The sequence below is a fragment of the Oculina patagonica genome, chromosome 9 (genome assembly GCF_052425735.1).
Source record: "Oculina patagonica isolate OP01 chromosome 9, crgOcupat, whole genome shotgun sequence".
Taxonomy (NCBI): Eukaryota; Metazoa; Cnidaria; class Anthozoa; order Scleractinia; family Oculinidae; genus Oculina; species Oculina patagonica.
The window spans coordinates 10,178,701-10,387,129 of NC_135766.1; the positions used below are offsets into that span (position 1 = coordinate 10,178,701).

The window sequence follows — 208,429 nt, forward strand, 5'->3', positions numbered from 1 at the left end:
GATATTTTAAAACGTAAACAGATTACTAGATTGCCTTATTCTCGGAATTGTTGCTTCGCTAAGCACTTTACGATTTTCCCTTCGCTTTCGACTTGACTTCAGAATGTTAAAACAGCACTTGCCAGTTTTGTTTGGCCGTTTGCATAGTATTTTTAATTCATCTTGTACAAACTTTAGGTGCAAGAAAATGAGTGCACCCATACTCCTGCAACTTGACTTCGTTTCTATTGTTGATATAATATTCCGTGTTGACATTTTTGACGTATCTGTCTATTCTTGTGGTTTCCTGCAATTAAATTAGCAATTTGCATTTGTGTCTTATAAAGGTCTTCCTGTTATTTGAGCTGATATTTCCCTTGTGGAAGTGTGTGACAGAAATGGCATATTGTACTTAAGTCTAGTGATTGGGAAAATCTTTCCAGTTTTCTTCTTGAATGGCTGTAACTGGACAAAAATAGCGAAGGGAACTAACTATAAACAATAAAGGTATAATTATTAAAAGGAATAGGCTTGACTGTTACACTATGATAGTCAAAATCGCATGTTCAAATGTGTAATAATCTACGAGTTCACATACATACCCCCCGAAACTATAGGTAGTCGAGAAGCTTTTCCAACAAGCTGTTATTTAATCTTAAGGAAGATCCCAAAATTACAATCAAAGTAGTTGGTTATTTCTGAGCAGAGTACATTTTTTTAGAAATATTTGGCGTACAATATCAAAATAAGTGTGAGTGGCTACTTAAGCTTGGTTGAAACTGGTGTCTCCAAAGGCAGTCACTTTTTGTTTAAGTATAAATGGAGGTCAGGTTTTGACTCAGTGACAATGCTTCTGCTTACAAGGATTGACAGCTCTTTTCGTGTATTAACAGGCACTGGGCTATATATAGCTAGTTCACATCATGTATAGTGTAACTTTGTGAATTAAGCCCATAACTAAAACAAGAAATGAGTGCTCTTGTTTCTACCTGGATCAACAGGCACTATGCTAGTTATTATTAATAGTACCTGAATATGCTACTTGCCTAAAGTGATAAAAGGATAATCACAAGTTACCATTGATGTTTCAGTTCTTTTACATTCATTAGTAACTTGACTTCTCTAATGCACTGCTTTTTCTCCCAGTACATGTACATGTACCTACATTTATATGGCTGTGGATATGTAAAGACTTCAGAAGTAAAAAGTAGACAGTAATAAAATCCTCTTGTACAGTGTAATTAAGTGTATAATGTTTTCTCTTTTTTCAGACTTGACAAGCACTTGCAAGTTTGGCACGTTAAGTCACATGTGAAGATAGAGATTTAATTTCTTGCAATGACTGACATGAAGGATGCATCAGGAACACTAGATTCCGATTCAAGAGAAAAACTTACCAGGCTACAAAAGGAAATTCAATATTTACAACAAGAAAACAAAGTTCTGCATATCCGATCCCAAGGAGTACAAGTTTTAGGTATGTATACTGGTAAGAATCATTCAAAAGTTAGGTTTTTTTGTCATTTCAAGCAGTTCAAATTTAATAGCCAGGGCAGTGATGAAAATTATAATTGTTGTGCTAAGCTTGCATAATTTATGTTGTCATTCAATTTCACCCTTGGTACAATTAATAATTTTGGTGTTTTGCTTTGTTCTAGATAGTTTACTTTATCGTAATATCGTAATAAATTTAAAACAAAGGAAAATACCAAAGTGTACCAAGGCTAAAACTGAACCATAACATGCTTCATGTACAATGTAGTTTACATATAACCCATACAATGTAATTGACACACAGGATAAAATTAATGCATTCACTGTCAAGCAACAAGCAGATTTTGCCTATCTCATTTTTCTCTGAAAGTTCCTAAATAGACAGATTTTGCTACATTGTAAATACATGATTGTATAACTTGTTAATGTCCTGTTACTTTAGAACAATATTATGCTATTATCAAATTTAAGCCTTTTTTATTTCCAGCAGTGACTTTTTAACCTTTTTTGTTATTTTTGAAGTTTGTGTAAATTTAGGGCAATACAGCAGTTTATCAAGTTAACACGTTCTTGCATGACCTAGCATTTTATAACCCAGTGAAAGATTGCAAAGAGAAATATACAAAATGTTGTGTCAGGGGTGGATCAGAGCATGTGCACTTTGAAATGACACATAAAATAAACCTTATGTTCAAAAAACAAAACAAAACAAAAGCAAACTAAAAGTACAGTACTTAGTAAACATGAGACAATGTGTAAATACCTTGTTGATTTACTAGGTTTTGATTTGTCTGCAAAATATTAATAATCAATCCTTTTTTCCCCATTAATTCTGATGTGTTTTGTTAGGAAAAGTTCTTCAAGATTCACAGGAGAGTAATGCACGACTACAACAAGAAGTTCAGCAATTAAAATCCCACTTGGCTGGAAAAGGCATTGATTCTGCTTTGACTGACCTTTCACTTTGCACTTCTATCAACGATGACAGCCAAAGCACTACCGGGGAACAAAGCAACAGATATCACTTATCCAATCTAAGGAGCATGGATAATCATGATTATGTTAATGTGACAACAGTGTCTGAGCCTCAGTCATTGTCTGCTGGTTTTCCATCACTTTTACCTGGAGATTTTCACATCAAGGTATTTTCATGTACTTGCTATGGATGGGAGTTTACTTGCAAGCCCTTGTTTTATGTTTTCATTTTTAAGAGATGATGTGTAAGTGATGACGTCATCGCTTATTGCCATCGCGTGACAGGTTTATTTATTAGTACACCTATCATGTATTTGCCTGGATCAACTGCAACCAAGACTGCTGTCCCTGGAGACTTGAGGGTAACTTGGCAATTCTTCAACGCCAATACTGTAGTTCTCTCTTTAGGCAGTAAAATAATTAATGTTAAAAGCTATGTATAATTAAAAAAAAAAAAAAAACAAAATGTGAAAAGCAAAATTATTAAGTTAACAAACAAACCTTGCCTTGATGTTCCAAGAGAACAAGATGTTGCAGATAACAATTCAATCAAGACATGTGTTTACAGATACATGTAGGTGAGCTGGTCTGTGACCTGGATGAGTTTACAGTTTTACATGTATACATGTATTACTGGTACAATGTATGTATAATTTGTTAAAATTTGTAACAACTGCGTAGCTTCTTGTACGAGATGAAATACCATAATTTTAAGTGTTACTGACGCTAATTAATCGTACCGAAACTTTTAGCGTCAATAACAATGTATGTATACTTGATTGCGGGTATACTCATTGATCCCTTGTTTTTTGAAGTCCATGAAATTGTTGTATTTTTTAAAGGAGATTCAAGCTGAGTTTCAACACATAACATGTGAGCTTAATCAGCTATTAAAAAACACACAAAAATTATGTGAGAGTGTGGAAAGGATACCTGGAAATGACACAGACACCGAGTTGCAAGGCAAGCTCACAAGGCTGTTTTCTAAACTGCACGAATATGTTAAAGAAGCACGAACAAGAGAGACTCTATCCAGTGCTTTGGTTTCTGAAGAGGAGAAGTTAAAGAGTAAACTGGTCGCAATGGAGGCAGAACAGGTTTGTTTTGACATATAATTTATAGTGACTGTGTTCTGATTTCAAACAAACCTTTAAACTTGCTGTGATCATAATCCGTACATGTCATGTTTCTAAATGACACACCTTAAAAAGTCATCAACTTTTACTTTCTTTACGCTATCAGAAGATGTCATGAAACAGAATAAAGAATATTTCTGCATTTAATTGTGTACAATGCACATGTATGCATGTAGAATATGGAATGATGTACATATTAGATACTTCTACAACAACAACAACAAAACCTACATGTATATAGGAACAATGTAGGAAATTTGAGTCAGGACTATTTTAACTGTACATGTACATTATTTTATCCAAAGTAAAAGTTACATTATGAAGTAAGGAGAATTGAATTATTTTGTTTGAACTGGAATTTTTGTATAAGCTAGCTTCTTGGTCTCAATGCACTGATACCCCTTTACAAAATGGTTAACCAAAAACTTGATTTTAACCTCTGTGACAAAAGCAGAGTATAATTATTGTACCTGTGCATTAATAAACTAATCTTTAAATTTGTTACCAAAAAAAATTCCTAGGCTTCTCATGAAAATGTGGTGCAACAGCTCAAGGACAAGATAGACAAAAGCAAGGAAGAAATTGAAGAAATTCAGGGTGAAGTGCAGTTCTTTGAAGACACTGTTCTAGTCAACAGAGATCAAAAATCTGGTGCAGCAGCCTGCAATGAACCTCTGTCAATCGGTTCACAGAGAAGTGCAAGTGGATCAACATCAGATGAGGTACTGTAATTTTTTGGTGCCTTTGTCTCTTTGACCATCATGATGATGATAATGACATGCATGCATGTACATGTATATTGTACTTGTGTCTGGCTTGACACTTTGATCAATGTACATATTAATTATTTTCATTTATTTCATTGTATTACACTGTATAATTCTTCGTGACTGATCTACACTAATACAAAGGACAACGGAAACTATAAACAGATAAATGACTTTATTGATAACAAAAATACAAAGACGGCTCTGCTAGCTAAGAAAGACTGATTCGAATAATAATATATCGTGGGCTTAAAGGCAAGCCCATGTCACGCACTGACAATGATTGACACTCGTTACTACGTATTATACAACCATTGGCCAGAGTCCAATACTTAACATAATGACTTTGGATTACAGTTAACTCTCTCTGAAATGGACATTGTCAGAATGGGCTCCAACTGTCAATATAAGAGAGGTTGTCGCCTTATAGGGAGTTAGTTACAGTAGAATGTCTGAAAGTGGCAAGCATGGGACCATCACCAGGTGTCTGCTTTAGAGAGGTGTCCATTAAGAGAGAGTTGACTGTACATTGTTTTGCATTAATTATTTGTAATTTGTTTACATTTGAAACAGTCATTCATTTTAAAGACCCCATTGTCCCGAAGTGGATCAGAAGCTTGTGAGAGCTGCAGTCAGTATCAGCGGCAGCTTGCTGAGCTTCAGAAGCAACTTTTGTTGACTAAAGCTGAAAAGGACGAGGCACTGAAACTTAAGGAAGAGGTAAATGAGCCAAAAGATGTTTTGTAATACAACTGTGTTTTGCCATTGATTAAAAAAGGGAAAAATATTTCATTCTGACTTTCTCACAAGTCATAAGACGTTTCATTGGTTCACCATCCAATTCATCACCACTCATTCAATTAAAAGTCACTCCTAAGGTGGATTTCCACTGACGCATAATTTTTAAAGTGTGTTTATGTGTAGCAGGGTAACAGACGTCAACTAAGGTACTTTGTAGAGTCGCTGTTTTTGTTATTTCATTATAATTGTGTACTTTTTTTGTAGATTCTGGATGTTAATCACAAATGGGATGCACAGTACAAGTTGCTTGTTTCTGCTTCAAACAAAGAAATCACTGATCTAAAGAACCAAGTTGAAATTTTGAAATCCACTGACAACCAGAGAAGCCCTGGAATAAAGGTGTACAAATTATTTATTAGAATACTGATAACAAAATTAATTGCATTGTTTTGTCATTAAATTATATTTTGGGTAGTTAACATTCTCAAGCCAACTGTAAAGAATAATTTAGATGATCTTCAACATGCGATCGCTAATCATTATATTTTATATTTTAGTCACTGGATGATCGCTGCAAACAATTAGAAAGTGAATTGCAACAAAAACAGCTTGAAATAAATCGCATGCAGCTGTTGATGAGGAACCAGCCAGCACTTATGGTATGTGAGATTGTTTCCTGATCCACTTAAATGAAGAATGACTATATAATTATGTATGATAAAAATGCATATAAATTATGTACATGTGTATAAGATACTCTGACGCCAACATGTTCAATGACAAACTAGCCTATCATAGATGTAGTATATGAAGCTTCAATTGACTCAGTGATGTACCTTTGAACATCATGTACACTGTATCCTTTAGTTAGTTTTTCCAGCTGATCATCTATTTTGACTCCTACCTTAAGTCCAGCTTGATTTGTTTCCTTTATCCTTTGCAGTACCAACAGCCTCCAACACCTACATCAATAGAACAACCGTCTTCCCACCTCTCCTTGCTAGGAGCAGCTGCTCCACGCCCAGGCACACCCACTCAGAGTTTACCCTCATGGCCTGGCACCACAACCTATGGGCACCAAATCCCCCCTGAGGTTATTGACCAGATTGAGGTGCTGAAACAACAGCTGAGGGTGTATGCTGATGATTTTGCAACTGAGAGAGAAGATCGTGAGCGCAATCAGTCAGAGAAGGAAAAACTGAAAGAAGAGTTGGATGCGGTGAAGGACCAGCTGGGAACACTGGAGCAGCAGGTGTGGTTTGATGTTAACATACATTTAACAAGGTGGGTTAAGAATGTTCAAAGTGACTAATAGGTATACATATATTTGTAGCCTTCTTTTTATTTGGCTGTGTCTTCGTATTGACCTAAAAGTGACTTTGGACTTTCTTAATCCCACACCTTCAAACGATTGTTGTTTGGGATGAAAAAGATGTTACATTTACAGAAATTGGTAAAAGTGGTAATAACGTATTTTGTTGCAGGTGCAACCTCAATTGTATGTCTAAAGAGCTAATCATTTTCAGCACAATAATCTAGATCTAAAGTGAGCAATCAACGAGATTTCAGGATAATGACAAAATCGTGTCATTATTTCTGGGTAATCGGTGGTCCCCAAATGGTTGTTGGTCCCCAACGACCATTTGCCAGGATGTGTTTTTGAGGTGAAATGTGTCTTTATGAAAATAGCCCTAAAAATCGCTTTATTAACAGGATATTTAAACTGTTTTCTGTGTGATTACAACAAAGCCTTTTCATGTTCCATTTTTTTTTGCATTAACGTTACCAAAAAATAATGTAGATGCAAGGCAATTTTGGAAAGAGACTACAAAATTTCTTGAAAAAGCCTCAAAACTACCTTGGAATACATTGAAAATAATAGAAATGAAAAAGTTTAACTGTGAAAAAGGTAATTTGTTTGTTTGTTGCAAACAACTCATGAACACAACTTGGATAGGGGCATACAGTACATGTATTTGTGACTTAAAGCATCTCAAGACTGCAATTGGCCTTGATAAAAAAAATGAACCGTCAGTAATCTTACAAAACGTCAGTTGAGGTTGCACCAAACCCAGGTTATAGTTCTCAAATGATCACTGATGACATTAATGCCTGTATTGTGTAGTATGATTTTACTGTGATCTGATGTACATACACATGCATATGAATTGTTTCCATAGTCGGTCAATGTTGAGTGCCACCTGATCGACAATTGTGAACTGTCAGTAGCCCGGCGTGTCCTCTTGGACCAGCCCAACTGGCTGCTGCGAACTCCCTCATCTGTAGGGTAGGTTCCACCAGTGGAACTGTGGATAGAGTACTTATACAGTACCGAGTGTAAGGAGCACAGGTGGCCAGCATGTTTCATGGTGGTTAACGCCACAATCAACGTTCTCCATAATCTCATTACCAAATGGGAGAACTGAGAGACATTGTGCTATTAACTAGATATGTGTGTTATTTAATGTCGAGAAAAACGATGTCAGTGATTTGGGCAAAATACTGTACATACATGTAGTACTGCAGGTTTTTGTTGTGCATGTACTTAGTTGAATTGAACACTGTAGTCGCAGTGTGCTTGAAATGTTGACTGAAAATTTGTCTCGTCTGCCCTTTGAGATTTGTACAGCACACACTAATGAGATTGGCCAAGCAACAACACTCATGAGCCTCACTTCAGTACACATTTGTCCTGCAACAGTTGTTAAAAAACTGTCATTCTTTTTTAGAATATTTTTGGGATTCCACATCGTGCTACAAATATGACCTTTTTTTTTGTCCTGTAGTCTGCACTAAATAAAAAGGTTAATAAAGTGTTTTTAAAGATTGAAATACATGTGGGTCAAAAAGTCTTTAGACAAAATTTGTTTCAAGACCTGGAAAAACATGTATGGTATTTTGTGCAAGTTGTAATTACATGAAAACATTGAAATTACCAGAAATATCTGTACAATATCTGTTAAACTTGGTTTCCTAAATTAAAATCAGTGGCATGCTTGTAATACTTAACATTGTTTCCTATACACACTGTACTTCTAATGTGTTGGGTTTAAATAATCCTCAGATTTTGCATGCTACTGTAAAAATAACATTAATTGTTGATACAGATGTTGGGCAGTTTCTCAAACTTAAAGATTCTGTGTTCTTCAACATGTACATGTATATGTCTACTTTTTTTTTGCTGCCACTAACCGGGGGTAATACAGTCATACTATGGTACTTATAGGCTGCAACTGGTTGTAAAGCTGTTTGTTAATGTTGTGTAAGTATGTAACTCTGTACTGTGGCTTTTCTGTAGGGTACAATATTAATGGAAACCAAGCTTAACATCTACAGAATAAATTAGCATTTTTGTTAAACTGTAGTACTTACATGTACGGTGGTGGTGTTCTTATCTTAACACAGGTCCAGATTTATGAAGAAGATTTCAAAAGAGAGAAAAGAGAGAAAGAGAGTCTACAGCAACAACTGAGGGCCAAAAATAGTGGGGTGGGTCACAAGTATCATTTATTGAGACTCCCTACACCCACTGAACTTACATTGACCTTCAATTGGCAACCAGTGAATTAAGTACCATTCGTGTACCAGGGCTCGAGACTAACTTTTTTGCTAACTAGCCTAGTGGCTAGTGACAGCTTCGAGTTTACTAGCCAAAACCAATTTTCTACTAGCCAGAACTTTCAAGCATGTTTTTATTTTTTTTATTTATTATTTTACCAAGCCACCTGCGACAAAAACCAACGACAAATTGGACAAAAGTGTTTTTTCTTCACACAAAATAGAACATCGCGCCATCTCGATTTGCAATTCATGGAAAGTCTGTCTTCCACGAAGGCAAAAACTTGCATTTTGACGGAGGGACTTTACTGTCTTCACTGGGTCTTTTCCTCGCTTTTTTGCTCCTACCCACAGCAGAATAATCTCAGGTATCCATCGGAACCGCACCTTACCTGTGTACATGAAAGCTTTTTATGAAAGCATTCACGTACGCGACCTCTCATCCTCGTTGTCCATGCAACCTTCCCCAATCACTAATTAACGTTACAACCTACATTATACTCGATTTTCCAGGCCGGCTAATAATTAGCAGAAACTGTTTTCTTTCACTTGGCGCTTTCGTCACCGGAAAGCCCCCAGAATGTTATCATTTGTTCGCTTTTCGGTAACTTAGTCCATAATCTTCGATACATGTATATATCAACAGTGTACTTGTTAGTTCTTTTCTCTCAGAGTGGATTTCAATTTGCAGTTTCTTTTCACAAAACTGCCTGAAATTCCCGCTAGCCATTTTGGCCAAAATCTACTAGCCAAAACTACACTTTTACTAGCCTTTGGCTAGTTGGCTACCATTAGTCTCGAGCCCTGAGTGTACTCAACATGAATGCCCCATACATCTGTAGATCTTATTCCCCCAATTTAAACTATACTGTAGATTATGAAACACCCCCTTTGCAAGACACAAGACTTTCATCAAGAGAAATGAAATAAGCACATGTCATGGGCAAAGAACAAGCTGAAAAGAGGTGTTACATGGAACCTATAACTTCCTACAAATTTCCCTTCCCTCCCCAACCAAGTCCCAAATCCCTTGCATCTGATGCCCACTTTATAAACATGGAGTGTTTTGAAGAGTTCATTTTATTCTTCACTTCATAGGGTGTTTATCAGTACCAAGACCCCTTGGCCCAGAGGGCGAGAGCTGTAGCTGAGCAGCAGGCCAGAGTCCAAGCTATCAAAGAGGTACATGATCGGGAGAGGGACAGGCTGCTGAGAGGACAGCAGGATCTGCAGCAGCAGGTTTATGGACAGCAGGTGTGTACTGGTTTAACTGATGTTGTGCTTTGATCACCTTTTAAATTCTCCTTGGAGTCTAAGTACATTTTCTTATTTTTTTGTTGGGAGAATTTTGATATACATGTACATGTACATTAATTTGCCTGGTGATGATCGGGTGCTTGGCTTTCTCTTCTCATTGACTGTCTGTTGAGTTATTTTGTGACACTCGCAGTAAAGAGAAAATAGAAAATGGAAGTGTTAAATAAGATGTTTTCTAAGTTGTTTTATTATAACTGTTCTCAACCTCAGCAATATTCTCGTATCCAGTCTCAATACAACCCATATGGAAGAGGTGGCTTGGACTATACAACGCCAGAGTGGCAGCGGCAAAACTATCCTTTGGTTACCAGGGTAAGAAGTGATAATAATAATTATTATCCTTTCATATGTACTTGTAGTTTTTCAGTGCAGTAATCAGTGGGAGATCTTGAAAGTTAAATACCTATTCCGTGTTCGTCTTGGGAAAGATGTCTTTATTATCTACAGCAAACTTCTCCCTAGCAGATTTACAGAAACTGTACCTTTATGTCAAGGAGAATTTAAACACTGACCTTAGATTAAATCGATGGTTCCTAACACTTTGGGGGTTAAAAGGTATGATAATTAGAATAACAGTCATCATTTATGGGGAAATTAGGGTAATGTAAAACGTTTAGACTTTGGTCCTTCAGTGGCTAATATTTTCTTGTTTCTTGTCAATGTTTAGGGTCCTGTTCCTCCTCGAGGGCCCATTGCACATCCAGCAAGCCAAAGATCAACAGTACCGTCAATGTATCATGGAGGAGAAGTCCTTCCTGACACCGTGGAAGATGTTGTGGATTCGCCGTCAGATGGGAAAGACGCTGCAGCCGCAGGTGTTAGCAATGATGATGATGATGAGAAGGTTGTGGGGCTGGAAGAATGCCCTCGCTGCCTGAGAAAGTTTGATGGAGAGGATAATGACACTATCCTCAAGCACATTGAGAGGTGCATCTCTTAAAGAAACAGAAGTGTGGCTTGTTTTAATAGTCTAGCACATTACTACTACTCACGTTACTTGTACGAGTCACGGTTAATTGTATACTGCTGGGGACTTGTCTCCTTGTTGAGTACAGCACAACAGATGACTTTTTAGTCATCTTTAATCATTATTTTGCTAATAATTTATGTTTATTAGCCTTGAAAACAAAAACTCAAATGTCAAAAATCAACAAACCTGCATTGCATGCATTTACAAATGAACATGTATTTGATTTTAATATTTTTTGTGTTGTTAACCTGATCTTCAGCATCAGAAAGATCTTTCTTAAAATATTGAAAAACTTTGCCATTGCTTAGAGAGAGTTTTAAAAGTTTACGTGTATATCTTGATTTTCTCATCGTAAGCAACGAAGTTGCTTGGGCAACTCATTCCATGCCTGATAGATCACGATTTCTTACAATTTTGTGTCTTAATTATTGCTACAGTACATTAATTGTTATTTGCTAATCGATTTACAAATGAGAACTTTTGTCACTTGTAATTTCAAGTGGCAATTACATTAGTTCAGTTTCATATTGGCTGCAATCACTAGTTGAGTAGATTATGGAATGTGACATATTTCTATTATATTTCACGAATTGAAACTTTTTTTCTTAGTGAGTAGTGTCATATGACTTCGTTTGTTTCATTTTTTGTCATGAGAAGAAATCAACGCATCAGTAAAGAACTTGGGGAACTTTTCTTTAAATTTCCTTCCCAACAACTTGAAGGCAAATTGTTACCTTCCGAGTCGATTGCAATGTCAAATTCCTAGGGTGTAAATTGTTCAGTGATGTCCTGTAGGAATTGTCATATTTCAGTTATGCCTTGAAACGCCCAGGAACATCAGCTGTGATTTGTCAACAGTGCAGTGCAATTGACAATATGTGCACGAGTAAGTGCACCTTATTCTCATGTCTAAGTGTACGTGCGAAGTGCGTTGTGCACGTGTGAAGTGCTGCTATGCACGTGCGAAGTGCTATAGTGCAAGTGCAGCATGAGGAGGGTAGAACAGCCCTGACTTCCTCTGGGTACAAGTGCTGGGCCCATTCTTACATCTCACTAAACGGAGAAACTACTGCTTTAAGGAACAGGCTTCTCTGCGAAATGTGCCTGAGCTTGCAGTGGCCAGCAGTTACTGAACCTCGCATCATTCTGCGTCCAGGGAGGGCTTGACAGTAACAACCTGGTGTGTTAACGACACTATTAACAACATGACACAACTCAGCTGGTAGTTCTTGGATTGGACTCTCCCTCTCAACATCAGCACAGGCTCTCAGCTTGTTGCCAGACCAGGCCATAACTACCAGTACTACCTGCTGAATGCTGATACTACTTGCAACATGAAATAGCAAATCGGCAGGCTCGGGCAACTCTTGCCGTCCCTTAACCTTGAAGACGGCCAAGGGCGATGACAGGAAGTTCCTGTTATCATGGTTGTCTTAGCAGTGATTAGATTACGGGTCTAACCACTTTTAACATCGGTGGTTCTGACCAACTTTAAACATTGGCAGTTGCGGTTTGCTTTCGCCCCTTGAGGATAAAAAAAGTCGGTAAAACCTCGACGTTTCCGCTGGAGCTGGCTTACTGCCATTTTTATTGCACTGCATTGCCACTCCTGATGATGATTTAGCGTCAGCTACCATTACTGAATTAACAAGAAATGTCTCCTTTTAGAATACCATCTGACTCAAATACACAAGATCAAACAAAAAACGTGAAATCATAATTTGTATAGAATTTTAAAATGTACAAAGTAGCATAGAGAAAAAAAGGAGAAAATTGAAAAAAAATGGAAAACGAGGAAAAATAAAAACTTAAAAAAAAATAAAAGATAAAAAAAGCAAAGAAAAAAAGCCTAAAACTAAAAAAAAATTAAGAAAAGAAACGAGATAAAGTAGAAAAAAAGTAGTCAAAGAAGTAGTTTCCATACTATATCCTAACATGTAAGTGGTATGCGATAAATCATTTCAATAACAATTCACACAGGCACAGTTGCGTTGCTAAAATGCAGCGTAGTGTTTATTACTCTGGAAATAAATATCCATGAAAACAGGAATGATAATTGCTTGAGTAAAAGGGGATCGACAATACTCAACAGTAACTTTTGTAAGGGCTACAGCTGTAGGTCAGCTTTACGTTCTTAATAGTGTTAATGCGTGGAAGCATTCTTGTCACATCTCTGGTGGGTCCAAGTGGCCCACACAGCAATGTGCTTTTTTGAGTTACCTCTTCCCTTCTCTCCCTTTCCTGGAGAAAGTTAACTCACGGGATTGGTGGCGTTAATTTAAGACGAATTAGAGTTTACTATTTAAATTTATCTAGCACGTGTGAATCTTTGAAGAGAAACGTCTAGTGTGATTATTGCTTTATATGGTTATGCAATGAGAGTTTTAATTGTTTTGTCAAAGCATCTGCAGGCATTGAAGAACGGAAAGGTGTTGGTTGTGTTTTCATTTACCTTCTAAGGGGTTAAAATGTTCTTGTTTATGCACTGGGTTCGACGGAATCAAAAGTGCGTTAGTTTGTATATTAAATTTACATATCATAACATTTTATTTTTTCACTTTTAAACTGTTATCTACAATGTATTTGTTAAGCTAGTATCGCGAGTGATTACGTTGTCTTTATAAGACATTCAGAGTTCCGGGAAAAAAAATCACCGAATCATAATTCATTACTTTCGGTATTTGCGTTATAGAGGTACCTGGGTACTTATAATCTTACCTTATTACACGCTTATAAGCAAATAATAGTGCGTAATTTTTCCCCTTTAAGGAAGACCACTTTTAAGTTAGAGAGTGGGAGAGGCCATTGCAGGTTCGAGGTAAATGGTTCCTCTCGCTTCTCTCTTCCCCCAACAAACAAGCACACATTTAATTCTGAGTGGTCGTCTTTCAAGGGTTAAAAAGATATTAAATGTAATATAGTTGCTTTATCGCTAGGCTAATTTTGCTTTATGTGAGGTATCTACTGTTAAGGCCAAGTCTCCTTATTCTTTGCGGGTATGTAACGAAACGACTTCGGTACCTCGGTTGCAGTCCGTTACGTGACTCGTGTGACGGCATGTTAGTGATGCGTCGTGTAAACGAAGCTTAGAAAGGAGACTTAGTCAGTAACGAAGTTTTTATTATATTGTAATCGAAAAAAGTCTGACGTTGTTGTTTTGCCAGTCTGAGAAAAAATAATAAAAGTTTCTCATCATGCAATCTGTGACATGTTGGTTAATCTCAAAAGTGAACTCTTCCCCTATTAAGCAACATCCTGCACTAGTAATGCAATACTAGGAATGCTGTAGAACATCTTTTTATGGTGCGGGGAGGAAGGTATGCGTACGTGTGTGTGTGTGTGTGGGGGGGGGGGGGGGGGGGAGGGCGTAAATATGCAATTAAATCGAGCGTAAATATGTTATTAAATCGAGAAAGGGAGGCCATTCAGACCCAAACTTTAATGAGAATCAATTGTCGAGGGGGGAGGGTGGGGGGTATTCGGATCATATACATTTTATGTGCACCTGAAAGTGAGGCTTTTCAGACTCTTATTCATGTAAATCGAGAAATGGAGCGTACCATTCGAAGAAAACTATAAACGATTAAATACAACCAACATAGCAACACACGGCTACCGTACAATATTGCAACGTGAAAAATAATACTGTGAAACTTGAGCAGATCATAAAGTTTAGGCCCCGATAAGCACAACGTTCTTTTTTGAGGCTAAAACAGCCTCAGGCTTCCTTTGCTTGAATGATTTGTCATATTTGCCCCAGTAAATTGGTAAAAATGATTGTTGACAACAAGGACGGAATTGTACGTGTTTTGGTCTTGGGTTTTTTTGCTGCATTCTGATTGGCTACTTGCGAACTTGGGCACGGTAAACAATAAAACAGTTCAGGCTGGAGCTTTTTTAAAGCTAAAATGAAAAGCAATATTTACTGGTAACGGATCATATATCTCTACCCTTTTGCAATGAAGTGTACAATGATATGCCTGTCAGTGACGTTAAAGACAAGCTCGTTTATATAGGAATGAGTAAAAATTAGTGCAATTTTCTGTTGTGAAATCTTAGAACTGATTTATGTACTGTCAAAATACAAGTAAAATCACCAAAAAGTAAAAAAGGAGGCCTTTTCAAGGGTCTTAAAAAACACAAAACAAACAAAAAACAATCCCCATGGAGCATACACACGGCCGGATCCCCGAAAACAGCGACCAGGTCTACAACTCTTCAAAAAGCTGGCTATGTAACGTCCCTGATAGCATTTCGTGTGCACTGGTAATTTGAATAAAGAGAAAAAAATTACTAAGCAAAAATTAATGTTCAGTCTCTGTTTGGTCCGTTTCCAGAGAAAACGAACCTACCCGGGCAAAAATCAGCCCACGGGCCTGTGGCCAGATCCTCATCGTGTACTAGAACAAATAAACAACAAATAACACTATGTTACGAATGGATTCGGTTTGGTGAAGTAAACGTTTACCAGACTGAACGCAGGATTCTCGGTAACACAACAATTTTACTCAATTCCAGCTTAACATGTCGCGCCCTTCGACAATCAACTCAAAACACTTCTCGTCTGAAGTTCTTCTCGGAAAATCTCTATCACGTGGCCTAAGCCAAAGTCTAAAAATAAACATCCTCGTGGGAAAATACGTCACATGGACAATGTCACGAACAATGTCACGCTCAGTTTCGGAAGTAACACAATTTTTTGTAACACACTATCGCACAATTACAACGTGAGCGGGTTATAAATGTTATTTGCGATGATTAATTAGCATAAATTTTTACTACTGAGCAGAGGGTTGTAGCGTATCGAGGGTTTTAAGTTGGTACTCGGTTGTTTTAGCAGGGTGAGATATTCAACATACCCAATTTAATAACTGAGTTGTGTGTCCAAATGTGTAGTGGGGCAGAATATTTAGTTTCAGGTAATCACGATGTTCAGTTGGTTTAGAGGTTAAAACAGTCTAAGGGTTTCTTTGCTTGAATGACTTTTTAATTATATATATATGATAACAAATATAAAGAGCCTCCAATAACTGTGTGAACCGTACCAGTAAAAGTGATTGTTTCGGGGGTTGAAGCGGAATATTTTCACTTTAAATATTCATTATTCCCCGCCCATTTTTCACAAGTATTCATTATTCCTTGCCTATTTTGAGATCAATATTCATTATTCCTTTAAATAGGTTGATGTTCCCAGGTATACAATTTTCAGACCCACAAAACGAGAGCGGTCAAATATTCGATTCTAATTCACAAGTTGTGCACAGCACACTGGACATTGTTCTGCTGCTATTCTTCTGGAAGGTGTTAGTTCATCACTTATTACATGCTTTTTTAATGGTGCCCTCTAGTTACACCTTCAATGGCCTTGACTAAAGTGTAAGACGCATGTGGCTTCTTTATTTGCTGACTAGCAAAATAGTACCCCCCAAAAAATAAGCCAAGCAACATGTTTCAGTGAAAAGCTTTATTTAACAAACAATGACGATAATGCGGTCCAACCAATGAGTCTATATAATCTGGAAAACAATGAAGTGTTGCACGATGTTTATAAACAGTTCTTTTGTAGGCCATTGTACAAACTTGTTCGAAAACGCGTTTATCTCCTTAACATCATCACTTGGGCAATCAAGTCGAAATTAGTGCACCTAACAGAAATACATAATATCACACCCGCTTTAAGCGAAGCATAGTCTTTTGAAGCATGTACAAAGACAACAACTGTACGTAACCAAAACGACTGTCTTGTCTATCAAGAGTTACTTCTAAACCAATAAGTGAACAGCCGATGAAAGATAAATGTAGTGTTTGCCTTCAGGAATAACAGGAATGGTACAAGTGCCCACAAGTACGTCAACGGGCCACATAATTTAAAAGTAGCATTCTGTTACCAATCTGAGTATTATTCCTATATCATGACACATTTTACATTGAGCACCGCTTTATGCGTTATCTATTTTCAGCTGTAGCTGTTAGATCAGCTTTGTGATTTTTCAAAAAAGTTCGACATCACCGTTATCTAATACGGGTTGCTGTTCTCCCTGTTCGTGTACGACAAGGAACCCTGGATGGTCCTCCCGGCTGTTCGTCATCTGAGGCATCTGAAGCCTCATCCTCGGAGTCAATGTCACTGTCTACGCCTCCTTTGAGTATCCGCTCAATTCTTAAAACTTCTTGCTGCGAAATTGTGTACAGTTGTTCATTTTTGCAGACCCTCATTGACTACAACTTCGACGCGGTCAGTAACTGAATACGGCGAATTTCGACAATCTGAATATGACAGTTGTCGGTAATCTTTCTTTCGATTGGAATATTGTCCTCATTCTCCTGTTCTTCATCACAAGACAGATCCAGTGTTACTCGGTTGCGACCAGTGCCGTAGCAAGGGTAAAATAAGTGGGGGGGGGGGGGGGGGGGGGGCACGCGAGCTCCGAAGACGCGAGCCGCTAGGGGGTTCTGGGGGCATTCCCCCCCAGAAAATTTTGAAATCTAGAGGCTTGGAAATGCTATTTCCAGCGTTCTCCAAGAGCTATTTGTGATTTACGCATATCACGAATTATTTACTTCCTACACTGTCTCAGCAAACCAATTGCAATGCACATTGAAGAGAGTATAACACTTGCAATGTCAATTACGAAATCAAGAGAGGATGAAAATAGAAAACCCACTGTCTCTGTATCTTGAAGCCAGCAAATGTTTCACCTTTCAGAGTCATCGTAGTAGGTTCGTAGTTACTAAACTGTCTGAGTTGCCTAAGAGGCAAACGCAGACTTCATCGGCAGGTCGTTTTTTGAAAATTTCTCAAACAGGGGCTTGCGCCGCTGGTTGTCCCCCACAAACAAATGAAAAAAAGTACAAATGTTATTGTTTCAAAACTGTCGGGAAATAAAATTTATTTTCAACGTTTTATACAGGACTGTTTTTACTTTTTTTGTTCAAGTTAAAAATAGCTTAAAAGCTTTACTTACCTGTCTTTCCTGTGCTTTCCCATCTTTACAAAAATTTAAAGCGGTCAACTGAAACATGTGCTTTGAAAGTGACGTCACAAGAAAATATCTTCCTTGGGGAGTAGTCCGCGTGGCAAATTTTGCAAGCTTAACATACACCGATTTCACAAATGGCGGACGCGCGGAAAAGAACTGGTACTGGAGCATGAAAACGAGGCGTTTTAGGATAAACAACTTTCGTGTTATAAGGGAAAAAGTGAAAATTACAGGAGTTTTGCAGCTCTCCTCCGTTAAATGGGGGTATTAGATCGTTTTCTAGGTTGATTTCGAGATTACCGAGTTCGAAATAAGTTCGCGGCCAAATATTTGTTGTTTTATTTCGGGTTGTAAGCAAAACTCTGGGTTTCACATGGCTTGAAATACGGTGGGTCGCCAAAGATTTTAAACCTCGGACTCATCAAGAAAGCTCGGGTATCCAGACGAGTGTACATATTTTCTTAAGGATTTTGGTAAGTCATTGAAGAATAACGAAAATAAACACGCAAAAATGTGTTGCCTGTGTAAACATACATGTACGTTGTGAAAAATGTGTAACAATGGATTTTCGGACCGGTTTATTTATTTTTTTCTGGTGAAATAACCACACGTGATACCATACGTACTTGAAACGCATCAATAAAAATGTGTTATTCTCAATCGACTTAGTAGTTTTTGGGGGACTTAGTAGAAGTAGATTCTTGCATTTTAGAAAAAAAAAATGTATTCAAATAATTCAGACAGACTAAATTAAAGCGGCTAAAACATCACTTGGCTCCACGCAAACCTAAGGAGTTACATTAAGTGAAGCGGGCAGTAAATGTTCAACACAATCTTCAGTGAACAAGATCATCACAATGTTCCTCAAGTCATGAAGGAAAACAATGCTATTAATTCTGTAAATTTAATGAAATCTGCTGGAATTCCTTCTGTGTCGGACGACATGAAATTATTTAATCTCGGGAAGAAATTAATCACGTGCTAGGCAACCACGACGAAGGTCCAACTGATACAACAAATATTCACGGTTTCGCTTCATTTTACAAGCTTTTACAGGACACCGTAAATGAAGATGCACTCCGCATTAATTTATATAAAGCTGAGATTATTGGAAGCGATTTTTATCCAGTCATTTATCAAGTATTCTCAAATATAAGGGTTTATTCGGGTTTACTACAAAGAAGAAACATACATATCATACCATTGGAATTCAACACCGGTAGTCTTGGGTTTCAACATTTCAACGATTTGCCATAGCACAGCAAATCTATTTTGCGAAGTATAAAAGTAATTAAAAAGCGAGAGAATAATAGTAATTAAAATTTGTTTAAAAGAAATGTGACCGGTCAAGGTGGCTCAAAGTCTAATGTTGACTTGTCAAGTCCCCATTTATTTCAAAGCCAGTCTTCGTGCTCTACTAAATCCGCAAGGAGACAGAGTTAGAATTTTTCATTTGCTTTCACAAAAGTGAAAAGAACATACCTTGCCAGCGTCTGGAAAAGAACGTACCTTGACAGAGTTTGAAAATTAGTTTCGATATCGTTCCTGTGAATTTTTACCGGCCAACAGTCGTCGAAGCTCCTTTGGAAAACCAAAAATTTAACTCTGTTTCCCTGCAGATCTACGGTCCCTTTCTTCTTGCAACACAGAAGCAAGAATAGTTACTAGACTATAAACTCGTTTAAAATTCCGTAATCTCGAAAACTTGGAAGGAAAACGGTCTATTTCCCCGTTTAACAAACAAAAACTTCAGAACTCGCGTAATTTTCACTTTTCCCCTTGTAACACGAAAGTTGTTTATCCTAAAACGCCTCGTTTTCATGTCTCGTACCAGTTTTTTTCCGCGCGTCCGCCATTTGTGAAATCGGTGTATGAGGCAGATCTAGAGCGCCTGCCAAATATCGAAAATATAGAACACCTGCGATTCTCATTTGGAGACAGAGAGGGTGAGGAGAACTTATTTTATCTTTGCAAGTATTCAATATTCTTGATTAAAAAACTGAATATTCAATATTCCTTACAATTTTGAGCCAATATTCAATATTCCTTTACAATTTTAAGCCAGTATTCAATATTCATTATTCCGCTTCAACCCCCGAGATTGTTTACAGCAACGATTTTGCGCGTTTTGGTCTTCTGGCTTGTAGTTCGCAAATGCTTGCAAGGAAATTGTGCAACAATTTCCGGAAGCTTTGCCAGGGCAAGCAGGCTTCCTTTTGAGAAACACTTTACGGTTTTTTAAGGTTAATTTGCATGTTGTCTCCTACTTACACCATTATGGCTTACTGCGTTAACGCTTGCTTAAAGAGTTTCGTAATTCCACGGGTTTTTTTTTCAAAGTCACTGAATAAGTTCTGATTACTGATGTTTTCAAAAGAAGTTTGCAGATCATCCATCAGTAAGGAAACAATTGCTCATGCACCACATTGTTAGTGCAGTTACGAACAACAAACTATAAAAATGACGCCTAATCGTTGGTTAACAACAGACCTTTTTATTTTTAAAAGCTTTTTAATTGTACATTTCTTTTTATAGTTATTTACATTTTAAACTTTTTTAGCTTGTGAATTTAAATTTTAAATTTTTAGTTTTTTATTTTTTAACTGATAATTGTGCAATATAAGTTAATTATTATTATTATTATTACTATTATTATTATTATTATTATTATTATTATTAACAAAATATTTTGTTTCCGCATGGCCTTGACGTAGATTGGTCGGTGCTATTTAAGTTTTATTACCATTCCCGCAAAATTCCCTACGTAACTGCCATGATTGCTAGCTTTTTGGTCTCTCGCTACAAGCTTTTGTGAGCACTTATCCTCTTACAAGGATTCACAAATCTGTCAAAAGCCCGGCTCGGCTCAGAAACTCGCCATGCTACGCGTGTTTTTCATCCCCGATCCCGCCTCTTCTTCCTTCCAGTGCAAATAATTTAAAATCAAGGAACCGTACGTCGGGTGGATAAAACCCTCACTCAATCAAATTAATCATGTAAAGCCGGCGCTTTTTGGTATTTAGTTTTCGCTTAGCTTATTTTTAGTTTTTGTCGTTAGCGTATATTGTAGTGTTTCACATTCAAGTACAACATTAAATAACGTTTAATGCTGCAGTTAGCCAATGATATTCTAAATCATTGCGGCTTTAATATCACAACCGCTGGCGGTTTTCTTCTATTTCAAACTAATGGTGGATGTCTCTGTTAATCACAATTTATTGTTTGACGTCATTGCTTGACCCTCATAGACATCAATGATAAAACACCTATATCATTTTTGTGCATCAGTTTGTTTTCTGCACCCACTGAAGAGCTCACAAAAAACTGTTTGAATTGACCTACGGTAAGTGATCATTCCTTCAACGAAATCAGGTACAGTGTAGCTTTGGCTCAGCGCGAGGATGATTCATGAATTTTTGGCTCTTTTTCCAAAAAAGAAACAACTTTGCAGCACTTCCTTGTAAGCTAGTGTTTTATGGTTTCAGGAACAAGTGAATATATCGTATTCACTTCTCTAAGCAACTGTTTAGAGAATTAGATTGGGTTCCATTTTATCATGAGGCGAATGTAAATAGGTTATCAATGGTATACAAACGACTGTCTGGGGACTGTCCATATTATTTGTCACAGATGCTGATAACAAACGCCGGCATTAATGAAAGATCGAGCAGACATGGACTACTAAACCTTGTCTGCCCCCGATTCAAACGGGAGTCAGAAGGCGGAAGGTCTTTCACAGTATCGACTACGCGCCTCTGGAACACTATACCTAGCATCATTAGGAACAAGCCTAGTTTAGTAAGTTTTAAGAAGGCTACGTTTGTTTTTTTAAAGATACATACAAACATTTAGATCATTTTACCTTTTAATTAATTCTTTTATATCAATTTCGTCATTTTAGAGTAATTTTTACCTAGTTTTTATATTACAGCGTTTTTTAACAAAATTTTGTAATTTTAGATTGTTAGATTTTTAGCATTATTTTTAGTTCTTGATTGTATTTTATATTAGAGGGCCACTGGTTCTTCGGTGTTTTACTGTTATGTGTTCACCCTCTACACATAAAGTTGATTATTATTATTAGTAGTAGTTTGTTATTGTTTTGCGCTCTAAGGAAACGACTGCTACTCAACCTCTTTAACTATTTGTTATCAAGTGCCATAACAAAGAACTCAGGACTTTCATGACATACATGTCAACAAAGGTATCGTGACACAGATCAATATGAAATTAAGTGTTACTCAAGAACATTATATTGTTAGTAGTAAGGGTGGACATAAGCAGCCCAGTATTGTGGTTATTTACTTCAATGCAGTATTAAAGTACTAGTTAGAAGCCAGACACTATCATTTTGTCTGCGAGTTCTATTCCGAGCGAGTAGTATATTTGCGCCCTTAAGTATCGCTTTATTTCGGTCAGGAACACAGAATATCTAGGCACCTGATGTTTTTTAGCTGTTTTGATGGGTGTTTTTATGAAAACAGATGAGAAGACATACAACCTATAAATAACTCACAACTACAAGTAATTATGTGTTTTCTCGTGTAGTTATGCATGATAGACTAACGTCGTAAAGTAAGACGAAGAAGCCGTTGAATAACAACTCACATGAGAACTGTCGGCAATCTTCTTGCTCGCAGTCTAAACATACATTACATCGTACAATTATTGGCAGGGTTTTGAGATTAAAACAGCCTTTTAATAGGTTTTCTTTGCTTGGTTGACTTGCTATACACATGATAAAAACTCAGAGGGCCACTTATGCTCGTGTGGACTGCCCCATAGTAAACTGAAAAAGGAAGCAGACAGAAAAAATTGTGCTTTTGGCGAGTATTATTTTTCCGAGGAAACTGTGCAACGTTTTTCAAAAGCATTGAAAATATGGCTTCATCTCGAGAAAACTGAAAAACCTTTGCGGTTGTAAAGTTATTTAGTTGTGCCTTCAGTTATGGTTTTTAGAAGTAACTTCAACGAGTGGCTTCGACGCAAAAATGGTTAATTTGCATGTTGTCTTCTTCCTACATCCATTTCGACCTGCTATGTTAGCGATTGCCCAAGGGGTGTCGTTAATTCAGAGATTTTGCAAAGTCATGCTGTTATTAGTTCTGGGCAATGATTTCTTTTGTTTTGTTTTTTATTGGACAGTTCACAAATGTTAAGAAATGGTCATTACAGTGCAATTGAGGAAACAAAGCATTGGTGATACCGGTATTGTTTTGCCGTTGGCACGGTGCTATGACGTAGATAGACCGGTGCTAAGTTACGTATATTAACCCTGGGTTAAGCAGTCGAACATTCGGTAATCGAACTTAGTCAGGTGGAACTTGTTGCTTGAGTCCATTTGTGTCCAGTAATAGAACGCAATAAAACAACGAAGTTCCTAGGTGTTTGTTTGCCAAACTAATCGAACGTAACTGAACACAAGTGAACGACTCAACTCGGTGGATTAAGCTCCATTACAGGGCCGTGCCTAGCGGGGGACAGAGGGGGACAGTTGCCCCCGCCAGGAAAACTAAATTTCTAACATAGTGTTTGATTTTGCTGGGCTATTTCTTGTAGCTATATTGGAGTTTGCTTCCGCAGCGGAGTTTAGCAGACCCCCCGCAGGTACGGCCCTGCATTGGGTTAGGAAATTTAAGCCAAGCTGCAAGAAAGCTTGTCTTTGTTTTTTTGTTTTTTCTACAGAGGTCTTGTTTTTCCAGTTGCGAGTTCGAAATTCGAACGCAGTTACTGAGTTCACTTAACTCAATCCATGGATCAAAGTTTGATTAAGTTCGAGCGAGTAAAATTCGGTATTTTTATTCCATACACTCAGATACACGAATAACTGACATACAAGGTTAAAGATGATTTCCAGTCCGTACTGCGCAGACTCGGGGTTTGTTTACGTTTTTGTTTTGAATTCGTCGAAACGTTACACTTCGGTGACAGCATACATGACGTTTTTTAGTCCGCCATTACAGTTCGTTTCGTTCAAGAAGTTCCGATGAGCTAAAACGTCGGTTTGAAATAGCGTCAAGGTTCTTCTACTCGTTATTATTTGTTCTGCAAGGATATCTGGCGTTAATAATGAAGAAAAAGGTAAGTTTGTCGCGGAATTTTTAGTTTTGCTTGTAAACATTCCCTTCGTGTGGGCTCACATAAACATTGCAGCCGAGATTGCGCAGTACGGACTGGAATTCATCTTTAAGTAACACACGCATGCATGCAAGTAAATACGTGCGGACGCCATTTTATTTTTTCTTAACAATGAAATCTGACAAAAAGTAAACTGTACAAATGATAATTAAGATGTGTGTGAAATACACATACAGTGTACAGTATCTTTCAGTACAGAAAAGACCTACACCATAATTAATTTGTTTAGCAACTGTACTTGGGTGGAGGCAATAAATTATTCTGTTGATTGCATTGGGAAGTTTGAAGTTATACCTAATGGCAACACGCTGCCTGGCAAAACGAGGAAGCATGTTTTCAGAAACATTTTTAACGTGCTTTATATTACCCTAATGTTTCCCTGTTTTGCCATACGGGAAGTACGGGAAGCATTGGCTGCGGTCACATCTAGACTACTAACTATTCTTGGTTTTCACGTGACGTCATCAAAATTCTAAAATCCAGAATCGCAAGACCCCTGAGTTTTATCCTTTACTGGCTATTAGACGTCCTCAATATATATCTTTTTGGAGGTTTTTAGCTCAATAGCAATTGCCGTCTTTAAGATAGAGCATCTTGAATTTTGGAGTTTCACGCCACACGAGATCCAAGATGGCCGCCAGAAGGCTGTCACGTTCCCTTTAAAAAATGCCTCATCTTGCGATTTTTAACAATCTGAATAGTTGAGGTTTGCGAGAAGTGTTCATGTGAATGTTTACTTGTTCATGAGGGTGATCTGGCCGATGCCCGATGTTTTCATTGATTTCCGGCGGGACATGTTGGAGTCCAATCAGTTGGACTCCAGCATGGCGTTTCCATACTGTGCTCTCTAAATTTGCGTGAAACATTTTGACGGATAACTCGAGTACGGAATAACGTACAGACCTGCGACTTGGACAAGTAGTTTATGTAGTAGTTTTCTACAACCTATAATATTCTTGATTCTTTTGACTCAATAGTTTTGGATTTATTTTTTCGCGGCTTGACAGTGAAAACCACCTATAGTTAGCTATTTCGGTAATGTGACCGCTTCTCTGTTCACCCTAACTATACTTAGAAAATTTACACCTCGCTGATCCAAAACAATACAGACTAACTATAGTTATTCCCAAGCAGGGTTCTTGGGTTAGTCTTAAGTTTACAAACGAAAAACCAATCAGAATGCGACAATTCTTTTCCCACGTGCGAGATGAACATAAAAATTAATATGCAAAACAAAGCGTGAAGGGAAGGAAAAAAAGAAAAACAACATGCTAAGAAATTGCATATCAACAATGCTAGCAAAAATAAAGCTTGAATTCTTCGGCGTCTAGCATCCTTACTTTTCTTCAACGCCGAGATGCCGTGCAAAAATAAAAAAAAGTAGAGGAACAACTAGACACAGATCAACAACAAGGGTTGTCATGAACTAATTTAAATTCGAAATAATTCGAAATAATTCAAAAGCTAATCATAACTAACTATAGTTAACTGCACTGGTGTGACCGCAAAAACGACCGAAAGCACTAACTATAGTTAGGTGTGGCGTCACGTAACTTGAGACTAACTATAGTTAAACTTTAGTTACGTCGTAGATGTGACCGCAGCCAGTGAGTCCAGTATAGTTAATTAACGCCGTCTTAACTATAGTTAGTAGTCTAGATGTGACCGCAGCCATTGTTTCCAACGCTAATTGTGTCCCAAGAGACAAAATTTGTTTCTGCATGCTGCACCGCAAAAACATTCCGTGTTTTCGCGTGACATGGAACCATAGAAAACGAGCAAGCATTTATGGAAATGTGTTTCCTCGTTTTGCCAGGTCTTAAACGTGTAGCACTTTCACTTACCGCAAGTTTATCTCCTTTACAACTCTAGAAAAGTCCAGCTATTTAAAGCGCTGTGGGTCCTCTTGCGAACGTAAGTTAACCGATGAAGATGTCAGCGATTCGCATCACCCTTGTTACTTTACTGCTGGCCTTACTTTTCACGAGCCAAGTGGTGGTTTCTAAAGTAAAAAATCCTGGCTCCGACATGGACAAAAGTAAGTAAAGCAGTCACATAGTCTTAATTGAATTCGTCTATCAATGGTAAAATGAACTCATCATGGTTGCTTTCAGGCCGTTTAGGGTCCTCTCTAATTTTTTTCTCGCCGTTGTCACCTGTCACTTGTTGTTCTTCACTCCGTTCGCCCCCAGGCCAAACTCATCCAAACTATTTAAAAGAGATTTATTTTTGTTTTTATTACATTACAGGCAACTTTCCGTTAAGTGAGAATGACGCAAACCGCTTTCTGGGTCGTAAGAAACGCACCATACACGAGGAATGTATCATCGAGGCCCCCTGTTCTTATGAAGAAATCGAGGAAAACAGGGAACCCTCGTTTTTGCAGTCTTGGTGGCGATAAGGTAAACATATCGATGCAGCTGATGTTTGAACTTTGTAAAGTACTTCTTTGTAATGTCTATTTCCCCCATTTTCAGTTAGTAAAACATTTCTTTTTTTCTTACTTCTTCTTCCTATTGATTTGCAGCTTCAAGATATGACCGCAGTTCATGATTGGATAAGACGGTGGAGATAAACTCCATGGGTGAATCATAACGCAGTAAAAATCAAACAGTAGATGTAAATTTGTAAAAAAAAAGATTTAAAATGAAAGTCTTTTTGAAACAAATTAATGCTTGTGCGAATGCCTGTGGAATGCTTTCTTGGTTCTGGTGTCGCGCATACGGCTCGGCAGTGAGCTGACTAAGCTATAAGATCTAAGATACCATTCTTTAATTGCCGTCGAGCACTTCCCGTTCCAGTTAAGATTGGTCAGATACCAAAAAAGTATTTCTTTACTAGCGAATGAAAAAATGTCCAGAGAAATGTTTGTGTCTTCGAAACTCAGCTCAACCCATCTTTTAACGCTTTGCAGTATGCGATGAAAGAATTATAAGGCTCATCCTTAGTGACCATTTGACGAATATTGATTAATGTTATAGGTAATAGAAGGATGCGGATTTTTGTGATTCATCTCAGTCATCTCGTTATTCCATATTTGGCCTTACAGGGGCCAAACCACTTCAGGCGGCTGGTATATTGGAGTATAATGCCTGCGGCTGAAATATTGGTCGAGAAGCAAAGCTTCGAGGGCGACTGTGGAATGTTAGACAATCTTTCAGCCAAGGGCATTATCCTTCAATAAAGCAGCAAGCCAGAAAAAAGGGCAGCCTCGAGCCAAGTGGAGCATACTGCCGGAGCTTTTCCCGGTTTCGATAGCATTAAGCAGCTAGGAACATTTTTATTCCCCCCCCTGGATGGGATGCTAGTCCATCGCAAAGTAGCCCCCCCCCTCCCCCGCATTATTTTGCTGGTACCCATTTATACACCTGGGTGTATAAATGGTGTGTGAGAGGCACTATGAGGGTAAAGTGTCTTACCCAAGAACACAACACAGTGACCCCGGCCAGGGCTTGAACGTTCGAGTAGTTTAATTTCCAGTAAAACACTCTCTTCCACATAACATGACAATATGACTCATACCACCAACGCAGAGTTAGTATGGCTTGCAAATTTAATAACAAGTGTGGACAACTTATGATAAGGTTTCTAGACTCTAAAACAAAAATATGAAAAATCATCGAACCATGCTATATATTCTGTCATTTCTCATCTCCCCGGCTGACAACTTGAACTCTTAATTAAGCCAGCCTATTACTCCTAAGCCCTGCCAGTGGTGCACCAATGCGGACAGAGCAAAATTTAAAGTCTCGAATTTTCTCAATATAGTTTTCAGTTGTTCAGAGAATTCTGTATCAGCCAGTTATAAGAAGGGCCATCCAGACAGGTACCGCGCAACAATCATTACCCCTTGGTTCTACAGTCAACTCTCGTTATAGCGGACACGCTTGGGACGTCGTTTACTGTCCGTGTAATAGCGAAAGTCCGTGATAACGGGAGTCATTTCCAGTCAAACTTCTTAAACGTACGCCGAGGATCTGGATTTTTTTCCGTAATAGCGAGTGTCCGTAATGGCGGGGTGTCCGCAATTAATGCGCGAGTCGACTGTAATGAGTAATTAACTAGTGTTTTTCAAAAGAAGTTTGGTCGTAACAATTTAAAACTGCGAAAAACAAAACTGACTTAGTATATTATTTCGGCACGGTGCTATGGCGTCATAGACCGGTTTTAAGTACGTACATTAACATTCAACAAATAAGAGCTTCTGGACGAGCAAAACCCAATTTGTTTCTCGCTACATATTTCCATTAGCACATATCCTCCTACAGGAATTCTCACATCCTTCAACACTTCTAAGTCTCAAACATTTGCGATTCTCAACTCCGTGTTTTGTCATTATTTGCTTCCAATTAATTCAAAATCAAGGAACTGTTATATAAAGGGTAGATAAAACCCTCACTCAACAAACAAATTAGTTGTAAAGTCGGCACTTTCTTCTGATGTTTATTTTACGCTTTGCTTATTTTTAGTTCTCTCTTTGTTATTAGCGTATATTGTACTGTTTCACATTCTAGTACAATATTTAACAGTCTTATATATGCTGTCTGTGATAATCATGTAAAATTCTATAGTTCACTTTGATTAAATATCACATCTACTAGGTGGTTTTACGTCTATTTAAAACTGATATTGGATGTGTTTGTTAATCAAAATTGATTGTTTGACGTTTTTGCTTGACATAAGCTTTAATGATACAACACGGTGTGTAAAACCGATTCCGGTATCATCTTTGTACATCAGTTGATCTTCCGCAACTAGTGGAACCCAGTAAAGACTGTACATGTATTTAAATTCACATATGGTAACGGACCACTTATACAACGGAAAGAAGATGAATTGAACTCTTGAAGTTAGGCTTAAAATACGAATTATTGGTCTCGTTTGTAAAAAGGAAAGAAACTACTTTACGGCACTTCGATTCCTTGTAAACTGGTGCTCTACGGCTTAAGTAACAAGTGAATGTTAATTAGTCTTTCTTTCTCATCGTTTAGGCCTCGAAAATATATTAATATTATGCCTGCGAGTTCTATTCCGAGCGGGTAGCATAGTCGCGTCTTTTAAACCTGATGAGTTGATATTTGATTTATAACCCGATTACGCAGCATAAATACATACTACCGTAAAATTATACAACGTGAACGGGTTATAAATTTAGTTCCCAATAAGCATGATGTTGGTTTTGAGGTTAAAACAGCCTTAGGGCTTATTTGCTTGAATGACTTGCTAGGCACATGATAAAGAAAACTCCAGAGGGCCACCGTAAACACCCATCTGGACCTTCCCATTAAAATGGAAAAAGGGAGCCAACGGAATAAAAATGTGTTTTTGGAGAATATTTACGAGGAAACTGTGCAACGCTTTCCTAAATTTAGCTTTTATCTTGAGAAGACTGAAAAACCTTTACGGTTTTGAAGTTACTTGGTTGGACCTACGCTTAAGGTTTTTGAAAAAAAATATCACCCTTAACGAATGCTTTTGGGGCAAAAAATGTGAATTTCATATTACCTTCTAAGATAGTTTTACTAAAGGTGTTTCTGGATTTCACGGTTGTTGAAAAGTCACTGTATAAGATAACAAAAAAAAAACATGATCGATATTTTGAACTCAGTGGACATTCTCGACTGGGTCCAATTGTCAATTTAGATCGGCGAGAGAACCCAATAGAAGAAAGAATATTCTGTGGGTTCGATTGCCGAACAAATTGAACGTAACTAAATAAACGCAACTAAATGACTCTATCCAGTCGATTGAGCTCAATTGAACCCATTGAGCTTCAACAAAGCTCGTCTTTAAATTTCTGCAGAGGGTTTTCATTTTACCAGTTGCTAATAATCGAAATTCGAACGTCTGATACGTCAATCCTGGGGATAAGCTTTTTGTTTGGATTTATTGGGTTGAAGAGTCCTTCAAAAGCTTCAAATCATGCCCGTTCTACAACGCACGTGATCAGAATTGAAAAAGCCTTAAAACTCAAAAGGAATATGGACCTGGAAATAAACCGGTGCCATTAGATTAAGAATGTCGATATCCTTGACGCCGACGTGTGAATAAAATTCGCTTTATCTTAAAAACAACCATATTTTCAAGCTTTATCCAAAAGCGTTTCTTTTTAAACTGAAGTTGCATACAAAGGCGGATTAAAACGAATGCTATGTTGTCTTTGATTTGTGAAAAAACATGGAACCTTTACCCACTTTCCTCCCAGTTTTAGGGGTTTAAAATTGTAATTCACGATTTGGGACTGACACTAGCTACTTAGTTACGCGCGCGCAAATTAAGGTACGTTTTCTTTAAAGCATGTCTTCCCTCCAATGTATTTCACCATGTCAACGTTACAGAAAACTACAAGATAGCTATATCTTCATAAAAAAAAACTATACGATATCACTATTTCTTTTATTTTAATTTTCGGAAGATTACCAAATTAAATAGTCGTTTAAACGTGCTCAGAAATAAATCGCTCAAATTTGTAGCCGATAACAATTGTAACCTTAAAGGTTTTCTTTCTTACTAAAATAAACAGTACAAATAATGGTTAACGTGCATGAGAAATGCACATACATTATACCAAAATGCATGCGCTATATTCAGTATGACACTGTACTAATGGAGGAGGGAACAGTTTATTCTGGTGCTTGCATTGGGAAGATTAATTAACTTTTAAAAGGAAACATGCCTAACTATTTATGACAAATTGTTGCATTAGGTCACCGCATTTTAATCTTCTTTACAATCTAAGAACTTACATTTGAAGCGAACCTCAGTCTTGTGAACGTTAGTCAACTGATGAAGATGTCAGTTAGTTTACTACTGGCCTTTCTTTTCCCGAATCACTTGGTGACTCCTAAAGCAAATGTTCCCGGTGTCATTGTTGACAAAAGTGAGTATGGCCGTTGAAATGTGTCACGTTTAATCGCAAGTCAAGGTAGAAATGAACTTATCCAAACTAATCAAATGAGATTTGGTTTTGTTTTGTGCCCATAACACTTTGAATTACATTACCGGTAACTTTCCGTTAAGTGAGAATGAAGCAAAGGGTTTTCTTGGTCGTGAAGAACGCGGAATAATAGAAGAATGTAACGAGGGCTGCAGTGCAGAAGAAAATTATGAATGGTATAAAAATTTCAGCGATTCGCCGTCCTGGTGGCGATAAGGTATTTTAGTATATACATTACAAGTGAATAGTGCTTTTCGCGCGCTCTGATTGGTTAACTCGGAGATGATTCACCCCCAAGCAGCCAAAGACTTCGCAGCTAAGTAAATATCCACCACTGTTTACCTCCAGTTCTGTGAATAATTGTTAGATATAGCTTTTTTTCTTCAATTTATTTTTGTGGAGTTGCTCTTTGTTGCGGTTTTGCCCATTTTCAGTTAACAAAATATTTCTTATTTTCTTATTCAGTCTTCTTCCTGGATAAGACTGTGGAGTTTAACACCATCGATGAAACAAAATACAGTTAACTAACAGTTGAAGTTAGTTTGCAAAACGGATATTAAAAGTAAGTTCCTTATAAAAATAAAGAAATATTTTAAACAACAGTCTTTCATAAAACGTAAAATGAAAAGTTATCGCCTTACAGTAAAAAGAGAAATAGGTGCTTGCAGCGAACGATCACATGGTACAAAGTAACACATCTCTAGAGGGCAAGCATCGCGCTCGGACATAAAAAAAGCGACTTCAATCAGTCGTGCTTAATGTCCCGGAGCAGAGCTTGCCCTGGCATGGTGGATAAAGGCCTATTGCAATGAAGTAAAGATATAGTTGAGAAGATGAGACAGCCTTACGAGGAAAAATAATTTGTAAGACTAACACATTATACAAAGCTCCACTTTTTTAACCCTCGGACGTACAAGGGAGGGGGGAGGGGTGGATGCCACCCCCGTAAGGTTTTTTCGAAATTTTGAACACAGAATTTACCCTACAATGCTGAAACTTTCAGTAGCTGTTCATTCATCCCTTGCGGAAATTTTGATATGTCAATCATGCAACGTCATAATTTCAAGCAGGTCTTGCCAAAAATCGTCATTTTTAGGATTTTTCGTTAGCAGAATTGTACGATTTGATTAGTTTTGCATTCCATAAGCATTCTTGTTGATTTTGTATCAATTTCCGTTTTTTCTGACTTTCTAAGAAATTAGTGAAATCTAAGATGGCGGCTATAATGACGTTCCGTGACGTCACAGCCAAAAATTTTTTCATCTTGTAGAGTTCGCTACGGGCTTTCTATTCATAGCAAAAATATTTCGCTGCACCTAAAAAGTGCAGCGAAATAGACTTTTTGAATAAATTGTTACTTTATTTTTCGCATAGTCAAAAGAATCATGCAAGCCAAGAAATTGTTGAAACTTTAATGTTGTGTAACTTTGAACGCATTAAAGAACAGGTTGAACGCATATTTGCATTCGATCACCGACTTGAGCAAACAATTAAAGTCAAAACTCTCGTACTCGTTCCCAGTACACCCGAGAAAGGGGGATACCCCCTCATCCCCCCTCTCTGACGTGTTTCTTTTTTTGAAAATAGCTTTACATTTTCTCAGAATCGCCGACCTAGAAAAAGCAATGTAGACTCAACTGCGCATGCGTTTAGTGCAAAATGTTTAGTTTCAGATACCACAAGGAAAGCCTATATACCTTTGTGGTCTTCATAAGAGGGGTAATTCATTACTTAGTGCAAGTGTATCGCGTAGACTTATCTGCGCATGCGTTTAGTGCAAAGTTTTAAGTTTCAGATACCACAAGGATAGCATGGCAGCTTGTGAACAATATATATAGGATGGTGGTCTTGCTAAAAGAGGAAACAACATTATTAATCGTGATTGTATCGCGTAGACTAATCTGCGCATGCGTTTAGTGCAAAGTACGAAGAATAGTACCACAAGGATAGCATGGCAGTTTGTGAACAATATATAAACGATGGTCGTCTTGCTAACTCTGTGAGTGAATCGTTTAGACTAATCTGCGCATGCGTTTAGTGCAAAGTATTGAGTTCCAGATACCACAAGGAAAGCGTGGCACTTTGCGAACAATATATATAGGATGGTGGTCTTGCTAAGATTGGGCGCGGGTCCCGAAGACGTCCCGCGTGTCAATTCGGTTCCAGGCCTCGCGCGGCCATTATCCATAAGCAATCACAGCCCTCAGAAAAAACCTCGGTCATCTTGAATATGCAAATGAAGCTATCCTGCTCTCTGATTGGTCCATTCAAATTTCTGCTGCTCTCTGATTGGTTACTTGGTGGATAAGCTACCTATACTACTACATATATTGGATTTCTTTTAAGTGCACGCACTAACACTGTGAACGCTAATGACCGCGAAATATTCTAATATACTCTATCACCTCTATTTGCATTTAAACTTAAACTCGACCGTTATTTTATTTTATCTACTTGATAATGAACTCAAGATGAGTTCGAAACGTCGTGGCTTATTTTCGCTTATTTTTATACTTAAGTAAGAAGTTAAATTTTACTTTTCATTTAAAAATATGATGCTGCCACTACGAATTCATTTTACAAGTGGCAACCTATGAAAAATAACTTAATAATATATTGGTCATTTAATGAACAGGCACCAGGAAAGCGCTGTTTTATTTTTTGATTTTTAAACAATGTCAAGAGAGTACTCATCAAAGTTCGCACCTTAAATAATTAATAGTATTTGAAAGAACAACAATTGCCGAGTTGTTCTCACCTGGACCCCCGAAGGTAAGAGAAAGCGAGGAAGACCCAAGATTTCGTGGAGAAGAACTGTGGAAGGTGAGCGTAAAGACCTGGGCTGGACTAGCTGGAATGAGGTGGAACAGCGAGCAAAAGACCGTGAAGGATGGAGGACGTTTCTGGGTAGCCTTATGCTCCAGTCAGAGGAGCGAAGAGGATGAGTGAGTGAGTGTGATTTGAAAGAAGCATTAGTGTAAGTTGTATTAGTAATTTCAGGTGTGGGCAAAAATCGTCATTTTTAACATTTTTTTCATCCAAGATGACGACTCCAATGACGCCATGTGACGTCATATGATGAACCCTAATAATTTTTTTCAAGATTCAACCAAACGCTGCCAAACTTTGCGAGTTAATTTGAAATTCTCCTGGGAATAATTTGGCAGGATAGGTTGTTGTGTTGGGAACTTGTCGTTACTATGGCAAGGTCATTTTGATAGCCCTTTTTTTCAAATTTGTAATTGTTGTATTTCTATTAAAGAAAAATAACTTAAATGCAGTGAACCTTTTTATTTTTTTGTACCGTTTTATTGATTTTGAGTACTTTTTAGCAAGTTTGGGCGGTTTTCTGACGTTTTGGAAAAACTTTTAATCCAAGATGGCGGATCCAAGATGGCGGCTGTTTTGACATCATGATGTAATAGTCGCGTGATGTGACGTAATTATCTCCCCCGCCTGTACGACAAGTGTGGGTTTGAGTTTGCTTGTACGTCCGAGGGTTAAACTACTAAGAACATCGGAGCTACAATGCGCGCTTTAATTGGTTCTAATTAGTTCTAAGAGCTTCGTCCCACCATCAACGTAAAAAAATTCCCATAAACCCTCGCGCGGTTACTTTCGACCCCAGGCCATCACTCTTTTTCAAAGTGAGCTATTCCCCAGTGCAATGACGTCTTTCAAAGCTAATCTCGCAAGAAATAGTGATATTCCTGTAGTCGATCATTTATTTGAACAATTTTGAATATACGTAACTGCATAAAAAGGACACTTTACCTTGCAAATTGGTGATAAAAAATGGAAAGAAACAGGATCCTCCACCAGCACAAATGCGCGCAAGAAACGGACTAAATGATAGAGCGTCATTGATTGGCCTGGACTGGAATAGATTGGACATTCAATTGCGTAGCCGACAAGTAAGTGCGAAAGATAAATATTATATTTGCTAACAATAAACAGGGTAAGCTATTTCCTTAGTGCTGGCGTGTCAAATCGAATTAAATCGATCATTATAATTGAAATGATAGATATTTAGACTTAATCGTTCGATTAGAATCCAACACATACGAATTTTGCAGTGACTTCTCTTACCGAACTAATATTATTACAAAAAAGGTAAAATTAAGTTCAGCGCCTGAGAAATATTTCACGACAGTTTATTATTTTTTTTTAAATGACCTTTACGGCACAAAGGATTATCATTTCAGTCAAAATACCACAGAATTGACTATTATATATGCATGAATATAAACCGTAAAATTATCATCTGTGATGATGTTATTAGTTTCCTTACCAATATCCTTTAACTCCTGTTCAATATTAAAGCTATCAAGAAGAAATAAAAGCCAATCCGCTTATTGCTTTTGAATTTAGCATCCATTTGGACCGTTCATTTGTATGAAAGAAGATGTAAAAGAAGCACCTGAGTTTGTGATGTTCATAGAAATACCGATTGCACTACAAAAGAGACTATTAACAGGATTATAATCATTGTCATTAGAATCTATTATTTTATGTCAGGAGAACAATCATGACGTGTCATATAAAAGAGCAGGCAGAGAATAACTCTTTATCAGTCTATATTCTCGCTAGTATTTTACCAAACTAACCTGTCCCCAATTCCAATTGTTAACCGACAGTCTAAGCCTGCGGTGAAAACCGTTAAAAATAGCGGTTCATTGATCGCGAGTTCGATATCAAAAGATAGACATTGAATGACTTTTTGTTCAGTTTCGAGTGCCGCTATGATTCATCAACTGTACCGGATATAAAATTTTAAACAGTCCCTGTTTAAAAAATGTTATCATTCATCGATTTTTAAGCACATTAAACGGTCACATATTATTGATTTTTTTAATTCGCATATTGTTCACTTCCTGATCAGAATCCGTCTTCAAGATTTTTTTATTTAATTACTGCCACTCAACAATTTATTGCACATAATTATTCTTTAGAGATACATTACAAATACGAGGGAAATATTCAGAAATGTGAAATTTTGTTATTGTGAAAATTATTTTCTTAATGTATAAAACAAAAGGATAACACATCAAACTTTTGAAATGCGTTGAAAGTGAAAACGGCGTCAAAAAAATCATCTATCAACCATCAATTATCCTGATGGCCTGAAATATAATGCAAGCCCATCAAACGTAACTAAATACGTAGCTAAAATATAGAGAGCGAAAGCGATAAACTATATACTTTCATTGTCACCATTTGTTCTTACTAATCGATTGTCAACGACTGTGTTTAATCTCGATGTTTAATTTTGATTCGGCATTTCGAGACACTGTACATGTTACACGTAATCATTATTAGACCCGACAAGCAAAAACGGAAAACTATCCGGACTTTGTGTTCGACTGAAATGTTTTATACAAACAAAAATATTTATTTTTCATAAATGTTTGGTTTGTTTTCTCCAGACATTCGTTCCGAAAGCGAGTTTATGCAGTCATTACGAATTTGCATTCATTTTGCTGGCGATGGCGCGGTAAGAGAAAATGAAAATCACAGGCCATTGTAAAACTAAGGCCCTCAGGCTTAATCGTTGTCTTTCCGAAACCACGAAGGCTGAGGTATGAAAAATTGTTTTACCTTTTAGGTCACTGAGCAGGAAGTTGAACCGTTGAAAATGAAATAAAATTTATGACCGGGCCTTTTTTGCAAATACGACCATTGTTTCATACATGGACTGATTGTTAAAAACTACTGGATCATAAAGAAACTCGCCAAAAAATATATTCTGTTCGAATATCGTTTTCTTGACCGATTGATGAACTGCAACGCGTCAGTAGTCTTCACCGTATTGCCCAGAGAGTCGGAAGTAAGCATCGTCGGGCTACCAAGAATCAGTGTATGAGAAACATTATTATATTAAAAAATAAGTTATATTACAAATTTTACACCAACTGCTATCGAAATGGCACAAAACTATTCGTCTGCGAAGTTATAAACGGTGAAAAAGACATTCAGAATGTGAAATTGATAAAGCTAGGCTATCTGACTTCGAAATGCCTTCAGATCAAAGTGAAAACGGCCGGCGTCAAAACAATCACCTCTGACTGTAAACTGATGGCCTAAAATATTACCGTTGTCCCCTTCAAAATGTTATTTCCTCAAGCTAAATAACAAAAAATTGGAAGTCGAAGCGATGAACAAACAATAACCGTGAACAAACAATAAGCGTTCAAAATGAGCAGATGAAAATATTCAGACTCCGTTGAGTTCTTGTTTTGAGTGTTTAATCATTTGGAATATTTAATATTTAATAATGTACATCTCCGTTTGAAGATATTTTTTCATCAATTTGAGCGTGACATTATTCATTCGAATTCTGAAAGCGATTGAGCTTATACAGACAACTTACACAAATTGACATTCTGAGATCAATCTTGGCGATAACAAGAAATAACTCTTTGTACATTGCAACGGCTACTGCTTGTGAGTACTAGTATTTTTAAGAAGCAAAAGTTTTGCGAGCAACATTGTCTTGCATTTGTTTGTGTCATAATTTGCCTGATCCTTGACTTTTAATTGAATGACACTAAAACGTAGTGGTTAGACTGATTCGCTTGATCATTTCCACCATCCAAGGAGCGCTAAGACTGGGATAAAATATTAGGAGTGGAACCAAAATATATGTGGGCAAAGACTTGTCAGCGATGACGTATAACTTACGACGTCTTGAACGTACACGTGTATATACAACGGTAAGCTAAGTACTGCTTTAATTCACATGTGTTTTAAAAACTGTTTCATAAGTACATGAATTGTCACTGCAAGTTCGCATAAATTTGTGGTTAAATGGGGTTACCGTCAACCGCCAATAAAGTCTAAATGTTAGCGCATAAAGAAAAGCAAGATAAGTCCTACACACATGCCATTAAACGCCAACGGGAATTTCTAATTAAGTGTAATAGCATCAACCGAATTCGAATACGTAAATGACAAATGGACTCAATCGTAACATTAAAACAGTAGACCGACCTATATTTTCGGTGAGTACGATGACCAAACGTAGTAAAAAAAAAAAAAACATTACGGGAAAAATAATTCATTTCATTTTACGTTAAAATCAAAACATAGAATGAAGTTACAATGTTAAACAGGCAGAGTTGCGCGGTTAAAATTGTTTTAGCTATTGCTTTAGCCATAATTTTTTTAGTCATGGGCGTATTTAAATACGCTACATTTAACGGCTCTTCTTGGCTTGAGAATCTTTGTACCGGTACCAGCATAGTTTATTATTATTCTTTCGTTTTAATGCATTTCTCGTGTAATTCATTTCGGTAGAATGTTTTTTTAGTATCATTACAATATTTTCGGCCTATTCGCGTCAAATTAACTGATAGTGCGTCATTGATTGGCATGGACTGCAGTGGACGTAACATTCAATTGCGTAAAACTTAGCCGACATGTAAGTGCCGAGAATAAATATTATATTTGCTAACAGTCAACATGAAAAGTTTAAGAATAATTGTTATCGTTTATCGATTCAGCTCGTTAAACGGTCACATATTATTGCTATTTCATTTGCATATTGTCCACTTCCTGATTGAAAGTCGTCTTGTTTTTTTTTTTAAATAATAAATAATAATTACCGTTACTCAACAATTTAATGCACAGCATTATTCGTTAGAGATAAATTAGAAATACGGAGCTTCCGTTGAGAATGTGAAATTTATTTTCTAAATAAATTAAAAGGATAACATCATCAGACTTCTGAAATGATGTGAAAACGGCGTCAAAACAATCATCTTTCAACCATAAACTGATCGATGGCCTAAAATACAATACAAGTCCCGATCCATCAAACTAAATAGCTAAAATAAAGATAGCCAAAGTGAAAGAAAAAATTGTCCTTTTATCTTCACTATATTTTCTTCCTAATCGATTGTCAATAAGAGTATTCAATCTCTATGTTTTAAATTCATTTCGAGACGTTGTTACACGTAATCATTATAGACCCGACCAGCAGAGCGGAAAGTTATCCGGACTTTGTGTTTTTTTCACTCTTGTCTGAAAAAAAATATTTATTTTTCGTAGATTTTTGGTCTGTTCTTCAGTTCTAGATATTCGTTCCGAAAGCGAGTTTATGCATCCATTACGAATTTGCATTCATTTTGCTGGCGATGGCGCGGTAAAAGAACATGAAAATCACAGGCCATTGTAAAACTAAGGCCCTCAGGCTTGATCATTGTCTTCCAAAAACAACGAAGGCTGGGGTATCCCGCTAGCAAAGGAACAAAAACATATAACGCTTAAAATCAACAAAAATATGATTCACGAGCGCGCATGTAGTTTACTTTTAACTTAAAATTTATCCATTAAAAAAGCCAAATGAGTTTTGTATCCATAAACCCCCAATAAGAAGAGCTATAGTTTATCTACTTAAGAACGAAAACGAAAACGTTATGGCCAAATTTAACATCAATTTTAAGCACTTCCGGCTGCAATTTGCTCATGTTTGTCAAAGTGGTCCTTGCATGGTTTACAAAAGTCGTACGTAATATGGCAGTGGGGCTCAATTGAGCGATTATTTAACAGGCGCATATTTTTTCCAGTGATTTCGATAATCAAACGTAATCAAACTAAGATCGATACAGTGGGGTAAAAAAATTGATCATTACAGAATTTTAAATTGTTATAGGCTACATTTAACCGCTCTTTTCGCGGTTTGAGGTGTTGTCGATAGCCGTTCTAAATTTGTTTCAATTTTATTGATCTAGAATCTATTTTGATAAGGGAGATCGGTTAGTAGCAAAAATTGATCAACCTCATCGCAGACTTCGAGGCCCTAACAAAAGGAGGACAATTATTTCAAAATCCACTTATAGTTGTCGAGTATCCACAGATGTCCCAACGGTTTGATTTTCGGCTGTTTATTGAACTAGAATTAAGTGAAGCTGGGTGAAAAAAGCACCTTTGTTGATGACCATTAAACTAAATGAAAAATTGTTTTGCCTTTTTCGTCTGACTGACGCAAATAAGAAAATAAAATTCAAACAGGAAGTTAAACATGAAAATCAAATGAAAAATTAAACGAGGGCCTCTTGTGCAAAAAAAATAACCACTGTTTAAGCGTGGACTGTCAAAAAATACTAGATCATAAACGAAGTCGTCCAAAAAGTTCTGTTATTTGAACAAAATGGTAATTGTCCGATTATCGTTCTCTTCATGATCGATTGATGAAATGCAACGCCTCAGTTGTCTTCACCGAATTGCTCAGACAGTCGAAAATATTAAAGCATCGTATCGGGAGAATGTATCTGATAAGAAACGTATAATTTAAATTTATTATAATTATGCGAAATTATCCACCGAAGGCATCAGTCGAAAAAGCACAAAACTATACGTTTGCGATATAATTAACGGCAAAAATAGATTCGATTCAGATTGTAATTTTTTCGAAATGCTTTCAAAGCGAAAACGGCGTCAAAACAATCATCTCAACTGTAGACTGATATCATCATCATCATCATCATCATCAATTCGCAATTCTCGTCGCGCCAGTAGGCGCATAAGACTGATATCGATGGTCTAAAATATTACCGTTGTTCCCTGACAAAATATATATAAATATATATATCAGAAGTCGAAGCGATAAACAAACTGAACAACAAACAAAAGCGTTCAAAAGCGGATGAAAATTATTAAGACTCTTTTAATAAGTTTTTGTATTGAATGTTTTTTTGCGCGTTTGGAATAATTTTTCTTCTTCCTCTGAAAGCATTTTTTCATCAGTTTAACATTATTCGTTCCGAAGCGGCTACCATTTGTGAGACAGTACAGTGTTGAAGAAGCAAGCTTCATGAAATTAAGTATTGCGAATATTAAGACGGAATCCACTAGGAAGTCGAGTAATATTTATTGAAGTTGGACAAAAATCGAGTACCAGAACAATTTAAATCCTATCGCGTTATTTCCTACCCTTAAATAAAAGGTAAAGATGTAAGTAATTATCCGTGATAACACCAACGACAATTTCTTATCAGAGTCTGAGAAAATGAATTTCAAAGTTCACAAGGTATAGACAAAATCTCACGTGTAGCCATTTTGGAAATTCGTCTTAAGCGATTCAGTGGAATTCAGCGGAACTTCGAAATTTGTTTTCGATGTTTGGTGTTGTTAGAAAAGATTTCTTTTGATAAGATATTTGAAGCAGTAACAAAAAAGTTTGCAATAAGGTGGAAATAATTCTGGTACAACAATTTTTTATCAGAGTCTGAGAAAATGATATTCAAAGTTCACAAGCTATGGGCAAAAGCTCACATCTTTTAAGCGATTCATGGGAATTCAGTGGAACTTCGAAATTTGTTTTCGATGTTTGGTGTTGTTAGAAAAGATTTCTTTCGATAAGATATTTGAAGCAGTAACACAAAAGCTTGCAATCAGGTGTAAATAGTTTTGGTACATAATTTTGTCCAATAACTACTCGAAGTCCTGGCGGATTTCCTCTTAAACACTATCTTGCATTTGTATCATTTTTTTTTCGCCTGAAACTTAACTTTAATTTGTACTCCGTGAAAATGGAGTTTACCGTCAACCGCCAATAAGGCGAAAATTTTAGCCCTTAAAGAAAAGCCAAGTAAAAAAACTGTTCTACATAGTCCATTACATGCATAGCCAGCGTGTCATTATGACAGTCACCAACTTTTTCGGTGAGAATGATTATCGAACGTAATCAAACAAAGACATTGCAGGGATAAACAATTATTATCATTTCTGAGAGAGCCGGAAAACCAAACTCTGATTACATGTACGGATTATACCAAACATTAACCGTAATCTTGTTTTAGTCTTGACCGTTTTTCGATACATTTAGCCCCCCATTCGGCCTGCAAACCTTTGAACCGAAGTCACCGACGCAATTTTTTATTTCGTTTCCATGCATATTGTTATCCTGATCGAAGTTCATTTCCTCTTGAAGTTCTATGTAATTTTTCTGAGGGGGTGAATAAGGGTACTCACATCCGCTGATCCATGCTATTTTTTCCAAATCTGTTAGTGTCCATTTGCCACTATTTTCGTTCAAGTCCGAATCTGCATTACGCGAAAACTTTGTGTGGTATACGGTTGTTTTTCACTACGACGGAAATTAAATGCTGTTTTGTATGCTAATTTTAAGGAAGTACCGTTCAATTGCTTGTTTTGCGACAATTCTGCCAAAAAGCCGAAGAAGACCGTCCAAAGTGATCCGAACTCCGTTTAATATCCACGATCAGAGCTTCTTGACATGAAGAGTCCGGAATTCGCGCCAAAATTCTCAGCAAATCCGCGATGCGCTTTTTTTTTTTTTCAGAAATCTGCAAATGTGCTAAATGTATCGCGCTTTTAAGGCCAAATCTTTCCGTGTACGAACCTATTCACCCCACCTCATCAATAACCAAAGACACAACAATTTATCTACTTTAACCATCATCACACGAAATGTTAGTTAATAATTATACACAATAAATAAAATGAGAGGCTATCGAAAATCTAAAGTTCTCTGAAAGTGAAAACGTCGTCAAAACAATATCCATAATCGTAACATGACGGCAAAACAAACGTTAATTAACTATCGAAATGTGATTTTAAAATGCTGAAAAAGCTTAAATATCGGGAGTTGAAACAACGGAATACTTAAACCATCACTCTGTGTTTTTTCTTCGAAATTAAATATCATCGCGTCTATTCAAAATCTTTTTTTCATTAAGCTCATCACTTCATTATTTATTCATTCCTCTTCAACGACGAGAAATAACGTTTAAAACAATTAACCGAGAAAATTACACTCTTGTTAACAAGTGAATATAAAATTAAATTGATTGAATGATTGATTGATTTTCGCTCTCGTCTAAAAGTATTTTCCCATATTTTTGCCATTTTTGCCATTTTCTGTTCTGAAAGCGAGCTTATGCAGATAACAGCGGTGACAAGGAGTGTGAAGGCTTTATGTACTTTTTTGACTGGCAACCATTTTTTAAATATTTTGACGAAGCAAAAAGTATTGCGAATAGTGCTATCTTCTTGTTTTGTCGCCTGTTTATACTTAACTTTTTAACACTTTTCTGCCGAAACCGCTCTAGAGATATGACAACCGAAAAGCAATCCTGGATAAGAAAAAATTAAAACTGAATTTCATTGAAATTAAAGCCCTCAGGCTCATTTCTGACTTTTGACTGGTTATGTTCAATAAGACCTACAGAAAACCGCCGAGATGTCGTGTTAGGAGCAAAAAACAAAATAAGATTAAAACTAGCCTGTGATCATTAATGTTAATTTTGTTTCGATCTCACGAATAATATATTGACTGAGCATTGTTACGTTTTTTGTTTTAGTGCAGTAAGGAGGGGGAGCAAGCATTTGAGATTAAAACTGAGTTGAAACATTAAATAGCGAGATTAATTTTTGAAAGAGGAAATAAAAGCATAGTGTACGTCAACAGTTTGCAGGTAGACAATACAAACTTGCTGAAATAAAGCTACGGAAAATAACGTGTTTTTATCGTATTGTTATGACTGAGGGAAGTTTGTCAAGGTCATGCAACGATATATATACTCGGGGTTTTCGGTCAAATTGTTCAGTTCTTCAAGGTAGTCGTGAAGAAAAGCGCATTGAAAAACGTTGTTACTTTTGAGTATCGGAAGTCAACTGAAGAAGATGTCAGTGATTCGCTTCACCCTCGTTACTTTGTTGCTGGCCTTACTTATGATGAACCGCTTGGCGGCGCCCAGAGCCGTTGATTCTGGTCCCGAAATCGAAAAAAGTAAGTTCAGATGTGATGTATATTATGATATATGTTGTCGGTGTATATTTGTTTTTAAACATCCACTGTGCTTTTAACTTCCTACAGGTGACGTTCAGTTGAGTGGAAATGACGCGAAGAGCTTTCTGGACAATCCTGCGAGCAACGAAAAGCGCGGAATAACAGAAGAATGTAACGAGGGTTGTACTGCTCACGAAGTGGAGGAGTATCATGAAAATCGAAGGGGAAATAACGGGTGGCGATAGGTAATTATCTCGCACCCTCTTGTTTTTCAAGCTAACTTTTTATTGTTCAGTTGTTTTTGGAATCTTCTTTGTTATCGGTTTAAATCTATTTTTGGTACTGACTTTTTTCTCTTGAATTGCAGCTCTTCAAAATGTCACCGCGACCTTCAGAGCGGAAAAACGAGAGCCAGTGAAGTTAAACTCCATAGATGAACTAGAGTGCAGAAGATGCAGTAGATAACAGTCTGTAAAACAAAGAATCCAAATAAAACTGGCTAAAAGTGAACTCTTCACGTCTCTGTCTTTATTAAAGATAGATGAAAAGTAACACTTCCATCGAAAAAAAAAACGTTTATTACAAGACCTGATGAAATGAGATGAAATGAGATGAGAAGAGAAGGTTAAAACGAGGAAAAATTGATTTTCCCAGGACAAACCCATTCGCATTTTTCTGCATCTCGTTGTGAAGAAGAAGTGGGTGGAGGAGGGGGAGGGGGAGGCGGAAGGGTTTGGATGCGGGGACAGGGGGGGGAACCCTAAGATCATTGGGAGAAGATCGGGCGCGAGTAGCGGGGGTACGGTTCCTGAGATGGCGGTAGGGGGAGAAAACGTTTTGCTCATTTCGTAGTATTTCGCAACAGGGAAAGTACCATGGGGTGGGAACTCTTAGGAAAGGGCGGGAACCGGGAGTATAAGGGGTACGGGATGCGGAAAGTTCAGAACTCCCCCTCCTTAACCCAACTACCAAGATAATGCGCGCCCTGATTATTTAGATCTAGCTTTTGAGCGCGTACACGAAACTTCCTTTTACTCTCCGCGAGCAACTTAAGGTGGCTCGTTCCAGTTTTTCTTGCGTGGGAAGTCTGGTGACTAGCGCGTGCGCCACGCTTCATACCCACGAGTCACGCGCGAGATTTGAAAAGGAAAACAAACATGGCGGCCCAGTGCGAGGTTGCTTTTTTCAATTAAAGAAAGAAATCCGCGTTCAACTGAAGTTGTTTCAACAAGAACATTTTAAGTAAACTTAATGTTCGTCAGTCACAATGTTTTCGGATCTCACTGCTCGAGTTACAAAAGCAAATTCGCATGTGCTGCGATCGATCTTGTCGGAGATCGTGAGTCAAGTCCACTTTTTTCGTTTCAGCTTATTTGAGTTCGCTGTCAAAAACATGATTATTCAGACAAAGAAATACTTAAAAGTAAGACCTAAGAGGCACAACTGGCGCCAACTGTAACTGACTAATTTCCATGAAATCCTGAGCCGAAAAGTTTCGCCAACATGCCAGGGGAAGTCCACGCATGTTGCGCGCGTATGTGCCCGCAAAGATCAGCCGTAGTCAGAACTGAGCATGAGTGAATGCCAAACATATAAAATCAAATTTTGAAAGTCTGCATGTATATACCTTATTCTTACTAATTTTCGCGCGTACTTAATTTCGCGAAAACTCGGGAGTCAAATTTCGCGAGTATTAATTTTCGCGATTGCAAGAAAAATTTGAGCAAAAGTGTATTAAATTTCGCGATTTTGTCAGTGTTTTCTGGATCAGTCGTCAATGGCTAAGGAACTACTGGAAATACACAAAGGTCTGGTTCGATGTAACTACAAGGAGCCTGCAAACGGAAACTTTGGTGACTGTACTAAAGAGGTCCTGGCCGACTTACACGGTAAAGAAAACGGTAATCAGAGGAAGGGTGATAGTCGAAAACAAGACGAAAAGATATTTTTAAGGAGGAAAAGTTGCAGTTCCAAACATTTAAAATTTTTATTGTTTTGATACAAAATATAGTATTAATTTTCGCGTGTTTAAATTTCGCGCAATGTTTTTTTCGCGCGTATTTAATTTCGCGATTATTTTAAAATCGCGAAAATCGCGAAAATTAGTAAGAATAAGGTACAGTATGCCGCCTTTTTGTAAAAAGATACAATCATTCAACTAGGTTATTGAAACCAGTACCAGGCGAATGCTTTAGCAAGTAAACTAACCCGATAACCCCTCTTTTTTTTGCACTAATATTTTCATTTTATGGTAAGGAAACGTTAGAAAAAATCTAAAAAAATTCTACGAAAGGAATTTTTAATTACTTACAAATTGCCGTTTCTTGCACTTGCAAAAAATCGGATTCGAAGAATTTTTTTAAAATTATTATACAGTTTCCTTTTCATCTGCCAAAAGTTATCACGAGAAAAAAATGGGGGTCATCGAGTTAGTTTTCAAGATATAAGCACCGGAAGCTGAAAGAGGGTCCTAATAATCATTGGCTATCGTTGCCATGGTAACCACTGATGACGTCATAGTTGGTATTTTGGATCGACAACACAATGGGTATTGAATTTAATCATACAAAAATTTTGTTACGATCCTTAATTGATTTTTGGCCATTTTCTTCCAAAGGTCGCACAGTCAAAAACCTGAAAACTGGTACGAGCCACCTTAATCGACGAAACGCAGATTTGCTTAGGTGAGGATAGGTATGCCATATCGTGACTGTAAATTTATTTTACAATATATTTTTTAGTGATTTTATAGCGGGTTACGTCCTTATCGTGGCTTCCCAGTGGCTGACCCTAAAATGGATATTTAGAGATCAGAACATAAGAAGCTGATCGAGACTATAATATATATAATTATAATATAAACCAAAGTTCAGCAAGCGGATCGAAAGGCAACACTGAAACAATCGTGGACATAAGGAACATACAAAAAAGTTATATTTTATGACAGTTAATTTAAATTTGAAGCTAGAATTAATTACAAGTCGAGCTCACAGAGCGCAAAGCGCGAGAGCTGGAATTTAGACAGCGGATTTTAAATTTACATAATCCATTTTTTATTTAACAAATAAAGAAGCCTAAGCCATGTTTTATACTTTCATAAAACACGACGGGCATTTGAGAACACGAGGGAAATGTAGAAAACATGAGCCGCAGGCAAATGTTTTCTACATTTCTCGAGTGTTCTCAAATGCCCGGAGTGTTTTATGACAGTATAAAACATGGCTTAGGCTTCTTTCTTTGCTTTATGATATAGATTTTAGACGCCGCGAGTGAAAAGTGTAATCAGAAATAAGGTTTTGTAAATATACAACGAGAGCGACCGAATAAAGATTAAAATCAGCAATTAGTTTACGGGAGAACTAGAAAACTGACACAGTTTCATTCAGTGTTCGACGTAAAATAAGGCTAAGCATTTCAGGTAAGTGTTTGTTACCTTTCAATCTTAATCTTGTCTTTTTGAACTTCAATAAACTTCACCGACTCTGAGTGCAATTTCGTCTCAGCATAATATAGTAGTCTCGATGACTCCCTTGCTTCGTTCGACTTGAACAAGGCGTATTGTTTCCCGCAAACCGTAATTGTTGTCACAATTTTCCAGCATGAATAGACGGTTTAAGAGGAGATTGTCGAGTGAAATCTTCGAAAGAAAACTCTCTCGCTCGCTTTCCTTGCGAGTTTCATTCAACTCAAGAAGTGAACACCGCGCCACTATTTTTCCCGCCTCCTCATATAGTCCGGAAGCCAAGATCCCCAAATTGATCGTTTACATCAAAATGATATGTCCAGTGGCTTTATACTTAAAAACGAATTTAATTAAACAATTATTGTTGGATACGAGTAGTTATAGCCAACGAACAGTCAACGACGCGCGAAGCACTCGAGGAAAGCTGACGAAAAACAATAAAATATGATTTTTTTACATTTTATACTCTGATAAAACATTGGGTTTTAGCCCATCAGAGCGCGCGTAGACTCCTATCTATATTATAATAATAATTCAACAGAATAAAACAGGCATTTTAACACAACAGTTACAGGACTCTCACAATTATGGGGCTCCGATCTGCTCTAATTTAGTCCCCGGTAAGCACGATGATGGTTTTGAGGTTAAAAAATAGCCCGCTAAGAGTTGCTTTGCTTGAATGACTTTTTCTACATATGATAAAGAAAAACCCAGAGAGCCACTTACAACCGCGTTGGCCGTCCAAGTAAAGTGTTAAAAGTGACTGTTTAGAACAGCGGTTACTTGCGCTTTTGGCGAATATTTACGAGGAAACTGTGCAACGCTTTCCTAAAGCTTTGGAACGTTAGCTTCATCTTGAGAAATCTTTAAAAAACATTTACGGTACTGAAGTTATTCCGTTGTATATCTTCGCCCAGCGAGTGGTATCGGCGCAAAATTAAAATTGTTTATTTGCATGTTACCTTCTACTTACACCCATTCTGGTTTACTGAGTTAACCTAAGGGGTTTCGCAACTACACGGTTTCAGCAAAGTTACTACCATTAGCTCTTATTTATTATTGATGTTTTCCAAAAGAAGTTTGCAGATCACCAATAAGAAAACAATTACTGCAATCACATTACTGACTGTATTTCAATTTAATTGACATACGATAATAGTCCGGCAATATGGTGAAATGATTGTGCGATTTTTGTTAAAAGCACCACATTTGGCACAGTGATAGTATTCGACGAGCTGATCAATTTCAGATATAGGCCCATCCGGAATTCTGTCAGGGGGGACGTATTTTGGACCCAGGGGGTGGGGGTGGGTGGCATTTGAGCTTTATGGCAATATTTACTGTGTCCTTTGAGTAAGAAGCACCAAATTTGGCACAGTGATAGTATTTGATGAGCTGATCAATTTCAGATATAGGCCCATCCGCAATTCTGTCAGGGTGGACATCTTTTGGACCCAGGGGGTGGGGGTGGGCAACATTTGGGCTTTATGGCAAATTTACTGCATCCTTTGAGTAAGAAGAACCAAATTTGGCACAGTGATAGTATTTGATGAGCTGATCGATTTCAGATATAGCCCCATCCGGAATTCTGACAGGGGGGGCCACCTTTTGGGCCCAGGGGGTATGGGTGGGTAGCATTGGAGCTTTATGGCAAAATTTACTGCATCCTTTTAGCACGAAGTACCAAATTTAGCACAGTAATAGCATTCGATAAGCTGATCGATTTCAGCTGAGGGCTCATTCGACATTTTTCCAGAGGGAGACGCTTTTTGACGCAGGGAGAGGTAGTTGGTAGCATTCGCACTTTATGGTAGAATAACTGAACCCTTTTGGTTAAAAAAATAACACTATTATAGTTAGTATGAAGAGTTGATCAATTTCAGATATGAGTTTACTATATCCAGAATTCTATTCAGAGTTGTCCTTTTTGGACCAAGGGGGTGGTGGTGGTTTCCGTTTGAGTTTTTACACTGTCAGGTCATTTGAGTTATAGAATTAGATGAGATGATCATTACACCTATGGGCTAATCAAAAATGCTTTTCCGTGGTATTCTTTTCGCCTAGGGGGGATCAATGGTATCCTTTTGAGCTTTATGGTGGAATTGTTGCGCCCTTTGAGTTGACATATTTGACACAACTATAGTATTTGTTGAACTTGATTGTTCAATTTCAGCAATGGGCATTTCAGGTATGCTTTCATCAGTTTCAGGGTTTTGTTTGTTTTGGTCTGAAAAAAGATTTAAGAGACTGTCTTTCTGAAAACCACTCACTCAAATTCGGGTCAAAGAAATAATTTTGCATTTAACTCTGGCAACTGAAAGACTTAACCGAGGCTAGAAATAAAACAGATTTGGTTTGATTGAAAATGATTTTCTGGCCGCATTAGGAGCCTATATATATATATTGCCCCTTCGGGCCCGCCGCAAAAGCTAGAAAATTAGAAAATAGGCATTTTTCGGGCCACTGTCAAAAATTTCATTCGCATCGAACACTGACATTTTTTTTATATTAATTTGTTTATAAACATTTTTAGTTGTCTAAGAAAGTAGCAAGTTTTCGATTTCTCTGGAAATGCGAAATCAAGGATATAATGACCATTTCTGATCGGCATCGAACGAAGGTTGAAATTAAAAAAATGACCTTGATTTTGAAGCGAATATTTCAGATCAAAGTTTGGGATGAAAAGATACGAAATTCAGTATTTTATGGAGCAGTTCTCACGATCAGTTGACTCAAGCGGAGGTCAATCGTTACAAATTACAGAAATTTTCCATGATGTTGTTAAGAAAAGGCCCTGCGATGGGTCAAGTCGTACGAGTGGACAACAAAATCGTCGACTGGAGAAACACGCTAACCGCAACGCCAAAGAAACACGCTAAACACAATGTAGTCAATGTATATTCCTTGTTCTAAAAGCGTGATGGACAAGTGACGAGCACCAGACTTGACCGCATTTTTCTTTTGCGATATATCGAGAAAAGATACACCCCATAATTATAGTTTCGAAGCTTTCGAATTGAATTTGAGAAACTGTATAGCACACTTTAAGCTACATCATACATGTTATTTATTTCGTTATAATGTTTTACGTCATAATCGTTGCAAGTGCCAAGTAATTATTATGTCTGCCAACCACCAACACGGGAGACAATGGTTAGCGCGCTGGACTCAGGTCCAGGTTCTAGCCCCGCTGGCGCTGGCGTCATTATTTGATCAAATTGATCGAGGAAATGAGCGTCATGTAAGACTGTTAGAAAAAAAACGCTAAACATAACAGGATTATTTAAAATGTATTAGGAAGAACTTCAATTGTTTTTATTACCCGATCGTTTTTTGTCAAGTCCAAGTTTTTAGGGTCGCGAAGTTGCAGCGAAGTTGACATGTTGTCAACAGAAACGTTTTAGAGAGGCCCAAAATGACTTTCTTTTCCTAATTCTCCCTATGCTTCTTTCGTGATCCTTTTTCGTCCAAACATTTATTAAAAAAGGAAGTGCATCCATGCACGTGGCCTTCAGACAAACAGATAACGCACGGTAACGAGAATTAAAACTTTTTTCCGACGCACTAACATTACGGAAATTCTAACAAGTAGTAGTCAGCACGATTGTCCTATCAAACGGAGGATCGCGGGCGAACAACACCACTGAACCTACTTAAGCCTAGCGATCCGCAAGGAAAAACAAAAGTGAAAAAAAAAATATTATAAACTTGAATTAAAGTAATGAATTTTTCGATTCAACCAAGATAAAACACCTCCATCTCATCAGGTGTGAAGTACTTAGTCCCGGCCAGGATTGTGCTGCTGTCTTGTACTCCACTTGGTGCAGAGTAGGAGTTGCCGAAATTTGCGTATGAAGCAGTGTTACTGTTTGCATTATCATTAATGCAGATATCGTGTCCTCCACAAAATGTTACACCATGGCTTCTGGTCCTCTCAATAGCATGGGATGTTCTTGTTACCATACTCTTGAATGGATTTACGCCTTCTTTATTGCTAAGAGAAAAATGAAGGTCTTGGAAGTGGAAGTGTATCCACCGCTTGACTCTGAAAAGCAACATAGAACAGAACGAGAATGACAATTAATACATTTTTGTCCTCCTTTTGCAAAATTTGGAGGCAAATAACCTCGTAAATTAAAGATTTGTTTTCGATTCTATAATTTTTTTGTAAACTAAAAAGCATTGGAGGTTAGAACAAGCTAAGAATGCCATAATTGCGTTTGCAATAGAATAAATAAAAATATTTGGTTCCTGATGCTCTAGATTTTTTTATGGATAAGCTCAATCATATTTCCTGCTTTCAATTTATTTTTTGTTCGCGGATGTTTTCTGCATGGTTTTTTATTACTTATTACTTGTCTTATTTTATTTTGTCTTCTTTTACGTACAACCTTGTCGAAGCAATTAAATTTTTTTTGTAACTACTCAGCTCGTTTATTTTATTTCTATTCTGAGTAGTTTTTTTTGCCTATCTTAGTTAATTTTTGTTATGCTGTAATTTATTTTCTATTTAATTTGGCAGAATAAAATGGTTGTTGTTGTTGTTGTTGTTACAATTACAAAAATAACTTTATAGTAACTTTATAGTATTCAAGTGTGAGTGTAATTACTCTCGGAGCCAAGTGGGACAAATGAGTGGGCCAGTCCTGTACTATGACGTCCAGTTAAAATACCAACAAAAATGATAACCTTTACGTCAGATATAATAACTAGAAATGATGTTATTTACCCCAAGAAATGTCCGTGTATCCTCAGAACACGTATTGACCTGTTTTAATGATGGTAACCGTATCACGCTTCTCATCACACCTGCTGTGGAAGGTACTGATGCGCCAGCCGTGAGCGGAGGCACGGTAGCACAGCACCCACTGAGGGTGACCTCCAACAGCAGGCGTCAGGAATTGGTGAAGGCGACTTTGATAGAATGCATTGCCTGCTAGTATAACTGAGCTCTTCCAAAAATATGTAAATTGAACATGTTTTAACGTTTAGATTAGTCAACACTGAAGATAGAGTTATATATGAATAACTCGAACATTGAAGGGAATTGTAAAAGATACGAGTTAGCAGTAATTATCGAGGGAAAATAAGTAAGGGAAAGGGACAACGAAAACTGTGCAGGGATGCTTAACATCCATTTTACGGGTGTAAATTATGAATTTTATTACCACTTGTGGTGTTCAGGACGGAGCGCCATTTTTGTAATCCACCAATTGAGAAACAAAAAGACCCCGTAATGACGTAATGGTTTTGGTGTACTGTCTCTGTTTATCTCCATTAAAGGCACTATAGCTGTTTTTGTCTGTCCGCCGTACAACATTTTAATAGGGGCAAATAAAGCTTGAGCCAAGCACAGATGGATCTCCTTTAGTGGTTTAATGTGAATTTTCCGACAAGCAATTCCTCACGTCTCGCATATTTTTAGTTACAAATACGACGCAAAATGAATTTTCACTAGTACGCACCTGGTTGGACATAATTTAAAGTTGTCAATACACTAATAGACCCCAGCTTGTTGGTGGCTTTGATAAGGACCAGCATCTTGTGGACTGAAGGTAGAGATATTCAGTGTGCCATTCTTAACTGTGGTTCGACCTTGTGGTAACGGAACAAGTCCTCTTGACCAAACAATTGTTGGCGGCGGAAAACCAAAGGCTCGGCAGGAAAGGGAAGCTTCTGAATTCCCTTTTACTTTTACAACTCTGTCGGGTGTCTCAATGAACTGAGGAGGAACTGCAAATATAAGAAGAAAGAGCAAAAGGGAAACACTCAGACTGTGATAAGCCCTTATCAGGCCAAGCATGCCTGTAAATATTTTCACGCTTAGTTTAACAACAAAGGTTCGTACAAAGGTTATATTTCGGATTGTAGTCATGTAATCAATGTTGTCTAAAAATTGCCATGTCACGCTTTTTACGGCCGAGGGCAGATTAGAGTCGAACTGTTGCGATGCTTGTGGCTCTTGGCTTATCTGAGTACACTCACGGAGTGAACACTAAACTGCTGTACAATTAACTTAGGGCCTGATTATATGAGCCGGGCTGGCTCGGTTTGCCGAGATCTCGGCACGTCAGTTAAACGCAACAAAAATCAACTTTGCGATTACATGACAACCGGGCCAGCCCGGCTAGCCAAGATCCCGGTATCGCGATTGCTCCGAGGGTTTTTCTCCGGGTTCTCCGGTTTTCCTCCCTCCACAAAACCATCACTCCAATTTCCAGTTCAACCCTGGATGCACGTACACGTCTTAACGAGCTCCTGAGCTCTTCCGTGTCACGTGGGTAAATAAATTACATTTACAACGAATACGTGATAGAAATTACAAAGGATACATGGAGTTTCCTTTTGGATAAACAACTTAATTGCAGCATAACCACAATTTCACAGATACGAGCGATTGCCTATGTAAATCCTGCGGAACTATGTTTGATAATCCACGCGACACGTACTGAAACATATTCACACTTAGTGTAACAACAAAGGGTCATAAAAGGATCATATTTCCGATTATAGTTTTAATGTAATCAATGTTGTCTAAAAATTGCTATGTCACACTTTGGTTTTCTTTGCTACAGAAGCAAAAGACGTGAGAGAATTGTTAAACTTTCTGTGGCATCTTGCCATTAAATCAAATCATGACGAACTCACAAATCTATAAAACTATTTAACAATTAGATTATGAGCTCGAGATTTCTATCGTGTAATAGTTGATGAGGGCGAAGCCCGAATCAACTATCACACATAGAAATCGAGAGCGAATAATCTAATTGTTTTAGTATAAATCTACTAGACGTCCAAAACTTAACAACAAGACAAGCTCTCAATTTTATTGAATAACGATATAAATAGGTCACACCACACGCGGACAATTGACAACTGCACCACCTTGCATTGGCTTCTGTGTGCGCGTTTGCATTTCATTCACGATTTATTGAAACCGTTATATGCCCGAAACTGAAGGAAAAGCCAAGTTTTTTATTGTAAAATGACGATTGAAAGATGTACTGACGTACAAGGGCCCTTGAAAGTCAAGTTTTTTTTTAAAAATTCGAAAACGTAAACGATTAGAAAAAGTTGAGCGAGTTGTTCGCAAGGAAAAAACCACATTGCACTGTTTAGCTTCTGTGTGCGCCTTTGCATTTCATTCACGATTTATTCAAACCGTCATTTGCTCGAAATTGAACGAATTTAAGACGGATTTTCATTGTAAAATGACAATTGAAATATAGTTTTGACTTACAAAGGCCCTTTGAAAATCAAGTTGTTTTAAATGTAGGAAACGTGAACAAATAGAAATTTGTCAAAAGTTGAACGAGTCGCCCGCAACCTTGAATTCGCTTTCAATTTTGTTGCTTTACTTTATATTGATGCATAAAAAAACTTGCAGGTTGAATATGTTTAGCTTTTTTTACTGCTCCTCGATAGGACGATGAAACTGTGTTGGTTTGCAAACAATTTTAAACTTTATTTCCACAAAATGGCTCGGTAAAACGCATATCTCTGAATGTTATAAAATTATAAATTTGCCCGCTTTTAAAAGCGTAAATGAATATTAAATGCTTTTCTTACCGTGTAAAATCTTAATTACATATTTCGTTACAGTCTTTATCTTCTCCAACATCGCCTCGAATAGTAAATTATCCAAGTCCTTCTTCACGGACAATTTAAAAGGCGAAAAAGCGGCGACCATTCTGTTGACAACCGCACGCTGTTTCGCTATTCACCTTCTACAACAGAATAGATAGTGAGTAGCGTAGCCAATCAGAGAACGGCATTCGTGATAGAACGCTAGTATTAGACTACTCGCCCTCGTTTTCTATGAGCGATAGTCAACTCGGCTGCGCCTCGTTGACTATTTGCTCATAGAAAACTCGGGCTCGTAGTCTAATTGTTAATTAGTAGAAACTCAGCTGTGTTCTATTGGAAATCCGCGAATCTGATTGGTTCTCCCACTGATTTCTATTCGCCGATAGAAAACAGTCGCGCGCTCGCGTAGCTCTTTAAGCGGTAAATTTTCTTGATTTTTGCCTTCAAAGTGCACAATATTGAAGGTTTTGGACTGCAATCCTTTAGAGTTTCTACTAAAACAATTAGACTACTCGCCCTCGTTTTCTATGAGCGATAGTCAACTCGGCTGCGCCTCGTTGACTATTTGCTCATAGAAAACTCGGGCTCGTATAAGAACTTCCGTACTATTCTTGGTATACCTTCCGGTTTCCCATCACTGCACCTAGTGTACTGTGTAGGTTTGTCTTCTTCTTATATTACACTCGCCAAGTTTTTAAAGCTCGAATGCCAGGACGACCAAGCGCAAAAAATAACAGGACTTTTAACAGTCTATTGGTAATGTAATGGCGTTGTTCTGTTGCAGATGTGCATAGCAGGAAGCCTGGGTATCCCTGGGACTCGCAAAGAACGAAGTACTTCACGCAACGCTTTTGTAAGTTGTGAAATATTGTGGGTCCAGAAGTTTGTCTCATTTTGACAATCTTTAAAAATCCGAGCTCAAAATAGCCTCGAGTATCAATGCTCCTTTCGTTTTCGGAATTTGCAGTGGCATTTCTATAAAGTGGAACTGTTGGTTTCTGTGGAGGGAGGAAAACCGGAGAACCCGAAGAAAAAACCTCAGAACGAGGGCAAGCGCCAACAACAAACTCAAACCACATATGACGCCGGGTCCGGGAATGTAATTCGGGCCATATTGGGGGAGGCTAAAACTTACACCACTTTCTCTCACTTTCTTGTATCTCTTTTACTGACCATCCCCATGGCACCTTTCCGTTTACTGCATTGTATGTTATTGTATGTTATAGTTTTTTTAGTTTTTATTCTATGCGCCAATATTTTTTTTAAGAACAATAAAAATAAAAATAGGCCGTAGGCCGAATTGGCTAAAACAAGACGATAATCTAAATTAGTTTATTATTTGACAAATTTTAAACGAAACGCATTAACAGCTAAATAAACGAAATCTTCCTTGTGTACAGCTTTGGGAGAAGTCGGACGTTTTCGCTGTTCCTACAGTCTTCTAATGACACCAGACTTTCAATTTTCCAGTTCAAAATAATCCATCACATTCTAGCCACTAATGCGATGCTTCATCGGGACTCTCGAATACTTGCAGAATGAAAAATGCCACCTCTGTAAAGAAAGGGAAATCTTAGCTCAGTCTTGACGTAAACGATATAATATACGGTGTACCTACCAACTTCCCTTTTCGCCTTATGTACACACCGCTTCACGAAAGGAAGAAAATTACATTTGGGATGCTTTTATGGCTATTCTGACAAATAAAAAATGAAGTTAGGAAACATAAAGCCAAGCTACAAATAATCATATAAAATAGGAAAGTGGGCACCGAAAGGGAAACTACACACAATCTGAGCACATATTTCATTAGTCTTATTTAAATACTTTATGTTCTCTTTTATTAATAAAAGTGCTAAAGATAATAAAGATGGCTACCAGTAGGTTTTATTACTTAAAAAGAAAGAAAGGGAAAAACACTGAAAATAATAATAATTTTTATTGAATGTACTCACTATTTTAATCGTCTATTAATTTTGTTTTGTATGAATTTTTCTATGAATTTTGTTTTGAATTTTTATTTTGTATCAAATTAGATAAGAAATTCGCTTTGCTATGATCTGCACTACCAACCGGGACATCCCCCCTTCCACTCCGAGCGAGAAACGTGTTCCAAACGGAAGATTAACGAATGTTCTAAAGTCATCACCACAGCGACAAACCAGGACGAGTGCCGGAACAGTACGAATGTTGTAATAAAAGTAAAATCAGATCGAGACGACGACAAAAATAAGCAAGGACTTTATAATAACATTTTTAGTCATTTAATTATATTTTAAAGTACACTTTTTATTTCATTTGTTTTCTGTCTCCTTGGATACCGTTATGAAATACAGCCAGCCTGAGGAGTGAAGAAAATAAGCCTTCGCAATGAATACATTTGTTGTAAGTAAATTGCAAGTATAAAGTCATTTTCCATTCCACGTTGCCTTCAGGGGTGGTGATTGACGAATACGATAACAGCTAGAGTAAATAAAATTGTTTTGCACGGCGAAGAGGAACAAGCAATGACACGTTCCACACCGTAAACCCAGCTATTTAAGCAAATAGCTTTCTTTACGATCCCATAACACACCTTGTTTACCACTCCCCTTTCCTATGCATTTTTGGCAGGGGGGGTGGGGGTAAAAAACAGCGAATATATTGGGAAAAGAAGGCTGAAAATAAAAATAAAAAAAAAACGGAAAAAAAGAATGGTTTCAAAGGGTTTCGTAACCGTACCTCCAAGATACCGGTGCAATGGTCTTCCTGCTGAGGTAGTAGGCCTCATGATTGGGAGCCAGGTCATTACGTTTGCGGGTTCTGTCTTTCCCATGAAGGAATAGATGACAGAATGAAATAAAATGTTTTGCACGGCGGAGAGAAACAAGCAATGACAACGCGATTCGAACCCGTGACGACCGCTATGCCGGTGCGATGCTCTAGCAACTGAGCAGGACTGAGCCATGAAGCCACACATTGGGAGTGAGGTCATTTCGTGAGTTCTATCAACCCTGATTTTTGGTACGTTTGATAGAAAATAATCCTGAAAAACGAGGAAAAAAAGAATATCCAACAGGTTACAAAGATAATTGACAAAAATCATTCTGCTTTGTTGCGTGATGTAAATTTTATAAATAGTTGATGACGTATGTCTGTTCAAGTGGTGGTTCGATCGAAGTGCTTGATTGTGTCAGTAAACGCTATTAAACATGGCGGACGATTCGCCAAAGGCTGCCAACATGGCGAGGGTTCTTTCCATCGTGCACATCATTGTCGGGTTTCTCCTCGTCTGTTTCGGCATCGCAGACGCTGCTGTGGGTTACTTCTGGACAGGTTACGTAGGTTTTGGAATATGGATCGGCGTCTGGGTGAGTTTCGCTTGCGACCTGTCAAATGTTATATTATGCGTAAGCTTTACGCGTGTTGCATATCCATGTTAAAAGGCGACAAAGTAATTGATTTTTAATTATATATCACTTTAGTCTTTTTCAAACTCGATCTGTTTCCCAAGGTAATAGCAAGGTTTTTTCTTCATTGAAGTAGAAATTTAATACATTGCAAATCTGTTTGTCGCTGAAACGGATATAAGCGTTTAAAATCGAACGAAAATGGAAAATGGCACGCTTATTGTTTTGTTAAAAGACAACAAAGTGAAATGGTGTCATATTTTAAAGTCAATTTGAGGTAAAACTGTTGCTTAATCGCCGAGTTTTACAGAGCGAATGAAGCGTTTTCACGCAGGATGTATTTTGCGTGATTTGAAATGCAAATTTGGGTTGCCATCTGTCAACAAATTAAATTAATTTGCACCAAGTGTATACCAAACATGCCACCATTCTTTGCTTCGAGTTGATATTAAAGAAACGCTCAAATATGAAGATCGATTCTGGTATTTTTAATTTAACTCATGTTGCTTCATCTATAAAATTGAGAGTCATGAACGTTGTCCCCCGCAAATTAGGCATAGTGCATTTTTCATTTTCATTTTCATTTGTCGTTCAAAACGCACAGACACTAGACAAATTTTCCTGTACTAAAGTTACATTGTACATCAAAACACTGTTGGTAGGACAAATCCACGTTTTTAATCACTCTTTTCCTTAAACTCATTGTTTCATCGCATTGTTACTATTAAAAGAGGGGGGTGAATAGGGGTAGGCAAATCCGCCGATCCGTCATAATTTAATATCCGTTGTTATTTAATGACCAAATCCGTTGATCCGTTAAAAAAAAAACTCTAACTTTCGAATCCAAGTTTTATTTGTTGCCAGGATTTGTGAAAAAAACGCATCTTGATTTGTTTTGTATTAGCTAAGAAGCAATCATCATTTTACCATGTTAACGATAAACTGAAAGAATTACCTCTACATTAGAAATCTGTTGTTGATCCTACAATCCTACAATTTCCGTAATGCGTGACATGTGGTAAGGCTTACGCGCGACCAAAAAAAAAAACAAAAAATAAAACAAAGCAAAGCATTTCTGACGATCGTTGTGATCCGCGATCCGACCTTTATTGCAAGCAAAATCCAAAATCCGGGCCCAAAAATTGGATGAAACCGCGATCCGCTTCAATTGCAGGATCCGCAAATCCGTTAAAAAATATGCTCTGAATCCGAAATCCGGGCAAATATATTGTCAATATCCGTCGATCCGTTTTCCTATTCACCCCCCTCTTAAAACATTGCGCGATTTCAGTTGTCACGTATAGTTGTACTGAAATGTCACATCCGATTCATGTCGTCACGTCATCTCTTCTTTCTTCTGAAATATAGCCGGGGGGACTCCCTGACAAGGGCTTATTGGGGACGTGCGACCCGATAGGGTATGGTTTTCAGGCTTTTCTGTCTTGAACGGGATATATATTTCAACTATAAAACAAAAAAAAAAACTAAAAAAATGTTGTGAACAGTGTCATTTTTTGTAATTAACACAAACGTTTCGGGCATAGCCCTTCATCAGTGTCAACCCTTTTTGTCTTATATTTATATTTATTTTTGTCCTATATTTATATTATATTCCAACCCTTTTTGTCTTAAACGGGGTATGTTTACATGGACCAATGTCAAACAGGATAGGCTTATATGCCTGCAGAGGTGTAAATTTATACAAACTTAGCCACAAGCCTAATTTTCACAAATTCTTCCGCATTGCTGACTTACATTGATTTCGGCATTGTTACTTACCTTCATTCACGATTACAACAAAGGCAGTGAGGAACTTGTTTATGTCTTAGATAGGGTATCAAAAATTAGCATTCTGTCTTAAACAGGGTAGGAAAATCAGAAGTTCGTGTCTTAAACAGGGTCAGGGTTTAGGAGGCCAGGCCGCACCTCCCTACCATTAGGTCGAGTGCCCCGGGGGGAATATACAACCATACAAACGCAAATTTGTCCAATGCCCAATGAAAACCTTTTAGACCAAAATATGTGATTTCCCTTTCTCTATTACAGAGCTAACCGAAAATTCGATGCTCTAATTCAAAATCCAATCCAGTAAGTGCTTCTAAATTCGGTTTGCATAAAGCACTCGAGAAGGACTTCAAATAAAGTGCACTTCTCAAATAATACTAAGTTTAACTAAGTTTACATAACAAGTCTTTGTATTTATTTTATATCTCCAGTATCAAGCTGTTTACAATTGCTACATGAAAAAAAATGATAACTAGTAATAGTTCTTACTAAAGCTGCCCCCGCCTATGTATAATTGTTTACAGCAATAATCTAAATGTAGTTTATTTGATGCCATTAATTATTGGAGTTGATGGACAATTCTATTAATCTTTTATCTCTTTTTGTGCCTTGTACGTCACTACATTGTTGCTTGACACCTTTCTATGTGAAAAAAATTCCCTAGTACAAGTTGAAATGAGAGTACGTAAAACCTGCGGAACTAGGCGAAAAAAAAAGCATGCTTTGATAATCCATGCAACACGCATGTACGCACTGAAGTGTCTTCACGTTTAGTTTAACAACAAAGAGTCATACACATTGAAGATAATTTTTCCACTTACAGTTATGTAATCAGTGTTGTCTAAAACTGCTATGTCACGCTTTTTACGGCCAAATTCCCTAGCGGCTCCGCGGTTCAGTCTCTCTGCCGCTCGCCAAAATAGCACTCGCTCTCGTTCGCGAATTCCGCCAGCTACGCAGGCTAAGCGATTACCTACGTAAATCCTGCGGAACTATGTTTTGGTAATCTACACGACACGCACTGAAATATTTTTACATTTAAGGTGGATTTCTACTGTCGCGTAAATATTTGCGTGTACGTAAAACGTGCGTTAAAAAACGTACGTTGTCAAATTTCCACTGTCGCGTAAAAAGTAATAAAATGATTTGAGGCGACCTTCCGGGTTCCCGGTTCAATGCCTACGTGACACCGTGTAATTTGGATCTGTAATCAGTTCTATAGATTATTGTTGGAAATTTTCGGACTTCCTCGAAAGTGCTTCGACATCTGAATGTTTTCCCCTGTTAATCGACGGCGATTTAAAATAAAATGGCTTTCCACATGGTAAGTGGTGTCATGTGACAAAATCCAAAAGTATGATTTGTTAAATCGCTGCGTAACCGCAGACAGCCGCGAAAAAAGTTGAACTCAGTTCAACTTTTTTGAAAACGCTCGCGATCGCTACGTGCGTATACGTGCGTGTAACGTACGTAAATACCGAGATAAAACGTGGCATTGGAAATTGGACAACGTAAATTCTACGCACGTAATCGCGCGCGTAAAAATTTCATTTTTACGTAAGTTTACAATTTACACGCGACAGTGGAAATCCACCTATAATTTTGGATTTTGCCACATGACGCCCTTACTATGGTGAACGCCATTGTTTTAATCGTCGTCGATTTACATGGGAAAACATTCAGATGTAGAAGTACTTTTCATCGAGGAAGTTCGATCATTTCCAGCAATATTCTATAGAACTGACTACAGACCAACACAATAGTGAAAAAAAAAAAACGTCTGGCGTCAGGTCACGTAGGCTGTAACCGGGAATCTGGGAATGTTGCGTCAAATCGTTTTTGTCACATGCATGATTGGTTAAATCGCTGCAAAACCGCAGACGGCGCGAAAACGCTGAGCTCAGTTCAACTTTTTCGAAAACCCTCACGATCGCTAGGTGCGTATACGTGCGTGCAACGCCGCAGGCGTGCGTTTAGACCTAGAAAAAACGTGGCATTGGAAAGTGGATAACGTAAAGTCGACGTAAGTAATCGAGCGCGTAAATTTTTTACGTACGCTAACGTGCGTGGACAAAAACACGACGGTGGAAATCCTGATCATACAAAGATCAAATTTTCAAATGTAGTTGTAAATGTAATGAAAGTTGTCTAAAAATTGCTATGTCACGCTTTGTCACACTTTGCTTTATTTCTACAGAAGCAAAAGACGGGCGTGAGAAAATTGTTTAAACTTTCTGTAGCTTCTCGCCACGAAAACATAACTCTATATAGAACTATTGTTTGTTTGAAATTCCTACCATTTTTGTACAATATACCTTCCAGTTCCCCATCAGTGCACCTAGTGTAGTTTTGTTTTCTTCATATATTGCACTCGCCTAGTTATAAGGCTCGAATGCGAGGATGATCCAGCGAAAAAAATAGCAGGACATTTTGAAAGTCTATTGGTAATGTAATGGCGTTGTTCTGTTGCAGATGTGCATCGCAGGAGGTCTGGGTATTCCTGGGACTCGCAAAGAACGAAGTACTTCACGCAACGCTTTTGTAAGTTGATCAAATGTGAAATATTGTGGTTGCGGAAGTTCTTCTTATTCTGATAAAATTGCAAAAATCCGAGCTCAAAATAGCCTCGGGTATTATTTTTCCTTTCGTTTTGAATATCGCCTTGAGCGAATAAACCATTTCAGTGCTTCCTCGTAATTGTAAAAGGCCCGGTTTCAACTCACTTTGTTTTCTTATTTGAACTCAATTCAGGCTGGTATATTTATGGGCTTCTCTATCACCTCAGCTGTGTTTGGCGGAATAATCATTATCTGTTACAGCTTATCCATTGCCAAATATCAAGACGACTACAGATACGACTACAACTACGACTACAGATACGACCGGTCCGTCAGGTCCCGCAGATACGAAAAGAGCGGCTATGACGCAGATATGGCTATCAGTGCTATAGTTTTGATCCTTGGTATAGTTGAGTTTGCCACTGGAATCTGGGCGTCTGTGTGTCTTTGTCTGATGAAACCTTGCACTTGTTGCCGTGGCACTCAACCACAACAGGTAGGCGGCCAATACTGAGGGCAATGGATGAACCTTTATTTCCCCTCGGTATTATGAAGCATGTTAGGCCTCTAGTTAAGCAATAGACCGCACTTTCTAGGGCTTTACTGGCGTAATAAAACCACGCGGGGGGGGGGGAAAGCACAGAAAACTAACAGTATAATTCAAGCGAGTACAAGGACTCGGCGTATCAAAATAAGTCAAAAATGCTTTCATCGCGACCAATTTGATGTAGTTTTAATTCCTTTCAAATAACGTTTCTGGGTAAATGTTGAATGGAATGAACTCCTTAGTTCCGGTGAAAGCGGACCCGTTCATTCTGTTCCGCCTCATATGTTTGTCTCTGCGTTTTCGTTTTTCTCTAGTTCCTTCGCTCCAACTGTGGTGGGCGCGAACATTTATTTATGTGATCCATCCTCAGTATCAAAATTTTCATAATGACCATTTGCGTGAACCATATCCTCTGTTTTATCCATCACATAGACCAAAAGACGACATTTAACTAACGTTTTTAATTCTTCGTCCTTATGCGTGATCGAGCGCAGCGCGTGTTCCCGTGTTCCCTTAAATATGCTTTTGTGACCGTGCTCCCAACTTAATTTTTTTTTTTTTTTTTTTTTATCATTTTATTTTATTATTATTGTTATTTTTTTATGTTCCCAACAAGTTAATGGCCATTTTCCCTTGCTCTCTGAAACCCCTGGGGAGCCAGTTATTTTTTCAACAATTTTAAAAACTTCGAGCACTTAGTAACTCATCCCTTGTAGTCATTTTACTAACTGTCTGTGGTTCTTGATGTAACAAGAGAAAAGACGAAACAAAAATCTTCAACGCAGATATTGTTTTGATGTATGACCTAATTGACATTACAGTAGGGATGATTTTAAGAAAAGGAAAACGCTTTTTAATTTATCAAACGTCATCGTGATTACCCCATTTCGGAATAAGTTGCAACTGATCAGAAACCAGATGTACACGCACGTGCATATCGTTACTGGATTCCTAAAATTCAGAAATTCAGGGCTAAACATACAGGAACAGAAGTCGAAGTTTACCGGTTATTCGAAAACAGTTACCACCTATCCAAGAGAACGTTTCTTTATTGCGGTTTTCAGTGAAATGTGAACTCTGAAATTCAAAATCCAACTTACGATTGCGTTTTCGCTGCCGTCAATCATAATTATGGCGACTGCCAACGAACCATGGCAAACAGAAACAAAGAAAATGCATCGAAATCTACCAAACACAACTGACAGACTTGACCTTTGACCCCGTTGAAGAGAACTTCTGTTTCCCGAGAGGTCCGCTCAGATGATTGACGGCAGCAAAAGGCGTAAACCGTTGGTCGAGTATTGAATTTTAGAGTTCGCATTTCACTGAAAACCGGAATAATTCAATCAATCTGAATATTCGCATAATGTAACCCTCGTCTTATTTTTGATTGACATCTTTCATTCTTCAGGGGCAAGTTATGTACACTGCCAACACTGGCTACGTCATGACCCAGGGCCCTGGTGGTGTCCCTGTGGCCATTCCAATGCAAGCAGGTGGTGGCATGGTTGCAGTCCAAACTGTCACACCAGGGGCACAGGGATGCCAACCTCAAATGGTCATGGTACCTGTTTCTGGAGCTGGGAGTTTTCAACCTCAATTGGCGCAAGCTGCTCCTCCGGCTGGAGCCCTGGTCACAGGGTACCAACCTCAGTTGGCCCAAGTTCCTCCAGCAGGAGCCTTGGCCACAGGGTATCAACCTCAGTTGGTTGAGATTCTTCCATCATACGGACAGGGATAGCACATGACGCAACAAAACGCCCAGGTATTACTTGTATAACTGGTCAGGCCCGAAGCTTGGGGTGCTCCGTGTGTTAGGGTGGGTTGTTTACACTCCCGTCTTATGCCATTGTGTTAACTTTGTTGAAAATCCGTTCCATTAACCGGATATTTTTCAACCGTTTTCCCACGCCAAAGGAACGTTTCCAAGGCTTATCTGGCGAGTAACAACTCCGAAGCACCTACTGCATGGACTAGTTAATTGACTAGCAAACTCAAGGGTAAATATGTGACGTTTAGGAGAAGTTCGCCAGTGAGGAATGAGTGAAATTAGGGCATTTTTTGCAGTGAAATGATAAATTGAATGACTTCGAAGAGACTCAGTTCAGACTATTTTGTTGTCATCTCTCGTCCTGTGGCGGATCCAGACCTTGATCTAGCGTTGGGGATAGGGTCTTTTTGTTTGTGTACCCTCAAAACATTTTTAGTGGATGGTGTCATTGAAATGAATGTCTTTACTAAAAATAAGAAGGGGGCCCGAACTTCTCTCGCTCATCCACTACATCCAGCCACTGGCATCTTTTGGCTATGGACGCAACGACCTCGATTCGTAAAGTAATTCTTTCTGTAAACGACTTTCACATTCTATTTTACAGCCCCACGCCTTCAATATATTGTTCTATAATGGTTTCCTCATTTCAAAGTAACTAACTTTTAAATTTTCGTTCTGTAGGGTCCAGTGAAGACTTAAGATGTACATAGAAGTGCGATGAGAGGCTAGTAAACATCATAAAATCCAGATCGACGTCACGGAAAACTAAAATATAAGCTTTAGTGTACCTTTTAAGCTGCTGCTTTACTTTTTCAAATGATCTTAGAAATATAGCTAAGATAAAAAAGATAAGATAAAATTTTATTGAACACTCCTAAAAAGGTTTTTCAGTGAACAATACAATACATGAAGTTGAATAAAATGTAAAATGTAAAATAAATTATGTACACTAGTTATATGTTATAAAAAATAAAAATAAAAATGAAAGAAATATGAAAGAAATAAGAAAAAAAAAATAATTTAAAAACTCGCTGAGAAGCTTTGTCTTCAGACTTTTCTTAAAATTTGCGTGACTCTCGCATAGTTTTAAGTCTTTGTCTAAAGAGTTCCATGGCTTTACTTTTCTGTAATAAAAAGACTCCTGGCCAGCAGTGGTTTTGCACAGGGGTTGTGAATTTCTTGTGGTTCTGCTTGATATTTGTTGCCTTTTGACAAATAGCGAAGTCAGATAGGTCGGGGCGCAGCCCGTCATGCACTTAAAAGCGAAAGCAGCGTCTCGGAGGTAAAGCTGCTTTTTTACGGGAAGCCACCTCAAATTCTTCAGTGATGGAGTTATATGCTCAAATTTGTATGTACCACTAATTATCCGAGCAGCGAAGTTCTGAACGAGTTGACGTTTTTGCACATTACAGACAGTGGTGCTGGACCATACAGTAGAGCAATAGTATAACTTACTGAAAACGAGCGCGTTGATAATAGTCACTAACAGGTCGGAGTTAAATGCGTGCTTTGCTCGATTAATCTGAGCTAATTTACTCATACAGGATGAAACTGTCGCTAAAATGTGGTTTTCAAATGACAGAGTGGGGTCGAATGTTACACCAAGATCTTTGATGGACTCTGACGGCAAGAGTTCCTTTCCGAGCAGCGAAAGCTTGAAATCAGATAGTCTACGCATCATCGGGCGTAGATGTAAGGTAAAGATTTTTTTACCGTTTAACCCTCGGACGTTCTAGGAGGGGAGAAAGAGAGAGAGAGAGAGAGGGGGGGGGGGGGGGGTGGATGCATAAGGTTTTTTCGAAATTTAGAAAGAAGGGATTTACTCTACAATGCTGAATCTCTTAGTAGCTGTTCATTCATCCCCTGCTGACATTTTGATATGTCTACCACGTGTCGATGACTATAAATAAAGAAAGATGGTGAATTTTAAGCTCGGTAAATGAAATGTGAAAGATAAAATATTCAGCATGTCGCGAGCGTGGGACAAAGAAAAAAATCTGAGTCCCTAACATTTGACGTTGTTAAAGCACGCTGCTTACGAGTGCTCTCGCCATCTTTTACCGTTTGCTTGCGCGTGCAGCTTGTGGATCATTTCATATCTCGCTGTTTTAGCAAACCGAGGAGAATTTTCAAGGTTTGAGTGGTTCAGCTCTATCAAAAATTAATGATAAGACCTCAAGTGGTGCTTAACGTGCGTTTATTTCAAAAATTCAGACGCGTTTTTGAAAAAAAAAAAGAATTTGTAGTCGCGTACGATCCATCACGCCATTCTGGGCGCGCATCTTGAGATTAAATCTTGTTTAAATCCAATTTCTCTAAAGTTTTAAGTAAAACTTTATTATAAAACAAATAAAAAGCCTTGGCCGTGCTTTGTTCTGTTATGAAGCACTCAAGGAAGTGACGATAGCACTCAAGAACGTTCTAGGGTGGGGAGAGAGATGGAGGGGGGGGGGGGGGGCTGCGGCTCGTGTTTCACCCTACACTTCTTTCATGCTCTCGTCACGTCCTTGCGGGCTTTATAACAGAACAAAGCACGGCCAAGGCTTTTTTATTTGTTAATTAAAACGAATAAAATTGTGTTTGTTTTAATAGTTTTACCGTGTATTGTTATCTGTAGAAATTCAATAAGCATCCTGATAATTTACGCGGAATATCGAAGAGGCCGTAGGTTGAGTTGGCTTAAGTCAGACGATATTCTAAATTATTTTATTATTCGTCAAATTGTCAACGAAACGCAATTACAGCTACATAAATGTAATTTGCGTCGTGTAGAGCTTTGGGAGAAGTCGGATGTTTTCGCTGTTCTCGTGTTCCCAGTGTAATTTTCTTTTTGTTTCCATGTTCCCAAAAATTAAGTTGAAGACCATGTTCCCTTGTTTTCTTGAAACCCCTGGGAGAACGTCCACTATGAGATGATAGTTGATGAGGCCTGAATAGATGTATTTCAATTTGGAGTAAAATTCATTTTTGTTCGCACGATATAGTTTGTAGGTTTGGTGGGAATTAAAGTGAAACAAAAAAATGATTTAACTTCGTCCATTCCAGGGGTTACATAAACAACTGACAAACCTGCTTTTTCACGTTCAACTTTTTTCCGCAGACGCAGGTCTTTCATACTTTGTTCTCTATTTTACTTTGCGCTGGTAAATCCAGTAAAATCCACTCATGTTAACGGTCGTAAAATTACGCGTCAGTGGAAATCCACCTTAGTTACGTACGTGCTGCAAGCCGGAAGTTCAGCTTTCTTAAATAGTCAATGACGAAGTTGGTTGAAGTGGTTCTATCAGTAGGTAACGCTATATGTTAACGTTAACATGGCGGACAATTCAGCGAAGGTTGTACATATGGCAAGGATTCTTGCCATCGCCCACATCATTGTGGGGTTTCTCCTCGTCTGCTTTGGCATCGCAGATCGTGTTGTGGAGTACTTCTGGACTGGTAAAATATATTTTGGGATATGGATCGGTGTTTGGGTGAGTTGTGTTTGTGACCTCTTAAAGATTTATTTAATTATGTGCAAACTTTATTCCTATGTGTGGGAATGTTTTGATATCAATGCTAAAACGCGACAAAGTGATCGAATTTCAATTGTCTATTTCTGTGTTTTGTATCTCGATATTTTACCTAACATAATAGCAAGATACGTAGATACCTAAATACAGAGTCAGGTTTCAAGCCACAATTAGAGTTCCGTGATAACAGTTTCATAACAGAGGCCGAAAAATTGAATTTCAAAGTTCACAAGAACTATGCAAACTATAGGTAAAATTTCACGTGTAGTTATTTTGTTAAGTCGTCTAGAGTGGTACTTCGAAATTTGATTTCCATGTTTATTGTTGTTAGAAATGGTTTCTTTTGATAAGATATTTGAAACAGTAACAAAAACGTTTGCAATAAGATATGAATAATTTTGGTCGAACTCGGATAACTCGAACACCCAGCTTACTCGAACAAACTTCCATTTCCCTTGGATTTGATACCACTTTTCAGTCATTTTTACTCGGATAACTCGAACCCGGATAATTCGAAAATCCCGCTAACTCGAACTAAATTTCGTTTCCCTTGATCAAAATTTGGGTCGAATTTACCCGGAAAAAATTCCGGTTCTTGTAACTGGCTACTGTTGTACATTGATTAGAGCAACGAACATATCACGTATTTGACAGCCATTCTCTACTCTTATCATAAGAAATTATGATCGTGTTAAGAAAACAGATGCAGTACCCCTTCTGTAGGTATGTGAGAGGTACCATTTTCTATCAAAGGTATACGAAAAGATCATGTTACCCGATGAAAATACTTTGGCTCAGTTGTTTGATGGTAAAATCGGAAACCGTTCGTATCAAACTGTTTGGCCTTGACCTTCAAGTGTTAATCGAATTTAAAAGGCGTTGGTTTATGCTCACGTTTTCCCCTGCTACAGCCAATGAGCAAGCAGCAAATGAACATCAACTGGGTTAGGAGATGTAAACATAATCATAAAATACTAGTAGGAACAATTCAAACTGAGCAACTCAGGATTGGTTGATGTTGTTTACTGGCAAGCTATGAAACTGTTTCGGCTTACTGGTTAAGGTATGGTAGGAGACGTTTTTAGTGATCGAGATCTCTTACACTCATTTTTTTGTAAGAACGTCTAATTTTGGGCCTGAGGCTGAGTGTTCTAAGTTTCTTTACGGTTTGATTTTCTTTTCGATCTAAGTCATATGTGTCAATACTTAATGCGGAAAGAAAAAGAGTCTGTTGGACTACATACTGAGATGTTCTACACAGTATATGTCATGTAATACGAAAATCACATTGTTAATGTTCCCACAGTTTTACATTTATTTCTACTGCTCATTTAACAAGAAAACAAATGGGCAAAATAAAGACGTTCTTAATTCATCTGACTCTCAGCTTGGGGTCTGCTCTAGCATGTTCTTTTAGCCTCCCCGCAGTCGTTTTTAGGGGCGATCTTGAGTGAAACACGATCGCCCCTAAAAACGACTGCGTGGGAGGCTATCTCAGCCTCAACGTTCTTTAATATACAAAAAGTTCCTTTAAAACCAGTGTATTAAGAAACGAAAAACGTTTTACTTGCAACGCCCCTAAGTTTTTATCTTTAGTTGGCTATTAGTCGATCTAAACTATCTTGTTCTAGGATTTGTTAGCTCCATAGCATCTTTTGTTTTTAAAGACCTTTAAAGTATAGTATTTTGAATTTTGAAGTTTTGACGCCACGCGCCATCATGATGGCTACCAGATGTACGTTTTATAAAAAAGGACTCAAAAAAGACTCTGTGATTTTAGCAATTGCAACATTTGAGGTACTGAGAGAAGTGCTTATGCAAATGTTTATTAGTTCACGAAGGGTGAATGTTTTAAAGTAGAAGAGAATTCTAGATGTGCCAATTGAGAGGGTCTTTTGAGTCCCCCCCTCCCGTATAAGTGTCTTTCCGAGGGGTACTAAGATGGTGTTTCCATACTGAGCTCTATAAATTTGCGTGAAACATTTTCATGCACTGTACTGTATACTGAAGAGCTGAAAATCAGTAAACTATCAATTATAAGCTAAGCAATTTAAATATTTAATCGACCCCGATAACTCGAACGTTTCCTTTCAGAATTCGAGTTATCGGGGCTTTACTGTACTCGATGACTTAGTCTTTTTTTGGCTGACAAAGATGGATATTGTTCGTTTGCGTCGTTTATGCCTCTCGAACACCATTCGAGCAAACAGGAGACTTTTAATGCAGATGGCAGTGCATTACTTTCTGTATGTTTGTTCCCTTGTTATGCTTTTGCTATTACGGAAAAATGTTGTAACACTTAGCACACTTACATCCGTTTCACTTTCCCGATTAGCATGACTTCGTTCTTCATCTTCTCCCGAAATCAAGCTTCGCAACGAGCTACACTTCGTTGCGCCTTCCATCGGGGTGTTTTCTCTTTTTCCTAAAAAAACAGATCATTTTATACACATACTAGTATCAACAGCCGCCATATTCGTTTTTTCAACGTCCCTTCAGCTTTCTATCTATGCGCATGTCATGTAGTATAAAACTGTGGAGTTGTGGGTAAAATATATTTGCCCCCGCAGGGTTCCGGCCCAGAGGCCGGAACCCGAGGAGGCACCTTAGAAGTCCCCGCGTAGGTAGGTAAAACGTGTGCATTCAATGGACGGTACCGGAAAAAATCTCGATTTTGCTCAAAGCGGCTCGCAAAGGATTGCCCAAATGCTCGCAAAGGATTGCCCTTATGCTCGCAAAGGATTGCCGGAGCCCTCGCGAAGGAGCAACGGAAGTCAGTGCCGCAAAAGATAAAAATAGCCGTCGCACTGTGATCACAGGAAACATCTGCTGCTTGAAGTAGTGGCTGTATTGAAATGATACCGAAAATAATGTGAGGCATAATAGGCGTATCATCCAGGGACGAAGAATTTCATATCTTAGTCCGCGACTGAACGTCGTGAAAACAAGTGGAAATCGTATACATCCTACAACGAGTAATAAACAAAAGCGTGAACTTTGTCATGTAATATAACGTAATTCGTTTCGCTAACAAACTGACAGCTTATTTAATCCAAAGAGTGGGTTGATTAAGGATCAATAATTGTTTTCTCGAATCTTCGAATGCGCCATTTTTTGTTACTCGTGGAACTGTTAGGCTTTTCGGCCTGGAAATTATTGTAAATTCATTTTGAATGTTATAAGCCCGGGAATAAGCTTGCGTGTTGTCAAAACGAATAATGTGTTATGTGTTATTTCCGCTAGGTAATATATTCGACTTGAACTTGTGAATTGTTTTAGGACGCAACGGTGTCACACAACAAGAAATTTCGCAGCAAACAATGTCGTGACGTACATGGCACAGTTAATTGTGTAGTCCATCGGCATCAATCATTAACGGCAACAAAAAGACTCCACCAATCTTAGGTTATTGCCATCTCTGAAACAAATTATAAAAATGCGGGGGCAGTTTTATTGTGAGAACTATTACTAGTTTAACATAATTTATGTATTAGTAGTAGTAGTAAACTTTATTTTAACACGGTAAAATCATCAGGGCTTAAAATACATTAGATTCGGCACATGTAAAATGCGGCGTTTAAATCAACTGTCGAACTTCAGTCGAATATTCGGCTGAACTTGCATTTAATTTAAAACTGCCGAATTTAATTGATTAAACGTCGCATTTTACATGCACTTAATTCGCTTAATATAAAACTGTGGAGTTGAGGGTAAAATATATTTATGTATTAGATTCAGTGCATGTAAAATGCGACGTTTAAACCGGGCCTTATTTCAAATTCAAATTCAAGGTTGATTTAATTCCCTTTACGTGCGTAAAATGAAAGAGGGGAAATATATGGACTGCTTGAAAAGCGGACAAATTTGAACCACATACAACTTTTTCCGCATACTGTATTCTTTACACCACCCCATTAAAAGTCATATTAACTTCCTCCTTTCTTTAAACGGCAAAACTAGCCAATAAAACGATAAAACTTGCACAAGTCAAATGACAGTTCGATGAACGCAACATACAATACAAATAATGTATGGTAAGCACAATCGAAAATGTCGGCAACAATTAAGAGTGTTCAGCATGGACAAAAAAAGCAATATTCTTCTAGAAATAAATAAAATATTTGTCTGTAAATAGAATTTTTATGTTTTATCCCTCTGGTCTTATTGCTTTTTGCAGTCACGTAGTATTGCGTGACACAGGGTAGGGGTGGAGGTGAAGATCAATACATCGCAGCCCCTCTAGCCAAACTGCTTGCTTAGTAACCTCGCTATCGATCGTGGTCGTGCAGTCCTTCGGATATTTTCTCTGAGTCAGGACCTTATTTGAACTCCCACCTCCTCCCCTAAACCTGTCCACCTTGTTTCTGTTTATACAGACTGTAAGCCATATCGTATGGCGTTTTGGTTGCCCTCACCTTTACTGGGCCAAAATATTTCTAACAGATTGTATATTTTATTTGAATTATAAATTGATTATTTTATTAAAAGCGGCTTTGGGCTTTCCCTCAGCCATTTTACTCCAAACAATTGCGTGAGAGTAAATTATTGTTGGCCAGTAAACGAGCTCAGTCAATACAGCACTCAGTTGTTATGTTAATAAAGAGAAGCCCAGCGGATAAAACATAAAAAAAAAATAATAATATGGTATAGCAAAGCTTCTTAGAACAGCTTCGCTCATGAATATAAGCACACTAAAAGGAGCGGCATCAAAACTGGCGTTATCAAATCGTGACGATCGCAAAGGTTTATATAACTTTTGATTGACAGTATGAAAATAAAAATAAGTCCACTCTATTTTTTATATCTTTCGATTTTACACCACCGTACCATGTGTATTTTTTTTCTCGCTTCAGATTGCGCTCGCCAAGTTATTTAAGCTCGGGCGCCTTAATTAGCTTGATTCAGTGCCAAAAAATGAAGAACGTTTCGGAGTCTATTATCAATGTAGCGTTATTGTTTTGTTGCAGATGTGCATCACAGGGGGCCTCGGAATTCCTGGGACACGTAAAGAACGATGTATATACCACAATACGTTTGTAAGTAGATAAGAGATGTGAAATATTTCGAGCGCAGATGTTTGTCCCATTAGAAGCTCTGAGAAAAAAATCCGAGCTCCAAACAGTCTTTTTTTTCAGTATTTTTTTTATTGATTGCTCACACATTTACAAACATTGCATTAACAGCGTTATTATTACACTACTTACAGATATTATGTGCACAAAAAAGCTAACAACACATTACGAACTACAGTTACAATACAATCTAGATTAACCTTATTAGAAATAAAAGAAAAAAAGACTTACAGAAACTTGTCTATCTTATACATATAGAAAATAGTATCCACGTGCATTTAAACAAATATTTTTTTAGGAGAGTAATAATATATAATTAAGGAGATCGGAAGAAAAAATTACTACTAACAGGGTCAACACAGGACTGAAAAGTTAAATTTGATTCAGTTTTTTGTTTTTTTATAAATTTTTAATTTGAAAGGTGGCCGAGGAGAGGTTTCCATTTCTCTGATGAAGAATTAGGATCATTTTTTTCAATTTCATAGCTTTTGTTCATGAGATGCAAGAAGTGCGAAAGATTGGGGATTTCGATTTTTAATTTACAGACCCAGATACAATATCTGCTCATCAGACAAGAGAAATTAATTTGCAACTTTGTATTGGAGGTGTCTGGCTTTAGACCGAGAGCAATGGTCATGTCTAATTTATTCCCTTTCTGCGTACATAGGGATGCCTGAAGCCATTTAAAAACGCTTTCCCATAAACGAGTGGTCTGATTGCAATTCCAAAAAAAGGTGGAGCAAAGTTTCTGTTTCCTTTTCGCTAAAGGAACAGCGGTCACTGTCTTTGACTCTAATTTTATATAAAAAGGAATTTGTAGGTAGACGTCGATGTAGGAATGTAAATTGGAATATAATAAATTTGGTACTTTCCTTTTTGTGCAATTTTTTGTAGATTAAAAAGCTCTTTTCCAGTCAATTTCACCTTTTTCCAAGTCGCAATCTTCGTGCCATTTCGCCTGAGAAGTTTCCGGTGTTTCGCTTTTAGTTTCAACTAGAATTTTGTACGTTAAGTTGCTGGGTTTTTTTGCCTTGAGGAACATTTTAATGAATGGTTCAATCTCATCTTTTTCGGGGCTATCTATGTTTTCTTTGAAACGTTTTCTTAGATTCTTCAGCGTGGCGATAATCCCCCCGAATGCTAAAGGGCAGGCTTTGAGTCCGTATTCATTCTGAAATTCTTCATAGGAGAGAGGTATGTTTGCGTCTTTCATGAGAGACCCAATGGTCGATATTCCATTTGCAAGCCATTCTCGAAAATAGATGGGTTTGCTGACTATTCTGATTGTTCCAGAGAGGCTGTGATTGGTAATGTTGTAAGAAGGAGATATTTGTCAGTGTAATTAACCTCGGCCCAGATCATCAGGATTTCATTAATGAAGATATTGATAGATGAGAAATGATGCTTGATATCTGTTTTGTTTAAATTTCAAAGAAAAACATCTTCTCCACCATATCTTCCAAGTTCTTGTTCAAAGAAAAGTTTCCATTTTCCTAAGTTTGTTTTGTCAAGATATTTTTTAATTCAAATAGTTTTCAAAGATTTATTAAAAGAGAAAAGGTCAATCATTTTAAGCCCACCATTACTGTAATCGTTAATCACAATGTTTCTTTTAATGTTATCGGGTTTCCCGTCCCAGAGGAAATGATAGAAACTCCATTCAGTTCTTTGATAGCCTGGTGGTTTGTTGGAAGAGGGGAAAGAACATGAACAAGCTGTGAAGCAATTAGGCTCTTTAATATAGCGATTTTTCCAAGTAAGCTTAGCCTTCGATACTGCCAGTTTCTAAGAAATTTCGAACTTTCTCTTTTTTTTTTCGTTAAAATTCAGCTTTACCGTTAATTCGGGTTTTATTGAGAGCCACACGCCTAGTGTTTTGATTTTTAACTGCTGCCATCTGAAACCTTTCTCGGGGAACATAATGTCTTGGCTTGTTGCTTTTGAACCTATCCACAATGCTTCGTTTTTTTTTATTATTGAGTCTGAGACCAGATACTTTGCTAAATTTCCGATAACATCGAGCGAGGTTTCAAGCGCGTCTTTTGAGCCGTCTAGAATTTATGTGGTGTCGTCAGCATATTGGCTTAATTTGATTTCTTTTTGGTTGACTGAAATTCCTTTAATGTGTTGGTCACTTCGGATTGCGCTAGCTAAAACTTCGACGGAAAGGATAAATAAATATGGAGAAAGAGGGCAGCCTTGCCGCACGCCTCTCTCAATTTTAAAACATTCACTCATCCATCCGTTGTTCATTACGCAACTTTCGATATCACAGTAAAGAGTTTGTATCCATTTTTGAATGGAAGGGCCAAAGCCATAGTGTTGCAACGTTTTTCTAACGAAAGACCATTCGAGTGTGTCAAAGGCTTTTTCGAAATCTAGAAGCAAAATCAAGCCCGGGATGCTTTGTTTATTGGTGTAATTAATCTAATACTGTCGATCAGTCGTATGTTTTCGCCGATAAATCTCCCTTTAATAAATCCTGTCTGATCGTTATTAATAAGTTTTGGAAGAGTAGACTGGATTCTATTTGCGATTGACTTTGCTGCTATTTTATAGTCACAATTTATCAGAGATAAAGGCCGCCATTTTTTTAATATTTTGAGGTCTGCTTCTTTTTTAGGGATTAGTTTTATTATGCCCCGTCTCTGTGTCATTGCGAGTTGCCCATTCTCGTATGCAAAGTTAAGAGCAGCGAGAAGAGCGCCTGAAATATCATCCTAAAATATTTTATAGAACTCTGCTGGTAACCCGTCAGTTCCAGGAGTTTTGCCGTCGGCCATTTGCTTTAAGGAAGTGAGACACTCTCTCTCCGTGAGTGGGCCTTCACACAAATTTTGTTCTTCTTGTGAAAGATGTATTTTATTTTCGGCCGGGAAAAAAAATTTCATGATAGCTGGATCTTGTTCAGAAGTTAGCTTTGTCTCGTACAGATTTTTATAAAAGGAAAGACATTCCTTTAAAATATCTTTGTCTGTCGTGATGACGTTGTCATTGTCCTTTTTTAGCTGGCTTATTGTTCCTTGTTTGTAATGTCTTTTTTCCAGATTAAGAAAATATTTGGTGTTTTTCTCACCTTCATTATGCCATCGACACTGCGATCTTGAAATAGCCCCTTTTGTTCGGTATTCTATTATCTTTCCATGTTGATTTTTTTTGCTTTTCAGCACGCCTAAAAGTTCTTCCTGCTGCTTCGCTTGAATGTTTTTGTCCTCTAATTTTATTTCAATCGCGGCTATGGTCTTTTCTATTTCGTCTTCTTGGAGAGCGCTCCAAACAGTCTTAGGTATTATAGTGATTTGAATAAAGTCTTGAGTGAAGAAAACCATTAAGGTAACTAGCTTGCTTCTTCTTAATTAATGAGACATCCTTATTGCTAAGGTGTTTGTGTTGCTTTGGCTGAGCTCCATTTGCTGGGACAAAAGCAGCCATTCCCAATTGGGCTATTTTGGCCATAGGTTTGGCTGTTTTATTTCAAACCAATCACTCCAAGATTTCATTCGAAAAAATAAGAACAACAAAAAACGACAAGGAATTATCCTAGCAAAAGTGGGGGATAACCCGCCTCACGTTAAGTAAAATATAAGAGAGGGAGTGGAGGGAGGGAAAATGTAATACGGCGTGTTGAAATATGTCTCAAAGAATATCGAACTAGAACCCAGGTTGCCTCACTTTCATGTAACACGCAATGACGTAATAATACACGGACCACCGGAAGTTTCCCTATATCTTTTTTTCAGTGCTTCCTTGGGCAAACGTACTGTGACAAATGGTTACTACAAACAAAGGCTCGTTTTCAACTAACTATGTTTGTTTCGTATCTTAAATTCTAGGCTGGTATATTCAGGGGTTTCTCCATCTTCTCAGCTGTGTTTGGTGGAGTAATCATCATCTACTACAGCATGTCCATTGCCGGATATCGAGACGACTACAGATACAGATACGGACACACTAGCGAAATGCTCACTCTATATGACACAGAAATGGCCATCTCTGTGATTATTTTGATTCTCGGTATTGTTGCTTTTGCCATTGGAACCTGGGCGGCCGTTTGTGTTTGTCGTGTTCAGAACCGTTGCACATGCTGCTATAATAGTACTTCATCACAGCAGGTATGCGGCCTCCAGGGTCAAGAGTGATTTGCCGGTGTTTCCTGCATGCTGCATTAAACCTCGGATCTGGCACTGCCGCTTGAAGGCGTGTCTGGTTTTTACAGAACTTTAAAAAGCAATTTAACTTTGCGATGCCAAACGTCCATAAGCTTATCCTATACATCATTTATTGCTTTTTAGATATTTTTAGTGTGACAAATGTTTATTTATTGTTCTTGATGTAACGAGAGTTTTGTTTTGATGTGCCACCTATTTGCCGTTACAACATCCCAATACAAAATCATTTGCAACCGATCGGACAAATAAGTGCGGGTCAGTGGAAGGCAATATGTCTTTGTTGGTTGTTTTTTTTTTCACAATATTGAAAAAGGATTTCTGTAGGTGATGGCAAACACCAACTTCCTTTACATTTGTCCATTTGATATATTTCAATCAGTGACAAACGTTGGATTCTGATCATCAACAAGAACGTTCATTTGGTGTATCCCGTATTTCCACTGCAGTACCCAAGTTAGAAAGGAAGCCATCAGAAACTCTTTTAACATGCTGAACGTGCATGTACATCATTTCTGTATTAATCTTAAAGGGACAGTGTCACTGTGATACTTAAAAATACAATAAAGGTATCGTATAATTGGAAATCCCCTAAAAGCGACCTGGCCTGGTTAAAACGAACTGCACTAGTCGTTAAAATTGTTTAAAGGTTGTTTGGCTACAGATGGATAGGACAGTAGTGGCCTAAAACTTGAAAAAAATCGGGCCGTCGTTTTCAACTTTGTCAGTATTACTTGAGAGAAAATCACTTCAAAAACAATGATTGCATTTACTTCCACCTTGGAGAGTGAATTTATACCTTTCTTGTGCCGGCCGTTTAACGGTTATGTTGTTGATCATATCATCGACAGCATCCTCCTCGTGATTTTAGCAAAGTTTATACAAAAACTTAGGAGAATTCTCGAACAAAATGTGTAGCAAAATTATGGCTTTACTCAGACAGGAAAATAAGTCAAAGTTCAGTATCTACTCGAAAACAATTGCCACCGATTCAAGAGGACGGTTCTTTAATTCAAACAATTAAATATTTGATTCAAAGGGACAAGTGATGTACAAAGCCAACGCTGACAACGTCATGACCCAGCAAGCAAGAGCACAGAGAGGCCAACCGCGATTGGCCATGCCTGTTTCTGGAGCTGGAGTCATGGCAACACGGAACGAGCCTTAGCAATAGCAAGTTGACGTGCTTTCGGCATACGGACAGGGATAATACATGACACTACATAACACCCAGGTATAACTTGTTAAACTAGTCTGGTTGGTTCCCTGGGGTGCTCGGTGTGTAAGGGCGGGCTAGATACACTTCCCTTCTCGTACTATTATGTAACAAAGGTATTCCAAACAAACAGAAGGCTCCCAAGGCTTATCTGGAAACTGAATGCTAAGAAGTACCGTTTTCTAGCTATAGACTAGCCTATTAAAGTGGTAAACGCGCAAGGGTTGGTGACGTTTAACACATGTCCGTTAGTGTGGAACTGAATTAGTAAAAAATAGCGCAATTCCTTGTTGTGAAATGACGGAATTAACGACTTCAAGGCTATAAGACTGTCCGTTTACAGACTCTTGCTCGGCCATCTCGAATCTAAGTGGTAAAAAAAATAAATGGGAATTTACATTGGCACCTTCCACATAGTGGCTCTTCCGATCCCACTAATTCCAGATCGAATTGGAATTAAGTAGTGGTGGTTTTTGCGGACGGAGGAAAACAGGAGAACCTGGAGAAAAAACCTTTGGAGCAAGCACGAGAACCAGCAACAAACTTAACCCACATATGACACCCGCGAACCCGTACCGCATTGGCGGAAGGCGAGCGCTCTCAACAATGCGCTATCTCTGCTCCACTATTCTGGGCGATTGACGCCACGACCCTACTTCATAAGGTTATTATTTCTGCACACGACTTGTTCTACAATCATTTACCTTAATTAAAAGTAACTGAAAGTTGTATTTTCTTTATTTAGATTCCAGTGGAGGCCTGGAATGCCTATACGAGCTCAGTGGGAGTCTGGTAAACACCATGAACACCAGATGAAAGACACACACACAAAACTAAAACATTAGTGTGCCTATTAACCGGCAGACATTTCGGTTGTAAACTTTTTAAAACCTTCATAAAAAATTAAACTTAGATGTGAGTTAACGTTTTTTTTTTTTTTTCTATTTTACCTTTTAACCCTATTCAGACCGGGGGGGGGGGGGGGGGCTTTTGAGGCCCGCGTTGACTTTGAACTTTTATAACTTTTTTAAGATTTAACCAAACGCTGCCAAACTTTCTGAGTTTTCCTAAAATTTATCTGGCAACAAATTGGTAGGGTTGGATGATGTGTCAGGAACTTGACATCACCATGGCAACGGCATTTTGACAGGCATGTTTTCCCAAATTTGTAATTTTGCGTGTTTCTGTTAATAAAAATCAACTTAAATGGCATTATTTTTACATTTTTACGGGTTTAAAGCACATTTTTATTTATTTAGAGTACTTTGCAATGATTTTGGGTGGTTTTCTGGCATTTTGGAAAAATTTTGAAATCCAAGATGGCGGATCCAAGATGGCGGCTGTTTTGACATCATGATGTAATTGTCACGTGATGTGACGTCACCATCCCACGTGACGTATACCAAAAGAAAGAGTTTCGGACGTACAATACATCCTATAAGTTTCATGGTGATCGCTTAAATATTCTGGAAGTTACTAGGGGGGGGGCCGAAGCCCCCCCCCCCGGTCTGAGAAGGTCCAAAAAAGCCCGGTCTGAATAGGGTTAAACAATTACACAACTTCGGATTATATTAGTTAAGAACTAATGTGACAAAAAATGTGATGAAATTTCCAGTCTTCAAAACAAATAAAAATCTGTTTGTTTCAATTGTTATACCTTGTGTTGCAATCCGTAGAATTTCAACAATCATTCTCCGAAATCACGCAACATATCGCCTGATATTGCTAAAGAGGCCATATTCCGCGTTGGCTAAGATCAGACAATATTCCACAATATTTAGCACAATAATTGTTTTATTATTCAAAAAATTGTCAACGAAACCCATTTACAGCTGTGGCTGTGCATAGCTTCGCGAGAAGACGGGCGAATCTTAAAAAACTGCTATAAACGGATAACAGATAAAAATGTCTTCCTGACCATGAGAGTCTTAATGAGGTGTTGGCTTTTACGGTTAAAGGTAAATATTTTGGCTATTTTACGACTTATACGGTTAATTTCTTTGCGTAGCGGTAAAAAGAAGTGTTAAAGTTAACTTCAATTGTTTTAGACAGTTAACAAATAATTTTTGTTGTTGTAAAACATAACAGTCCCATTCTTGGATGTCGAAGTAATCTAGCGTATTTATTTTAAGTTATTCTTAGCTAATTTCCACGTATCCTCGGAGACCCAGGGGCAGTAAGTGGGGACGGAGGAAAGTCCCTCTTCTTTTCGTTTTTCGACTTTTCTTGGCAGATTTTTTTTTCGCCTGTATAGACTTTCCCCCGCCCCCACTTACTGCCCCTGGGTCTCCGAGGATAATGTCCACGAAGCGTAAAAGTTTCTGGTTAAACTTTCTTTGGCCGAACATCTTAACTTGGACGTTAGGTTCAATTTGTACGGCTAACGGCCACAGTTTTGGCCATATTGCGGCTAACGGCTAACCCCATTGAGACCCTCGACAACTTAATTATGGGTATCGTGACAATTTGTTGAATAACATAATTTCCCTTTTTGCAGACTTTGCAGATTATAATTCAACTTCTGTTAATAGGCGAAATTACGTATCTTTAGCACTCTAAGTTGTTTGTTGCCGGTGAAATACTTTATTATTATGGACAAGCTTTTAAAGTGAACGTGTTTCATATCAATGTAAAGTAATTAATTTTCAATTATCACTTTAGTTGTTTTCATACTCGTTATGTTACCCAAGGTATAACAAGCCGTGCTTCGGCGAAGCGTGGAGAGTATGGAGATTACATTTCAATTTTTCACTCGTATATCCTTATCTGAATTGTGCTTGCGGCTATCAGTGTTTGTGCAGTTGCCTCTAGTAATAATAATTATAATAAAAAACAAAACAATAAAATAAAAATAAGTTCAAGTGCGTGCAGTGTACCGAAACTTCCGCTTGTATGATGTAAACTGTATAAATAGTTGACGAAGTAGTGTTTGTTCGAGTGGTGTTGTTCGATCGATGCACTTTGTCTTGGTAACGCAGTTAAACATGGCGGAAAATTCAGCGAAGGCTGCCAGTATGGCGAGGGTTCTTGCCATTGTGCACATCATTGTTGGGTTTCTTCTACTCTGTTTTGGCATCGCAGACGCTGCTGTGGGCTATTTTGTGATAGGTGACTTTTGTTTGGGGATCTTTTACGGTGTCTGGGTGAGTATCGTTTGAGATTTGTGAAATACTATATTTTGCACAACCTTAAAAAAGAAAGCGTGTTGCACATCAATGAATTTATAACATGCACATATCTGAGGGAAAAGGGGTGACATATTTGGTCTAATAAGTGTAAATGTGTTTACAGGTGGAAATACAAATTTGCATTCAACTCACGCAAAACACATCCTATGTGAACTCAACCATTAAGCAGTTTAATTTCTGCCCATTTCAAACCATTTCAGGAACAAGTGCTGGTCCGGGGCCAGGCAGGAATATAGAAGAAACAGCTATGATGCAGTTATGCCGGTTATCAGTGCTATTATTTTGATTCTCGGTGTTGTCGAGTTTGTCATTGGAATCTGGGCAGCCGTGTGTCTTTGTCTGTTGAAACCTTGCACAACAACAATGACAGATGGCAATACAAATTTGCATTCAACTCACGCAAAACACATCCTATGTGAACTCAACCATTAAGCAGTTTAATTTCTGCCCATTTCAAACAATTTTAGCCGAGAGCTATAAAACGCTCAATTACTAGCTCAGATCGATTCTACTATTTTAACTTATGTTGCTCCATCTATTGAGACTTAGAGTCGATGTTTATTCTTATTTTTTTTTAAGATTTTTTTTACGTTATGAATGTTTTGTCTCCCAGATATGTTCATATGACGTCATTGTGACGTTACATTCTAGCAAGCAAAATTCCTTTGGACGATTTTAGGTTACCTCACGAACCAAAGTGTGCTTAGAACGAGACAACCTTAGTCATGCTTCAGTTTTGGTTTGCAGTAGATATTTCTCGCACTCACTTAACCCTCGGACGTACAAAGGGGGGGGGGGGGGGAGCCACCCCACCCCCCATAGGTTTTTTTCCAAATTTTGAGAAACGATTACTCTACAGTACGAAACTTTCAGTAGTGTTCATTCATCCTTTGCCGAAATTTTGATATGTCAACCATGTGTCTGATATTTGACGTTGCCATGGCAACGTCATAAATACAGGCAGGTCTTGCCAAAAATCGTCCTTTTTACTTTTTCTTTTTTTTTCTAGTTTTTTTAAAAGAATTGCTCGATTTGTTTATTTTAACATTCCATAAGCATTCTGACTTGATTTTGCATCAATTTCCGTTATTTTGTGACTTTCTAAGAAAATTTGAAATCCAAGATGGCGGATCCAAGATGGCGGCTCTAATGACGTCTTGTATAGTAAGCTACGGGCTCTCGAGAGCAAAATATTTCGCTACGCCTTATAAAACGAAAACTCCGGGGAGGGGTTCCATCCACCCCCCCCCCCCCCCTTGTACGACGGTGGGGTATGAACTAAAAGAACTGACTAACCTTTATCTGAAATACTGACCAGTAACTTAAATTTAGGCTTTACAAAATAGAATTTTTGGTTTTACAACAGTTACACTGTAAGGCTTAGCTTTTTGCGATTTTTGATTTCAGTTTTACTTTTTACTTGGGCATCTAGCGATAATAGCTTTATTTGTAAAAGCTGAATCAAATCACTCTGTTGAAATAAACATTACTAACTTTGGATTAAATTAGAAGCTCGGATGAAAGCTTCGGTCCGACTGTATTTTATTTAAGTGAACGGAAATAAAGTTAAACTCAATACATACTCGCCGCGTATAACACTAAGCAAAATACTCTCGGGCAGTTATGAAGGAACAATAAAAGTTGTTAACGAAGGAGACAAGTTAATATTCGATAAGGTCTACTAGATTCAGCCAACAGAAATTTAATTCGTCGAAACGTCAAGTTCTTTCTTTTCTTTTTTTTTGTTGAAAAATATTTCAAAATCTACTACTATTAGGCAAAGTAAAAAAAAAAATGTTTCTTGTCCCCGCCCGCTTCCTTTTTTGGAACCGCTTCTCTTTTAATATTTGTTATTGTAAAAGTCGGAACGAATAAAACCAACAGGTGTTACTCCTCAATTAAGTACAAAAAAAAAGTATGTAAGAAATGGCTTTTGCAATTATCTGCGTTTTAATACGAACTCAGGCCAAAATTTTAAAACTTCGGCACGCTAGGTTCGTACTGGAGAGGTCAGGATTTATTTTGCAACTTCGCTTCTGGAGAATTTGACGATGGAGGAAAGAACTAATGACAAAAAAAAAGCGCCCACTCGCTTTTCTCTTAGAAATCCAGACTAGAGACATTTCTTTTTTTAATTGGCCTCAAAACCTATAACTCGGTACAATAACAAATGGCAAATCCGATTTATGTTGTCACATCATGAAATGCACAACAACACTCAGGCAAACGTCACCCGATGCCCAATGAAACCCTTTTAGACCAAAATATGTGATTTTCCCTGCCCGATGCTTAGAGCCATCCCAAACTTAGCCTGCGTGGCAGGCGCCGTTAATTTATAGCGCGCGTGCGCTAAAAACTACACAGACGGCTATCCCAAAATTCGACACTCCATTCCAAACCTGGAATGCAAAATCATTCGAAAAGAAAGACACCTTACTTACTAATAAGTCGTTTCTTTGAAGATCTATACCCAATTCTTATTATGATGATCACACAAGTCTACAGAACTATTGTTTGATAGTCTGAGAATAAACAGAATCCCCACTTTTGACGCCATTCAGTTACCCATCACTGCACCTAGCAGTTTCTCCTCTTTTTACGTTGAACTCGCCTAGATTCTCAAGTTCGAATCGAACGTGAGGACGATTAAGCACAAAAATTGAGGGAGTATTTACAGTATTGGGTTTCTTGATACTGTAATGGCGTTTTTTTTTTTTTTCATTTCAGATGATCATCGCAGGAGGACTGGGCATCCCTGGGACTCGCAAAGAACGAAGTACTTCACGGAACGCTTTTGTAAGTTTTTTTTTAAAATGGGAAATATGGTGGGGCGGAAGTTCGTTCCATTCTGAGAACCTAAAAGGAAAAACCCGAGCTCTAAATACTTTTATTTTCCTTCTTTCCATTATAAAAGTCTCGTTTGAATTCACTATTTTTCTTTTCTTATTTGAACTCCATTCAGGCTGGTATATTTATGGGTTTTTCCATCACCTCAGCTCTGTTTAGTGTAGTCATCATTGCCGGCTACAGCATATCCATTTCCTTTCTTCAATATGACTACAGAAACGACTTCAGAGACGACTGGTGGGGGACAAAGCAGGAATATAGAAGAAACAGCTATCATGCAGATATGGTTATCAATACTATTATTTTGATTCTCAGTGTTGTCGAGTTTGTCATTGGGATCTGGGCAGCCGTGTGTCTTTGTCTGTTGAAACCTTGCACATGTTGCTACAGGAATCTACGACAGGAGGTAAACTTCCCACCAAAAGTGATTTTTTAAAGGCCAGTTTTTTGATGACGAGGATATAAGCCACGACTTTCCGTCAGTTTGTTTTTTAATAGAGGCCCCAACCTGAGGTGCTAAACAACAAGCATTCTTGAAGTAAATTTAATGAGACAACTATTTGTCTGCAGTTATTTATGTAACAGAAAAAAATTCTTCATCGTAGGTATTGATGTATAACCTAATCAATATTACACTGCCGATGGTTAAAGCAAAGAACAACGATTTTGTAGTTTAGAAGACATGCATGTCCGATCGTGTTTATCCCAGTTCGAAATCAATTGCAACCGAACAGAAACACGTGCAAATAGATGCTTTGTTTTATTAAAAAAGCGAAATTTACTATTTGCTTATTAACAAGTAGCACCTATCCAAGAGAACGCCTAAATTCAATCAATGTATTTTTTTTTTTGCATAATGTAACACTCGCTTTATTTTTGTTTAATATCATCCTTTATTATATGGCTACAGTAGTACGCACGCACTGATTGGCTGCTGAGCGGGCATTATTTTCTTGTAATGACCGGGCATTATGAAAAATGTTTTCGGCTCGGCGGTTTTTATATGTTTATTTGAGTTGTGAGTAAAAGCTACTAGCGCAATTGCAAGAACGACAATAAATACCGACAAAATGTAACTATCTCTTCAACAACTGAAAGAAAAATAATAAGTAGTATTTATCTTGGTTACGCAGTCAATCATGGTGGACAATTCAGCGAGGACTGCCAGTATGGCGAGGATTCTTGCCATTGTGCACATCATTGTCGGTTTACTTCTCTTGTGTTTCGGCATCGCAGACCTCCTTGTGGGTTACTTCTGGACAGGTTACGGGTGTTTTGGGATTTTCACCGGTGTCTGGGTGAGTATCGTTTGCAAACCGGTCAAATAAAGTAAAAATCCGTGAGTAAGAACCTAACATTTAGGGACATGATAGGCTAAAATTTGCAATTTAGACCCCGATTTTATAAGAGCCTAAAATTTGAAAACAGGTTCTTATTTTCTAAAGCAGATGAGATCAAGTGTGATTGACATATTAGAGCAACCTCTACACTGTTCAAACCATAGAGTCTTACTTAAACCGAAATAGATTTAGTATAAATGTCATTCCAATTCAGTAAAACATGACACCTTAGTGAGTATCCTTTTTGCTTGACGTGTATAGATAACGTTTTGCTCATGTAAGTATTTTTTAAAACAATAGAAGGTTCACAATTGGCCTCAGTTAATAGGCTTACGCTATCACATCTTACCAAGGATATTAAGAAGCTTTCTGTTAGACTGTCCACAGCCTCTCGATTTTTCAACGCACAAAAAGAGGGAGTATTTACAGTTTCTTGTTTAAGTTATGGCCTCTTTTCGATTTCAGATGTGCATCACCGGAGGACTGGGTATCCCTGGGACTCGCAAAGAACGAACTACTTCACGAAACGCTTTTGTAAGTTTATCAAATGGGAAATATTGTGTCGCGTTCTGAGAACCTTTAACAAAAATCCGAGCTTTAAATAGCTCGTTTATTATTTGCTAACGGTTTGTATATTGTCTTAAGCGAGTAAAAAATTCCAATTATGTCGGGTTTACTGCCCTACACCTACATCAACGCATTAGTAAGCACCGTTATTCTGAGATCGGTAAAACCTTGAGGCAGGTAGATTCTGAATTTTTCGACAATCGGCCGACGGAAAAGGAATTTCAATTTTTTTTATTTGCCCCAAATAAACCTTTTAGTAAACTATTTTCGAAAATGACATTAAACGATTCGGTCTCCTTTAACTTTTTTCAGAATTAAGAAAAGTTGACAATTCGAAGGACGCGTCCAACGTGGCGGCCATTTTGGATGAAATTTAAGGGGCTTTCAAGACACCCGTGTATACATACCAAACAACTACTCAGTATACCCTTTACACAGCTGTTTAGCTATCTCTTGAAGTTTATTTTCAGATATGTTTTGTTTGAAAATATTACGTTAAAAAAGTTACGATCTTCGACAACCGACCCATTTCTAGAGCTTAAACGACAGGGCGAATTTTAGCTACCTTCAAGATTGTCAAAAGCGGTCTTGAAAACACCTTAAATTTCATCCAAAATGGCCGCCACGGTGGACGTGTCTTTTGAATTTATAACTTTTTTTAATTTTGAAAATCGTTAAAGGAGACCGAACCGTTTAATGTCATTTTCAAAAAAAGTTAACTAAGGGGTTTACTTGGGTGACGTCATCGCTTATTGCCATCGCAAAACGGGTTCTTTTATTCTGTTATTCTGTTAGCGCACAATGTTAAAACGCCATCCCTTTTGTATGTATTTTATGCCATTTATTATATATATTCTCGTTTTAACTATCACCATTTGACTTAATAATGGTGTAGATTAGCGCCGAAACGTCGTCTGCTTTTTAAGAGTTTTTTAAAATGAGTTTTGAAACTTTTTTAGCGTTTATTTTTTATGATAAAATCGTTCTCCAAATCTCTGCTGTTACGCAGTGCCTTCCTGTCATTTTGAAAACTCGTTTGAACTCACTTTGTTTTTTTTTCTTTGAACTCTATTCAGGCTGGTGTTTTTATGGGTTTCTCCATCACTTCAGCTGTGTTTGGTGGAATCATCATGATCTGCTATAGCTTGTCCATTGCCACTATATCGAGAAAAAGACAGAATTACGGAAGGCTATAACGAAGATATAGCCCTCAGTGTTATTATTTTGATTCTGGGCATTGTTGAGGTTGCCACTGGAATGTGGGCTGCTGTATGTCTTTGTCTGATGAATCCTTGCACATGTTGCTACAGGGCTCCAACACAGGATGTAAGCTGCCAGTTTGTTTTGATAAGCAACGTCTTTCCGTTGTTTTTTTAACAGCGGCTTAAACCCTCGATGCTAGACAACAAGCATTCTTTAAGTCAATTTAAAGAGACTGCTGTTTATCTTCGGTCATTCATGTAACGAGATAATACGTCACCAGTGGTATTAATGTATGACCTTTACGCCATTACACTGTCGATGGTTCGAACAATTGCAGCCGATGAAACACGAGACACGATGCTGGTCCAAAAGCAATCATCCACTCGTTAGCAAGTGCCACCACCAAGCACTGACGCATTATTTGAATCAAGTTTCCTTTTTAAATAATGTAACTCTTGCCTTATTTTTGTTTGACATCTTTCATTTTTAGGGGCAAGTCATATACACTGCCAACACTGGCTACGTCATAAACCAGGGCCCTGGTGGTGCCCCTGTGACCATTCCAATGGAAGCAGGTGGTAGCATGGTTGCAGTCCAAGGTGTGACACCGGGGGCACAGGGAGGTCAACCTCATATGGTCATTGTACCTGTTTCTAGTGCGGGGGGTTTTCAACCTCAATTGGGTCAAGTTGCTCCGACTGGAGCCATGGCCACAGGCTACCAACCTCAACAGGCTGAGATGCCTCCATCATACGAACAGGTGCAGTGTATGACGCAACAAGACGCACAGGTATGGCTTGTATAACTGGTCACAACTTGTATAACCTGACAAGCCTGGGGTGCCTAATGTTTTTGGATGGGTTATTTACACTACCGTCCTGTAGCAATGCGTTTACTTTCCTGAAAACGTGATCCCTTTGCTGGGAAATTTCGTATCGGTCTTTTCTGCACAAATGGAAAGCTTCCAAGGTTTATCTAGCAAGTGAAAACTGCGAAGCTCCTTCTGGACTCCTCCTCAATTGACTTGCAAACTCAAAAAAGTATGCGAGGTTAAAGAATAGTTATCTTAGTTAGGAATAAAAGGAAAATAACGTAATTCCCTGTTGGAAAATGATAGAATGAATGGCTTCTAAGAGGCTCTCAGTGCATTACTATGGCTTTCAGTGAAATGCGAGCTCTGAAACTCGAAATCCAACAAACAATTGCATTTTTCGCTGATATGCTGATCGATAGCTATAGCATATCCATGAAAAACAGAAACAACAAAATGGATCGAAATCTACCAGGGGGGGGACTTCCTGTTACGCGACCAAAAGGGGGACATAGCGGTGCGGGAACCGAATGCGCAGCAGATGAATGGTGTAAGGGCGGGAAAGCGACAAGAGTTGAATGGGCGCCGGCACCGGGATGCCGCCGCCACCAGTGAACGGTGACGGGAGCGGACGACCCATGCTCCGGCCCGGACCGGCCGCCCACGGACGGAGACCGCACCGCACACACGCACGCAGATGAAGAAGAGGTGACGTCAGAACGGCGATGACAGCGCACCGGCAGGCACTGCATGTCCAGAGTTCCGCTTTCTTCCCCCTCCCCCCCGAAATCTACCAATCACAACTGACAGATGTGACCTTTTGAACCGGTTGAAGTGAACTACTGTTTCCTGAGAGGTCCGCTAAGATAATTGTAAAAAGCGTAAACCGTTGGATTTAATCGAGGATTTAATTTCAAAGATTCACATATCACTGAAAACTGCAATAACTCTTGTACTGTCCTCTGGCATCTGATGGCGATAAAGGCTACGACCTCAATTCATAAAGTATTTATTTCTGCACACGGCGTTCACAATTTAGTTTATAGCTTCATCCCTTCACTAACTTGTGCTGCAACCGTTTACTTCTTTCTTTAGATTACAGTTAAGACTTGAGAGAGGTACATGGAGCTCGGTGGGAACCTGGTAAACACCACAAACACCAGATGGACGTCGCAGAAAACTAAAACAAAACTTTTTCGTGTACCATTTAAGCTGCTGCCATTTCATTTGTTTACTTTTTAAAATGATTCTTGAAATAAAAGTTAGATGTAAGTGTTTAGTTTTATTTTTAACCTTTAAAGCAATGTTAAAACTTCAGACTGTATTAGTTAAGACGTTATGTCACAAACGGAGTCAGATAAAAAATTTTAGTCTTCAAAACAAATGAAATTATGTTTCTTTCAATATTTTACCTTGTATTGTTATCTGAGTGTGTAAATACAACAAGCATCCTGCGAATTCACACGAAATATCATTTGATATTGCCGAAAGAGGCTGTAGGGCCGAGTTGGCTAAAATCATACCATATTGAACACCTGTTCATCGAAGTGTCGGTGGCTAGTGGTGGATATTATATATCTACCACTAGCTAAAGACCCTGAGGTGACAAGTCTTTAGCATATACTCAAACAGTAAGATATATAGCCCGAAAGGATGACTTTTGACTAGTTTATTCCGTTAACGAGTACAGTTTTCAATAACAAGTTGCTCGGATTTGAATAATTATCAATTATCCTGCGAAATCGCGCAGAATATTTACCAAAATCAGAAGATATTCCGCAAGATTGAGCAGGATAATTTATTTATTATTCAACAAATTGTCAATGAAACACATCTTAATTGCTCATAGAAAAACTGTAATTATGCAGCACTTTACAAGATTTCAGATGAATCTTCGCAACCTACAAATATCGCAGAATATATGCTATGTACGAATGACAGATATCGTTAGCATTTTGACCATATATGGGCAGCGCGCGCATGTGTTGAATAATAAGACCTGATACTTAGCTGGCAAGGCCGAGTTGTCTGAAATCAGACGATATTCCGCATTATTATTCCACTATTGCACCATTTTACCATATTAGGGCAAAAGAACGCGCAAAATATGCCACGTTATTACACAGTAGAACAGGGCAAAAATACGGGCGGAAAAACTTAGTGGAAAAATTAGTGGAATAATAATTCCCTTATTCGACGGTTTAGAATATACGAGCGATATTTTTCTCTTTCTCGTTTTTTTCCCCCGTAGGCCGAGTTGGAAAAACTATAAATCGGACGATATTCGCGCATATTATATGTTAAACCATCGAATAAGGTGTATAGATTGAGCAGGATAATTGTTTTATTATTCAACAAATTGTCAACGAAACACATTTTGTAGATAGAGAAACTGTAATTATGCAGCGTTTTACAAGACTTTGGACGAATTTTCTCAACCTACGTATATCGCAGGATATTGTTATGTACGGAGACAGATATCGTTTTTGGCCCAATATGGGCAGCGCGCGCAGTTGTTGAATAATAACGCAGGATATCTGCTATGTATCAATAACATTTTGACTATATAATTATGGGCAGCGCGCGCATAAGTTGAATAATAATTAACAATTATTCAATTCACCGAAGTGGAGGTGGCTTGCACTAGCCACCTAAACTTCGGTGAATAGTTCTAAGGGGACAGACCATGAACGTAATGACGCTCCTGAAAATATCTAATTGCCGTACCCGTTCATCAGTAGGATGCGAAAAATGTGTGCAATTCAACAATTGGTTTCGGCTCCATTAAATCCTTTACCAATTGCAGAACATTTTAGGAGGAGCCACCCACGATGTGAGCACAGTTACAGACAAGACAAAATAATAGTAAGGAAAATAACGTAAATAAATGTAAACCGTTAAATTACGAACTAAGCGCACACGTCAAATAAATTAACTCTGATTAAGCAAAGCGCGTGCATGATATCACGAGCACAAGACTAGCGCGCGCATCTACATAATAGTAAGATGAAACAGTGCGTGAACAGAGAAACTAAGATTATTAAAAATATATCAAAACTATCAACAAGCAAAGGATACTTCTATGGTTTTTAACGATGCCGATCTTAACTCCCTTATCGAAGCGCCATATTTTTTTAATTAATGCGCCGTGGCGTTTTGATAATTTATTAAACGATTTAAGAAGCAATGCTGATTTGAAGCCTTGCTGAAGAAGTCGTGAAGAAAGACATCGGAGTCTCTGTTTGAAGCCCATCTTAGATGTGCAGATCCTGGCATATCTCACCAATTGAGATATATAAACACCATAGGCCGGATTTGCTGGAATGTTGCTGTCCATATGAGGAAAATTTACAATCCGAAATGTAAAGTCATCTCTCTTGTCGTAGACGCTGATACGGAAGGGTGTGTTGTTTTCTCAGCGACTGATTTTTGTGTCGAGATAACACACTTCTGTTGATGATAGTGTAGTATCCTTCAGTTCCAGTTCCGATGGGTAGATATCACTGATAGAAGGGCCGAAATTTTCGTTATTAACGCTGAATAAATTGTCGATATAACGAAAGGTGTTGCTGACTGTGACGGCCTTTGGCGTTGTTTTAGTATAGAGCATTTTTCACTTGAGTGTCGAAAGTAATTCGCGTTTGCATTGGTTTTGTATTACTACGCTTTGTGATTGGTTTAAAACCCTAGCTCCTCTTTCTCAGCCAATCAGAAGTAAAATCAAAACCAATCATGACTCGCTCGCGCACATTTTTCCGCGCTTCGCGCCGGTTATGTATTTGCTTCGAGTTTTGATTTGTTTACTGGATTGTCTGTGTTCTTTGTGATTGGCAAGAGTGATTACTTTGGTTTTGGTTTTACGACATTCAATTGAAAACTACACTATACTCAAACAGTGAGATTAAAATAGCCCGAAAGGATGATTTTTTGCCTAGCGTAATCCCGTTAAAAAGTACAGTTTTCGTTAGCGAGTTGCTCGCAAGTGAATAGCAAAGGATATTCAGAGTTTGAGTAGCCAATCAGCGCGCGCCAAAAACGCTATCCACTGTTTGTCTGTAAATACCAACAAAGGATATCCGGAGTTTAGGTAGCCAATCAGCACGCGCAAAAAACGCAATCCGCTGTTTGAGTATGCTGCTTGGGCGGTCAGTGGTCATAATAAAAATAAAAAAAAAATGCCAAATGCAAATTGTTGAAATTTATATGAAATGTTTGGCAACTTTCTGATGCTTTTCTCAGAATAAAAACGACTTAAAGAAACATGGGCACGCTAAGCGTACAGGAGTTATTTTTTCAATTTATCGGGTGGCTTGGGGGAGACGGGTGATGTCTGTTGGAATGGTTTATGTCATGAAATAAGCTATTTGATGGCGGACCATGGAGTCGCTTTTTAGCACAAAATTTGCTTGCAAACAAAATAATTTTTACGTGCACTTTGATACTTTAGAACTAAAAAAATAAAATTACACTAATTATGTAATTAGTGTAATCACATCTTCAACAAAAACAACAACAACAATAATAATAATAATAGTAATAATTTTATTTGTCTATTTCTAAAATATTTACAATGGCTAAAAATACATTCTGACTTAAATTTGAGCATACATTACAAATACGAGTTATTTTTGGTAATAATAATAATAATAATAATAATAATAATAATAATAATAATAATAATAATAATAATAATAATAATGATGGTTTATTTGCATTCCAACAATATTGGCTCTTCTATGCAAACTCAAGGGCACTGTATTCAAATTTTCAACATAAACAATCTCATATCATAGACCCCTCAAGGGCGCTGTATTCATATCTTCAACACAAACAATCTACACTGCGCACCTCAAACCCGCACCCAGCCCTCTGATCCGTGCCGGCAAAATAGTAATTTATGCTAATTTAAGATCATCACAAATTACATTTTTCTTGACTTAAGGTGGCTTAATACAGTTTTGAGAGGGCAAATCAGTCCAACATTTAACTCTCTTGTACAATCTCCAGAAAAGTTTTGTCTTTCTCTTATCACTGTTTGTTACATCCTAAAACCATCTAATGCGATATTTAGAAAATAAAAATGCTAATAAACAGCTTAAATGAACGGCCGAGTGCTTAAGAGGGGACTGGCACTAGTAGTTTAAACGGCGTTATTCTCAAAATCTACCCGTACGACCCTACCTCAAAATTTCAGAAATAAGAAATTGGCTTTGATTTATCGTTCATGCAAAATAATATAAAAATCTGTAAGACAGATTTTTCGCAAAATAGGAAAATGTGATATTTTGCCGATTTTTAAAATAGCTCAAAATCTGTCTTACAGATTTTTTCAAATTTTGGCTGTGGACGTGGTTCACCCCTTACATTTAATTTTGAAAGTTTCATAATAGGTTGTACGGTAGGTTTTCGAGAAAATCTGGATCAAAATCTGGCTTTTACGACCTCCGAAGTGAATCAAATTGCGCGTGCGAGCGCGCGCTAATATGACGCCATGCGTCGCGAGCGATAATGAAAGACAGAATTAAAACTTCTCTGTCGGCTGTTTATCCACCTTTTTTGTCGTATTGTTTTCCGTCCCAGGTTTCAAGACGTATCTGAAAGTATTTTGAAGTTTTCTTTTGTATAAAAATGTGGTAAAGCGCGGTAAAACAGATGGAACTCTTTTTCGTTTCTGTTTAGAGTTGCGAGCGCCATTTTAGCGCGCGCGAGCAATAATGACGTCAAGCAGAAAATCTTTTTTCGTTTCAGAGATATTGACGTTTTTGTATTATGCAAATTAGATCAGTGATGACGTCATAGCCCATGCTTGTTTTAAAGCCTTGAGCGCACGCGCTTGGATTTGAATCCAAAGAGCGCGCAGAAAGTGTGTCAGCCACCTTAGGCCTGGTTCATAAGCAAGCGCATGGAACGAAAGTACGCCTGATCATTTCAACTTTCTTTCCAAGATTGCAGATGATTTGCTTTTGCAAAATTTTCACGCACAAACCAGTTAAGGAAGCTCAAGCACAAACGCAAACAAAAAACAAACAAACATACAAAAAGCTAGAAAATGGGAGTTCCCCATTATTCGTTCAAGTATTCACGTTTATTTTAATTGTGAGACAAATTATCTATCCAGTTTTCACGCATTTGTTTCTCTATGCCAAAAAAATTGAAAGAGTTCGACACTTTCTCTGAATGCATGACAGGCACTGTCTACAGCAACATAACAGATTAATACGTATTTTTGTATTAATTAAATAGGCAGAACGTCCTCTTCCTTGGTGGCGCTCCTTGCCCGTTTGTATAATGTTTATATAACGTTATTTTAATTTTCCAATCAAATTTTTCGTCCATTACAACTGACCTCTAAGTAGAATTTCAGATATTTAAACGGATAGAAAATAACACCATTGCAAAAGAATTGCGGCTCGGATTGTTTTTTTTAATCCGATAAGCTCGGATATCTTTAGGTGAGCCAAGATACAAAGTGATGCGTTGTTGGAAATGAATGTTCGATCGCAACCTGTCAGAACTCACAGGCGGCTTCATACAGACTCTAAAAAGGGGGATGTTTAGAAATTGCTTAGTATTTTGATAAAAAAAAAAAACAACAGAATTGAATGTAATAAGAGTTTATGCATCCTTGCTCCTTCTTAATTAAACACTACTTCTTCAAAATACCAGTGTGTGTTGCTTTGGCTGAGCTCTGTTTGCTGGGACAAAACAAAACTTCCCATTTTGGGATCTTTTTGGCCTCAGGGGTGGCCGTTTGGTTACATAACAGTGACAGAAAGATCACAATTCAAAAACATAGAAAGCATCAACGCAGCAAAGGTGAGGGGAAAACCGCCATACCATTGAAAAGTATAACCGAAAACAGGGAGTGGAGGGAGGGGAAAATTGCCTTTGCTTGTTTAAGTCATGCAACGAAAGAGAATTCACCACGCTTGCCTCGATTCTATATAAAGACACATGAAAAATATCCCGTATGGCCGGAAGTAAAACCAGTCCAGAAGTTGGTAGATGCATACGTCGCAATACGTCGCAAGCTCCATAAAATTATTTATTTATACAAATAAATAGCATTTATTATTTCTAGCCAATTCTTGCTTCTTAAGAATAAACCCAGAAACAATACCTTATCGAGTTTTTAAGTAAAAAAATCAAAAAAAAAATCGAGTATACAATGTATTCAGTGAGAACGAAAGCTGAAGACGCAATCTGTCATTGACATTGCCTCTCGTTTAACCTAAACCTGTTCAAAGTTTTTATAAAAGCGGAATATACTTTTCACTTATTTGACAGACTGATGAGTTCAACTCTCGCGTTTTCCAGACGTTTAAGACCGCGTCCTAACAAAACTTCAAAGAAAAAAAACTTCAAAGAGTCATGAATGCCAGTGCACGATTAGTTTACCGCGCACCTAAGTATTGTCACATTACTCCTTTACTACGTGAACTCCACTGGTTACCAGTGCGCTTTCGCATAGATTTTAAGATTCTTCTTATTACATTCAAGATACTTCACGGTGTAGCGCCTAGCTATCTTAAGGACCTAGTCTCTGTCTTACCGGCCTCACATTATCAACTACCCCGTAACAATAGTGGTATATTGTTAGAAAGACCTCGGCTGAAAACGAAAAAGACTTTGGGAGATCGCGCGTTTTTGATAGCTGCCCCATTCTTATGGAACAGCCTTCCTCTGCCAATAAGACAGGAAACATCCATTGAGTCTTATTTAGAAAGGCTTTTAGTTAGATTTGTTAATCATTAGATTTAATATTGTGATTCTTAAATTTTACTATTTACTACCTTTCACTATTACTCTGGAAATTTTAATATGTAAATATTGTAATTTTAAATTCAATTTTTACTGTGTAACTTTTTTAATTTAGTTTAATAATAATTATTGTAATGCGCTTTTGAATATTTTTATAGAAAAAGCGCAATATAAATATTAACCCTCGGACGTTGGGCGTGGATGCCACCCCCCCCCCCCCCCCATAAGGTTTTTTCCAAATTTTGAAAAAAAACGATTTACTCTACAATGCTTAAACTTTCAGTAGCTGTTCATTCATCCTTTGCGGAAATTTTGATATGTCAACCATGTGTCCGTGGTGTGTGACGTTGCCATGGCAACGTCATAAATACAAGCAGGTCTTGCCAAAAATCGTCATTTTTACCATTTTTCCTCATTATTTCCAGTTTTTTTAAAACAGAAGTGCAAGATGTGTTTATTTTTACATTCCGTAAGCATTCTGGCTTGATTTTGCATCAATTTCCGTTATTTTCTGACTTTCTAAGAAAATGTTAAAATCCAAGATGGCGGATCCAAGATGGCGGCTCTAATGACGTCACGTGACGTCATATGACGTGACAGCCAATTAAAATTATGTCATCTTGTAGAGTACGCTAAGGGATTTCTTCTAAGTTCAAAATAATTTCGCTACGCCTTAATATAACGAAAACTCCGGGGAGGGGTTCCATCCACCCCCTCCCCCCCCTTGTACGATGGTGGGGGTGTGAGTTGGCTTGTACGTATTGTTATTATTATTATTATTATTATTATTATTATTATTATTATTATTATTATTATTATTTTTTTTTTTAAAAAATGGACCTGTAACCAGGTGGTTGATTCATTAAGAAATAAAAACGTTACTCTGGTTAAAAATTTTGTAGTAAAATGTTCGTAAAATATCTACAATGTCCCAACGTTTCGGCTTAAACTAAAGCCTTCATCAGGGGAAAGTGATAAGTGAATACAAAAAGCACGTTCTTATATAATATGCAAATCGAGAGCTAATGTTTGTCCCTAAAGGCTAAATTTAGAAATTCGTGCGGTAAATGCATGCCGTCATCGCGGTTTAGCGGATTATTGCAAGTGTTAATTTCCCAAGCCTCCAGAATACGTCTTTTGCGCCAATTTGTGCTTGTACGTAAGATCTTTGACGATTCCCACGAGATGGTGTGGCCAGAATGAAAACAATGTTCCGCTAAAGCTGACTTGTGTGAGTGTTTGTTTTCAACTGCTTTTTGATGCTCTTTGAGTCGGGTGGAAAATTTTCGTTTCGTTTCTCCGATGTAGCTTTTGTCACAAACTTGGCAGGGAATTGAATAAATTGCGCCACGAGTCTGATCTTTTGGCAATGGATCTTTCGGTTTTGGAAACAAATTGCCGATGGTTTGGTGTGGTTTTAAAGCGACTTTGATATTATAATTGCTTAAAATTCGCTTGATTGGTTCCGTAGTACCCTTGATGTACGGCAGAATGCAGAAACCTTTTTTGTCATCCGGTGCAGTTGCAGGCGTTTGTTGAGAAGGTCGTTTCGGTTTGCTTACATCAATCACAAAGCGCTTAGGGTAGCCATTCGCCCTGAGTGCCGCGGTCACATGTTGCATTTCCTTTGACTGTTGATCAACAGAAGATGGAATAGTTTTTGCACGATCAGTCAAAGACTTGACCACAGCCCTTTTGTGAGCAGCCGGATGGTGGGAGTCAAACGAGAGATATCTTTCTGTGTGTGTCGGTTTGCGATAGACTTTAGTGGAGAGTTGGCCATCGTCTTGTCGACAGACAGTGACGTCAAGAAAGGATATTTTCCGTTCTGTTTCTCTTTTAACCGTAAATTGGATAGATGGCTCGATACTGTTCAAATGATTCTGTAAGGTTAGCACCAGGTTGGATTTAACAGCGGCACATACATCATCTACATATCGTTTCCAAAAACACGGCTGGGAAAGGGAGGTGGATAGTGCTCGTTTTTCAAGGTCCTCCATGACCAGATTTGCCATAACAGCTGACACTGGAGAGCCCATGGCGGTTCCGAAGATCTGTTGGTAGTGATTGTTGTTGTACTTGAAGTTTGTTGTCGACAAACAAAAATCCAACAGATCGACAATGTCATTAACAGGTATGGTGGATCTATCCTGCAAGGTGACATCATTGGAAAGCAAATCTTTAGCAACTTGAATGGCGAGTTCCACCGGAATGGATGTAAATAAAGAAACAACGTCAAACGACACCAGCTCTTCATCTTCTTTGAGTGAGACATTTTTCATCTGTTCACAAAATTCCACACCGTTCTTGACCGTGAAATCTGTGTTGCCCATCAGAGGACTCAGGATCTGCGCCAAATGTTTCGATAACATGTAAGTTGGAGAGTCTATGAACGAAACAATAGGTCTCAAGGGGAAACCAGGCTTATGAATCTTTGGTAGACCATAAAAGCGAGGAGGCAGTCCGTCAGAACTGCGGAGTTTCTTGTAAAGGCTGTCACTGATCTTGTTTTCTCGTTTAAGGTTGGCCAATTTTTCATTGAGCTTCCTCTCCGTTCGCTGTGTAGGGTCTTTATCTAACACCTTGTAAGTTCTTTGGTCATTGAGCATTTGCTGCACCTTGTCGTCGTAATCCTTGCGATCCATGACAACGGTACAGTTACCCTTATCCGCGGGGATAACGAGTCGGTCTTGGTCTTTACGGAGATTGTGTAAAGCTCTGAGCTCGGCTTGTGGCAAGTTTGGAGGTGGTACAGTGGCTCTTTGTAAAACCTGCGAAACTTGGGATCTTAACGCAAGTTTGTCGCCTTCCGGTAATCCAGAAATACCGTCTTCAATACCAGCTACAATCTCCGCTGTTGGTATTTTCTTTGGAGCCAAGGCAAAGTTCGTGCCCTTCTGAAGTGCAGACGTTTCGGTGTTGTTCAACGGTTTGCTAGAGATGTTTAGCACCCACTTGTCGCGATTAACTGTCACATCGGGCAAATAGATATTTGACTTTGAGGTTAGGACTTGAAGTTTCTTCGAATGCACAGATCTAATCCTGCTATACTCCTCCTCCTGTTGTTCATAAACTAAGGTCTCGAGGTGTTCAAGGTCCGAGGTGGTTAAACGTGACCGTAAGAAATCCAAAGCAAGTTCCTTTTCTCGAGTCAGTGTGCGTATCTTCTTGTGTGTATCTTCGATTCGCAATTTCAGAAACTGGAAGCCCACGTTCTTCGACAACTTCCAGCCTTTAGGAGACCGAACCGGTGGTTTAATTCTCAAGCTCGGTGGAAGAACTTGAAGGTCTTTGCATCGATGGCTAAAATGTAGGTGTCGGCGATGCCTTGCTGTCTTCAGCATAATTTTGTTGAACGTACGCGCTTTCTGTAAAGTGTCCTTATCGTACTTTTCTGCAATGATTTTAAAAATGGACCTGTAACCAGGTGGTTGATTCATTAAGAAATAAAAACGTTACTCTGGTTAAAAATTTTGTAGTAAAATGTTCGTAAAATATCTACAATGTCCCAACGTTTCGGCTTAAACTAAAGCCTTCATCAGGGGAAAGTGATAAGTGAATACAAAAAGCACGTTCTTATAATAAGACGATGGCCAACTCTCCACTAAAGTCTATCGCAAACCGACACACACAGAAAGATATCTCTCGTTTGACTCCCACCATCCGGCTGCTCACAAAAGGGCTGTGGTCAAGTCTTTGACTGATCGTGCAAAAACTATTCCATCTTCTGTTGATCAACAGTCAAAGGAAATGCAACATGTGACCGCGGCACTCAGGGCGAATGGCTACCCTAAGCGCTTTGTGATTGATGTAAGCAAACCGAAACGACCTTCTCAACAAACGCCTGCAACTGCACCGGATGACAAAAAAGGTTTCTGCATTCTGTCGTACATCAAGGGTACTACGGAACCAATCAAGCGAATTTTAAGCAATTATAATATCAAAGTCGCTTTAAAACCACACCAAACCATCGGCAATTTGTTTCCAAAACCGAAAGATCCATTGCCAAAAGATCAGACTCGTGGCGCAATTTATTCAATTCCCTGCCAAGTTTGTGACAAAAGCTACATCGGAGAAACGAAACGAAAATTTTCCACCCGACTCAAAGAGCATCAAAAAGCAGTTGAAAACAAACACTCACACAAGTCAGCTTTAGCGGAACATTGTTTTCATTCTGGCCACACCATCTCGTGGGAATCGTCAAAGATCTTACGTACAAGCACAAATTGGCGCAAAAGACGTATTCTGGAGGCTTGGGAAATTAACACTTGCAATAATCCGCTAAACCGCGATGACGGCATGCATTTACCGCACGAATTTCTAAATTTAGCCTTTAGGGACAAACATTAGCTCTCGATTTGCATATTATATAAGAACGTGCTTTTTGTATTCACTTATCACTTTCCCCTGATGAAGGCTTTAGTTTAAGCCGAAACGTTGGGACATTGTAGACATTTTACGAACATTTTACTACAAAATTTTTAACCAGAGTAACGTTTTTATTTCTTAATGAATTATTATTATTATTATTATAGTTGTTGCTCATTAAAGATAACTCTCTTCCAAATCTTTATTCTTTAACTTTTAACACGGTTTGGCCAAACCACCCCCCAAATGTGCGATTTGTAGTGACTAATTTAGCATTATTTAGCATAACGGTAATTGTATGAGGTATTTCTTCCCCAAATTTGGCAAGTGAACAGAGGACATCAGGCAAATTATTTTGATCTCATTATTGACATGAAATGTCAAAATATGACGTCACAATTGATGACGTCATATCATACTCTTGATTTAAAGTTTTTAATTTACACAATTTGTTTAGTGCTTTCGAAAGAGCACATCAAGAGGAGTTTAACACTGAAAACCGTTTGTTGATATCATAAAAATTCTATGAGATATGACATTCTGAACTTTGAAAAATGCTTGGCCAAAAAATGGGGACCCCCCCTTGGGTAATTTTGCCAAATTTGAGCTGTTTCTTGGTGCCCACGATTCTAGTTATGCTGCAGATTGGATGTCCTACATGACTAGAATACGAATAACAAAAAAACTCTGAATAAAACGTTTTCCTACCAGTGTTAGTCACTCAAAACCAGTTTTGTGACGTCATAATCGTGACGTCATCAATATTTTTGAGTGCGTATAGTAGCGTTTTACAGCCAAAAAACTAAAAATCTAAAATGATACGATTTTTGGTAACACCTAGCATTCTATTTTGCCAAATTATTAGATTTTATTGATTAAAATTGGAAAAAATAAATCAAAGAAATTGATTTTAGAAGAAAAGTATGGTTCCGGGGGGGACTTTGAAATTTCTTTAAATTGCCATAACTCGAGAAATATTTGTTGTAGCGAGAAGCGGTTTTCGGTGTTTAACTCCTCTAGCCAAGCCCTTTCAAACCACGTAACTTTCTTTTCGAAATTAGAGAACTTCCATAACACGTTTTTGTGACGTCATTAATTATGACGTCATAATTTGACTTTTTGTGTCAATTGTAATAAAAGATTGAATTAGATAACAACCCAAGTTCATCCGCCAAGTTTGGTCAAAAACCATAGAAAATAAGCAAAGTTAGTCTAAATGACCCTTTTTGGGGTCGTTTGGCCCCACCGTGTTTATCCACTTTTACTTTTGTTCTTTGAAGAAATTTAGCAAGGCAGCGATTACTGTGTACCAGAAAAAAAGATAATTCGCAAAATTTAACTCCCCGAGTCATTGTAAACAGCACTCCTGATCTGTAGCTTATTATCTGGACCGGCCGTATTCTTCATTCCTGTGCCACTTATTTTACTCCAGGATACGCTAGGCTTTGGATTACCATCAGCTGAGCAGTAAAACGTGGCAGTCTGGTTCTGAGTGACAGTGAGTGAAGCAGGAGATACAATCACCTCTGGAGCAGATATGGACTCCCCTGGTTCACCTTTAGGTCCCGGATGTCCAGGTGCTCCTGGATTACCTTGAAAACAAAAGAATAAAGATCAGCTTGTATAAAATGACATATACGATTCAGTGTCACATTCTATCCGCGTTATTTGTACAATGTATAAATTTTTTAAGTTCTAATTGAATGAGTTTTGTGATAGACAATAAAAGTCGGCTATCTTAACCCTCGGACGTACAAGCAAACTCATACCCCCACCATCGTACAAGGGGGGGGGGGTGGTGGTGGATAGAACCCCTCCCCGGAGTTTTCGCTATATTAAGGCGTAGCCAAAATATTTTGCACTGAGAAGAAAGCCCTTAGCTTACTCTACAAGATGACATAATTTTAATTGGCTGTGAAGTCACATGACGTCATATGACGTCATAGAGCCGCCATCTTGGATCCGCCATCTTGGGTTTCAACATTTTCTTAGAAGATCACAAAATAACGGAAATTGATGCAAAATCAAGCCAGAATGCTTATGGAATGTAAAAATAAACAAATAAAAAAAAAACTGGAAAAAATCAAGAAAAAACAAATTAAAAATGACGATTTTTGTCAAGACCTGCCTGTATTTATGACGTTGCCATGGCAACGTCAAATACCATGGAGACATGGTTGACATATTAAAATTTCCGCCAAGGATGAATAAACAGCTACCGAAAGTTTCAGCATTGTAGGGTATATCGTTTTTTTCAAAAATTGGGAAAAACCCTATGGGTGGGGTGGCATCCACCCCCCCCCCCCCCTTGTACGTCCGAGGGTTAAAATGTGATGGTCATGAACTCTCAATAAGAGCTAGAGTCTGAGACGTTATTCAAGGTTTCCAGCTAACTGTCAATCAACTTTCCCCATTTTTAACAAGTGGTTTTTCTAGGGAAATAGGTTCTGTCAATTACAGTAATGTTATCATAATCGCTCTTTTTATTAATTTTCTCCACTGCCTGGTCTCAGTTTAGAAACGATTTTGAAGTGATATAACAACATTTATTCAATAAACTATCAATAAATTTACTTTTTGAATTGGCAACACTATGATTAAATTACTGAAATTCATAAAAATAGCGTATTGCTTCAGGGAGAAATAGAAAAAAAACCTAGAAAATCACGTCTACCTTTTTCACCCTTGATTCCAGGAGTTCCAAGATCTCCCTTCATTCCTTGTTTGCCGGGTTCACCCGGTGTTCCCATGATTCCTTTCGTTCCCTTTTTACCCTTGGTTCCTTTGGGCCCTCGTCTCCCGCGATTCCCTTGATTTCCTTTCGGACCGGGGGGTCCTGCCACACACACTCTTCTTGGAGCGAGGCAGTAAGACTCTAAAGATTCCGCAACAATCGAAGTTACGAATCTTTTAAGACCTGTACCATCGCCGACTTCCTTTAGCTTAGAATTGTTGTGGTTGGCTTTTAAATTGCGACGGATAATTTTGCTCCTATATCCGTCGCCTGTGGGGAAATAAAGAAGATATTAACATTATGCAAACTTCTGTGTAACGTGAATAATTATTTTTATTTTATTTCTATGGGTTTTTACTCTTACTATTCCCACGACTGGTCGAAATTTCATTTCTCTTTTCGATAACTGAATGATACAATTTCAACAGATTAGTGGGGAGAACAAACAAAGAGAATCATTAATTTGTTGATAATGTGTTGATGCAGCAATAATCGTTTTTCTTTTTATAGATGTATATATCTTGTTTCTTGCCAAGTTTTGCTGAAGGTCAGTAAAGGTCTTTCATTCATTCAGTTTCATGAAATAAAATACACGCCGGGTCACTGCATGGTTTTGGCATGTCTCCATTTCGAGAAAAGACTAGATTTCCTTTAATTAAAGTCCGCTCAATTGCAAAAAAATTAAAGCCGTTATTTTAAATGGCAATCAAAGAACTTTGTACAAGTTGGACTTGAATGACGTCGTTACATACTGACAATTTAATAACGACATCCTAAGCTTTGCGGTGCTAGCGTTGAATCAATGATGACTAAGCAAGTACCAATTCAGCAATTTTCTTGTCCTCAAAATGAATGGATTAAATATTGACTTCTTGCGTTTATGACCTTCCATATTCTACTAGCAATTCCTATAGATATCTAATCAAACTCATAAACAATTCATCAAAGAAAACTGAAGAAAATTTGTGTTGGAAGTGTACGGTCAACTCCAGTTACATGTAATAATAACGTCTTCAGTTGTTTCGACAACCTATACGTGATTTTCGTCAGCAATTCAGTTGCTGTATCTTTACAGTAGCAGGAACAGGTAACGTCGAGGTACCCGAGCAAGGAAGTAGTTGTTTTTTGTGCATATCGGATATTACAGAAAATATTGATGAAACTGATCAAGTTAATAAAATATTGCCATTCTATACATCCAGGAACAGTTTATTCAATTAATTAATGTTTTGCTCATTCAATCTATATTTAAAAAAATAACATTTTAAACTGTTTCTGGGAATTTTCGACGTTAAAATATTTTAAGGGAACCCTCCATATTGATAACAGTTTGAAACAACCTGAAGAAGACCATTAAAACTGGTCGAAGCGTCGGTTTTAATAAAATATTTTAACCTCGAAAAATCTCGGAAACAGTTCAAAATTTTAATTTTTATAAAGATAAGAGGTGAAAGTTTCAGGAATATGAGCAATCTAAATTTTAAATAAATTCTTGAACTTGTATTTGCCTGTATGATTATTGTTATCCAAGGTTATCCGAACCGTTCTGTTTTAATTCTACGGAAGTCCATTAAATAACATCAACAAATCCTTATTCCTACATCACTTACCACTGACAATATCAGAGTTGTCTTTTACACGAGCTTGATGAGAAACTTCTTGTTCTTTCAGAGCATCTTTGATTTGTTGAATTTGCAGCGTGAATTTTGAATCGATGAGTTCGTGTCATGGGCCACCGTCTCCATTCTCACGAACAACGCGATCGTCAATAACATGTTCAATAGAATCGCAGCAAAAGACAAAATGAAGGAAGCCTTGTGAAGCTTTTCGCTACGTTTGTCTGTGGACATTTCTTTCGACTCTTTTACGCAGATATCCATTGCTCTTAGATGCTTGAATTGAGAGAGAAGATTTACAACAGTGGAATTTTGCTGAACACACGAACACTGTACGTGACATTTTATTTCAGCGGGTCAAGAGTTGCATATAAATAACGAATACCTGCAATATTAGATTACAGAAAAAGATCCAGAATCCCGGAAAACGAGGACTTATGCCAAAAAATAACACAACTACATTCCTGGTGTAAATATGTATCAGTTCTCCTTTAAATATTTTTTATTCTTCAGTCTATTTTTGAACCACGTAGGGTCAATACCTTTTTTTACTCGAGCATGGGGCAGTGGTAATATGTTATGTTCCCTTTTCTCTATTTGATTAAAGAATTTTATTATTTAAAATTTAATTGCCATCTTAAAATGACTGGTTAGCGATCAGAACACAACAAGCTGTTCGAGACTGAAACACGACAAATTCATTTATTAATTTGAATAAACCAAAGTTCAGCAAGTAGGTCGACAGAAAACACTCAAACAATCTTTGGATGTAAAAAATATACCACACAGTTGTGTTTTAGGGAGAGTTTATTCAAATTTTGAAGCAAAATATATACTGTTGATTTGAAATTGAATTAAGTGTGAAAACAAACATATTACCATTTTATAATGACTGTATGCCCTTTCTTCGCCTAGTTGTCACTTTTTCGTTTCTTTTCTTCCGCTTTCTTATCCTTCGCGATCGAAAAAAATCGAAACAAAGAAAAAAAAAAGATAAAGTTTTCAAACTCGCTCTTTGCTGAGCTAGCTTGATCGAATGACGCCATGATTGAGCTGATGTTTACAGACCCGGATATGATCCCGGCCCGCAAATGGTCGCAATGGTCGTAGGACTCTCACAATTATGGGACTGACGCTCTGCTATAAATTGAGTTTCCGGTACACAAGATGTTGGTTTTGAGGTTAAAATAGCCTTAGAGTTTCTTTGCTTGAATGACTTGTTATACGGCATATGATAAAGAAAAACCCAGAGAGCCACTTATAACGGCGTGGACCGTACTAGTAAAGTGGAAAAAGTGACTGTTTACAGCAACGGTCACATGCGCTTTTGACGAGGAAACTGTGCAACCCTTTCCTAAAACTTTGGAACGCTAGCTTTATCTTGAGAAAACTTTGAAAAAAAACATATTTTTACGGTTTTGAAGTTCTTCAGTTGTATACCTTCGCTTAGTTCTACTTTCGGCGGAAAAATTGTTTATTCACCCATTGTGGCTTACTGTGTTTACCGTTTCACGACTACAAGGTTTCGGCAAAGTCACTATCATTAGCTCTTATTACTGATCTTTTTTTTTAAATAAGTTTGCAGATCATCAGTAAGAAAAGAATTAATGCAATGCGCATTACTGACTGTATTTCAATTTAATTGACATACGATAAGTGATCATTCATACAACGAAAGCAGATATTTTTTTCTTAATTAGCGCGAGGACGATTCGGGAATTTTTGGCTCTTTGTGAAACAAAGGGACAACTACTTTGCAGCATAAAGGACAAAGAATAATCCCAATAGATTCATTTTGATCAATAATTTAGACAACAAATGACGAACTTAGTAAATAAACAGTAATATTTCGGTATAAGCTATACCATCATCAAACTGAAGAAAATTTACATACAAGGTTGGTCTTAAATACTGTGGATTACGAGACGAAACAAAACGTTTACTCAAGAGAATAGACGAAGTTCTCTGCTGGATTTCAGTATACGTTGAGGCCCTGTTAGGGGTTTTAGGGATAAGGGATAACTCACAAAAATATTTTAGGGATAAGGGATAAATGTTAAAATAATGATAGGGATAAGGTATAACAACACATTAACAACTCAGTTTTAGGGATAATAAAAAACAAAACAATAGGGATAACAGCTTTGGTAATTTTAGGGATAAGGAATAACTGCCCTCAAAATTATTGGGATAAGGGATTACCTCAACCCCCCTAACAGGGTCTCTACGTTGTTGAGGGAAGGAGCTAAGCGTTTGATGTATAAATATGCCTCTTTGTACAGGAGAAGATTCCAGTTATTGTTACAATCTAATACTGTGTTATCACGGACCGTGACTTGAGTGAAATATTCTTTGTCACAACTAACAGGAGATGGAACAATGTCAGTATTTGAAGTATCCGGTAAATTACACAAATTGTCTATGAAAGTAAGTGAAAGTAATTATCAAACGTTCGCAAGTCAAACGCCTTTCTCTATCTAAAAATTCGTAACGTTGGAAATATTGCGAAGAAATCTTTGTGAATGACTTAGCTTTGCAGTGATACGATCGCGATCACACACAACTCAACACGCTGATCTTTTAACTATTTGCTTAAATTGATTTGGAAGCGCTGTATGTTAGCCCTGTTAAAAAAGTGATAAGCAAGCGGTAAACCGCAGGGCGCGAGAAGCACGCTGGAAACATAACCCCCGTGTCACGTGACTGCTGTGTGACACGAAGTATTAACAGAGAGCGAGAATGATTTCGTTTCGGTGGTTCTCTCGAGAATCGAGCATGGAGAATCTTGCCGAATTTGTCAACTCTGTATTCTTCCGGGTACTGTGACATGCGTGGCGTGACAGTGCGATTAATATTTGTATCTTCTGTAGTTCAGGACGCTTCCCAACAAAAAACTATTCGTATTTGGCCTGGATGTGGGCAACAGTGGAGTTAGGGACTTCCTGTCAGTGTGAAGAAAAGTGGGGCCTATGTCATGGGGCCGCTGCAGAAGCGGTGTAATTATTTTAATATTCGGGAGTTTTCCCTTCTGATCATGATAGTTTATCATTTTACTCCTGTTTCTCTAACTGAAACTAGGAAAAAGACCCCTTTACAACAACCTTTTTTTTAATTTCGTGGCAGGCGAAGAAGTAAATCCAGAGTACAAGTTCGGGGAAAGGGGGAGGAGCAGGCTGAGGAGCCATGAATTCACTCCGAAATTACGCGGTTATTTCAAAGGAAGATCTGAGAAAAAGTGGGTAAAGAATTGACTGAAACTACTGGAAATTATGCTCTCATACAATAACGAAAGAATCTATTGCATTGGAAATTATGCTCTCACACAATCACGAATGAATCTATTGGAAACTATGGTCTCACAAAATAACGACTGAAACTATTGGAAACTATGCTCTCACAAAATAACGACTGAAACTACTGGAAATCATGCTCTCACAAAATAACGAATGAAACTATTGGAAACTATGCTCACACAAAATAACGACTGAAACTATTGGAAACTATGCTCTCACACAATCACGACTGAAACTATTGGAAACTATGCTCTCACACAATAACGACTGAAACTACTGGAAATTACGCTTTCACACAATAACGAATGAAACTATTGAAAATCATGCTCTCACAAAATAACGACCGAAACTATTGGAAACTATGTTCACACAATAACGACTGAAACTATTGGAAATTATGCTCTCACACACAACAACGAATGAAACTATTGGAAACTATGCTCTCACACAATAACGAATGAAACTATTGGAAACTATGCTCTCACACAATAACGCCTGAAACTACTGGAACGATGTTTTGTTATTAATTGAGGATTTGTGGCAGAGTGAGTGAGCTACAACAGAAACTTTATTTGAAGAAGTTAGTTAAAACGCAGCCCAGGGCTGATGTGGACCTTAGCAAAATAAACATATTTTAAATTAACATGACAATGTGGATAAAACTATTGAAAAATAAAATCTCACACAATAACAACTTTCGATTATTTAAATGGGAATTTGTGTCAGGGTGAGTGACGATGTTGATGAAACTATGGTCTCACTCAATTACGACCTTAGTACAGGCATTTGATTGGCTACTTCAGTTACTGATTCTTCCTGAAACTTAACCTAACTTAAATGCCCGTGTTTATTGATTATTTTCACAATACTGCCGCAGCAAACGAGCAAACTCTGTACCCAAGACTGACCGAGTCACAAGCAAGGTTAGTTCAAGTCCTGAAGATCATTGATCTAAATGTGTAAGCTAGGCTAAAAGATTATTTTAACTTATTGGCACACAAACGCTAATATAATACAAGATCGCAGAGACTCGATTCGTGAAGTAATTTCTCGCTTTTAGAACAACAATTAGCTTAATTTGCGTTTTGACCAATTCAAAAGGGAGTTTTCCAAGAAAAAGTGAGGACGGTAACCGCTTTGAGGCAGACCGAGGCACTTGCGTCGACCCGATGATTTTTCGTTTTTGCTAACGTTTTTGCACGTAATAGTTTTTTTGCTGTTTTTATCCATGGACATTTTATTGCCTCGAGATCAGTCATAATATTTTTGGCTATTGACCCTAAAAGTAAAACTGATTTTCGGGTTTGAAACGGATATTATAATTTTGTTTTGTCATATCTTGGACAAGAAATTAAATAATACAAATAAAACTCCCATTAGGCATTCAAAATAATCAAGAGCGACTTTTCTTTTTGACTTTTTGACTTTATTATCCAATGAAGTTGGAGGAACCAGCAAATTCAATATCCAAAGAGAAGCTTAGTTTAAGCTTAAGCTTGTATTGCCGTGAGTTTATTACGACTATAAGCCGCAATATTTCTTCACCCTGTTTACAGAACGCATTAAAGAGAAATTCGTACATTGCATCTAAGTGAAGTTGTGAAAAGTGCTTAGCGACGACAATACAAAAAAGCTTGAGAAAACTTGTTCGGCAAATCAAGATCAATACGCCCTCACTAGCGAACCAATTCCATTTTACATTAAATAACTTAATAAGTGTATAGTAAAATTGTTCGAACTGTGAATGCAGCAGAAGATAAAGATTGTAAAAGATGATCGCCGAATTATGACAGTATCCCAGAAAAGTAAGTGAGCAACCAAATTTTTGAACCAATCACTGGCCAGAAAAAGTAAGACGTCAATACCACGATTCCACGAACACTGTGAACAAGTCTGTGAGCATTTGTTGTGCTGTTAGAATCAGTGATCACTTCCGAAAATCCTCTTTTCAATAAAACCTGGAACTATAAACTGCAAAACTCCATAGAAATCATATTCTTGTTTAGTGATTTACATGCAAACCGAAAAAATGCGATTCCTTTTTTGTCGATATATTTCACTTTCGTTTGTAAAACCGGAAATAAGTGCTAACTTTTTTCATATAAGGTGGAGCATTTTAAAGATTTCTGTCAAAACGAGAAATTTCTCGAGTTTTCAGCTTTTCGCCGTCTTCATCAGTGCTTTCTGCTCTGTTCGGCCTTCTTGATTGACAGCTGTCAAAAATGGCGCGAAATGAAATGCTCGCTCGGCTTAGCCATTAATGCAAAAATTGTCTAAACTGCATTTGAAATTGGCGTCTTGTTACGTTATGGAGTATTTTGAAAATAACTTCGACGTTAGAATTCAAGTAAAAGTAAAAAGAACATACACGGAGATCAGCAAAACATTCCGGAAATACGAAGAGGCTTCTCGGGAAGAAACTTGCGCTTATTCTGTTGATACAGACTTGTAACCTGCCGTTCGAGGCAGTAGCAGTAGTTCGTGCGAAAAACCGAGAATTTCACAAAATAATGGATTGGTGGATAACGTTGAGCCGGGGTCCTGGGGTACTGGGTACGGCGTTCCGGGGTCTTTGAAAAACACGGGATCCGAAAATATGATGTGAGAAAAACGAGATCTTTGGAAGACACGTGGACTGTGGAAAACACGGAGTCCCGATTATTTACGTAACCGAAAGCAAAAACTCAATGCGCATTTTCGCTGACAAGTTCCAAGACTCAGAAATGTACGCACCGCAACAACAAGCGAGAGACATAAAATTTATTTTCAATCCTAGCTTCACGTAAATTTGTTCAACAACTTTTGTAAAACCGGAAATAAGTGCTAACTTTTTTCATATAAGGTGGAGCATTTTAAAGGTTTCTGTCAAAACGAGAAATTTCTCGAGTTATCAGCTTTTCGCCGTCTTCATCAGCGCTTTCTGCTCTGTTCGGCCTTCTTGATTGACAGCTGTCAAAAATGGCGCGAAATGAAATGCTCGCTCGGCTTTGCCATTAATGCACAAATTGTCTTAACTGCATTTGAAATTGGCGTCTTGTTACGTCATGGAGTATTTTGAAAATAACTTCGACGTGAGAATTCAAGTAAAAGTAAAAAGAACATACACGGAGATCAGCAAAACATTCCGGAAATACGAAGAGGCTTCTCGGGAAGAAACTTGCGCTTATTCTGTTGATACAGACTTGTAACCTGCCGTTCGAGGCAGTAGCAGTAGTTCGTGCAAAAAACCGAGAATTTCACAAAATAATGGATTGGTGGATAACGTTGAGCCGGGGTCCTGGGGTACTGGGTACGGCGTTCCAGGGTCTTTGAAAAACACGGAATCCGAAATGTGGAAAAAAAACGAGATCTTTGGAAGACACGTGGACTGTGGAAAACACGGAGTCCCGATTGTTTACGTAACCGAAAGCAAAAACTCAATGCTCATTTTCCCTGACAAGTTCCAAGACTCAGAAATGTATGCACCGCAACAATAAGCGAGAGACATAAAATTTATTTTCAATCCTAGCTTCAATCCTTCGTTCAACAAGTTTAACTGCAAGCTCAGAAGTTTACGTACCGAGATAATAAACGTTTTCTTTTATACACAAGTGAAGGACTTAAACCGGTGGATCAAAGTCGATTGTGTTTGAAAATTGAACCCAATTACTTGAGCTTCAAGAATTCACGAATTCTGAAGACATTAAATGGCAAGAGACGTACCAGCTAGCTTAGAAATGCACAAAAAGCACCAGGCTGAAAGAGTTTAAATTTAAATTTTTGCACCAAAGAATATCAACACACGATTTCTTGTTTAAAATAAAAATCAAAGATGACTCTAAGTGCCCCTTCTGCCGTGAGGCACCAGAAAAAAAATACTTCACCTTTTCTGGAAATGCCCTAAAACGGAATCCTTCTGGACCGATATGACAACTCGGCTGACGCAGTGCAAAATCATTCCAAACAATAATTCATTGGAGTGTACTGTTGCTATGGGTTTAAGGAGTCTCGATGTAGTTTTTTAACCCTAGGGTGGTCGTTTTGAAAATGAAAATTATCTAGGAAGCCAATGCTCGATTTTTGCAAAAATACACCAAAATGATCAAATATGACCAAAGTTTAATTTTTAACTGGTCACTTCGTCACAAAGGTTACCATAGCAACGATTGTTGTTTTCTTTTGTTTTCAAACAAGCTTGATTTTCTCGAAATTTAGATTGACTCTTGGTATTCATTTTGTAATACGTTAAAGTATAGTGGATTGACTACCTGTCGACAAAATTTTAGAAAAATCTGTAAGAGCGTTTTAAAGTAAATCAAGAATGAAGTTTTTTGTAACTTCTCGTAGTTTCCTAAAATCGGCAGTCGATAAATTTTAACAAATCAAAGCAAAAACTCTCTCGCTTTCAGTTAATGGTCTTTGATGGTTTAAGTATTTATATTTCGTTTTGAATAACTGCGCTCAAATACTACCAAACAATTTAAAAGCGCCTGTTTCAAATTAAAAAGGGATTTTTCTAAAAAACTTCATTCTTGATTTACTTGAAAACGCTCTTACAGATTTTTCTAAAATTTCGTCAACATTTTTCTAAAATTTCGTCAACAGTTAGTCAATCTACTAAACTTTAACATATGTTTGTATTGTATTGTTGTGAGCATTATTAAAATTAAAACTTTCTTTGCATTTCAACAGAGGTTTTATTTTATCAGGTTGCCAGTTTTGAAATTCGGACGTTTAATTAAGTTCGGTTACAGAGCTCAATCGAACTCAATCCACGGATCGAGTTCGATTGAATTTGATCGAGTAAAATTTTGTTCTTCAATTCATTACAGATACATAAAGGTAACACACGTAGGCATGTGAATACATGCAAATATCAATTTATTTATTTTCGACAATTTAAACTAACAAATAGTAATTAATTTAAACATGCGTGTTAGCGTACAGATACAGCATACAGAAAAGACTTGTATTATATTTGGTATCTAAGGGACGGACCATTAGAAAAGTGATGGGGGGGGTGGGGGAAAAACCAAAAAAAAATTCATGCAAGCCAAAATGGCAAGAAAAAAAAATCGTGCAAAGGGGGAGGCAAAGAAAAAAAATTCGTGCAGAAGGAAAGGTCCTATTAATACCTGAAAATACCTGCCATCATTTAACACTTGATGAGATCTATTTTTCGACGAAATATATGGTGGAGAACGCTGAAAATAGCATTTAAGAGCCTAGAAATTTCAAAATTTTCTGGGGGAGCATGCCCCCACACCCCCCTAGATGGATTGTGATCATAACATTCCTTCAGCTCGTCTACCTCTAGCCTGGGTAGATTGCTTACTAGTTAACTCATTTCTCAAACAGATTGCAACCATGAACGGTACGATATACAGTGGTCTTAGTTTATGTTGTCAATTCCGGTCAAATAGGATTTCTGCAGTAATTATTTATGAATTTCTATTACGTATTGTTTTATTTTTTGCATATGTTTATGTCTAAGTTTTCCCACGGACTTTACACAGAAATATATGAAAAACACAAATCTATTATACGAAGTAATCGAGAAATTCATCCTGCTTTGGTGTGTTAAGAAACGAAAGAAGATGTGTAAGAAACTGCATATAGAATTACAGTGTCCATTAGGGACAATTATGGTGGCGTATGATTGGGATCGCGCTTTAAAAGCTGATATCAATTCAAAAACCTCTAATCCATTACAGACAATCAAACAGACTTTTTCCTTATTAACTATTTTTTGTAGAAAGGGGTGGATCCCCGGGGTGGATCATGTAATTTCCAACCCTCGCCCAGGGGTGGGTGTTTTGAGCTAGAAGGAAGGGGTGGGTCTCCACTTTTTCCAATTGCACCGCCCTTTGATCCCCCCCCCCCCCCCTCGGTACTTATTGACAGTCCCTAAAGGATGAAGTCAACGAACAACAGCATTTTTAAAATATTTAAAAAATAATCAACAAAGCAACATTTGTCAAAAAACATGGTATAAAGTAACAAAACATGGCATTTGTCTGAAGAAAAAAAATTTGTCTAAAAAAAAAATTCGAGCAGAGGATTTCACCCGAAAAAAAAATTCCTGCACAAGAAATGGACAGAAAAAAAAATTCATGCAAGCCGAAAATTCCCCACCCCCCCTATCACTTTTCTAATGGTCCGTCCCTAACTTCACTTGGGGGGAGGGAGTAATTTACTCTGGCGCTCGCATTGGAAAGATAAACTACTAAAAGCCATGTGCATTGACCGGCAAATTGTAGCACTTTCGGTAACGGCAACTTAATCTCCTTTTCTAATCTAGGAACTTACATTTGAAGCACCGAGAGTCCACTTTTGAACGAAAATCAAGCGATAAAGATGTTCGCGATTCGGTTCACCCTGGTAACTTTACTACTGGCCTTACTTTTCACCAACCACTTGGTGGCTCCTAAAGCAGCTAATGCTGGTTCCAAAAGTGAGTATTATCGTAGCGTTGTGACTTTAATTTGTCCGGCAGTGTCGATGGAGAAATAAACTCATTCAAAGTATATATATTTTTCCTTTCACATAACTGTTACAGGCCAAACATTGGCTTTAGGTCATTTTTTTGTCAACGTAGGTAACTTTTTAGCCTAGCTTTCATTTGTTTTTAACCTAGTTTTTTTAATACTAGGTTAATCATAAATTTAAACACCTCCCCTCCCTCGGTGTCTCTGAACCATCCATCACCATCCTTACTCACCCTCCTCTATCATCAACTATTACCCTCCTCCCAAGTACTATCATCTAATTATTATTTTTTACCTTTTTACTTACCTGCACTTCTAGGATTTGATCTCTTAATCTCCAGATTTGCTGTCCAACCACTTATCAATTTTGCCACGTAGGAAACGTTGGGTGAACCACTATTTTTTTGTTTAATATATACCTCCAATACAATCCATAACCCTACTAAACCATCTGAATGCAATGGTCACACGAAACACCTTTCCACGACTCATCAGTATGGCATAGTCAGGCGTAAGGGTCTCACATAAGATCATTGACCCCGCCGTTTACTCCAGATGCGAACCCAAAGGTTGCTTTAAACCTCAGCTTAAGATGTGTCGTGTGACCGTTGCATTTAGATGGTTCATTTTCAATAGCCTTAATAACAACCCTAAATTTGACCTAGGTTGGAGAAAATAACCAAGGTTAACAAAAGAAAATAACCTGTAACATAACCATAACACGTTGAATTACATTGAAGGCGCCATTCCGTTAAGTGAGAATGAAGCAAAAGGCTTTCTGCGTCGTAAAGAACCAGGAATTATGCGACGGGACAATGAACAAGGGGAATACGGGGAAACTGGAGACACTCAGGAATTTGGAGAGCAGAATGAACAGGATGAACAGTAAAGATCTCCACCTCCTGATTGCCAGGTATATTATTGACGCTGCTGATTTTTTCAGCTTAATTTTGTAGAGTACTTCTTTGTCATTGCCATTTTGCCTCATTCTTATTCAATAAAATATATGTTGTTTTCTAATTTTTTTCCTTCCTCTTGAATTGCAGCTTCAAGATATGGCCACAGTTATTGATTCGATAACACGATGAAGTTTAACTCCATAGATGAATCAAAATGCAGTAAAAAGTAACTAAAAGAAAAGAAAGAAATTAGTTTGTAAAACAAAGATTCAAAATAAAAAAAATCCTTAAAAGAAATATTTCAATTGCGAGTCTTTCATAAAAGGGAAAATGAAAATTAAAATATCCGTGAAACTTGACAAAAAGTGAGAACTGAGAACTTCACGGAGAGAAAATATGAATGCATTGGACGTATAATTGTATACGCCATTGGAACCTGGAAAGAGGAAAGTAAAAATGAGAATAATTTCAAAACAAGTATTCAGAAAAAAAGAGAAAATATTAAAGAAAATATATCTCTACGAAATTTTGACCAGCACAGGCAACTGAAACTTCACAGAATTTCCTTTAGCGATGTCTTGTTTTACTTTTTTAGCGCTTCTCATTCACTCGTAACCAGTTAATTTAGGAGAGGATATACAAGTTCTCGTCATAAATAATTTTGATTTCATACTTAGTAATAATTATATATCTTTTCAGTAACAGAGGTTTTTTAAAATCCATTTAACTCAGCACAGTGTTCAAGGTTATTAGCTCAAAGACTAAACCGTAACGTACGTTAATATCACAAACGTCATGCGCGGAGTTTTATTATTATTTAAAGGGCGCGAAGTTTTTTCTTTGAACCAGCTGTGTAACATGTCGTACCCGCGAGTATTTCACGTCATATTCTTTTTATGAAATATTTGGGATATTTAAATAGCAGCAAGCGATACAAGGACGACAATTCTCAGAGCCCTTACTCTTCACTATTGAAAAACAGTTAAATAGTCAACAGCTATTGACCGAAGTGGAGCTGGCTAGTGGTGGATATTAAATATAGTAAATATTCCCCACTAGCCACCGACCCTGAGGTGAATAGTTGTTTTAGCATATATTAAAAAAAACTCATTAATAATTCATAAAGAAAATACAAAAGAAATTAATGTTTAATGAGTGTCTTTATATTTGATAAAGACACGGCTAACCTTTACGTCCAATTTTCTTGCCCAAAATAACCCCAAATCTAAATATAAGTGCAAGAATGAGTTGACCTACATCAGAAGATTTTTAAACCGTTCAATAAATTCGCCGTTCGTGTTTTATCAAGTCTAAAACACTTGGCTGCGCCTCGTGTTTTAAACTTGATAAAACACTGCTGCTCATTTATTAAACATTACCTAAAACAGTTTGATAATATAGCCTGAAAGGATGATTTTTAAGTTTATTTCTGTCGAAGATTACAATTTTCTCGCGCGAGTTGCTCGGAGGTGAAAGGCAAAGGATATTCGGAGTTTGAACAACCAATCAGCGCGCGCTAAAAACGCTATCCACTGTTTGTACTCAAACAGCTATTCACCTCCGAGCAACTTGCGCGCGAAAACTGTACTCGTCAACGTAATAAACTAGTCAAACGTCATCCTTTCGGGATATATAATCTTACCGTTTAAGTATATACTAAAACAACTATTCACCTCAGTGTCATTGGCTAGCGGTGGATATTCACCTGCACTTCTGTAGATAGTTGTTAAATATATCGGAAAAAGAGTGGCGTTGAACATGATAATCGAAAGTTAGGTCAAAACGTCGTTCACGTACGTGACCTTGTACTTGTACTCCGCTCTAAAAGTCCCCTTTTTTTTCATTACCACGCTTTTAATTTTCTACCTAAATCCAAAAGCAAGTTTTATTAAGACGGACGAGTGGAACGCAAAGGAAGTTCTTACCACTGCCCGGTAAAAGGGCACATACCATGATAATGAGCTTTTTTTTAGCTTTAACGCGAGTCGCCATTGCAAATGATACTCTTTCTTTAATTTGCGAAAGACGAAGGTTTTGTCCCAAACGTTCAGTGAATAACCGTCACCGCTCACCACCTTAATAGTCAGTACGTTTTTACACATCGAGTGCCATCAAAATCGAGTGCCATTCTTAACTCTTAAATACAGGATTAAAATTATAGGCCTGAAGTTACATGTTAGTTGATAATGATATTTAATACCTCTCACTGTATATAATAATTTAAACGGCAGCACAAGTCTAGAAAATAGGTCACCAAGGGTGACATGAGTCTAATGCCGTATGGCATAGTGATACAGATTGCGCGGTGTTCGTAAGCCGGTTAAAATTGGTTAGAGGTTTGTGTTCGGGAGTTTAATTTAAAATGCTTATAGCAAGCTAGGGGCATCGTGGATGATTATGGATGAAAACGAAACAGTCATAAATGTTATATGCTTCACAAAATTTAAAGTATGAACAGGAGTTGATGTTACTTCTTCCGTATTGTCAGTAAAAGCAGAAACGATTAAACATTTGGACAAGATTGCGTGACGATTTACAAAAAGCATGTTCATTACAACAAGGGTTGAAGAACTTCACATCGTTTTCTTTCAGATTTTTCACCATTTTGATGATGACTCTTGAAACAGATTTTGCAATAAAAGCACTTGAAATAGTGACTGTTACTCCATTGTACTGTAAGCACTTAGTGACAGATTTTCCTAAAAACGGGTGTAAATGCTCACGTCAATATAATGATGACCTTTTGAACGCTGGAAACTAGGCAATTATTATCGAGCTACCATACACAGGAGCGAAGACTGTTTATCATGATGTACAAATTTCGCGAATCATCACTTCCATATCAATGTAACCATTTTATGATTTTTCTAGCTGTAAGAAGAACTTAAGATCTCTGAGAGTCGTAAAAGCATGAAATTCGATTTCAGTGTATGGCAAAGGCCGGGACAGTGTAATACTGCAAAGCGGCCAAACAAACGCATTTTGATTTAGTCGCGTAACTTGATTTACATTTATCCATGTACATCTTTTATTTTTGAAGGTTTTTGTTTGCACTGTAAAGAAAAAATTGGTCAAAATTCGAATGACTTAAATACAAAATACGAGGTAAAGTTTTCTATTTTTTAAAACAAAATAAATATTTGGTCGCATTGTGTAAATAAACGCGAGTCGCCGTCGAAATATTTTTTCTCAAAGACGTCTTGCTTTTTAAGCAAGACGAAAACACAAGTGCTTAACTGAACTGAAAACGAAGATTTATTTTCACAAAAAGCTTACAAATGTCTTAACTGGAAAATTATTTCGTCCTGTTCAAGTGTTGAATAATCGTGACTTGAGAAAGAACTTTTAATTATGCGTGGGAACACGTGTCGCTGATTGGCTGTTTTTAATTGAAACTAATCGTGCGTGTCCGTACGGAGTCCGTTCTTGCAGCTGATCATTGTTTTCTACATTACAGCGAACGATTATCGATCCCGAACCATTCCCTTGGGATTGCTAACAGCTTTTTTCATATAACAAAGAGTCTAATGCGCATGCGCAAAGCGCACGCAAGCATTAGACTCAAAAAACTAGATAAACCACGAGTCTAGATAAACTCCTTGACATTTCCATAGCTTTTCTTTCTCGACGTCCATTACTAAAAAGCTCACATGTCAGATCATGATTACTCGACTATCCACCGCGCCAGACCTGGGGATAAAAATATCTCAGGATATTGTTTGCCGATCCCACAATTCTTAGCTAGCCTTAGCACTAAGGGCATGGAAGTAGCTTACCGGCAATACTCACCCCTTGAACTTTTAAAGGCCGTGATTCCCAAACTAACGCGAAATTTGTTTTCAATGCTTATATTCCCACAGTTTTCTAAACACCCACATAAAAAATCTTCCCAGATATAGCGGTTCAAAGTTGTCAAACTTCCTCCTTCCCAACCCCCATAAACCCTAACGCACTGGTGCCCAGGCGCCACACTGCCAACATAACAACAACAGCGCTATTTTGAAAACCACTTCAAATTAAACCATCTTTACGCCACGGCAAGCTCAAAAATACACGCCAATCGTACCTTGCTGTTTTGTTTAAGTAACACAATGGAGGCTCATGCGCTTGTGATCGTGGTTCGAACAAGATTAAAATATTGTCTGCTTTAGGCAAAGAAATTGTTGTTGTTGCAGACTGTGAAGCCGCACCTGAAGCATTTCTGCGTGCACAGTTTCACGTTAATTTTGTGTACTAAGCGTTCAATTTATTGTGTATGATGAAAATGTTCGGTGTTTTTGCAAGAAGGAATTGATGTTTCACGGCTTTCGCTTCTTAACCCGTGGTCACCCCTGGTAATAAGCCACTTAAATGCCTGTTGCGAGGTTTTGGTTATTCAATCTGAAAAGATGGGATATATAAGTCAACCAAGAGACGACGAGATGCATGCATGGTTTGAAATGTGTGTTAGAAATCTGCCAGCCGCCAGCGGTCACTTGCAGCCTGTAACAAACTCAAGGGCTGTCTCACGCGGCAATGTAGCTAGATTTCCCCTAGTATAAGATAACAATAGTATAAAACAAAATGCCATAATAGTTTTTGTTTTTATTTATTAACTGCAAAAACACATAAAAATTACTTACAATGCGACTCCTTGGCGAACTAAACAACTAAACGATTACATACTCTATAATTAGCGATGTGATAGGTTTTTCACATGGTACAAAATAACACCTCACATGTGAGCAAGCTACTAGGACATCACAAAAAAAGAAAAATCAAACATCACTGCTTGAAATTTCCTTGTTTTTTAAGTCCCAGCGTGTTTCTTGCTCAAAAGCAAGATGTTATTTTGTACCATACGTTGCATGACTAAAGCATCAGTAATCACAATGTTATAAGAGTTTATTACTTGAAGAATGCATGCTTCTTAAGAATAAACCCAGGTTATAACCCAAGGCCATCCGAAAGTTAAAAGGAAACCATAAAGGAAGAAGGCAAGTCCGCCCAAGAATGGAGAACATCGCAGAACCAAGTTTTGGCTGATGCGAAATGTAATATAGAAATACAACATTTCAACTTCGTTCCAGAGTACAGTCATAATTATGTCGCGTCACAATGATCTCACATTACTAGCACTGTTTATACCTTAGATAATTAGCTACAGTAGGGAATGAATAGAGCTCTTAGTTATGCCTTGCAGGGATACCGTGTCTTTCACTCAAAATTGAAGTGACGTGGCTAGTCTTAAGTTCACCTTAAGTCTTAGATACTTTTATATCAATTGGAAGGCTATTCCACGATACAGCACACCAATGGGGAAAACTTTAATTTTTCGAACATAATCAGTGCGAGGTTGAGGAAGGGCAAACTTCATTTCATTATTTGGTAATCAAATAACCAGTTGTATCATTAAGAAAGATGAAATTCGATGGCAATGATAGATAATCTTGGGCCTCTCCATTCAAAATTTTCAACACCATAATAGCAAAAAAAATCATTATAGCTTCGGTAGAAAAACTCCATCTACATGCATGGCTCCTTAGCATGTTCCAATAAGTCTCCGTAAAGGGTCTGTAGCATTAAAATCATAAAGAGCAGACATCAATAATACGAGCCGCACAGTTTTGCAGCTTCTAAAGTTTCTCGGTAAGACCATTACTGCAACATCCCCATACTATGCTACGATAGTCAAACTAGGGCTTTACTGACCAAACCATTGAAAATGGTCTAACGCTAAAGTGTGGATTTATTCAAATTTTCGTATATAAAGAGCAGATTAAACGGGGTATAATAGCACACTTTTAACTACCCCATGAGGAATTTTATACATGTCACTTGTTTTTGTTTTCATCAATGTTTATCAATGCATTTATATACTACTTTATTAGAAGCCAGGATACGTTTACTCGACGTTTATGTCCGAGTATGTTATTGCTTTGGTCCTCGAATAAGTTAATACATCTTTTCATTATTTGCAGAGTTTAAAAAAAGTTTTCTTTTAGCTTTCAGCGCTCGATAATAAAGTTTGTCAAAATTTTGTCAAACCAATGTTCTTTGATTCGGAATATTCCTTATACTATCGCTTATTTGGAATTTTAAGCTACGGAATCAAATAGTTTCAATTCCGCGGCAGTTGGGCGTACAATTTTTTTTTCCTACGGACCTTATACAGGAATCCTTTTTTCACAAGGTTTTCCAAGAAAACAGGGTGCTCGCCCGTACCTAGCCTCCCACGCAGTCGTTCGATCACCCCTAAAAGAAGACTGTGTGAAAGGTTACAGCCTGTACTAATCATTCGATAATGTTTATTTTAGTAAAACACTTTTTGAGATCATCAGTGCTATAAGAACGTACGTCAAGTCACCTGGCCTAACAATTCACACACCAAAATGCTTCGCGATAATTTGTCGAAAAGTTCACGAAGTTCGGACACTGCTGTGTAAAAAAAAATGTTTAAGTGAGATAAGGTTAAAGTCAGCACTGGAATTTTGTGCCCCCTTCGTTCGCCAAAACTGGGTTTGTTTTCGGACAAGCAGACAACAAATAGTAAAAAGAAACATGAACTGGCGATCATACATCCAATTTATAGTATACCTCCACCACAAATCAAATTTTTCGTGACCTGCTTGTAACCAGGGAGGAAGGAGTGTGCAAGTCGTCATGTTTCTTTGTCCTCGTAACGGTGCCTCGCTACACTGAGGAAGTTCTACTGCCAATCAACCAGTAGCTAAGAATGGCGTTGGAGCCCTAAAAAATCTATTACAATCCTTGAAACCTGTTTGCTTTTTAGATATATAGCGATAAAAACAGCATTAAAGTCCAAAAAGAAGCACGAGAAGTTATTTAGCTCCATAAAATCTAAAACGTTTTTTTTCTCAAGTTGTTGTTTTGTGTTTTGCAAACCTCACTACGACTGTTTGTAAAATCATGTCAGTGATGAATTAGGACGATTATATGATATTTTACCGTGATTTTAGTTTAAATTTTATCAAATTAGCAACGTGTATAACTATGCGCAGTGGTATTATGTATTTAGAGAATTTGTTGTTATTACTTCGCTAAAAGCGGCAGTGCACTTCAAGATGTCTCTGAAAGTAGTAGCGACATTTTTGTTTCGCAAATGTCAGGGCATTTCAAAACTTGTTCGCTAGGAGGAATCGTTCCTTTTTTAATAAGCAACTAAATTCTCTGAATAATTTCAATTGTGCTATTATGATCTACTTTAAACAAATAAGGTAACACGAACCTGCTTTTAATCACGGTATGCACCATAACTCAAAAACTTATGTTATCTACACGTTTAAATGTTATGAGGCGAAAAAAATAAAGAATAAACATAAAATTAGTTTCGGACAGAATAGATCTTTAAAAGATGACTCAAGCAAGGTAGAACACCTCTATCTCATCAGGGCTTAATTTAAATGTCCCAGCCAGGACTGTTTTTCTGTTTTGTACTCCACTTGGAACAGGGTAGGAATTGCCAAAGTTTGTGTATGAAGCAGTGTTGCTGTTGGCATTGTTGGCAATGTAGATGTCCCATTTACCAAATGACGGACCATATCCTGAATACCTGTAAATTGCTTGCGAAGGATTTTTCACCAAACTCCTAAATGGTGCCACGCCTTCTTTGTTGCGGAGAGAAAATATGAACGCATTAGATGTAGTACCCCATCCACCACTGGACTCTGAAGAAGAAATACACAGCAAGCATTACAAAAATTAAAGTTAAAGTTCTACAAAATGTGCATTTTCTTGACACATTTTGGCTATTTGTTGTTTTAAAAAAATAACTTTATATAAGGCGAGGAGGTATTATCAAATGTTTGATAAAAATTCGTTGGGTATCTTACAGGTGCACCGAGAAGACGCTGTTTTCTGTTTCCCATTCACCAGTCTCTTATTTCTTCACGGCTTTCTCGGTCCTCTTCTTCTAAAAAAAAACGTGCGTTGCAAGGTCTCCATACTTTTCTGTTACAAATATTTACTTACTGTCTAGTTTGTCAAATAACACAACAAGGGGTTTATTTTAAAGTTGGCCTGGTGGGCCTGGCGTTTAGGAGTGCTTATTAGTTATAGTTTGTGTGCTGGTGGTGGTGGTGGCCGGGGGAGGGGGGCATTTAGACAACCTTTGATAAGATAACTTAATGGAGAAATCTTTGAGCATGCATGTACAGCATAAATAAAACAAAATTAAAATGTCTCCACCTAATTAAACTAACTATAATTGCAAAAATTTAACTGATTACGAACTAGGCTGCTTTTCAAGGAAGGCGTGTATAGAACTCATTCGATGCTGTGGTGACGCAGTTTGCGTTAAAAATGCTGATCGTACATCATTCGATAGGCTGTACTACAGCTCAGGTTCTGTGAAAGAGAAGCTTTTCTTTAAATTATTGGTACGGAGCTGTGGAAGTGCCAATTATTTTCATTATTTCTGTATCGATACTTATTATTTCGTCCCGATACACAAATTTGGATCTCAGATACTCGGAAGTCATTCCATGATCAGTTTTGCACATCATGCTTTTCGGAAAAACCGATGCTACAGTTGCCCCAAACAACATTACAGTAAGCAAAATTTGGTTGAACATATCTGTTTTATACATTCATTATTACATTGAAGTATCTCAAAAAGTTCCCAAAAGCTACCTTTTTGCAGATACTCTGTACGTGACATTCCCAATTTAGGTTTTTGTCAATATACACCCTAAGATATTTCGCAGATGACACTTGCAACAATGGATCCTCGTTAATAAACATACCGTAAACACCCGCGTATAAGCCGCACCCTGAGTTTAACAACTCATATGTTGGGAAAAAAGTTTTTTGAAAGTAAATTAAGAAAATGCAAAGTCGAGTCAAAAATGCAAAGTTGAGTCTTTAGGAAGTCTTCTTCATCGAATATAAACTCAATGAACATTGAAACAGAAGACACTTCAGTCTTACCCACAATTTGAGCTCTTTAATATAATGAAAACCAACTTTGACATATTATGGGTGATCTTCTTCTGGCATTTGTTGACGTACTATTTCAAAAACGAGTGCGAGTGTTTCATCACGATTTCCAAACACGAGAAAACAGATGAAAGCAGAGTGCTTTCATCTGTTTTCGAGTGTTTGGAAATCGTGATGAAACACGATGCACGAGTTTTTGAAATGACTTCTCTAAAGAAACAATACAAAATTATGCAGTGTCGTATTTTCTCCCATTTTTCTTTAAAATGCCTTGTATGTGTGATTTGTTGTATTCAGTCGGCATTCATTGTATTTGTGAGCTTTTGTTTTTAATTATCCAATAGTTTCGCGTTGCACCAAATTTGTATTCTAAAAGCGTTGTGAACTTGAAGGGATTTACATAGGAAGGTTTCGCTCCCCGAAAACAATCGAGGAAGAAGAACTTTGCGTAGAGAGAGCAGTACCGAAGTCTACCAGATATAAAAATAAGTGGGCAATAGGGATTTTTGAGGATTGGCAACGAGTGCGAAGTGTCAATGTTCCAATACTCGAGGTTGATGGAGTTTTTAAAGAGTATCAATTGCACAAAGTTCAGCCGCTTACACTAGGCTAGCTAGTAAGTGCGACAATTAGTGTCGATTCCAGCAGTGAGTCCGTGTCACGGAAGGTAGAAAAAGTTTCTCAGAATGTGGATACGGATACTATGCCAGTCTGTTTTGGCGACTTTAAGAAATGTACTGTAAACTTTAATTTCAAATGACTTAGGCTTGTCAGTTTGTAATTTGAAATGTTTTTCCTGGTCATTGTTTATTAAAAATTAATGATTCATGTAAAGCTGTGTTTGAGTAATATATGAATATGCAGATTAAGAACAATTTTTTCACTAGTGATGAAAACGTGATGAAACACTAGTGATGAAAACGTGATGAAACACTAGTGATTTTCAACTGGTGTTTCATTGAGTTTCCAACTTATCCACCTGACCCGAATGGGGCGCTCTGGTTGGCTTATAACGTCATGAATTATTAATGAGTTTGAGAAAGGTATTTCTTCACTCAACGCAGTTTTCCATAGATTTTTGTGTCACAACAACAAGAGCGAACGTTCGTAGCTTAGTAACAAGGCATTTGATCGGACGCGAAATATGGGACTAGGGCAAGAACGTAAAGCAAAACAAGATGTCGATGGAGGCGTTCGGGTTTCGTGGCTATCATATCGACAAATTAAAGAGATTTGGGAGCCATTTATTGGAGATAAACTCGTTGCATGAAGAGAGTTTCGTAATCAGTTCGACAAATTTTCCATCAAAGTGCAAAATGAGAAAGAAACAAATGGCCATCTTACTCGTGAATACTCGTGGTATTTTCTCGCTCGTAAAGTATCAATATTACTGTTAAAGTTATAGGCCATTGTCGACACTGCAAACAGTAGTAGGAGCTGTCAAACTTGCAAAAGCAATGAACGGTACTCTCTTGTAGTTTTATGTTAAATTAATTTACATACTTTTCCATAAATTAGCATCAGTTCACGAAAATTTACGGCACCTTTTCCGAATGTTCCCGCAGATAAGCCGCACCCCCGCTTCCGAGCAAAAATTTTTGGAAAAAAGGTGCGGCTTATCTGCGGGTTTTTACGGTACTTCTCCAATGTTTTGGGTACAAATTCAGTTAAGTAGATAAGAATAATGGGCTGCTTATGCGCAGTAAAAAAAAAGTCGTTGCATCCTTAGTCATCAAAATATAAAACTAGATCAATTCCCTTCTGTGAGTGAAAGAGCGCAATCGGAATCTAAATAGAAACCGGAGTTTGGTGGATATGGAGACTGGAGACTGGGGATAAATTGTCCAAACAAAGCTAACCTAACCGTAAACAGGCTAACCAGGGTGCTACTCGGGCTAACCGAAGCGTTACTCGTGCCAACCCGGGCGCTATTCAGGCTAACGAAAATGAAAATCTGCAAGTCTGCAGTGCAAAAGTGAGTCACCTTGTCATCAGCTGATCTTATAAAATGAAGAAAGATCAATAGTTTGGTTTATACCTATGATAGCTATGCAATTTAGATTGAATTGTAGCCTAAATAAAACTATTTCATCATAACGATATTTTAATCTTATTTTTGGTACATGTATGTCATGGAACTGTATAGCCCCCAATCACCCCCCCCCCCCCCCCCCGCCTCGCGGGGATTTGGGTTGGTTAGGTATTACTGGTTATGGTAGCAGCTTTGCCTGCTACCATATGCAACAAAATACAAAGGATTCAGACATGGAATATTCTATTTACCCCAAGGAATGTCCGTGTATCCTCCAAACACGTACTGCCCCTTTTTGATGATGGTAACCGTGTCACGTTTCCCATCACACCTGCTGTGGAAGGTACTGCCAGCCCAGCCGTGACTGGAGGCTCGGTAGCATAGCACCCACTGAGGGTGACTTCCAACAGCAGGCGTTAAGAATTGGTCAAGGTGACTTTGATAAAATGTATTGCCGGCTATTATGGTGGAGCTCTTCCAGAAATCTGAAATGAACGAAAAAAATAAATAAGAATTAGGCTTAACGTCGAGCCTTTTAGTACACTTCTCAGGCAGTAGCCTGACTTCGACTTCTCGCAAAAGCACCAGTCGCTGTCATGTTAAAGCGATTTTAATTCAGTGAATGCAAACTATAGCCGTTATTCACAACTAAAATGAAGCGTAAAAATCGTCGATCTAAATATTTCATGATCTTAATTAGTATAATTTAGTTCAGATTAAGAAAAACACGGCCTCAAAATAGGACCATATAAACCCAACAACCTTCTTTGAACTAGCGATATCCCGAGCACGCCCCGTGATGATTTTTCCTATCTTCAGTTCATGATTTGTTTGCTTTTTTGTTAAGAAAGCTAGATGAGCGCTGTTTTTGAAAAGGTCCTTCGCTCTTCTATACCGTAAAATTCCATGCCGAGAGCTTATATTTGTCTAACTTCCCTTTCAGCTGGGCTTATTTTGGGGAAGGGCTTACGTACGTGGGTGTGAAGGGGAGGGTGGAAATGAAACAATGTTAATAGTCACTATCAGCTCTCTTTGTCTATCTTTTTTACAATGCTTTATAAAAAAGGGAAGCCTCGAATATTTCTACTCCCACCTGAATGGCATGCTAGTCAATCGCAGGGTACCCCCCCCCCCCCCCCCTTCCTTACCCCCAAGCATTATGTCGACGGTACCCATTTATACACCTGGGTGGAGAGAGACGCTATGAGAGTAAAGTGTCTTGCCCAATAAAAACACAGTGAACCTGGCCAGGTCTCGAACCCGGACGCTCAATCCGGAGTCCGGTGCACTAACCATTAGGCCGCCGCACCTCCCAATCAATGTTTTATAGGGAACAACTAAAGTTTAAGCCACGCCCAGATTGGTCGTGGTCGAAGTGATTATTGTTATTCAAATTTCCCGACGAACGTCCCCGCCTGTCACAAAGTCTGGCATAGTCATAGATACATATACGAGACAAAAAAGGTCCAATCAATCTTCACTGCTACGCACCTGGTTGGACATAATTTAAAGTCGTCAATACACTAATAGATCCCAGCTTGTTGGTGGCTTTACACTGATAAAGACCAGTGTCTTGAGGACTAAAGTTGGAGATATTCAGTGTCCCATTCTTAACTGTGCTTCGACCTTGAGGTAACGGAATAAACCCTCTTGACCAACTAATTGCTGGTGAAGGGAAACCAAAGGCTCGACAAGAAACTGAGGCGTTTGTATTGCCTGTTACTTTTATAACTCTTTCTGGAGTCTCAATGAACTGTGGAGGAACTAATGAAATCAAATCAGAAGAAAGAAAGAAAATATTAACAATAATCACATCATATAGTTAACGCAATTGATCTTATACGAGAGTACAGCCAAAAATGAGATAGTTGTGTAGATGGCTTCATTATTATTTGAACTATTTGAACAGCATGACAACTGTAACTGTCTTTTTTTTTTCCTTTTTTTTTCTTCTTTTTTAGATATGCTCCTATCTGTTGTATCTCTTAAGAGCACAGGTTTCCTACGGTCAAACATGTGTCGGTAAGAGTCCTTAAATGGATTTCGCTCATACTCTTACCATAGGTAGGCCTTAATATAAAATAAATCACAGTATACTTTGTTTGGCTAAATATCGATTTGTTTTCGAGAAAATCGATAATTCTAAAATCCAGCAAAATTGACGCTTTCGGAGCTCAAAATTTATGCCGAGTTTGTTAGCTTCGCGTCGAAAAATAAAGCACTCTGGAAGAAAAATACCTATTTAATATCGAAGAATAACATCAAATTAGTACGTCGAAAGCAATTTCTGCTCTTAAAGTCCTTTTATTTACAAAATATAATTAAGTTTATTCGACACACTTTTGATTTAATTCAAAATAGGTCAAACTTATCGCTTTATTTAAGTATGAGCGAAGCAAAATAAATGGCCGAAAATTTGGTGTTAGACAGATAAATGATTGTTCTTTTCGATACTAAAAGGATTTCCTGGAGAAATGATTTAGTGCGATGCTTTCAGATCTCAAAGTTGCTTAAAATTCGTTAATTTAACCGACCGTGACATTGTTGATCTTATCAACATTATGTAAACATTCCACGCAAAGATTAAGTTTCCCCATGTGAACTTCAACTGAGTAAAATAAAAACATAGACTTGCTTACCGTGGTGTTCGCTGATATGTTGTAAATCCTGTTTTCCTCATTTACGACAAAACCTAAGCCCTCGGCGAAGCTGTTATCCAATTTTCTTGACGCGCCATTTGTAACTGATTTCCACGTATTGAAGTGACAGTTCTTTTCCATGCATTCTTGAAAACAGTCCTGAGTCTTAACTGATCAGTGTAAACAGGAATACGAAGTACTTTGCTTTAAATCAACTTAAAGCTTAGCAGCAGTGGTAGATAAATCGATACGGCCGGCGAATCTTCGTTTCGAAAACCGCCATTTGAGATTTGTCGCCCCTTTGTCCTGCGGTATGCAGATAATTAATTCACACTTGAGTAACTTCCGGCACATGAAATCGACAACCACCGTGACCAGATAGCACCCTCCTTTTCGAAATATTGGTCGAGGCACTATTTTTATCATTTTAACATAAGCTCTCAATGAAGAACTTTTGAGCTGAACTTGTAATAAAGTTTCACTTCAGTTAGCCACCCACCGTTCGAGAGAGTTGTTAAATGGTTGCATGAAATCCGGGTGGAAAGTTCTTCTGTTGCGTTGCTTCGCTTTGTTTCATATTTTTTATCCAGTTCTTACCCTTGTTCAAATTCTTGTCCCTTCTTCAGTGGAAAATTTGAAACGACGTTAAATCCCTATAAGACGGAGATCTCTTTTAGACGAACTGAGTTGGAGCCGGTCCCGAAGGTACCCGTTTCAGAGAGAGTTGGCTTTACACAAAGCCTTAGATGGCGTCGTTGGATCCGTCTCCCGTGAATGTCAGTTAAAAATATATATTCCGCTGTGTAGTCTAGCCTGTAAACAAGCTCTCCTTCTTTCTACTGTGGAGGATTGGGCGAAATAAAAGCGGGAAGGAAAGGTGGGGAAGGGGTGGGGAAAAAAGGGACCATATATCATGTATATGACAAGACGCAAGCCTTAGATACGAGAAGTTCGGTCATTTGAAATGACCGAACTTTGATCCGGACTAAAGATAAAACAATAGAAGTCGCTGACAGATCTCACAGCAAGAATTGCTTGAACGCTTTGGTTAATGAACGCGTAATTTCAATCACACGTCAACGCCTTGCACGCTTAAGAAACCCAACCGCGCAATTTAAGCGCAATGACTTGTACAATATCAATCGCTTCCAGCAATTTACAAGACGAATGAAAAGCAATAGATTGTAAAAGCTTTCGGGAAATAACGGGTGCGTTTTCCATTAGCCCTGCTCCTAAAAATCTTATGAACAGTTTCCCAATAAAGCTGTTTTAAAAACATTACCCTGTTTAGTTCTGTTTAATTATTTATTTTTTGCTTGGCGGCTCGTACTTGGCGGTCAGATTCTCTACACTGATAAAAAAATAGGAAACAATAGTGGAAACATCGAACCAGATGAGGCGTTAGTAGTCCTTATGTTACCTCGAACTGTTTGAGGCGTATCACCCGCAAGTTCTGATAGACAAATGTTAAACTGCGTGATTAGTTTTTTTAAGGTTACATCGAACTGTTTGAGACGTGTCGCCCGCCAATTCTGATGGACAAAAATTAAGCTGCGTGATTAGTTCTAGCTAGTTCTTCGAGGTAACATCGAACTGTTTGAGGCGTGCCGCCCGCCAGTTCTGATGGACAAAAAATTAAGCTGCGTGTTTAGTTCTTCTAGGTTACATCGAACTGTTTGAGGCGTGCCACCCGCCAGTTGTGATGGACAAAAAATTAAGCTGCGTGTTTAGTTCTTTTAGGTTACATCGAACTGTTTGAGGCGTGCCACCCGCCAGTTCTGATGGACAAAAAATTAAGCTGCGTGTTTAGTTCTTTTAGGTTACATCGAACTGTTTGAGGCGTGCCACCCGCCAGTTCTGATGGACAAAAAATTAAGCTGCGTGTTTAGTTCTTTTAGGTTACATCGAACTGTTCGAGGCGTGCCGCCAGCCAGTTCTGATGGACAAAAAATTAAGCTGCGTGTTTAGTTCTTTTAGGTTACATCGAACTGTTTGAGGCGTGCCACCCGCCAGTTCTGATGGACAAAAAATTAAGCTGCGTGTTTAGTTCTTTTAGGTTACATCGAACTGTTTGAGGCGTGCCGCCAGCCAGTTCTGATGGACAAAAAATTAAGCTGCGTGTTTAGTTCTTTTAGGTTACATCGAACTGTTTGAGGCGTGCCACCCGCCAGTTCTGATGGACAAAAAATTAAGCTGCGTGTTTAGTTCTTTTAGGTTACATCGAACTGTTCGAGGCGTGCCGCCAGCCAGTTCTGATGGACAAAAAATTAAGCTGCGTGTTTAGTTCTTTTAGGTTACATCGAACTGTTTGAGGCGTGCCACCCGCCAGTTCTGATGGACAAAAAATTAAGCTGCGTGTTTAGTTCTTTTAGGTTACATCGAACTGTTTGAGGCGTGCCGCCAGCCAGTTCTGATGGGCAAAAAATTAAGCTGCGTGTTTAGTTCTTTTAGGTTACATCGAACTGTTTGAGGCGTGCCACCCGCCAGTTCTGATGGACAAAAAATTAAGCTGCGTGTTTAGTTCTTTTAGGTTACATCGAACTGTTTGAAGCGTGCCGCCAGCCAGTTCTGATGGACAAAAAATTAAGCTGCGTGTTTAGTTCTTTTAGGTTACATCGAACTGTTTGAGGCGTGCCACCCGCCAGTTCTGATGGACAAAAAATTAAGCTGCGTGTTTAGTTCTTTTAGGTTACATCGAACTGTTTGAGGCGTGCCACCCGCCAGTTCTGATGGACAAAAAATTAAGCTGCGTGCTTAGATTTTTTAAGTTACATCGAAATGTATGATTAGTACCTCTGGCTATTTATTTAATAGTATACCGCTTAATGTGAAGGAATGTACCGACGTATAAAGGAAATCATATTGATATCTCAAATTAACATGATTAATAATCGTTACTACCGTTGGTCTGGTTGATATGTGGCCAGTGCAGTGGGTTATGCTGTAGCATATAGCACGCAAACAAATTTACCGATTTACTGGAGAGTAGAATTCAGCGTTGCGCAAATGGCTATAAACTATGATTTCTAGCAAATCAGTGTTTTGGTAATCGACATTACAGTAATGAGCATTATTATTGATTGGATTATTTTCATTTAAGTTATGCATGGCTATTAACTTTTCTTTGCCGGATACTTTTTGATATACAATGTAACTGACTTACCTGGAATCCTCCTTCACGATGGCCGGAAACCGAATGGACGAAGAGTGAGCTGAATAAAATCAACTCGATGGGTTGCACACATATTAAGCGCGTGCTTTCGCACAAGAATGAAACAGGCCTTTTTCATCGATGCCCGAACGATTTATCATGCCCCTTCAAAGGGAAAGCTATGTACATCGGCACCCGTCAACAAGATCTCGAAATATAATGTTTTGAGAGGCGAATGATTTTGTTGACGGCACCAGCGCCCGGATCAGATAGCCATTTCGACTTTGCCAAAACATGTATCGATCCACAAACCGATTATCTTGTCATAAGCGAAAATTCCTACTTCAAGAACATCCCGCCTTACGAAATCGAAGTCATCAAGTAGCTCGAAATAAATCAGCTCAAGCAAAACTAATTGTGAATTGCCGCCAGGTATACATGTTCCCGCGAAATATTCTAATTTATTCTGCCGCCTAGAAAGAAAATTGATCTTTCGTAATTCCGATCATTCGATCCACAGCATTTTTGACATATTACAACACCTTCCGTAACCACAATGAGAAAGCCTCTGCGTGAAACAATTGGCGTCTATAGCAACAACGGCTTCCAACAGCGAACCAAAATATATCGCTTGGCGGCAGTTGTAATACCAGTCACGGTAAACAATTTATAATAAAACGCTGAACATTTATGACTGTATAAAAAATTATTGGTGTAAAAATTAAGGAAAGGGTGCTTTTCACTTCATTAGATTAAGCTAGGTGAAGAAAAGTACACGTAATCAGAAGTTTGTTATGGACTTCTGACGTGATGCCATATTTTGTATTTATTTCTGCAAAGTACAACAAAGCATTTATACCAAAGTAGCATTATTAAAAAAAAATGAGCATGATTACAGTTGAGCATTATATCGGACAAAAAACAAGCATTGTTAGAAGCATAACATTCCCTTTTTACCAGCGTAATTGGAAGGGCCTCTGGTATTCAGTTAGAAAGAACTTGCATTCAAAAGATACCGCGTTCTAGAAACAAGTCACCCCGTTTTGGCTGCTGATATTTTGGAACTTTTGTGTGTTCAAAATACCATATCTCGTTCTAGATATCGTCTGATATTGAAAATCCCGTTCTAGATCGGGAACCCAAAACCACGACCTCATTGGACGGCACAGAGCCATTTTTGGGGAATACCCCAGCTTCGACAACTCCTTCCTAATAAAGTTCGCCTATTGAATTGAGAATTAAGGTGATTATAAAGTTATTACTTTATATCTCTTGTTGTTTGGAAACTTGAGTCGTATTATAATTATAACCGTCTTATTTATGAAGGAATAGACTGCGCATAATATTTGAAACTTAAACCGTTTTCCCCTAATAGCTTCCAAATCAACTCAAAAACACACCGGAAAACAGGTTTAAAAACAAAATATTTATATAATGACTATGATATTTTTAAAACATTTGGGTTCCCTGACGGCGAGGCGCTTGTCCCTCCCCGCAAGCTCTGGCGGGGGGCACCTTCCCTTGTTTACGCCGGACCCCAACAGAATATATACATGGTCATATTTTTTAACATTCACGGAAGACGGATCCAACGATAACATCTTAGATTTTGCTTTCACCTGTTTTGCCTTGACCTAATCAAGAACTTGGACAAAGGTAAGAACAAAAAAAAACTATAAAGCGAAGCAACGCAACAGAAGAACCTTAGACCCGGGAGTTAAAAGCGCTGTCATGCAACTATTTAGCAACTTTCACAAACGGTAGCTACCTAAAGTGAAACTTAATAACATGTTCAGCCCAAAAGTTTTTCATTTAGAGCTTATATTAATATAGCAATAATATGGTGCCTCAACCAATACTATACCAAAACGCAGGGTGCTATCTGGGATCTGGTCACGGCGGTTGTCGATTTCATGTGCCGGAAGTTACGCAAGTGTGAAATACATTATCTGCACACCGCATGACAAAGGGCCGACAAATCTCAGTTTTCGAAAAGAAGATTTGCCGGCCGAATCGATTTATCAACCACTGCTACTGTCCGGAACGTTTCGGTCCGATTTTCGGATAGGATATGCCTTCTAATTACACGGATAGGATAGGCCTTCTGTTTACACGGGGCCGTTCTGGAACCGGTGCGGGACGGAACCAAAACTGGACCTGCTATTTTGCAGGTCAAGTTATGGAACCGTTCCGGACCGGTTCCAGAACCGTCTTGTGTAAACACATGGATCGGTGCCAAACGCTTCCGTGTAAACAGAGGCCGATCCGGTCCGGTCCAGTTCGGAACGGCTCCGGTCCGGTCCCGTGTAAACGTAGCCTAGCTGGTTAGAGTATAAAAATGACTGAAAAAACGGCAAGGACAGGACTAACACCAGGTGTCCGTCTTATAGAGATCTTCAATAAGGGAGAGTTGACTCTACAACTGTTTTGCCTTAGCCTAATCAAGAATTTGAACAAGGGTAAGAACTGGATAAAAAATATGCAGCAAAGCGAAGCAACGCAACAGAAGAACTTTCGACCCGGAAGTTAAAAGCGCTTTCATGCAACCATTTAACAACCATTTAACAACTCTCTCAGCCCAAAAGTTTTTCATTGAGAGCTTATGTTAAAATGATAAAAATAGTGCCTCAACCAATCACCAAAAAGCAGGGTGCTTTCTGGTCACGGTGGTTGTCGATTTCATGTGCCGGAAGTTACTCAAGTGTGAATTAATTATCTGCATACCGCAGGACAAAGGGGCGACAAATCTCAAATGGCGGTTTTCGAAACGAAGATTCGCCGGCCGTATCGATTTATCTACCACTGCTGCTAAGCTTTAAGTTGATTTAAAGCAAAGTACTTCGTATTCCTGTTTACACTGATCAGTTAAGACTCAGGACTGTTTTCAAGAATGCATGGAAAAGAACTGTCACTTTAAGACGTGGAAATCAGTTACAAATGGCGCGTCAAGAAAATTGGATAACAGCTTCGCCGAGGGCTTAGGTTTTGTCGTAAATGAGGAAAACAGGATTTACAATGTATCAGCGAACACCACGGTAAGCAAGTCTATGTTTTTATTTTACTCAGTTGAAGTTCACATGGGGAAAATTAACCTTTGCGTGGAATGTTTACATAATGTTGATAAGATCAACAATGTCACGGTCGGTTAAATTAACGAATTTTAAGCAACTTTGAGATCTGAAAGCATCGCACTAAATCATTTCTCCAGGAAATCCTTTTAGTATCGAAAAGAACAATCATTTATCTGTCTAATACCAAATTTTCGGCCATTTATTTCGCTTCGCTCATACTTAAATAAAGCGATAAGTTTGACCTATTTTGAATTAAATCAAAAGTGTGTCGAATAAACTTAATTATATTTTGTAAATAAAAGGACTTTAAGAGCAGAAATTGCTTTCGACGTACTAATTTGATGTTATTCTTCGATATTAAATAGGTATTTTTCTTCCAGAGTGCTTTATTTTTCGACGCGAAGCTAACAAACTCGGCATAAATTTTGAGCTCCGAAAGCGTCAATTTTGCTGGATTTTAGAATTATCGATTTTCTCGAAAACAAATCGATATTTAGCCAAACAAAGTAAACTGTGATTTATTTTATATTAAGGCCTACCCATGGTAAGAGAATGAGCGAAATCCATTACAGGGCTCTTGCCAAGAATTTTCATTTTTGTTTGAAATTTGTGCATATGTCCTCTTAATATTCAAGCTTTGTAGTATTGTTAGTATTAATTTTTTGTGAGCAATGTAATCGCGTTTGTATCTTTCATGTTAATAATCTATAAGTAAATAATTTCGGTACTGTTAGCTATTAGTATAAATCTACTAGCGTTCTATCACGAACGCTGTTCTCTGATTGGCTACGCTACTCACTATCTATTCTGTTGTAGAAGGTGAGTAGCGAAACAGCGTGCGGTTGTCAACAGAATGGTCGCCGCTTTTTCGCTTTTAAATTGACCGTAAAGAAGGATTTGGATTATTTACTATTCCAGGCGATGTTGGAGAAGATAAAGACTGTACCGAAATATGAAATGAAGATTTTACACGGTAAGAAAAGCAATTAATATTCATTTACGCTTTAAAAAGCGGGCGAATCTATAATTTTATAACATTCAAAGATGCGTTTCACCGAGACATTTTGTGGAAATAAAGTTTAAAATGTCTTTGCAAACTAACACAGTTTCATCGTCCCATCGAGGAGCAGTAAAAGAAAGGCTAAACAGATTCGACCTGCAAGTTTTTTAATGCATTAATAAGACTTAAATAAAACAACAAAATTGAAAGCGAATTTAAGGTTGCGGGCGACTCGTTCAACTTTTCATAAATTTCTTATCGTTCACGTTTCCAACATTTAAAACAACTTGACTTCCAAAGGGCCTTTGTAAGTCAGTCTATCTTTAAATTGCCATTTTACAATGAAAATCTGGCTTTTAGTTCAATTTCGAGCAAGCGACGGTTTAAATAAATCGTGAATGAAATGCAAAGACGCACACAGAAGCTTAACAGTGCAATGTGGTTTCTTCCTTGCGAACAACTCGCTTAACTTTTTTTAATCTTTTACGTTTTCGAATTTAAAGAAAACTTGACTTCCATGGGCCCTTGTACGTCAGTACATCTTTCAATCGTCATTTTACAATAAGAAACTTGGCTTTTCCTTCAGTTTCGGACATATTACGGTTTCAATAAATCGTGAATGAAATGCAAACGCGCACACAGAAGCCAATGCAATGTGGTGCAGTTGTCAATTATCCGCGTGTTGTGTGACTTATTTACATCGCTATTCAATAAAAACAAGAGCCTGTCTTGTTGTTAAGTTTTGAACGTCTAGTAGATTTATACTAAAACAATTAGATTATTCGCTCTCGATTTCTATGTGTGATAGTTGATTCGGGCTTCGCCCTCATCAACTATTACACGATAGAAATCTCGAGCTCATAATCTAATTGTTAAATATATAAGTGTGTTCGTCATCATCGTATTTTGTAGAGTTGTCTTCGTAAGCTAACTATATATTTATCTATGATCGTAAGTTTTTTGTAGGTAATTTATTCTTCTGTAAGTAACTTTAATGTAAGCAGCGTATATCATTGTAACTTATTTTTTTGTTAGTAATTATTCTAGTCTTGTAGTATTGCTAGTACGTTTAACGGTTATAATGGACAATGTTGACGCGCTTCATGTGAATTGTCGATACTGTTAGTTATTTTAGTATGTTTTGTCATTGTTGTGTTAAATGCAGAATAAAAAAAATAAAAAATAAATAAAAAAAAGGGATCAATTTAGGTTTCTGGGAAACTGCTCACCTACCCCTCCCCAAACCTAACATTAACCCTTACTTATCGCTTTGGGCAAAATGTTAGGTTTAGGGAGGGGTAGGTGAGCAGTTTCTCAGAAACCTAAATTGATCCAAAAAAAGATAGTTGTGGGTTACATCCTGGATCACTTCAGTGTAGAAATCTTCTTTCTAACAACCAAGACGCATATCTTGATCGACTCGCCATTCTTCAAAAATGAAACTGTTTTAAACTACAACATTTATATACCATCAGTATGTCACTACGTTTTCGTCTTTCCCATAATGTGTTCTTTTTATCTTCACTACCTGTGCTACTAAGGACAACTCAACTTAAAAACTGAAGAGCATTTTTTTTTTCAATTTGCCGTTCGTAATCCGTCTTAATCTTCGTCAATTTAAACCCACTTTGTTTATTTGCGCGTTTCATTACTCCTTTGAGTGCTTTCTATGTTATAACACTGTTATTTTAAGGTTACAAATCAATTCATAACTAATCACAAAAATGATTTTAATACCGTGGCATAGCTCCTTTAACAACTAGCTTTTGCGCGCAGCAAAAACTTGAAAATTATATTTGATTTTGTCTATCTCACCTTCCACAAAAAGTTTCACCACTTTCTTACTTTTTCCCAAGATATTTGTAGCCGTGCAAACGTAACTCCCCGAGTCATTATAACCAGCATTCCTGATGTGTAGCTTATTATCTTGACCGTCCGTATTCACCAATCCTGCGCCACTTATTTTACTCCAGGATACGCTAGGCTTTGGATTACCATCAGCTGAGCAGTAAAACGTGGCGTTCTGGTTCTGAGTGACAGTGAGTGAGGCAGGAGATACAATCACCTCTGGAGCAGATATGGTCTCCCCTGGCTCTCCTTTAGGTCCCGGATGCCCAGGAGCTCCTGCATTACGTATGACAAGGGAGGGAAAATAAGTAATTTATTGCAAACGATAAACAAAAAAATAATTTTAAGTTAATCTTGGTCTTTGCTGTGTGAAGGAGGGTATAATACTCAGATAAATGAGCTGGAGTCTCTGCCCTGTGGCAGTTTGTCTGAAGCTGTCATTTACTTTGAGATAAAGCCGTACATTAATTTTCCTAATTGAAGTCATATTTGTGGATTGTAGCGATGAAAACAACAAGTGGGTAATAAGAGCGAAAAAGAATTTAACTCAAGTTTATTGAGAAAGAAGTTACTTTTTTGAGCCTGCTTATGCAATAACTTTTTTTTTTGACAAGCTCGTTGACAAGCTCGTTATTGATTTCAAAAATTAGCCTGGCACCAGGAGCCCCTGCCTGGTACTAAACACATGTTGTAAGCATTGGTACAGAAATATTTTATATTATAATTAACAATTATTAACCGAAAGCGAAGTGATTTTTGTTATTCAACAATAGGAGCCTGAGGCTATTAATCGTTTTAGTATAATTTTTTAAAGGTTTATATAAAGAACTGCAAAATTAGAGCAGAAAACACGAAAATAACAGAAAAATGCTCGCTTGCAAATGTGCAATCGTTGGTGACTTCTGAACAATTGTGCGAATCCTCTCGAAATGAGCAACTCCAGTCTGAAGAGAACGGAATCATGTTTTGTCAATCGATATATCCAACTGAGTTTCTCATGTGAACGCGTGCGATACTCCGACTGCGCGCGATCTTCAAAACCACCGTGTCTACGATCGATTCTAATGCGTTGAGAACCATCTCGTGAAAATATTTTCGGCCCAGAAGCCTCGGTAGTCAACTTGAAACATTCCCAATGTTTTAAAACATCCAGGACTTAGAATTATTAATTTCGAATGAGCAAGAATTTAATTCAGCAAACGCTGCCATGTTTCCTTGCCTGGATGGTTCTGAAAGTTGGCATGGTTTATTAGCCAAGCCTTAGAATGCCATATTCACCGCCTAGCGCCGTGAATAAGTCGTCATAAACTGAACTTCTCGGCTAGTTAGAATGTTCCATTCTTGAATTTATCTCTGGAAATTATACTTATTTAGAATATAGCCGCTGTATACGCGCAATGGAATTCTACCGGTCATTATTTTTTTAAAGGATTTTAAGAATAAATCGGGCATTTTGATTGGTCGAGAAACTCAGGTGTTTATAGCATTTCAAGGCTTCGTCGCTAAATCTTGGTCTTTATCACTTTGTCTTTGTCATCCAGGCAAGTAAATTTTGCGGCATTTGCTAAATGAAATTTTCGTTCATTCAAGAGAAATCACTCAAAGTCAAGAATGTTCCAAACATCTGAAGTTTGGACTCGCGTATACGTACCTCTTTTTCGAGTGACCGACTGATACGGACGATCCCGCGATTTATGGCCCGGGAAGCGCGCGGGAGACGAGCAGGATCCGAACAGACGGACGAGAAAAGGTTGACAAAGAAACATTCAGTCAGCGTGGGGAAGCGCTGAGACGTACGTCAAGGCGAAAGGACGAGTGAATTCATTGCTCGCTTCGGCCGTGCTCGAGATAGCGACATTTAATCCCCTCACTACTCGAAATAGTACAGTATAGTGACAGGAACAGATACAGTGCAGTTCCTGAACACCACAAAGCTTGCTTGGCGAAGTGCCGCGAGACAAATAGCCCCATGAGGAAAAAACACTTAAAGTTTGAAGGAAACGAAAGCCCAGATGCCGACCGTAATGCTAGTTTGTCCGAGGTGGGCGGCGGAACCTGCGCCCCCGAGGACGAGGACGTCAGGCCCGAACCAGTCCCCCCACCCGCCGCGCCGCCGTCCACCACACAGGAAGCCCCCCGCAGCCCTCGCTCGCTCCCGCCCCAACTGCAGACGAGGAAGGAACCCGCAGACACCCAAGGCACGGCACAGAAGAACCCACAGGGCCGACGAGAAACGGCCCGAAAAGACCAATCACAGCGGGACATCTTAGAGATATAATAAAGCGGCTTTATTCTAAAACAAAAGTCTAGAAAAGAAGCTAAATGCCCTCGCCTAATGGTTTAGGAAATCCACTAGCAGCTTTTCTAGACCTCAAGCGTGCATTTTTTCATATCGAACATGAAAAATTTTCTTCTAACTAGGAAATTAATTGGTAATGAAAATTCATAAACGAATTATTTATGAAATTGGCAGATGAACGAGTATTATTGCAGGCAATGACTAAATTCTTTCCTTGAATACCTTTATCACCCTTCACTCCAGCAGTTCCTTTCGGTCCTCGTTCACCGCGAGGTCCTTCTATTCCCTTCAATCCGGGGGGTCCTGCCACGCACATTTTGCCGGGAGGGAGACAGTAAGACTGCACGGACTCCTTAACAATGGAGCTAACGTAATTCTTGATTCCATCACTAATTTGTTGAACGGCATCAGGATACTGACTGTTGGTTTTGACACTGCGGCGTGAAACGTGACCTTTGGAATTCATGCCTGTGGAAAAGTGAAGGTTTATTATGTTGTTCTAGATAGTGCTAGGGGAATATTAGCATTAATGACTCGGGGTGATCAGTCGATTCTTATCTTGCTCATTAACTCAACAACTCTGAGATAGACTCTTACACGAAATCGATCCCAATCAACACGTCATTGATATCGCTTTAGTCAGATAGAACTTTGATAAAATTCAATTTTTTTAAAAAAAAGACGATACATAACCAGCAGACGAGTTGGGAGAAAACAAGGGTCATCAATTTGCTGATTAGGTCTTGATGTATCACCACACATGTTTGGTAATCAGTAGACTTGAAAATGTTATACGCATTCCAAGTTATTGAATTACAATAACATAATATGTTAAATGCAAGCCACATGATCTATTTTCGGTTTTACATGTTTTAAATGCCAAGTTTTATCCAAGGTCAGTAAAGTTCTGAAAAGGTTGGCCTGTTAAAACAAAATACACGCTCAGGGACTTGTCTTGGCATATTTCCATTATTTCGAGAAAAGACTGGAATGCCTTCAAAGGTTTTCGTCTTAAAAAGAATTCAAACGTTGTCTTGCTGCACTAAACGATGAATATCATTTAAAGATGACAATACGAGTTACAATACGAGTGTGATTTGAAAAATGTGATGTCACCATGCCTGGCTGAAAAGATGACAACGGCATTCCAAGCTTCAATTTGTATGCAAGTGTTCCATGAAGCAAATTGTAGCTATTTTTTGCGTTTGTGGGTGAAGTGGTGCTATGCTGATCGCTTTTCGTTAAATCATCTCAGTATTTAGATAGCCAACTGTATCTTATCAAATTAAATTAAATTTATACTGAAATACTTTACCAAAGAAAACAAAACACTTTGATCGATACAGTCAACTTCAGACGGAATTTTCGTCGACAAATCAGCTGCTTTTTCCCCGTAAAGGTAGGAAGAGACCAAAGAGGCCAGAATATTGTTGTCAAGACTTTCCCTTTTAATTTATCCTGTTCCAGGTTATCGGTAGTTATGGGAGAGCGAATAACGCGGGTGAGCGGGGAATATATAAGGCGGGACGAAGGCGAGCGAAGGAACCTTCGTCCCCCTCGTTTTTTCCTCGTCCGACCGCGGTTTTCGCTTTCCCTCAACTACTGAGAGCCTGGAACAGGCTACTTTTAATTTTAATTCTGCAGAAGTCTATAAAACAACATTACAAATCCTTATTCCTACATCACTTACCACTGACAATATCAACGTTCTCTTTCACACGAGCTTGATGAGTAACTTCTTGTTCTTTCAGAGCATCTTTGATTTGTTGAATTTGCAGCGTGAATTTTGAATCCATCATTTTCGTGTCATGGGCCACTGTCTCCATTCTCACGAACAGCGCGATCGTCAACAGAATCGCAGCAAAAGACAAAATGGAGGAAGCCTTGTGAAGATTGTCGCTACGTTTCTCTGTTGACATTATTTTCGCCTCTGTTGCGCAGATATCCATTGCTACTCGATGCTTAATAAAATGCGAGGGAAGATTTACAACAGTGGAATTTCGCTGAACACACGAACACTGTACGTGATGTTTGATTTCAGCAGGTCAAGACTCGAAAATAAATCTTTAGTAACGAATATCAGCGATATTACATTACAGTTAAAGATCCAGGATCCCGGAAAACGAGGAATTTTGCCAAATTAACACAACTACGTTTGTTGTTAATTGAGTCAAGTTTGTTTTTTTACTAATTAACGTTGTTTTTGAATAAACGCCGAATCCCAGAAATTCACAAGGCACAGCGTCGATCGAAAATGATAATGCTAAATACTTCTATTTCATCAGTTGGTGATACCAACGAGACATGTCACAGCGTCGTGTAGGCAGGAAATAAATGACGACATGCACAAACAGAAAAATGAGGCAGGGACATGAAACAGCAGAATATCCCACAGTGGCTTCACCGCGGTCAAACGTCGCAGGTAGTTTTTGTTTCTATTTCGGGGAATTTCGTATATATTAAAAAGCAAGTATGGGCAAGGATAGATAAAATAGTTGCTGCGCGTGAATATATTTCTATTTCCTCGAATAAGCGAGTATTTTTCCTTTTAATTAAACGCTTCGCAACACTGACCGAATGCTTTGACAAATGGGCGCCGACATCTCCGCATTTACCTGTTTTCAAACACGTTGATCGTTTTTAGTAAAGCTGCAACAATTGAGTAAACCACCAGAAAACCGGTTTGTATCGATCTTTGAAGAGTGAAATTAGAACCTCAACTTTGAAGAATATATATTTTTTTCTTTTACTGCAGTCAGACACTGTGGCACAGTCGGACGCGTCACTGGAGGCGGAACATGGGAACGAGAATGATGTCCCAGCTTAATTTTATTGTGTGTGTAAACTTTGTGATTTTTTTTCGATGTGACATTTCCTTGCAACATATTCCTTGAAATCATGTTTAGGCACCTTTAGATGTACCGGCGTTTACTCGAAGCCTGGTCCTCATTGATCACTGAACATGCGTACATCAGGTGCATAAACAACCAAAAGGGGATGTAAATGAAGACGAATCACAGTGTTAAACAACTGAGGGCGGTCATAGTACCAGACCTATATTTCAGCTGAGAATTTAATTATTCATAAATTGCTTGTAAGCTAAGACGTAGCGTTAGACATTTGGTTCTCAAGACTTATGCTTTGAATTATGTCACGGTGCTGACCACAGAAAAACGGCTGGCAAATTAATGTGATTCAAAATTACTTTTGTTTAATAAACTTTGGGTTAAAAAAACGCTGGTTCTACAACTTTCAATCACGAAAACTACGTGTTCTTACAAATTTCACATGTTTATTATAACAGCACGAAACACGGGCTCGCGTACTCTATTTCTAAATACTGACAAACTCCTCCATCAGCCAATTAGAGAAGTAATCTATCGACTATTATTTGAACAAAAGTAACTGAATATCAATGCACTACAGCATGGGGCCCAGTTCTGGATCGGGTGCAGTTATCGGCCACCTTTTTTTTCACGCCAGAAATGAATTTAATGTAAAAGCGATTTTTTTTCCACAATTTAAACGTAGTTTAGCCTTTGCTTAGATGGAGAATCACATACACTCATTTGTTGTCGACAAACTTTGTGATTTTTTGTTTATAATAGAACCTTATATTGTATATATATATATTGTAATTAATAGTTTACTTTTTTTACCTTGTATTTTACTCTGGAATTCAGTTTTTTACTGCAATAAGTTTAATTAAACATTACATTATTATTTGACAACTGGGCTGGCTGACCGAAAAAACTACACCTTGAAGCGGAGCCTCCACTTTCGTTATTGCTTGGGCGAATTAGATGTCGATAGCTTTACACGTGTAAAGCTAAATGCTAAAGCTGGTTATAAGTTATATTTCACTTTCCTGCGGTTCATCTGAGGTAAGAAGTACAAGTTTACATCTTTCGCTGCCGAGAACAGGGCACCATACTGTATAACAACCTAATTTTCTCATATTTCAATCATGCTTTATTGTTAAACGAGTCTGCTTATATAATTATCCGCCACACAGTAATAACTGACTGTATGAACCACTGGGTGAAATATAAAATAAACTAAAACACAAACCAAGTGAAAGATTTAACATTAATCTAATGACAATTTTAACACTACTGATAGAATTAATCATGCGATATGGTGTCATCAGACTTATACCTTAGTCGGATAATGTTCCGAGATTACAATGCAATATGAATTGCAAGAATTAAGTTTTTTACATTTACAGATATATTAAAAATCGTTGTTGTAATTAATTATTTATTGTTTACTTTTAAATTGAATTATAATAAGTACAATAAAAGTACTGCATAAATGGCAAGCACTGGTGTCGAAAGATATTTCCTTTTAGTTTGTATAGTTTATAGTATTGAGAGTTTCAGGTTTTGGTCTGAAATACTTAAGGAGGTTAAGTTCATACTCAGAAGTGTTGATTCTTGTCAGAGACAGGAACTTGACGTGACTCAACTAAGATAGAATACCTCCACCTCATCAGGTGTGAATTTGTAAGACCCAGCCAGGATTGTTCTTTTGTCTTGTACTCCACTTGGAACAGAGTAATAGTTGTATTGACCAAAGTCTGTGTATGAATAAGTGTTACTGTTTGCATTGTTTGCAATGTAGATGTCATGTCCTCCACCAAATGTTGGACCATAACCTGACCTCCTGTAAATTGCATGTCGCGGGCTAGTCACCATGCTCTTGAATGGCGCCAGACCTTCTTTGTTGCGAAGTGAAAATATGAACGAATTGGTCGTATAACTGTATCCACTACTGGAATCTAGAGGGGGGAAAAGAAAAATTAAAATAATTACCAAACGATTATTCAAAATAAAAAAAAATATCCGCGAAACTTGACCAAAAAGTGAGAACTGGGAACTTTACAGGAATTCTATTTTCGATGTCTTGTTTTACTTGTATTATTTTCGCATTTCTCACTTGTTTTATTTTTCTTATTCTAATTCACTCGAATTCAAACTTAAACAACAATGTTTTACAGTTAAACGTTCTAAACCCCCTGACGTACAGGGGGGGGGGGGAGACCACCCCCTCCCCTCCATGAGTTTTTTTGAAATTTTGAAAAGATGATTTACTCTACAATGCTTTCACTAGCTGTTCATTTATCTCTTGCGGAAATTTTTATATGCCAACCATGTGTCCATTATATTTTATGTTGACATGGCAGCGTCATAACTACCAGCAGATTTGGCGAAAAATCATTTTTAACATTTTTCTTTATTTTCCCAGTTTTTTGAAAGAGAATTCTACGATATGTTTATTTTTACATTCCATAAGCATTCAGGCATGATTTTGCATCAATTTTCGTTATTTTTTCTGACTTTTTAAGAAAATGCCAAATCCAAGTGGGCGCTTCCAAGTTGTCGTCAACAAAAACTATGTCATCTTTTAGAGTAAGGTAAGGGCTTTCTACACAGTGTAAAATAATTTCACTTTGCCGAAATAGAAGAATAGAACGACGGTGGGGTTTTAAGTTTGCTTGAACATCCCGGAGGGTTGACTTATCAGTAGTAAATTGTTATAATACATATATATTATTTGCTGTCCGGGGGAGGTCTGTGTAAGGAAAAATTGTGCCCGAGGTCTTGCTCATATCCAAGGGCACAGTTTATCCTTGTACAGAACGATCTAAATCGACAAATAACTTTTTTTCCTACTTCAATTTGTTTGGTAAAAAAACATAGAAAGAGTGTGTCGCAAAATCCTTGATACGGGCGCTTTCATGCAATTTTAATTTTGAGTCGATCGACATGTTAGCAAGAGGGAAGAATGCTGTTTGTTATTTAATACCGAATAAAGTAGCTTCGCTAAAAATGAACCGTACTCGCGAAAAGGTGTACTTAATTTACACTGAAGATATTCAAGAAAAGCATGCAAATTTCCTGATAAATGTTTTGGCCAGTCTTGAAAGAAACCGCTCGCAGGGTATTAAGCAAATTTCTCTGACCCAAAAATATTCTTTCACTGAAAAGCAGTTTCTCAAGCTAAACAAACTTGTATTTAAAACAAGTAATCTCTGCGTTATTGACAACATAATTTTATTCTGATAAGAATGGCGAAAGTGAAATTGAATGAAATGCGTAGATTGGTCGTACGTACGGCACGATGTTGCGAGAATTAATATGACCGTTTTCAATCAAAGAACTTCTCATTTTCTTGAATGATGACAAATAGTGTTTTGTTTTGGCAAAAAGAGCCAGATAAACAAAGCAGTTTATCTCATATATGGAGTCTGAAAACCGGTGCAGCTTAGCTTACCGCAGTGGCATGAAAATCGTTGCGAAATGCACAAACAACGACAAACTAATTCGACAAACGAACGGTAATTAAACTTCTACTCAATTTTGTCAAGAACAAAATTAATACATGCCTTTTGAAAAACCTCGAGGCCTTAAATTCCGCTACTTTTTTGTCCTTTCACATTAACATGGGTTGGTGAACAGCTATTTCGGGAAATAGCTGTTCCCAGTACGGAACGCCGTATGCGTTTCGTACCCGGGGTCCGGATGGGAAAATTCGGACCGCTGGAGGGCGTACAAATAGCCAATCAGATTCAAGAATTTAGGGTTCCTGACGGATGAGATGCTTTAGAAAAAAAAACTTTGTAATAATTATGTTTTGAGTAATGATGAATGAGGTCGAAGTTATTAGATCAAAAAGTAACCCCTAACATACGTGATCGTCGCGAAAAATCATTCGCGGATCTTTATCCATTTTTTATTAGATTCGTTAGGAGTTCATGCCATCTTCTCTTTATGAAATATTAAGCACCTTTAGAAAGCAGCACGAGTACGAGTGCGACATTGAGACTACGTTTACACATGCACTAGTGCATATGTTTCCGGATTCATCGAATTTAGTGTATTCGGATTCGTAGACGTTTACAGTAAAAGGGTAGTCGGATTCTGAGCCGTTAACACACATCGATAATCTGGGGACATTAATTAGGGGAAAGATTACCAAGAAGTTTCTTGCTCGGTCAACATCAAAATGCCACCGAAAACGTTAGTTGGAGAGATGATGAAGGAGGCTACTGCATAAAGGATTACCAAGGATTAGAGTATGAAAGTGTTAAAAGTAAGTACTAGGGTATTAAAAAGATTTGGTAGATTTACAAGTATCGACAAGAAGATGGAAAAAAGTCATTATCGCAGGATGATAAATATCCGAATTCATTACAAAGCTGTTTACACTACGACAAAGCATCGCGGATTCAAAAGTATTCGGATACGAAGTATTCACTTTGGATTCCGGATTCAAAATCTCCAGACACACGACCAAACTGGCACGTTTTTGTTTCAGATTCACCTGCCTGTGTGTAAACGCCAAAACGAATCCGGTAGTAAAACATCCCGGATTTGTCAAGAATCCGGAAAAAAAATTCCCCTTGTGTAAACGTAGTCTAAGCACGAGAACGATTTTCGAATTTATTCAAATAATTTTAATTCTAGAGCCCTCACTCTTTTCTGTCGCTGAATAGTTGAATAAAAGACTATATAACGGTGGAAGATTGATGTGAGACGTGATAATCAAAAGCATGAACGCTAGGTCCAAAGTCGCTCGCGTACTTGGCCTTGTACTTGTAATCCGATCTAAAGGTCCCTTTTTTTCTTAACCACGCTTTTAATTTTCTACCTAAACTCAAAAGCAAGTCTAATTACACGACAAATTACTGGAAAGCAAAGCAAGTACTTGCCACTGCCCAGTAGCAGTGGTGATAATGCCGGAGTTATAATTATTTTTTTTAGCTTTAAAGCGTGTGGCCACTGCAGATGATACCTCTTCCGTGTAATTTGCGAAAGACAAGGGTTTTGCCCAAAATTTTAAGTGAAGAACCAAATATAAGGACTGCAAAGAAGACTAAAAACGTTACCTCTTAGCACCTTTGTGGTCAGTACGTTTAATATACCTCAGATTTCTATACTTTGGTTTCTTCACATTAACGCAACACGTAATTCTAGTTTAGGCAAATCGTCCCTCATAAAGGTGTTGTAATCTTATTCTTTGTGTATGCTTCCGTGTGTGGTATGTTTGCTTCCTGGGATGCGAGCGAGGTATTGCTGGCTGCGAGAAAAACTTTCCCTCTACTACAAATTGAGGTCTAGTATGTAATAAAATACAGACATGGAATATTCTATTTACCCCAAGGTATATCAGTGAATCCTCCAAACACGTACTGTCCCTTTTTGATGATGGTAACCGTGTCACGTTTCCCATCACACCTGCTGTGGAAGGTACTGGCAGCCCAGCCGTGAGTGGAGGCGCGGTAACATAACACCCACTGAGGGTGACTTCCAACAGCAGGCGTGAGGAATTGATGAAGGTGACTTTGATAAAATGAATTACCAGCTAAAATAGCTGATAGAATCGATAAATCTATAAAATAAAATAAAGTATTAGCGAAATTTTGTTTACTCAGGGATCTGCTCTTAAGTTTAATGATAATCCTCAACATGAATTTGATTATGTTTATCAAGCACTTTGTGCTATTCACCTCCACTTCGATGAATAATTGTTAATTATTTTGTAAGCCGAAGGAACTGAACGTACTATTCGTTAACTGATCAATTTATGTAAACATAAATTCTCTGTAAGCGGTTCCGTATTACATGTTATTGACTACATAAGTTAAAGATCTTTAACGGAAGTAAACCTTTTTTTACGTCCACATTTCAAATGCAAGTTTGAGAGATGCGGTAGCATCTTAAAACGCACGAAAATGATACTGACTTTTAAGAGGGTCGTTTCTTTCATCGCCATTTGTTGAAAATGTTTAAAAAATATCTTTATCTAGTACTCACCTGGATGAATATAATTTAATGTTGTCAAGGTACTAACAGATCCCAGCTTGTTAGTGGCTTTACACTGATAGGTACCAGCATCTTGAGAACCAAAGTTAGAGATTGTCATTGTGCCATTCTTAACTGTGGTTCGACCTTGTGGTAACGGAACAAGTCCTCTTGACCAAACAATTGTTGGTGGCGGAAAACCAAAGGCCCGGCAGGAAACCACCCCTGCTGAATTCCCAACAACTCTCAAAACTCTTTTGGGAGTCTGGATGAATTTTGGAGGAACTGTATATGAAAAAAGAAAAGAAAGAAAATCATTTAATGCTAAATATACCCAAACTAAATCAATGGGTAACATTTCGCAAACTAGCAATTCGATTACACCTACAAACGATCGAGAGTATACCCTAGGAGTACAGTGGAGTATGCGCGCATTTTTTCTTGCGTTGTGGCCAAAAAGTGTTCAAAAAAGTACATGTGCTTCGATTTGCTATGGCTTGGCTTGGACTGCAAGTTCTCATCTTTTCCATTTCCAAGCAGCTTACCTTCCACGAAAAGTTTCACCACTTTCTGGACCTGTCCCAAGATATTTGTCGCCGTACAAACGTAACTCCCCGAGTCATTGTAGCCAGCACTCCTGATGTGTAGCTTATTATCTGGACCGTCCGTATTTACCAGTCCAGTGCCACTTATTTTACTCCAGGATACGCTAGGCTTTGGATTACCATCAGCTGAGCAGTAAAACGTGGCGGTCTGGTTCTGAGTGACAGTGAGTGAGGCAGGAGATATAACCACCTCTGGAGCAGATATGGACTCCCCTGGTTCACCTTTAGGTCCCGGATGTCCAGCAGTTCCTGCATCTCCTTGAAAACAAAAGAATTACAATAAAGATCTGCTGGTAAAAAATGACAAATATGATCCAGTGTCACCTTCTATCCGGGTTACTGATAGATATCTCGTAAGTTATAATTGAATGAGTTCTGTGATAGACGTTAAGATTCAACTATTTTAAAACGTGATGGCCACCGACTCTTAATTAGAGCTGGGATGAGACATTTTACCAGGTTTTTTACACATGAACCGATTCATTTTGAAATTAATAAAAATAGCTTATTGTTTGAGAAAAAAAAAAAGCAAAGAGAATAAAGGCTAGCAAAACACTCTACCTTTTTCTCCTTTGACTCCGGAAGTTCCAAGATCTCCCTTTATTCCTTGTTTACCGGGTTCACCCGGTATTCCCATGATACCTTTCGTTCCCTTTTTACCCTTGGTTCCTTTGGGCCCTCGCTTCCCACGATTCCCTTGAACTCCTTTCGGTCCGGGGGGTCCTGCCACGCACACTCTGCCAGGAGCGAGGCAGTAAGACTTTAAAGATTCCGCAACAATCGAGCTCAGGTATCTCTTAAGTCCATCGCCAACTTCTTTTAGCTCAGAATCGTTGTTGTTTGTTTTTAAGCTGCGACGGACAATTTTGCTCCTATATCCGTTGCCTGTGGGGAATAAAGAAGAGATTAACATTTTATAAACTTCTGTGTAACACAAAAAATGCTTTAATTCAGTTTTTTTTAAATTCCCAAAACTAGTCAAAATTTCATTTTCCTTTTCAATAACGATACAATTTCGACAGACAAGTGAAGAGAGCAAAGAGAATAATCAATTTGTTGATAATGTCTTGATGCAGCACTAATCGTTTTGGAATTGTGATATGTCTATGCAAACCATCTGTTGTATTTCCTGTTTTTCATGTTTTATTTGTCAAGTTTTGCTCAAGGTTAGTGAAGGTCTGCTATATATTTAGTTTCATGAAACAAAATACACGCCGGGTTACTGCATGGTCTTGGCATGTTTCTATTGCGAGAAAAGACAGAGCGTCTTAAATCCGCTAAATTGCTCCAAAGGTTTTTTATCTTCGACGAAAAAAAAAATAATATTTCCTGACCGATGAGAACAACTTTTAAAAAGTGGTAATTTAAATGACGATCAGAAAGAAATTTTAGTACAAGTCTGACTTGAGTGATGTTGTCACGTGCTGACAATTTCATAATGGCATATCTCCTAAACTTTGCACTGCTAGCGTTGAATGAAACAGGTCAAAGTAGGAAATAACTCAGGAAATTTCCCCAACACGAATGAATTCAATTTTAACGTCGTTGTGCTTTATCATTTCGCATATTCTAATCCTTTTACCTCCCGCCGCACAAAAAGAACGCCTGATCGCAGGTTAAATGCATTTATACACCTACGAATTTCTTATCAAACTCATAAATAATTCATGAAAGAAAAACAGCTGAAAGAAATAAATTTCATCTTTCATTATCGTCCCAGAGCAATAGTTTCTTTTAGTCATGTTGCTACATGTAATAACAACATCTTAATTCAGTGAACTGTACGTAATTTTCTTCGACAAATTAGCTGCTGTATCGATAAAGCAGGGAGATGGAACGGCGAGGTGCCCGAGCAAGGAAGTTATTGATTTAGTTCAAATCGGATATTACAGAAAAGATTGGTGAACTTATCGTGTTAACTGAATATTGCCATTTATACATCAAGGTGAAATTTGGTTAAATTAGTTTTATGTTTTTGTTTTTTCAATCTAAATGTTAAATAAATTCTTCAATGTTTATATGCCTGTATGATTATTGTTATCCGAGGTTACCAAACCGTCCCGTTTTAATCCTACGGGAGTCTATAAAATAACAAATCAAATCCTTATTCCTACATTACTTACCACTGACAATATCAAAGTTCTCTTTTACACGAGCTTGATAAGTAACCTTTTGTTCTTTCAGAGCTTCTTCGATTTGTTGAATTTGCAGCATGAATTTTGAATCCATCATTTTCGTGTCATGGACCACTGTCTCCATTCTCACGAACAGCGCAATCGTCAACAGAATCGCAGCAAAAGACAAAATGGAGGAAGCCTTGTGAAGATTGTCGCTACGTTTCTCTGTGGACTTGATTTTAGACTCTTTTACGCAGATATCCATTACTCTTCGATGATTAAGTCGTGAGCGAAGATTTACAACAGCGGAATTTCACTAAACACACGAACACTGTACGTGATCTTTGATTTCAGCAGGTCAAGACTCGCATACATATAGTGCTATAAATAACAACACCCGATAAAAAATCTGTAGGAGTCGTGTAAACGAGGATTTGTGCCAAAAATAACAGAACCGCAGTTTAGGGTTCCCTTTTATTTATTTTTTTTTTTATGTGTTAGAAAAGGAGCGTTTTTACTTGATTACCAGCAAGTATGCGAAACTAGAAGTAGCATTCTTTGTAGTCCATTTTTGCCATTTTCTTAAAACTTTTTTCCTTTTTTTTTTTCTATAAAAAAATGATAGCATCTTAATTGCTTCTAAAAATATAAATTTCCCCAATTTAATCTACGTCTAGAAATAAAATGGCGGGAATCCACTGTGACTTAAGCCTGGTTCACAAGCAAGCGCAAGGATCAAGTAAGTACGGCTGATTATTTCATCTTGTTGTCCAAGATTGCAGACGATTTGCTTTACCAAAGTTTTCACGCAGAAATCAGTTAAAAAAGCTTAAGCACAAAAACAAACAAACAAACAAACAAAGAGCGAGAAAATGGAAAATCCCCAATCTCCGTTCTTGTATTCACGTTTTCTTTACAAGTGTGAAACAGACATTATCTATTCAGTTTTCCAACATTTGTTTCTCTATACCAAAAAATTGAAACACTTGACAGTCTTTACAGCCAGATTTTGGTCTGATTGCAAGGCAGGCACTGACCACGGCAAATAACGGATTAATACGTATTTACCGTTTATTTTCAATAAACGGAACGTCCTCTTCCTTGGTGACGCTCTTTGCCCGTTTATATACCGTTTATACGTTTCTTTAACTCATGCCATCTTTCAAACAAATAACTCCTCCAACACAACTGGGCTTCAAGAAGAATTTCAGATACTTAAAAGGACAGTGCTTGTGCCCTAGAAAACAACACCACTGCAAAAGAATGCCTACTTAAATTGCTTATTTTCAAGCTGAAAATCTCAGATATCTAAGGTGAGCCAAGATACAAGGCGATACGTTGTTGGAAACGAATGTTCGATCGCAGCCTGTCAGAGGTCACTTGCGGTCCCATACAGACTCTATAAAAAGAGGAATGTTTTAGAATACGCTCAGTATTTCAAAAACAAAACACACAACAGAATGTAAAAGAGTTTATTGCTTTAAGAATGCTTGCTCCCTAAGAATAATCCACGATTACAATGCCTTATCTAATTTAAAATAAGTTTAGTAAAATGTATGGAGTATACAATGTATTCAGTGAGAACGATTACTGAAGACGCCATCTGTCATTGATGCTGGAGTCTCATTGAACCTTAATATGTTCAAATCTTTCATGAAAGTGGAAGATACCTATCACTCACTTGACAGACTGATGAGTTCAACTCTCGCGTTTTCTCATCTCGTTTAAGACCGTGTACAAACAATGGTTGATGCTCAATAAAGATAACTCTCTTCCAAAATTTTATTCTTTAACTCTTGTCCACTTCCATTTTCGTTATTTGAAGAACTTATTGCAAGACAGCCATTACTGTGCACCACAAAAATATATAAAGCGCAAAGTTTTGCGTGTATTTATCCTTACGTTTTTATAATATATTAAAACAATTTTAAATTGGGTTACTAATTTACAATCCCAAAAATAGGAAACGCTTCACGGGATGCTTTCCTTCTTTTCAAGGAAACGCCGAGTCCACCCAAAAAACTGCTTTGATCGACAGGGATCACGTTCGTTACGGTTTGGTACACGGAAGAACACTTTGCCGGGACATGTGACAGGACAAAATTCACCACCTACTTACCAAAAGAAAATGTACCAGGAATGACATATGCAACTGTACCACAATTTGACGTGCCAATGCAACATGTCCTAGCTACATTTCGTTTTGTGTAAACGCTTTGTGATTTCGTCGCTGCGACATGTCCCTGTAACATGTTAATTAGAATCTTGTTTAGGCACGATTATAGGTGATCGCCGTTTGTCTGAGGCCCGGCGATAAGAAATTGGCCCTCGTCGATCACTAAATATGCGTGCATGGTTCATAAACCACCAAAAAATAGATTAATATATAAACTGTTGGCGCCTATTGCACAGGAAAATAAGCTACAATGTATGGCAACTAAGGGCGGTTCACGTACCGTAACCATACTTCTACTGATCCGTGAACTGTTTGAGACCTAAGACGTAGTTAAAAAGACATTTTGTTCTCAAAACTTTTGCTTTAAATTCTGTGCTAATGACAGAAAAACTGCTGACAAATATGATTTAAAAGTACTCTTGTTTAAAAAACTCTGGGTTTACAAAAGCGCCGGGTCTACAAGGTCCAGTCTTAAATATGCGCCAGGCGCTCAATCGAGAAAATAATGTGCTCGACATGCATGATTTTTTAACAGCACAAGGCGCGCACGCATTCTCTATTTCCTAAATGGAAACAACGCTATCAGCCAATTAGAGTTCCTATTTTCTTTTCAGTAGTGTAGCGGCTCTCTTAAGCTTGTAATTCTACTGGTCCTCTAGTGCAGAAGTTTCTATTTATGGGGTTTAGGGGGGTAGAGGCATTGTTCATGTTGTTTGTTCTATTGCTCTCTCGAAGGCTAGAGAGCCATTCATGTGTGACCTTGCGAGAGCTGCTACCCGACCCTTTCTTTTTGCTATTTGAATATTTGAACAAAAATACCTGAATATCAATGCGCTATACATTATGACCCTATTTTCTTATATAACAGCCATTATGGCTTTTTCGTTAAACGAGTCCGCTTATAACAGCAATAACTGTTTGAATGATCAACAAGGCAAAATAAAAATAAAAAAAAAATAAATAAAAACTCAAAAGTAAATCTAATGAAAGATTGAACACTAATCTTGTGTAACCTTCGTAAAACATAAAATGACTCTTACATTATTAGGATTTTAGCTTAGTCGGTTAAGGTGGCTCGACCCAGTTTTTTTCTAGCGATACCTATCAACTTTGAAACCCTCATACTTAAAGGGATTAATGTCAATGACATATCCACTATATCACGTGGATTACGCATAGACTGAACTGCAATATGATATAAATTTTTGGGTGATCGGAATGAATATCACGTGATAATGACGTCACACAGGATTTTGCTCTGAATCGAATTTTAGCCCGTAACCGCATTTTCTCTCGAGATCCTCCACACTACGTATACCTTGGGTGTTTGCCTTCAGCTCTGCGGAGTTTCATCGAAATCTACAAGAGGAATTTTGAAATATCTTTGAATTTCTTTTTAGATGATATAATTTATGCGTAAAATAAAGATAAGACTTCATATAAAGAAATTTGGTTCTTTTTTGATGTGTAATGAGAGGGTTTAGCTCTCATTCCTTTTACAAATGTCCCATATACGATATCCAAACCATAAGAAGTAGGTAGACTTGCGCGATTTCGAAAAATATGGAATATATGAATCATGGTGATGCTCAATGTTTAGCTCTATTTATCAATTTTACGGCTACTTTCGCAAAAAAAGCGATTATTTCAAAACTCGTCAATGAATTTTCTCCAAAATTTTTCAGGGTGGCAATTGATCAGTACACTACACAATCCCTGAATTTCATTCTCATTGTAAATGTTACGAATGGATTCGGTTTCGTGAAGTAAACGTTTACCAGACTGAACGCAGGATTCTCGGTAACACAACAATTTTACCGGTGAGGGTAAAAGGCGGAATGAGTTTGCGGAATGGCATGTGGCATGAGTTGCGGAATGGCATAATTATGCGGAATGTAATTTACGCGGAATGATTCATTGACATAAATTATACTAAAAAGCGCGCCAAATTTTAAAAGAGAAGCCGCCTTGTTAAATACTGCTGGCTTAAACAACAAAACAACAAAAGACTGAGCAGTATGGACGAGGAACTTCCATAGAACACCGTTGTAAAGATCATTTCACCGTTCAAATCACTGATTTACGCCGAACAGAAGAAGAGAAATTATTTTCGCTATTTGCCGTGACGCCTTCCGAGGATTTGAATTATCGACTAGGTGGCGTTGGCTGAGTACAGAGTGAGTAGTTCTGTTAACGTGAATGAAAACTCTCGTCTATTTGCCTCAAAATACAGAACGATATTCGTTCTAAAGCTACGTACTTCAAGGCAAGACACGCAACTGTCAAGTTCAACCCATTTGAAGAGAAGTTTTTAAAAAGACAACGCATTTAAGTGACGTGTTGTTAGTCGCCCGCGAAATAATGTGTGACCGTGTCACTGCCTTGTTCCAGGAATCGTTTCTTTCTAAATCAAAACTTGCTAGGTGTAGGAAAAAGCTAGTGGTTTCATTGAAGACAACTACTTTTGGTATATTTCTAGCTTTTTATTACCGCGATCAGAAAAGATCGTGACACGGCTTCTCCGCTGGTGTGACACTATTTACACCGCAGTGGATGTGCGTCTCGTCTTTGCGGTAAAATAAAATGTATGTTTAGCGAATTATTTTCTTTTCCTAAGAGAAAGCCAAGTATTCACAACAAGTAGGCAGTGATAATTAATCGCCGGATTCCTTATCTGCCTTATCGGTAAATCTGCAATGCGACTGAGCTAGATTTGAAATACGATAGCTTGTTTTTACCGTGCAGTGATTATAGTCACTATATGAAAGTTTCGCTCTACTCGTTCGGCGGTCGGTTGCCGCTTTTTTAAGTTAATGTTCAAGTCTTCCACTGAGTTTATATAGTCTTCATACTGGGAGGCGAAAAGCTAGTCTCCTTCGCAGCCCGGCACTCGAGCCGAACCGGGAGCGTTGTGTCATTTCAGCCCGAGCGGCTGCGAAGGAGACTAACGAAAAGCAGGGCTAGTAGACTTCTAATGAAACAAATATGCCGTAGTGTTCGTAATCTCTCTGCTTTGTACCCTCTACTTACTGAGGCTGAGATGACATCCGCCAAAACTGGACTTTCTGTCTCGATGTTTTGTTTAACATATACAGTATTTATAATAACCGCTACATGAATATTAATACAAAGATGTATCCGAGGCATAAAGATCTACGGTCGGATGCTTTTCCGTCGCTGTTTTTATCTTTTGACTAAAAGCGATAAACCGTCCACAGAACAACAGAATGGGAAATCCTTAGCATTGGGGAAACACTAGCCGCCGAAATATTTTTCTTAGAATCCGTGAAGAACGCTATCTTCAATCGATTGTCATCATTTATAAGCCCGCAGTATTTAATAAAGCGTCTGCTCTTTAAAAATTGGCGCGCTCTTCAGTAAATTTATGTCAATGAGTCATCCCGCGTAAATTACATTCCGCATAATTATGCCATTCCGCAAGTCATGCCACATGCCATTCCGCAAACTCATTCCGCCCTTTACCCTCACCGCAATTTTACTCAATTCCAGCTTAACATGTCGCGCCCTTCGACAATCAACTCAAAAAACACTTCTCGTCTCAAGTTCTTCTCGGAAAGTCTCTATCACGTGGCCTAAGCGAAAGTCTAAAAATAAACATCCTCGTGGGAAAATACGTCACATGGACAATGTCACGAACAATGTCACGCTCAGTTTCGGAAGTAACACAATTTTTTGTAACAGTAAACCTCTAAGGTTGTCTAACATAAACGCAAAATTGAGTAAATATTGAAGCGATCTCGTAGTTTTGAATAATTTTGTGCTCTGGGATTTCCTATTGTTTCGAGTTGAGCACAACATCGAATTCCTGTGCACCACGCGTGAAATGACTACGCTTGGCTACCTTCCGAAAGCTTTCCGAAATCTTTCGGAATATGGTAATATTCTCGAGTTCAAGTAAACAATAATGAATGAATGAAACTCAAAGCCGGTTTTGTTTTGACGCCATTCCAGTGACTTGACAGCGTACTCAAAAACTTACCTCGTTTACACTTTCTTTTGATGTTTAAATCTCTTTAGCGTAGCATTCAGTATGGCGGCCTTTTTTTCTTTTGCATTTCTTGTTTTTGGCATTTTTAACTTTCAACCCAGCCGAGACAATTTCTTTTCCATTGTTTTCTTTAAAACGGACCATATTTCGTAAAGATTTCGGAAAGCTTTCGGAAGGTAGCCAAGCGTAGTCATTTCACGGATGGTGCACAGGAATTCGATGCTGTGCTCAACTCGAAACAATAGGAAATCCCAGAGCACAAAATTATTCTAAACTACGAGATCGCTTTGATATTTACCCAATTTTGCGTTTATGTTAGACAACCTTAGAAGTTTTCAATGAGAATGAAATTCAGGGATTGTGTAGTGTACTGATCAATTGCCACCCTAAAAATTTTTTGAGAAAATTCATCGACGAGTTTTGAAATAGTCGCTTTTTTTGCGAAAGTAGCCGTAAAATTGGTAAATAGAGCTAAACATTGAGCATCACCATGATTCATATATTCCATATTTCTCGAAATCGCGCAAGTCTACCTACTTCTTACGGTTTGGATATCGGATATGGGACATTTTTTAAAGGAATGAGGGCTAAAGCCTCTCATTAAACAATAAAAAGGAAGCAAATTTCTTAATATGAAGTCTTATCTTTATCTTACGCATAAATTATACCATCTAAAAATAAATTCAAAGATATTTCAAAATTCCTCTTGTAGATTTCGATGAAACTCCGCAGAGCTGAAGGCAAACACCCAAGGTATACGTAGCGTGAAGGATCTCGAGAGAAAATGCGGTTACGGGCTAAAATTCGATTCAGAGCAAAAACCTGTGTGACGTCATTATCACGTGATATTCATTCCGATCTCCCAAAAATTTATATCATATTGCAGTTCAGTCTATGAGTAATCCATGTGATTAGTGGATATGTCATTGACATTAATCCCTTTAAGTATGAGGGTTTCAAAGTTGATAGGTATCGCTAGAAAAAAAACTGGGTCGAGCCACCTTAATTTGCCGAGATTACAATGCAATATAAATGTTTTATAAATCACTAAAATTAATTACTTTCATTCACATGTATATTAAAAATTGGTATAATTGTCATTATTATCTAATGCTTACACTTAAATTACAAGTCATAATTAGAAACAATATATATGTACTGCACAAATGACAGGCACAGGTGTTGATTTTTTTTCTTATTTCTTTAACAAATTATTTGATGGTAGGTTCAGTTGGTAGTTTATCGTCTTAAGAGTTCCAGGTTTTTAGTGCGAAATACTTAAAGGGGAAAAAGTTCATAGTAAGAAGAGTTGATTCTTGGCAGGAACACCATCTTAGCTTGATTCAGCCAAGATATAATACCTCCACCTCATCAGGTGTGAAGTTACGAGTCCCAGCTAGGATTGTGTACTTGCTTTGTACTCCACTTGGAACAGAGTAGTAGTTGCTTTCACCAAAGTCTGTGTATGAATTAGTGTTGCTATTCGCATTGTCAGCAATGCAGATGTCATGTCCTCCACCAAATGTTGGACCACGATCTGAGCTCCTGAAAATTGCAAGTGACGGTCTTGCCACCATGCTCTTGAATGGCGCTATACCTTCTTTGTTGCGAAGTGAAAATATGAACGCATTGGTCGTATAACTGTATCCACTACTGGAATCTAAAGGGAGGAAAAGAAAAATGAAAATTATTACAAAACGATTATTGAAAAGAAGAAAAAAAGGCGAAACTTGACTAAAACTTGAGAACCGAGAACTTCACAAAGATTCCATTTTCGATGTAGAGTTTTGATTATTTTGGCACTTCTCACTAGCTTTAGTATTATTATTCTCATTCACTCGAAATCAGACTTTCTTTAACAGAGGAGATGCGCTCAAACCTTATAGGACAATGTTTTATAGTTAAACGTTCTTAACTTGTCACAAGTAATTTTTTTAAAAACATATATGTTTTTTGCTGTTATTATTTATTCTATTAAGTTAATGCGTTTGGCCATTGTAAATGATACCCTTTCTGTAATTTGTGAAAGACAAGGGTTTTGCCCAAAACGTTAAGTGAAGAACCAAATAAGGACTGCAAAGGAGACTAAAAACATTACCCCTCAGCACCGTAATAGTCAATACGTTTTTTATACGTCACATTTCTATACTTTGGTTTCTTCGCATTAATGCAACATGTAATTCTAGTTTAGGCAAATCGTCCCTCATAACGGTGATGTAATCTTATTCTTTGTGTAGGCTTCCGTGTGTGGTATGTTTGCTTGCTGGGATGCGAGCTAGGTATTGCTGGCTGCGAGAAAAACTTTCCCTCTACTACAAATTGAGGTCTAGTATGTAATAAAATACAGACATGGAATATTCTATTTACCCCAAGGTATATCAGTGTATCCTCCAAAAACATACTGTCCCTTTTTGATGATGGTAACCGTGTCACGTTTCCCATCGCACCTGCTGTGGAAGGTACTGGCAGCCCAGCCGTGAGTGGTGGCGCGGTAGCAAAGCACCCACTGTGGTTGACTTCCAAAAGCAGGCGTGAGGAATTTGTCAAGGTGTTTTTGATAAAATGTATTTCCGGCTATTATGGTTGAGCTTTTCCACAAATCTGAAAAAACAAAACAGCAGCCAGACTGCCATGTTAAAGCGAACTAAATTCACCAAAGGCGCACGATAGCCGTTATTCACGGCTGAATGAGCCGTAAAGATTGTCGAACTAGACTGGAATGAACGTCAAATATTTAGTTGAATTTAGTTTAGCTTACGGCCTCTAACCCGCACCATATTGTGTATTAGCAACGAGATAATAACCCCTAACAACTTTCCTTGAATTGAACGATCGGTCCCGAGCACTGTTTAAGACCATGTTTTTTTTTAGTTTATTTAAAATTGTTTAGAAAAAAAAATGGGCATTCTTTTTTAAAAGTCCTTCGTCGTTTTTGTAAGTAAATCAGATAAAATACTAGGAGTTATTTTAAAAATATTAATTAGGTACATTTAAAGGGAGAAAATAATGCATAAAATAAATAATAATATCCGTTTTCTGATGCAATATATACCGTAATTTTCCGAAATTATGCCCAGAGCTTTTCTTAGCCTAACGTCCCTTTTCAGCTGGGCTTTTTTTTCGGGAAGGGTTTATGTACGTGGGTGTGGAACAGAGAGCGGGGAAGAAAAAAGGTTAATGGACTATTAGCACTTTTGTCTATCTGTTTTACAATGTTTTTTTAGGGCACAAATAAAGCTAAAGCCACGCCCAGAATGGTCTCCTTTAATTTAGCGGTTTTATTCACATTTTCCGACGAACATCCCCAAACGGAGAGGAAGTCTCGCCTATTCATAGTTACAAATACCAGTCAGAAATGGTCCTGTCAATCTTCACAGGTACTCACCTGGTTGGACATAATTTAAAGTTGTCAATACACTAATAGATCCCAGCTTGTTGGTGGCTTTGCACTGATAAAGTCCAGTGTCTTGAGGACTAAAGTTGGAGATATTTAGTGTGCCATTCTTAACTGTTGTTCGACCTTGTGGTAACGGAATAAACCCTCTCGACCAAGTAATTGCTGGTGATGGGAAACCAAAGGCTCGACAAGAAACTGAGGCCATTGTATTCCCTGCTACTTTTATAACTCTTTCAGGAGTCGCAATGAACTGTGGAGGAACTAATCAAATAAAAAAGGAAGAAAACGTTAACAAAAATCAGACCATATAGTTTACGCCATCGATCGTATACAAGAGTACAGCCAAAGATAAGCTAGTTGTGCGTTACATTCTGGATCACTTCAGTGTGAAAATCTTCTTCTTAACAACCAAGACGCATATATATATTGATCCACTCGCCATTCTTCAAAAATGGAATTGTTTTTTAAACTACAACATCTATAGACTATGGATATGTCACTACATTTTCGTCTTTCCTATAATGTGTTCTTTTTTCTCCACTACCTGTCCTACCACGGAAAACTAAATTAAAAAAACATTTTTTGTTAAGTTTGTCGTTCGTAATGTGTCTTAATATTCGTCAGTTTAAACCCAACTTGTAAATTTTCGCGTTTTCCTTGCTTCTTTGGTGTTTCTCCATGTTAGAAAACTGTTATTTTGAGGTTACCTTCAATTTATGACTTATCACAAAAATGACTTAAATACCGTGGCATAGCTTCTTTAACAAGTAGCTTTTGTGCGTAGCAAAGACTTGAAAACTGTATTTGATTATGTCTATCTCACCTTCAACGAAAAGTTTCACCACTTTCTTACTTTTTCCCAAGATATTTGTAGCCGTGCATAAGTAACTCCCCGAGTCATTGTAGCCAGCACTCCTGATCTGTAGCTTATTATCTTGACCGTCCGTATTCACCAGTCCTGCGCCACTTATTTTACTCCAGGATACGCTAGGCTTTGGATTACCATCAGCTGAGCAGTAAAACGTGGCGGTCTGGTTCTGAGTGACAGTGAGTGAGGCAGGAGATACAATCACCTCTGGTGCAGATATGGACTTCCCTGGTTCACCTTTAGGTCCCGGATGTCCAGCAGCTCCTGCGTCCCCTTGGGAACAAAAAGTAACACAACAAAAAATGATTGTCTTACCCCCAAGCTCGTGTTCAGTGTGGGCGAGCATAGAAGTTACAATATTTTTATTTAATAAGAAATACAATTTTATCAACATGCAAAAAGTTAAAGAAACAAACAAACATTAATTTTATTACTGAACTTTAAACGGTGCACCTAAACAAAAAAAAAATGATTAGGCCGGTAAGAACCTGTGAAACTCACAAGTGACGTACAACAAAACAATACCAAGACAATTAAGAGACTAAAATAAATATAGAACAGGAAAATAATTTTTGGTTTTCACGTGACCTCATCAAAATTCTTAAATCCAGAATCCCAAGACCACTGAGGTTTTATCCTTCGCTGGCTATTAGACATCCTAAATATATATCTTGTTGAAGGTTTTTAGCTCGATAGTATTCGCCGTCTTTAAAGATAGTGCATTTTGAACTTTGGACTTTTAGGTCGCACAACATCAAAGATGGCCGCCAGAAGGCTGTCACGAATGCTAAAAAAAACGCCTCATCCTGTGATTGTAGGCAATCTGAACAGTTGAGGTCCGGTTTTACGAGAAGCGTTTGTGTGAATGTTTACTTTTTCATGAAGGTGAATTGACCGCTTTTTTGTAGCAGAAGGGTTGGTGCCCTTCCGCATGAGCATCAATATGGCGTTTCTTTACTGTAGTCTCCAAATTTATGTGAAACATTTGACAGATAACTCGAGTACGGAATACCGTACAGACCTGAGACTTGGAAAAGTAGTTTATCTAGTAGTTTTCTACAACCTGTAATATTTTTGATTTTTTTGATTTTTTCGCGGCGTGACAGTAAAAACCGCCTATAGCTCCAAAACAAAGATATATTTCACGTTTTTTTTACACAGAGGTAAACCCAAAAATAGCCTAGCATTGAAAAAATGCATATGCAATCTTTACCTGACCAATAATATTTTGAAATCAAACATTTCAACCTAGTAAAACATCTCTACCTTTTTGTCCCTTGATTCCAGGAGTTCCAAGATCTCCCTTCATTCCTTGTTTACCGGGTTCACCTGGTGTTCCCATGATACCCTTCGCTCCCTTTTTTCCCTTGGTTCCTTTGGGCCCTCGTTTCCCGCGATTCCCTTGAATTCCTTTCGGTCCGGGGCGTCCTGTCACACATACTCTGCCTGGAGCGAGGCAGTAAGACTCTAAAGATTCCGCAACAATCGAGCTCACGTATCTCTTAAGTCCGTCGCCGACTTCCTCTTGCTTAGAATCGTTGTTGTTGGTTTTTAAACTGCGACGGACAATGTTGCTGGTATATCCTTTGCCTTTGGGAGATAAAGAAGTGATTAACATTTTATAAACTTCTGTATAACATGAATAAATTAATTTGATTTTTTCTTGGATTTTATAATTCCCAAGACTGGTCTTTTTTTCCCTTTTCGATAACAATACAATTTCAACACTTTAGGAGAACAAAGGGATTCATCAATTTGTTGAAAATGTCTTGATGCACCACTTATCACGACTAATCGTTTTTTTATGCAAGCCATGTGATGTATTTCCTGTATTCCATGCTTAATTTGCCAAGTTTTGCTCAAGGTCAGTGAAGGTCTTCCATTTATTCAGTTTCATGAAACAATATACACGCCGGGTCACTGCATGGTCTTGGAATGTCTCCATTTCGAGAAAAGACTAGATTGTCTTTTTTAAAATCCGCTAAACAGTGCTCCAAAGTTTTTCATCTTGGACGAAAAAAAAATAGCATTCGCTGAACGACGAGAACAACTTTTAGAAGTCGTAAGAAATTTTTAGTACAAGGCCGACTTGAATGATGTCGTCACGTGCTGACAATGTAATAACGGAATCCTACTCTTTGCAGGGAATCAGCGAATCAGTTGAATCAAGTGATGAACAAGCACAGACTAATTCGGTAAATTTCTTGTCCTCGAAATGTACATCTCTCTCTTCATACATACATACATACATACATACATACATACATACATACATACATACATACATACATACATACATACATACATACATACATACATACATACATACATACATACATACATACATACATACATACATACATACATACATACATACATACATACATACATACATACATACTTTATTGACTTTCCCCCTAGAGGCTTTTCAAAGACAATGAAATAAATACAATAATAATTTAAAACTACTTAAAAACTCTAAGATGATATTCATACTTAAAATTAATTAACTAGGATTAAGAATCTATAAAATCTTTGACAAGTTTACGTTTAAGATAAAACTTAAAAGCAGATACATTCTCGAGAGTTTTTAGAGAGCTATCCATGGAGTTCCAGATACTGACTATTCTGTAGTAAAACGTCCTCTGACCACTGGCAGACTTGAAAAGAGGAATGTTCAGCATTTGTGAACTTCTTGTGGCACGTCCGCTTATTTCTCCTCGCTTACTAAACTGGGAAGACAGATACTCCGGCACGCGGGATGTTAGACATTTGAAGGCCATGATAGCGCTCCTGAAATATAACTGAGTCGCAACTGGTAGCCATTTAAGCTCTTTTAAAACTGGTGTGATGTGATCATATTTGTGCGTACTGGTCGCAATTCGAGCGGCAAAGGTCTGAATACCTTGTAATTTATTTATATTACTTTTTGATGTATTCGCCCATACGTTCGAACAATAAGAAAGCTTGCTAAAAACTAAGGCATTTATAATAGTTAGTAGGGTGCATTTGTCAAAAACGCGCTTTGTGCGGCTTATTTGACCGAGACAAGACATACAGGAGGAGACAGTTTTGGTAATGTGTTCGTCATTGGTTAGGTTCTTGTCCAAAATCACCCCAAGGTCTTTAGCGGTGTGTTCCGGTACGAGTTCTCTTCCCATGAAAGTGAGGCTGGGAGTGTCCAGTCTGGAATGCATTTGCCTGCTGCCAAACACCATGAGTTTAGTTTTGCTTGGGTTCAACAATAATTGGTTGTTGGAACACCATTGGCCTATTCTATGCAAATCAACTCTTAAGTCAGCAAAGGCGTTTACAGTATCTTTCATTTTGAAGGATAAAACTAGCTTCGTGTCGTCCACATAGCTCTGGACGCTGCAATTCTGTGGTGCTGAAGAAAGATCATTTGTGTATATGCTAAATAAAAGTGGTCCCAGTATACTTCCCTGCGGAACGCCACAGATTATGGGCAAGGGCTCTGACAATGTTGAATGGATTCGAACCACTTGTCGTCTATCATTAAGGTAGCTACAAAACCACTGGATAACTGGGTCTGACGCGCCTACATCTCTGACTTCAAAATTAGGGTTTCGTGGTTGACGCTGTCGAATGCCTTACTCATGTCTAAGAACACTACCGAAGTCAACATCTTCTGGTCTATCGCTTTGAGGATAGTGTCGGTTGTTTCTATGACAGATGTTTCGGTCGAGTGCCATTTTTTGTTGCCACTCTGGGTCTTTGTTAACCTGTCGTTTAATTGCAAGTAAGAAGTGAATTGATTGTGTACGACCTTCTCACAAACTTTTGATAAAACTGGTAGAAGAGAAATTGGTCTGTTGTTATTTGCCAGTTCGTGGTTTTCACCTTTATGGAGAGGTGTCACTTCAGCTAATTTCCAAGCAGTGGGAAATTTGCATGTTTCAATAGAAGTGTTAATAATAGACGTAATTACTGGAAGAATCGGGTTAAGGCAGTCCTTCAAAACACGAACAGGAATCTTGTCGATCCCTGGGGCTTTGTTTGATGGCATTGATGATATTATGCGTTCAATCTCGCCACTGCCTACGGTATTCAAATGAAACTGCTCGCATGAGGGATATTGTCTTGGGACAAAATAATTTCGGTTGAGTGTTATGTTGCATTCATTAGCCAATGACTGGATTTTTTCAACGGAACTCTGGCCAACAGAAACGAAAAACCGATTAAACTCATTTGAAACAGTTTTGTTGTCCTTGCTGAAGATTCGCTGAGATGTGGATTTTCTAGGAATTATTTGGCGGATTGCTTTTCAAATATTGTTTGTATTGCCTGGGTTTCTTTGGATCTGTTCGGTGAAAAATTCACGTTCGGCGATTTTAATTTCTCTTTTAACCTTCTGTCTTAAGTTTCTGTAAACCGTCCAAGCCATAGGATTATTTCGTTTTCTTGCTTCTTTGCGCCAACCGTCTCTTAATTTCATCAGCGCAAGGATGTTATTAGTTACACATGGATTTGGCTTTCCGCGGACTTTAAAGGTTTTAATTGGAGCGTGTTCGTCAAGTATAGAAGAAAAAAGCAAATTGAATACGTGAAGCTTATCCTCGACCTCATCAAAAACATCAACTATTGACCACGGTGCTTTTGAAATATCATCATGAAATGTGTCGGCCTTGTAATGCTTGTAGCTTCTGGTAGTGATATATACAGGTTTGGAGCGCTCTTTCTTTAGTTTTAATGTAATGTAGACTAGGTCGTGGTCGCTGATCGAGCTTTCCAAAACCATAACATTGTGAACTTGCTTTGTATCTGAAGCTAGGATTACGTCCAAAATTGAGCTAGTGGTTTCCGTTACTCGTGTTGGCTTAGTTATAAGTTGTGAGAGATTGTAGGAGCGGCAGAAATTTAGTAAGGCTTTCGTCTCGGGATTGTCGTCTCTCTCAAGACGACAATTCATATCTCCAAGCAGGTAAATAGGCACATTAAACGACGAAGCAATGAATGGTTTCAATGTCGACTTCTTACGTTTATCATCTTGCACTAGCAATTCCTTTAAATATCTTATCAAATTCATAAACAATTCATGAAAGAAACACTGAAAGAAATTTGTGTTGGAAGAGTGCAGTCAACTCCAGACATTCAATGGCAACAACTTTATTTGATAAACTGTACGTCATTTCTGTTGGTAAATCAGCTGCTATAGTAGACTTGCCTACAAGTACTACCTAACCGGAAACGAGAAGCAAACGATTTTGAAAAATCTACTGCTTTATCTCTGTAATAGCAGAGACAGGTAACGGCGAGGTGCCCGAGCAAGGAAGTAGTTGATTTTACTGCATATCAGATATTACCTGACAGAAAAGATTGGTGAACCAATCTAACAAACTAAATATTGCCATTATATACATCCAGGAGACAGTTAATTAAATTAACTATTTTTTTGCTATTTCAATCTGAATGATTAATAAATTCTTCAATGTTTATATGCCTGTATGATTATTGTTATCCAAGGTTATCAAACCGTCCCGTTTTGATACGGCGGAAGTCTATTAAATAACAAAACAAATCCTTATTCCTACATCACTTATGACAATATCAAAGTTATCTTTCACACGAGCTTGATGGGTAACTTCTTGTTCTTTCAGAGTATCTTTGATTTGTTGAATTTGCAGCGTGAATTTTGAATCCATCATTTTCGTGTCATGGACCACTGTCTCCATTTTCACGAACAGCGCGATCGTCAACAGAATCGCAGCAAAAGACAAAATGGAGGACGCCTTGTGAAGATTGTCGCTACGTTTCTCTGTGGACTTGATTTTCGACTCTTTTACGCAGATATCCATTGCTCTTCGATGCTTGAATTGCGAGGGAAGATGTACAACAGTGGAATTTCTCTGAACACAGGAACACTGTACGTGACCTTTGATTTCAGCAGGTCAAGACTCGCATATACATTGTACTATAAATAACAACACCCGTAATATTACATTACGGTAAAAGCTCTAGGAGTCGGGAAAACGAGAATTTGTGCCAAAAATAAAAGAACCACAGTTTATATTATGTGGCTCCCTTTTTTTTTCTGTTTTAGAAAAGAAGCGTTTACACTTGATTCCCAGCAAGCATGCGAAAGTAGAAGCTTTTTTTTTGTTTCTATTTTTCTACAAATAGTGATAGCATCGAAATCGCGTCAAAATATTTAAATTACCGACATTTAATCTACGTGAAGTAGTGAAATAGCGGGAATCCAATGTGACTTTAGCCTGGTTCACAAGCGGGCGCAAGGAACAGAAGTAAGACTGATCATTTCATCTTTTTGTCCAAGGTCGTGGACGATTTGTTTCACCAAAGTTTCCACGCACAAATCAGTAAAGAAATTTTAAGCAGAAACCGGAACCTGAATTAAAACGTAGATTTTAAAATAAAATAAAACAAAACAAAACAATCAAATCTCGATGTCCCTTATGGGCCACCGTACGTTTAAATAGAACTTTAGATAGTAAAACGGATAGTGCGTGTGCCCTAGAAAATAACACCACGGCAAAAGAATGGCTGCCCGAATTGAAAAAAAAAACCCTGAAAAGTTCTGATATCTTTAGGTGACTCCGAGATACAAAGTGATGCGTGGTTGGAAATGAATAATGGATCGCAGCCTGTCAGAGCTCACTTGCGGCCCCCACAGACTCTATAAAAAGGGGATGTTTTAGAATTCGCTCAGTATCTTGATAAAAAAAAAAGCACACAACAGAATTGAATGTAATAAAGGTTTATTACTTCTAGAATGCTTACTTCCTAAGAATAAACCACGAAAACAATACCTTATCGCGTTTAAAATCGATAAGTAAAAAACAAAAAAATGGAGTATACAATGTATTCAGTGAAAACGAAAGCTGAAGACGCCAAATTTCATTGACATTGGCTCTCGTTGAACCTAAACCTGTTCAAAGTTTCCATGAACGTGAGAGATACTTATCACTTAATTAACAGGCAGATGAGTTCAACTCTCGCGTTTTCTCATCTCTTAACACCATGTCCTAACAATGGTTGTTGCTCATGAACGATTATTCTCTTTCAAAATTTTAATTTATTCTTCAACTATTCAGTTATCCACTTTCATTTTTGTTCTTTGCATCACAAAATTAAAAAATGCGCAAAATTTTGCGCACATTTAATTATTCTTACCTTTTTTATAATACTGTTAAACAATATTAAATTGTGTTACCAATTTACAATCAAACGCTTCGCGGGGTGCTTCCCTTATTTTCGAGGAAACGCCGAGTCCCCCCCAAAAAAACGGCTACGATCGACCAGGATTACGTCTAAGTTTAACTCTGACGTTCGTAAGGATTGATAGTTTACAGAGAGGAACACATTGCCGGGACATGTTACAGGGACACAAACCCCCCTCCCCTTACCAAATTTAAAGAAAATGTACCAGGGATGACATATCAAACTGTAGCACAATTTGACGTGTCACTGCAACATGTTCTAGCTACATTTTATTTTGCGTGAACACTTTGTGATTTCGTCGCTGCGACATGTCCCTGTAACATGTTCATTGGAATCATGTTTAGGCGCCATCATAGCTAATCGGCGTTTATCAGAGGACCGGCGATAAGAAATTGGCCCTCATCAACGATCACTAAATATACGTGCATGGTTCATAAACCACAAAAAAAAAAGATTTATATAAACTGATGGCGCCCTATTAAGGAAAAAGAACTACAATATTTGACGACTAAGGGCGGTTTTACGTACCATAACCATAGTTCTACTGAGAATTGAATTATCTGTGAAATGTTTGTAGCCTTAGACGAAGTTACAAACATTTTGTTTTCAAAACTTGTGCTTTACATTCTGTGCTAATGACAGAAAATCTGCTGACAAATATTTTTGAAAAAGAAAACCCACTTGATTAATAAACGCAGGGTTTTAAAAAAGCGCCGGGTCTACAGCCTGGTTTTCTCTAGCGACGCAAGCACAACCGCAAGGATAACAGCTTTTGCTTCTCCGTGAAAACGGCTTAAAATCAAGCAAAAGCACAAGCGCATTGCATTTGGATGCTTGTGCTTGCGGAAATTAAAGCACAAGAACAAGGATCAAAATTTGTCCTTTTTGCGTGATCGCGCTTGTGCTTGCGTCGCTAGTGAAAACCAGGCTTACAAGTTCCAGTCTTAAATAAACAAACGAGAAAATAACGTGTCCTACATGCACGCTTTTGCTATTGTGTAATGGACTTGGGGCATTGTTCCTGTTGTTTGTTCTATTGTTCTCTCGAAGGGCAGCGAGCCATTCATATGAGACCTTGCGAGAGCAGCTACCTGATCCTTCCTTTTGGTTATTATTTGAACAAACATAACTGAATATCAATGCGCTATATATAATGACCTAATTTTCTTATATTCCAATCATGCCTTGCTGTTAAAGGAGTCCACTTATAATAATTAGCCTTCCTACAGCAATAACGGACTGCATGATCCAATATGATAAATATAAAATTCACTTAAATGTAAATCAAATAATAGATTAAACATTTATCTAATGTAACCTTCGTAAAACAAAGAATTAATCTTATGTTATAAGGCCTCTAGCTTAGTCGGTTAATTTGCCGGGGTAACAATGCAATATAAACACAGGTTTATTAAAAATCGGTTTCATTGTAATTATTATCATCTAATACTTACACGTAATTCAAATCATAATTAGAAACAATATATATGTACTGCACAAAATTATGGCAGGCACAGGTGTTGAAAGATTTTTCTTATTTATTTAACAAATTATTTGATGGTAGGTCGAGTTTTATAGTTTATCGTGTTGATCATGAGAGTTCCAGGTTTTTGGTCTGAAACACTGAAAGGGGTTAAGTTCATACCTAGAAGTGTTGATGCTTGGCAGGGACACGATTTAAGGAGGCTCGATGTAGTTTTTTAAGCCGAAGGGTGGTTGTTTTGAAAATTAAAATTATCAAGGAAGCCAATGTTCGATTTTTGCCAAAACACGCCATAATGATCAAATATGACCATATTTTAATTTTTTACCGGTCACTTCGTCACAACATAGCAACCATTGACATTTTCTTTTGTTCTCAAACAAGCTTGATTTTCTCGAAATCAAAATTGACTCATGGTATTCATATTTTGATATGTTCAAGTATAGTAGATTGACTACCTGTACACAAAATTTTAGGAAAATCTGTAAGAGCGTTTTAGAGTAAATCAAGAATGAAGTTTTTGGTATTTTCTTATAATTTCTTACAATCGGCAGTCGATATATTTTAAAAAAATTAAAGCAAAACGTCTTTCGCTTTTAGTTAATGGTCTTTGATGGTGTAAGTATTTATATTTCAGTGAGAGTAACTGTGCAAAAATAGTACGAAACAATTTTAAAGCCCCTTTTTATATTAAAGCGGTGTTTTTCTGAAATTTTCATTCTTAATTTACTTGAAAACGCTCTTATAGATTTTTCTAAAATTTCGTCAACAGTTATTCAATCTACTAAACTTCAACATATCAAAAAATAAACACCAAGAGTCAATCTAGATTTTGAGAAAATCAAGCTTGTTTGAGAACAAAAGTAAACGTCAATCGTTGCTATGGTAACCTTTGTGACTAAGTGACGGGTAAAAAATTAAAATTTGGTAATATTTGATCATTATGGTGTATTTTGGCAAAAATCGAACATTGGCTTCCTAGATAATTTTAATTTTCAAAACAACCACCCTTTCGGCTAACTAAACTACATCGAGCCTCCTTAATCGTGATTCAGCCAAGATAGAATACCTCCACCTCATCAGGTGTGAACTGGTAAGACCCAGCCAGGATTGTTTTACTGCTATGTACTCCACTTGGTACAGAGTAGGAGTAGGGAAAGTTTGTGTATGAATTAGTGTTGCTGTTTGCATTGTTTGCAATTTTGATGTCATGTCCTCCACCAAATGCTGGACCACGATCTGAGCCCCTGTAAATTGCATGTCTCGGGTTTGTCACTATGGTCTTAAATGGCGCTAGACCTTCTTTGTTGCGGAGAGAAAATATGAACGCATTGGACGTATAACTGTATTCACCACTGGAACCTGGAAAGAGGAAAGTGAAAATGAGAATAGTTTCAAAACAAGCATTCGTAAAAAAAAAATAAAGGAAGAAAATATATCTCTACGAAACTTCGTCCAACACGTGCAACTGATACTTCACAAAGTTTCTCTTTTGCGATGTCTTGTTTTAATTTTTTTAGCACATAAGACAATGTTAAACAATTGAACGTTCTCGTCATACATAATATTGATTTCATACTTAGTAATAATTATATATGTTTTGAGTAACACAGGTTTTTAATAATCCAGTTTACTCAGCACAGTATCCAAAAGAAAACTGTAAAGTACGTTATAATTGTCACAAAACATCATGCGCGGAGTTTTATTATTATTTTAAACGCGCGAAGTTTTATTCACATTTCTTTGAACCAACAGTTCTAAAATGACGTACCCGCAAGTATTTCATATCATCTTCTTTTTATGAAATATTTGGGACCTTTTAATAGCAGCAAGCGATACAAGGACGACAATTCCCAGAGCCCTTACTCTTCACTATTGCTAAACAGTTAAATAGTCAACAGCTATTTACCGAAGTGGAAGTGGCTAGTGGTGGATATTAAATATACTAAATATTCACCACTAGCCACCGACACTGAGGTGAATAGTTATTTTAGTATATACTAAAACAGTGCGATAATATAGCCCGAAAGGATGATTTTTGAGTTTATTTCTGTCGAAGATTACAATTTTCCAAGCACGTTTCTCGGAGGTGAATAGCAAAGGATGTTCGGAGTTTGAGTAGCCAATCAGCGCGCGCTAAACACGCAATCCACTGTTTTAGTATATACTAAAAGACTATATATCGGAAAAAGATTGGCGTCAAACGTGATATTTAATCGAAAGTACAAACATTAAGTCAAAACGTCGTTCACACACTTGGCCTTGTACTTGTACTCCGCTCTAAAGGTCCCCCCTTTTCATGATTCCTTCGCATTAATTTTAATGCAACTTGTATTTCCAATTTATGTAAACCGTCCCTCATAATGGTGTTGTTTTGGCGTGCTTCCATGTGTGTGGAATATTTTCTTTTGGGGGAGTTGACTAGGTGTTGCTGGATGTGGGAAAAACTTTCATTCTACTACAAATAAAGGTCTACTTTGTCATGAAATACAGACATGGAATATTCTATTTACCCCAAGGTATATCAGTGTATCCTCCAAACACGTACTGTCCCTTTTTGATGATGGTAACCGTGTCACGTTTCCCATCACACCTGCTGTGGAAGGTACTGGCAGCCCAGCCGTGACTGGAGGCGCGCCAGCGTAGCACCCAATGAGGGTGACTTCCAACAGCGGGCGTTAAGAATTTGTCAAGGTGACTTTGATAAAATGTATTGCCGGCTATTATGGTGGAGCTCTTCCACAAATCTGAAATGAATAGAAAAGAATTATTTGGCTTGACCTCAATCTGAACATGTTACTTCTCAGGCCAGTAGTGAGACCTTGACTTAGCGTAAAGGCTTTAGTAGCTATAGCTGTCAAGTTAAAGCGAACTTAATTCAGCGAAGGGTAACATTATCCGTTACTCACGGATAAATGAGTCATAAAGATCGCTGAACTATAAACGAGATTAAACGTCGAATATTATTTGCCCATAATTAGTTGAATTTAGTACAGCTTTAGTTCAGAAATTGGGGTCTCTAAACCGGACCATATTGTGTATTAATAACAAGATAATAAACCCTTACAACTTTCTTCGTACTTAACGATACGCCGAGCAAGCTTTGCCGGAGACCATGAAACTTTATTCTCCAGCTAAGTTGCTTGTTTAACTATTAAGAAAGTTTTTTTCCTTTACCTCGCCGTCGTTTTCTGGTTAGAAAATCAAGTAAAATACTAGCAGTTATCTTAAAATTATAACATCCGTTTACGGATGCGATATATACCGTAATATTCCGAAATTATGCACGGGGCGTATATTTACCTAACGTGGAGGGGTGGGTGGGGGAGGAAGAGGTTACCAGCCACCAATAGCATTTTTTGTCTGTCTGTTTTACAATGTTTTTCATGGGTGCTTACCATTTATCCACGAAACCCGAAATTTTCCGGTTGGAATGTAAATTGTAAGGTTACTTTTCAGAGAATTCTGATTGAAACTAGTGCGCAACCTTCAGAGGTTGTCCTGCAATTCCGGTTGGAATGAACGAACAGGAATTTCCCTTACCATTTGCATTGTTTTCCCAGTTCCAGTCTTCCATCAACGGAAAACAATAACAAGAAACCGAATAACAAATGGTAAGCTGATTTGCTGATTTTAAAAAAAATTCATACCATTATTCAATGGTCATCCTAATCGGTTTCTTCTGACAAATGGTAGGCTCTCCAGAGGTCAAATGAAGCTTAAGCCACACCCAGATTGATCTCTTATAGCAGTTTTGTTCATATTTCCCGACTAACATCCTCGCACGTACCCGAGGTCTTGCGTATTTATAGTTACTAATACGACGCAAAAATGTTCCTGTCTATCTTCACTGGTACTCACCTGGTTGCATGGACATAATTTAAGGTTGTCAATACACTAATAGATCCCAGCTTGTTGGTGGCTTTGCACTGATAAGGCCCTGCATCTTGAGGACTAAAGTTGGAGATTGTTATTGTGCCATTCTTTACTGTGGTTCGACCTTGTGGTAACGAAACAAGTCCTCTTGACCAAACAATTGTTGGTGAAGGGAAACCAAACGCTCGACAAGAAACAGAGGCGATTGCATTCCCTGCTACTTTTATAACTCTCTTGGGAATCTCCATGAACTGTGGAGGAACTGATAAAATATAAAAGAAAGAAAAAAAAAACATTGAACAATATTCCGACCATGTAGTATACGCCTTCTTACGTATACGAGACCACATCCAAAGCTGGTTGTTTGTTACATCATGGATCATCCAGTGTTGAAATCTGCTCCTTAAGAAACAAGACGCATATCTTGCTCCACTCGCCATCCTTCACAACATGAACCATTTTAGACCATGGATATGTCAATACGATTTCGTCTTTCTTATAATGTGTTCATTTCTGTTCACGAACTACGTTATCAAATACCACAGCATATTAATACTTATTTATTGTTTTATATTATTGTACCCGCCTCGATTAACATCTAGCTTTTTGTGCGAGGCAAAAACTTATAAATTTTATTTTTATGTCTATCTCACCTTCCACGAAAAGTTTCACCACTTTCTTACTTTTTCCCAAGACGTTTGTAGCCGTGCAAATGTAACTCCCCGAGTCATTGTAACCAGCACTCCTGATCTGTAGCGTATTGTCTTGACCGTCCGTATTTACTAATCCTGCGCCACTTATTTTACTCCAGGCTACACTAGGCTGTGGATAACCATCAGCTGAGCAGTAAAACGAGGCGGTCTGGTTCTGAGTGACAGTGAGTGAGGCAGGAGATACAATCACCTCTGGAGCAGATATGGACTTCCCTGGTTCACCTTTAGGTCCCGGATGTCCAGCAGCTCCTGCGTCACCTTGGGAACAAAAAGCAACACAACAAAAAAAAAAGGATTGTCTTACCCCCAAGATTGTGTACAGTAGGGCTGAGCTTAGAATTTACAATATTTATCAAGAAATAAAATTTTATCAACATGGAAAAAGTTAAAGAAACAAACAAACATTAATTTTATTACTGAGCTTTAAACGGTGCACCTAAACAAAAAATTTATTTTTTTCTGGTTGTCTAACTCTGTTTGAAGAAGAAAAAGGCTCATTCTAGGCCGGTAAGAACCTATAAAAAATTCACAATTGACGTACAACAAAATACTACCAAGACAACAAAGAGAATCAAAATAATATAGAACAGGAAAATAATTTTTGGTTTTGACGTGACCTGATCAAAATTCTAAAATCCAGAATCCCAAGACCACTGATTTTTTATCCTTCGCAGGCTAATAGACATCCTTAATATATATCTTGTTGAAGGTTTTTTGCTCGATAGTATTCGCCATCTTTAAACATAGTGCATTTTCAATTTTGGACTTTTACACCGCACGACATCAAAGATGGCCGCCAGAAGGCTGTCACGAATGCTAAAAAACGCCTCATCCTGTGATTATAGGCAATCTAGATCTGAACAGTTGAGTTTTTACAAAAAGTGTTTGTGTGAATGTTTACTTGTTCATGAAGGTGAATTGACCGCTTTTTGTAGCAGAAGTGTTGGTGCCCTTCCACATGGGCACCAACAAAATTTGTGTGATACATTTGACGGATAACTCGAGTACGGAATACCGTACAGACCTGAGACTTGGACAAGTAGTTCATCTAGTAGTCTTCTACAACCTGTAATATTCTTGATTTTTTGACTCAATAGTTTTGAATTTACTTTTTCGCGGCGTGACAGTGAAAAGCACCTATAACTCCAAAACAAAGAAATAGTTCACGTTTTTTTTACACAGAGGTAAACCCAAAAAAATAGCCTAGCATTGAAAAAATGCATATGCAATCTTTACCTGACCAATAATATTTTGAAATCAAACATTTCAACCTAGTAAAACATCTCTACCTTTTTGTCCCTTGATTCCAGGAGTTCCAAGATCTCCCTTCATTCCTTGTTTACCGGGTTCACCTGGTGTTCCCATGATACCCTTTGTTCCTTTTTTTCCCTTGGTTCCTTTGGACCCTCGTTTCCCGCGATTTCCTTGAATTCCTTTCGGTCCGGGGGATCCTGCCACACACACTCTGCCTGGAGCGAGACAGTAAGACTCTAAAGATTCCACAACAATCGAGTTCACGTATCTCTTGAGTCCATCGCCGACTTCCCTTAGCTTAGAATCGTTGTGGTTGGTTTTTAAGCTGCGACTGACAATGTTGCTGGTATACCCTTTGCCTTTGGGAAAATATAGAAGTGATTCTGTATAACGTATATATGGTTCAATTTTACCCTTGGTACAATTTGGTTTTTTCCTTTGTTTAATATTAATTAGCATACATTACCAGACACCAGAACAAAGGAAAACGCCAATTGAAATTGAACCAGTATATGGTAAACTTGAACCACAGCATATATTTTCATTTTTATGGGTTTTATTCATAACAATACAATTTCAACAGACACGTTAGGAGAACAAAGATAATCAAATTTGTTGAAAATGTCTTGATGCACCACTAATCATGACTAATCGTTTTTTAATTGAGATGTAAATATGCAAACCATGTTATGTATTTCCTGTGTTCCATGTTTTATTTGCTAAGTTTTGCTCAAGGTCAGTGAAGGTCTGCTATATATTTAGTTTCATGAAACAAACTACACGCCGGGTCACTGCATGGTCTTGACATGTCTCCATTCCGAGAAAAGACTTGAGCGTCTGTAATTATAGTCCACTGAATTGCTTTGAAGGTTTTTATCTTGGACGCCAAAAAGATAAGATTCAGTGGACGATGAGAACAATTCAGAGTCGTAATTAAAATGGCAATTAGAAAGAAATTAGTGCAAGTTCGACTTGAATGACAACGTCACGTACTGAAAATGTAATATTGACATCCTAAACTTTAAAGTACAAGCATTGAATTAATGATGAATAAGCATGTACTAATTCAGTACTTTTCTTGTCCTTAAAATGAATGGATTCCATGTTGATTTCTTGCGTTTATAATCTCGTATATTCTACTATCCAATACCTATAAATATCTTATCGAATTCATGAAAGAGAAACTGAAATTAATCTGTGCTGGAAGTGTATGGTCAACTCCAGTTACATGTAAACTGTATTTATACCTAATCGTACCTTTTTGGTACGCTTCGGCGGCATATCAGGTGAGTTTGGTCGAGCCATGGTTCGTATTTTGGCGAGACGCGGTCGAGCCAAAATACCCATAGCGAGACCAAACGAGCCTGATATGCAGCCGAAGCGTACCAAAAAGGTACGATTAGGTATTTATCATATATATATAGCGAGAATTTTAAGCAATAAACCTTGCAAATAGAATTCTATATTTGCTATATTTCACATGTGAAAAAAGCGATACGTCCAATTAGCTTCGCGTACAGCTTTCTTCACATGTGAAAAATATAACCAATCAGCATCTAGAGTAGTACGACTCAACCAATCACAGCGCGAGAATTCAATGGTTTCCAACGAGGTTGAGAAAGCGAGCGGCAAGTTTGCTCTTGACGGCAATTTATGTTTTGAAAACATGGCTACACGTTTTGTTCCTTTACAAAAGTTTGCCTTTTAAGAACTTAATGGAAATGCAAGCCAACAGAAACACGTAAAGCAAAACCTAAAGAATACAGCAGTGATAAAAATCATTCTTCAAAGGCGAAGTGAAGACAGGCGAAGGCGAAGTGTCGATAAGTGAAAGCGAAGACAAGACTTTCATCGGAACTAACAACACATCCGCGGACTTTCTAAGAATATTCAGGCACTTTTGGGATCGTCTTGGTTAAGTAAACTGCATTTTTAATCTGGATTTACGTGGTAATTATTGTTTAATTAACCGACTCGCTGTGTTGCCACAATTTGTTCACAATTCGCCAGCTGATTCGCCAGTAGTTTATTCGCTTGTGGCAAAGTTTCCTCGATGCGTTACGAAGTTTTTAGCGTAAATGTAACGCAGTGTGTTTATTTAAATAAAGTTTTTGTCTAGGAGAGTTTTTCGCCAGTAATTTTTCTTTTTTACATGTATATTATTGAAATAGCGAATTCGCTTGTAAAGCTATGTGCATTTGCAGCTTTGTTTTCTCGCGCCGTTAACTGCAGCTGTTGTATATGTCAAAGGTTTAAACTGGAAAAATCGACGTAAAGTGTTCAATGGTTGAATTCTCGTTATATATATAATAAACAAATTACAGCATAGAAAGTGCTTTGTACGGATTTTTATTCACTCGTTGCAAAACTTTGGAAAACTCACTCGTTCGCTACGCTCACTCGTTCGTTTTCCCAAAGTTTTGCAACTCGTGAATATAAATCCGTACGGCGCACTTTCTATGAAGTAATCTATATTTACCGTACCCAAATTCAGGCAAAAATCCGGTTATATTTATCGCTCTGTTGAAGTCATGCTTGCAAGGTACGTACTGCAAATTGTGTTGACTTGGTCTTCAACACTTTTACCAAGTTCCTCTTCTGCCTTTTTCCACTCCTTTGTTTAGAGTTTCATTCTCTAAATTTTCAAAATCATAATTAAGCGAAAATTTGGAAATTCTGACTCCATTTTATCAGTCTGAATGTCTCAGTGCTCGTCGGCAAATGTCGCGCGAGCGAGCGCGCTCAAGTTTAGTTTTGGCGGGAAAGTTTTTCTCTTTTTACAACCGCTAAACACCGCTAAACTTAAATAACGAAGTTCTGTTTTATCGGTAAAACCTCTTTTCAATTCACCGTACAATAACACTACTTTACTTCAAAGTGGCCGTGATATGGTGGCATATCAGGTCAGTGACTTGATATCGTAGGATATCAGGACAGTAGACCGCGCTTCTGATTGGCTACTTGCGAATTTGGGTACGGTAAGTAATAATAGCATCTTGTTTCGATAAACTGATTTTCGTCAGCAATTCAGTTGCTGTATCTGTATAGTAGCAGGAACTGGTAACGTCGAGGTGCCCGAGCAAGGGAGAAGTTGATTGTTGAACAAATCGGATATTACAGAAAAGATTGATCAAACTGATCGAGCTAATTAAATATAGCCATTTATACATCCAGGAGACAGTTTATTTCGTTTACTAAATTTCTACAAATTCTTTTTAAATTCTAAATACAGTCGACTCCCGATAACTCGAACCTTCAAGCGAAATTGAAAATGGTTCGAGTTATCGGGAGTTCGAGTTATTGAGAGTTGAAAACAAATGACCGGAAATAAGGAAAAAACAGTGTTTACTGATTATCTATTCATATAGTGTAGACCAGTGTACATTTTAAACAAATTTAATTAGAGTTTAGAGAATCCAAAAGAAAAAGGAACAATATATTTCTAAATCACTGTATAAACCAGAACGAAACGTAACGTAAAACAAAGCGCATCAGCTGCGAACGTTGCAGGTTTCAAAGAGAACAACACTTTAGGCTACTGCTGCAGAGTTTATGCGATTTACTTTTTCGAGAAATGGTCAGTTACTTCGTCCTGATAATAATCCTTCAAAGTTTTCTAAGGTTGGATTCAAAAGAATCGGTATTATTCTCCACAAACTGAACGTCTGTAGCACGTCAACGGCGTGGCACATTTCGTGTTCTGAGGGGCGTTTCGGGTCTTTCGGGGACGGCTCTGACTCGTGCAGGTTTTTATTTCAAAATTAATCCAACGTTTTGGACTACAGTACACTGTTTGTTTTGACTTGTCAGGTATTGACAGACATGGTTCGAGTTATCGAGGGTAAAATTATATGAAAAATGACCTGAAGGGAAACGAAAATTGGTTCGAGTTAGCGGGAGATTCGAGTTATCGAGGGTTCGAGTTAGCGAGGGTAAAATTACAGTAAATGTATGACGGAAATCCAGGGGAAATCGATTTTGGTTCGAGTTAGCGCGAGGTTCGAGTTAGCGAGGGTTCGAGTTATCGGGAGTCGACTGTAAATTCTTGAACGTTTATATGCCTGTAATGATCATTGTTATCAAAGGTTATCAAATGGTCCCGTTTGGATCCTACGGAAGTCTATGAAATAACATTATAACAAATCCTTCTTCCTACATCACTTACCACTGACAATATCAAAGTTCTCTTTCACACGAGCTTGATGAGTAACTTCTTGTTCTTCCAAAGCATCTTTGATTTGTTGAATTTGCAGCGTGAATTTTGAATCCATCATTTTCGTGTCATGGACCACTGTCTCCATTCTCACGAACAGCGCGATCGTCAACAGAATCGCAGCAAAAGACAAAATGGAGGAAGCCTTGTGAAGATTGTCGCTACATTTCTCTGTGGATACTATTTTCGAATCTTTTACGCAGATATCCATTGCTATTCGATGTTTAAATTGCGAGAGAAGATGTAAAGTAGGGGAAGTTCGCTGAACTCACGAACACTGTACGTGATGTTTGATTTCAGCAGGTCGTGACTCGTGTATAAATAGTCCTATAAATAACAAACCCGCAATATTACATTACGATAATAAGCTTCAGGAGACGGGATAACGAGGAATTGTGCAAAAATAATACAACCAAATTGTATTATTTGGTTACCTTACATGTTTTTCATGTTTTAGTAATGGAGCGTTTACATTAGATTCCTAGCGAGCATGCGGAACTAACAGTGCTCTTTATAGTCCATTTTTCCCGTTTTCTTACAACTTTTTTTTATTTCCTTTTATTTTTCTATGACTAATGATACCCTCTTATTATGTCAAGAGTTTGTTATTGCACCATTTGTGTCACGCCGGCCCGTAATAAAATGTAATGGCGGGAATTCACAGTGACCTACGGCTCACAAGCGCGCCTGCAGGACGCCTGATCATTTCATTTTGTTTACCAAGATTGCGGACGTAACCGATCTGTTTACATTGTACCTTGCTTTACCAAAATTTCAACGAACAAATTAGTAAAGAAAGTTCAAGCCCAAAACACAAACAAACGAACAAAAGAGAAATGGAATTGATACCCATTCTTCGCGCACGTATCCACGCTTTCTTTACAAGTGCGAGCCAGCCATTATCTATCCAGTCTTTAAACACTTCGTAAGGTCCCTTAAATGACGGACCGACGAACGGGTGCGTGTTGTAAGAAGTTCAACGGTCTGAAACTTATACCTAAAATCGACAATTAATCAATATATTAATTTTTATGTGTTTTAAAATCTATGTCTGTTTAATCAAAATGATGAATAATGACGTTACTTTTTAAAGCTCATGCTATCTTTCAATCAAATGAGTCCTTCAACACAGTGTCAACACAACCGACCTTCAAGCAGGATTTCAGATAGTTATCGGATATTGCCTTTACAAATGTCCCAGAAAATAGAACCATACATTACAAAAGAATGGCTATGTGGTTGTATGTTTTTAATCTGAAAAGCTCGTATGTCTTTAGGTGAGACAGGGAGTTAGTGATTGAAGATGATATGTATGCTGTTCGTTCGCAGCCCCTTACAGACTCTATAAAAAGAGGGCTGTTTTACATTTCGCTCAGTATTAAGTTTGTTAACAGCCCACCATTCACACATTGTAATGAGAGTTTGTTACTTCAAGAATGCTTGATTGCTTGCTTAGAATTATCAGCAAAGGTTACAGTACTTTATCGCATTTAAAATTAAGAAGGTATGTGTTGTGTTTTAAATTTTCTCTTGATACAAATTTGTATTTTCCTTTGTTTCCGTTTATGATAAAACATGATAATATAGCTACCTTGATTTGATAAAAGGTGGCTATCGGGCTGATAAGGAATATATGGGGTTTCATTTTTTATTGTTTTTTTTGAGGATACGGAGAATTGTTCGGCTTTCTTCCAATGAAATGTCGCCCTGTCTAATGTAGTGAATGCAATCTTACTTTTTGTTCTCCCTCCCTGTCTCCCCCCCCCCCCCGTCTCCCTCCCCCTAGAATTACTTGTGGTTAGTCTAGTCCAGTCTCTTACTCCAACCCCTCTCTTTCATTTGAATTCTAGTTGCGCGCGCTAACTAGTAGAACAGTTGTGATCTATAGCTTTCCATTCTGCTGTCTAAAGGAAGTTTGCCGGAGGACATCATTAAGTCCCGTGAAGGTGAAAGTCTTACGATTTGCAAGTTGTGCGTCGGCTGTTATCGTACCTCAAACCGAGCTTTAGGCGGTTAAACACAGATAACCGGTCGGCTCGTTTTGCCAGGTACAGATAATGTTGAGCTTGCTTTAGACAGCAAAGGTCTTTAGCCACATCAATTAGGACTCGGAACTAGACTATACGGGCTGATTTGAAGGCGGTGATAACGATATTTGGCTTGAACTTTACCGTGGCTAAAGACTTAGTTTTTTACTGTTGAAGTTTGGGGAGCGGGCGTTATGCGCTCGACGACATTCAAATACATCCGGGACATTGTCGGTTATTTCTAAAAGAAACATGTCGAAGTGGATAGCCAAGGAATCGCTTCAAGCGCTGATGTGAGTACATAGTTTTCTTTTTCCCTCAATTTTAGGCGTTCTCCGCCTAGCTAACACTCATAGTTCATAGTTCTCTGTGATTCGCTAGTGGGAGGCGATGCGATCGTGTGCATTTCCGGCCGCGACAATGGAGTTGACAATTGAGATAACACATGCCCGCTTCCTCAGATATTTCGCCTGATTTGCTTAAAGTTGAATCGAATGTCGATGTAGAATGCTTTAGTTCAGTTTATTTGAGACGTGCATGCTTTAAGAAAGCTACAGTTCAGCTCTCCGCCGAGTGTTTTCTTATGTCGATCTTGGTATTAATTTTGACTCACATTTCAAGTTGTAAACACTCTTAATTAAATTGATAGAATTCTTGATTTAAACAAAATGCCGTATATGCAGTCTTTTTGGTTAAAAAGCACATAAACTAGAGTACCTTACGTTAAACTTGAGCTAAAATTAGCCCTCATTCAGCGTTTGTTACAGAAATAGGGCTTCAGAACTACGGTGTCATGTCAAATTTCGGGAAACACCTTTTATCAAATCAAGTTAGATATATTAATGAAGATAGAACAAAAGAAAATACCAGATTGTACCAAGCATAAGCGAACGTTCATTAATTATGGGTTAGGGGGGGGGGGGGGGGAGATAAGGGGGGCAAAAAAAGGAAAGGGGCTCCCAAAATTGTTTTTCGGATGGAGAGCTGGGGGTGGACAGATTATCTTTACAAAAGAAAAAAACATTTTAGAATATCTTGTACTCATATTTTTTAACTAAGGTTTTCTTAATATGTTTTTTAAAAAGATGTTATCGCAGCTTTTTATAGTCAAATGTTTTAAAAAAAATTGCTTCTTATTCATATGAACTTAGCTCATTAAAAATGTGAACTATGAAATAAAAATTTATTTGCTAATTAAAAATACGAGCCTCTATATTTTCATGAATGATCTCTTGATTGCCTTTTTAAAACAAGTAGTAAATGGATTCGGGAAATTATAATTAACCTTTTAACAAACTTGGATGCAGATATCTTGAACACAAGAAGAAACATGTTTGTTAGAAACTGAACTATAACAATAGAAGAAATATAACAATAAAATCTGACATAGCATTAACACCTAAAATGGCAGGTAGTATGTAGAAGCTGTCAACTACCCATAGCGTTAAGTCTCACAAGGGCTTAGGACAAGATAACTTTCAGTCTTTGCAATTACTTTCTCTTCCTCCCGAGTCACTACAAGTGGTATCAGCTCCAAAACTCTCCTCACTACTGTCATGGAGAAAAACAACATCCTTAAGGTTATTACTTTCTCTAACAACCTTTTCTTCCTCAGATTTTTGGCTTGGAAAATATCAAATAGGCAATTTTTGCCCCCTTGAGGAAGTTTTTTTTAATTTAATAGCATTTTTTTAATATTTTGCAGAGGCCTTTGTTTGTACCTTTCTTACTTCCATTAATGATTGAATTTTTATGGTTCCCCCTCTGTTAAAATTAAACCCCTTTTGACTGTTTTTTTTTTTCAGTTTGATTTGAAACATGCTACGAATTTGTTGAAATAAAGAAATCAGTGACCCTAAAAATCGTATGTTTTTTGGAGGTTTTAAATGGGGTTAACAGTTTGCCGTAATAAGACCAAAAATTTAGCCGTTTGGCGATAAAAACGGATAAAAATTAACCGTTAGCCGTAAAATATGTTCACAGTAAGCCAAAAAAGTTCGACCAAGGGTTATTTGACTTGAAACTTAACCGCTTCGTGGAAATTAGCGGAAAAACAAATATTAAAAAAAAAATAGGCAAGATCACTTTTTCATCCCAGAGTGGTCCTGAGTCCTTAAAATTTGTTTTTCAACAATATTAATTAACTTTTACCATTTTACAACAATAGAAATTATTTTTTTTTTTAAATTTTAAAACAATGGGAATTAACGTTTAACACTTCTGTTATCCATTACGGAAAGAAATCAACCGCTAACTTAAAAAGCCAAAATTTTAACCGTTATCCGTAAAAGCCGCCACCCTATTGAGATCCTCTTTAAAATTTTTGGTTTTCGCCTTCAAAACGATAATTCATCGATTGAAAAATCCATGACGTCACTATTTGGACGTCGCAAAATATGTTTTTGGGGCTTTCAAGGGTAGGAATAAACCGCGATAAATCGAGAAAATGCCGTGTTACAACAATTTATACATGCTCTCCGTAACATCGCAAGGCACGTACGGGCGTTTTCATTTCCGGTCCTAAATACAAATACCTCCATAAGCCGATTAAAGCGATTATTTCCTATAATTATGCTATTTAACAAAAGTAATTTAATATCAATGCGTCATAATGATCTTATTTGCTTACATTTAAAATCATGCCTTCACTGTTAAACGGATAAAATAATAGAGTCTACTAATAATAATCATCCTTCGCAACAATATATATATATAATGTGAAACGAAAGGATGCGATGCCATATCTATCATACGATGCGATGCGATACAATTCAATACGATACGATACGATACGATACAATACGATACGATACTTTATTTATTCTCGAACAATCAAGGCTTATTTAGTTCCTAGCCTAGTCGGATAATATGTCGAGATTGCAATACAAAATAAAGTACTAAAATTAAACTAACTAATATTTGCAGGTTCGATTCATTATTGATTATTAATAATATCATATACACACTTTATTCAAATTATAGTTTGAAAAATAAGTACTGCAGAAATTGCAGGCACAGGCATCAAACGTTGATTTTCTTATATTTCTTTAACAAATATATTATTTGACAGTAGGTGCAGTTGGTAGTGCATCCACTCAAGGTTTTTGGTGCGAAATACTTAAAGAGTTTTAAAGGTACATACTCAGAAGTGTTTACTTTCGGCAGGGACACGAACTTAACATGATTCAACCAAGATAGAATACCTCCACCTCATCAGGTGTGAACTTGTTAGTCCCAGCCAGGATTGTTGTTCTGTCTTGTACTCCACTTGGAACAGAGTAGTAGCTACCAAAGTTCGCGTACGAATTAGTGTTACTGTTTGCGTTGTCAGAAATGTAGATGTCATGCCCTCCACCAAACGTTGGACCATAACGTGTTCTGAAGCGAATTGCAACTGACGGGCTTGTCACCATACTCTTGAATGGCGCCAGACCTTCTTTGTTATGAAGAGAAAATATGAACGCATTGGAAGTGGAACCATACCTATTTCTGGACTCTGAAGAGGAGGGAAGAAAGTAAGAAGAATTAAAAAGTAAGCCGGTACAAAAATTTTGCTACAAAAATTTGACAAACATTTACAACAAACAACTTGCTAAAAACTACTTTTTGCGATGCTTCCCTGGCCTAAACCCTATTCAGACCGGGCTTTTTTGGACCTTCTCTGACCGGGGGGCTTAAATATTCTGGAAGTTATGAAACTTCCAGAATATTTAAGCAATTAAAATGAAACTTATAGGATGTATTGTATGTCCGAACATCTTTCTTTTGGTATACGTCACATGGGATGGTGACGTAACATCACGTGACAATTACATCATGATGACAAAACAGCCGCCATCTTGGATCCGCCATCTTGGATTTTAATTTTTTTCAATATGCCAGAAAACCACCCAAAATTACTGCAAAGTTTAAAAAATTAATAAAAATGTGCTTTAATTCCATTTAAGTTGATTTTTATTAACAGAAACACACAAAATTACGAATTTGGGAAAATATGCCTGTCAAAATGCCGTTGCCATGATGATGTCAAGTTCCTGACACATCATCCAACCCCACCAAATTGTTACCAGATAAATTTTAGGAAAACTCAGAAAGTTTGGCAGCGTTTGGTTAAATCTTAAAAAAGTTATAAGAGTTCAAAGTCAGCGCGGGCCTCAAAAGCCCCCCCCCCCCCCCCCACCGGTCTGAATAGGGTTAACTCTATTTAGGCCGCGGGTGGGGTTCCAGAAGTTCAGCCCTTGATCTGGTTGATGCTCGTTCTCTTACTCTTTTTTATCAGGACTTGACTTTGACATTGAAGAAAATTAATGGAGACTTTTCTGCAGCACGTGGTTATCCAAATGACCTGATAAGAAGAGAGAGGGAAAGAGGATCAACCAGATCGAGGGCTGGAGTTCTGTAGAATATTGCTGGAAACAACACTGCTCAGGACAGAGTACCATTCGTCGCCACTTTCCACAACATGAACCTGGGCGCTTGCAAACGTATTTCAAGAAACTTCAGGATCCTTCACGATGACAGCACGAGTACCAATATCTTCAGAAAACCACCACTTTCAGGCGTGCCAAGAATCTGAAGGACTTGTTAGTTAGAAGCAGCCTACCGCAGGACCCTCCGAAGTACCCAACAGGTACCTTACCCCGCAACAGGATCGTTAACCGTATACGTACATGCCACCATGTACAATAATCTAAGCTAATCTAGCACAATTTCAAAACCCAAGGGATATGTCAATATCACAGGGCATGATACGTGCATCACGAAATACGTGGTTTACTGTTTATCATGTAACAAATCAAGGTAGGGATGTGATATACGGTATGACCTTTCTGTACCTGCGCATTTTAACCAGCCAAATCACCCACTGCAGGATATGAAGGTTTCTATCCTAAAGGCAGGCCTGTCTAACAAAGAGTACCGCAAGAAGCACGAGATGCGTTTCATTTTCATGAACGGAACTATGGCCCCGAGTGGCCTGAATCAACACTTCAGTTTCACGTGATTTCATTTCTTTGTCCACTCGTGCGTCGGCGTACGCTGCAACGTGCGCGAGCTTGTTATTGGGCTCGTGGCCTAATTCAACGAACGTTTAAACGATCATCGCGAGTCTCTCGTAGCCCAGTCGTAAGAACGCCCAACCGGTAAATGATAGGCCATGGGTTCGCCACACGCTCGTGACATAATGAACATTTCATCTTAATAATTTATTACCGAGCTTAAGGTGGCTGGTAACGGTTTCCAGCATTTTCCAGCTCTTATACTTTGACAGGTCATTACTACAAATCTTTATCAGTTGATGCTACAATAATGGTATGGAATTAATGCTCAATGATTGGTGAATATGTTGTGGTTATTTTCATGACGTCAGTGGTTACTATAGCAACAGTATAACCTGTTAAAAACACCTTTAATTTTGTCTTTAAGTGCTTATAACTCAAAAACGAACTCGGTGACCCCCATTTTTTATTATTGAACATTGATCAACATGTTAAGATACAACTTTTTGCAAAGTTTTAAAAAATTCTACGAAGCGGTTTCAGAGCCACCTTAAATTTTCAAATATTTAAGGTGGCTCTGAAACTGCTTCGTAGAAATTTTTTTTAACTTTGCAAAAAGTTGTATCTTAACATGCTGATCAATGTTCAATTATAAAAAATGGGGGTCACCGAGTTCGTTTTGAAGTTATAAGCACTTAAAGCCAAAATTTAGGGTGTTTTTAACAGGTTATACTGTTGCTATAGTAACCACTGACGTCATGAAAATAATCACAACATATTAACCAATCATTGGGCATTAATTTCATACCATTATTGTAGCATCAACTGATAAAGATTTGTAGTAATGACCTGTCAAAGTATAAGAGCTGGAAAGTGCTGGAAACCGTTACCAGCCACCTTAAACGTTTACCAAATATACTAAAAAGAACAAATCGTGTATCGCCATACAGCTACGATTTTAATAAACTACATAGGCCTTTCGACCGTAACGGTCCTCTTCAGTGTAGTAACATTTGAAATGGCAACGACCAGTAACATGATATTACAGTACAGATAGGGTGTGTAGAGATATTTATAAACTTAAGTAACGCCGGTGCGTAATGCACACGGATCAACCCTATTAAGGCCATCAGGCTCACTAGTGCGCAACTTACTTATCCAAATGGACTCTAACTCATTTAACTTCTCAGGAGAAGAATGGCTTAATACTACAAACTTAAATGTTTGGTTAAAAGTGGAATTATGGAAATCTAAATGAATTTTAAGGGCAGACTCCTTGCTGTTTCTATGCCCAGTTATGCGGTCACGCAACTTTTGGGTTGTGTTACCTACATATTGTTTTTTTACAAAATATACATTCTGCCATATAAACTAAACATCTAGAAGTACATGAAGATTTGCAATTAATACGAAAAGAATTCCCTGTAGCGATACTATTTACGGTGTTGATGGGATTAATTAAATTACAGGATAAACATCGTTTAACCCCACATGGAAGTGTCCCTTTGCTCTCACCCGGAACAGACAAAGAAATAGCCTTACGTTTGTACAAAAGGTCTCTCAGATTGGATGCCCTGCGTGTACAAATCATGAACGTTTACCAGCTTTATTATTTATTACACACTTGATGCTTTCGACATTGCTGATCCTAGCAGTATGCAGGACGCGTGTCACATATAAACAAAGTAAATGCCCCAGCTCATGACAGACTCGTGTAGCTCAGTGGTTGGAGCGCCCAACCGGTATCTAGAAGGCCATGGGTTCGTTTCCCCTCGTAGTCTGGGAGCAAGTGTACTCCCGTTGGAATTTTTTGCTGAAAGCAAGCCACTGGTCTAGCTAGAAATGATCATTGGGACCCAATAGACATGAAAAGCTTCGGTGGCAATTTTTCAACTTGCTCAGACGGGGACCCATATTTTTCTTTGTCCCACGCTCGTGACATATTGAACTTTACATCTTTATCAAATGCCTACTTGGTTAAAACAAAACAAGATGAGATTCTCTTTCATTCTTCGATTGACCAAAGTAAATTCCCGGTTTTTAGTGCGGCCTTCGGTATGTAATCCCGTAGGATTTTCGTGCCGAAATTGATTTTTTCGCTGTTTTGCACTAATTTTGGGCCGGATAATAAGAATCCGATGGGGTTCAAATTTTCCTACCGCGTCTTCCCATGTTTCTCGCCACTTAAGGATTTAATTTATGCTTGTTAGATGTAGAAATAAGTTTTGCGAATATCTTTGCTCTGATTTGAGATACACGGACCAAGCGTTATATAAAGCTTACTCTTGATGATTTAAGTCGTTTGACTTCAATTCGTTACCATGGCAGCCGGCGATGACGTTAGGATTAAATACCTGCTATTTTGGTGGCATTAATTCGGGAACGATTGCCAAAAGTTTCTTGCTCGGTCAATATGAACAAGATGCCACCGAAAACATTAGTTGGAGAGTTGATGAAGGGAGCTACTGCAAAAAGGATTACCAAGGATTGGAGTATGAACGTGTTAAAAGTAAGTACGAGGGTATTAGAAAAGATTTGGTAGATTTACAAGTATCGACAAGAAGATGGAAAAAAGTCACTTTCGCAGGCTGATAAATATCCGAACTCATTACAAGAGCTGTTTACACTACGACAAAACATTGCGGATTCAAAATTATTCTGATAAGAAGTATTCACTTTGGATTCCGGATTCAAAATCTCCAGACACACGACCGAACTGAGACGTTGTTGTTTTGGATTCACCCGGATGTGTGTAAACGCCAAAATGAATCCGGTACTAAAACATCCCGGATTCGTCAAGAATCCGGAAAAAATACAGGAACGACTTTCGACTTTATTTAAGTAATTTTAATTTCAAGAGCGCCCTCACTTCGCTCTGTTGGTGAATGAATAAAAGACTACAAGATTGTTGTGAGACGTGATAATGGATAATCAAAAAGTCGCTCACGTACTTGAGCTTGTACTTGTACTCCGATTTAAAGGTCCCTTTTTTCCACCCCACGCTTTTAATTTTCTACCTGAACCCAGGCCAAAGTCTTTTAAAGACAGATGAGTTGAAAGCAAAGCAATTTCTTGTTACGGCCCCTTAACAGGGGCACATACCATGAAAATGAGATAATCTTTTAGCTTTTTACGTGTGGCCATTGCAAATGATACTCTTTCTGTAATTTGCGGAAGACAAGGGTTTTGCCCCACCTTTGTATTCAGTACCTTTATTATACGTCACGTTTCTATACTTTGGTTTCATCGCATTTATGCAAAATGTAATTCTAGTTTAGCCAAATCGCCCCTCATAACGGTGTTGTAATTTCATTCTTTGTGTGTGCTTCTGTGTGTGGTATGTGGTTTGCTTAATATTGCTCGCTGTGAGAAAAACTTTCCGTCTACTACAAATTGAGGTCTAGTATGTAATAAAATACAGAATGGAATATTCTATTTACCCCAAGGTATATCAGTGTATCCTCCAAACACGTACAGTCCCTTTTTGATGATGGTAACCGTGTCACGTTTCCCATCACACCTGCTGTGGAACGTACTGACAGCCCAGCCGTGAGTGGAGGCGAGCCAGCATAGCAGCCACTGAGGGTGACTTCCAACAGCAGGCGTCAGGAATTGATGAAGGCGACTTTGATAAAACGCGTTGGCAGTCAGGATAGCTGAGATCATCCAGTAATCTGAAAATTGAAGAAAAGATAGGATTTCTGGAAATTTTGTCCAGGGGACAGGAGACAATACTTAATCTTCTGAAAATAACGACTGAATAAGAACAAGCGCTACAGCATTCTTACTTCAGCTTATACACAAACTGTTTTGTCAACAGCCTGCAAAAACAAATACTGGTTAAAACTAAAAGTCTTGAAGACTCTTTTTTATAAAACCGACAACCAAAAAAAAATCCGTTTAAAAAAAACATTTTTAGGCGATTCCCTTTAAAATTACTGACTTGGCATGGAAACTTTAATTTTTATTTTTCAAGTGTGGATTATTGGCCTTGTTAGGATAAAACACGTGCTGAAATTGCCTTTCAAATGGAGCCCTTTCCCGGTAATGACTGGCAAAACGCATGCAACAGTGCGAGAAAAAGAGTCACATATATAATAAATTTCTTATCAAGTCTTACTAGCTCGGGATCGTACTGAGAAAACGCGGCCCTCCCTCCGCTACTTCCCCCGAGAAAGAGAGAGGGAGAGAGAGAGGGAGAGAGAGAGAGACCCGTGTCCGGTTAAAAAGGTCAAAACGAATTGAAAACAAAATGAGTAATCATGCCTGCTCGGGAAAGAAATATGAGCGCTCGAGGGTACGCCAGAAATAATAAGTTTTATTTTTCGGGCTGTCTCGTCAAAAAATATGTCAACAAAAATCTTCCCACAATATTGCTATGTCCACACGAGTTTGGGTCCCAGTCCTGTCTCGCATGACCTCTTCACGAGTTTTCCTTTTTGCGCCAAAATCAGTGGAAAAGAAAAGAAGAAGAAAAAAGGATTATATCACAAATCAAATTAGCTTGAAATGAAGAATGCAGGTAAGATCGAACTGCAGATCAAAATGTCTGCTAGCCACCCGCCGGTTCAGTTAAGGGGTGTACATAGTTTTACACTGTGCGTGGCTGAAATAAATGTAAAAATAAGTAGTTTATGCATGGTATACTGACCTGGTTGAACATAATTTAAGGTTGTCAATGTACTAGCGGATCCCAGCTTGTTGGTGGCTTTACACTGATAAGGACCAGCATCTTGTGGATTGAAGGTAGAGATATTCATTGTGCCATTCTTAACTGTGGTTCGACCTTGAGGTAACGGAACAAGTCCTCTTGACCAAACAATTGTTGGTGGAGGAAAACCAAGAGCTCGACAAGAAACTGAGGCCACTGAATCTGCTTTTACTTTTATCACTCTATCAGGAGTCTCGATGAACTTTGGAGGCACTACGAACGAAAAATATAAGCCCTTTTAGGAGACAGAACACATCACGTGGTGCAAAATCGGATAACGATATTTAACAGGTCTAAACAATTATCCTGAGAAATCGCGCGGAATATCGCCTGATCCTTAGCCGACGAGACCGCAGGCCGAGTTGGCTAAAATCAGACGATATTCCGCAAGATTGAGCAGGATAATTGTTTTATTATTCAACAAATTGCCAAAGAAACACATTTTGCAGATTTAAAAAAACTGAACTGTAATTATGCAGCGCTTTATAAGTCTTCGGACGAATCTTTACAACCTTCGTATATCGGAGGATAGTTTGACCATATATGGGCAGCGCGTGAATTTGTTGAATAATAGTTAACAATTATTCCACAAGCGTGCGTTGGATATGAGTTGGCTATAACAATCTCATATCCAACAAGTACGAGTGGAATAACTAGGGACTTTAAGCACTGACAACGGGGACCGCAACGGGGACGTGGAGACGCGAGGGAAAACCCCAATAACGTTCTGCGCATGTCTGGCGGGAAAAATCTTGACGTTCTGCTGCGGGGCCGGAAAACGTAAGTGCAATGTATGTAGCATTTCACAAATTTTGTTCCGTTCTTTACTCTTAAACGAAATAATTAATACCAAATGGTATTTAATAAACTGTAAAGATAGTCGACATGAATTCTTTGTCGCAATTTATGCGAGATAATTGAATTCATTTCGAATTCAAACTGGAGAATTTATCTGGCGGCGGAAATAATTTCACAGCCACTGTCAATTGCTTTAAACTCCGAGCTGTTTTGCGAGTTTTCCGTTATTTTTCAATGTGTATTACTTGCTTTTCCTTCTTTTTCAAAATAAGACTTGCCAAGACGTCCAAGTTAATTTGCACCAAGACTGACAAACGGTGCATACTGCGAAATTTATCAAAATTTTCTCAGAAGATTCGTATGGCGGGAAGCGTCCGCCAACAACGGCCTGGTATTAAAAAGCAAAATATTAGCTTACTGCTTTAATATTACAAGCTGTTTTAGTCAAGTTTAAGGTACCTGCAGAACGTCGGCTAAAAGTGGAATATCTTGTTTGCGAAATCGAAATTCCGACAAGCACTCGTCGTTCTCCAGCATATCAAATTCAAAATAGTCATAGGATTCGTACGGAAGATCCAGTTTTTTTGACTTGTTTAAATCGCATAATAGCAAAATCTCTTCATAGTTTATCACTACTTAAGAGTGGCTTACCAGGAGTTGATTTCTAACTTCTTTTAGCGTAGGCATATTTAACAGAATGCGGATGTCGGTCGGCGTTGTCGTCGGCGTCTTGTTGTGACCGCTTAACTATTTCTAAATACGCGCCAAAACCGCGTCGTCTCCCCAGACCTTTCTCGGTTTCCCCGTCCCCGTTGCGGTTCCCGTTGTCGGTGCTTAAAGTCCCTTTTTTATTAAAAACGCCCAAAGAATTGCAATATTTGAGCTACCCAGCTGTTTTCGTTGACGCGTATCTGCTACCACTTTTTGGTCAATGGTATATGAGCTCATATATGGGCTCATAAACCATTGTCTGTCAACCAATCAAAACTCAGGAATTGCAATATACCATTGCTATTTTTTTTAAAACAAGTGATACCCTCTCCGATTTTACAGAGAAGTGCAAAACAAACGGGCAGAGCCATCTCTTTAGGTCTAAATTTTAATCAAAGGGTGGCGTTAATCAGGCAACTTACATTTTCTGTACTTGATACGACGATAAACTGCGTTGTTAAAATTTATTGAAGAGTAATAAAATAACTGCTTTAGTGGTGAATGATGCTCAAGGCTGAAAGATTGTCCTAAACGTGCATTTCACAGCTGCATTCCAGCTGTTCATATTTTTGCGGCCTACAATCTATTTACCATTGGGCATCATCCTCAAATGTACCAGTTATTTGACTACATATTATGTGGCTCTTCTTTTAAAATGACATTAACAGCCACCGTCACTTTATTGTTGTTGTTGTCAGTGTTGTTTTTGTTAAGTTTATTATTACTTTACACTTGATTTGGATAAACGTAATTTATTAATTAAATTACCAAAGTACATATTTGCCTATCCAAGTGGCTCACCCTCCACCAAAAGTTTCACTGTTTTCTGAACCTTTCCAAAGATATTTGTAGCCGTGCAAACGTAACTCCCCGAGTCATTGTAACCAGCACTCCTGATCTGTAGCTTATTATCTTGACCGGAAGTATTCACCAGTCCTGCGCCACTTATTTTACTCCAGGATACGCTAGGCTTTGGATTACCATCAGCTGAGCAGTAAAACGTGGCGGTCTGGTTCTGAGTGACAGTGAGTGAGGCAGGAGATACAATCACCTCTGGAGCAGATATGGACTCCCCTGGTTCACCTTTAGGTCCCGGATGTCCAGGAGCACCTGGATTACCTTGAAAAAAAAAAAAACAGCAACAAAAGAATAAAGATCTGCTTGTATAAAATGACGTACCGTAAAATTCCGGTTATAAGCCCTCCCGCTTATAAGCCCCCCGGTTATAGGCCCATCTATCTGGCAACAAAAAAATACATCCGATTATAAGCCCTCCCGGATATAAGCCCCCTCTGCCGGATGACAGTACGGAACAGGGCTAAATGTTGCTTAATTATGCGTTTTTAACTTAAAAACGTATTTCGATCAACACTTCCGTGGCTCGTAAGCCCTCTCGGATATAAGCCTCTCCGTTTATAAGCCCACCAAAAACCCCTTACGACGTTGTATAAGCCCAGGGCTTATATAAACCGAAATTTTACGGTATACGATTTAGTGTCACCTTCTATTCGGGTTATTGGTAGATATCTTGTAAATTATAATTGAAGGTGTTTTGTGACTGACGATAAGCTTTGGCTATTTTAAAATGTGATGGCCACCAACCCTCAATTAGATCTGGGATCTGAGACGTTTTCCCAGGTTTTCTAGTTTTCAAGTAGTTAATATCAATCAACTTTCACAAATTCCAATAAAGTTTAACAAGTGATTTTTAAAGGGAAATCGTTTCTGGCAATAGGCCTTATCACGTTTTCGACGCCATTTTGAAGAGTAGGCAAAGCGGGTAGAAATTAGAGTGTTTGTATGGGAATCCGACGGCAAATATCTTCTAGAAAAATTGAATTCTGGACAAATAAGGAATAGTAAAGTTAAGATACTAGGCAAATGTTTTTGTTTGCCGAGTTGGGAGGATGTTGCTGGGCTAGAAAGCCATCAGTTACGTTTTTAATTTTCCATACATTTGTCTATATTTTTTTCCGCGTGATTGACGCGGTTCGAGGGAAAAATAATAGACAAATGTATGGAAAATTTAAAAACGTATCTTAACGCTTTATAGCCCAGCAACAACCTTCAAATTGGCGAAAAAAAACTTTTGCCAAGCCTTTTAACTTTACAATTCATAAGTTGTCTAGAATTCAATTTTTGTAGAAGATATTTGCCGTCGGATTCCCATACAAATACTGTAATTTCTAGCCGCTTTGCCTACTCGTCAAAATGGCGTCGGAAACCATGCTAAAGCCTATTGTAGTTATAATATGTAGTAGTACGTCTTCATTGTTTCCCCAAGTAATTTTCTCATGAACCGAAACATTTTGAAATTGCTAAAAAAAAGCTAGCAAAACACACCTTTTTGTCCTTTGATTCCAGGAGTTCCAAGATCGCCCTTCTTTCCTTGTTTACCGGGTTCACCTGGTGTTCCCATGATGCCTTTCGTTCCCTTTTTACCCCTCGTACCTTTAGGCCCTCGTTTCCCGCGATTCCCTTGAGTTCCTTTCGGTCCTGGGGGTCCTGCCACGCACACTCTGCCTGGAGCAAGACAGTAAGACTTTAAAGATTCCACAACAATCGAGTTCACGTATCTCTTAAGTCCATCGCCGACTTCCTCTTGCTTAGAATTGTTGTGGTTCGTTTTTAAGCTGCGACGGACAGTTTTGCTCCTATATCCGTTGCCTGTGGGAAATAAAGAAGAGATTAACATTTTATAAATTTCTGAATAACATGAATATATTAACTTATTTTTTCAAGGTTTTTATAATTTCCAAGACAAGTCAAAATTTCATTTCTCTTTTCAACAACGATATGAACAAGTGAGGAGAACAAAGAGAGTCATCAATTTGTTGATAATGTCTTGATGTAGCACTAATCGTTTTGGAATTGTTATATGTATATGAAAACCATTTGTTGTATTTCCTGTTTTTCATGTTGTCTCGCCAAAGTTTGCTCAAGGTCAGTGAAGGGTTTCCATTTATTTAGTTTCATGAAACAAAATACACGCCGGGTCACTGCACGGTCTTGGCATGTCTCCATTTCGAGAAAAGACTAGAGCGTCATTAATTTATATCCGCCGAACTTTTCCAAAGATTTTTATCTTGGACGCAAGGAGATAAGATTCACTGAACGATGAGAACAGTATAAAGGCATAATTTAAATAGCGATCAGCAAGAAATTATGGTATTATACAAGTTCGACTTGAATGATGTCGTCACATACCCCGGACAATGTAATTATGTCATCCTAAACTTTGCAGTGCTAGTGTTTAATCAATAATGAATAACCATCGACTAATTCAGTAAATTCGTTGTCCTCAAAATGAATGGATTAAATGTTGACTTCTTACTTTTATCATCCCCCATATTCTACTAGCAATTTCTATAGATATCTTATCAAACTCATAAACAATTCATGGAAGAAAAACTGAAGATAATTTGTGTTGGAAGTGTACGGTCAACTCCAGTTACATGTAATAATAACGTCTTGTTTCGATAAACTGTACGTGATTTTCGTCAGCAATTCAGTTGCTGTATCTTTACAGTAGCAGGAACTGGTAACGTTGAGGTGCCCGAGCAAGGAAGTAATTGTTGTTTGGTGCATTATCGGATATTACAGAAATATTGATCGAACTGATCGAGCTAATAAAATATTGCCATTCTATACATCCAAGAACAGTTTAATCAATTAACTAATGTTTTGCTCATTCAATCTAAATTTTAAAAAAAAATGAACTGTTTCTGGGATTTTCCGAGGATAAAATCTTTTAAAACGACCCGCCATATTGATAACATTTTTAATTATTGTGATAAAAACTAAGTATGGCTGCCCAATCTTGTTAGCCAATCGTGGTTATTCTGGGCAGCCATGCACTTAACTCTATTTATTTTATTTATTGTTTTGCTAATAATTGAATGAATAGGTGCAAATAAAGTTGTTGTTGTTGTTGTCAACCTGAAGAAGACCAATAAAACTGGTCGAAACGTCGATTTTAAAATATTTTAAACTAGGAAAATCTCGGAAACATTTCAAAATTTTAATTTTTACAAAGATGAGAGGTGAAAGTTTCAGGAATACGATCAATCTAAATTTTAAATAAATTCTTGAACGTTTATATGCCTGTATGATTAGTGTTATCCAAGGATATCGAACCGTCCCGTTTTAATCCTACGGAAGTCCATAAAATAACACTAACAAATCCTTATTCCTACATCACTTACCACTGACAATATCAAAGTTCTCTTTCACACGAGCTTGATGAGTAACTTCTTGTTCTTTCAGAGCATCTTTGATTTGTTGAATTTGCAGCGTGAATTTTGAATCAATCATTTTCGTGTCATGGACCACTGTCTCCATTCTCACGAACAGCGCGATCGTCAACAGAATCGCAGCAAAAGACAAAATGGAGGAAGCCTTGTGAAGCTTTTCGCTACGTTTGTCTGTGGACATTTCTTTCGACTCTTTTACGCAGATATCCATTGCTCTTAGATGCTTGAATTGCGAGAGAAGATTTACAACAGTGGAATTTTGCTGAACACACGAACACTGTACGTGATATTTTATTTCAGCGGGTCAAGAGTTGCATATAAATAACGAATACCTGTAATATTAGATTACAGAAAAAGATCCAGAATCCCTGAAAACGAGGACTTGTGCCAAAAAATAACACAACTACGTTTCTGGTGTAAATATGTATCAGTTCTCCTTTATATATTTTTTATTCTTCAGTCTATTTTTGAACCACCTAGGGTCAATACCTTTTTTTACTCGAGCATGGGGCAGTGGTAATATGTTATGTTCCCTTTTCTCTATTTGATTAAAGAATTTTATTATTTAAATTTAATTGCCATCTTTAAATGACTGGTTAGAGATCAGAACACAACAAGCTGTTCGAGACTACTGAAACACGACAAATTTATTTATAATTTGGATAAACCAAAGTTCAGCAAGTAGGTCGACAGAAAACACTCAAACAATCTCTGGATGTAAAAAATATACCACACAGTTGTGTTTTAGGGAGAGTTTATTCAAATTTTGAAGCAAAATATCTACAGTTGATTTGAAATTGAATTAAGTGTGAAAACAAACATATTACCATTTTATAATGACTGTATGCCCTTTCTTCGCCTAGGTGTCACTTTTTCGTTTCTTTTCTTCCGCTTTCTTATCCTTCGCGATCGAAAAAAATCGAAACAAAGAAAAAAAAAAAGATAAAGTTTTCAAACTCGCTCTTTGCTGAGCTAGCTTGATCGAATGACGCCATGATTGAGCTGATGTTTACAGGCCCGCAAATGGTCGCAATAGTCGTGGGACTCTCACAATTATGGGACTGACGCTCTGCTATAAATTGAGTTTCCGGTACACAAGATGTTGGTTTTGAGGTTAAAATAGCTTTAGAGTTTCTTTGCTTGAATGACTTGTTATACGGCATACGATAAAGAAAAACCCAGAGAGCCACTTATAACGGCGTGGACCGTACTAGTAAAGTGGAAAAAGTGACTGTTTACAGCAACGGTCACATGCGCTTTTGACGAGGAAACTCTGCAACCCTTTCCTAAAACTTTGAAACGCTAGCTTTATCTTGAGAAAACTTTGAAAAACAAAATATTTTTACGGTTTTGAAGTTCTTCAGTTGTTCTTCGCTTAGTTCTAGTTTCGGCGGAAAAATTGTTTATTCGCCCATTGTGGCTTACTGTGTTTACCGTTTCACGACTACAAGGTTTCGGCAAAGTCACTATCATTAGCTCTTATTACTGATGTTTTTTTAAAGAAGTTTGCAGATCATCAGTAGGAAAAGAATTACTGCAATGCGCATTACTGACTGTATTTCAATTTAATTGACATACGATAAGTGATCATTCATACAACGAAAAGCAGATAATTTTTTCTTAATTAGCGCGAGGACGATTCGGGAATTTTTGGCTCTTTGTGAAACAAAGGGACAACTACTTTGCAGGATAAAGGACAAAGAATAATCCCAATAGATTCATTTTGATCAATAATTTAGACAACAAATGACGAACTTAGTAAATAAACTGTAATATTTCGGTATAAGATATACCATCATTAAACTGAAGAAAATTTACATACAAGGTTGGTCTTAAATACTGTGGATTACGAGACGAAACAAAACGTTTACTCAAGAGAATAGACGAATTTCTCTGTTCGATTTCAGTATACGTTGTTGAGGAAAGGAGCTAGGCGTTTGATGTATAAATATGCCTCTTTGTACAGGAGAAGATTCCAGTTATTGTTACAATCTAATACTGTCTTATCACGGACCGTGACTTGGGTGAAATATTCTTTGTCGCAACTAACAGGAGGTGGAACAATGTCAGTATTTTCACAGGCGGCCCAAGCGCACTATGTGAATTATTCATTAAGTTTTAGCGAACGTGACCCTTGCCTTTGAGCGGTGTTGTGTTACAAAGATGCGATTTATAAGGGTTTGTAAAGGAACTCAACGATTTTCTTTCAAAAGGAATAATATGTAATGTTTTGCTAATAAAATCGACTAACCTTAGTGCCTTGTTGTATTCTTTGTTGTTTGTCCGCTTCTAAGGCCATTTTGAAGCGTTTATAGTGGAACACCACCAGCCAGCGCTAACTCACCGAAAACGCTTCAAAATGGCCTGGAAGTCAGTGCGAAGAAAAGTGGGGCCTATGTCATGGGGCCGCTGCAGAAGCGGTGTAATTTTTTTAATATTCGGGAGTTTTCCCTTCCGATCATGATAGTTTATCATTTTACTCCTGTTTCTCTAACTGAAACTAGAATAAAGACCCCTTTACCACAACCTTTTTTTTAATTTCGTGGCAGGTGAAGTAGTGCAGAGTACGAGTTCGGGGAAAGGGGGAGGAGCAGGCAAAGGAGCCATGAATTCACTCCGAAATAACGCGGTTATTTCAAAGGAAGATCTGGGGAAAAGTGGATGAAGAATTGACTGAAACTACTGGAAATTATGCTCTCACACAATAACGAATGAATCTATTGGAAACTATGCTCTCACAAAATAACGACTGAAACTATTGGAAACTATGCTCTCGCACAATCACGAATGAAACTATTAGAAACTATGCTCTCACACAATAACGACTGAAACTACTGGAAATTATGCTTTCACACAATAACGAATGAAACTATTGGAAATCATGCTCTCACAAAATAACGACCGAAACTATTGGAAACTATGTTCACACAATAACGACTGAAACTATTGGAAATTATGCTCTCACCCACAATAACGAATGAAACTATTGGAAACTATGCTCTCACACAATGAATAACGACTGAAACTACTGGAAACTATGTTCTCACACATGTACAATAACGATGTTTTGTTATTAATTGAGGATTTGTGGCAGAGTGAGTGCCGGAGCTACAACAGAAACTTTATTTGAGGAGGTTAGTTAAAACGCAGCCCAGGGCTGATGTGGACCTTAGCAAAATAAAAATATTTTAAATTAACATGACAATGTGGATAAAACTATTGAAAACTTTGCTCTCACACAATAACAACTTTCGATTATTAAAATGGGAATTTGTGTCAGGGTGAGTGACGATGTTGATGAAACTTTTATTAGAAACTATGCTCTCACTCAATTACGACCTTCGTACAGGTATTTGATTGGCTACTTCAGTTACTGATTCTTCCTGAAACTTAACCTAACTTAAATGCCCGTGTTTATTGATTATTTTCAGAATACTGCCGCAGCAAACGTGCAAACTCTGTACCCAAGACTGACCGAGTCACAAGCAAGGTTAGTTCAAGTCCTGTAGATCATTGATTGGCACACAAACGCTAATATAATACAAGATCGCAGAGACTCGATTCGTGAAGTAATTTCTCGGTTTTAGAGCAAAAATCAGCTTAATTTGCTTTTTGAACAATTCATAGGGGAGTTTTCCAAGAAAAAGTCAGGATCGTAGCCGCTTTGAGGCAGACCGAGGCACTTGCGTCGACCCGATGATTTTTCGTTTTTGCTAACGTTGTTGTACGTAATAGTTTTTTTGCTGTTTTTATTCATGGACATTTATTGCCTCGAGATCAGTCATAATTTTTTTGGCTATTGACCCTAAAAGTAAAACTGATTTTCGGGTTTGAAACGGATATTATAATTTTGTTTTGTCATATCTTGGACAAGAAATTAAATAATACAAATAAAACTCCCAGTAGGCATTCGAAATAATCAAGAGCGACTTTTCTCCACCCTGATTTTTTTATCAAATGAAGTTAGAGGAACCAGCAAATTCAATAGCCAAAGAGAAGCTTAGTTTAAGCTTAAGCTTGTATTACCGTGAATTTATTACGACTATAAGCCATAATATTTCTTCACCCTGTTTACAGAACGCATTAAAGAGAAATTCGTACATTGCATCTAAGTGAAGTTGTGAAAAGTACTTAGCGACGACAATACAAAAAAGCTTGAGAAAACTTGTTCGGCAAATCAAGATCAATACGCCCTCACTAGCGAACCAATTCCATTTTACATTAAATAACTTGTAGACGGAGATAAAAAAGTGTATAGTAAAAATTGTTCGAAATGTGAATGCGGCAGAAGATAAAGATTGTAAAAGATGATCGCCGAATTATGACAGTATCCCAGAAAAGTAAGTGAGCAACCAAATTTTTGAACCAATCACAGGCCAGAAAAAGTAAGACGTCAATACCACGATTCCACGAACACTGTGAACAAGTCTTTGAGCATTTGTTGTGCTGAAGAATCAGTGATCACTTCCGGAAATCCTCTTTTCAATAAAACCTGGAACTATAAACTGCAAAACTCCATAGAAATCATATTCTTGTTTAGTGATTTACATGCAAACCGAAAAAATGCGATTCCTTTTTTGTCGATATATTTCACTTTCGTTTGTAAAACCGGAAATAAGTGCTAACTTTTTTCATATAAGGTGGAGCATTTTAAAGATTTCTGTCAAAACGAGAAATTTCTCGAGTTTTCAGCTTTTCGCCGTCTTCATCAGCGCTTTCTGCTCTGTTCGGCCTTCTTGATTGACAGCTGTCAAAAAGCCGGGCGCGAAATGAAATGCTCGCTCGGCTTTGCCATTAATGCACAAATTGTCTAAACTGCATTTGAAATTGGCGTCTTGTTACGTTATGGAGTATTTTGAAAATAACTTCGACGTTAGAATTCAAGTAAAAGTAAAAAGAACATACACGGAGATCAGCAAACATTCCGGAAATACGAAGAGGCTTCTCGGGAAGAAACTTGCGCTTATTCTGTTGATACAGACTTGTAACCTGCCGCTCGAGGCAGTAGCAGTAGTTCGTGCGAAAAACCGAGAATTTCACAAAATAATGGATTGGTGGATAACGTTGAGCTGGGGGTCCTGGGGTACTGGGTACGGCGTTCCGGGGTCTTTGAAAAACACGGGGTCCGAAAATATGATGTGAGAAAAACGAGATCTTTGGAAGACACGTGGACTGTGGAAAACACGGAGTCCCGATTCTTTACGTAACCGAAAGCAAAAACTCAATGCGCATTTTCGCTGACAAGTTCCAAGACTCAGAAATGTACGCACCGCAACAACAAGCGAGAGACATAAAATTTATTTTCAATCCTAGCTTCACGTAAATTTGTTCAACAACTTTTGTAAAACCGGAAATACAGTATTGTGCAAAAGTTATGCAAACGAATTTCGACGAATTTCCTGGCTTTTCGGAGCTTTTCGAAGAAATTTCGCGCGATGCGATATTTCTTCGAAATTTCAGCGAATTATCGTGACACCTATTGTTTGGAACTGCGCGAAATGTCGAAGTGATAGTTCGCTCACCTCGACAATTCATTGCGATCTTTCGCGCGATAGTTCGCTCACCTCGACAATTCGCTGCGATTTTTCGCGCGATACTTCGCTCACCTCGACAATTCGCTTCGATCTTTCGCGCGACATTTCGTACTGGGTACGGCGTTCCGGGGTCTTTGAAAAACACGGGATCCGAAATGTGGAAAAAAAACGAGATCTTTGGAAGACACGTGGACTGTGGAAAACACGGAGTCCCGATTGTTTACGTAACCGAAAGCAAAAACTCAATGCGCATTTTCCCTGACAAGTTCCAAGACTCAGAAATGTATGCACCGCAACAATAAGCGAGAGACATAAAATTTATTTTCAATCCTAGCTTCAATCCTTCGTTCAACAAGTTTAACTGCAAGCTCAGAAGTTTACGTACCGAGATAATAAACGTTTTCTTTTATACACAAGTGAAGGACTTAAACCGGTGGATCAAAGTCGATTGTGTTTGAAAATTGAACCCAATTACTTGAGCTTCAAGAATTCACGAATTCTGAAGACATTAAATGGCAAGAGACGTACCAGCTAGCTTAGAAATGCACAAAAAGCACCAGGCTGAAAGAGTTTAAATTTAATTTTTTGCACCAAAGAATATCAACACACGATTTCTTGTTTAAAATAAAAATCAAAGATGACTCTAAGTGCCCCTTCTGCCGTGAGGCACCAGAAAAAAATACTTCACCTTTTCTGGAAATGCCCTAAAACGGAATCCTTCTGGACCGATATGACAACTCGGCTGACGCAGTGCAAAATCATTCCAAACAATAATTCATTGGAGTGTACTGTTGCTATGGGTTTAAGGAGTCTCGATGTAGTTTTTTAACCCTAGGGTGGTCGTTTTGAAAATGAAAATTATCTAGGAAGCCAATGCTCGATTTTTGCAAAAATACACCAAAATGATCAAATATAACCAAAGTTTAATTTTTAACTGGTCACTTCGTCACAAAGGTTACCATAGCAACGATCGTTGTTTTCTTTTGTTTTCAAACAAGCTTGATTTTCTCGAAATTTAGATTGACTCTTGGTATTCATTTTGTAATACGTTAAAGTATAGTGGATTGACTACCTGTAGACAAAATTTTAGAAAAATCTGTAAGAGCGTTTTAAAGTAAATCAAAAATGAAGTTTTTTGTAACTTCTCGTAGTTTCCTACAATCGGCAGTCGATAAATTTTAACAAATCAAAGCAAAAACTCTCTCGCCTTGAGTTAATGGTCTTTGATGGTTTAAGTATTTATATTTCGTTTTGAATAACTGCGCTCAAATACTACCAAACAATTTAAAAGCGCCTGTTTCAAATTAAAAAGGGATTTTTCTGAAAAACTTCATTCTTGATTTACTTGAAAACGCTCTTACAGATTTTTCTAAAATTTCGTCAACAGTTAGTCAATCTACTAAACTTTAACATATGTTTGTATTGTATTGTTGTGAGCATTATTAAAATTAAAACTTTCTTTGCATTTCAACAGAGGTTTTATTTTATCAGGTTGCCAGTTTTGAAATTCGGACGTTTAATTAAGTTCGGTTACAGAGCTCAATCGAACTCAATCCACGGATCGAGTTCGATTGAGTTTGATCGAGTAAAATTTTGTTCTTCAATTCATTACAGATACATAAAGGTAACACACGTAGGCATGTGAATACATGCAAATATCAATTTATTTATTTTCGACAATTTAAACTAACAAATAGTAATTTAAACATGCGTGTTAGCGTACAGATACAGCATACAGAAAAGACTTGTATTATATTTGGTATGTAACTTCACTTGGGGGGAGGGAGTAATTTACTCTGGCGCTCGCATTGGAAAGATAAACTACTAAAAGCCATGTGCATTGACCGGCAAATTGTAGCACTTTCGGTAACGGCAACTTAATCTCCTTTTCTAATCTAGGAACTTACATTTGAAGCACCGAGAGTCCACTTTTGAACGAAAATCAAGCGATGAAGATGTTCGCGATTCGGTTCACCCTGGTAACTTTACTACTGGCCTTACTTTTCACCAACCACTTGGTGGCTCCTAAAGCAGCTAATGCTGGTTCCAAAAGTGAGTATTATCGTAGCGTTGTGACTTTAATTTGTCCGGCAGTGTCGATGGAGAAATAAACTCATTCAAAGTATATATATTTTTCCTTTCACGTAACTGTTACAGGCAAAACATTGGCTTTAGGTCATTTTTTTGTCAACGTAGGTAACTTTTTAGCCTAGCTTTCATTTGTTTTTAACCTAGTTTTTTTAATACTAGGTTAATCATAAATTTAAACACCTCCCCTCCCTCGGTGTCTCTGAACCATCCATCACCATCCTTACTCACCCTCCTCTATCATCAACTATTACCCTCCTCCCAAGTACTATCATCTAATTATTATTTTTTACCTTTTTACTTACCTGCACTTCTAGGATTTGATCTCTTAATCTCCAGATTTGCTGTCCAACCACTTATCAATTTTGCCACATAGGAAACGTTGGGTGAACCACTATTTTTTTGTTTAATATATACCTCCAATACAATCCATAACCCTACTAAACCATCTGAATCCAATGGTCACACGAAACACCTTTCCAGGACTCATCAGTATGGCATAGTCAGGCGTAAGGGTCTCACATAAGATCATAGACCCCGCCGTTTACTCCAGATGCGAACCCAAAAGTTGCTTTAAACCTCAGCTTAAGATGTGTCGTGTGACCGTTGCATTTAGATGGTTCATTTTCAATAGCCTTAATAACAACCATAAATTTAACCTAGGTTGGAGAAAATAACCAAGGTTAACAAAAGAAAATAACCTGTAACATAACCATAACACGTTGAATTACATTGCAGGCGCCATTCCGTTAAGTGAGAATGAAGCAAAAGGCTTTCTGCGTCGTAAAGAACCAGGAATTATGCGACGGGACAATGAACAAGGGGAATACGGGGAAACTGGAGACACTCAGGAATTTGGGGAGCAGAATGAACAGGATGAACAGTAAAGATCCCCACCTCCTGATTGCCAGGTATATTATTGACGCTGCTGATTTTTTCAGCTTAATTTTGTAGAGTACTTCTTTGTCATTGCCATTTTGCCTCATTCTTATTCAATAAAATATATGTTGTTTTCTAATTTTTTTTCCTTCCTCTTGAATTGCAGCTTCAAGATATGGCCACAGTTCTTGATTCGATAACACGATGAAGTTTAACTCCATAGATGAATCAAAATGCAGTAAAAAGTAACAAAAATTAAAGGAAAGAAAGAAATTAGTTTGTAAAACAAAGATTCAAAATAAAAAATCCTTAAAAGAAATATTTCAATTGCGAGTCTTTCATAAAAGGGAAAATGAAAAGCCAGTTATAGCCCAACAGTAGAAAAAGAAATTACAATGAAGTAAGGTAAGAAAATTAGAGACCTTTCTTAAATGTATTGGGAAGAACTTCAACCGTTTTTAGTGCAGAATGCACTATTGTGATGGTTTGGTGGGTTGTCGTCTGCTAAACCCCTCAAGCGCTAACGCACTATGGTGTAAACTTTTAATCACCAATTAATTAATTAATATCAATTAATTTATTATTTCTGTTAGGGGGTAGGGGGTAAGGAGCAACAGACCGTGTGCCCTGGGTAGAAAGGGAAGTATATTTACAATACAATTGAAGAGCTCAAAGGTATATATTTGTTAAAGAAAGTACTATGCTCTCCTTGTGGTACTATTCTTTCTGGAAGAAAATACTTTGTGCTAAACGCATGCGCAGTTTAATAGACGTCATGAACATCGCGTAATTCTTCCTGCGGAAGGATTCGTGTAGACTCCGTGGCGCTA

At 37.9% G+C, this 208,429-nt stretch overlaps 8 protein-coding genes, 2 long non-coding RNA genes and 2 pseudogenes across 20 annotated transcripts in view; 7 read left to right on the forward strand and 5 right to left on the reverse strand.

The window, feature by feature from the left end:
- Positions 1 to 11,606, forward strand: part of LOC144665683 (uncharacterized) — a 12,152-nt gene extending 546 nt beyond the window's left edge. The window contains exons 2-13 of one of the 2 annotated variants that reach the window (XM_078526971.1): positions 1,251 to 1,456; positions 2,323 to 2,615; positions 3,291 to 3,545; positions 4,106 to 4,306; positions 4,925 to 5,071; positions 5,357 to 5,491; positions 5,650 to 5,751; positions 6,036 to 6,344; positions 8,498 to 8,581; positions 9,749 to 9,904; positions 10,196 to 10,279; positions 10,635 to 11,606. In XM_078526971.1, coding sequence (XP_078383097.1) covers positions 1,318 to 1,456; positions 2,323 to 2,615; positions 3,291 to 3,545; positions 4,106 to 4,306; positions 4,925 to 5,071; positions 5,357 to 5,491; positions 5,650 to 5,751; positions 6,036 to 6,344; positions 8,498 to 8,581; positions 9,749 to 9,904; positions 10,196 to 10,279; positions 10,635 to 10,907 — 2,178 coding nt within the window. In that variant the 5' untranslated portion in view covers positions 1,251 to 1,317 and the 3' untranslated portion in view covers positions 10,908 to 11,606. Of the gene's footprint in view, positions 1 to 1,250; positions 1,457 to 2,322; positions 2,616 to 3,290; positions 3,546 to 4,105; positions 4,307 to 4,924; positions 5,072 to 5,356; positions 5,492 to 5,649; positions 5,752 to 6,035; positions 6,345 to 8,497; positions 8,582 to 9,748; positions 9,905 to 10,177; positions 10,280 to 10,634 lie in introns of both variants that reach the window. The other variant, XM_078526970.1, reaches the window with a different exon arrangement.
- Positions 11,607 to 43,567: 31,961 nt separating this feature from the next.
- Positions 43,568 to 44,256, forward strand: LOC144665817 (uncharacterized). Its single transcript, XM_078527115.1, has 3 exons — positions 43,568 to 43,746; positions 43,834 to 43,991; positions 44,114 to 44,256. The coding sequence occupies exons 1-2, from the start codon at positions 43,641 to 43,643 to the stop codon at positions 43,989 to 43,991; spliced, it is 264 nt and encodes an 87-aa protein (XP_078383241.1). The 5' UTR covers positions 43,568 to 43,640; the 3' UTR covers positions 44,114 to 44,256.
- A 6,637-nt stretch (positions 44,257 to 50,893) lies between these two features.
- On the reverse strand, positions 50,894 to 105,388 carry LOC144665731 (uncharacterized; annotated as a pseudogene). Its single transcript, XR_013573008.1, has 7 exons — positions 105,242 to 105,388; positions 103,572 to 103,901; positions 102,238 to 102,489; positions 89,573 to 89,585; positions 52,675 to 52,995; positions 51,920 to 52,172; positions 50,894 to 51,247 (listed from the first exon to the last, which is right to left on the reverse strand). The product of XR_013573008.1 is annotated as an uncharacterized LOC144665731 (transcript).
- Positions 57,954 to 66,030, forward strand: LOC144665755 (uncharacterized). The gene is made up of 5 exons (XM_078527051.1): positions 57,954 to 58,146; positions 62,443 to 62,511; positions 62,722 to 63,024; positions 64,487 to 64,840; positions 65,528 to 66,030. The coding sequence occupies exons 1-4, from the start codon at positions 57,988 to 57,990 to the stop codon at positions 64,814 to 64,816; spliced, it is 861 nt and encodes a 286-aa protein (XP_078383177.1). The 5' UTR covers positions 57,954 to 57,987; the 3' UTR covers positions 64,817 to 64,840; positions 65,528 to 66,030.
- On the forward strand, positions 67,323 to 77,614 carry LOC144665795 (uncharacterized). Its single transcript, XM_078527092.1, has 3 exons — positions 67,323 to 68,319; positions 73,326 to 73,394; positions 77,264 to 77,614. The coding sequence occupies exons 1-3, from the start codon at positions 68,161 to 68,163 to the stop codon at positions 77,567 to 77,569; spliced, it is 534 nt and encodes a 177-aa protein (XP_078383218.1). The 5' UTR covers positions 67,323 to 68,160; the 3' UTR covers positions 77,570 to 77,614.
- On the forward strand, positions 81,504 to 90,115 carry LOC144665717 (uncharacterized; annotated as a pseudogene). The gene is made up of 8 exons (XR_013573004.1): positions 81,504 to 81,955; positions 84,728 to 84,796; positions 84,963 to 85,253; positions 85,981 to 86,145; positions 86,653 to 86,721; positions 87,831 to 88,080; positions 88,448 to 88,747; positions 89,864 to 90,115. The product of XR_013573004.1 is annotated as an uncharacterized LOC144665717 (transcript).
- A 2,223-nt stretch (positions 105,389 to 107,611) lies between the features above and the next one.
- LOC144665820 (uncharacterized) lies at positions 107,612 to 207,920 on the forward strand. 4 transcript variants are annotated; one of them, XR_013573030.1, is made up of 5 exons: positions 107,612 to 107,674; positions 202,530 to 202,588; positions 206,532 to 206,684; positions 207,459 to 207,631; positions 207,766 to 207,920. It is a non-coding gene; the product is annotated as an uncharacterized LOC144665820 (long non-coding RNA). The 4 variants fall into 4 exon arrangements; XR_013573029.1 differs by lacking the exon at positions 107,612 to 107,674 and adding an exon at positions 201,689 to 201,755 and having other exon boundaries at positions 206,527 to 206,684; XR_013573027.1 differs by lacking the exon at positions 107,612 to 107,674 and having other exon boundaries at positions 202,511 to 202,588.
- LOC144665821 (uncharacterized) lies at positions 109,309 to 116,205 on the forward strand. Its single transcript, XR_013573031.1, has 4 exons — positions 109,309 to 109,463; positions 114,821 to 114,973; positions 115,748 to 115,920; positions 116,054 to 116,205. It is a non-coding gene; the product is annotated as an uncharacterized LOC144665821 (long non-coding RNA).
- LOC144665694 (uncharacterized) lies at positions 120,474 to 152,815 on the reverse strand. 5 transcript variants are annotated; one of them, XM_078526983.1, is made up of 7 exons: positions 144,616 to 145,351; positions 142,574 to 144,466; positions 141,106 to 141,351; positions 138,552 to 138,860; positions 128,367 to 128,639; positions 127,127 to 127,360; positions 120,474 to 123,573 (listed from the first exon to the last, which is right to left on the reverse strand). In XM_078526983.1, exons 2-7 carry the CDS (start codon positions 142,830 to 142,832, stop codon positions 123,266 to 123,268), a joined length of 1,629 nt encoding a protein of 542 aa, XP_078383109.1. In that variant the 5' UTR covers positions 142,833 to 144,466; positions 144,616 to 145,351; the 3' UTR covers positions 120,474 to 123,265. The 5 variants fall into 5 exon arrangements, 4 of the variants coding, with proteins under 4 accessions (XP_078383109.1, XP_078383108.1, XP_078383107.1 ...); XR_013573002.1 differs by lacking the exons at positions 120,474 to 123,573; positions 127,127 to 127,360; positions 128,367 to 128,639; positions 138,552 to 138,860; positions 141,106 to 141,351 and adding exons at positions 149,044 to 149,277; positions 149,703 to 149,975; positions 150,236 to 150,553; positions 150,857 to 151,180; positions 152,419 to 152,804 and having other exon boundaries at positions 143,901 to 144,466; positions 144,616 to 145,663; XM_078526982.1 differs by lacking the exons at positions 128,367 to 128,639; positions 138,552 to 138,860; positions 141,106 to 141,351; positions 142,574 to 144,466; positions 144,616 to 145,351 and adding exons at positions 149,703 to 149,975; positions 150,236 to 150,553; positions 150,857 to 151,180; positions 152,419 to 152,815.
- LOC144665695 (uncharacterized) lies at positions 159,606 to 168,830 on the reverse strand. The gene is made up of 6 exons (XM_078526985.1): positions 168,420 to 168,830; positions 164,129 to 164,452; positions 162,818 to 163,135; positions 161,983 to 162,255; positions 160,965 to 161,198; positions 159,606 to 160,257 (listed from the first exon to the last, which is right to left on the reverse strand). Exons 1-6 carry the CDS (start codon positions 168,676 to 168,678, stop codon positions 159,941 to 159,943), a joined length of 1,725 nt encoding a protein of 574 aa, XP_078383111.1. The 5' UTR covers positions 168,679 to 168,830; the 3' UTR covers positions 159,606 to 159,940.
- LOC144665723 (uncharacterized) lies at positions 174,103 to 181,886 on the reverse strand. Its single transcript, XM_078527016.1, has 5 exons — positions 181,554 to 181,886; positions 177,424 to 177,747; positions 176,075 to 176,392; positions 175,407 to 175,683; positions 174,103 to 174,292 (listed from the first exon to the last, which is right to left on the reverse strand). Exons 1-5 carry the CDS (start codon positions 181,810 to 181,812, stop codon positions 174,235 to 174,237), a joined length of 1,236 nt encoding a protein of 411 aa, XP_078383142.1. The 5' UTR covers positions 181,813 to 181,886; the 3' UTR covers positions 174,103 to 174,234.
- LOC144665697 (uncharacterized) lies at positions 186,577 to 199,700 on the reverse strand. The gene is made up of 6 exons (XM_078526987.1): positions 199,051 to 199,700; positions 197,189 to 197,512; positions 195,647 to 195,964; positions 193,277 to 193,549; positions 192,066 to 192,299; positions 186,577 to 187,124 (listed from the first exon to the last, which is right to left on the reverse strand). The coding sequence occupies exons 1-6, from the start codon at positions 199,307 to 199,309 to the stop codon at positions 186,814 to 186,816; spliced, it is 1,719 nt and encodes a 572-aa protein (XP_078383113.1). The 5' UTR covers positions 199,310 to 199,700; the 3' UTR covers positions 186,577 to 186,813.
- Positions 207,921 to 208,429: the final 509 nt, after the last annotated feature.

What these genes read in the sequence shown, in the direction of transcription:
- LOC144665795 (XM_078527092.1), top strand. Translation starts at nt 68,161, where the DNA reads ATGGCGGACAATTCAGCGAAGGTTGTACATATGGCAAGGATTCTTGCC. An exon ending in GGATATGGATCGGTGTTTGG is followed by an intron (nt 68,320 to 73,325) that starts GTGAGTTGTGTT and finishes GTTTTGTTGCAG; the next exon opens with ATGTGCATCACAGGGGGCCT. An exon ending in GTATATACCACAATACGTTT is followed by an intron (nt 73,395 to 77,263) that starts GTAAGTAGATAA and finishes CTTAAATTCTAG; the next exon opens with GCTGGTATATTCAGGGGTTT.
- LOC144665817 (XM_078527115.1), top strand. Translation starts at nt 43,641, where the DNA reads ATGTCAGTGATTCGCTTCACCCTCGTTACTTTGTTGCTGGCCTTACTT. An exon ending in TGGTCCCGAAATCGAAAAAA is followed by an intron (nt 43,747 to 43,833) that starts GTAAGTTCAGAT and finishes AACTTCCTACAG; the next exon opens with GTGACGTTCAGTTGAGTGGA.
- LOC144665723 (XM_078527016.1), bottom strand. Translation starts at nt 181,812, where the DNA reads ATGGATATCTGCGTAAAAGATTCGAAAATAGTATCCACAGAGAAATGT. An exon ending in GAACTTTGATATTGTCAGTG is followed by an intron (nt 177,748 to 181,553) that starts GTAAGTGATGTA and finishes ATTTTCCCAAAG; the next exon opens with GCAAAGGGTATACCAGCAAC. An exon ending in GGTGAAACTTTTCGTGGAAG is followed by an intron (nt 175,684 to 176,074) that starts GTGAGATAGACA and finishes ATATTTTATCAG; the next exon opens with TTCCTCCACAGTTCATGGAG.
- LOC144665755 (XM_078527051.1), top strand. Translation starts at nt 57,988, where the DNA reads ATGGCGGACGATTCGCCAAAGGCTGCCAACATGGCGAGGGTTCTTTCC. An exon ending in GTACTTCACGCAACGCTTTT is followed by an intron (nt 62,512 to 62,721) that starts GTAAGTTGATCA and finishes AACTCAATTCAG; the next exon opens with GCTGGTATATTTATGGGCTT. An exon ending in GTGGCACTCAACCACAACAG is followed by an intron (nt 63,025 to 64,486) that starts GTAGGCGGCCAA and finishes TTCATTCTTCAG; the next exon opens with GGGCAAGTTATGTACACTGC.
- LOC144665694 (XM_078526982.1), bottom strand. Translation starts at nt 152,677, where the DNA reads ATGGATATCTGCGTAAAAGAGTCTAAAATCAAGTCCACAGAGAAACGT. An exon ending in GGTGAAACTTTTCGTGGAAG is followed by an intron (nt 149,976 to 150,235) that starts GTAAGCTGCTTG and finishes TTTCATATACAG; the next exon opens with TTCCTCCAAAATTCATCCAG. An exon ending in ATTAAATTATATTCATCCAG is followed by an intron (nt 127,361 to 149,702) that starts GTGAGTACTAGA and finishes CGTTCATTTCAG; the next exon opens with ATTTCTGGAAGAGCTCCACC.
- LOC144665695 (XM_078526985.1), bottom strand. Translation starts at nt 168,678, where the DNA reads ATGGATATCTGCGTAAAAGAGTCGAAAATCAAGTCCACAGAGAAACGT. An exon ending in TAACTTTGATATTGTCATAA is followed by an intron (nt 164,453 to 168,419) that starts GTGATGTAGGAA and finishes TATCTCCCAAAG; the next exon opens with GCAAAGGATATACCAGCAAC. An exon ending in TTTAAATTATGTCCAACCAG is followed by an intron (nt 161,199 to 161,982) that starts GTGAGTACCTGT and finishes TTGTTTTTTCAG; the next exon opens with ATTTGTGGAAAAGCTCAACC.
- LOC144665697 (XM_078526987.1), bottom strand. Translation starts at nt 199,309, where the DNA reads ATGGATATCTGCGTAAAAGAGTCGAAAGAAATGTCCACAGACAAACGT. An exon ending in GAACTTTGATATTGTCAGTG is followed by an intron (nt 197,513 to 199,050) that starts GTAAGTGATGTA and finishes TATTTCCCACAG; the next exon opens with GCAACGGATATAGGAGCAAA. An exon ending in CTTAAATTATGTTCAACCAG is followed by an intron (nt 192,300 to 193,276) that starts GTCAGTATACCA and finishes TTCAATTTTCAG; the next exon opens with ATTACTGGATGATCTCAGCT.